Source organism: Rhynchophorus ferrugineus, unplaced genomic scaffold (assembly GCF_030347505.1).
Source record: "Rhynchophorus ferrugineus isolate W39M unplaced genomic scaffold, kcgeb_rfMv2 rfM2, whole genome shotgun sequence".
Classification (NCBI taxonomy): domain Eukaryota; kingdom Metazoa; phylum Arthropoda; class Insecta; order Coleoptera; family Curculionidae; genus Rhynchophorus; species Rhynchophorus ferrugineus.
Genome location: NW_027472581.1, coordinates 66443948 through 66699854, shown reverse-complemented (window position 1 = coordinate 66699854; position 255907 = coordinate 66443948). Strand labels below are relative to the sequence as shown.

Sequence of the window (255907 nt, the reverse complement as noted above, 5' to 3'; positions counted from 1 at the left end):
ATTAACGTACCATTCTTTCATAAATAGTTGATATCAATATATAAATTTCTGGTACCTTTTCTATGGATAGAATGTTTACTTGGTAAAACATTCATTCAAATGTATCTAGAAAATAGCTAGTTCCAAAGTAATTTAGGTAATAACTACGTTTTCAACCCAAAACCAACCAAAAAGTGACGTTCTAGTTATCATAATAGAGATGAATAAAATTTACATTTCAGCTCCAGATTATAATGGTCAACTCAAGATCGAGCAAACAGGAAACACATTTCCTAACATATATGGTATAATATCCGTACAATAGGCAGATTCTGGTCTCAGCAGTTCTTTCAAACTTTCACAACAAATTTAAAATGTACCGTTATATGCCAAAAAGCCGCCAATCTACAGAGAATTGTTGTATTTAACCGTCTCAATATTCTTAGCTTTAATATTTTTTTGTTTATATACAATACTATCAACATCCAATTATCATCCATCCAACTGTAATGTTTATATTCTCTATGTATATTGCAGATATGTGTCTCCTAAGAACATAGTCTGCACTATTAACCATTAAATCACATTTTTTGTCAAATATATGACCTGTCTCGATACAAGAGCCAGTTTTTGCTCCAAGGACATAAGTGGTGTATTAATTCCGTCCCGTCCCGTAAAACTTTTCACAGCCAATTTCGCTCTGGACATGAACGTCTGTAATTGTTTATAAATCATGAACACGAAATAATAATCTCAATCACGCTAGCAACTATGCGTTATTTACATTTTAGTATCGAGCAGCAGATCCAGACACCAAAAAAATCCATAAGATCTCAAAACCTATCTTCAATCTTTTTTCTATATTTATTTATAATGGAAGCCCGAATCTACAGTAAATAACATTATTTCAAAAATAGTTAAAACGTGAATAAATAAAATAAATTATGCTATTATATAAGTATATATTTATTTTATTAATCACGAGAGTATCACGAAGCAAAATGATAAATGCAAATTTTAAATATAAACAAAATTATTTCCATAATAACACACTGATTTAAAAAATATGACGTAGCTCGTTTTGGTGTTATTTTCGGAACTGAGTCGGTCCTTATCGATTGAAAACCGAACGAGGAAATTTATAGATTCCAATACTAAGTATTAGGGAGGCAGAAGATACCCTAGGTTTCCAATAACAACCAATTCTTTCGATAAGATACAGTGTAGGCCTAATCGATTATTTCCATTCTGGTCACGTATGTATTTCGAACATTACGTATGAAAATTTGTAAACATACATAACGGTTAATAAAATAATTTTAAAAACAACCAAATAAAGAAATACATTTATTACAATAAAATATATGCGATATATACAATATTAAAATAGTTTTGTGAAGCAGTAATCCACACTATATCTTAATGTTAATTTACTTTCTTATTCCCAAAATTGAAATTGATTCAAACAAAATGTTTTTAACATTTTAATATGTACTACGTCCAATAAGATCACGAAAATAAAAAGGAAATTTCGGTAAAAAATATTTATAATTAATCTCTCTTCTTCGCTTTACACGGAAGAATTTTTTGAGAGGTAATCAGCGAGAGCTAAATCTGATTACTAAGCAAAATCTTAAAACAACTCGTAATCTAGCAACACTGTAAGACGCATTCAAATGTTCGTTCAAAGCGAAATCGTTCAAATTTTCAGATTAAGTCAATTTTAATCATGAAATTTGGTTCTTATAAAAGATTAAATACTAAAGTACTCTAGGCACATCTAGTGACTTCAAAGGGATGTATGTGTTTGTTGTTCCATCTGGACTGCTTATATAGTCCATTCTATAAAACAGTGAACTCACGTCATCTAAATTATGACGTCAAAATGTCGCAATGTAAAAACGTAAAACATCTTGATGACGTGATAATTGACGATGATTGATATTGACGAATAAATTTATTTTTGAGTATCGCCTGTAATTTTGTCCACCCATTTTGGCTTTGATATATAACAAAATTCTAATCTAAATAATGTAACATTCCTGTAAATTGTAAATGTTAATCCATAAAATTCTTGTTTTAGTCACCAAATATCAAATAAAAAAATAAAGTACCTGTTCGATAAAGTAATTAGAGACGCAATCTATTTTTTACTCTGAATATCTAATGCCTTCGATATTTTTGATCAGAGTAATAATTAGCAGCGATTTAAAATTTATTAAAACAAGGAGAACACCAAAATGTTTATAACATGTAATTATAATCAATAATTTTTTGAAGAATTTTGCAGATGTTTGACAACCGGACGACTTTTGCAGGCTGGTTCGGTTACATGTTTCAACTTATCAGACAGCATTGTATTTTTCTTTAACTAAAATAAAATGACAAGGGAAATTTTGTCTGATTCTAAAACGAATTTACAAATTGCGACAGGCAACACGTTAAAAATCTTGATGACGTGAGTTCACTATTATGTTAAATAAACTATAATAATAAAATTATTTTTGAATATCGCCTTTTTTTTCCGCCAGTTTGCCCTTAATAAGAAATAGCACTGTTTCTACCCAAATTTCCATGGTACACCCTGTACTGAATGATTTTTCAAATTTTGGTGACTCCAGAATCCAATAGTCCACAGCTGCGAAACTAAACTACTTCAGTCTACCTTTGGTGGCCTTACACCCTGAACTGTAATGCTTTTTTCCGGAATCCGTGGATTAGGTATGTTTTTCAAAGCTTGTATGTTTTTTAATTAGAATAATTTAAGGCTAGGGGGATCTTTGAGTACCCTCAACCCATCATTTGGAATCTTACAGCTACAGTTGCGGTACTTTTGCCCGAACTCCACTTAATCAGTCTTAGAACCTACTTGGAATCCTACTGACTGTTCCAATTAAGAAAGGTGAAAGGTTTAAAATAACAAAAGCTTTTTATTTTATTTAAAAAAATATTTGTTTTGTGTAAAGAGGCGACTTGTTGAACTGTGATACAAAACGATACCGAGGGTTTAAATATATTCCCACATAAACTCAACCCCTATATATATGAACTCATCACTGATTACACCATTCAGACTTAACATAACCACATGGCTTTGTTTCTTCGAAACAGAGCTTGTAGCTAGGACCGTATTAGTCGTGCAATGTAACAAATATTCTCTCTCTACATACCTACACCAAGAATGAATAACAAAAGCAAAAACTGCACCTATGAAGGTAGAGACCGTTTAATTGTGGTGTTCCAACTGCCAACCGTATGTGTTTAATACACTAGCACGTATAAGATAATAATCTGTAGTCCTTCCAATAAAACAGCCAATTTCAGTTACTTGTTTCTTAAATCAAACCAACATACCAAAGAAAATTCATTTTATTAAGTCATTGACTTAACTTCCAAACTTTTTTCAATATTTCAATGGCTCAAATCAAAACAGAAAAATCAAAGTTATTTTTTTTATCCTTCTACGCATACCTGAAGTAGTTTAAAAAATGCTTTCGACTTAAATAATATTTCGTTTACCATGATGTTTGTGTGCCTTAGTTTTTATTTCCCGACATAAACTGTTCAACATTTCAATGATACAACTATAGTCATAGAGTAATAGAGAGAAAATTCAATAAGGGTATCTAGCGAAAAGTTTCGTTGCGTCCAATATCTAAATGGGTTTAAAATCACCCATTCAAGTAAATTGATTGACCAGATTAAATTTCCATTATTGACACCTGTAACAAAAACATTTTGCTGTGAAGACATAAATATGTCTATAAAATGTAAATAAAATATAATTATTATATTGTATTAATAGTTCTTATTAATATTTTACCTGGAAGACCATTACGTACTGTAAAATTAAAAGGCTTTTAATTTACTTTTCTACAATATTTAATAAAAAAATTATTAATGTTAATAATAAATGTAAAAGAAAAATGTCCAAAGTTGTTTAATACATCCGTTAGTAAATAATGTAAATTATCTAAAGCGTCCTCATGTCCACTCTTAACAATTTCTTAAAGGCGAATGAACTGCTCTTGAGGGATTTATACCGAGGATGTTCGAGGAAGTTCCAAGAAGTTACAGCTAGATATTGGACGTCGCGAAACTCAACTATCAACTATTTCTCAAAAATAACCCTCAAAGTTAAATCTCCATTTTTTCGGTGTATATATTGTTGTAAAGTTGACAAGTCTGGCTTAGATTTATCACATGTTCTAGAAAATTTCCAACTATGTTTTTCTTTATTTGAAATGGGAAAAATCAACATTAAGTATTATATATTACCCATGGATGCCGGCAGAAGACGTCTAGGCTACTGTCCAAATTTGTTTACCATCTTATCAACAAATTTCGTGTCTTCATTTTTTTATTGTCTCACATACCCCTGGATAAAAAGAACTGGCTTGAACAATTGCGTCTGTGTATTTAACAAGAGATTAATTTATAATCGCATTATTCGCTTCATTTATATTCATCATCTTGTACTACGTGATAGTCTTGGTAATATAATTATGTAGAAGACCTTCTACATATACAGATGTTCTGTATATCGTCTGCTATAAAAAATGCTGATTTGTCTAATTTATCATATTTTCTGGTTGAATCTGTATAAGTGAAAATGCTTTCCTATGTGTGGAAATCGAATTCCTAATGAAGATATAATAGAATCTACTCTTCAATTCAACAGCTAGTTATTCACTAATTTGTTGAGCTTTCTCGATTATGACATGACCGCAAACTCCAAAACAAACATTAACCAGGTGAGATTGAAGTATATCAATTAATTTATTTACTTGATCGTGTATTGCCTGTATATCCATATTTACTTCTTATAGTTGATTTCGGACGTGTTCAAGTTTAGCATAACAGATAGGAATTAGTACAATTGTTACAATGTGTGTGGGAGTAGTTGCAGTCGTATAAAGCTGATATGATTCGGTTTTCGTTTTAGAGTTGGTACACCCCGTGAAAATTCTTTTAAAATTTGTATGGCAGAAATTATATTTGGAATTTCATTCCGCTTCAAAGTACTTTATCTAAAAAAACGATAATGTCCTTTATCGCTCCAGCAGTACTAATGACAAGAAAATAGAGCGAAATTATATTTGTCATTAATAATTTCTTGAGCACCATCTATGTGACTTACCACTGCAACGCATCCGTTGTATATTTGGACAACAAAATCAAATTTAAATCGAAATTGAAATCTTACAGGAAGCGATCTTACATAACGTGTATAGCGAACACCAGTCGATAACTGCTGTGTCACCAATAGCAGCAGTTTCATCAGTCAAAACTTGTGCTTCTGCTAGAAAATTAGTTGTACGTCCAGTTGGTACATTTGAGCAAGAAATTTTATTATATAATAAATAAAAATAAAATAGATAATTGCAAGAATAAAATTAGAAAGATATAGGTAGAGTCGCCGTTTAAGTAGGTTTATTACAGACAACTGATTTACATACGCTCGACGAGTAGAACTATTAATAGGTACATTTTACAAGAACAATGTGAAATGACGCGGCTACAGGCATGACATCCCCCGTATTCGTCGGTTAGTAACAAAACTTCCCCAAGTAATAATGCCAACCATCAAGTATAGAGATTAAGTATGTTTTCGATAAGCGAAGTATATCTAATTAAATACCCGCGTGATTTCAGTTCCATATTAGATTAATCTGCATAATATACATGTATAACTATATTTTATATTAGTTAATAGTACAATGTGTAGATACAGATGAACCTCCCTGAAAGTAATCTTGGTGGCGTTCATTGGGTTTATCTGAAATTATCTTATTACACCAAAAGAAGGAAAAATGTAATAGAATATCATATCATGTAACTAAAAGAACAATTGAAAGTTAATTACTTGTGTTCAACTGTCATTATATGTAACAGCTTCATATAGTATTTTATGGAAAACTATTTTTATATAAACCTATTATTTAGGTTAAAACGATTTGAAAAAACAAAACGTATTTCCTGTGTTCAACATCTAGGTGTGAATTAATATTGGATTGATTTACAGCCATGAAGTTATGACTTTGATGTGACAAGGCAAAATAGGTCATGTAGCATATGCAGCTCTACATACACACCGAGTACTTGCTATTCTTAAAATATCGGTAACGTAATTAATTACATAAACATATTAAAAAGTCAAATTTATTAACCTATTTAGAGAACATCTTGATATAATCATGTTTACCACGATTTCCATAAGCACCGAAATCTAATATATTCAGATATTGGTCTAGAGCGGCAAACAGGTACTCTGAATCAAATGATAAACTGTACACTGGCGAATTGATTGCATTACCACCAGCACCATGCATAAAATAAAACTAAAAAGAAAAAAGTATAGGAGTGATCTGACATTATAATAATTTTTACCTGAACACATTTTTCTGCACGGATGTCCCACAGTGCTATTCTTCCATGTAAATAAGTACCTACCATGATACTATTAAAATAATCATAATCCAAACAATACAAACTGTACCCAAACAAGTCATGATATTTTTGTTCACACTGTCCAGTTCTCAAATCCCATCTGGTAAATAGGTTTAGGTATTAAAATAAATACAATAGTGACAATATTTACTAACCTTCGTAAGTAACTATCATTACCACAGGTCCAAAGACAATTAGGCCCATCCCATTTCATATCAAAAGTAGAAGATATATAATGTCCTAGTTTCATATTTAATATTTCTGAATATCTAAAATATAATATTTTGTCATTGCCATCTTATAATTTCACAGTTAAAAATATTTAAATAATTGAAATTTCAATTCTCTTCTGTTATATTTACTGTACTAATTGTACCTTTCAGTATCATATAACCAAATGGACTTTTTAAAAGGACCACCAGCAGTTGTTCCACAGGCAAATAATGGTTTGTCTTGACAATATGAAACACACCATACTCTTTGGCCTAGTTCCTGAGTATGTATATGAGTTAATCCTATAATTTATCTTATGTACTTACAGATATATATCACACAAATTATATACCTATGGGATCAGGACGTACTGCATATATTTTAAAACAATCATTTCTCATACCACTTGCCACCATTATATGATCTGGACTGATATCAACTGATGATGTATAAGTGTTATCTGTTTTGTCAATATAAAAATCAAAATTCTTTTCAAGATTCTGTATATAAACACCTCCATCACTACAATCATAAAATAAAATATTAAAAACATTTAAAAAGTACCTTATACCTAATTGTAACATACCTTAATCCTCCAACTAAAATATCTTTACTAATAGTAAATCTTGTTACATCAAAGGTAGAAATTCCACTTCCTGAGTAGTTTCTTGGATATTTTGGTGTTAACACATAATTTGGTTTGGACTTAATTATATTTTCTTTATTTCTCTTATAATTGAATATTCTATGACCTCTGCTAAACCACAGATTTTCCTTGTCGATTCTTATCCAAGGCATGTATTTTTTTCTAATAGGAAACATAGACTTTTCAATATATATCCCATGTTTCCAATTATGTTGCAATCTCAGCTTCTCTAACTTCGTAGGTATAATGGAAAAACACCTAAATATCAAAAATATTAATACATAAGTTTGTTTAAACATAAAATTTACCTCGTTAAAAATTTTTCACTATTTTGATTACTAACAATTGTTGTTGTTTTAAGGAAAATTTTATCCCAACAATTTATAATATCTCTAAATCGTCTACAAGTACGTCTTAGTCGACCCAAGTCTCTTAAATCCAAAAAATTAAATATATAGATTATTAATTCCGTCGATAAATCATTGATACAACGTTGCGACATTAGAGGAAAAAACTATAAATAATTGATATTTAGTTTAAAAACTTATAATTAAACATAAAATGTGAATTTCTACAGAACTATAAAAATAAAAACCTAACCTACATAAATAAATGTATTTTTATCAATCTGACATTCTCTAGTCTGACAGAAACACAAAACATTCAAATAGTCTGATTTGAGTTTGTCTATTTTGTGGCCAGAAGTCAACGATTTATTTTCAAATGATACGTGGTGCTTAGTTTGAAAAATATAATATATATTTCTCATTGTTTATACAAAATATTCAGAATATGAAGAAGGATATTAATGTAGAAGATTTTCCTGTATTATGTTGCTTTTGTTTAGTGAAGAGCAAGAAATTAAAGTTAATATCAGAAGTATCTTCTGTAAATTTATTTACAAAGATTACTGGTATAAATGTAATATTTAGAATAGTATTTTTGTAAGATATTTTGTTATTTATGTAATTGTATTTTTAGTTCAGTGATTCTTTACCCGTTAATGTCTGTATTATTTGCCAAGAATTATTGAACAATTTTTCTTCCTTTATTGAAGAATCAACACAAAATATATGTTTTTTAAAATCACTATTGGACAGTACACTTTTAAATAATGATAATAAACAAATTCCAAGCAACAGTGAAGTGAATAATCTAAATGAAATAAATACAATATATGAAAAATGCACAAATAAAAATAGTACAAAGGTTAATAGAAATAAATGGCCCTGTGAAAATTGTAGAAGAAGGTTTCCAACTAAAAAAAAGTTAATTAACCATCAATCAACTAAAAGTTGTTTAAAAAAATATACAGTTAATACAGAGTTTAAAAAGCTTCCTGAGGATAAATATGATGCTTTGGATTCTACAGTAACTTTAGTAAATGTATGTAATAACATAGTATTGAAGCATTAATTATTTTAGATTCTTTGCTTAAAATCTGAAGATTTATTTTGCAATCACTGTAAAATCAAATTTATGACTAAAGATAGTTGGGATGCACATTTAAAAAATTGTGTATTGCAGTTTAATTGTGTAGATTGCAATAAAGTATTTAATGAAGAAACTGAATTATTGCAACATTCCAAAAATAACTGCAAAAATAAATTTGAATTAGTAATTAATGTAAAAAATATAATATCATACGAGAATGTAAGTCTTAGGGCTATTGAAACATGTTTTATCTTGACTATTAAAATATACTTTGTTTTAGAGTAAAAGTGATTATATTGATTGTTCTGTATTTTTATGTGATAACTGTAAATCATCTTTTAAGAATAAATCTGATTTGGATAAACATTTTAAAGAAAATTCACAATGTTTACCATCTAGTTATAATTGTGTAGAATGCAAGAAATCTTTCAGTAAAAAACATAAGCTAGTAAGTCATATGAGGAGCCATACAAAAGAAGAACCCTTTCAATGTAAAGAATGTGGTAAAGGATTTCGTTTTCAACAAAATTTAAAAAGACATATGTTGATTCATAAAGGGGTAAAACCATTTACATGTGATGTTTGTGGAAAGGGTGATTATTTTGATGTATACTTTAAACAATTTAATTTTTAAGTGGTTTTTGGTTGTTAAATAATTTATTATTATAGCATTCTCAAGAGCCCATGTAAGGAATGAACATATGAATACCCATACTGGCCATAATCCTTATATATGCATGTACTGTGGTAAAGGCTTCAAAAGATATGCCAATCATTTCATACACGTCTATCGTCACAAATTAATTAATGGAGAAATTGACAAGTCTAAAGACAGGAAATTGTACTTGCAACTTGAGTGTGATGAGTGCAATAAAATATTTGCAAATAGGGGGGCATTAGCTAATCATATGTTATTACATCAAGTGCCAGTAGAAAAGAAATTTTTATGCAATGAATGTGGGAAAGGTACTTAATAACATATATAATTATTATATTACTACTTGTTTCTTGATTAACATATTATGTATTTATTTTTATTTTAGGGTTTTTAACAAAAGCTCATTTAAAATCTCATAGTCGAACACATACAGGAGAATGTCCATACCAGTGTAAGAAATGTGGAAAAAGTTATAAACAAAAAAGTTCATATACGAGCCATCAGTTGACCCATTCTGGTGAGAGGCCTTATAGATGTATAGTGTGTGCAAAATTGTTTACGCAATCTGGTCATCTCAAAGTACATATGCGGGTTCATAGTGGTGAGAAACCCTTTGTGTGTAATTTTTGCAATAAATCATTTTCTTTGAAGAGTAATTTAAAGGTATGTTGTATTGAATGAAAAGTTAAAAAACACAAGAGGATGCGTTTATAGGTTCATACAAGAATTCATACTGGCGAAACTCCATATATGTGTGCATTATGTGGTCAAGGTTATTATGATTCAACTAGTTTAAAAAAACATATGAAAAGCCATCATGGAGGAACGTCTGCTAATCATGGGTACTTGGAAGAATATGAAGTTGATAATGGTGAAGGATCTAATTCAGTAATTTTAGATCAAGATGGAATATCTATTGAAAATAAATTGTAATATATAAAGAAGACACAATATACTTTTAGGCTAGCTAGACGAGACTATTATTGGCTTAATCTAAAATAATTATTATACGATTTTATATCGATTAATGATATTAAGTTGACAAGAGAGTAATTTCAATATTGTATGGTTAAATAAACTCCATTGCTTAAAACAAATATGAATGGAAGAATATATGCCGGCCTGGTTGGCGCAATGATCAATGCGACAGAACAATCATCTTATTGATGCGATATTGGCGGAAAAGTCCCGGGCGTAATAAAGACAACGCGTTTTTTTGTTCAAAATTGGCTTTATTCATCAATGCAATCTTAATCAAGAGGGCCATATAATCATTCCAATGTCGCTTTAATATTTACATAGCACTTTTATAAAACGATTTATCCTTTGCCTCAAAATAGGCTTGTCACCAATTGCTGTCCACTTAGATGAGGATCATCTTGATTTGGGAGTGAAGTGATGGATCCATGTTTCATAAATTGTCGCATATCGACGCAAAAATTCCGGTTTGTTACGTTTAAACATAACCAAAGTCTGCTCAGAATCATTAACACGTTCTTGTTTTTGGTAAACAGTGAGCAAACACGGCACCCACTTTGAACAAAGCTTTTTCATTGTCAAATGCTCATGCAATATAAAACCAACACGTTCTTTTGTAACTCACGCAACTTCACTTTTCTATCATTCAACACGATTTTGTGGATTTTTTTTGATGTTTTCTGATTTTACTACCTCATTTGGACGTCCACTACGTTCTGCATAATCGGTGTCTCTACGACCACGTTTGAAGTCAGCAAACCTATATTTTATTCTTGTTTCTGAAGGAGCGGGGTCCTTATAATACTTTTAAAGCAATTATTTCGCTTGAACAGTACTTTTTCACGTTAAGAAGCAGTGTAAAATTAAAACATGAAATTGTTTTTGATCCATTGTTTTGAAAATAACAAAAGTAGTGTCACTCTTAACACAATAACTCACAAATTTATGAGTAGAATATCATATTGTCTCGAATGATCTTGACTTTGAGGAGGGAAATATGTTAGGTTTGAAGGTTCCCGGTAGGGAAAGTCTTAGCTTAGTGCTACCGAGATTGCTCACCCCCATGAGCCTTCGAAAAAGGATTTGTATTCTATAGGGTTGTTCGCGGAGCACATCTGCTCTAGAGAGGTGATCTGAATGGGTCGTAGGAAACAGACGTGGGTGTCACGAGCTTTTATATCCTTGTTCACGTGTTATCAACCCACTTATACTGCCTACCGCTGTTCATAGTTCAAATTCATGTGAGGTGGTGTTCCGGCCGGTGTTCGCCAAGGAGATGTCTCTGCATTGCTTTTCAACATTGTAATGAATGCAATTATGCGAAAAGTTTTTAAAAATTAAAATGGCGTTCAATTATGATGCTACAAATTCCGATCTGATATTATTTGATGCTAGTGCTATACTAGGAGTACCGGAAAATTATTACTGGTTTGTTTAGAAAAAAAATTATATTATTTTCCAAGAAAATGGAAAAATTATTTGCCATCTTATTTTACCTTGCCCGTCTTTCAGACGATTTATGGATGCCATCCCACAAAAGTGTTTGTCCTTTGAGCAAAACCATTTATTGAGCCATTTTCTAACTTCTTCGATATTGGCGAAGTGCTGCTCTGCAAGTGCGTGTTCAACTGATGCAAAAAGTTGATAGACGGATGGAGCAAGGTCTGGACAGTACGACAGGCGCGATAATATGTCCCATCCAAGTGCTATCTACGCTTCCTTGACCAGTTTTGCTTTGTGAAAATGCGCGTTATATTGCTGTAAATTTGTTCTCCCGTGTTTTGGGCCCATTGTGATCGTCTTTCGATCAATACATGGTTCATATTGATCATTTGTTGTGCAGTAGCAATCACTATTAACCATTTCAACAGTTCATAATATACCACGCCACCCTGGTTCCTCCTAACACAGAGCATTATCTTGTGACAAAAACGATTTGGTCTTGGAGCCGATCGGCCGGCTTCGGTCGCTAATAATTTCTTGGACCACATTTGATGCTTCTAACAGTAGTTTTTGAGTTTGGACTGGGTTTTCATCCAATAACTCATGCAGTTTCATATGTCTAAACTTTCTTGTCTTGTCTGGTCGGTCTACCAGAACGTTTTTTATCTTGTACATCGAAATAACCACTTTTGAATTTTCGAAATTACGCGTTACATATTATTAAGGTTAGAGCGTGATTAAATAAGAAAAGTAATGCGTGCCACAAATGCACGTTTTCAGGCACGAAACAATATTTTCAAAGAGGTATAAAACTATGACGTCTTTGAAGCTTGATGTCAGTAGAATAAAATGCCATGTGTAAAATTATAACATTGTATACTTAAGCCTAGCGACATCTGTTAGAAAAACCGATAATGACTTTCCAGGACATCTGGTATTCGCTGACTTTTAGCATTTTTCATGATTCGAACTACAGAACCATATGGCTTGAGAATTAATGAAAAAAAGACCAAAGTCCTGAAAACTGACGGATCGCTTGCCATCGTCAATCTTATCAGACTTCAGTTAGAGCAAGTACAGGAGTTGAAGTAGTTAGGATCAGTAATATAGGAGGAAAACGTGTCATCTATCGTTGAAGTAATAAGCCGAATCGGCCATGCTGTAATAACTTTTTATAAGATAGGACTTGTGGAGAGACAAAGTTTTACAATCAAGATTGAAATCCGCTTCTTTCGGATGCTTATCTTGCCAATTTCTCTGTATGACTCCAAGACTTGCACTCTGTTGCAATATGACTTGTGTAAGTTTCAGTTCTGCCGATCAAGGTATCGTTGGAGTTAAGAGGATAAACTTAAAGAATATCGTGTAAATATTCGCCTTGACAAGCTTAATACTCACTTTTGCTTAGACTCTATTCCATTGGGTCAGTGATCATGATCATTTTCTAATCTTAAACCAAACAATAATACAAAATATCTACTTTAACATGCAAGTTATGATATTATTTAATTAATAAAGATTACATAGGCCCGCAAAAAATCTATTATATACTCACAAAAATTGGGGCATCTATCCTATAGACGCCCCACCAATTTTCTAAATAAATCTAAGCATTAGAAAAAAATAAAAAACATTTAGTTGCTTTTTAAAAATATTTTAGAGGTTCCTTTTACCAACGAGGGTTTATCTGAACTGGACATACAGTTTAATGTGGGCTTCGAACCGCGGTCCTCAGCCTTAAGCCTATGAACTGGCCAGTGACCAATCCAGAAGACATCCGGTCTTACTCTGCCTGATTACTGGCGTGACTGGGATGATTATTCAATGTCAAAATTTCCACTATTGCCTAAAGACATTTACAATTACAATCACAAATATAAAATAAGTCCATGCCCTAACAGGATTTGAACTCGCTACTATCGCAACAGTAGGAGGACTATACTGTCACCTTGATCACTGCGTCAACGAACCCGAATTAGTTGCTTTTATTTGATATAGTTATATAAAAATATAAGTTCCGGGTGCATAAAATTTCTCATAAACGTAATTCGTAACACGCACGTTCCAGCAGTGTGCATGACGTGAGTGATGGGATAAGTTTTCAAGAGACAAACACTGCGAACGTCATTTCTGTATAAGTACTATACCACATTTATCCTACAGTTATTTTTACATTATATATATGTATATATATATATATATATATATATATATATATATATATATATATATATTTATTTACATTTGTATTAATAAATTTAATCAAAAATTAAATTGTTTTTATTTAAATTTCATTTGTCGCTGAAATGTGACACCAGGGCTGTCAATGCCAATCAAATATCTTCTATGGTCCAACCTCATCTAGATATTGGACATAGCGAAATGTTTTTCCAGACACTCCTCACTAATCATAGAGAATAATAGAGAGTGAACTCAACGAATGTAATAAATATAATCTGTAAAAATAGAAATTTTTATAAATATATATATATATATATATATATATATATATATATATATATATATATATATATATATAAACAAACAAACAAATCAAAATTATTTCTTGCATCTTTTCCCTTTTCTATATTTATTTACTGCCATCGATTTAATCTATTACGAGATCTATTATGGGTTTAACCAAAATTATATAATACATTTTATTATTTGTAATATTCTATCTGGAATGTAGTGTACAATTAAAAGGTTTTAAATTTACATCTTTTAAAGATATTTTACAATAATATGTTACATTATCGACGTGGCAATATCGCGGAATAAAAGAAAAGAGTTAGTTTAAAATAAAGAGACCTACTGACAGTAATAAAATAATTTTCTGGCATAAGATTTTGCCTAGACTCGTTTATTCATATATGAACATCTGGAATTCAAGTCCCTATAAGTCATCCCCCGTTAGTATAGAATTTAAATTATTTAAAGAGCCTTCAGTTTATCTTCTTCACAGTTTCCAAAGGGCCAATCAGATGAATAAAATTAACTTACGTTAAGCGCTTCAAATGATTTCTAAAACATACTAGCCGAGGATGTATATTCCTGAATCCTTGAGCTAGATAAAAAAACTATCTTGGTTAAGTTGCCTTAAGTCAACATATTTATTTGGATAATTACATTTTTTTTCTTTAATGAAATGAACTCTTCAAGGTAGTTATTAACAGGTCAGTTAAAAAGTCCCCGGCCTGACACATAGATGGCACTACTAGAATTAAATCCATGTTTTTAGTTAGCCTTAACCATTAAAATATGCGTGAATAAATTGGACAGCTGTCGGATCATTAGTTTGTGAAGTATAGCATTTTGAGTGGAGCAACTTTTGTTATTGTAAAAAATATGGATAAAAACAATTTCGCGTGTTGATAAAATATTGCATTTTGAAGGAAAAAAAAACAGTTGAAGTAAAACTTGATTTGATGCCGAGTTTCCGGACAGTGTCCCAGGAAAATCAACCATCGAGGATTGGTATGCTAACTTTAAACGTGGTGAAATGAGCACCGAAGACGGTGAACGCAGTGGACGCCCAAAAGAGGTTGTTACCGACGAAAACATTGAAAAATCCACAAAATGATTTTGAATGATCGTAAATTGAAATTGAATGAAATAGCAGACACTCTAAAGATATCAACTGAACGTGTACATCATATCATTCACGAATATTTGGGTATGAGAAAGCTCTGTGCAATAGTGGGGACAATGGGTGAAACATGGCTCCATCATTTCACTACAAAATTCAATCGAAAGTCATCCGAGTCCGAAGCGACACGATGAACCCGCTCCAAAGCGTGGGAAGACGCAACAGTCGGCTGGCAAGGTTATGGCATCTGTATTTTGGGATGCGCATGGAATAATTTTCATTGACTACCTTGAAAAAGGAAGGACCATCAACAGCGAATTGGGCTTCGAATTGCTTCCACATCCATCGTATTCTCCAGATATGGCCCCCAGGGACTATTTTCTGTTCTCATATCTCAAAAGAATGCTCGCTGGGAAGAAATTCTCGTCGAATGAAGAGGTGATCGCTGAAATTGAGGCCTATTTTGAAGCAAAGGACAAATCGTACTACAAAAATGGTATCGAGAAGTTGGATAGTCGCTATAATCAATGTATCACCCTTGAAGGGAATTATGTTGAATAGAAAAAAACTAATTTTGCCAAAAAATGTGTTTTACTATGGTAGGCAGCAGACTTTTCAATTGACCTGTTAAATTTATTACACTTTAACAAATTTGTTCTTACTTGGGCAATAAATTTTACACCACAATTCCTCGTGTATTGACTATCGCTTAATCCTCTCTTAATAGATTTTTTAGATTAGATCAATAGTTTTTATTGATCGAAGAAAAAAAGCATATGGCCGTTTGCATAGCTTCTTTTGGAATTGGATTAATTTCTGAAATTAAAAAAAATCATATTTGTTACTTATATATATATATATATATATATGAATGAACCTACCCCAACTTATAGCAACAAAATATGCTCTAACGATTATACATTTCTTTGATACTTAATCCAATCGGTTTGGGATTGACAGCTAAATACTTTTTCGAATGAAATCGAAACTTTTGCATTTCTTTACTATATGTGCATGCGGGCACGCAACACTTTCTAGATCGAGAATTCACTTTACTTTTTGTACTACCGACTTATATTTACTAATGAACTAATAATTTAATCTCCAAATGCGCCATTCCTTATGTCAGTCATACTCATAGAATAAAGAAACTTAGAAGCGCATCTCCTATATTAAAATTGGTTCTAAGTTACGCTCGGAATCCCCGCGTGAGGGCGCTTACGCATGCGCCGTATGACAGTTAGTTACGGCGAGGAATTTAAAAATTTGAGCGGGAAATTTAAAGATGTTTAGTAGAAATTTTAGCGGGAAATAAAAAAAATTCTTCTAATTTTACTGGGAAAATAAAAAAATAAATATATTTAAATATATTTTATTGATATATTACAATCACATTAATTTTACTTGACCATAAAGACATTGATATAATTACAGAGATATCTCCACTACCCAAAACACGTAATCCACTGATATTATCTTCTCTCTAACATTTAAAACTGCTAAAAATATGACAACTGCAGTTCGGTCTATACAGTCAAGTTTCTGAACTAATGACCAAAATTAGAGGTTACTACTCCAGCAGCAAAAAGGAACCTTATTCATTATTTTATTAGTTTAGTCATTTTTCATTAGTTTTTCATCCAACCTGAAATGAAACTGATGGGACATGCTGAGTTATCTGTAAATGAACATATAAATTTCAAGTTAGAACCTCCATTCTCTAATAATAAACATATGTTTCTTATTATATATTTACTTCTGGATCTTGTTGGGGTAGAAGAATCTCCTATATATCTATCAGCCTCAAAAAACTTATGTGATTTAATATTGCCATTGGGGGCATATGTTCCTTGTCTTGTAGTAAAGGTAAAGAATCTCAATAAATTTTGCTTAATTATTTCAATGCAATAAATCATTATTATTTAACAAAATACTTACTATTTAAATTACTAGTAGGAATTACATCTTGTTTCAGCCATGGCTTTCCACATTTTGGTCTATAGTCTTCATCTTTAAAATGATTACAAACTTACCTGGACCTACATAGGAGATAGTAAGAGATCCCTTTAAAGTTTTCTTTTTATTACACTAATAAATTAAAATACACAGAATAATCTAAAGTAATTGTCAAATATATATAAAAACACATACCGAAAAACTTGACGTAAATAAACAATACAAATTATATAACCTAAAAATGGCCGTTAACTGCTTAGGTTAGAATTATTAATACCGAGGCCGAACGAGAGAGAAACACATATATAGCTGTGGCATTTTTCATTTTCATTTGGCCGCGTAACGGGGATTCCGAAAAGCTTAAACGTGGGACCAAATTTTTCATATAAGTTTCACTTCTAATTTTTTTTATTCTATGGCTATACTGAAAATGGTGCTCAAAATAAATAAGCAACAAATGTACCATAGAAACAAAGTGAGCCAATTAGATCCCGTCGCGGCTTATAGCGTAGCGATTAAAGCAAATAATAAGATAAAAGTAGCGACATCTAGATGTTGGACGTTGCGAAATATTTCCCCAGAATTTCCTATAAAGTTAAATCTCTATTTCTCTATGATTATAATTTGCTATTGTTATTACTACTGCCATTATTCTTATGTCAAAATGATTTTGTACAAATTGATTACTACTTCCATGGTCATTGGTTTTGTTCTTCTATATCAGTTTTGCTTTGTATTAACATTAGACTATTGTAAAATATGTAAAAAAGGTACCCATACTTTATGCAAATACCAGGTATATTTAAAATATATATTTAAAATTAAATTAAATATAATATAATCTTGAGTCTATTATAGGAAGGCCCCTCATCAAAATGTACCCGATACAGGAAAACTGATTTATCAAAGAGCACCAAGAAATATATTTTAGACGTGCATAACGATATAAGAAACCATATAGCTTCTGGTCAAGAAACAAAGGGGGCTTTGGGCCGTCAACCCTCAGCAGCTAATATGAATATACTGGTATGAAAATATATTCATTTTTCTTATGGTTATCGGATGTTATAACAGGTCAATTGAAAAGTCCCCGGCCTACCATAGTAAAACATGTTTTTGGCAAAATTAGTTTTTTATTCAACACAATTCCCTTCAAGGGTGATACACTGATTATAGCGATCCTCCAACTTTTCGATACCATTTTTGTAGTACGATTTGTCCTTTGCTTTAAAATAGGCCTCAGTTTCGGCGATCACCCCTTCATTCTTTTGAGATCAGAGAACAGGAAATAGTCGCTCGGGGTCAGATCTGGAGAATACGGTGGATGAGGAAGCAATTCAAAACCCAATTCACGGATTTTTGACACGGTGTACTGGCATGGGTGAAGCAGCACTTCCTTTTTCTTCAAATGCGGCCGTTTTTCGGCGATTTCGTTCTTCAAACGGTCCAATAACGCTACGTAATAGTCGCTGTTGATGGTCCTTCCTTTTTCAAGGTAGTCAATGAAAATTTTGCCATTCGCATCCCAAAATACAGACGCCATAACCTTGCCAGCCGACTGTTGCGTTTTCCCACGCTTTGGAGCGGGTTCATCGTGTGCAGTCCACTCAGATGACTGTCGATTGGACTTCGGAGTGAATTTTTTTTATTATTTAATTAATATATTGTTACTTGTTGTTTCCGCCTAATCCACAATTTGTCTTTATGATAACTTAAATCTAGGTATATAACTAGTAGGACCCATCGGCCCTATCTCAGTCTCTGGTGAAATAATGTTTATACATGTCACTGCTGAATTTTTTAATATGTGCACCTCACTACACATCACTACACAAGATCAGATGGTTTGATTCTTTTGAGTCTGTGTCCTGTTCTGGTGATATCCAATAGTTGTAATATTTCAATATTCGTGTGAAAATGGAGTCTTTCCTCATGCCACCTTGCAATTCTCTTGATTTCTTGACTGACTGTGGGTATCTGAAGGTCTCGATGTCGATAATCAGTCCTATAGTATTTGGGTGCACCCACAATACCTCTCAGGACTTTGTTCTGAAAAATTTGTATTTTATTTATGTTACTCTTTGCAGAACATCCCCATAATTGAACTCCGTATGTCCATATAGGTTTCAATATTTGCTTATATAATAGCAATTTATTATGCACTGACAACTGTGATTTTCTTCCAATTAACCAGTACATTTTCCTATATTTCAATTCCAGTTCTTTTCTTTTCTTCTTTATATGTTCCTTCCAGCGAAGTTTTGCATCTAGCTTCATTCCAAGATATTTAGCGTTGTTGCTATATGGAATGATAGTATTATTTAATGTTATGGCTGCTTGTACGATCTGTTTATAAGTGAACTGCACATGTACAGATTTACTTTCATGATATATTTTAATCTAAATGCTGTATTGATCAAGTTGGTGAGTTTTATAATTTTTTTATATTTTATCAAATCGTAGCTTGGTGATTTCCTGGGGTTAATGCCAGTTTTAATAACTTTAGTTAACTCTTTCGGCGTGACTAATTCAATCATCGAATTGTCAGCTTCTATGTCCGGCAAATTATGTTCAATATTAGTTTCGTTTGGTTTGAAAGTTTTTTCTAGATATTCAGCAAATGCTTCTGCTTTTTGGTGATTCCCATATAGGTCTCTTATAGATGGACTGTGTAGACATGAATGCTTTAAATATTTTTTAGCTTTCCAGAGTGAGTAATCAGTTTCTTTATCAACTGTTAAATTTCTCAGATAGTCATTTATGGTTTTGTTTTTAATTTCCAGTATTTCTCTTTTCAGTCTTTGAGTTATATTGTTTAAACTATTTTTATTTTCAGGTGTTCTGTTTTGTTGCTATTTTTTGCGTAATTTACGATTTTCAGCTACCATTTTCTTCAGTTCGATTGGATAATTAATTCCTTTAGTTGTACTCTTAATTTCTGGAGTATTATTCCAAGCAGCTTGTTGAATATCTACTACGAATTTTTCTGCTTCAAAATTTAATTGTTCAGTTGTCTTGAGGGGTACATTTAGTTGAATTCGTTTGCTCAATTCTTCAGCAAATCCTTCCCAGTATGTTCTCTTATTTGTTAACGTTGGGTTTCTTTCTTTTCTTATTATATTTTCGCTCAACGACAGAATCGCTGGCGTTTGATTGGTGCCCAGGTTGCTTAGGACATTTAAATAATTTTCCTTTTTTTTATTGTATTTTGGAGGACAATAAATTGCGGCTATTGTAACCTTGTATCTGCTTGATTTAATAGTTACTGCTATTACTTGATTTTCTGCTGTACTGAGCCCGGGTTCTTGATGGTGGGAAATGTTCTTTTTTATTATTATTGGACTTCCTCCTCTTGCGGTGTTAGCTGGATGTATAGTATAATAAAATGTATATCCTCTAAATTTTATAAAGGATTCTTTTGTTAAATGGGTTTCGGATATTAGGCAAATATCTATTTTTTGCATATCTAGGAATACTTGTAGGATAGCGTGATGTCGCTGGATTCCATTAGCATTTCAAATTGCTATTCGGATATCTTTACTTGCGGGTTTTTGGGGCCACAGGCCTAATGTTTTTCATTTCTAGTTTTTCAATCCTTTCGGAAATATATTCGATCATTTTTTTTGTCTGCCCAGCTTTCCTATTAGTTTAAGTAGCAATTCGTTGGTGGTTGCTTCATCTTCCTTGGTGTTATTTGACCTTGGTTATTTTGACTGATACTTTGGGCATACTCAGTCATTTCACCATTAACGTTGTTATATTTTTTCAGTTATTTTTTTTCACTCATTGTTTCTTGAGGTTTAACATGAGATACTTTATTTCTCCTCTCTTGTAGTGTTTTAGCAACTACATATCCTCTATAACTCGCTGGATGCGCTTCATTGCAGTAAGCACATTTCGGCTTAGCTTCTTTGGGTTTTCTACACTCTGTTGTGATATGTTTACCTGAACATTTTACACATCTAGCTTCTCCTCTGCAGAATTTCTCTGTGTATCCATGCAATTGGCATCTTTTGCATTGCGGTATTAAGTTCGATTTTTTTTAGAGGTTCGATTTTTATTTCAACCCCCAAAATTCTTTTAATACCAAAAATGGTTTTTGTGTCCGTATCATGTTCAAAGGCTAACATGAATAGAGGTAGTGGCTTCTTGTGGACTAAAATTTCACCTTTGTTATTTTTGGTCATTTCTTTTTTTTTTAATATTTGTCGTATTTAAGCATTTAAGCCCATTTTGGTTTAGTTCTGAGTAATTTTTTCACTTTTAGCTGTTGATGGAAGCCCTCTTGCAATAACTTTGATGTCTCTAGTTTGTTTGTCTTCATAAGAGTGCCTTTGCAGTTTCAGCAACTCTAAATATTCTATTATTTTTGTGAATGTTGTACGACATTCGGCGTTCAGTTTTATTTGTCCATTGTTTAGTACCGTTGCTTTGAATACTATATAACGGTAACATTACTTACCTGGCCTGGGCATTCTAATTTCTTTATTTTGTTCATTATTTTGTTTTATTTTTATTTGCTGTGGTGGAGATCCTGGAGAATTATTTGCTTTTCTTTTTTTATTTTTAACCGTTATCCAACCTACTTCTTTCTGCAATTCTTCTTCATCTGTTTCGTATGTAACAATCGGACTGCTTTTGTTGGCTTGGTGGTTTAGCGTTGTTTTGTCCTTGCCCTCAGAGCTTTGTTTATTTAGTTGTAGCTGGAGGGCATTTATTTGTTTCTGCATATTGGTTAATGTTATTTCAAGACTCTCCCGCGTCGACTTTTCGTTCATTCACGCATTGTAGAGTGCCTGTTCGTTCTGTGTTCTAGTTGTGTTCTCTACCTTCAACTGCAATATGTGATACGCCTGATGTCGTTATTTCCATTTTGTCTGTTTTTTATGCAGTATTCTTCTCCATATTTTTTTATATATTGTTGAAATAATACTGTTATTTTTATGTTTCAAATTATCCTACGCCGCATTTGTGGTCTAGATGTTGAGTTTTCGACCCTTATCGTTTTATGGCATTTTGCATTTATTTTGTACTGTACTGACCTTTTTTCCGATAGCACTTTCACTTTTTCACCAGTCTTTATAATGTTATTGTTAGACTATTTTAACATTTGTGACACAGATGTTGCACTTTTGTTTCGTTTCACTGACCGTCTCTCCGAATACGTTTTTACTCTGTGAAAGTTAAAGTCGATTTCGGAGTGAAATGATGGATCCATGTTTCATCCATTGTCACCTATCGACGCAAAAACTCGCGTTTATTACGCTTGATCATCTTCAAATACTGCTCCGAATCATCAACTCGTCGTTGTTTTTGGTCAAAAGTGAGCTTGCGCGGCACCCACTTTGCACAGAGCTTTCTCATACCCAAATATTCGTGAATGATATGATGTACATGTTCAGTTGATATCTTTAAAGTGCCTGCTATTTCATTCAATTTCAATTCACGGTCATTCAAAATCATTTTGTGGATTTTTTAAATGTTTTCGTCGGTAACAACCTCTTTTGGGCGTCCACTGCGTTCACCGTCTTCGGTGCTCATTTCACTACGTGTAATTTTAGCATACCAATACTTGATGGTTGAGTTTTCTGGGACAGTGTCCGGAAACTCGGTATCAAGCCAAGTTTTTGCTTCAACTGTATTTTTTCCCTTCAAAAAGCATTATTTTATCAACACGCGAAATTCCTTTTTATCCATTTTTTTTTCACATTAACAAAAGTTGCTTCGCTCAAAATGCTATAATTCACAGACTAATAATCCGACAGCTGTCAAATTTATACACGCATCTTTTGAGGATTAGGGCTAACTAAAAAACATATGGATTTAATTCTAGTAGGGCCATCTATGTGTTAGGTCGGGGACTTTTCTATTGACCTGTTTGTACATTTACTTGTAGCGATGGGATGGTGAACTCGAAGAAATGGCTCAAAGATGGGCAGATCAATGTCTTCAGTTAACTGACGATAATCAACATGATATCTGCAGGTTAACTGGTTTGATAAATAGATTGAATTGATGTTTGATGGTTGTTACGTTAAGGTTGATTTCAGAAAGGTTTGATGTTGGACAGAACGTCCTAACAGCAGTAACATCTTCTTTAGAACTACCAGATCTAGCTATTTTAATTTTAAATTGGTACAAACAAGTTCACGATGTGATTCCTTCGGATATCGAAGTATTTTCAGGGTATGATAAATGAAATAAAATGATATAATTGTTTCTTTAATTTAATTAAGTAGGATACAAAGAGGCAAATATCTTATCGGACAATATACCCAACTTGTATGGGCAGAAACACGTTTTGTTGGATGCGGTATATCCTCTTTCCAAGATACCAATCATACATCAGAACCATTGCAATATTTACATCGATTGGTGTGCAACTATGGACCGAGAGGAAATGTAATAGGCTCTTCTGTTTATGAAAAAGGAGTTCCTTGTTCAAAATGCCCTTTTGGAAGATGTGACTCCATTAGAAGTAATTTGTGTGAAGGTAGGAATAATTATGTTAGATGCTTGCATGTATTCTGACCATTTATTTACTTTAGAAAGGTATTTATTGAGAAAAATGGTACAATGCATATTAAACAATATATTTTATATTTTATAATATATTTTTAGCAACATGACGATATCTTGTTGAAATATCGATGTTGCTTTCCAATCCAATCATAATCAATTTTTGTACTTCTCCAACATTTCAAAATGGTGTACCAGTCAAGTAATACAATAATATATAATATATTCTTTACAGCTCTTGCAACGTGTGGCCAAACCTTGTCATGACTTTATTTCTCTTACTCTTTATTCCTAGTCTATTTTTGCAATGAAACGTCTTTCATTTTGTCCAATTTACCTCCGTAGACATCTGTGGTAACAGTATTGCATGGTTTTAACAGTTCGTACACTAAAGTCTTAACATTACACCTTATTGATCACACCATTTGCACACCAAGACTTTATGGCTATGAATATTCCGTTCCGGTATTCATGAGGATATTCAAATTTCATCACCAGTCACAATACGACACTGAAAACTCTTCTTTTTATGCTGAAACGGTTCGACATAGATTTTTTGTGAATTCTTGTGACTGTCATTTTCTCTCATTTCGAATCTTTCCCATGGCTTTAAACATATCAAAACAGTTGATTCATCAACTGATAAGGTATCTGAAACATTTTTGAGAGTTCGAGCTAGGTTTTCGCCTAATAACTCTTGAAATTCATTGTCCTTGTCTGTCCTTTGTTATTGACATCAAAATCACTACTTTTAATTTTAAATTTAAATTCACTACTACTAAAATTAACAAAGTTGAGTATGGGAGTTTGAGCTATTTATTGTCATTAAAGTTACCGCTTTACAATATTTGAAACTAAAACCGCCAATTGGTATATGAAGGATCAGTATACATTTTTAAAAGTATCTGATAGGCTTGGGCAGCAGATTTTTCTAAATCAAACAACAAAATTAAAGGATATCGAAAATATAATATTAAGGGTTCTATAGACCAGGTCTGCAAAAAAATGCAAAGGCTAAGCGCAGAATGGGACGTAGCTTGGTGAGGCGACGCAGCGTAAGTCACGGCGAGACTTTTGTAACGAATCACTTATGATTCGGGACGGGACGGAATTAATAACACCACTTATGGCTTTGGAACAAAAGAGAAACTTTATTTACATCTACTGGTTGTTCTTCTTTTCCACATTGATTCTTGTATCGACATAAATCACGTATTTAATAACTTTGTGGGTTTAAATAACAATACCTACCGCGCAATATTGCATCGCAGTGTGTCGTGGCGCTGTTTTGGCTAACGTGATCCTGCGGAACGCGGTGTTCTTATTGCAGTTTTCGCCTAAAGTCACGGTGCGTGCTAAAAATGGTAGAAGAATTAATCGAAGCTGTGCGGATTGGACTATATTTGTACGATACAAGTCATGTAGATTACATGAGGATTAAATTATTTAATTAAAATAAATTATCCGTGAGTCTTCCTTCTTTTTAGATACAACTTCTGCTATACCTTATACTTTTTACTAACCCTCTGAGAGATAAACATTACCATTTCAGATTCAAATTCGTCTTCCAAATCAGATTCAGAACTAAATTTCAGTTAAATCATTATTGGTGCAGTATCAATTGCCATTGTACCAAGCCTATTACTGTGTGTAGCTCTACTGCAAAGCGATAAATGATATCATATTTGCGGGTTTAATCTAATAATCTTGCAAAGTAATCTTGTTTGTTTGTTGATTATGTTTTTGGGTGTGCTAAATCAACAAATGATTTCCTTTTTGTCATAAGACGACACGTTTCTGACAATTGGGGTAACTATATTAATCATGTTATTACATTAAAATAAAATATAATATTTACAAACCATTAACGATACATATATTTTTTAAATCTAATGTACGTCCCCTAGCATGCACTAAAACTTTTTTTGTCTAAATATTTCTCTATGACCTTCTCACATCTTGCAAAATGAATAATTTAAATCTTCGAATTTAACAGTTAGGTGGGGCTTCTTAATAATTGTTTAACTTGATATTTCGCCTTTTCATCAATAGATATCGCTGATCAACTACATGCAAGCACCTAATAGTATTACTCAATGGAATGCGCTAACTCTATAATTTAGTTAATAGTAATAACGAGTATGAGAAAACTAAACTAGCGGAATTAGTAAACAATTCTATTCTGTCCCATAATGTGACTGTGCTGACACGTTCATACTTCACGAAACTGAAAAATAATTCAAATATGTTCATCAGAAATACTTCACGACTTCAAGAAAACGAAATTTTACCTTTCATGTCCTATTCAGATCACTATACAAAAACACAGATCAGTGAACGTCCTCGAGTTTATTTTGATAAGATTAAACCACATCCAAAACATTTTGGTGATCATCAGGTAAAACAGGCTGTAGATATTCTAAATATAAACGATTTAGTTTACTACAAAAAACCCATAACTGTTGAATTATACCAACTCGAAGAAGGTAATGTGATTGTAGATGATTGTAAAAATCATCCATATTTATCGCAATTTGAAGGTAATCTGCGTTCAAGATAACAAATTAGGATTCAATTAACTTACAGCATTATAGTTTCAGATGCTCAGATAAGATCTATAAAATATTTAGATGTTCAAGAAATAACTCTTCCTAACGGAATGATCTTTAAAAAAGAAAAAGGAATATGGTTTCACGGTAGATGCAGGTGTAATTATGTCTACAGATCAAACACCTCATCGATCATCTCTAGTTTTATCCTTGTTATGATTAATGCTTGCCTCTCAATTTTGAGTCTGTAGATTAGGTTAATATTTTTTTTGAAAAGTACCTAATAGAAAACGCTATTTTTTAATTTTGTTTCAGATTATTATCATAATCACGAAGTGTTTAAGTGGATGCATTTAATTGGAGACCCGGTGAGAACAAAACAGTATTTTGATGGTGATTCATGTATTTGTTTGTATAATTTATCTTAAAACGTTGATTTTCAAATAACCTGGTTTTTGTTAAACAGTTTTAAAGTTCTCTAATAAATTGTTTCTAGGCGTTGTCGACTAATGTTTATATGTTAGATATAATTTGTTTTTATCTAGGAGGTCTGTATAGAAAAAGTACTCACTCGTTATCCGTTTTAAAACCAGTCGAAAGGAAATTTTAATATAATTTACCCTTCAATAGGCGTGAACATTTCGATATATTTATAAAAATATTTATAAAATAATAAAATGAGATATTAATCAGCATTTGATTAAATGCATAAAATAACAGACATAATTTTAATTCCAATTTTGCAAACTTTTAATTCCTATGAAGGTAAAAAAGGACGTGCAGCTAGATAGTGTAGTTGGGATTGACTCTTGATACAAAACTTTGTTGGAAGGACATGTTGAAAAGAACTGGAGTTGTAATATAGGAAAATGTATTAGTCAATTGAAAGAAAATGACAATTATCAGTACATAACAAATTACTATTATATAAGCTTCTTCCAAGTAGGTAAAAGTGTATTTGGAAGTTTAATTGTAATTCATTGGTCACATTAATGAATTTAATAATTCCTTTTCATGGTAAAGTTTCGCGGCGATGATCCGGTATTTTCTTTCGATTTATGTCAATTTTCGTAATACTGACTATTTTTTTGGTGTGACTGGTTAAATTGGCGAAATTTGTTCACTGGATAGTAAATTATGCTCAAGTTCACTTTAAGGTTTGTTCAGAATCGACGAATGCTTTAGATTTTTGTTGATTGTTGTATGCCTTTTTTCCAAACAAGTTTTATAGATGAGTTGTGCAAATACGATCTTTGATGTGTTTTAAATGCTTTTCTGTTATATTTTAGTTTTCTATTTATCACCTAGGGTTTATCTGGACTTGTCTGGACGTCCTGTTTAATGTAGATTCCGAACCATGATCCTCGGCATTAAGCTTACTGTCTGGCGGGTAACTAACTTGAAGATCATCCAAGAATACATGCGATCTTGTCTGATTACTGGCGTGATCATTGTTGGATTTTATACTTTTGCCTTTTCGATAATCAAAAACATAAATTTACGACCGTGCCCCTGAGGAAACGCGCGATTATCGCAACCGTAGGAGTAATCTTGACCACAGGGCCAACCAAGCTGGCAGGGGGTATTGTATTTTAATAATTTGAAAAAAATTCGATTTTTATATTTTCAAAATTTAACCCTCAGACAATATCGAACTGAATAATAGACGAGAGAGATCCTTTATCTACCGTGTTCGCTCATAAAACCTTTCGTACTTTAAATATATATTTTGAAATACAATAGCCGAAGTTTACTTTATACCAGGTTGAAATGATCTTTCATACTGAGTGTTCAATTGGAGTCAGTTTCTGTAATTAATGAATGTAACTTGATGAGAAGACCCAATAAAACAGCAATCGTATATTGAAAAAAGTAAGCAGAAAGTAACTTTGTAAGGCTTAGACTGCGCGTAACTTTATCCAAATTTTAAAGACGTTTTTCGTGAAACTGCCTTTTTCAAGATGGCTGATATGACATCTCAAATTCTACCGAACCCGTTTACTTGAAATTCGGTGTGACACTTCTTTACAAATTCTTCGATCACATCAAAATAAAGCTATAACAAAATTTGGATCAGTTTGATCAATCTGTAACTTTTTGGGCTTATTATTTGTTGTTATATCTTAATTTGAAAAAATATTTAAAATTGTTAAATGCCTCTATCTAAAATACCCTCTTAATCTGTTTCCTTGTGGCCTGTCAGATCTTGTAAACAGTTATTTAGGGGTTCGTTTTTAACTTTCAGTTTTTCCCTTTTCAATCTTTAAATTATATTGTTTAATTTTCGGCTATTCTACTTAGTTCTTAATTTCACAGTTTTTGTTTTTCAGATCAGGAAATCAGATTTGTACGGAAGGTGATTAATTTGATCTTTTGGCCTGCCAATTATAATGGTTGTTTCAGCTGATGTGTAAGAGCTTGTATTGTCTTGATGAAAAATGATTCTTCGTTGCTGTATCTTTTTTCGAATTTCTCGTTTTTTCATTTTTCATTTTCACTGGTAAACAAATAGTTGCATACCGTTCAGAAACCACCATTCTACGTTACTCTAATGACCAAGAAGCGAAATGTCTAGTTATCCTGAAAAAACAGGCGATTATTTTCTTCGCATTGCTTCGCACGAGAAGGTTCGTCACCTGTAAGGATGTTATATATTGCTGAGATTTTAGGTTAGTAATTGATATTTTGAAATTACTTTAACAAACAGCTTTATTGATTTAATACACCTCTCTAAATTTTAAAAAGTCTATAAACGAAAAATTAGTTATATACAACAGCACGGTTTTTCTCTTAACTGACACATTTATTTCTACATAACAACTACATAACTAAAAATTCCTAGGAACTAGTGACATTTCATTATTGTACTTAATACAGAAGCCAAAAAAAAACAAATCTCACAGCAACCCCTATTCACCACACAACACCAACAAAAGAGTCCTGTGAAGTGGTTTGGTCATGATGTCGGCCACCTGCTGCTCCGTCGAGACATGATGAATTCTGAGTATTCCTTCTACAAGCTTTTCTCGGATGAAAATGTGTTTGATATAGGGTTAGTTCTGCGTTGAAATTCAGGATTTTGTGCCAACCTTATTGCTGCCGAATTATAGATTTTTAAGATTGAAACATCCTGAACCCTTGCGATCCTGCGAAATAATCGATTTAACCAAACAATCTCTTTAACAGCTTCATCTGGATTCGACCTGTACCTGATTTCGTAGTTAGTTATCCCTGCTACGTAACGAAAAACCCTTTTCAGTCGTATTTCCAGCGGTAGGATTTTCTAAAGAATCTAAAAAGATATCTAGACAATACATTTCATCAAACATTAAATACATTAATGCCTCGACTGCTTCTCTGTATGGAAACTTCTGCTTTGCATTATCTTCTTTCCCTGATTGTGAAATTTCTTCAAACTTCAATATTGGAGTAGACACTGCTTTGCCCTTTGAAAAGTTGAGGCGCTTCAAAACATTCTTAGTATATGCCTCTTCCATTCAACACAATCTTTATGCTTGATTGCATCCTCATAAGTCTCAGGAACTTCGTTTATATTGACTAAACTTTCTGCTTTTAGAATATAATCATTTAAAGACTAAGGCTTTTTCAAAGTTGAACGATCAGTCCCTCTTATTGAAGCTGTGAAACATCTTCATCAAATTGGTGCTCTCCTAGTCGCTGTCAATCTCACGATCTTGTGATTCATCATGAACAGTTTCCTCTTCCAGTTTCACTTCTTGAAGTGGTAGTTTAATATGCTCATTACAGCAGCCAGCATTCTCTTCAAATTGTACCTCTTTTGACAAAATAACGCTTTGATCCTTTTCAATCCAAATTCTAAACCGCTCATCATCATCATATACTTTCTTTTCTATCCATTTTCTTCGCTTTTGACTAAGGATATGTGCATAACATGTTGAACTAATGATCCTTAGATGTTTAGTTCGCGGCTTCCTTCCATTCCGCAATTTGTAAGGACTAGCACCATCTACAGATGATTTTTCCATTCTGTTCAAAGACTCAAAGGATCTTGCTATATTAGTTAGATGCTTTTTTAAATTTATTTATTAAAAATGGTATACACTAACTTTAATCTGACTTAACCTACTAATAAACAACCACAATTAAGACATTTTTCACTGAATCACTTAGGGTTCAAACATTTGCAAAATCAGAAGGATTTACGGCTAATTCACATTAAACGCTTCACATCTGAACCTTGTTGGGCTGGTTACGGAGTCTTCTTTGATGGGAATCGGCAAATCTTCTGATACGGTCTCCGTAACCACGAATTCACAATACACTTCAGTACCTTATTTTGAAACCTCTGGATCACTTGAACATTAGAGTTACTGGCGCAGCTCAACAGTTGAATTCCTTAGCTCTACACTGGTCTCAGTATCTGCTGATATAAAATCAGCTTATTATAAGTTGATTTAATAGATGATAAAGAAACATATTATTCACTCTGGAAAGCCACGAAATATCTAAAGCGCTCATGTTTACACAGTCCACATATAAGAGACCTATGTGGGAATTGGGCACGTGACAATCACCAAAAAGCATTTGCTGAATATCCAGAAAAAACTTAAAAACCAAACGAAACTAATATTGAATATAATTTGCCGGACATAGAAGCTGAAAATTCGATGATTGAATTAGTCACGCCGAAAGAGCTAACCAAAGTTATTAAAACTGACATTAATCCCAGGAAATTGGGCTGTGATTTAACAACAGGAGAATTACTGCAAAACCTACTGAGAAAGGAAATTATAAAACTCACCAACTTGATCAATAGAGTATTTATATTAAAACATGTCCCAGTCATTTGCAAGATGGCAGAAATCATAATGATAGTAAAACCTGGAAAGTCACCAAACGAAATTAAAGCTTATAGACCTATATCACTGCTGCCAGTAATATCTAAGGTTTTTGAAAAATTCCTGTTGAAAAGAATAAAACCGATCATAGACAGAAAAATCTAATACCGACAGCTGAGTTTGAGTTTATTAATAAGCATTCAACAATTGACCAGGTCCACAGAATAACATGTTCTTGAAAAAGCCTACGAAAGTAAAAAAGTATGCTCAGCTATATTATTATATTTAGCACAAGTCTTTAATAAGGTTTGGCATAAAGCCCTTGTTCATAAACTACAGAAAATGTTATCAAAACAACACACCGAACTACCCAAATCGTATATTACAGCCAAAATATTTAGAGTTACACAAGAAGAAACTTACTCTACAATAAAAGAAGCTATATTTGCTGATGATACTTCGATTATAGCTGTCGGAGACAATAGTGAAGAAGTCACACGAAAATTACAAGAGGCAAGTGACAATATAAGTAATTGGACACGAGCTTGGAAAATAAAAATTAACGAAGGTAAATCTATGCATGTGCAGTTCACCTACAATCAGACCGTACTATATAGCAACAATACTATCATTCCATATAGCTCGGAATGAATCTTGATGCAAAACTTTGCTGGAAGGAACATATAAAGAAGAAAAGAAAAAAAGTGGAATTGAAACAAGGGAAAATGTATTGGCTAATTGGAAAAAAATCACAATTATCAGTATATAATTACTATTATATAAGCAAATATTGAATCCTATATGGACATATGGAGTTCAATTATGGAAATGTTCTGCAAAGAGTAATAAACAATAAACAATATACAAATTTTTCAGAACAAAGTCCTAGTACAGAGGAATACTACAGAACTGACTACCTACATCGAGGCCTTCAGATACCCACAGTCAGTCAAGAAATTAAGGACACACAAACAAATCATCAAACCATCTGATCTTGTGTAGTGAGGTGCAGTTAATAAAAAATACAGCAGTGACATGTATAAACATTATTTCACCAAAGACTGAGATAGAGCCGATGGATCCTCCTAGTTATATACTTAGATTTAAGTTATAAAGACAAATTGTAGGTTAGTCGGAAACTACTAGTAACAATGTAATAATTAAATAATAATAAAAAAATAAGTTGATAGCTAGGATTTTCGTCCAAGAAACGAATATATTTTCCTGAACTTGTCCCTTCCAACTGAGCTTGGTATCCAAGGTCCCGTCAAGGTATTTTGCTACGTTAGCATATGGAATTTGCATGCCATTAATAAAGGTACGCTGTGGCATGATCCTCAAATTTGTGAATTCAATGTATAAAGATTTTACTTCATTTAATTTGATTCGCCAATCTTACGCCCAGACATCGATTTTATCAAGAGAAGATTGGAGTTTCCGGGTTGAGCTCCCTGCAGTTTCTGCTACTCCTAACATTGATGTTTTATCAGCAAAGGTAGCAGTTGTGTTATATAATGTTGTCGAGAGATCACTGATGTAAATGTGATGAATTACTGAAGTACTGTATTGATGCTATTGGGTTCTCATTAACATTTCATATAATACTATTTTCTTATATTTAGTGTTTCATATAATGGTTCAATGTATTATTTCATTTTGCACATTTTAAATTAATTTTAATAACAATTTGTTGGCAGTAACCTCTGCTTTCTTTCTATTTTCACAATTTTCTTCATACTATGTTTTTCGTTTATTCCTTTTTCATGAAACATTTTGGCAACTACGTGACCTACTTGCTTATTCTTTACCGCAACTTGCAGATATGGGTTTAGTTTCCCATTTTTCTATATTAGCTAACATGTCAAGATTCTTCCTAGCTGACACAATATTTTATTGGTTCACTCATTGTTTAATCAATAGCATTAACCGTTTTTAGTTAGCATGTATTTGTGGTACATATTGCAATTTTTACTTTTATCATTCCACATCATCCTATTTTTTGTAAATATTTTATACCGACAGATTAATTACACACAACATTAACATTTAATAATCTATTTGGGAAAGGGTAAAATAAAATAACGTGCCGTAATTGCATTGTCATTTTATTTCAATCACATTTAGAGATTCAAACTGAAAATAATCTCCTGAAGCCTATGGCATGAGAACTTAGATGGAAATTGATTCTCGTAAGTACAAAATAAGTTACTGATCCAGTTGCCAATTGTTTATCAAACCATCGAGTACACAACGAATGACTAACATAAAAGCAAAGAGTAAACCCTAGATTCTAATAAGTTGTTGCAACAAATTAGGTGGCAAGATACTTTCAATTTTTTCATAAATATAGTAGACTGGTAAGGACATCCAATTTACAACGGATTTGGCAAAAACTCCCATTAATTCTGGATACTGGTGTGTTAAGAGAGCTAAAAGGGCTGTAAAGGAACATAGACCTGCTGTGAATATTATAAAAAATGGAAGTTCCTTTTTTGGATAGACAGATAATTCATGAAATGTAGGTAATAATTCTTTATCTGCACACTCTGTACATGTAGGATATGGGTAAAATAAGTGACCTCTTTCCAATGGATATGGCAACATTCTAAAGGTGCCCTCCCATGTACAGTGAAGTAAATTTAGAGCACCATCAACAGCTTTCCAATGAGCCAAATGAAAAAATGAATAAGCTAGGGCTTCTGAATCGCCGCGCTTTAATACATGTTCTGGTGGCAAGATCAAAGGCTTCATTTCTAGTAAGTACTTTGGAACATGCGGATTAAATTCTACAGCTCGATGTATAGCTTCGACTGCTTGCAATTCTGCACTATTCAAACCTCTTTTACTTGCAACATCTGGTGAAAATTTGTCAGCTACCACTCTAAAAGAAAATAAGTTATTAATTTATATTATTGTTACTAAATTATTGTAATAATGCGAATACAATACTTAATAATACAAGTGTTATTATTAACATAATACACCTTGCTTTTAAGAGGGCTGCTGTATAACATATAGTTGCTGACTTCGGTAATGAAATATCATCATATTTGGCCAAAACAGCCTGAACATCAGCATAGGCTTGCATTTCCAATAAAACTTCTATAAGATTTTCATGAATATTTAATACATTCATGATAGGAGGCACTTCTTTGGTTAAATCCCGAAACATTTTCACGGCCTCCTTCAATTTACCCAGTTTCCTAGCACACATAGCCAATCTTCTTTTTATGTATATAAGTACATTTGTATCTCTAAAACATAACATGATTAGAATATTTTCTTGTGGTTTAAAAATGTATCCATGACACCTTCTATGCTGAGCATCCATAAGAGTACCCTGATGCTGTAATGCTTGAGATCTTTTATAATTTACTTCAGCTGTTTTGAGAGCTTGCTTAAATAATTTTTCTGCATCAGTTATTGTGGTCGCCTCCTCTTCAGCTAATAAAATATAAGCTGTTGCACATTCTGGATTTGCTTCTATAGCCTCATGGGCATGTTTTATCCTATCACAAGGAGCCCTTTCTCTCCAAGCTATTTGCATGGTTTCATATTCAGAATTGCCTGAATGGGGCAAAATAAAAGTAATGATTTAATATTAAAATTAATTTAATAATAGGATCCAAGACCATATAACTACCTGCATCTGCTTCACAAGTAAAAAATGTTTGATGATCTTGTGCAGACAAATTCATATCATAAAAGGTTAAAGGCTCTTTTTTAGTAGCCCAATAAAATCTTTGATACTCAGCACCTCGGAACAAATTCAATGGATTCCTCCAGACTTTACATTCAGGAATTTGTGGTGGAGCTGATTGCAAATTATTATTCCCATTGTCATCCCTACTCTCTCCACTAATCCATGGACTAATGTGGGTTATTGAAACCTATATAAACATTATTAGTTAGATGACAAAAAAAACCAAAATATTTTTCCTAATACCTGCTCTATAAAAGATGTTCCATATTTTCTGAAATACCACCATTCAAAAATTAAAATCAACCCAGAAATAAGTGATGAAGTGCCCGTTAAAGCAACATAAAATTTCGGAGTTAAAGTGCTTAGAAACATAGAAGAGTCCCACATCTTTGGTGGGTTATATTTAAGCACAATAAACTATTTATCAGTTAAAACAACAGGTTTTATATAGAAAAATGATAATAAAGATCCAGTACTTGCTTAAGCAGCGGTATCAAAAATCTTTAAAACTATTTTTTCATTGAGAACATCTTAGTTGAAAGAAATATGTTACTTTTTCAAGAAAAGCGGCCGACAAATGTTTACAATCTGAAAATTAACTGTCAAAAATAGACATCTAGATCCATATATGTCATTAGTTTTTTATCTTTGTTTTATAGTCCAAGTACATGAGATAAAATAACTTCTCTTTACAGGTATACCACCAATAATACATTTTGTTATCGATCAGGGTATAAATTAACTCTCTGTCTATGTTATAGTTTAATACATTGATATAATTACTAAGTTATATGAAGGATTAAAACTTATCTGTAGAACAACTGTGCTATAGAGTTTGACTAACAGTCATTTCACAAAGAATAAAGTCAAAGAAACGTCAGATCAGACCATAGAATATATATAGAAAGAGAAGTCAAAAGGTCAAATTTTGAGTGCTCTTCGAAACTATTAACTATCTAAAACATTGTTATTATAATTATTGTTGTTATTATTACTATATATACAAACAAGTTTTCATTTTTTCTTTCATTCATTTTGACCCAAACTAAACTATATGTACTCGGATAACTAGGAATGCTGGAATCTTCTGTAGGATACTATAATTAAAAAAACATTAAATTATTTTTCATAGATATATTTCAATAATGTTTAATACATTTGATATAATAAAAAAATCTTTCCATAAACACAGTGATATTTTCCTCTTAACCGGTACTGAATAAAAATTATTTTGATTTAACTTGCCGTTAACTAATACAGTATAAAATCAATTTTCTAAAACTGCAAAAAGCCTACAGTGACCTTCAGTCTTTTTGCATATATTTCATTTTAAAGTCAAATTGTTAAGTAATGATGAGACACTGCGAAATGTCCTATGGGACTATACTAATATTTTAAAGACATTTCTCATTTTACTTAAGTTATTTTATACATTTTGGGCCCTATAATAAATATTTTAAACAACAGCAGTGTATTCATTACTCAATAAAATAACTCAATTTCAGTCATATATAGCTTAATGCCTCTTATAATTTACAAAATGGATGGATACTTGTCAATTAGCTAGAGTTAAAATGAATAACAGATATTTTAAATAATTTCAACTTTCAATTGTTTTATATTTAATTTATTAAGCTAATTTTCAGTTTAAAAAAATGGCATTTACCTAATACAAAAGAAAGCCCCTATAACATTTGAAAATATTTCATATATATAAGCATATTATATAATATCCTCGGTTATATATTAGCTTCAATTTAAATAGGTATGTCTGCATTTTAAACATAAATAAATAAATAGGTCCTGCTTGGAAAGAAAAAGTGTTACAATTTTTAAAATAACCTGTACAATGAATTTAGAAATATCTTCACTGGAATGTATTTTCGAGATTATTATCCAGTTTTTTTTTATTTATTAATTCTACATTAGAGTTAATTAGACTTATGATGAGTATTATTTGAATCACACCAATAAGCTGGGTATAATAATACAGTGGGAATCAAGGTCCACATATCTATACTATTCTGTACACAATTGTTTAAAAATGTTTATGTTCCCCACTGTATTTCATGATTAGATAACATCTTTGAAACTATATAAATAGAGAAAACTGGGAATATATTTTAATGATAAGTATTTTCAAAGATTTATTATCTACTGAAAATACTTCCTTTTGCAAGATGAAATATATGAGTAAAATTGTATAGATTATGAATATGTATGTCTATAAGTAATTTTTCCTCACATATCTTGTTAATGACAGTAGATGGAGAGAGTATAGACATGATAGGTGATTTAAGTTTCCATCCATCAATCAAGATTGCAATATTTGAAACAAATAATCTGTTCTATATTTTTATCATAAAATACAACAATAGCAAAAAATAGTACATTATTGGTATAATTAACTGAAAAGAACTCTTTTGAATGAACAATCATTAGATTCTTGCTGGAAAAAACATTCAGAATTTCAAAAAAAAATACATTTCACAGTAGGCATAATAATATCTTGGATATACCCATATGTTATTTAGTTGACTTAGATATATGCAAATTCAAGTGCAGTTTATTAGTTGAGCATTTAACAATAACATAAACTTTAATTTTAGTATTTACAGGGCAATTTATGTATGTATTATTAAAATTACTCATCAATGGCAATTTATAATTTAGGATGTAAACAATTCATATTATTCATTTATTAAGTTCATTTTTATTTTGAAAGTTCTAACGCGCTGTACAAGAAATACGAATGTCACTTATTCCTTTTAGTCACTTGAAACGTGGTGTCCATTTTTCACATAGTACAATTCACTTCACTTGGAAAGTGGTTTTAAATAAGTAGGCTTGTTTCATTAAATTTTGCACTCTTGAAAAGCGCAAAGCTATAGGATGCCGTTTGTAATGTACTGGAAGCCGTCGTAAAGTTTTGTCGAAAGTGAGTGAATGCTTCCTTCAACCATTCTATTCACTTCCAGTCGAAGTTGTTCCTCCGTCATGTTCATATGGAAACGATTCCGAAGGTTTTGTACAGTCGGTGCACCTGATTTGAAACAGGGTAGTTGATTTCCTGAAAACAAAATGAAATAAACATTTATAAATTCAATCCTATTCTCTGTAAGTTATATTTTAATGAATTGTTTAGCATTAAGTACAAAATAAATATATAAGTTTTTTCAAAATAATGAATGAATGTAACGAATATGAGTTGTGTTTTGTTAATTTGTTAACTTTTCACTTAAGTTATAAACTGTAAAATTGTGTACTTTAATAATTAATAAAACATCTTTTGATAGACGGTTTTTTTTATATAAATGCAGTAAAAAAAGCTTTATTTTGAGTCACCTTCTATTTCATTTAGACATATTTTTTAAATTCCACTACTGTAAGGTTTCTACGTAATTGTAGGTATATAAAAATATCATGGATATTAATACTAACCTGATCTCATAATCTCTACCAAATCGATTATCATGCCATGATGTTTCCTTGCCGCAATCAGTCCCTGAAGAATCAAAATCTTGAAATATTCAAACATATCGGACTTCTCGCCGCCCATTATTTCTACGAACTCTGAAGTCAGTTTGAAAGGTGATTTCTCGAAGCCCAAATTCTTTGGAGACGCGGACAAGATAAACCCGAAGTCGATGTGTATTAGGTGACCATCACTTTTAAGGAGAATGTTGCCATTGTGTCTGAAAAGATAACCATCATGTACAAATTATCTTAAATGTTAAAAAAATAATTAAAAAGTGGAATATAATCTGATGATGATGATGGGCTTAATTCTGGCAGCTCATTTTTTAATAAAATCAGAAGGGTTTTAGAACATTTAACTTACCTATCTTTAACTTGTATTAAATAGCAGATCAAACAATAAGCTGCGCAACTTTGCACGAAATTTTTCTGAGCTGTCAGAAATGCTTCGGATGTTTCGGGTCCAAATTCTTTCTTGAAATATTGCAGTAATGACAACTGACAGTGTTTCTTCACTTGATGAAGCGAGACCGTGTTGAGAATTGGCTCTATAAGACCACTGTCGTCTGATAAAACTAATATTCTGGAAATAAATATATATTCTCAATATTTAAATTTGTACAGATATAAAATCTTAATTCTATAATGCAGGGAGCTCGTTTAGAAAGTTCATATTTCAAATTTTGATTGCGTGACGAAATTTAATGCGGGGTAGTATGGTTGGATGTCCAGGTTTAAACAAATGGTCTTTTGAGATTGAATTATATTTTAAGAGTGCTAATTCATTAGTTGTGGCTTTTCGGAAGTTTTGTACTCAGTATAATATTTGCCGACCACGAGATGCCCCCAGTGTTTGCTAAATAAAAATGATAAAGCATGGCGGGTTCTGTGCCCAAACCAATTGAAGGAAAAATACTCTACATAAATACTCCATCATTTTAGGTACTCCTAAGTTGAGCACTCACTTAATTATGCATTTGCATCTTAATAAAATAAATTAATGTAAGCTTTAAAGAAAAATTAAATAAATAAATTTTTTAACATTAAAAAAACCTTCGCGAAAAGAATGATGAAAATTTTTCATAGACAACTTAAACAAAATGCTGAAATCTTCAATGATGAATACCATTATCATTTGAAAGGTTATGTAAACAAGCAAAACTACAGATAATGGGTCGCTATCCCAAATTATATTTTTATAAAAATTGCTAAAATACTTCCTATAAATACTTTTGTTGAAATTTCCCATTGGACACTAATATTTAATTAATACCTACCGGTATGGATGAATCCATAATGGCACATGTTCCATTTCCCAAATTTTCTGGAAAACGGTTAATAGTTGAAACGCCATCAGTTCCTGCCTTAAATCGTCGCCACATTTTACTATACAGGATAGGAGTTTCCAATTGGAGAGATGTCCATATGGGGATGTTTCTCGGATTCTTGTTTCCTTGTCCTGGAAATACATAATTGAAAAATTAAATATATTAAAACCTGTCATTGGAGTTTCAAGATTATTACCTGCCATGGTTCTTTCAGTACTGCCGCTGATGGATCTTCTGGATCGTGGGTGAACTGCTTATTTTTCTCTTCGTGGAAAAAGTCCGATAACCGTCTGCGAATCTCACTGGCCGGTATCGATAGTGGAGGAACACCGGAATCACTGGAATCTTGGCTCATTTGGGATATGGTATCTCGGTCGACTGTTTTCTTCAGCTGCGTGTACTGTTGGGATATTTCGTCATCCTCCTGACTCCAATCAGGGTCATTGTCATCATAGCAACTTCCGCAAACGCTGAATGCAGACAGAGATACCGTATCGTGCTTCAGATTTTCTTCAGACTTAGTGTGTCTCAATGTAGGCATCACCTTATTGGGTACCGGTGAACTGTAGATATCATCTACCTCGATTACCTCAATATAAATTATGTACGGGGCTTTGTCTTTGGAATTTAAGACGGCCGCTACTTGTGGCGGTATCCGTACAATTAAGTGAGGTGTAGATGTATTCAAAGGTAGCCACACTCTGGCCGGTAAATTGAGGTTTAACGTCGTTAGTTCAGCGACTAACCGGGTGGTTTTGGCCTCTTTGGTTGGGATAGAACTGAGAAGTTTTCCGATTAAAATTAGCGACTGCATAAACTCCAATTCAGGTCTTAGCCGTGGTGCCTGAAAATATTATTACATATTAGAATGAAAAGTATGAAAATGAATCACTCCTTAAATTATTTTTTTGTGCTAAATAGACCTTAATTTTATATTTATTTCTCTGTATTATTTTGAAATATTATTTCATATAATGATTTCTATTAAAAGGTATGATATTATATGAATTGTATTATTAATTAATTTTTAGTAATAACATGAAAGACTTTTTAACGACTTTTATTTTTATAAAAACTGATAACAACGAATACGGCTTCTATGTATCATGTAAAATAACCATCGTAAACATGTTTTTTTAATATTAAATACATAATAGCTCACATACGCAAAATGCACCTATTAATTACAAATAATAAATTGGTGAATGTCATGCAGTGCTACTAAAACGGGACCTTGATATGAGACACAATTACAATTATATTGTAAAGTATGATCAAAAATATCAATTTCAGTTAATAATTATAATAGTTCACGTTTAGAGTGTCACTACCAATTTAACTTTTATTTATGTTTTATTACTTGCATATTTTCCAATCAATGGTCTGCTAGATCATATACAGATTTACTTCAGCGGAAACATGGAAGAATACTGAATAATTTAAAATTAAAGCGATGATTTTATGATGATGAAGAAACTTTTACAATAAATATACGGTATATAATCCATATAACGAACACTGTTTCCGAATGTGTGGCTACAGTAATTTAAGAAATGAGAAATTCCCCAAATATTTTGAACTAACGGTTTCCATAACAACATATACATATAGTAGGTATACCTATTGACGGAATGCTGCAAAACAACTCAGACTAAACATGTGGAGAAACTTGAAAAAAAAAAGAATTGGTCTATACATGGGTTTTAGTAGATTTTTTGAAATTTGAAACTTTATTGTGAAAAATCAGTACAGCGTATCTTATTTAAAGCAATGTTTATCGATTGCCGCTACTTTTTCCCATCTTCCTGTCAATTTACGGATTCCATTTCGAAATAACGATGTATCTTTTGAGTCTTCCCACGAATCGATCAATTTTTTGATGACTTCATAAGAAATGAATTTGTCCAGGCAGGTCAAGATTCATATGTCGGAACATGTAGTAATCAGAAAGAGCAAGATCTGGAGATTACGGCGGTGGGGTAGCACTTCCCATTTTAACGTTTCCAAGTATGTTTTCATCGATTTTGCAACAGGTGGTCGAGCGTTGTCATGCTGAAGAATAACATTGTTGTGTCTCTGCTCGCATTCCGGTTGTTTTTCGCGCAGTGCTGGATCAAACATATCTGTAGTCGACATACTGATACCCGTTAATGATTTTATTAGGTCTTAGTAGCTCACAGTATACCACATCAAGCTGATCCATGCATATTAGGGTTTGTCGTTGATGTTGATGAATAACCCCATAATCAGTGGTTTCCATGATTTTTTTTTTCGCTTTGGATTATTGTAATGGATTCATTTTTCATCACCAGTAGCAATACTAGTTACAATTTTTTTTTCAGACTTTACCGTTCAAGCAGCATTTCGTACATGATTCCAAAACCCTGAAATGTCTCTTGGTTCCTATTCATACGACACATAATATCCAAGCCTTTGGATTATTCCTATGTTCTCCGAGCTATTAGAAATGGTTTTTTGTATTAGTCCTAACAATTCTGCTTACTATTCGTGTGTGTACACGGATCGGCATGCCTGGATGAGTAATGCCCTCAAATTCTCGTCTAAAAATTGTTTTGGCACTCTAGAACGCTCTTTGTCTTCGGTCTTTTCTTTAAATTGAAGTAAAACTTCTCGCAAATGCGATTTACTCGATACAAATTCAGACATTTTCAACGTACTTTTGTTCGAAAATTTTTTGTTCAGTTCAACGCATACTGAAAAATGAATGTCAGTGAGGCTTCAACATGAAGTTGGTTACAAATGTACTTGATGAGATGTAAATGCCTCAAAATTAATTTATAGGCCAAAATACCTGGGAGTGATATAAATTCCCTTAAATCTTATTACATTCATTCAATCTTAATTTATAACCACAAAATCGCAATAAAGTAACAAAACAAAATCAAAATTTTTGGTAGACTAGCTGAGTAAAAAATCAATGTTTATGATTAATGAGTGAGTAAAAATAGTGAGAGAACTGTGGGAAAATGGTCTACTTAGGAAAGAGGGCGAGAGGGGAAAGATGGGGAAGTACTCCATTACAGAGAAAACGAAAAAAACTTAAATAGTATTTAGACATCATGGAAGTCAGGAATTCGAAAATATTAAATATGTAGACTGATGAAAGATGCAGGCGCCATAAATTTATTGTAAAGACTTTGATATAAAGTATTTTAACATAATGGAGACTAAACTTTATCGTAATGTAAATATGAGTTTCGAGGTAATACAAAAGTTAACTTTTTTATTGTAATATGCTATTATAATTATTACTTCGACATTTTCCCTTATATTATTATTGGGTGTGGGTCGATGTTGAAATGGAATGAAACAAGCTGTGTATGAAGCATTTAAAAAAATCTTTTTTTTTTAATTTGATTTTTCCTATATAGATCCGGCTGAATTTGAACAGGATATTGGATTATATTGACTTTATTTGATAGCAAACAGCGTTGTTTATAGTCATTAACTATGATCTCCTGGATTAGTTGGATCTTGTACTAATGTATCTTCAAGTTTCGACGATTGTCTAGTTGCCTGCGAAAGATCGAGTTCTTGTGCAAGGCAACTAATCGACGAACTGGTTTTCCAACTAGGCCAGTAATTATTGGACAGTCTAAACCTTTGGCTTCGAATTTGAATAGGCGTGCAACATTTGCATAATAATAGCTTGCATTCATGTTGTGGGTGCTATTCATTTGTGAAATTTGCTATGGTGATTTGGGTTTAGTGACTGAGCAATAGACAAGGCAAACAGTTGGTCAGATTCAATTGAAAAGCACTATATTTTGATTTCTATATTTATTATATGATGTTTCTAATAATAAATATTTGTAATGAGGATTTGTTAACTTTATTGGTTACATTACGTTGGTTAATATAAACTTACGCCTTTTAATTGGATACTTACTAGGCAGGTACATTCAGTCTTTTCTCCCCTAAGATCGTTGACGACACTGCGTCTACTATGGAAACATATGCAGCCATTGTCGAAGGCTCTACCTGAGCTCAGATCGCCAAAGCTCAATTTTGTGATGGTGTTGTTTTTGACATCTGTAGTGGCAACCAAAGCAGATGCATCACTCTAAAAATAAATACAGAAAAAGTAATTAACCTCTGATTCTGTTAATTTCTATCACATTATAAGCAATGTTGGGAATTTTTTAGATGTTATTTAATCTTAGGCTGTTACTACAATAAATCCTGGTCGATATATCTAGCATTTGTTGGTTTAGAAAAGGTTTTTTACAGAGTAAGAAGAGAATCATTATGGGTTATGTGGCATTTGAACAAAGAGAAGTAAGTAATGAGATTGTAAGAATAGTTTAAGAAATATACAGGATAAATGCCAGACGACTAAAACAAGGCGGAAGTTAAAGCCCAACCCTATTTATAATATTAGTGGATGAAATATTAAAAACATACATACAAAACAGTACTAAATACACAGTAGAGTAAAAGTATGGAAAAAATTGAAATGTGGGTAGGAGTTTCTGCAGATTATAATGACAACTAATAGGACAGAATACCTACAGAAAATCTTAAACAGGTTAACAAAGCCTTAAACAAGTCTTAACATCGGTTGCGAGACGAGCGTGACTCAATATTGAATCAGTGGAAGAGTATATTGAAAGAAGACATCTAGTTGGGGACACAAGACAGAGGATGTGGGAAGCAAACATGGAGAGGGGGAAGAATGGAAGGGCGACCTAAGTGCGACAAGGATGAATGCAAAGCAAAGACAGAAAAAAACCAAAGGCATTCATAACTGGAGCAAGACAGAATAGAGAATAAACATAACAAACCTACATCACCATGTAGTACAAAAGGTGCCTTTTTGATTTTAATTTTGATGATGAAATGTGAAAGGGTTTAAAACACAAATTATCTAATCTTCTATGGTAACAAGATGATGAGGGGTTGGGTGTTTATATTAAACTATATTATTTTATTATCAAAGATCGATTACCTGTGATCGATGGTGAGATTTTTTCGCCACAGTTGGTACCGTGAGTGACACGGACATTCTCTCGCTCGGAGAAGTCGGTACAAGCTGATTCTTCGGTCTCAGTTCGTCGGAGAGGATCAGATTGCGCAGTTTGACTCCGTGGGGTTTCTTTTTTGAGGGAAAGGTGGCGTCTGTGCTGTAGGCGTCCAAGAGCCAGGCGGCTTTCAAGGAGAAATCAATGCTCTTTCGGCATCTGTAACAAAAATACAAACATATTATTATTAATTGGTTACTCTGAACTAATTTTTGTTAAAATTAGTAAATTAAAAATATATACATCGGTAACATCTATTATATATATTAATCGGCTTAGCCAACATTTTGCCTCCCTTTTTAAAGAAAACGGGGGCACGTGGAGGCGTGATTTGGCACAGTTAAAAGCTTATATCGAGGAAGAATTTTTAGACATAATATTTTTGTATGCGCATTTGCGTAATATGCGCTACAACTAAATATATTCCAATAAAACAAAAAACGTCCAAATCAAGCAACCTGGAATAGTCGTCAGATCGGTGACACAAAATATATAAACGAACCCAGCAGGTTAAGAGTTAGCTCGCCAACAATAACGTATTAAGATAGAATCTCACTGGGGATAAAGTTTTTTTTATGTTTATAAAATAAAATAAAAGATAGTATTCCTTAAAATTAAGTGAATGTTTGTTTTTCTACATTTGAAACAAGTTATTTGATTTTAAGCAGTATTTTCTGTTACTTTTGGTAAATTGTAATGTTGAGTGGCGTAGTAATGTTTACTTATTAATACTTTGTTGATTATTGAAAATTAATGGAAATTAGATTTAATTAAATGGAATTTAAAAAATGTTAATGAGTGTTAGTTCTTCAGATGGTTTGCATTTATTTTAAATTGTTTTAATATACACATCTTTATTATTTTAATCAACGTTATATATCAAATACATTTCTGATATTATATTAAAAATACTGCGAAAATAAGTTTAGGTAACGTATCATTTTTAAATTAGTTCTTTTACATACAATTCAATACATTGTGGTCGAATTTCGATCACAGGCCGATCACTAGTTCATTTAAATACTTTACATTTAACGCTACCGAAATTATATTTAAAATTCAATAAGGTCAATTAGAATCTTAATCAAAAGATGAGCAGTTTTTCTGATGTGAAATTACATAATTTTCTTACCATAAAACTATTAATTCTCAAAATTCATTAAAATTAGTGCAGCTCTTTTAAGGCTGTTCAATAAGTTCACCTTTTCGTCAACAGTAGAACTAAAAATCGAAGCCACTTTAAAGGAAGTAATGGAACAAAAACACGGTGATATGCAATCAATCCATCTAGAGAAACGTCGAAAAATATGAACTGATTCAATATCCAGTTTATTTGTCAGATTTAGCTTTTCCATCAATTGTAGAATCTTTAGAATAAAAAATTCAGCTAGCTTTAATAAAAAGATATAATCCATTGTTTGCTGATTGATGTTAATTTTCTTACTTCCCCATGAACATTTACTTAAAACTGATAAAACACGACTAATCATATAAATTCGTTTTGCTTCTTGATTACATTTGAACGGGATTAATTTCAGCTGACTTTACAAATCAGCTCTGCTTCGAAAGGGCACAATGCACAACATTCCATGCCCCAGCAAGAAATTTCGGATTATATTTCCGGCGACCACGCCTATCTTTATGGGACTGGCGACATCAAATTGGGTCGTTTCACGATATCAACCGAAATGTATAGGGGAGAGAAAGAATAGTGGATATTTTGACGATCCCTTTATGTATATATTTGGATTAAATAATAAAAGTTTCTTCCATTCGAGAACTTGATGCCGAAACGATGTTAGTTTGGCGCACCCAGAAGTTATTCGCAACTGTATTTTGTGTCGTATCAGCATTTTTCGGTGGTAGGGCGGAGACAGAGATTTTTGGAAATAAAAATTTCAAATCAGTAACAACTTTCCTAAACTTCTAACCTAATTAGAGCCAATAACATATTATATTACAAATGAAGAGAACTTTCATATGACAATATTTTAAAAATTCAGTGACTTTTTGAATTTCTGACGCAGTAAGTTTAAATGAATAACTGCTGCTTGCAACTGCCATCTATTAATAGATTTCTGTGAGGTTTTGAGTGAGTTGTATCATTTAGTTTCTTTATACTGAATGTTCTGTGGATGTGTAAAAAGTAATGGAATAATAACACCACAAATGTTTTATCCTGTGTTCATATATTAATTGCTATTTTTAAATAACATAGCATAATAAATATAAATAGTACAATACAACTTAAATAAAACCTAAAAACTAAAGATTTTCAACAACCATAACTCCTAAATAAAATGTAAACATATACCTAATCATTGAAAAATCTAATCCATGATGAACCTAAAAATTCCTTTTTAATTAAAATTAAGACCATTTTTAAATAAAAGTTTTATTTATTTTTGAACGGAAATATTTTTAAATTACTGTGATTATTATCATGTTCAACTTTTCTCCCGTGAGGCGATTTCTTCAATCATTAATTATTTGCTCAGATATCGAAAAAACTTGTTCCCAGGGGACAGACGTTGCGGTTATAGAGGAATAATTTACGTGTAACTGATATAATTCAGGTAGTTTAATTTTATGGGTTTACCAAAAATCCAATGGGTTTTCTAAACGCCCAACAAATGGAATTTCCAAATACTGGTAAATATGTAAAGTTGCTGCAGTACTTGGAGTAATTATTTCTTTCATTCTAGCCATTTTTTTATAAAAATATCTGCAGATGTCAATATATTCTTGGTCAGTAGTTTTGTCTTGAATTTCGAGTTGTGGAACTATATTTGTATTTTTTGAAGTTAGAATGGAAGCTACCTCTTTGTGATAACTTTTTGTATCGCCTCGGCATTATTTGCAATACAAAATCCTGCTTTTTTAAACCTAGGATCTAAAAATGTGGATTTCCCGCATATCGTATTCATTTCTAAAATTGCCAGTATTTTAATGATGACATCTAATAGACAATTTTGTCATTTTTCCCCATTCACTTGTTAAAATCCTGGATTTGATAGAATGTTGCAGTCCTCTTATTAACCGTATAATTAAAGACATCGTTGCCACATTTTTCACCAAATAACTCGGTGGTCACTATTTCAATGGGCTTTAAAAGTTGAACACATTCTGTTAAGATAGTCCATTCATTAACAAATAAAAATCGTGGTGCTCTTCTTAATAGCGAACAAAATAAATTGTTGAATATTAAAGTAGAGTTTTCCTATCAGAAAATGTATTTATAACAAATATTTAATATACTTTATTCACCTCTTTACGGTTAATATTTTTAAAAGAAATTTAACAACTGCTACTGCAAAAAATTCTTCAATTCTTTTGGGTCTATGCAATTGCTGAAACCTTTGGAACCTAATTTTAGTTTTCAAGATTTTAGGAAAAAAGTTTCGACAAACAAGAGGCTTGGACAAAAATCGTGAAAATTTATCAAAAAAGTATTACCTATTATACCAGTCCAAAGTATTACCTATATACTATATGTATAGTATCTTACTATTTATCATTTACAATTAAATTTTTTTGCCCTCGAAAACTAACGTTCCAAAATGCTGCTATATTAATTTACAATATATAGTTATTCACAAGCAAACTACAAAAAAAAACATAAAACCGCAATTTATTACATATAAATTTATATAAGCATAAATTCGGGGCATTACCTTCAAGGTTGCGGCTAGGACGGAAGGCCAGAACGTTAAAAATCAGTGGTATGAACTAGTAGAACCGAAAATAGTAACTAAAAGTAAACGACTGAAACAGTCGATAGTAAAAAGTAGTCAATTACTGAACAGTCGATAGTCGATTTCAGTCGATTGTTCCCAACACTACCTGGCACCTTATCGAAGTCTTATGTTCATCTAATAATATAGCTGAACTTATATTTTTTAACCGATTTCGAAAAAGGGGGAGGTTCTATGCTCGACTGTATAAATTTTTATGTATGTTCACCGATTTCTCCGATAATTGTGGACCGATTTCCAAAGTTCCTTTTTTTATCCGAAAAAGTGCACTTTCGAGGTGGCGCCAAGACAGGATCTGATGGTAGAATCCCATGAAATCGAGGGAAACCCTCAAATTTCAAAGGCAAGTACAATGTTCTCACATGTTTTTTTTTTATGTAAAATAATCAGATATTTGTGTATAATGTTATTGCTGAGCTGATATCAGGCAAGACACAATTCCTCAACGATTAGGAATTAGAGGATATTATTTTAAATATTATGGAGACGTACAGACAACTAATTGTATACTTTGAAGTTATTTAGGTAGAGCTGATGATGAAAGCAGAGACACGACCGCTATATCATTCAGGGATTTTTGAGGGTTTTTATTAAAGGTTTCCTTACTAAAAGTCTTTCAGTGTAAAAGTCATTTAGTTTGTTTTTTAAACACTAACCATATCGTATGAGGTCGTATAAATATTGCAGGCAACTGCCTCTATGTTGTAGTGGTTAGAGCGTTCAGATCAAATGCGGAGGTCGCGGGTTCGATTCCCGGCGGGGGCAACAATACAGAAATAATAATATAATTTTGTGTCATATACACAAAATTAAATTACGAACAAAACAAATCTAATTTTTTGCTCGTACCGACTTCAAAATCATCAGTTGATAGTAGTTTAAATAATATTGTAAATACATAAATAGGTTTAGGTAGGTATTAAGCTAAACTGTGTGTATATAGTAGAATATAAAATACGTGTAATAGATAGGTTAAATAAGGTTTTTGTTTATTTTTGTTTAGTTATTACAACGATTATTATGTAAATATTTTGTTTTAAAACATTTTGATTGTTGTTTGATTGTTTTTTAATTTTTAGTGAGTTCCTTATTTATTTATTGAAGTCCGTTCAATTTTTTTAAAAATATTTTACAGCCTCATAGGATTTTCTATTACATCTGTTATTCTACGCATCTGGTCAATTCTTGAATGCGTGTTAATAAATCCTGGTCGAAATGTTGCACTGATCAAATTGGTGAGTTTTATAAATTCCTTTCTTGGTAGTTTTTGCAGCAATTGTGATTTCTTTGGATTAATGTCAGCTTTGATAACTTTCGTTATTTCTTTTGGTGTGATAAATATCTGAAGTTTCTGTGGACAATTGGATAAGTACCCAAATACAATTGATGACCTGGTAATTATTTATTAGTTGTATTTTAATAGCACATTAACATGTTCATTGCATACAACTTATTAAATTTCGACGGATGTCGATAGCTGATGATAAATGACGATTTGTTGACGATAAATACCGTCATCAGGGCCAGTAACGGATTCTTCCACCGACAATACGATTTGATTTTATAGTTTTATATTTTTTCACAGCACTGTATTTGATTTTTATTAATCTATTTCAGCTGGATTTATGTTAAAACTTACATAAAAACTTGTATAATGGTCTGGATAATCTAATTTATGTGCTCGTGTTTCTTTAAATGGGTCTTTGAAAGTTCTCAGAGAGTTCGGTATAAAGAAACCATTGAAATGGCGTTTAGAATCTCATGGACATAGCCATAATACATTATTCCATATTTTTAAATGTCATGTTTTATATATGGATTTCCGTTTAGGGATTAGTTAAAACTTTTGAGCTATATTTCGCAATATATACTATCATACGCATATGTAGTATACTAGTATACATATATTAGTAATATGACCTAACCGTAACAAATTTTCAGAAAATCTGTTTCATATAATGCTCTTCATTCAATATTTTGAACTGTTTATGACAGCCGGATGAGGGTCAAGTTTGGCGAATATAAGTAATATAAGTAAGGCACTAAGTATATATTTCATTACTTCTCAATTTTCAACAAAAGTTCGTTTTTGTTTCCGGGTAGTCAGTGAAAAGCTTCATACGTTGATTTGGGTTATTTTGTTTGGTCAATATGTGGGATTAATTTTTCAACTGTTTGCATATTGGAAGTAATGTTTGTAAATAGCTGTTGCATTATTTCTAGCTGAGCTACAAGCTCTTATTGACAATCAGAAACATTCATTATGAATTTTATGATTTTCCAGATAAAGGTTTTTATTATTTAGTGTTTTAGAGTGTAGGATATCTATTTAATTAATTTATTTTAGCCGATTTTTTTCGGTTCTTGTTTCAGGTGTGAATATTGTACCTTGCTATTTATTTATTTAGCGTGAATATATAATATAATTAAAACTTGATGATTTCTGCCACATAGAAGAACTATACATAACTTCCAATAAGAATTAAGATGAAAGGCATTGATTCAGATTGGTGGATTAGTGCTATAAAGACAAAATGCTGCAATTATTATATTAAATAGCGATCTGTGATGAAAAAGGATCGATTTTGATAATTTATCTAGAAAAATTTTACACTGTGTTGGGTATCAGTAGGAGATAATATTTTGTAAGTTGTCAAAAACTAGTAAAGAACAATTAACAACCTTAACAGATTGCACTAATGTATTGAAACAAAACTAATAAAATGTCATAAAATATATTTAGGTCGCACTATAGTGCAAAATATTAATTATACATCGAAAATGCGATGACATTCTTGCTTAACCCCTTTGGCTTATGCGACTATACACTTAACTTCTTTAGGCCAATAGGTCAAACCTGCTTCCAATTAATTATTTAATTGAGGAATCCATTAGGGTAGAAAATGTAATTTCTGTATGCCGTTTAAAATTTCTAAATAGCATTTAATACTGTATCCAATAAAAAGATAAAAAAACATTTATAGTTGCGAAAATAACAAAGGACATAAAATAACTTTGTAACTCGATTACATTGCTACATATTGAAAATGCATTGACACTAAAGAACAAAAACAAACGTGCTCTGTTTGCTACAGAGTTTTAATGACTATACACGCAGATTGAAACCATCAAGCTCTTCGCTTATTTCATTTTTGCACTTAAAACTACGGAATGTCCTATGAAATTAATGTCTCCTATTAAAACCCTCGCTATTTTTTAATCACACGCATACTTCAACAATATAATCGTATGCTGACCTACATCCTACTTGTTATCTCTGTCCCACCTCCATTTTTTCGAAAGAGGATCCGATTTGGCATTTCCGCCACCATTAATATTCAGCAGTGCTCGTCCTTCAACGCCCATTTTCGTTACAAGAAATACAAAAAAAAATGCTGTGGGTGTACCCGCTACGTTTTGATTTGATTTGTCTTTTCCTATCAGCGATTAGTTTTAATTTGGTAAACCGTTTTTCGAAATTAATTATTAATTAATTAAAAAATATTGATTGATGACTATGATAATGCAATAAGTGCGTTAAAATTTAAGAAATAAAGTGAAATGTTGGCAAACGCTCATTTTAACTTCTAATTCAATAATTAAACATTATTTTTATAATTGTTAGTAACTATAATTGTCCCATAATATTTAAAATAATGAAAGTTTAACATATAGAAAAATTTCAGAAATTTTCTTCCAAAATATGATGGGTAGAGTGGTTTAAAATTAACTTGGTACTCAAATATTAGGTACTTGCATGCCTTCTGAATAAGTGATAAACAGATGGCACTATGTCTGGCGAGTACGCTGGGCGTTGAAATTATGCCCATATGAAAAATCCTAATAAAAATATAGTTAATTTTAAACATATTGTTCTGCACTAAAATAATTAGATGTTTTAACAAGCTGTTTTCAATGGTTCTTTTAAGAAATATTCGCATGTCATTCTTACATGAATACTTACTGAAGAAGAACGCACACATTAGATAACTTGTTGAATATATTATTCATGCTATATCATTATTCAAGAGGTTTGACAAATCATTTTATATTATAACTGTAGCCCTATACACTTTGTTTACTTTAACCATGAATTATAATTTCCTTAAATTATCAAAAGTAAAAGTTGAAAGAAGTTACCTTTTAAAGGAAACAATTTATTTGTCATACCATACTGGTCTAGTTTCCAGATGAAAAAGAACAACATTGACTTTAAAATTACAAAAATACCAGTTAATATTTTATTAAAATTTCTATTTATATGAACTTCAAAACATTTTCTTGCCTTTTGTCTAGTAAATATTAAAGATTTTCTGGTAGTATACGAACTGACTTGAAAACAACAAGATCTATTCTTCAAGATCATTGCATTCTTCATTACAATAGTAATAGGACAATAGTTCAGAACGGTGATGCATGCCGATTTCTCCTTCACTGTAATAATTGTTTACAGTTTTGTTCCTTTTAGTTCAGGTCCTTCTTAGAGAACATATAAAATTTACATTATGTTGGAATTGGTAAATAAAGCGTATGGTGTAATATTTGGATGTTATAATTCATTAGGAACTTTATGGTATATAGCTTATTAAATTATGAAAAATGTATTGTATTCCATAAGCATAACTCACATATATAACAGGTCAATTGAAAAGTCCTCGGCCTACCATAGTAAAACATATTTTTTTTAAATTAGAAGGCAAAATTAGTTTTTTTTATTAAACATAATTCCCTTCAAGTGTGATACACTAATTATAGCGACCCTCCAACTTATCGATACCATTTTTGTAGTGCGATTTGTCCTTTCCTTCAAAATAGGTCTCAGTTTCGGCGATCACCTTTTCATTCGACGAAAATGTCTTCCCAGCAAGCATTCTTTCGAGATCTGCGAACAGGAAATAGTTGCTGGGATCGATCGAAGCAATTCGATGCCCAATTCATATATTTTTGCCATTGTTTTCACTGACTTGTGACATGGTGCATTATCCTGGTGAAGCAGCACTTTCTTTTTCTTCAAATGCGGCCATTTTTTGACGATTTCGTTCTTCAAACGGTCCAATAACGCTATGTAATAGTCGCTGTTGATGGTCCTTCCTTTTTCAAGGTAGTTAATGAAAATTATTCCATGCGCATCCCAAAATATAGACGCCGTAACTTTGCCAGCCGACTGTTGCGTTTTCCCACGCTTTGGAGCGGGTTCATCGTGTGTAGACCACTCGGGTGACTGTCGATTGGACTTCGGAGTGAAATGATGGAGCTATGATTCATCCATTGTTACATATCGACGCAAAAACTCTGGTTTATTACGCTTGATGATCTTCAAACACAAATCCCAATCATCAACTCGTCGTTGTTTCTGGTTAAAAGTGAGCTCGCGTGGCACCCACTTTGCACAGAGTTTTCTCATACCCAAATATTCGTGAATGATATGATGTACACGTTCAGTTGATATCTTTAGAGTGTCTGCTATTTCATTCAATTTCAATTTACGGTCATTCAAAATCATTTTGTTGACTTTTTTAATGTTTTCGTCGGTAACACGGTCTTTTGGGCGTCCACTGCGTTCACCGTCTTCGGTGCTCATTTCACCACATCTAAATTTAGCATACCAATCCTTGATGGTTGATTTTCCTGGGGCAATGTCTGGAAACTCGGCATCAAGCCAAGTTTTTGCTTAAACTGTATTTTTTCCTTTCAGAAAGCAATATTTTATCAACACGCGAAATTTCTTTTTATCTATTTTTTTCACAATAAAAAAGTTGCTTCACTCAAAATGCTACAATTCACAAACTAATGATCCGACAGCTGTCAAATTTATACACGCATCTTTTGAGGGTTAGGGCTAACTAAAAACATATGAATTTAATTGTAGTAGCGCCATCTATGTGTCAGGCCGGGGACTTTTCAATTGACCAGTTATTAATGTATAGCTGATCAATATTGAAGAACTTTAAATTATATCAAATTATAAATATTATTTAACCGTAGATATTTAAGTTTATCTTTCAAATTAAAATGTTTGTTTCCATCAAATTTATATAAACATAACTTAAATATATTGCATGCAATATACACATGATAATTATGTGGTCTATATATGAGAATAAATTACATCAACAGTACAAATAGTGATTACTGGAAAGAGATTTGGCGTGAATTACGAAGTTATAGTAATATCAAACTTTATTTCTTTTTTAAGAACAAAGAAGCCCCATTCTATAAAAATAAAACATTTATTGCAGAAACCTTGGACCGAATAGTTTTCTTAACCTATATTGATGGAAGTATTTTTAAATCAGCGTGTTATTTATTGTGAATTAATTTAATTAGCCAATGAATATATCGTTTAAACAAAATGAAGAAATGAATGAATTTCAAAGCTTAATCTTTTAAGAATACATTAATCCTCTTAACCCTTAAGAGGATTTTTCAAAATTAGAATTATTTTCGAATAGTTGTTTTAGTGACGCGACATATAAAATGAAAGTTTAAACGCGTTTTTCTCGAAACTACCTTTTTCGAGACGGTTGACATGAAATCTCAAGTTCTACTGAACCGATTTACTTGTCTGGTGCCTTAACAAAAATTAAAACATTTTCCTATATTCCTATATTTGGAAATGTCAAAAAATGCCTCGTTTTTTCGAACAATCGTAATTTGGCGAAAATAATCTTTTGGGTCCCACCCACTTACAACCTGTAACTTCTTGGCTTTTTAAAACTTTCACTTTTTTACTTTAAATATTTTCATTTCATTTAAAGAAATATCTAACATACATGCCTCTAGATTAGAATACCACCTTAACTGAATTTAAAGTGAATTTCGTTCTAGAAAGAAGAAAATCTATTTTTCGTTTTGCTTAATCAACTAAACATTCCCTAAATTCGTACAAACTACGAGCTGTTTTAGGCGAATAACCTTCGACGGCTTGATGAAATATTTACATGATGATGAGAATGTCACATCGACGATACCTTCACGATTTCGACATTCTTAAAACTTGACTTTTTCTATTTAAAAGCAAACTCTGGTCATTTTTTTTACAGAAATATAATATTTAATAGCATTTTAATAAAATATCCTATAAATGCACAAAAAAAGAAAATGGATAATAATAGCTAAATTACTGTGCACTGACTAATCGTATTTAATGTTTTTGCTTGTTCCACTTTAAGATAAACTCTCCAGATTCTAATTCTCTGATTAGTTTTAAACTTGACCTACATGTTTCCGTCTCAGTTAAAAACTATTGTAACATGTCATGCTTGATTTTGTATTCCTCTGGCATATGATACCTTTTAGTAACCTTTAACTGACAAGACACAAATTATTTTTTTAATGTTTAATTTCTGCTTAATACGATGTTAAGTAATATACATAGCTTTATTTGATAATATATTATTTATATATTATATAAGAAATCAGTATCGATTTTGCTATTTTACAAAAAACAAAAATGTAATTTTTAAATGAAGTAGTAAATAATTTACCCAACAGGTTGTCAGGCCTGCACATTGGGTATTTGTTTGGATGGAAAAATTTTATTCGAAAATAAACATCTAGCTAGTGAAATATGTTTGAAAGATAAAAACCCTGGAACGTTACCTACCGGGTCCGGTTGTGAAACTAACCCATTTCGAATCCACGGAAACGCACACAAACGTTTATACCAAATCGGTCCATCCGATTAGAAGGAATTCGTTCAGTTTTCATATGTATGAAGATAATGAGAATAATTTTGAGGAATTTACAATAAAGTTAATTTTGTGCTATATCAAATCGGACATGTATTTCTGTTCAATCAAAAAAAAATTGTTCTGAAATGTACTTATAGTGTATCCAAAATAGCAATTAATTCAAGTTATCTCAATTTAGGGATCAAAACTAGGGGTGTCGGCCACTGAGAACAATATCGATATATCTTTTTCAAAATAAAAAAATAAATAAATTTACTTATTAATACTTTAAATTTAAGTACCAAATTAAAAATTAATGAAATGTTTAAGAGGTATACGTAATTTTTTAAAAAAATATCGACGAAAATACCGATATATCGATCAAAGGAATATCAGCCAAAAATATCGATATTTTTTCGGCATTCCTAGTCAAAACGTCGCACTGTTGCCGCATTTAACTATCACTTTTAGTTTATTTTAGTTTTTATATAATACAATATTCTAATGCATATAGAATAATGAACCAAAAATTTTATAAAATATCATTTATTTTAACATTATAGTTTACTGTTCATTGCTACTTTAGATAGACTAGATACATGTATTGTGTTACATTTGAAATGTGGCGTATTCTGTAGTTAATCGAAGAAGTTCGAGATAAATAAGTTCAATATACAATACATGATCCTAGAAATAAAATCCACAGACTGTCGAAGCAAGGACAAAATGATGTTTCCATCCCAGTAATGTTGAAAAATATCCATAAAATTTATAAAAATGTATCTAGTTTTTATGAATATACAAAACGTTGCCTTTTTCAACAAAAAGATATATGTTCCAAATAATATATTTCTTAAAAAATAACGATGTATCGATATTTCTTCAGCTTGCGTCACCATTATAGCATCCATCCGTCATTGAACATCCGTAATTTTATCGAATAACTTATCAATTTCAACCTAAATATGAAAATAAATATTTTTCATAGATCAATTAATCCGATTAGATAAATACCATACTTGTGATTATTGTTGATTACTGTTACCACCATCTCAATTGTTATCCCGAAGAATTATTAGTCACTGAAGCGACATCAAAGAGCTATAGATGATTCCAGGTACAGTTTTTAATATATCACCGCAAAATTTATCTTTGTAAGAGGGTTACTTAAGTGTGCGCTGCCGTGGTAGTTTTACGTTGACTGGCCACAATCCTTTTCCATGTCCGTCGGTTTCTGTCAGTTAACTTTGGGTTTCGTCCACTATTCCTCTTTCTCTATGGTGTTCTGTCTTTCCATGCTGTCACTTGATAGATACGCAAATTTAATACTTCATTTTACGTTTTAATTTTTTGGACACCCTTTATTTTATTTTTATTAGTTATCGATATATCATAATTAATTAATAATAATTATCAATATAATTTTAAAATATTTATCAAAGAATTTTTTTTTGTATTTTCCAGACTGCTACATTAACATTACATTTTAATAAGCACAAGAAAAGTTAGCAGCATGAATAAATAACCTAATTTTAATTTAACTTCTAACGCAGATTTTCAACTGCTAAGTAAAAAAATAACCTTTCTTGGGGTTGTATATATAATTTACTACTCCATTAATAAAAAGTGAACAAAAAATATGTCAGTTCCACCTCGTATAACGGACAAATTTAATGGTATTCGCGAAATGATCCTTGCTAATTTCGAACAACCTTGAAATTAAATCTCGGTATATTTAGACCGCAGGGTCCGTTTTTTATTTCTCATGTTTATAAAATAGTTTTCCGTGTCCTTTGCTTTTAACAAAGTGAAACAACACCTTACGGAAATCATGCCTCATTATTCAGTCTGGTGGACACAATAAAGACGATCTCCGAGTTTCCCACACCTTTTTTGTGTGTGTTTGTCTTCCAGTGGGGGACGTACAAACAAATATGCACGTTGGAAGAGGATGTTCTTCGGTTGGCTTATTATTTTCCATTATGACGTTACGCAAGATGAACGGATATGTTTAATTGAGATAGGAACGCCACAGACGGTACGCAATATCCACTATCGATTTACACATCATACAGAAGGAATGGCTGTTTTCGAAATATTAGCCAGCCAGTACGTAGGATATGTCGGTTTTAGTTTGTGTTTATGGCCAGTAAGGACACCACCAAGAGATTGAAACTTTATCCGCATCTGAACTACTTTTACTTTTTCGATTTCGGTACATTAGTTTTTAATTTCGTTCGATATATTGTGCAAAATTTAATTGGGTTCCCATTGGCTTCCTGCTCACATATTAAAAACGAACTAATAACAGGCTTTTAGTAGTTACAACATGTCATTGTCCTATAGCCGAAATATAATGTTAAAATGTTATAAACCCTTTTTTATTATTTGATATTAATGTTAGCGTTTTTTCTTATCAAACTAATCACTTTTGCACATTGCTTTTTGCTAATTAAAGCTTGTCAGGTTTTATGTCAACGGCTGTTTGCGAGATTATTTCCACTTTCATATTTCAACCTACTCTTTCTTCTATTGGGTATACTTGTGAAATTATAAAGATAATCATAACACTAAATCAAACTTGTATCAATAGATATGTATTATGTTGCTCCAGTTTTAAAATATGCGTTTCTTTCTCGCTAAATAACTTAAAATAAAATAAATAAGCTTTTAACTGACGTATTGCAAATATTAATTAAAACAAAAGAAACAAAGCAAAGTTGATGTCAAATATAGTATATTCCCATAATATCGAAGCATTTTCTTTGCATTTCGTTTCTTCGCACCACCAATGTGCTCTACGTATTTTTGTAGTTTTTTTCATGTATGAATTCTTTGGTAACTTTATATTTCATCTAGTAGTATTGTCATCTAATGTCATCTAATATTGTCTGTAATAGTATCACCTATTCCTTACATATTCTTATGACCCATTAGGAACCATGATATTAATATTGATACATACAAATTTAGTATACCCTACAGAACGACGTTGGATAACTAGTTACATTTTACATTATTTGCACATTGTTACATTATATATTATTTTACGAACTTTGAAAATGACCCTATCTTGGTAATTCTGTTGATATTGTCACATTTGGAATATATATTATAATTATTATATATAGTTTAGTTTTAGTTACGTTTACGAATGAATTTTCTTCCTGTAATATATAATATATTAACAGATATTTGATAAGATTAATATATTTTCATAGACCCAATTTGTCGTCTCAGCTTCGCAATAATTTGTTCATTTCTCTGATTATCAATAAAAGATAAATCTAAATCTTGTTCACTCCCCTGTAGTCTGGTCGATTGGCATGGGCATGTTTTGTTTTTGTATTGGCAAGCATGTACGGCATGTATGTTTGTTAATGTAAGCATGTTTCTGTCCGAGATGGTATTAGAAGTGAAGTAATTCGTTTAAGGTGCCATAATCAGTGCACAATTGAAGAATAAATTCAGAGACGCAAATTATAATATTATAAGGGTTTGGACTTATTTATCTAGTGAAAAGTGAACGAATTCTTCACAGAGTTCACGAAATCCACCTTTTTGAAAAAAGATAAAGAGAACACGTCTGAAAAGAACATGGACCAAGATCACAGAAAACGATTTAAAAAATAGGAGACTAACATTGGTCCAAGGTCAGAATAACAACAGCACTCCCTCAAAGTGCCGGCTATGGATTGAAGATAATCATGATGTATAGAATGAAAGAGTCATGCTGCAAAATCACTTCATTGTTTTTCTATCAAAAAAGTGATTGTTTCTATTAAAGCTCGTTAAAAACCAACCAATTACAATCTGGAGTGATTTGCATGATGGTTTTGTCTGATTTGAATTTCGAATATTAATTATGATTATATTAGAGTTTTGAAACTATTTACCACAACTTTTCCCACAAGTCTCAAATTAACGTTACAAAATCGTTAAAAAATCACTAATATTTCAAGATTATATCGTTGACCAAATGTGTTTGCTCAACGGGCGCAAATGCAAGTTATCATTGGATAACAATATATTATTGTATAAATCTATACTCAAGCCTATAAGGTTATATGGAATCCAACTAAAGGGAACCGCTAGCAAGTCTAATATATCCATCATACAACGGTTCCAAAATAAAGTATTACGTGCCATTGGCGATGCTCCGTAATAAGTTTCAAATGAAGTGGTACAACGCGATATTCCTCTAGAACCAATAACGAGTTTACTTCAACGTGCTTGTGTGAAGTACTTCGAAAGAGTGTTAGTGCAGCCCAATATACTCGCTAATCAGCTAAATATGCGAAAGGACAATGAAGTGCGTAGACTAAAACGTCTAACACCATCTGATTTCATTATTGGACATATATAGATTTTACAATAAGCTTTAGAATAAGACTAATTAATTAAAATAGTATTTTGTACAGGAGATCACTTAACGAAGTGATTTTCTACATGTCATGTATTTATAATATAAACATAACAAATACTTATTGCTCTCTGGGCAATAAGTACTGTGGAACTACTACGAGTAATAAAAAAATCGTTGACAGAGGTCTAACCCTACGAGGTTAAACATCATTGGACAAGGCAATTTTAACATAATTTATTGCTGGAGTCTTTTGTGGAATGGTGAAAATTTATTTACACACCTAAGATAAAAAATTAGAACTCACATATTTTTGTCTCTTAATTATATTCTAATGTAATTAGAATACATAATGTAATAAGCTAGAACCACAAAATTAGAAGTGTATGTATAATTACCAAATGTGAATAAAATGGTTAGAATTAGTAAAGGCAATTAATTTTCATCGCCTTCAAGGATATAGTCTTTCGTAGATTTCAACTTGAATGTTGCATCGAAATTAAAGTCTGCGCTCTTACAAAATGCCTTGTATAAATCAAAAAATATTAAATAAAAACTGGCATTCATAAAATACTAGTTATTCTGTACATTTTCTCTAACCTCATTTGTCAATTACCTTCTTTAAGTCATTGATCATTAACCATATGCGAGATTACTTATCTACTTATATTTCACTCTCGTCTAGCATTTTAACACTTGTGTATTGTAAAGTTGTTATTGCACTTAACAAAGATTCGCACGACTAAAATATTGTTTTGCCATATGATCTCATGATGTATACCTGTTTCTGTTAATCGATACGTATAAGGAACTGATTATTTAAATTAATTCTTGTGATATTCCCATTATTCCATTTTTCTCAACCTCCTTTGCCAATTAGCACATTAAATCTTACATCACCAACCGTTTGCGAAACAATTTCTGCTTTTACATATTAATCCACTTGTTCTTCGGTCACGGATTACTTTAACGGGTTTGAAAGAAAGTATTTTCGTATTTTTGTTCTAAGTAAATGTTTACAAAAAGTGCAAAAAGGAAGTAAAGTCATTTTATTTATAAGTAATTTTAGTTATTTATATTAATTCTTTTGGTTTAATTAATTCATTATTTGCAACCTCCCTTAATTAAGCTCATTAAATTTTACATCATTAACTACTTCCAGGTCATTTCTGCTTTTATATTTCATCCACTCAAGTTCTCTTGATGACATTAATATACCTTTGTATATCGTAAAGAATGCCGGTCCTTCTAATTATTAGGTTGGGCCTGAATTTAAAAGGTCTTTTGTCTTTAATTTTCTCAATTACGCTAATTTGCTCTTTTGAAATTTTGGCCGTTTTACATGTGTTACTTAGTGATGTTGAAATCCTTATAAAACAGAACACTGATTCCGGGAATTATATTTTTTATAACTCACTAATGGTGTTTGATTTGATTTTTTTTTGTGCAAGCTGAAAGTAGTACTAGTAAATGTTGATAGATTAATGAACTCATATAAGATTTATATTGCTACTTTTTCTTCCTAAAGATATTTTATGTTATTTAATTGTTACAAATCTCCGACCTTGATTATTTCGTGCTAATAACTTTTATTATAACAATTATTTGCTTTCTGATTATAATGCTATTACATTTATGGTTTTATAATATATTAATAACTGATGAAGAATGTTACATTCTTGAGCAAAGCAACTTATTGAATATATTACAACAGCATCAAACATTTAGGTTTTATGTATGTTAACGTTATGTACATCACTATATAAGTCTCCAGTCTAATTAAGAAATAAGACTTTATTCACCAACATACTCTTCTTCAAGACAGATATATTCAGTTCAACGCTCCTTTTTCCAGGACAATTTATTTTTTATTGGTTTCTCCGGCTACTGTTCACACATGATGATCTAGTTGTGCCCAGTGGTAGATGTAAAATACCGATAAAAGAAACCCATTTTATTTCGCATCGGTAGTTCCAAATTATGCTTGAAAATGTCGACGCGTTATTGATTTAATATGCAAAAACGTGACAAACTTTGAAAGCTACTACGAAAGCTCATGCTTAAATTTTTATGTTGAATTGTAAACACGCTATCTTTTGACACTTTCATTAAGGTGTCAGTTATTTAACGCAACTTCAATTACAATTTTAGCCTCCTGGGTATTTTAGGGTCGAGTTACATACAACACATATAATTGTAATAATGCTATATTGTAATGGTATATTATTACACAAAGAATATTAATTAAATAAGAAGAATATTCCTCTTCTATACAAAAATGGTATAAGTTATTCTTATGCTTTCCGGTAACAGTGAAGAATAAGCATTTTAATGCGCGTGTAACAATTAAGCTCTAAAGAATCAATCTAGTTTCTTTACGGACGGACTCTATGACATATATTTTCGGCCAAATATTGGGAAATCATACCATACAGGGTATGTCATGGAAATTTGGGTAAAAACAGTGCTAATTAGAAGATAATCAAAGGTAAGTTGACCGAGGAATGTACAGATGCTCACAAATAATTTTACTACAATTATATTTAACACTATACAACTATAGCTGAAAGACCACGTACATCCATTTGGTGTTTTTTTTTGGGAGGGAGGTGTTATATCGCGCAACTATTACATGCGATATGCGATGAGTGAGAACTACTTATTTCAGTAAAATAGTAGCGTTACATCATGACTTCTACAACACTGGTTACGGCCTGCGCTGTATTCGAAGAATTGTGGTCATGTGTTATAACACTGAATGGTATAACGAGCGAGAGGGGCTTAGTCTGTTTTCTAATAGATAAAAACCATCAGTATCGCTTTATGCCCGCCGTTCAGTAGCCACTTATAAATCAAATAAAAGTAGTATTTTAAAGTAAATTAATAGTAATGTTTAAACCCTTTCGTATTTATTAATATATATATTCCATTTTGTCAAATATATTGAACAATCTTGGTATAAGATATTGGTAAAATTGCATCATTCAAACCTGTAATTTTACGAAGCACCAACCGTAATAACATGTTATTTTATTTTTACAATAGAATTATGCGTTTCCGAATAGTTTGTCAGTTTAATGAAACGTTACATTCGCAACTCCTTTACGGCATACAAAATCAACAACTATAATACGTCTAGACGCTGTATGAAAAATTATTGTAATCCAAAATAAATTAGTTTTTTATTACGAACATCTGTTCGCTTCAAATGCCTTTATTTTTCAATGTCGTCTTACGCAAATGTAATACATTATTTCTTCTACGACATTGCGTTGCGTTCATTGTTGGTAAGAGGTAAAAGGATTCCGTTATATATCGAATTCCAAAACAAAGTGCTGCGTGCCATGGTCGAGAGACCGTACTATGTGCCCAACAAGGTGATTTAACACCATATTTTTAACTGGAACCCATTAACAAAGTAATTCATCCTGTTAGTGGTAAGTAAAATGAAAAACTAGTCACAGGTGAATCTCCTCCATTGGTATTTTAATTGTTTCTTTTCATTCCTGACTGATAACTATTTAATTAAGTCCTCTGTAACTTTTCATGCATGTATGTCTATAGAATGTACTTATATCTACATTTAGTTAATTAATTACAGCATCTAATTATTATCTACATTAATTTATCTTTTCTTTTTCTTTTTCTTGTCCTCATCCTGTAGCCACCATTTCAGGCATACAAAAATGTTTGATTACATAGCTCTATACATCTCGTAATCTATTGCCCTTTCCTATTCTATTCAAAAGCTCCATGTATGTCATACAAGCACTGAAAATATACTTGATCAAATACACCTACGAATTTCTAACCGGTTAAGGATTACACAGATTTTGACTGTGATTTAAATACATTTGTCAATCGTTTTTGATAATTAACAGATGTTCATTGCCTTATTACCATAGCTGATGAGAATTTGGTCAAAATTGGACGTTATAAGGACATTTTATACTTTAATTTAAATTCTGTAGTTTTTCGATTATTTCCTGTTATATTTTATTTTGTTCCAACGCAATTTACAAATCTTCATTTTAAAGAGATAATATTCAAATACCACAATACCGCATCCGTACATCATAGATACGTCAATTATTTCGTTACACGGAGTGTCCCATTAAACTTTCTGATATAATTCATAATTAAATTGTATTTTTTTAGAACAGCTTGCTGGAAATCTATAGCTATTGCAGATTTATTTTGCAAAATATCCGAATTCTGCTAACTTGCATCTGAAATAATTCAATTTAGTGCGGTTTTATATTTATTAAAGATCGCCTCAAGAGTTTAAAAGATAAGGTGTCAGAACGGCCCTCCTACTGTTGCGATAGGCGCAGGTAAATTTGTGTTTGTAATTGTTTATAATGGTGTTATCCAAAAGGCAAGGGTGTAAAAGCTAACAAGGAAAATGATTCCAGTCACGCCAGTAACCAGTCTGGGTAAGACTGAATGTTTTCTGGGATTATCCATAAGTTAGTTATTCGCCAGTCGGTAGGTTTAATGTCGAAGACCGTGGTTCGAAGTCCACGTTAAACAGTAGGAGTATAGGAGACTATAAAATATAACGAAAAAACAGATTTAAAGGATTTTAAACAAATTGGCGCCAATCGCATCAGGTTGTCTTGTAACTATACTCATGTTAAAGTGCCCTTTCCTTGTAATTATTAACAGATGCCATTTGGCTGAAGTGTAAACAGCGTGACATAATTTCTTTAGGCTGTAACTAATTTAATAACAAAACAACATTTGCAACAAGGTAACAGATCTATCAACAAACACTTATAAATACTAGTTACAATGTCTTAAAAATGACAATGTTGACGCAAATGATAAAGAATGCGAAGCAGAGTTATTATATATTGGAAAGGTTGAAGTGAAAAATTATAATGATTGGACCAAGACTTACGTCTTAACCTTGGGAGTAAAGGTCATGGCTATGATGCAAAAACAAGGAAATTGGGTTTGGTAAGAACATAAGTCATGCCCATTTTTCACATGTGAATTACTGCTCCACAGGTAAAATCGGAAGGAAAGAGAAGACTCGTAGCTAACGATGAATGAAACCTTGAATAAAGCAAGTTGTTTCCCTGACAAAAACTGTAATTCTTTGAAAGTTTCAAAATTACAAAAAAAACCAGCAGTTTTGTCTCATATTATTGAATATTGGAACTGAAGTTTTGTTTTAAAATAGTAAATTGTATTTATCACAAGTGAGAATAGTTTATGCTACGCTATTATAACTTGACATTAGAAATAGAAAATCCATTTTCCAATCCATTAATTCAATAATTTTGAATGTTTGTTTTGAAAAATTTGCAACTGCTGGTACAAAACAGCTTCAATTTCACTGTAACGTAACCTTTTCAATCTGAATCTGAATAAAGTGGAAGAATCTGCGTGAATAGCCTACCCAGCTATACTAATATTTCATCAGATTTCCATAATAATTTATGTACTGAGGCAAGATAGAATAAAACCACTTAGTTATCTCCACTAAGCCCATCCATCCCCCTAATATTAAGCCCCTCCCGCTCTTTCCTCTCCCTGCCTTCCCATCATTATTTTCCAACGTCGTTCAAACGTCCTCTAAAAGCTTGTAAACAGTTTTTTTCCTCTCTCAGGCTAGGAGAAGAAAAATACATAAATTATAAACGTCTAAATCGATAACGTTGAGGAACAAACTTTCCTTTTGTTTGTCTAACAAAACTCGGGGGTGCGCTGACGACCGACGATAGCGGAGGGACGAAAAACAATAACACAAACGACAATCTCTGATCAAACTAGGAAGCGTAATAACTCGTATCTCTTTTGATGTCGATATTTACAACGATTGATTTTCATTCGTGGAAGATATCGTTGGAATTTGATTTTTATCTATTGTTGTGTATCGGTGAACAACAAAATTTCTTAAGTTATTAAAAACTTTTTGGTTTCTGAACTAAAATAGGTTTTTTAATTTTCAAACACAGGTAATTTGATTTCAAAAATGTTATCTTGGCTTTCCAAAAGTTCAAAATGATACAATAACATTTTAGTGTTGATGAAATTATAAATGTAATTTTCTTGATGGTTATAAACCATTTAAAAGAGACAAAGAACCTGTGGGGGGACTGTCTTGGTTCTGGTTAATCTTTAATATCTGCTGATTAAAACCATATCAAGCAAATTCTTGATTTTCTACTCAAAAACCATCGAATGATAATCGGACAGCTTGTTAATATCAACAACCAATCATTTCCATCAATTAAATGGATTTTAAAAGACAACTAGAGCCTTAAACACATCATCGCAAGTTTATTTTTTTCAATAAAGTGTGGCATGTAAATGTTTGTGAATCCACGACTTTTTTTCACCAGGTGATTTGTTACACGAGATGAGACATATATTTACATAAAATATATAATATTATACTAAATAGGCATAATTTTTTGAAAAGTTATTACCATTATATCTAATGTCCTTTTATTTATTGTGTTTTTTAACATCTAGATAATTACCCACGAAGATAATTTCAGAAATCCTCGATCCGATGGCGGTTGTTGTTACCAATCTATAACTAAAGTACAAGTTGTACATTTGAATTTGGAACATTAAATACAGGGCAGGGTTTAAACAAACAAGATCGCAAACCCTAGCAAGATGAAGATCGTAGCGGTTAGACGAATTAGATATTCAGACGAAAGATGGTAGAGAAAAACACAGACTATTGATTAAAATTGTCCAAGCTATCAAACAAAATGCCGTACTACTTCCTTCCTTATAATGGGAGAAAACAGTTTTGTGAACGTATTGAACTCATTTATTGTCAACTGCAGTTTTTAAATTCATTTTAAAATCAGACCGTATTTTCCATCTTATTTTAATCTAATTAAAAAGAGATACAGTGCTGTCTGATGCATCCAAATAAGTAACCGAGCTATAAAATTCGCCAGGTTGTTAAATGGAAATAACATTCTTCTAAATATTAGTAACAACAATTGAGGATTATAAACCGATAAACGTCGTTTTGGTGCTTTGCTTGTTTTGATACATTTCAAATCGCTGCTTAATATTTGTGACTACTTTTGATGGAGAATTTCAAAGCTAACAAATAATCATAAATAGAAAAATAATAGCGTTTAAAATAAGAAACAGCAAGTTACAGCTGCACTGACTATTAGTATGACCGCTGTGATTAAATTTTCTCAAAGAGTGAAGAACGTTAACGTTAGATTCATCAAAGAGAAACCTGCAGATAAGAGAAAGAGGAACATACGAAGCGGGTGAGGTAATATAATCTTAGCACTATTCAGAATCAAATATATGAAATATATAAAAGAGTTAGTAGTTTTTTTTGATATTGTGTTTTGGATATAATCAGAGGAAACTCAGGTAGATTCTTCATTCAGAAAACCTAGGAATATGCAGCTCTTTGAAGAACTATTTCAAATTCAGTCGGTGAATATAAATTAAATTTTTATGTTTTTTGTGATTTTATGTAAGTTAAAGCCAAAATAAACCAAAACTCAAAGTTGATTCCGAGAAAATTGCAACGTCATAAATTTAGATTGATGTGAGTTTATTGATTCAATTAAGAAAAAACAGTCTTCTTAACGGTTAAAAATAGAATTATAACATATATAACAAAATACTAATTTAGACATTCATTATTGTGGTAGTCAAATGAGTCAGACAGAGAGATATGCAGAGATACGACTAATGAGTCTCAAGGCCTTCTAATGACAATGAGTTAGAACTTTAGTCATCAGATGTAAACTTATCAGAACATTTTTTTCTTTCTGTGTGATATATCTGGCTCGGTGATAAGAAAATTGTTAATGTACTCTGTGGTTGATTACGATACACATCACAGTGTTAAGAGCTCCGTGGTTATTATAATACCAGTTAATAGGATACCAAAGTTATTTATCGACGGAAAGCGCATCTAGAATTGAACTGAGACCGCACTGAGTAATACAGATTTTCCTAAAATTTTTAGCATATTTTTTGTTTAGTTGGGTATTTCTGGGGCAATCCCCATATCCTGGTAAATATATATTATTTTTAAATTATATATATATATATATATATATATATATATATATATATATATATATATATGTATATAAATATTTAAATATTCGAACCTCTAAATATATGAACTCGTTGGTAATATATTTCGAAAATTAAAGAAATCACATATTTAATTAAAATTAAATAAATTTTAACAAGTACTATAATAACAATCACATTGTAACCTGTATGATGTATGAGCAGCAAGACTGTTAAAATAAAATAATACAGTAGCTGAAGAATATTCACGACGAATTAACAATAAATGTTCTATTAAATGGTAGAAGTAAACCCTTCAGTTCAGTGGATTTATTATCTTGCGCATATGTTTTAGTATTATTAAATCTGTGGTTTTAGTTAGCTTAAGAGGCCCTTATTGATATAACAGGGAGCTGAATATCCAGATGTAACGGCCGACATTCCGAAAATAAATCAAGTTGATTACCGAGGAAGAATCTACTTGGGTATTGTGTAGGGTGCGTTCAATTCCCTAACGTATTTGGTACATTTCAGTTGTGCTATTTGTTAAATTTTGCCGTATATTATCTGTAAGTAATGGCAAAAACCGTTATTAACAGAACAAACAGTATCTTCATGTTTTACGTCAACAACTATAAAGATAATGATTCAATTGAAAATAGTGTTTAAACAAGATTACAGCGATGGTAAAAGAGTAGAGTCACGACGAAAACTAAGCAGGAATTAGATAACCAGCTACAATGCGAATGTGTGCGAGAGAGACAGAGAGAGAGAGAGAGAGAGAGAGAGAGAGAGAGAGAGAGAGAGAGAGAGAGAGAGAGAGAGAGAGAGAGAGAGAGAGAGAGAGGGATAGAGATATATTTCACCTGGATTTTAGCACGCGTTATTCCACAAATGTACTTAGTTTACAACCAAATTCTGATTAGCGGTAGTATTATTGACAGTTATTATTAATTATATAGGTCTGTGGCAAAAAAGCTGTTTGAGTATTTTCAATTAATTTCTATGTAATTTGGTGTGTTGGAAATAATAAGGAAGAAAATATCAGCCCGTCAGGATTTAGGAGATTTTTTCAAAGATTCATTTAAAAAAAAGCTTAAAGTAGTTCTGCTTTACAACGGCGGTTTTATGCTTCCATTGCTGTAGGTAATTTTTTACACCCCAAAGAAATCTATTATAACTCCCTTCTTTTTTCTACTTTTTATATCTTGTAGACACCGAGCGCAAATCATTGGACCAAAGCGAGTTGGTCACAAAGCCTTTTATTCTGGACCTTGGTCTTTAGTATTTATAGAAACTCTCTTGCCATTGGTATTAAGCATGCGTTGGTTGCATGCTTGTACGGCAAATAAATGCATCTACATTGTTTATTAGTTTTTGGGTTTAAAGTGGCCCTATTAGACCTTATTTATTCTAAAATGAAGGTGTTCGGTATCGCAACATGACAACAAAAAGTTATTTTTGCCTATTTCCATGTGAAAATGGTCATATGTGATTCTTTCATACACTTTCGCTGGTCAGAATTGGTTCCATAGGTCACGAGAGTTAACACTACTTGATACATTTTTATTAAATTAGGAGATTCAATGCTAAGTCAATGTAACTAAGCTATTTTATGCAAAATGGTCATGGAAAAGTTCGATAAAAGATTGCGCATATACCAGCTAAACCGTAAGAGCTTTTTGCCTGAGATTTCAAAATCACTATGGCAGATTGTTGAAAAAGTAAAAAAAGTCAACAAGATCCACAAATGGACTAGATATTGGAAAATACAGTTTAATTAATAATTTCATATCTGCCGATGCTTTTTTTTTTGTTGAGGCGAAAATACAGAGACTTAATATCTCCTGGTGGCTCCATTTCTCAATAAGAATCACTGGAATATATCGGAATTCATCTCGATGGGAGCTTAAATTGGAAACAGTACAAGACAGACAAAAGACAAAAGCCGAGCGGATAAGACTCTAAATTAAACGATGCACTGCAATGTATTACTTAATCAGAAGAACTTGACATAAGATGAAAAAAAAATGATTCATAAGTAAATAATAAAGCCTATTTGGACTTATGTGATGCAACTATGGGGTTGCACTAAGACATTAAACTGGGCGGTAATAATCCAACGCAATGCAATTTTGAGTTACTCAATTTTTAATTCAATGACAACCTGTGTTGAGTAATTAATCATCTACAACTAATGACTCTTGGACTAGTATTCACTCGTCATAGTTTCTTAAGGCCAAGTTTAAAAAATAAAAACATTGCTGGAACCTCGCAGCACCATCTACGCCCTCAAAGACAATTAAAAAGTGTCATTAAAATCTATGCACTGACATAGGAGTTCAGTAACATATACAAATACAGAAGAATTATACACATAATGATATAGAAGCCTATTTGGACTTATAAGATGCAACTATGGGGTTGCACTAAGACATTAAACTGAGCGGTAATAATCCAACGCAATGCAATTTTGAGTTACTCAATTTTTAATTCAATGACAATCTGTGTTGAGAAATTAATCATCTACAACTAACGACTCTTGGACTAGTATTCACTCGTCATAGTTTCTTAAGGCCAAGTTTAAAAAATAAAAACATTGCTGGAACCTCGCAGCACCATCTACACCCTCAAAGACAAATAAAAAGTGTCATTAAAATCTATGCACTGACATAGCAGTTCAGTAACATATACAAATACAGAAGAGTTATACATATAATGATATAGAAGCATATTTGGATTTATGAGATGCAACTATGGGGTTGCACTAAGACATCAAACCGAGTAGTAATCCAACGCTTTCAAAAAAAAGTTGTTCGAATCATTATCAATGCTGATAGCTAGACGATAACTTTGAAACCAAATGATTCCAGAAAATTATTTAAGATTTCGTCGTAATACACGACAGATGGGAACAATACAGATACTGGACAAAGTCCAGGAAACCACAAGATTGAAACGAACCAAATTACACAAACTTTTATAGGGTGCAAGAGTTATCCTTAACTTTAGCTTAAGTAGTATAATTAAATATTAATACTAAAATAATACATATATTACTTGTTTATTGATTGACAATGGAACAATAGTAATAAAAAGATGTTTGACGTGCTATACATATATAATAATATATTGTGTACTTCATGTAATTCCCGAAATCACGTTTCTTCAGTATCTGAGTTGCCAATTCCATGACCAACATATCCTTTGCTCAATTAGTTTGATAAACTAGTGTAATTATGCGTTTAAGCACACACAAATAAACCCATTATTATCAAATACAAACAGCAATCATCAATTTACGATCGGGGAATATTTTGATAGTCGGCGTGTTGAAAGGTTAAAGTTCATTAACTCCAATTACAGATCTACAAATACACGTTACAGTCCAAGAAGCAAATAATGTTCTTAACCAAAATAAAAGTCAATAACAAACCGCTAAATTATTGTTGACGCGCATGAATAACCGCCATAATTAGGCTCAGGAAAGACGTCTCTGAGAGTTTTTTATTTGTTTAGGGAAGCCGGGCGGAATTGCTTCGCAGACAAGGCGGAGAAAAGAAATTAGGACCTAATTTTAATCCTTTTAAAGGATTGCTCGCTTCTCGCTTTCCAGAAGGATCCCATTATCGCGAAAGGTGAAAGAAGTAGATGAATTATTACGCTACGTTCCGTCTCGAAGCGCCGGAAAGCTTCTTGTGATAAAAAAATATTGCTTTTAATGATTGAAGTTCTTAAATGTTGCGAAATATTGTACATTTTATGGATTACTTTTTATATAACATACAGACTGAAGAGTCTCATGTTTAAGTAGTAAAATAAATTTTTGGCAACTTGATACCAAATACGACACCTCGATGTGATATGTTTAGCATAAACTTAATTTACAAATGAATTTATTACTGTTGTTCAGTTATACGAGCATCATATAAGCACAAGTAATGTAATTGATTGATAATCCTTTTCTCTTCCTAATTCCTATAATCCTCCTACGTTAGGTCAAGTAGGGAGTATCTTTCGACTAACCTGTACATTTTGAGATCTGAGAACAGGAAATAGTCACTGGGGGCCATATCTGGAGAATACGGTGGATGAAGAAACAAATCGAAGCCAAATTCATGGATTTTTGACACGGTGCATTGTCTTAGTGAAGAAGCATTTTCTTTTTCTTCAAATGCAGCCGTTTTTCGGTATGTAATAATCGCTGTTGATGGTGCTTCCTTTTTCAAGGTAGTCAATGAAAATTATCCCATGCGCATCCCAAAATACAGACGCCATAACCTTGCCAGCCAACTGTTGCGTTTTTCCACGCTTTGGAGAGGGTTCATCGTGTGCAGTCCACTCGGATGACTGTCGATTGGACTTCGGAGTAAAATGATGGACCCATGTTTCATCCGTTGTCACATATTGACGCAAAAACTCTTGGGTTTATTACTCTTGATCATTTTCAAACACTGCTCTGAATCTCTGCTCTGTTATTTGATTGATCTCTGTTATTCATGTACAAAGCTTATAAAATAATTGTCCTTAGATAGAACACAACAGCTAATAATGGTTCATTTTTATGACATAAAGCTAACTTATAATTCATAACTAACCAGTATACAGTACTTTGATTATCCTGACGTGACATATTCACATAAAAAAATCAATTAATTGACTATTTATTGTTTTACAAGCTTCTTCAGCACATCTTCATTTTGAGTGATAAGGTTACGAAAGAGAAAGGAAAGTGTAATCAGAAAACTGGCGAATCTACTGAAAAGTTAAGCAGCAGTTAAACGCCACACTAGTACTTTGAGGATTGAACCAACTGCTTCCTGAAGTACCTCAATAACATTTTACAAGACTGTGATAAAAATTAAAATTTATTTATTTTATTTCAATTTTGATAAATCTATTTTGTGAGATGACACAATCCCACTAAATTGATACAAAATCATTACTGATGTCATATTTTTTATTGTTTTATTACTACAACCATACATTAAGACTTAATATGAATAAGACAGAGATAATCTTGAAGTTGCAAATTGTATGTCATGGTCTTTTCCGAACAGCAGACGGTCATTTTAATTTAAAATGTTATTTTAAGCATATGTACTACTACTAAAGCTATACAAATTTAAATCAGCCAGATATTACTGGTATGGATGGATCTGCTTCAGGTGCAGATAACATTTTTAATCATTAATAAAATTATTATTGATTAAGATCACCTGTTCTTTATACTTATTTTTGTTTATGAATAAAACAAAGGTCAAATTTAATTATAGCTTGTGAATAAAAAATGACCCATCAATAAATCTTGCATAAATAAAAGAAAATTATATTTTAGGATATATTGTGCAATAAAATCGATCGCGGTATTGTCATAACTAAAATAAATATCGATATGAATATGAATTCTTGAAATGTCATAATTTTATTGTTTTATTACTATGACCATTGTTTTAATGCCAACAATGGAAGGACTACATTAGAGTTGCAAATTGTATGTCACGGTCGTTTTCGTACTAATTTTAATTTTCAGACAATCGCTTAAATTTAAAATGTGATTTTGAATTTCAAACTGTAACACTATTGCTAAATTCTAAGAATTGGAACACGCAAGATTTGAATGTATTTGTATTTTGTTAAATTTTTTTTTGTAATTCTTAAATTATTGTGGGTGTCATTAGTTCTCACCTTTATTACTGCTCTGAATGATAATAAAAAAAAAAGAAATAAAATATAAAAACCCATGTATTTACCAATAAATCAACTATTAATGTATCACGTCTGGTGGTGCAGCAGAGGAAATTTGTTAAGAACACTCTAGAAATAGCATGGGATAATACTCTTAGAGAAATAATATCACCGAAAAAAAGAAACCAGGAGTTAAAACTATATTAAGTAAATTGAAAGCACCATAAAGCTGAAAATTCGTTTCAAAAGACACTCAAATATTTAAATAGACCGATACTACAAAATGCATTTTAAGAAGGTTCCTGGATTTGACTTGATTGCAAGAGAAATTTAAAGCGGCCTCCAGCCAAAGCTATCGAAAAATGTATACATTTAATTAATGTTTCTTTTAGATTAAAACGTGTACTTAAGATATGGAAAATAGCGGAAATGACAATGAAACCCAAGCATGGAAACCTGCCGAATAACAGGTCAATTGAAAAGTAGTAAAACACATTTTTTGGCATTTTTTTTTATTCAACATAATTTCCTTCAAAGGTGATACACTGATTATAGCGACCTTCCAACTTTTCGATACCATTTTTGTACTACGATTTGTCCTTTGCTTCAGAATAGGCCTGTCAGTTTCATCGATCACCTCTTCATTCGACGAAACTTTCTTCCCAGCGAGCATTCTTTTGAGATCTGAGAACAGGAAATAGTCGCTGGGGACCAAATCTGGAGAATACGGTGGATGGGGAAGCAATTCGAATCCCAATTCATGGATTTTTGACACAGTGCATTGTCTTGGTGAAGCAGCACAGACCCACAAAGGGTCAATGAAAATTATACCATGCGCATTCCAAAATACAGACGCCATAACCTTGCCAGCTGACTGTTGCATTTTCCCACGCTTTGGAGCAGGTTCATCGTGTGCAGTCCACTCGGATGACTGTCGGACTCGGACTTCGGAGTGAAATGATGAAGCCATGTTTTATCCATTGTCACATATCGATGCAAAAACTCGGGTTTTCAAACACTGCTCCGAATCATCAACTCGTTGTTTTTGGTCAAAAGTGAGCTCGCGCGGCACCCACTTTCACAGGGCTTTCTCATACCCAAATATTCGTGAATGATATGATGTACACGTTCAGTTTGGGGCGTCCACTGCGTTCACCGTCTTCGGTGCTCATTTCACCACGTCTAAACTTAGCATACCAATCCTTGATGGCAAATTTTCCTGGGGCAGTGTCCGGAAACTCGGCATCAAGCCAAGCTTTTTCTTCAACTGTTATTCCCTTCAAAAAGCAATATTTTATCAACATACGAAATTCCTTTTTATCCATTTTGATTCACAATAACAAAAGTTGGCGGCTGTCAAATTTATACACGCATCTTTTAGGGGTTAGAAATGGCCATAAGAAACCTTTTATATATTAGTTAAAAGCGACATATTTTTTCAGGTTATATTATATCAGATTGACCAGATTTTAGACTAGTATCTGATAATAAGTTATAATAGTTCTTGCATGGTCAAAATTATGCATGTTTCTTATAATAGTTTTATCTCTTGTGATATAAGCAATCCGTCAAATAGTTCACTTCAATTGAGGATTTTTAGTTTGTGATGTAGGAAGTTATGAGTTAGATACAACCCAGTAAGATATTTATCAAAATGTTGTTCCATTTGGCTACTACTACTTAAAGTAGAATTTCTTCTGACCTAAGGACAATAAGGTTAAGACACTACGGACAATATTTTTAGTGATAATTTTTTTAAATTTTACCAAGAAATTTTTCATTTATTTAAAGAACAACCTACTCACCCAATATCTATCCAATAATTTCTATCAAACATTTTTTTATTTATTTAATAATGACATGACTGAGTACCAATTAGATAAAAAATTGTCAGACACTCAGTAATAGTGGAAACTTTCAAATCTTTTAACATCGCTGGCCTCATTTTCTTTCCTTCCCCAACAACTGTTTAAATGAAACCCAGACACTCGAATGGTTGTTAATAAATTAGTGCAACTAAGAGTTTGTAAAATGTTACGTAAACCCCAACTTTCTTTTCTCCTTTAATAATTATCTTAAACGTATATCTGTTAAACTAATTACGTGCATAAATAAATGACAAACACATTTTAGCTGATGATGTCATTCATCAGGACGAATCATTAATAACCGATATATTACAAAAAATATTTTTATCAGGAAAATTATAGTTAATGATGGTTAATTGCCTTGAACGTAACCATGCTTTTTTATAAATATTTTTTCAATTAAACTTACCGATGGACAAGGTATCGATGAATAACCTCGGCTACCTCGGGAATTTCTATATACATGCAGACCAACTGTGGTAAATAAAAGTCCGTTTCATTGTCATCGAATGTGAACATTTTGTTAACAATGTAACACAAGACCTGAAATAACAAAAAAAAAACAAATTATTACATTTCCAAAAATAACGGCAATTTTCAGTAATACGTGAGCCAATGTACAATTATTAAAAATAACAGAGGTTTTTAGAACTTTTCTATTAAATGTCATCAAGGAGCACATAATAATAATACGAGCGTACTTGGTTGGAGCCTTGGTTAGTGGTAAAAGCGACGGTACTCCTACTGTTGCGATAGTCACATTAGTTTTCTTTTCTCTTTTCACATTAGTTTTTTCTTTTTGATAAATAGGAACATTAAAAACCACATGTAAGTTTAGTTGAAAATTATTCGTTTTGATTTTTGTAAAATTGTTAAATATTAAAGTAGGAGCCGGCTTGTTTGGCGCAGTGGTAAAGGCGATAAGACGGTCCACTTACTATTGCAATAGTTGCGGGATCGAATCCTGCTGGGGCATGGTCGTAAATTTATGTTTGTGATTGTCCTAGACAAGAATGTAAAATCCTACAAGGAAAATTATCCCAGTCATGCCAGTATACAGGCTGGATAAGATCGGATGTCCTCTGGGATGATTTCTAAATTGGTGACTCGCCAGTCGGTAGGTTTAATGCCGAAGACCGTGGTTCTAGATAAACCCTCGTTTTAAAAAAGATAAAAAAATAAAGTACGAAATGATTTTTCAATAATTTTCAGATGGAATCGCCCTTCTGATCTTTCTGTGAAGATCCTATATTCAGTTTGGACTGTATCATTACATAGTTAATTGAGGCTTTCTCTTTTGCCATCCTTTTTACTGTAACTTTCTTCACTGATTATTATAGATTGGATAAAATTGATTATGAATATAAGCTCGATACTTAGAAATTAATCACATTTTTCCCCATTAACTAATTTAAGCTGATTCTTGTATACAACTTTGACTTTTCATTACATATCTATAAAGCCCATTTTTCTCACGTAATGTCCTCATTATCTGTTGAAGGTCCTGAGATTTTGGAATTATAAAAAGCAACAGGTGAATTGAAAAATCCCCGGCCTGACACATAGATGGCGCTACTAGAATTAAGTCCATATGTTTTTTTAGTTAGCCCCCAACCCTCAGTAAGATGCGTGTATAAATTTTACAGCTGTCGGATTTTATTATTAGTTTGTGAATTATAGCATTTTGAGTGAAGCAACTTTTGTTATTGTGAAAAAAATGGATAAAAAGGAATTTCGCGTGTTGAAAAAATATTGCTTTTTGAAGAGAAAAAATACAGTTGAAGCAAAAACCTGGGTTGATGCCGAGTTTCTGGACACTGTCCCAGGAAAATCAACCATCAAGGATTGGTATTCTAAGTTTAGACGTGGTGAAATGAGCACCGAAGACGGTAAACGCAGTGGACGCCCAAAAGAGGTTGTTACCGAAGAAAACATTTAAAAAATCCATAAAATGATTTTGAAAGGCAGTAAATTGAAATTAAATGAAATAGCAGACACTCTAAAGATATCAACTGAACGTGTACATCATATCATTCACGAATGTTTGGGTATGAGAAAGCTCTGTACAAAGTGGGTGCTGCGCGAGCCCACTTTTGACCAAAAACAACGACGAGTTGATAATTCGGAGCAGTGTTTGAAGATGATCAAGCGTAATAAACCCGAGTTTTTGCGTCGATATGTGACAATAGATGAAACATGGATCCATCATTTCACCTCGAAGTTCAATCGACAGTCATCCAAGTGGCCTGCACACGATGAACCCGCTCCAAAGCGTGGGAAAACGCAACAGTCACCTGGCAAGGTTGTGGCGTCTGTATTTTGGGATGCGCATGGAATAATTTTCATTTACTACCTTGAAAAAGGAAGGACCATCAACAGCGACTATTAAATAGCGTTATTTGAAGAAAAAGAAAGTGCTGATTCACCAAGTAAATGCACCGTGTCAAAAATCCATGAATTGGGCTTCGAATTGCTTCCTCATCCACCGTATTCTCCAAATCTGCCCCCCAGCGACTATTTCCTGTTCTCAGGGATGCTCGCTGGGAAAGAAATTTTCGTCGAATGAAAGGTGATCGCCGAAACTGAGGCCTATTTTGAAGCAAAGGACACGTCTAAAAATGACAATATTGTATTTACTGTCAGTGCACAATAGTAGGTCTATGAAGTTATAAAGGTCTTACGATCTAAAGGCTTCAATTTATAAAATAAATTATTGAAAATGACTTTACAGTCTATATTTACAATATTTATGAGCCTAAATTATTTAGTATGGGATAGTTTTATTAATATTAACACTAGTGTTTATACCAGCAATTAATGTTGATGGTCCTTCCTTTTTCAAGGTAGTAAATGAAAATTATTCCATGCGCATCCCAAAATACAGACGCCACAACCTTGCCAGGTGACTGTTGCGTTTTCCCACGCTTTGGAGCGGGTTCATCGTGTGCAGGCCACTTGGATGACTGTCGATTGAACTTCGAGGTGAAATGATGGACCCATGTTTCATCCATTGTCACATATCGACGCAAAAAATCGGGTTTATTACGCTTGATCATCTTCAAACACTGTTCCGAATCATCAACTCGTTGTTTTTGGCCAAAAGTGAGCTTCCGCGCCACCCACTTTGTACAGAGCTTTCTCATAGCCAAATATTTGTGAATGATATGATGTACACGTTCAGTTGATATCCTTAGAGTGTCTGCTATTTCATTCAGTTTCAATTTACGGCCATTCAAAATCATTTTGTGGATTTTTTAATGTATTCGTCGATAACGACCTCTTTTTGGCGTCCACTGCTTTCACCGTCCTCGGTGCTGATTTCACCACATGTAAACTTAGCGTACCAATGATGGTTGATTTTCCTGGGGGCAGTATCCAGAAACTCGGCATCAAACCAAATTTTTGATTCAATTGTATTTTTTCATTTCAAAAAGCAATATTTTATCAACACGCGAAATTCCTTTTTATCCATTTTTTTTCACAATAACAAAAGTTGCTTCACTCAAAATGCTATAATTCACAAACTAATGATCAAACAGCTGTCAAATTGATACGCGCATCTTTTAAGTGTTAGGACTAACTAAAAAACATATGGATTTTATTCCAGTAGCGACTTTTCCATTGACCTGTTATTCATGTACAATGCTTATGAAATAATTGCCCTTAAACAGAACACAATAGCTAATAATGGTTCATTTTTATGAAATAAAGCTAACTTATTATATATAACTAACCAGTATACAGTACTTTGGTTATCCTAAAACGTGACATATTCACATAAAAAAATCAATTAATCAATGTACACATGTTTTATTGTCATGAAAATACCAAATGTGATGACACTGTGAACAATTCAAGGTCTATTGCTTAAAACTTAATGTCAAATTTATCAATCAACCATCAGCAAGTGCTATGAAGATAACATAGTGTGAATAACCATCTGTAACTAGTGTTGATGCTACTATGGCTTAGGTAAATCCAAATATGACTTTTGAAAATACATTAGAGCGCAGCTGATACCAGGCTACAAGAAATGCTAAAAATGTTGAACTTCTCGCTAACACTCTTGACTAAAATTTATTAGTAAAGGACCACCCTTGATACTTTCATACATGAATGTAACTGGGGTGTAAGAATCTAAAAGTAAATGTTCAATGTAAGAACGAATTCATCGCTGACTGTAAATTATCATAAAAGGGCACTCTCTTTTTGAAGAAATATTAAACACTGAGTTTTAAAAATCAGAGTCGCATATTTTTAAATCTTGATTTCATTTCCTTATTCACAGTTAACTTTTTCCTGCAATTCGGCATTTCAAATAATATTTAACTAATATCGAAACTATGAAAACGAGACAATTTATGAAACATATGAAGTAAAAAAACAATTAATTCAAAACATATTAGTTACATCCCAGAGTCAAATAAATAAGAAAATTCATGAGTATTCCTCCTGTTGGCTATATATAAGGAACAATCAATGTTATAAAAGGTTAAAAGAATAGCTAGAATTAATTGGATAAATTTAAATACTCAATAACGAAAATATTGCGTTAACGTAAACGCTAAATTCGTGATATATAATAAGGGTGTTGGCCGCGGAAAAATATATAAATATTTTTAAAAATATCGATGCTTATTTTTAACTATATCTATATTTATCACTCCAACCGAGAGGAGAAAACTCAAAACAAAAGTTCGATATATTCCCTAAAAACCCTAACTTTTCGTATCGAACTTTTCCGCTTCAGTCCTACTTTTCCGTGTAAAATTCACTTAACGAGTTAAACTTCTTTAACAAGAATACCCACAATAAAAATTTGATACTATCATTCGAAAATTCTAGGTTTTTAATATCGATATTTTAAATTGGAACTAAAAGTTCGATACAACTATCGATACTTTTTCCAAAAATTCTCAAAAATTTGTTCACAAAATACGGGCCCAAAAATATCGATATATGGGCCGAAAAATCATCCAAATATCGATATTTTTTTCGACATCTCTATTATAGGATGGAACTGATAATCGGGTGGAACAAGCGGTAACGTAAAAAATCTCCGCGCTCGATGATGTAAACAGTTATTGACAACGCGAAGCCCGACGGTTAGTAGCCGATTTAGTAGAAGGATTTCGGATCTATTTTGGGAATTCTGCAAATTGCGATAAAGTGACATACAAGTTCAGTTGTGTGCGGGTTTAAGTACATTTCATTTTTGAATTTAGCTAGTGCTTTTTATGATGAAATTTTATGATTATGTCAGCCCTATTTTATAAACTGTTTACAATTAAGAGACAAAATGAAACTCATAGACGAAGTTTCAGTAGCTGTGGGAGTGACACAGTTGACAAAAAATATATTGAAGGCAACAATTTGTAAAATTAAGCGTTTAAAAACACAAATTTTCGAAAACATTTCAACAACCAAAAAAGCTACAAAACATATGAGGCCTCGTGGAACTTAAAAACTATGAAAAATGCAAAAGCGCCCAAAATGAAATTCCCTTTATAATTGATTTATTTTAAAACAACGGGAAAACATGTTGAAAATTAGCGGGGAAATACTTATATAATGCTTAAAGAAACTGTTGAAGAAACAGACTAAAACGTAGCCAGTGATGGCAATGAGAAGTTCAAATCAGTACAATCGGAATCAATACAATCATTTAAATAAAAAATTATGAAAACAAAACGGGCAAGACTTCAAAATAGTAGTGACTTTTACCGGAAAATATTACCACAACAGAAAGTTGAAAAACTAACGAATAACGTTTGTAGCTTTAAAAAATATCGACTTTGCTAATGCCAATTAGAAATTAATTATAACGCTAAGGGTTTACATAAAATAAAGCCAATGGTATAGAAAAATCATAAAAATATCTGCTGATTAAGATTGTTCAAAAACTGCTCAGATGACAAGCAGTATATTAGTCCTGAAGTGGCTTCACAAGCGCTTTGCCCCTCAGGACAACGATGCTGCAATCGCAAATGTTCTACTCATAATTTAAGGAACTTATGTACTTAATTTGTAAGTGAAATATTTTCTAATAGAACAGAACCTTCCAATAGATATATTGTTACTGTTAGATAATGCAGCTAGTCAATCTCCAGAGTAGTATGTCATGTATCCGCCACCGAACGTAACTCCATTAGTCCAACGAATGCACCAGAACATAATAAGACTTACCAAATTATACAACCGAAAGTTTTTGCTTTCATCTGTTCTATTAAATATTCCTGAAAACATATCTGAGGTTTCGAAACTGATGACACTAGGTGAAACTGCTTTAAAATTACATATGGCCTAGGTTATTTTTAATCGAATAAAATAAAATAAATAAAATATTAGATATATAAATAAGATATACGCATAATATTCTAAATGAACAATTTTTTTTTGCGCCAGTGATGAAAATGACGATGTTCCCGTAAGTGCAATTAGAGAACAATTGCTATTGATATATGTGGATATATTTGTCAGTGCGTCTTTGGATGTTTATAACTTAAGTAAATTAGTAAGTCTCAACATTGCTTGTTCTTCGTACTTATGGAACGAAGATAAGCAGACGCATGATAATAAGGAGGATGATATTCATGATGATGATGAGGACATTTCCACTGAAATAGTGACTGCGTACATGCTATACAAAATTTTAACTAAGCTTTATATTGGGCTGAAAGAAAACCAGTATCATACCCAGATATTTTATAAATTTCATAAATTTTCATAAATTGCGGGCGCAGGCATTGGAAGATTTAGAGACTAAAAGCCAATTAAGGTAAACTGAAATTGTAGTTTTTTTTTCAAAATAAAAAATAATTATTACTGATGAAATAAATATTTGTTTAGTTGCTTAAAGATATGTTTTAATTGTTCCTTTTAATAAATCGTTTATTATTTAAATAACTTAAATCACGTTCGTTATGTAAACATTTTGATAATGTGAACTACATTTTGTTTAAATTATTATATTTCTAAAATATATGACATATTATTCGAATTAATGTCGATATAGCATCATTATTTAATTATCTTTATATGATTTAGGAAAAAATGGTTCTTACCCCTGGTTCTTTGCTGTTGAACAAATAATGCATTGCCATGGGTACATCGAAGACTTTGCTCTCTAACAACCTGAGCATCCCCGAACTTTTCGGCGGAGGTTTCCTGGCTTCTTCCAAGTTGCTCGTACTAGCACAATTCTCACTATCTACCACAATAGTCTGTTCTGTTACGTATTTAGTCCTTTGAGGAATAACACCGATTATATCCGATCGACAGTCATCTTCGACGGGTAAAGGTTTGTCCAGGTCGTCGAGGCTCTCGCGACTTTCGTTGGACAGTTCCACGCTGGATTCGCGGGTATGGTCGCTGGTGTCCGAACCGCATAAAATGCCGCTATCGTCGGAGCCCAGTGATGCCAGTTCATCGCGTTGTTTTGAAGAAGCAACCTGAAACAGAAAATGAAAGTAACATATGCTTCCGGTGAATTAAGGAAGCTTCATGAGCTCCAAAACAACAAAAATTATATATTGGTAGTGTGAACGAACGAACTTGTTAAAATTCAATTCATATTCATTTCTAGTGGTTTAATTATCTTTAAAAAGCTGATAAACTGATTCAAAATGGTTCATAAAACAATTGATTAAATGAAAGGTCCTTGAGAAAACAAATATATATCAAATTATATTAAAAATAAATATGCCTTATCTGATAATAAGATATATTGGAAATTCATTGGACCCTTTTACAAGATTCTTTATTCATGGATAAATTAATATTTGCTCACAATATGTTTTTTATGCTTAACAATCTTTTCAAGGTAATTTATTACTTTACAAGTATTATTTAATATAATCTAATTTAACTATATTAAATTATAATAATATAAATGCTTCAAGATTGTCATCTAGATGGCGCTACTAGAGTTAAATCCATATGTTTTTTTGTTAGCCCTAACACTTAAAAGATGCGTGTATAAATTTGACAGCTGTTTGATCATTAGTTTGTGAATTATAGCATTTTGAGTGAAGCAACTTTTGTTATTGTGAAAAAAATGGTTAAAAAGGAATTTCGCGTGTTGATAAAATATTGCCTTTTGAAGGGAAAAAAATACAGTTGAAGAAAAAACTTGGCTTGATGCCGAATTTCCGGACGTTACCTAGGAAAATTAACAATCAACGATTGGTATGCTAAGTTTAGATGTGGTGAGATGAGCACCGAAGGCGGTGAACCCCAGTGGACGCCCAAAAGAGGTTGTTACCGACCAAAACATTTAAAAAATCGACAAAATGATTTTGAATGACCGTAAATTGAAACTGAATGAAATAGCAGACAAGGTATCAACTGAACGTGTACATCATAACATTCACGAATATTTGGGTATGAGAAAGCTCTGTGCAAAGTGGGTGCTGCGCGAGCTCACTTTCGACCAAAAACAACGACGAGTTGTTGATTCGGAGTAGTGTTTGAAGATGATCAAGCGTAATAAACCCGACTTTTTGCATCGATATGTGACAATGGATGAAACATGGCTCCACCATTTCACTCCGAAATCCGCGCATTTCCATCCAAAATTAGTAAGAATTTACTGATAAATTCCATCACAAACATCCAATTTAATTTAATTGTTGGGAAATGATATCGATTGCTGTAGCTTCAAACGTATGTATTAACTATGAATCTTGACAATATATTGGTGGGTACAGAGCTAAGCATTCGGCTGGATCTGATTCGGCGCATTCACAGAAAACACATGCGTGCACATGGAATTCGGCTACGTTATGCTTTTTTTTCATCAATGCGTCAAATCCGCTCCAATCGAATATTCAAATCTGTACTCACCATAAGAATTTAAAAGAATCTGTTTGTGCCAGAGATGGTGAAAGATGCTCACTATATATTAAAGGCTAAACCGGGAAAGTTTGGTTATTGACAGAGTATATATTTACCTGATGCCTGACGCCATCTGCTAAAACTGTGGTGACGACATTCTCGCACTCTGGACTTGGCGTGATATCAACTTCAGGTATTCTCTGAAGAGCAGAATCGAGGGACCGGTTTCTATGGTGCAGAGTCATGTGGGTGTTTGTTACAGTGGTGACTTGGGTAACAGGCGGCAAAAGAATTCCCATGGACCTAGAAAGAAGAGAATATTAGCATTAATTGTCATAACTATTAATTAATATAATAGCAATTATTTAAAAAAAAATGTTTTTACTGTCGGAAAGCTTTCGAGGATTTGATCAATCAAATATTACAACTGTTTAGTTAATCTTTTTTTTATTTTTATTTCAAATCATATCAATTTTGATAATACTTAACGAATATTGTTAATTATGTCGGTTATACTTTGGTTTTTAGACAGTATTTGTTGTCTATAATGTCAGTCGGTAACTGAAGTTTTGCGATAAAATAAGTCAAACGTAGTACTAGCGTTAATTTCTAAGAAAAATGCAAACGTCAATTTAAAAAATAAAACGATAATATAACCACAAAGCTGATAAAATGATAAAAACGGAGGAATGTCATCTGTTATTAAGAAAACAACATATAGTATCTCTTCTCTTAAAACAATGATATTAATACAAAAATAACAACGTTGATCTACTTTTATTGCCTATTTTATGGTAATTCATAAATTTATTGAAAAGGCGAATAGAGCTTTTGGGATATTCCATAAAAAAGAAAAAAAACATAAATGTTCTAATTCAATAACGGTGTGTATATTAATTAATGCTGTATGGTAAAATTCATAAATCATTTATTCATCATCATTCATAAATTCATAAAACATTACTAAGGTTTAAAACAATAACAAAACTGTATTCCACCACTCACGATTTTATTTTATTTTAGTTGTTTCTATAAAGATGGTCTATAAAAAGATCTATATTTGTAATAAAATAAAAGCGTATTTTATATATTTTGTAAAAGCTGTTTTGACTATTAAGTGGTTGTACTAAAGGCAGAACTACAAAAAGCTTAGAAACTTTTTTAAAGGCAATTTAAAATATTAGTTATTTATCTAACTTCATCTAATTCCTATCCAATGGCATAGCTAGGGTTCACGCGTTAGTTAAATATATATACCCCACCAGTCACTATGACCTTTTTATAACATACTATTATTTATTTCAATTATAATTTATTCTTTTCAAGGTTCATTATTAAAGTTAAAAATATATATTTTAGATATTAAAAGATAAATATTTTAAATTATATTCTAGATTTACCTTTTTAGCAACAAATTTATTTTGATTTATTTGTATGTATGTATAGATGATTAATCATACCAATACTTTAAAAAATACTTGAAATAATATTAGGAATACATAATTTACATTTCTTATTACATTCTTTCTCTACACAGTAATGAAATTATAAACAAGATTGTTTTAAATATGAAATTAAATATATTTAAAAACGAATCTGTTCTAACATAAATATCAGAAAATTTGTTATTTATATCTTAAGTACCAACAAATACGAGGTACTGATTCAAATCCATTAAATTCTCTATTACATGAATTGCTCTAAATCATTATTCGATAAGTATTTGAAGGTGTGCTAGTTTCTAGTGATAAAATATCATCCACATTTCTTAAATTGGAATGTATGTTATGTGTGGTTAAATGTCAAGCACACACATAAATAAACGGATCTTCTAGTTAGTATCTCGCACATTATACATATGTATATAATTTATATTTTTTACTACATATTAAACAATTAAAAATTCAAACTCTTATAAGAATAAATGTTCCATCATTAACAAAATTTGTATGTATTCAGTTCTTATCCGAACTTCTGTAAAAGATAAATTGCTGAAGAACTTGAATAAATTCCATCGTTTCGAAATCTAGTAAAAATGATTACAACAAACCCTATGAAGGGGTTGAATGTTTTGATCAAGGATACCTATTGGTAAAAAAGGGGACTATTAAAGTAAACAACTGTTAAAAAACCTAACGTAATTGTTAAATTCGATTTGCTATTATTGTCATTGTATCTGCATTTAGCATTATTCATTACTTTTATTATTTCATTTGAGAAAATCTGCTGCTGAAGCACATTAAAGATTTTTAGGAAGCTATGGTATTGTTGCTCTGCCATATACCAATAGTCGGTTTTAGTTTTAACGATTTAAACGTGGCGTTTTCTATGCCAATGACAAAGAGAAGCCTGAGAGGTCCAGAAAGATTGAACACAACAACACGAACTCTCAAAGAGCTTTCATACAACTGAATGAAATTGTTAATGCAGATGTCTACCGGCGTCAATTGAACAGATTGAACGACGTAACCAATTAGGACCAAACAAGTACGAAAATAATGAATTGCATGAGTGATGGGGTCAGCAAGGTGTAGTGTAATACGAGGTGTTAAAACCGAATGAAACTATCATATTATTGCGGTATTACACTTACCAGTAAAATGGAAAGAAATTGTAGAAAATGATGGAAAATATTTAGGTTCGACAGATTGATAAATTCTTAAAATGAACAACTTAGAATACATGCAAGCACCTAATAAAATGTATTTCAATATCTAACATGGATACTTGAAACTAAAATACACTCGAATATTAAATATTAAAAGTCTATTCTTTTATCATATGATAAAAATTTCGACGATATTTTAACCGACGTAAACTGAAACGTAAAAACCTGTTCTCCACACCTTGTATATAAACATTCGAGATCAATACGATCGATTGAAAGAACTAAAATCGCTCGTGAATGGAGGTCAAGAGAAATAAAAGTCTTTAAAGGTATTGTGAAATGCTAAATTATAAAATTGCTCAATATAGAACAGCTAGGTATCGATATTCGTAATCTAGTCACAAATATGTACTCGTAAATAATAGGAAAGGTAACGTGTCCTCGTGTTGCGATGAAATTATTGTTAAACGGGCAGTTTTGAAAACGATAGAAAGAAGGAGAATAAAAAATGGCCGTTAAGCTGCGTGTTTTATCGAGAGTACTAATAAAGTACGGCTATTTCGGTAAACGCAGACTTAATTATTTCCTAAATATAGCCGCTGGTGTTCAAACCCCGGTAATAAAAACAATGAAAATCCACTACCATAAATATTTTCCAAATGGTAGAAAAATACTTTGACTTAAAAATGTAAAACGTTAATTACTAAAAATAGACGAAACAGAAACCGGGGATATACGGGAAATATTCTGTTTTTTTTTCTGGTTAAAATAATTTATCTGTTATGGTGTGTGAAGGTATTTAATATTTATAATATAAATATTTCATAAAAAATGTATTAGTGTATTTTAGCACTTGCAAGACCACAAGACGTGATAAGATATCCTACATTATATAAATAATGGTAAAACAGCTAAGAAATAAGGTTGCATTTATCATAATTATACTTAAAATTGTAGAAATAATACATGTAAATACAATACTTAATAGTACAACATTTAATGACCTATAGTTAATTCAAAATAGAAGTGGCACGGGAAACGTCGCAATGTTGCCGCAGCTATTCTGAGTTTTAGTACATTTAGGCTCTGACATATAACAAAATTTTAATATAAATAAAATAACTCAACAAATATTCTATTAAATATTATTTATTTTAACACTGAAGTACAACTATATTTATTATCGAAGAACAGCCACAATAATTTATAGGTTAAAGGTGTTTTATATATACATTAAGCTTTTTTCCACACTAGTATCTGTATGGTTCTAGACGCGTTTTTGTATGTAGTGGTATCCCCCGAAAGCCATGTAAGGCCATGTATTCATGTATATTTCTATTCAAATAGCTGTATATCTTTTGGCTCTTTGTGGGTACTATCCAGACTAATAATTTTCTCTGAAATAATTGAATTAAATTATGTTTCGATTGAAAACTACTTACTGTTTTATACAATTCGTATATTTGATCTCTGAAACACCAAGATTGAGCTTGATTCGTCATCTGTTTCGCATAAACACGGTTTCTTTTTGGGGAATTTAAAGTTATATTGTTTTTTATTTTTTGAGATATTTTAGTGACCATGTCCGTACTCATATACAGTGCAGCTGCAAGGCGCAAAAAGTATTTTCAATAAAAACCTTGGCGATTTCAAATTGATTAAAACAAAGCGTTAAAACAACGTTTGTCGGTTATAAACCGTAATTATAATATTTTGAAGAATTTTCAGACGTTTGGCAAACGGACAACTTCTGCAGGCTCATTCCATTACATATTCGAACTTCTCTATATATAGCATTCTATCTCTTTTTAAATAGAATAAAATGACAAGGATAATATTGTCTGACTGTAAAACGAATATACAACTTTAGACAGACATATATTGACGCTCGTGTCTCTGATATTTTGAATTGACTATATATTCTTTATATATATATATATATATATATATATATATATATATATATATGTATTATTATATATTCTAGATTGTTTATTAACGATAATAATGATAATAACTTGTGAACTAACTAATGAAGTGCTTTCAATTATTTTTAAAATAGTATTTGAAGCTGTCGTTTTTGTATAGTTAGTGAATGTGTTATCTATTGTGCATACTCTTTCCTGAAATTAGAATCTTCATCCCTCATATTATTTAATATAAATAATGAGAAACGTTGTATAATACAGTGAAGTAGACAATCTTTCACGGATAAAATAAAGTTTTCATGATATACATTTTACCTAATTATTGAATTCAACCGTTAAGCAAAGGAAAGACAAATAGGTGATATCCCAAAATCAATCGACGATGTTTACAATGAGACTTGCCAAAAAACTAAATTCAAAACAAGCTATTTGAGCTACTCATTTCCGCCAAAATAGTACTCGTAAATTTATTATCATATTAAACACGTTTTGAAATTTGGTGTGAGCCTCCTATACATTCTTTTATCGTACGAATTAAAACTATAACAAAATTTAGAGAGATGATAATAATGATGATTTAGATGATGATTTAGAGATGTTAAAAAATGGTAAAAAATAATTTGGCGAAAAAAATTGTTTGGTTTTTTTACATTGCAGCCTTCTCTAAGAATTTTCTTTTTTTGACACCTCTCCACTTGCAAAATTTTTATTTTTTAATTTTTTTCATTAATATATATAATACACTTGGATAGTAAAAATATTCTTGGTTTTTTATTTCACTTATATTTCACATAACATATTTTTTTTAAAACGGTGTAACATATTTTTACATACATATTTTAAAATATCCTTTAACCAACGAGGGTGACCAACTTAGAAATCATTTCAGAAGACATCTGGTCTTACCCACCCTGATTACTAGCGTGATTGGGATCATTTTCCTTGTATATATTTTGCATTCTTACCCAGGATAATCACCAATATTAAACAATAACAAACATAAATTTATGACCATGCCCCAGCAGGATTCGAACTCGCGACTATCGTAGGTCGTAGTCAAATTCTACTAGTGTAGTTAAACTCAAATAACTGCTTCCAGGAAATTGTATTGAACTTTTAGGTTTCAAAAACATTTTAGAAATTCATTCCTGCTCGAGATATGCGTAGATGAGGAAAACAATTTACAACTCTCTTAACACTTCATTTCAAATTGCTCTATCCCACGTTATTCATTTTATTTTTAATACAGATGTATTAATGACTGAACGAACATCTTCCCACAATTTCGCTGTCTGTTCGTAACGTCATTTTATACATGCGACGAAAACTGATCGGTCGTAGAAATTTAGTATTTTTCTGACCTGAAAATTAAACCGACAATATGGTCGGCTAATTATAATATTCGCAATGAACCGACATCATGAATTAGTAGACCAAATCGACTTTCATCATTACAACCATAAGACGAAATCATATGTTCGGTAAATAGATTTGTATCGAGGAAAAGCTTTTCCCGTCGAAACAGTGTCATGCGAAATCAGAAAAGAGAAAATAAGAAAAATCTCCCCATAAAATATTATTGTGCTCCCTTTCTTGGATGTTATAAATATATTTGCTTTATAACATAGGTTTGAATTAAATTACAGTCAAATATATCAATATATAACTGACGTCCTATTTGCCTTTGATGTTTCCGACGTTGTATGTATTCGGAATAGTTGCTAGTGGTACTTGAATAAATCTAGGTTAAAAAGATATTTAAAATCAAGAACAATGCATTGATGTATTTAACTCAACATTTGACGATGTATCACTGCCAGGGACAATCTTTTTGATATGGTTCTCAAATCCTGAAATATAAAAAATAGGACTAATTTCCTATTCATACCATTTGTCTGGAATATAATAAGCCAATAAGTTAATTTTAAAGGATTTACAACAGGTGGTGTGAGTGCGTATCAAATAGCACCAGGTACATTTATAACCAACTTAATGTTAAAGTCTCACTGACAGGCTTCACTTTTCAGTATGTATCATTTCGTCGAAATGTGTACAAATTTTCTTTTCAGTGCGTTAATTATTTGAACCAAGTAAATCGCATTTGTGGGAAGTCTAACTTTCTTTTAACTATCACAATTTGAATAAAAAGGCGGCGAAAGAAAAAGTTGTCGAATTCTGTGTTAATGTTATGGCAACCATGTTCCATCAATGTCCACGACTTAAAAGTGGTGATTTTGACACCGAAGACAAAGAGCATTCCCGACAGCTACGAAGACAAGTATTTGAAGTCATTACTAGATGAAATCAAACGTGAAAAACGTCCGGTATACGAGAAAAGAAACAACAATGTTATTCTTCAGCATAACAACGCTCGACCATATGTGAAAACATACTTTGGAAACTTGGGAAGTGCTATCACATTCGCCGTATTCTCCAGATCTTGTAAAAATACCAAAAAATGGGTGGATAGCTTCACAACATACAGGGTTCTTTTGAGATGGAATTCGTAAATTGCCTGAAAGATGGGAAAAAGTAGCGGCTATTGAATACTTTGAATAAAATATATTATATAATTTTTTCGCAATAAAGCTTCAAATTAATAGATCTGTGAAAATTAATTATCTTAAGGCCTTATTATTATTTTGTTCCTGTTAACATATTTACACATTTTTCTTGAGGAAATCTGTATTACATTAAATTACTGGTAATTTTTTATTGAATTATATAAAGAAATATTCTTTTATTTATTTTATTGTTGCATCATATTATTTAATATTATAAAGCAGGATTCTTTGCATCGATAATAACTAAAATAAAAAAATCACCTCTAGTTGTACGAAAACCGACAATTTTACGTATTACAATACAAAAGATAATAACATAATTCATCTTCAAAAGCAAAAATTTAAACAACAATGCTTTAGAAATTAATTCTATTATATCTGTTGTTACTTTAACATATACATTTGGCGCTAAATCAAATTTTTAATAAAGTTTTTAGTTATTTTAACAATACGCGATATAAGACAAACGTCCTCGTGTCCAGAAGAATGTAAGAATCTCGGCTTCGTGTCTACTGTTGAAGAGGAAGACACTAATTATCAGCTCGTCACATTATCTATGTTCCTCCGTTATTCACTCTGTTTAGTATTTTTCTGCCACTCTTTGAAGCAGACTTTCGAACTTTAAAGCTATCACTCATAGCATCTCTCACGTCGGATTTGAAAGTATGTATTTTATAATAACCACGTACACATGCAAATCTGTCAAGTTATCAATGGCTTGATTAAGACTGATACTTACAAAGGTGTCTCAATTTTTCGAAATTATAACTAGAAAGAAAAATAATAAAACCCTGCACTAAAAGTCTGCTAGCAATATCAATTGTCACTAGATTAATTATATGTTTATATTCTTATAATTAGACATTATGTACCAGGTATGAAAAAATAAAAAAATAAAAATATTTACAGAATTAATTTTGATTAATTAGAAATACTCGATATACTGCCCTCAATTACTATCTATTGAATTGACTACTGTGGGATGGTAACACCAAATAAAAATTATTTTTGTCTGCTGATGAAGCATTACAATTTTCGCAAAAAAAAAACATGGGAGATTGACAAACAAGATTGAAAAAATGCCGAATTAAATAAAATTGCCCTCGTAAAATCACTTCGAAAATGGATAAAAGTTCATTTTGTGAATTACGTATGTAATAATTAAGTGATTTTTTATATTACTATTTATTTCAGATATAGGACATCCATTAAATAATTTTAGATATAAAAATAAAAACTGATGGTGGATTAAAGGGAAAAACACATTCACGTAATTAAGAGTATTAAGACATGGAATGTAAAAACCAATATGTAGTTTTTGAGTAGCCCATGTAATAACATAATTTAAATTATTCTTAATTGGCAATGATATTTAATAGGCGACACTTGGCGCTAATTATATTCACTCTACGTATAGCATGTCTTTCCTGATTCCTTATTTACTTTTATTTTAAAAGCACGCTACACGTCTATTGGGTGTGTAAATCGTTAGGACGTTCAACTTTTTAGGTTTCTATGCTTCATCATGTATAGGGACACACTTCCGATTACACTGGCAAGCCTACAATATATATATAAACAAATAATATTATCAATCTACAATTTTGACATCTATTTAAAGAAATGGCCATTCGTAAACAACATCTACATTGATATAAGCACAATGATTTCATCACATGTTCGTGTATTTTAAGTAATTTCCGGTATCAAACTTAATTATAGATATAAAAATAAACAAGGATATATAATTTTCATTGAATATTAGCGTTTATTACATAACATTGAATAACTATCGAGGTTAAACATACATATATAAATTTATAAAAATATATTACACGGTATTTGCAATTTTAAGCAAATAATACATTTTATATATAATATGAACATCCTTTATTGCGTAATAATTTGTTATATCTATTTGGAATTATTTAATCACAAAAAACATCCTTCATTGGAATTTATTGTTTATATAAGGTATCCATAAACTATTATTTCAAACAGAGAGAAAAACAAGCTGAAATGTAAGTTTGCTAGTCTTTTTAATTTAAAGGGAAGTTTAAAATTGAGTATTTATTTAAAAATTATTGATCAAAACAAATTTGGCTTAGGTTTCATTTGAGAAATGTAAACTAGAACATAGTATAAGAAGGTTTTAAATCTGTTGTATAGAGTTTATACTATCTAGGATTTTTTTTAAAGAAATTCTATAGGTTTAATTCAAGAATGATATTCAAAAGTTATTTTGGAGAAAAAATTCCAATAATTTCTCTATTTCTCTATTTTCAGAGCTGTCGATCTGTGAGTGCTACGGCTACTTAAAACTACGGTAAAAATTCCTTTAAAAAAATTCTGATATGTGGCGGCTTAGACAACCAGCCATACTGTACAACGCCCAAAACTCAAAAATAAAACCGACAACAGCGAAGGGTATTTCTTCTTATACTTTACACTGGCCGATTGTCAACTGGTGTAATTGGCACCATCGCATTCGGCCAGTTATAAATTCAAATTACAACCCTCGACATACCCTCTTTCTCATTTTCCCGCTGTTAGAAGAAGTACCTCCTGTGTCGTGTCCGACCAGTTTCTGTAAATAAAGAATTCCATGGGGTCCTTGTTTTTTACTAAGTTATTGTGTGGATTGGATCGCATAGAACCAACAGATATCCTATCGTACCGCCACCTACTAGTTGTTAATCCAAGCAGGAGAAGAATTATATGTATAAAGATATATATTCGTGTTGATAATACATAAGTTACAGAAAAAAAATATCATGAAATTATAGATTTTAAAAAAGAGAAATTATAATTATTTAAATACTCCATTAATAATATTTATAATAATCAAATTAATTACCAATAATATTATGCATTTTTTTAGAAATGAATAAACACGTAATCGTACGTAATCTGTTTATTTTTATATCTATTTTGAAGATGGTCCTTAAGATTTTTGTTAACTCCACACAAAAAAATTTAAGCAATATAATTTATTTTCTAATATTTGATTTGTCAATTTTTAAATTGTATGTTAAATATTACAATTCAATTATGATATTACTTTTAGTGATTTGTTATGTTTTCTATATTATATCTAAATATTATTATTATCTAGTCTTATGTAAATTGTGAATGCTATAACTGGCAAATATGCTGAACAACACCAATATAAAATAATACATAATATAATTATAATTATATTAAATTATACTATAATAAAATAAATGTTTGGTTACGGTTTTGTACAAATACATTGCTCGTCAAATATGTTTTATTACTGTATGTTATACGGTTTGTTTTCCTAGTACCTTATTCTGAGTGGATTCTGTTTCTTGTTTGTGATTGAAAAATAAATGCGTTAGCTCTTCTTAGAACTGTCGCAAGCAAGGACATGTTGCATAAATGCTGGGAATACATCAAATGACGGTCTATTGCGTACAGATAGTATAGTTTATAAGGTAAAATTGCATGGCTCTTGTTGAGATAAATAAATGCAAAATTAATATACATCCGCAAGAATGTTGAAGAATATGTTGCCACATTGTTGGCATTTTATTAGGTATGACCGATTTTTGCTAAATCATAATAATGATCGCCTACATTTAGTATGAGTCCAGATTGTATCATTTTAATGGTTATCTTTATTATTCCAATATTTAGAGCTACAGGAAGATATATTAGTTTAAAAAGTCATGCTGCTTGTATTGAATAAATTGAATTGATTTTATATTTCAGATATATTTAATGTTAAATTTAGAAAATTAATATCCTTAACGCTGTATAACCAGCTTTAGACAAACCTTGGTACGTAAGTCATCTGATGAACATTCTACCCACGAATTCTATCTGATTATTGAAATTATCTATTAGCATAGAAAACAACTTCACTAGGTCAATATTTAACCTCTAGATAATGTTATGCTGGTTTCCTGAACATTACTTCTCGGTTAACCTCAGACAAGGTGAGACAAATTATACATTTTACGTTAGTTGATATTCATCACTTACAATTACACTTGAAGTACTATTGGAAACTATCGACTGTTTCAGTCCTATTTTTGGTTCGACTGATTTTAGTACTTTTTACCAATGACTGTTTCAGTGGCTATTTTCGGTCCGACTGATTTTATTACTATACACTATCGGCTGTTTCAAGTCGTGAACTTTTAGTTACTATTTTTGGTTCTACTAGTTTCATTCGACTGATTTTTAACGTTCTGGCTCTGTCGTCCTAGCCGCGACCTTGACAAAAATGTACCCAGTTTATGCTTATATAGATTTATATAGAATATATATAGTTTTATGACTTTTTGGTTTTTTGGTTATTCAAGTCAACGCTAATTTAAAGTATTACGTAGTCGTACATAGGTTAAAATTGATGTTAAAATATAATATCTAAATATACTGCTAATATTCAGATTATTAATTTCAGTGTAGATTTAGGTTGATAAAATTCCGTCAGAATTAAGTAAAATTCACAAGCATAAGTCACAGAATTAAATTTTAGATTATAATGGATACAGTTGACTATGTAAGTCTGATACAACTATAATGTATAATTAAATATTTTAAATATAGCTCAATAATGAAAAACTTTTTAAACAAATTAATAACTATAATAAAAAAACAAAATAAATCTGTTAAGATGAAATGCAAAAGTACCCGAATGACGAAGTGGAAGTCTCATGGATATTTTGAATTAATTGAAGAGTTAACTTACGTAGACTGAAATTATTTGAAAGTCACATATAAACAATTTCCAACAAAATTATACAGTAACGATGCCAATGTCACCTTCTGATTTCTATTTATCATTATTTCGTTACGGTTTAAGGTAAATTTGTGTTTCCTCTGTTACGGTATCAATGCTCATTGCAAATTTACTATTAATTGGAAATCCCAGATGCTTCACGGCAAATAACGTTGATTTGTTATGCGATTAAATTCGTTAAATCTAAAAAAGTTCCATTAAAAACATTTTGGGACTATATTGAAGAACAACTAGATATGTTTTACCGTATAGAAGTTGATAATGATTAATATTATCATTGCTAATTGATGATTGAAGTGTTATTTAATGTCAATAGTTAGTCAATAGTGTTGTTAAATAAGTTGTAAGTTATTCATTAAAACAGACGATAAAGTGGTTTCTGAGTAATATGGCAGGTGTCAAATCTATCGCCTATAGCTGATACACATATTTGAGATTTATTTATATATGTTATATAAGATTGTTTTATCAAAAAGTGCAGCAAGGACCTGAACAGAAATATGGAAAAATGTAAATGTATATATTTATAGTTTATGTGACATTATTCAAATATTTTATAAGTTAATATATCTGGTAGGTGTTTCGTCTTATTAATAGAAGAAATTCATACCGGAAATACAGTCATTTTTTAGTTATGTTAAACCTACCTAAATATAACGTCGAGTCTTTTGTTTCTATAATAGTAATATTAAACAAACATTGCTTAATATATCATGGAGATATTATTATTTTATTAACATATTCGCTATAAGTTAGATGGCGAGCATAATTTACTATCGATAAATAATAATAATGCCCAACAACTTTAACTATATAATAATATAATATTCATTGATAAACGTCCTCATTTCCACGCCTCTTCTCTTAAGTTAATGAATTTTTAAATAATTTAATATTAAAATTTCTGAAATATTATAAACTTGTGCACATTTGCTTAGTAGTAATTCATTCATCATTTATCAATATTTGAAATGATTTAATATTAATATATTTATTTGTATTTAGTAAAAACATTTAGGTACTATTATCATCATTATCACCAGTGTCTCATTCATTAATTATTCATACATTATTCATCATTTATGATCAGGAAGACTTTTCAACCAATACCCTGCTAATGGTATCACACGATTTCTTCAGGAACATCCTTAATCAGAATTTTAATTTTTCCATTAAGTCCCTTCCATTAAGTCATATCCAAGCAATATAGACATGTTCATATAGTAATCTGTGTCTCTAAATGTATTTCTCAGCTATACGCCGATTAAGACTTTAAAAGTACCGTTTATTATATTTAATATTATGGTCAGTTTTATATGTGAAATTTGAGTGAATAGAGTTTGAAATAAAAAACTAAACAATTTTCATTAAAAAGAGAATGTAAGAGAAGAAAGTATAAACTTGGAAACCTATTTATTCATTCAAGAAATTCGAAATTCATTGTTATTCGGATTTGAATGAATTATTCTTGAATTTAGCTCAAAAGTGTTTGCGACAGACACATTTTCAGTTATTAGACATTAATTTTAAAGGATTTTAACTTGAAGCTTTATTGTGACAAATCAATTTATTTATTGCAATTTTAGTGCAATTCATTTTATTTCATCCAGTTTCAAGTATTGTCCATCAATAATCGTTACTTTTACCATATTTCGGGCAATTTACGGATTCCATCTCGAAAGAATGATGTATCGTTTGAGACTAACCATGAATCGCTCCAATTTTTGATATCATAAGTAGCGAAGTGTATATGAAAAGTAGTAATCAGAAGGGACAAGACCTGGAGAATATGGTGGATGGGATAGATCATCCCATTTTAATAGTTCCAAATATGTTTTCACCGGTTTTTCAATATGCTGTTGAGCGTTGTTATGCTGAAGAATAACATTGTTGTATCTTTGCTTCTATTCCGCCCGTTTTTCGCGTAGTGCTTGGATCAAAAGCATCAATTGTAGTCGATACCGATCCATATTGATGGTTTCATTAGGTTTTAGCAGCTCATAGTATATCACACCAAGTTGATCCCACCAAATGCAGAACCTTTTCGATTTTGTCGTCGAAGGTGCATTTTACACATCACCAAATGCCTTTCGACGTCTCTTAGCTTCAATATAGTATACAACAGAAAATATCCAAGCTTTTGGATCATTCTCAGTCCCTTCAAGCGATTGGAAATGGTTTCTTGTGTTACTCACAACAATCCTGCATATTATTCTTGAACTTCTGAATTTATTTTTGTTTTACATGAATAATGCCTTCAAATCCTTGTTTTCAATTTTTTTTGGCTGCCCAAAACCGTTCCTTCTCTTCGGTGCCACCAGAATATCACTAGATTAAAAACGTAGAAACCGGGTATTCATGACTAAAATCGATAGAGCTCGATTACCATAAGCTTCACGCAGTATTCGATGTCCTTCAGTCGCGTTTTTCTTTAAATTGAAGTAAAAAAAGTAAAACTTTCCGCAAATGCGATTTACTCGGTACAAATTCAGACATTTTCAACGCATTGACAAATATGACACATACTGAAAAACAAAGCCTGTTAGTGAGGTTTCAACATTAACAAATGATCCTGATACGATTTGTAAATTGTAAATCCTATAAAATTAATTTGTAGGTCTAATAAAAGAAGAAATATATTTTCAGCATGTTTTAATAAAAAAAATTAATTAAAAAAAATGGTGAAAATTACAAGTCATGAATCATGGTATTACAATTAAATACCATAACAAATACCTACGAATGTAAATAAGGCAATGTACGTTAAAATTGTATTTGTGCAACAAAACAATAAGGCGTGAAAATATATATACGTCAAGTGGCTTAAAAAACTGTATATATTAGGAATATTTTGAGTGATTCCACCCACTATGTTTCATTATAGCGAACAAACGAAACACGCCGAGGCGTCGCCATATTAATTTGTTCGGAATGCGCGGAATGTCTGAATTGCGGGTTGATTTTAATTAGTAAAACATCGACGACTTCTGTTCGCAACTATTTTTTCTCTCTTTATTTATTTGTTTCGCAAGCGGTAGATATACAGCGGTCGATGAAAATCCGAAAGGCGGGCTGTGTAAATAATCTGACGTTGTTTTGTTTCGGTTTCGAACTGCTATTTGACGGATGACAGCAGGTTAAAGTAGAGTTTAACGTTTTGTTTTTGCTTCATGCCTAATTCGATTTTTGTATTTTTACAGTTCCATTTGGAGTGATCGAAGCAGAAAAGAAAAAGAGTTTAGATAATTCTGAATCATACTTTCAAATTTTGTTTATTTAAGTTGTTCAGTCAATCAGTAAATCAGTCAATTTTTAATTTAATTTTTATCATACCACTATAATGACATTATTATATAATACTCTAACATATAAACATCTAACACATAGGGTGAAAAGTCTCGGAACTAACACATAGATGGCGTTTGTTTTATTGCATTCACCCCTTTTTCAGGTAGTAAACCTTTAAAAGAAAACTGTTCAAATTTCATGATATTCTACTCATAAGTTTGTGAGTTATAGTGCTAAGAGTGGATACTACTTTTGTTATTTTCAAAACAATGGATCAAAATCGTTCAAGCGAAGCAATGACTTGAAAACTGTTATAAGGACTCGACTCCATCAGAAACAATAATAAAACGTTGGTTTGCTGACTTCAAACTTGGTCTTAGAAACACCGTTGATGCAGAACGCCGTGGATTAAATGAGGTGGTAACACCAGAAAATATTTAAAAAAAAACACAAAATCGTTTTGAATGATCGAAAAGTGAAGTTGCGTGAGTTAGCTAACAAGAGTTTTATATTGCATGAGCATTAGATTATGAGGGAGCTCTGTCCAGAGTGGATGCCGCATTTGCTCACCGTTGACCAAAAACAAGAACGTGTTTGTTTTAAACGTAACACGAATTTTTGCGTCGATATGCGACAATGGATGAAACATGGATCCATCACTTCACTTCGGAATCAAAACGATCGTCATTTGAGTGGACAACATTTATGTGACAGGCTTATTTTGAGACAAAAAATCTATACTTATCGGAATAGAAAAATGTGTGTGTATAGTATAAAGAGGGATGGATTCAACTAATTTATTAAGAATTATCTGTTATAATAGTATAAACATAAGGTTAGATCCACAAGTGAGATACATTTTTGAACATTATAATATTATTTTATATATAACAGTTATATAACAATTTTATAATTGAAAAATATTGAAGAACAATATATGATTTTACTATATCGTAAATAAGAATCTAACAAAGGTCATAAATGAAATCACGGTATCAAGTCAGCTTTTGATTACCAGTGTTAATATAAATTAAGAAAAATGCCTGTCAGATTACAAATAAGGTTCTATAATTTTAAACACCAAATGACTTGTTAAAATGTTATGTTCCAGTTCAATTGATCCAGACAGTCACAGTCTAGGTAACGTAGTTTCATTCTTTGATTGCTTATTGCAATATCATGTATCCTCTCAATTTTATTACTAATGTTTTAAGTAGTAAGCTCTTTTGAATTCAAGTATAGTTTCAGAAGTTGTTCCATTGAAATAACATCCATTATTCCCAAACTAAAGCACACATTGAGCCAAAAAATTTGTATATTTATGAAAAGTATCGCTTTCACGAGTAGCAGTGCTATCTCATTACTGATATTACAAAATTAATTGACTCAAATGCATTGTATTTGTGACCAAACGGCTTGTTCTTTCTATATTCTCTCGAATTGTTACAAATTGTTGTATGAAAGTTAATTTGATGCTTTTCACAATGCCAGGTTGATTTTGGGTTTGTAATCATTTTATAGTTACTTAAAGAATTCCTTGATATAGTTTAGTGGAATTCGGATAAAATGATCGCAGTTCAGGTTGTAATTTAAAGTTGCTATTATCAAAAAAAGATTGAAGTGGCGCAAAGTTCTAGTCATGAAATATTGGAGACAGCTATTTAAATTGATATTAGGCCTAGCTATCGACTATTGGAGGTTGGTGGCATCAAAACTTGGGAAATCATTCCACACAGGCTACAAGAACCAACTGGTGGACGATGATACAGTCTATATTCAAATCAATTGCCCAGGCGAACGATTACGTACTTCCCTTTCGTAGTGAAGTGATTAGAATTAAGGGTTTCCTTTATGGCAGTATTGTCTATACCGTTGAGTCAACAAGTAGCCACATAAAATAGATTTCAAGTAATTTAAAAGTTTTTGTTCTAAACACAACACTTATTTTATATTTCTCAGATATACATGTAATTCGCACAAATTTGCAATACGGTGAGTAAAGCATAGTTTTTTTGAATGTTTGGTTCCCCGAAATTGTTTATTAACAGGTTAATTGAAAAGTCCCTGTCCTGACACATAGAAGGCGCTACTAGAATTAAATCCATGTTTTCTAGTTAGCCCTAACCCTCAAAAGATGCGTGTATAAATTTGACAGCTTTGGGATCATTAGTTTGTGAATTATAGCCTTTTGAGTGAAGCAATTTTTGTTATTGTGAAAAAAATGCATAAAAAGGAATTTCGCGTGTTGATAAAATATTGCTTTTTGAAGGGAAAAAATACAGTTGAAGCAAAACTTGGCTTGATGCCGAGTTTCCGGACACTGCCCCAGGAAAATCAACCATCAAAGATTGATATGATAAGTTTAGATGTGGTGAAAGGAGCACCGAAGACGGTGAACGCAGTGGACGCCCAAAAGAGGTTGTTACCGACGAAAAAATTTTAAAAAATCCACAAAATTATTTACTTTCAGAAAGTTCTGTGAAAAGTGGGTGCCGCGCGAGCTCACTTTTGACCAAAAACAACGACGAGTTGATGATTCGGGGCAGTGCTTGATGATCAAGCGTAATAATGCCGAGTTCTTGCGTCGATATGTGACAATGGACAATCCAATCCAATGGATGTCCAATCGACAGTCATCTGAGTGGACTGCACACGATGAAACCGCTCCACAGCGTGGGAAAACGCAACAGCGGGCTGGCAAGGATGCGGCCGAAACAATGCACCGTGTGTGTCACAAGTCAGTGACAACGATGGAAAAAATCCAAGAATTGGGCTTCGAATTGCTTCCTCATCCACCGTATTCTCCAGATCTGGCCCCAGCGACTATTTCCTGTTCTCAGATCTCAAAAGAATGCTCACTGGGAAGAAAATTTCGCCGAATGAAGAGGTGATCGCCAAAACTGAGGCCTATTTTGAAGCAAAGGACAAATGGTAATACAGACATTTTATCGAAAAGTTGGAGAGTCGCTATAATCAATGTCATCACCCTTGAAGGAAATTATGTTGAATAAAAAAACTAATTTTGCCAAAAAATTTATTTTACTAAGGTAGGACTATTTCAATTGACCTGGTACCTAAGCCCGGTACTCACACAACTCGTATATTAGTAGCCATTAATTTTATGACTAGGACGTATACATAATTAAAAAAAAACTGAAGGTTAATTTCACAAGTAGTTAAAATAAGGTGATAAACCTTGAGTTTGGATATTGGCTACTGAGCTGTCAATTAAAATTGTTCTAAAGGATTGTGTGTCAAAGATGTTCTACTGGTAGATGAAAATACTTTTTATATTATAATAACTTATGAGACATCATAATCAAAATAAGATACTTGCGGCGTTTTTAAAAATAGGAAATAAAAAAATCAAACGCTCAATAACGAAAAGGGAAGGTAATAACTGAAATATGAAATTATTGGTTAAAAGGTCTGTCATTAAAACATAATATACAGCAACAATAAATAATTGTAGATTTACTTTTAAGGCCAAAAGAGACATTGTAGATTACTTTGTGGAACTATAATGAGAACAATGATAATTGAACTTGAAAAGTATAATTGAACAATTGGGGTGATGAGAAAGTATAACGAAAAACACAGTATTTGATGACCTTCAGCCGATTTTTCCTTCAAATTAAGAAAGAAAGTAAAACTTCCCGCAAATACAACTTACTCGGTACACATTCATTTTTCAACGTAGTGAAAACATTGTTTGTTCTCACTTACATTTCGCGACGAAACGTGAAGCTCAGTGAGGCTTCAACATGAACTGAAATTTGGTTACAACCATACCCGATACAATTTAAAGCACACTATCTGTTGTAAATCCTTTAAAATTTATAAATAAAATGTATAGGCCTGATATTATTATATCATATTTTACATAAACACAAAAGCAAATTTAATATTTATCAAAATAATAGTTAGATTGTAAAATGGGTCAAATTTGATTGGATAATTTATTTCAATTTTTTCAAAACATTTTACTAGATTTATGGCTAGTTCAAAGCTAATTAAGATTCAATCCTTGGTTGCAGTGAATGGTTATAGTAGGATTATATAGTTGTCCAGTGACTTTAAAAACACTTAATAAAATGCAGACCCATAGACTCAATATACCAATAAATATTGATACTTTCACCAGCACAACAGCACACATGACAAATGCGAATAATAAACCGGAATGATTGTTTTGAAAACTTCACATAGCAAATATAATGAGATGGTGTTGGATAATTTACACCGTCAATGATTTATTTACTAGATGCATTGGAAAAATGAACAAGATCGTTCACGGTTTACGACCATTCTTGCATAATATATTTATTACTCGCCGCGCTATTGTATCGAAATGTACACCTCTTCCGTGTCAACGAAAACCTAATATATTATTCAGTTATCAGCGGCTTACATTACGGTCTTGATGCTGAATAGAATATTCAGCTTTTCGATATGACCGACCAGATCTCCGCTCCGTACGGATATTAACATAAACAACGATTTAAACAACAGATCTCGTAACGTATTTATATTTCAAGTGGATAAAGTCACATTCTTCGGTTTCGCCTTATTCCACCTACCGCATTTTATAATGCCGTGGAGATACGAACAGTCACTGACAAATAACTGTTAAAATATAACGACCATAAGCTGAGAACAATCCCTGTACAACACAAATAATACGAAAGAATGCGCTATTATATTAATAAATTATAAATCCAATTTAGTTACAGTTATTAATTTTAATTATCGGTTCATAATTTAGATGAATAATAAAATTGTTCAAATGGAATTTTTTAAATTTTTGAACTACTAAGTAGTTTTCTTAAAACCATAAGATGAAAACATTAATAATTTCTATAATAATTCATTCATTAATATTATCCTCTTGGTCATTTTCTTACTTCAAATATGACAAAATTCATAATAACATACTTGTGCATTTTCAATTTCAGACCTATCCAATCACTGTCATTATATAAAAATAATTTTAATAATAAATACCAGCAGGATACATTGCAAAAATATTAATGAATATGTAAAATAAAAATATTGCGAAAATACATGTTATAGACAAAAAAGCCATTCAAAAACCACATTCAAGTGCCAAAGCGACGATGCAAAAATCCGACGATGCCAAAGGTACGAAGCCGTACCAGATCGCAACCGTACCAACCACAACCGTTTCGATTTATCATATGTTTCAAAAGCCCGTTTCATGCAGCACATTTTGTTTGGTATATCAGTATTTTGTATTTGATTTTTTTTCATACACTTTTGTTTTTTTATTTGCTTAAAATAATTGTATGTAAAATTTTGGCAGGGGAGAATTGTAGCGACCTTGAGGCATGTCGAATTTTACATAGTGGAATAACGGTCTACAAAATACCCAGAAATATAATCCCAGATGTTGAACACGGGCGGGGTGCCAGCAGCGCCAACTAGAACCCGATAACGAATAGCTGGCAACCCCGAGACGTTTATCTGGGATGTTATTGAAGGGTACTTCCAGGGATTCAGTAACCGACCTTCGTTTGGTTTAGATGTGCCACCAACGACTCGTCTCCAGGTAACACCGCTGCCATCCGTTTTATCTATGTTGTATTCTCCACATTTTTATATTACTTCAATAAATAACGGTCACATAACGTAAACATCACTGTTTCATTTCGTTTTACCTCCATTCTCCGAGCTATCTCAATTTACCCTAAACATATTTTTCGTAAATATTGTAAAAAACCATTTAAATCTATATAACCTTTATTGTTACGTTGCTATGACAACTCAAGTGAAAATTTTTCTGAAAAAGTATTTGGTTATCAACACTGTTATCATATGATACGTATATATACGTAAATATTTTTAAATTATTGTTAATGAATTAAAAAAAGACTGAAAGAAATATTACTGATCCTTTATACACTATCTATTGTCGAAATTTTAGCGTAATTGTGGTTTTATTTCAGAAATAACTTGAATAATTTTAAAAAGCAGTACGATAGTATCCAATTAAATTATATTAATAGTTCATAGTTATCGGTCCTAGCCCAAAAAATGCACAAGTTTTAAACGAAATTTGTTTTATAACTTTCAGGCTTTCACTGATAAGACTTTTTACAAAATACTAAGACTTATATGGATCTATGGACTTTAGTTATGGGAATATTCTGCGAGAAGTAATATCAACATAATACAAGTATTTCATACAGAATAAAGTCCTAAGAAGTATGTGGGTGCACCCAGTATTACTTACATTGAGATCTTCCGATTCCAACTGTGATAGAGAAAATTAAGACATTTACAGGACATAAAACACAGAAGTACTGCAACCCTTGGGCACTATTTATTGAACTAGGACGCAAACTCAAGAAAACCAAACTGTGTAGTTCTATAGCGAATAATTCAATAGTCTTCAAATTTTGTTATATTGTATACGATTTCTTTTTTGTTTCACATTTTTAACATATACAAACATCAAACAAAGGTAAGAATTATAAAAATTTACAACGCCATCTGTGTTTTATTCCAGAATTGTATAATCGATAAATTTGAAACTCCTACTCCTTTTAATAAATAAATTCTTTATATAATTTCAGTTTCAATATTACGAGTTTCATACAACTGATTCAACTTTCAAGCATAATGATTTGAAATATTTCTAGTGCGTCTCTAAGAAGAGATTCAACGCGATATCTCTCTAGACCCCATAACGAGTGTAATTCAAAGAGTTAGTGTTAGTACGTCGAAAAAATATCAGTCCACCCCTTTAACTGCCAATCAGCTAGTGCGTATAAACATTTGCTATCATCTGGTCTGGTTAATCGATAGATATAGACTTTAGAGTAAGATTTAGTAAGATATTTTAAACAGGAAATCACTAAATGTTTATAATAATTCTCATAAGAAATACTTTCGTTGGGAATAATGTTGCACCACTAAGGATAAGAAAAATTAATCACTAATCAATTTAAATGATAAAATATAAGGTGTATTTGATTTTGTTTTGATGCAAATATAGTCTGGAAGATTAAAAACAGATCTGAGCAAAGATCCATCCACGATGCCCATGGTGTTAACTATAAAAATTAATACGTTATGATAGTTAAGTGTTTACAATATGAGCTATTTTTTATATTAAATAGAAGCGTCTAATAGGTTTTAATTTCTCTCCGCAGCTACACTATATTTAAATGAAAGTGTCTTTCCATCTCCCACATATTAAATATTTATCTCAACTAACTAAACTATATGTGTTCCGGTTGCCGGCTAGTTGTCGACTACGCGTTTCCTCGCGTAATAAATCTCTGCAGATACAAACAAAAGGAAATTACTCTTCAGAAAATAACCAATTTTCTACATCATTTTCGTTTCATTGTTGGTTCTACTGCCTTTTCTTGTTGCCATGAGGTAAATTCACGAATTTACTTTGCATTTCAGAGAATTATTAATGGAATATACCATGAAGGAAATTGTCACAATTTTATACGCCATAGCAACATACGTAAACAAATTTTGTTTTTGTACCATAAGTGGTAAAATTTACACAAATATTGAAATAAAATTAATTTTAAAGAATTTATAACACATGGTGTTACTATGTATTATCGCATAGGGTACATTTGTAATCAGCTTCATGTTGAAGCGTCACCGACAGGTTTCACTTTTCAGTATGTGTCATTTCGCCGTGACAAGTGTGAACCACATTTTTTTTCAGTAAGTTAATAATTTCTGAATTTGGACCATGTAAATCGCATTTGCGGGAAGTTTTACTCGATGATGATTTATATAAAAGGGAAGAAGTATATGCATAATTGTTGGGAGTAATACAATAAACCATTTCCAATCCCTTGAAGAACATGGGAATGATGAAAATCTAAAAAACGTTAGTTAAAAAAAAGTCAAAAACCTTTAAAACTAATATATAGAAATCTCTAATATTCATTTACAGTTTTATTTACTATTATATATACTACATACTATAGTCTATTCAAAATAACATCATGATGTCGCATGTTATCCCATATTGTAAATCTAAAAGTCTAGAAATCATGCCTAGAACTCTACCTCATAGGTGAAGTGGAAAAAAGTTCAATGTAAATATGATAAAGCAACTCTAACCTGCAAACTGTTGTAGCTATAAATTGAGATGACGTGCGTTGACTGTTTTATTGAATTTATCAATGGATAAATATTTAATATTCATATAATGTTACAATTAAAACAAGTTTTATCGATTTCTAATCCTTGGGTCAGTGAAACCTAGATTTGGAGGAAAATGGAACAATTAAGAAATATTTTTTATTTTATGGATACACACATCAAATAGTTATAAATCGAAGAATGATGCACATTGCAATTTAAATAAAACCAAAACATTTATTACAAATATATTAAAAGTGAAACACTGTCATTCTTATTTGACTCAGTTACTCATAATGGAAATAACAGTAATGTAAAATAATATTTATTGATTAATAATAAGTTATTATTGGATAATTAGTAAACGAAATATATTTTTGTAGAAAACGTATTCACGGTAATATAAGTGAACGGATGTGCTATTTATCAATAGAAAATATGAACTCATTTTACATCATATATAGCAGGTATAATAACTAACTCGAACATTCCTAACATTACACAGAAGCGCAAAGCTGAAAAAAATTACTAATTACAGTGAATTTACGCAATTATATCTATAAAACGCGCTTATATAACCATCGGGTTTGTCTTCATAGCAGCCATCATCCAGCTCGGTAATTGAATATTTAATTAAAATTTATGCTTTGAGCCGTCTACTGAACCAGTTGGTTTTTTCTAATTTAAATTCCTTTCAGTGCAACGCTAAGCTCTTATCTATCTCCTGACCCAATTCCATTTTGTATCCAGACCTCACTTAATATGGTTCGTTCTTCGTTTTTCCGTGTGGAGTATTGGTCTCGTTATATGTTGGAAAATAGGAACGGGGACGGGAGAAACTCGGGAATCTCTTGTATATACGATTGATAACATTTCTTTTAATTAAAAAAATACGGTTCGTCTAGTCGCCATCATTATTCAACTTTAGCGATTTGTATAATCAAACACATCCCGACTTTATTTAAAATCTTAGCCGCGTCAGGTATTTAGTTTCACGAATGTCATAAATATTTAATTGCTATTGTATATATATGTTTAAAGCGCATGTATTGTTATGTGACCTGCCCATTACTTGTTAAACCTTTCACTCTTTTATTTTCAAGGAGTAACCGTTTTGTATAATAAAGATAAAGGTGTTTCGTCTTGTATAGCTGTTTCAGTCATTTTCTCAACAATCATTTGTGTTGTTTCTGAAGAATACCATGCTATACATTTTTTTATTATTTCTTACATTAGATAGGCTTAGCACAATGTTAATTTACAAATTAATTTATTACTATTGTTCTGTTATACATCAATAATCAAGCAAGATAAATTGTGTGATAGATACATCAGCATGTATTTCCCATAACACTATACCAGTTCGTGTGGTCTGTCTCGAAGCACATTTTTTTGGCAGCGTTGGATTATTTTAGTAGGTACAGTTAGTAGGTTTGATGACTTGAACTTGACTGATGAAATTGAGTGGTAACTTGCATCCCAATAGGCAATAGGCTTTATAATTGAATGATAAAGCAATCTTTTTGGTTAATCAATCTTATAAACTAAATTCTTTAACTAACCACATTCTTTGGACATCCCTCAAGTTATAATTTTCTTAAAGGTTTTTGGTCTTGGTATCTTCAGCGCAATGCAAAATTGACATGGACAGATTTCGAACTATTAAGTATTATCCATTCTCTACTCCAGTGTTTCCCATTAGCAGAGTCGCGACCCGGTACCGAGCCATCAAAATAAAATACCGGGTCGCAACAACAGCGAAATAAGTCAGTTAACATTAGTGAATAACACATCGATATAGCAGATGACATTGGAAAAAGAGTTGTAAGCCATCTGGAATCATGTGATTATTTTTTCTTGCAAATCGATGAAAGTATTATTTTGAGAACAGCAACGACAACCGAAGAAATATTTAATTTATTAATGAAATGAAACCATTAAATTTATTAATGAAAATTTTTGATTAATGATTATATCAACAAAATAACGTTTGCGAATTGTGTTTGCGAATGCGTAGTGATGGCGTACGAGCAATGTCAGGCATCCGTACCGGGTTTTATCCAAGGCTAAAAGTTGCAGCGCCGGAATGTGTATGGATGCATTGTAGCATTTATAGAGCAACGATTCAAGACTGTATCAAGTGCATAAACTTTATAAAATCTCGTCCACTGAACTCATGGTTATTCTCTATTTTGTACAAAGAAATGGGAAGTGATCACGAACATCTTCTTTTACACTGTGAGGTCCGATGGCTCTCAAGAGGTAATATCTCAAAAAAGGCTTATTGAATTAAAAGAAGTGAAAGTTTTTTAGAATAACAACCCTCAACAGCCAGAGATGTAATATTTGATTCAAGGACAGATTTCATGATGTTAACTGGGTGGAAAATGTGGCTTACATATCTGATATTTTTGATATTTTAACCGTCCGGTCAATGACCGGACATCCGGGTATTCATTTCAATCCGCAGGTAAAATATATTAACTTCTCCTTAATTTTTTTTATGACCGTCTGGATCCCCTGGATTGAAGTAATTTGATACCCATTTTTCGTCAAATTTTTTAACAATCAATTAATTAATAAAAGTTATTAACTATCAAACTTGATACCTCGCCCGTTCAATATCCAGGTACCCTGGTACCCACTAAGACTTTTGATATTTTTATTTGCCTTTTAAATTGATAATAGACAATATAGTTTGTAATTTTTTTTATTTAAGCAATAATTAAACAATAATTCTTATTATAAACGATAACAAAAATAGTAAGTAAGAAATACATAACTCCGTTTTATTTTATTTTATTAATATCGTTTTCCATTCTTTTACTATTTATTTATTTACATTAATTTATTAATTACTATATAATGCCATATAAAAATTGAAGTACATTAAATGATTTCGTACACCCTTCACATGTTGTGGTTGTAATACAGTGTTCGTCACAAATAGGGTTCTCACATACCGAACATATTTTTCTAGTAATCTTTTTCCTCCCAGTTGAATCGAGCTGCGTCTGAGGTATCACTGATACAGATGATGTTCGCTGATGCGCATTTGGATTGATAGCTCGACCAAGAAGACATTCGATCGCCACTTTCGTTGAGAAATGCCTCATAATTTGTGCATTATTCGAAAATAATCGTCGTTCATACGATTTTTTAACAATCATTTTATTATTCTCATAATACAGAATATATGATGCAAGGCAGACATATCGAGAATATTGTGAAAAAATGCTAGAGGCCACCTTTAAGTTGATCTTTTTGTAGTATATCTACAAAGCATTTTATCCATCGTGTCTACTCCAGCTTTATAATGTTTTGCTTGTAATGTTTCGTATTGGAGCAGCTTTATCATTCTCCAAGCGCTGAGCTCGACTATTGACATCATCAAATCGAATAAAACGAATAATATTCCAAAAGCGATTGATACTCATTACTTGCACGATACAATGGATATGAATACGGCTGCCACATTTCCCTTGCATTATCAGTATTGGAGTTATTAGCGCCAGAAGTTATCAAAATAGCCAAGAATGCATAAAATTCCTGCAGCTCGAGATTTTTTCACTCCAATTGTTTTTTTCTCTGGATTTTTTTCATATGGCGTATAATAATATCAGTCATTTCTGGTGTGAAAAATAATCTGAACGTATGTAGATTTGACAGCATGTTGGTGTTCCTTTTAGGTCCACATCTCTCTCGAACAATATTATGCCTCCCAGCTTGATGTTCACTTGGTGATGTCGCAGCCCACTGACTACCATCTTTTGCTGTCATAGCTATACCCGGGTACCCAGTAATTGAAGGTGGTGAGTTTGGTCAATGAGCGGACGGTTAAACAATCTAACATGGCACTGCAAAGTAACAACGTAGCAAAATTTAAAGTGCAAGACAAGGTGGAAGCTGCAAGAAAAAAGCTTAATGTGTGGGCATGACGGGCGGAAAGAGGGAACTTCAAAGCATTTAGTAATTTCACTTAAATACAAAAAGGGTACATGACTGCATTGCCATAAGACATATTAACTGAAATTATAGAATATTTATTAGGAGTGGAGACAAATCTTTAAGAACATTTTCCCCTCAAATCGACAGTAACAAAGTTTGGATAAGAAACACATTTACATTGAAGTTAGATTCCGAAACTAATTTGACAGATTCAGATGTCAACTCGTTAAGTGAACTGTCAACTGACACAGCACTCAAGGATATATTTGACACAAGACTATTGATAGATTTTTGGTTACCTTGTTGTCAAGAATACACAAAATTAGTTCATCAAGCAATAATTTTTTTAATGCCTTTAACCAGCTTGGACTTAAAAGTATTAAGTGGGTCACGAAAGGGCAGTGTGAAAATTGCCGGGCCATGGCAGAACAATGTTTGGGAAAAACTGCTCTAGTCCATTTATGAATGTTATTGACTGTCAGTTTTTTAAACTCTAAACAGATGTATGTATTAATATGTGATAAATAATGTTGCTTTAGTTTGTTGTTATTGAAATTATTGATGAATTTCGGTTGAAAAAGCGAAAACAAATAATGAGAAAGAGTTAATAACTACCACACTGGCTGTATAGGATGATTTTTAATGAAAAAGTTTGGAGAGGAAAAAGCCTGTCCATCTATTACTTTGAACGTAGCTCAATGATGAATTTGTTATCCACAAATATATCGATAGACAGAATGTCTAAAGTCAAACAAGGCTAATTATCAATCAGAAAAAAGCAAGTGTTTTGTAAGGAAGATTTTGGAGTCAATTTCTTACTTGATATACTTGAAACAACAGCCAAGAAATTACTCCAACATCAGATGGAAAACCATATTGAGTGAGTAATTATGTATTATTAATGTATCAGTGGTTTTGTCAATAAACGCTAATTTAAAAAAAATTGTCGCCTTTAGGGGAATAATAATCCACATTAGATATACTAGTTAGTCAGATTATGCCTTGCAAAATGTATGATTTCGTTTAAAATAAATGAAATATATTAATCTAAAAAAACATACCAACAAGATAAAACTATTTGCTATATTCAGCCATTCGTCATAACTTTTCGAAGCTTTGTATAATTCCCCAAATGTCTAATATCGAAATGCACTACATTTTATATGGAATAAAACAGTATTCGCTTGAAAATAAAAACACATAAAACTAATTAGTATTGTGGAATAAAACTAATTATTCATTTTATCGACATTTCAAAAATATAATTGGTTTAATTTTAGCCGATAATGGTCGCATTATATCCGGTATCGAATATCACTGATAAATAGGTTAATGCAGTTCACAGAACAATATTTATTCGTTGAAATTTCATCGGAATTTATAAAATGTCACATATTTCTGCTGATATTGTATCTAATTATTAATGTTTGTTAAATATTTCATTTAAATATCGAAACAGGAAGTGATTGGATATTAATGAAGTAAGTTTCGAGCGTTATTGATGTAATAATGATACAGATTATAATAAATGTAAAGTAACTAGAGCGTTTAAAATACGAAAAATATATTTTTGATTTCAAAAAGAGCGGAACTCTTTGTCCAGTATAAGGACGGAAGCTAAACTTATTTTAATTTATTTTTTCCTCGCTAAATACAATTGAATACAATAAATACTACTTTTTAATATTAAAAATTGACACATTGTCTTCAATGTATAAATATTTGGACGAATAATAATGTTCAATGCCATTCAGTTTTAATTTTTTGGTTAATGGTGTGTCCAGAAACAATGACAAACATCCGTGTCTAGAGAGGCATTTCAGCCCAAGAAACTCCTAGAAAGTAAGGTGACCCGTCACACTCACACTTTGACTTGTCTTATATTATAATGTTTTATCATGATAATTGCATTCTACTTATGTATTGTATATTAACTAAAATTGATATAGTAATAGTATAGAAGTAGCAAAAATGTACGTTATTTTTTACAATAATATTACGAGTAATTAAATAATTTATAGGTTTTTTCAGAATGGTAATTCGTGGCTATAAACAAAAAGTTTGAGAAGCTAAGATGTACGAGCTGAGCGCGAAAAGTAAGGCAGAGCAAATAAAAATATCAGTAGTGTTAATTATACTGAAATCGACTATCGACTGTTTAATAATTAACTACTTTTTACTATCGATTGTTTCAGTCGTGTACTTCTGTTACTATTTTTGGTTCTACTAGTTTCATGCGACTTATTTTTAACGTTCTGGCTTTATCGCCCTAGCTGCGACCTTGACAAAAATGTACCCAATTAAGCATATCACTACATAGTATAAAACAAAGTCGCCTTTTCTGTTCCTATATCCCTATGTGCGCTTAAATCTTTAAAACTACGCAACGGATTTTGATGCGGTTTTTTTCAATAGATAGAGTGATTCAAGAGGTTCATTTATATGTATAATACATGCATAATATACTAAGGCAACATTGCTAATTTTAGAGGTTTCTAACGTGATGTCGTAAATTAACCTATTTTTTTAGGCTTATTTAGCAATTAGCAAAAACGCTGCCTAACCCTACGAGTTAGATCAAATTAATGTACTACAGTATTGTACACCATAAAAAGGTTTACAAAAAAGTCCGCGATGGTATATGTTTATCTTTTAGGGATAACCCACATTAATCATTTTTATTGTTTACTTTTTACGTGAGAAAATGGCTTATTTACGAAGCTATTTTAAGCAATACGGCATTAATCCTTATCCAATTAAGTACCTTAAATACAGTGTGCAATTAATATAGATCAATATGGTTCCTTACAGCATGTAAATTAAACAAATATTTTCGGAGATATTACAAATTTAAAATTTGCGTTTAAAAATGTGTAATGTAATAAAAATTGTATGAATTTAGATATTCCAAAGATAGCAAGAAATCTTCATAGTAAGTATAGGGGAAGAGGAATTGTTTTACTCCAAATTCAATGCGTGCAGGCCAAGGGCAGTAATGAATGAACCAAAAATACTGGATCGATTTTAATCATGTTTTCATTGAGTGACATAGGCATATATATTTTATGCCCGTTCAAAGTCGGAGCGGGCCGCTATGTTTTTATATACAACGTTCATATTTTTTCTGTAGTGTATTTAATTTAGTATCAGCATTGCACCCGTGCGAAGCCGGGGCGGGTCGCTAGTATTTATATATATGTAATATATATAGTTTAATGATTTTTCTGGTAGTTTGCTTGTAAATAACAATATATTGTATATTAACATAGCAGCATATTGGAACAATATTTTTCAAGATTGTTAATGTAATATTTACACTAATATATATAATAGTAAAATACTTTTGACTGTTTTTATGGTAATAATAGGTAATATTCCGATTACCCTCTCGATTTTTGTTAAAAAATATTTTCGTTCAATATTAAATAAAGCATTTACTTTATTTAAAAAAGCTCTAGTAGTTATTGTGTGATCATATTAATTATGTCATGAATAAATTTTTTAGTTTTTTTTTTATATTTAATTTTTATTTAGTATTTATGGTTATTGTACATCTTTAGTTTTTAGGTTTTGTTTAAGATCTATTGTATTGTCTATATATATTATAGTATATTATTTGAAAATAGCAATAAATATATTAAAATACGATAAAACATTTGTGGGGTATTATTCCATTCCATAGAAAAATTCCATTCATTTTTACAGATCCACAGAATATTCAAATATAAAAGTAATACTACTTCGTTTAATATGAAATTATTAATTGCATGTTAATAGTATTAAGTAATTATTTTTTCCTTTTCTTTATTAAAGTTAATACGTGAAGGAATATGCACATCTCCGTCTCGCTTATACTACCGTTGGATATAATCACATATAAAATTAACTGCTCCAAGCAATGATCTCCGTCCTGTCCTCTCTCATATTTTATAGAGGAAAAGATTCGTACATCTTCGTCTGACATTATGAATTGAACAAAAGTGTCGTGTGCATTTGAGTGAAAATAGTAATTACTAATTACTATTTTCAGTAGCTAGTTTTTTGACTATCGACTCTTTAGACTGTTTTGCGACTATCGACTGTTTCGACTGTTTTCAGTCGATAGTTCCCAGCGCTACATATTAGATAAGTGAAAGCTGCTGAAAGGCAATGAAACCGAACTATCCTTGAAATGTATTATAAACTTTAATGGGAATGGATCACACACGATGATCAAAATCATTAGATTGTTAGCCGTCATAAGCTATTGAGAAGTTAAGATTGAAGCTGATTTATTGAACGGTAATGTGTGAGTGGTAGTACTGGAATAATTTACTAAGGACGATTGATTATAACTCTACTGTGAATAACTAACAGCAAAAGTGTTACAACTTCTATAACTCTTCAAACATTGCGAGTTTACTTAGGAAGTTTTGACGTCTCCACCGTATATTCCAGACTTCGCAAATATATTTTTGACTATCACTTTATCCAATATCTTCAGAACTCCATGAAATTAAGCTACTTCAAAAAAAAGCCTGTGAAAAAACACTTAATTCAGTTTTCAACTAGAAACCACAGTTTTTGTATCACAGCTGTATCCGAAATATTGTGAATATTAATGGAACATATTGCGTATTTTCACATTATAAGAAATCAGTTCGATTTTTTTTAAATAGAATTTTCTCCAAGGCTTTATATTATGCATAATTATACTATTTATGCAGCGCCATTCAAAAAAGAAGGAAAAAAAGAAACCGACTATTCAGAATTTTGAGAGCTGATGTCTATGAGAGCATTGATTCAATAAAAATGCAGAAGGATATATAAAAAGATCATGATTTATAATATTTGAAAACATGTTTGTCAATCTAAATTTAATACAATGTATTTAGCATCAAATTTTATTGGTTGCTTTTAACATAATTTCACTAAATAAACAAGTAATTATTAGTACTAATAACATATTGATAATAACAATCACAAATATTTTTGTCGATACAAAATGAGTCACGAATATGGGTTAAAATGTGATAAACATATTTCTGTCGATAATTAATTTCGTGTTAAAATCGCTGCAAATTCAACCAATGACTGAATTGTTATTTTTAGTTTTATGCCAATTTGTATCCGAATTATACAATTTCATAAAAATGAACACGTTTTGAATTGATGTTGCTTTAGAAAAAAATTTGCATGCCATCATGTTCTTTGGCAACGCTAATGCAGCTCCATTAGAGCAACAACATATTTTGAACGTTGAAATCATATTATCACCTGATATTACTTTATTTAGTAAAGGACACCCCCCTTACAAGTTGATAATACTTATATGATTGATAGCACTTATATACGTAAAGAAACAACCAAATATCTGGCTACCACGTCACTTTTAAACTTAAATTTAATAATATTATTAACGTTTCTATTGTTTTCTTTATCACAATCCATATTATTGATAAGATAATGATAATGCCAACAATGTAACAGTGTAATTCGTTAATTATGAAGACGAGATATGAGTCTAAATAATCGCTAAGTAATCAGATATATAATTGGACAGTGTTAGATTTTTATTAAATTGTAGAATAAATTTGAATAACAAAAATATATGGTGCAAAATCAGAAGTGAGTCGTTATGTAAAGCTGAATTACTTTCAACTATTTAACGAAACAACTTGAAGAACTACCTGTTACTTTTAGACGCAACGTTATGAAATAGTGGGTATTATGTGGAGGAATATTAATAATTTCCTTCAATAAAGTGTTTTAATAGAAAACGATAATTTTTACGACACTATAAAATGTTGAGATATAGCACTGAATCTACTGATGCGAATTATACTCATATCAATGTTTATTAGGTGCACCAGCTAGGTTGAATAATGAGTATCAGAAAGGGATAAAAACACTGAAAAAGTGAATAATCGAATCTGAATTATGGAGATTATTGTAGGAATCAAATAAATTTTCATAATCGAACAATACGACAAACCTAATATCCAGCACACTATGTGATTTTCGTTTCCAAAGAACAATTTTTCATATCAATGGAAAGAGTTCCAGGATTGCTTTAAGCAATGGAAATTTCAGATAATGACACCAAATAGGATTATAATTAAATACGCATCATTAAATACGTAATAGAAGTTCTACTGTTTTGCTATTTTATTTCGCACCTCCTAATATTGTATCATGTAGTTATGTTACATATCATATAAATTAATAAAAAGTAAGATATTCAGTCATTTCTACATTAATATCCGCGTTTTGTTTGTACACAACATTGTAAATTTTGAATAGTTTTTTTTTGTTTTGGCATTTTTCAAATTATGTGGTTTAAAAAGCGTAATTCCTCTTTCTAAATTTATCAATGTATTTCAAATGTATTTTTAAAATAAACGAAAAAATATTTAAATCACTTTACCTAAATCTTATAACCAATCTTAAAACCATATTTTTTATCAGTTTTTTTATTACCCACAATTATCAATATTAAATAATGCGAATATCTTTTTAGCGCTTATTTTTTGTACTTCCTCTCCGTTTTTTCTCTTGCAAAGTTTCTTGCATCATTTTTTCTTCGATGCATTTTGCTGTTCTCCGTGAAGTAGCCGTAGAAAGTAGAAGTAGAAAATCTCTATCTCCGTCTATTTTATATACTGAAGAAACCGCTAGTCTTGCGTTTCACCTAACATCAAGTTTTCAGGAAAAAATTAAGATGATTGTGTAAGAAATACACTTTAAGGATCATCAGAAAATTTCTTAGTCAGAACTTTTTTATATGATATCAATCATTCTTTTTTTTTTCATTCATTTGTAGCTTCGAAGTTGAAATTGAATATCAAATAAAGTATGTCCCAATGAAAAACCATTCTTTCAAGTTAGCATCTGATAAATGAGGAAATTCTCATCACGAATACTTAAAACAATTACAATATTTTCGAAGGTTTGTAATTCCTTCTAGTTAACAAAGGAGTATGGAGACAAACTTTGAATATCTACAGAACGTCCAATCATGAGCTGTATAGTTAATTTCTATTATGTAATAATATAGATTTTAAGATTGTTAAATTATGAGAAAATAGCGCGTTGTAGGACTTTTTATTATTATTATTGGAACAAAGAAACCAAACAACACAGTTAAATATATAAAACGCCTTACTGTTTCGTTATTTTGTAATCATATACATCTCATATTTTGTTATCGCAAAGCCATATATTATATTGATTGAATTTTAGTTTAACGTTTGTTGATTCTTATATTTTACAATACTTTTGTGTCTTTCAATATAAAAGACTGTATTATTTATAAATTAAATTCAGATTAGGGATGGATCTAAAGTTAAGATTTAATTATAACATTTAGGTTTGTCTATGCATAAATGTAGATGTTAGATTAAGTTAGACTTAAGCGTAGAAAGAATCAACAAAATTAAGCGTGTACAAATAGAAATAATACGTTTAGCATAGTATGAGTAATAATTAAAACTTGGGAATAAAGCCCATAAATAGTTATGAATATAGTTTAAAGCCCCAACTCCTTTTACTAACTAGGTGTTATCTGAACTCGATATATTGTTTGACGTGGGATATATTGTCCGAAGAATCGTACTTGTTGGCATTAAGCCTACCTACTGGCAAGCGTTAAATTTAAAGACCATCGCAGAAGACATCCGGTCTCACCAAGCCAGCACTGGTGCGACTGAAATGTTATTCCTGGTCAGATTTTATATTAATACCTATGGACAATCGCAAACATAAATTTAGAACTGCAACAGTATGAGGACCGTCTAGTCCTCTTAACCACTGTGGCTACTAAGCCGGCTAAAATGTAAAGGGAAAAAGTTCAGAAAGAAAGACATATTCAGATATTCCGTTAAAATCACACATATTTTGAAGTAATGTAAATTTTGAATAAAGTTATTTTTTAAGTACTGGGAAATATTTTCGAAAGATAAATTATGGGATTTACAACACTATTCAATTAATCTGTGGTTTTAAAATTGATGAATTAAACATTCATTCGGTTTAGCTCACATATATATATTTTTAAAACAAATATCAAATTATTTAGCAACATAATTTTGCGTCAAAACTGATGACAAATAATTTTGAAAACATTCTTGCAATGTCTTTTGATCTTCAGTTTAAACAATTTTATCAACTAAATCCATAAATATGTTAAAAATAGGAACATTAGAAACTATTATTATTATTATATTATTATTATATTAGTATTTGGTTGATTTTGATATAATTAATCAATTTATTTGTGACTTTGTGATTTTATTTTAAGTTATTAGAATTTAGGTTAATTTTTAATTAATTTAATATATATGATTAATATATCCAATGATCTGAAAACATAACTAAAATATAAACCAAAAAGTGTTGCAGCTTGGTATTTTTAACTAGGAAGTTGAAACTTTATATGTTACTAATTAAACTTCTGGAAATTAGTCTTTGAGTAAACGTGCTTGTTTGGAATGTACATAAAATAGCCTAAAATAGGATGACTTGATTGTTGTATTTCATTCGTACGTAACTGAAGTTAATTGATGCCTGTTCTAGAAGTTTATTGACCCGGAAATAAGAAAGAAGTCTCATTGGAAGAGAAAATGAATGCCGAGTTCATTTTTTTTTAATTAAGAACTTACCTCACGTAACCACACACGACTCAGAACAAGGACCATGTAAACGGAAAACCCTGGAGATTCTAAGTTTATTACTTTTCTTCCTGACTGATGGAAAACTTCCATCCCAAATCGTAAAATACTTTTCCCTGCTTTAGAGTGAGAAGCCTCCTTAATGAAAATTCTCCGTTCACTTAAAATTACACGTACTTACTTTTAAAACGTCCGACAATAAAAGTAAGATTAAATCAAATAAAAATATTTCTAGCTGTTGAATAGCCAAAAAAATCAACCAGAAATTTCGATTATATCGCACATATATATTCGCTTTCGATTCTTCGGCGGTTGGTTTCGAAAAAAGTTCAATGCCAAATATTTCGACTAATCATTCATATATCAAAATAGAAAATTTCGACGGCCCAGTGGATCTGCACCACGACCTTGGAACGCTCTCTTTAGATCGACGGGAAATGGCCAAGAGGTTTTTTTAGTTTATATTTAACCAAACATATTTTTAGACCATCTAATTAAATGATCGCGTATTCTATTAGGAACACAACATAGACTTTCATATGTTGTCCTTTAGGATAATATTAAACAGTCGTACCGGTAAAACGTTCACCTTCTCACATAATATATAAGATAATCTGTTTATATAATTAATATAATTGCTATTAGCAGTGCCATACACGTTTTTAAACGAACAGATACATAATTTATATCAGGTTTAATTTGTTTAATAAATGCATTAAATACGCCTTACTGGCATACACCTTCCAAGGTAAAGTGAATAGAATATGTCAACAAAAATACATTCCAAACTGCAAAATAGATATACGAGATTTGTATGATCATTATCTAGTTCTAATTAGTCAAATATAATAGAATAATAATATACCCTTCATTTTATCTAAAATAATATTTTTCTTGAAACTCTATATAATGATGTGTTATATTGTTCAGAATGCTTGTAAAAGTATAGTTTGCATGTCAGTATAATGTTTTCTGTTTATCGACACATTTTTTTGAATAGATAAATTTCGACGTTACATGGGGTTAGATCAGATGAAAATTCGATTTTAGAAAGTCCCGAAATATATTCTGGTGATTTAGATATAATATTTTTTCCTCAATTTTTAACGAGTTTATTTGAGTTTTGATCACACTCTGCCATCACAAATTTCAATTGGTTTAAAACGTCATCCTTAAGTTTTTAACGGATACCAGTAAATCATGAATATCACTTGTTTTTTATAAATAAAACTTAATATTGGCTTTTTGAATGATACTCATTTTTTTCACTGATGCAACACATATTTATTTAGCAATAACTCTACGTCAACTTGTCCATCGGTACTGGAATTTTGACAGAATGACACTGAATGATGTACTTTTCAAATCAATCACTCAGCTATATTAATTTAATTAATAATATTTATTAAGTTATCAATTATATTCATCCGATTAGGGACCGTCATTTGAATGAGATGAAAGATTCCCTCTTGAAAAGTAATGTTAAACGTGTCAAAACGTAAAATCAAACGCAAAATTGATCAAGTGACAACTTTTAAACATGCAAAGTTCATATTTAGTAAAAACATGTCAACATTAAAAATTCATAAGTTATTTACTAAGTTATGTATATCAATATTCACTTAATATTTTCAGACCAATCTTTATTATGTGAAAAGTGAGGTAGATTTTGGTTGTTGTGAAATTTATAATTATATTTGCAGATTCATTAATGTCAAACAAATTACCAAAAGTGCCTAAATATCCATAGATAACATTTCATGATAGTGAGAAATGTGAACAAAATAAATAATAAAGACGATCATTGAACCAACGCCTAAGTAATACAACTACTGGACAACGAACAGAATATTACAAGAAAGAAACAAAACATATGAATTCGTTTATGTTTATTGAATCTAACAAAAACTTTTAAAAAGAATTGTAAAACGAAGCCTTACGGATTGTATGTCGTGTATTGTTCTCATATATTGAACAGTTTATTTCGGTTAAAAATAGACAGTTATCTAACAGATTACATAGCCGGTGATAAAACGCAGATGTATTTAATTTGTTACAAAATATAAGACCAGATATGTTTTCATTTTCAATGCTAAACAAGCATAACAATAGATCGTTAATTATTATTTAAAACTTGAACATAATAGAAAATTTAATAACAGATTTATTAATAAAAATACTGTAGATTCGCGTTAAAAAAACAAGATTAATTTATTTTTATTATCCCACAAATTATTAACGATTATAATGTAAGCGTGGATACAAGAAAAATAAAAACGTGGTTATTTGAAATTAAATTTTTCATTTCCTTATACTCGGCAATACAAAGGCCGCGCTTCGTGTCTGAATAACCCATAACAAAATTATCTGGAAAAATGAGAAAAGCCGAACACAAAGAGAATACAACTCGTAAAAAAACATCGGTGGGGTAGACGAACATAACGATTATTCTCCGGAGAATTTCCTGTATTGGAAATTACGAACGTAAATGGCTTAAATTAATTGCCCACAGAAAAAGTAATCGATAAAAACGGTCTAAAAAATAACTGCATCCTGTTAATGTGTAACTAGAAAAGGATTTCTACCATTCTAAATATATCCAAAATTTAGTTTAATGTCTTATAAATAACTACAGTATTATTATTTATTTATTTAAACTGTAACTATATTAATGTTTATGAATTAATATTAGTTAGACACTAGATCTCTTAAATATATATATATATATATATATATATATATATATATATATATATATATATATATATATATATATATATAAATATATATGGATGTATTGATATATAATAAATATATATTATAAATCCATACTATAATTACAATTAATTTAAATAAATATCAAATTATTTTAAACCAGTGTTTTAGCTTATATTTTCTTTACTGAATTAATTTAATTTAATTTCAAATTAAATATTTATCGTATCTGCTAGTAAATTAATGAAAAAGACCTATAGTCCATTCAAAGTTGATTTGTATATGCGTCATCAAAATGTTTAATGTATTGCCTGCCGTAATTTGTAAATTCGTTTTAGAATCAGACAATATTTTCCTTCTCATTTTATTGAAGCTAAAAAGATCCACAATTCTGTCTGATTAGTTGGAACACATACACAAATGAGCCTGTCAAATTTGTCCGTAAATTCCGTTAGAGAGGTAATTATTGATGATATATTATAAGTTGCTGTAATTTTATTGAAAATCTGTTTTAGCGTATTGGTGCTGCGCTGAATAATAGTATGGGTACTGTGAATAACTTACAAAATGAAGAATAATACGTTAGATTCAACCAAGAAAACCCGTCTACATACGAAGTGGGTGACAAATCTTGACCATCTTGATAATGGCTCAATTAGAGATCAAATATAGGAAATGTATAAGATATATATATATAGACTATTTCATAGATATAAACATAATTTAATAAAATTATTTCAACGAAAATTGTTAATCTGGAAAATATACATAAAACAGTTAGGGACATGCAGCTTTTTGTGTTTTTTTTTATACACTCTTACATGACATAGGATTTAAATGGTGTAAATATAACTCTCGAAGAGAACTTCCAGACATTGCCTTAAAAATAATACAATTTTTAGAGCCGTACAATAAAATCAAGGAAGATAAATTATTTGAAAAAAAATATACAGTAGATCAGATGGCTGAACAATATGGTATATTAGTTCAATCGAGTTGATATAAGGGGTAGCAAAGACTTTTTATAATAGACATGTTGGTCCAAAAGGATATTCCATCAAGAACTGTTTGTATATGTGAAAGTAAGTATGGTGGACCATAACACCTTCGGTTTGGATGAACTCGATAAGATATAGAGAGGAAGTAATTGATAAATGGCGGATCGTGAACATGTTTTAGACGGATGGGAAATTAACAGTTTAGTGATTGACTTGGACAGTGACTTGGAAAGTGAAAGTGACTAAAGAAAACTTTCAGGATATGTGATGGAATGTTGGAAATTCCTGAGATAGAGTGATGAGAGTGGAAACAACTAAAAGTATGCACACAATTAATAGAATATAATTGTAGAAAATGGTATTGTAGGACGTGAAAGATTTGTGTGTACATATATGATTGTAATTGCTCAGAATTAAACATGAGTATTAAGTTAGAATGGATGAGGAGAGAATGAATACCAACTGTTTTGTAGATATGGTAAATGCATTAGGCAGAATTGAGTGATTAATTTTTATCAAGAATGGTGTACACAGGTAGTAGAAGATTTAAATATACAGTGATATTAAGATGAGTTGACAACTAAACACACTATAGAAGGAAACAAGAACTATACGTAAAACGGTAAATATGCTTTCGAATGAAAGTAAAATACATTACTTTGATATATAATTTTTAATTAGGTAGATTAAGCCTCCAGGGGGATACCAGTACTTAAATATATATAAAATATAACTCTATCTCATGGATGGTGTGGGAAAGAGTTCAATGTAAATATAATAAAACAACTCTAACCTACAAACTAGCATACATGTGTTCTTAATTGTAGTTTTAAGTCCCTCGATAATATATGCATTAGATGTACTATAATGTTAAAATAAATTATATTTGATAACAGTATTTTTGTTTAATTATTTTATTTAGATTATAATTATGTTGTTTAAGTTTTTTGTTGATATGGCAACATTGCGACGTTTTGACGTCACAAATTTGGATGACGCATATACAAATACACTTTGAATAGACTATATGTGTGACAGCATTATTTTTGTTATTTCGGATTTTTTTATATTAATAAATAGAGATCTGATATAATGAAGATCTGCAATAAAGATGTGTGAAGAACGAACCCTTCAAAATTGGTAAAGGGCTGTATTGGTAAAAGAGGCTGCTATAATTCTAAAGTCCAATTGTAACTCTGCTATTCACTGCTATAATGATTTAAGAACAAATAATTGAAAACCGTTAGCAATAGATAATACACATACAATACACAATAACAGGATCATAGAGATTCAACACCATACATTCAGCTTAATACTTCAATATATGTTTATAAAATTTTTGCTCTATGTTCATGTTGGTACCCGGAGATTGATGAAATTGTTAATTGTTTAGCTGCTATTGCTTTTAATACATTTTGAAAATTATGAACTTGATGGGTTACTCTTAGATGCAATAGAAAATAGAAATGAGGACTGTAAAATTTTGCTGCTTCCAAAGCTAAAACACTTCGCTTAGTACAAATAATTTGAAACTGAAATAGTCAAACCAAATATGACTATTAAGTAACATTATTTGTGTTGCATTGCTCAAAGCTTGAAAGCTTGTTTTATTTGAAAGTTAGTGAATCTTTGATACAGAATGATATATCCCGAAACATTCTTGAAATAACGGTACGTAACAACGAATGAAATACAACTACACATGAATCAAAAAGATAGTCTGATAGCATCTGTCAAAGAAAACAATTCAAAAACAAAGGTGATCAAAATCTAATCGTTTTCTTTTAATTCACCTCGTATGCAAACTTAACGTTCAATCATTGTCTTATTTTTAGTGTTGAACATATAAGATCAGATGAGAATCATTTAACTACTTGATACGTGAAGTATATCGCGATGAAAACAACCGCAAAACTGCAGTCATCAATAAATCAGTTCCAAAAATGAACTAAAGAATGTAGAATAAAATTAAATGAATCATTTGTCTCGTTAATATGAATAAGATTATGCAGATAGCTTACTAGAATAAAATATAATTATTTAATAAATCTAAACATGTACAAAGATGTTTAGTAACAATTTTAATTCAAAGGTGTAATGTTAAGAAAAAAAAATGAACTAGACATTCGATTAAAAAAAGTAATTTGGAGGAAAACCTAAGCCATATTGCTTAAAATAGAACCTTTGAACCATGAACCTAGGTTTAATATCGTAAAGCTTATCGTGCGGAATTGGAGAAATAACGACCAAACTTATTGGAAACTTATTAAGATGGATGTTAGAATGAGTAGACAACTGAGGTATGAAGAATTCCCTTCAATTAGTGAGACCATATTAAGAAATTCTGAAAAATGAATATGATATGAAGAAATTCAGGTTTACTTTTAGTGTTTAAAGTAGTGATTTAAAGTAAAAAAAAATTATTTAACCCAAGAACTCAAAATGTGCTTTCAAGAGAACTTTATATGTTGGTAAACTAACATTTACTAAAGTAACACTGTTTCGAAAAAACAGAAGGCTTCACAAAGCTGATCCATTCATTCAGATCATTGGCAGGATTACTGCAAATGAATATCTCGACATCCTCAATGATGAATTTCGTACTATACTAGCGCATATTGCTATCAAACACTGCCATATTCCATACACAGTCAAAAAGGTTCAGTATTGGTTTCATTCAATCAAACATCTTCTCTGGTCAGCACAATCGCTAGACCTCAACATAACTGAACCGTTATGGGGAGTCATAGAGCAGAGAATGAGAGATAATGATTTCCATCTTTAACACAATTGGAAAAATTGGCGGATGCTGTAGTACCAGAATAGGACAACATTCCGTTGGAAATTATTCAGATGCACTACTAAGCTAATGGTGGTTCACCACCTTATTAAATAAATGTTATGTATATATCTGGTTCATATTATATTATATTATATTATAGCACATTTATATTTGAAAGTATTCAAATTATTACCGCTACGACAACACTAAATTAATATTGATGATATAAATATGTATTGCCAAAATATAACCCCGATAATTTATGAAAAAATTACAATTCTTATCTGTATTTGGATGTTTATGCATGACAACCTTGTAATATTTGTGGTTAAAATGACTTCAAGTCATGCGTTAACACACTTACATTAAATTAATTATTTTACATGTTTATTACTGGGTAATTAAATGGTAATTATATCATGAAATTGTGCAGTAAACATGTCGCCTCTGGTAGTCTGCGGCGACATATATCAGTAAAAATGTTCCTGCCCAAGGGTTCGTATTTTATTTCACAAAATCATCATATTTTTTAACATGAAAAGTCATGATTAGTTACAAAAATTACAAAACAAAAATATTTTGTGTTGTCATAATCTTAGGAAAAAATTCCTGATAAAGGAATTTTATCTATCTGATTATATATAATTTGTTATTATATATATAATAATAGTATTGACGCTTTTGTATTCAAATTTTAGAAGATATTAGAAATACGTTATACAAAATATTGAGAAATCGTTTATTATACCTAGAAAATTACAGAACAAAGAAATTTTAAATAAAAATAAACCATAAGATTAAGAATAAACCCTGTATAGGGCCCAATATATGTCCATATAGATATGAGCATATACGCCTTTATATACGGTGTATACAGTCGAAAGCTATACAAAAATCAATATAAATGACAATTGCATGTTTATCAGATCCACATTCTCCAATAAATTGGCTTTAGAAAAGTTAGAAAAGTTTATCTAAAAACCCGTGTTTTGGCCTATATCCTGCTGGTAATCTCAGTTTGTTTATTTGCAAACTTTCTGAAGCATCATTGGTATAGTTTTCACAAATATTTTAGCGGCCATTTGATAAGATACTTAATCCTCAATATTATATCGAAATAATTTCAGTAATATTACGAAATTGATTTAACAAGAAAAAAGATCTATTGCTGTACCTATTAACCCAGTCAATGACTATTTCTGCTGGATTCTGACTCTGTGCTGTGTGACAGCATCACAAAGAAGAAAGTATTAACAAAACAACTACATTAACTACAATATTAAATACCTCATTAAGGTATTAGCAACAAAATAAAATAAATTAGCACCAAAATAGTAGTGCTTCTACATGCTAACTTATTTTACATCTTAGTTTGTTAGAGGAGAAGATCAACCTTCAAGGAGCAAGACTAAATAACAGAATAATCTTCAACAATGTATTAACCTATAAAAGACAAACTATACTTTTCGTTCAGTTTGGACCTGATGACCGTAAAATGAAAATATTTAGAACTACAATATTAGCGAAAAATGCCCTTTAATAATTTCGCCTAATATACATTGTAAAAGCGAGAGCCTAATTACTATTTTCATGGTTCACAGATCAATTGAAAAGCCCCCGACCTGACACATAGATGGCGCTACTAGAATTAAATCCATGTTTTTTAGTTAGCTCTAACCCTCAAAAGATGTGTGTATAAATTTGACATCTGTCGGATGTCTGAGCGAAGCAACTTTTGTTATTGTGAAAAAATGGATAAAAAGGAATTTCGCGTGTTGATAAAACATTGCTTTTGAACGGAAAAAATACAGTTGAAGCAAAAACTTGACTTGATGCCATGATGAGTTTTCGGACACTGCCCCAGGAAAATCAACCATCAAGGATTGGTATGCTAAGTTTAGACGTGGTGAAATGAGAATCGAAGAAGGCAGTGTACGCCCAAAAGAGGTAGTTAACGAAAACACTAAAAAATGGACAAAATGATTTTGACCGAAAATTGCAAGTGAATGAAATAGCAGATATTTTAAAGATATCAACTGAACGTGTAACATCATATCATTAACGAATATTTGGGTATGAGAAAGCTCTGTGCAAAGTGGGTGCCGCGCGAGCTCACTTTTGTCCAAAAACAACGACGAGTTGATAATTTGGAGCAGTGTTTGAAGATGATCAAGCGTAATAAACCCGAGTTTTTGCGTCGATATGTGACAATGGAAGAAACATGGCTCCATCATTTCACTTCGAAGTCTAATCGACAGTCATCGGAGTGGACTGCACACGATGAACCCGCTCCAAAGCGTGGGAAAACGCAACAGTCGGCTGGCAAGGTTATAGCGTGTGTAGTTTGGGATGCACATGGAATAATTTTTATTGACTACCTTGAAAAAGGACTATCAATAGCGAGTATCACATAGCGTTATTGGACCGTTTGAAGGAAGAAATCGCCGAAAAAGAAAGCAGCCGCATTTGATAACGCACCGTGTCACAAGTCAGTGAAAACGATGCAAATCTTGGAATTGCTTCCTGATCCACCGCATTCTCCAGACATGGCCACCAGCGACTATTTCCTGTTCTCAGATCTCAAAAGAATGCTCGCTGAAAAGAACTTTCGTCGAATGAAGAGGTGATCGACGAAACTGGGGCCTATTTTGAAGCAAAGGACAAATCATACTACAAAAATGGTATCGAAAAGTTGGAGGATCGCTATAATCAGTGTATCACCCTTGAGGGGAATTATGTTGAATTAAAAAAAAAACTAATTTTGCCAAAAAAATGTGTTTTACTATGGTAGGCCGAGGACTTTTCAATTGAGCTGTTATACTGGTATAAAATGTTTTCTTGATCATTGTTATTAAAATGTTATCCCTCCTACTAAATTAAGTACGTATATCCGCTTTGAACATAAAACCATGACGCAAACCGTCTATATTTTAGTGTCGTCTATACATCACAAACAATAACAAACACCTTTGTAGTACAAAAGTACTAAAAAATATATTACCGTGTATATGTAACGGATACTGCACGGACGAAACATACGTACGCACGTTACCAGTTAATTTTAATGATCCCAAAGTAGTGAGACTATTAGATTGGATCGTATTAAGCCGAAGGCTGAATGAAAGAACCTTATTGAGTTAACGTGGAATGCGGGTGGTACACGGGGGTCCGACAAAGAACCTTTCTGATTGATAGTTGACCTTTTTTTTCTATTCAACGATAAGAATAACATAACGGTTGCGTGTAGACACATTAAAATGATATATGAACGTATTTTTTTCGGTTGAAAAGATATTTGTTCTGTAACCATATATGTAGGATATTAATAGAAAAAAAATTGACTAGATTGGTGGTTAATAAAATATACTTCTGCGGATAAATGAGCTAAATATAGATGCTGATGCTGTTGAAATTTAAGTTGATTGTTAGTTAAAATTATATTAATAATTGCTTTTGTTTTATTTAGAATATTTTCAAATTCGAACACTGGATACATATGCTCAAGACATATTACAATTATAATTTGATTTTTTTTTTGCAAAGAAAGCCGTAAGAAATATGACTGAAAGTACATTTTTCAATATTTGCAAATGATATTGACACTATATTTTAATTTTGTCAATAAGTTACAATCTTATAACAAACGCCCTTTCTTGAAAATTAGCGAGAACTTAATCAAGGCTCCAATGTGTTGAGATATTAATGAAAGAGCAACCGTCAATAAATGTGGTGCAGAAACAGCAATGAGAAATTTTGTTTTGTATATAAATTCATCTTGATATGGCAAATCTCAGAAATCTAACACAGATCAACTTGCAATATATTAATTAATTGACAAGTAATAGTGTATCAACATATTATAATATATTAACTGAATAGAATATTCATCTTTCGAATATTTTATGATAATTTGAATTTAAAAATGTAATGTTTTATGACATAAATTTATTTTGTGGTTAAAAACTACTGGTACAATTATATAGTGCCACAATTTTCAACCAAATATTTTACATACCCAAACATAGTCGTGTATTTCTTATATTGATTAATTATGATTGTGTTATTTTATTAGCATGGGAAGCAGTTTATGAAATGGATTTTGTATAAATGATGTAAAAAGTTTGCTTCAATCCATGCCAAACAAATCTTATTGTTTAGTTACCTACTGATAATCATATAAATTAATTAAATAGAACAGAGATGTGGATAAGATAAGATAAACCTACAAGGTAGGTGAACAGTCACATAATTGACAATCAAAAATATTATTAAAATACCAAAAATGTCTATTCATTGACTTACCGAATTGAATTGAATAAGATAAATAATCAGCAAAAGTGAGAACATACCTGAAACAAAAAAAGTATATATTAATAAGAAAAGTTAAAAAAAAAACTAAAATTATGTGCTATAAATATTGGTCATGATAATAACATAGGTTGTCAAATGTAGTAACAAAAAAACAAATCTGAAATACTTTGTTTACAAACTCCTAATTAATCTTAATTTAGAAAAAAGTATTTCATGTTTTGTTATAATAGAATTCTTCAATCATTTAATATTTGATGGCGAAAATTGGAAGCACCAATAATTTAAATAACTGTTACAACTTTAGATTAAACATCCAGCATGTTAAATTGGATGATTTTAACATGTTTCTGCCTAAAATAACAGTTTTCCATTTAGTATTATTCAGTGTGTGAAGACTCTCAAATCAGCCCTGTCCTGTCCTAGATCCCCTAGATCTAGCTATATCTTTGTATCCCAATGGCATATTTTGGTTTCCATGGTTTAAAAGCGGCGATATTCATGACAAAGAAAGGCCTGGAGGATCAACAAAAACCCGGCCCAAACTCACAAAGAATTTCCCGAAAGTTTCAGCAGTTGATGAATACAAAAGGAGGAAAAATGCACTTTTTAACCATTTGCCGTTTCAATTTTATTTTATAGATGAGATGTAGCTAGAATTTGTTGAGAGTGAAAGTCGAAGAAATGAAATTCAGAGAATCAGAGAAGAAAAAATTAGACAGCATTTTGCCAAGATACGAGAACAGTGTACAGTGGTACTAACAAAAGTACAACTAGTATAGGTAAATAAACTATTGTTTTGTAAGAATAATGATGTATTGACTGAGATTTCTTTCGGATTAAAAGTACGATTATGCATTCGTGTTAGGCTAGTAAATCTACAATATGTTAATTGCAAACTCGATATAGTCAAATCATTAATGGGGTTTGTGGATCAAGAATAATAGCGATCATATTTGGAGATTTTTAGGAGAATTTCACTGCTCAGATATATAGTGGCGGCTTTTTCGTTTGGTTTTAACTCTATTGGCTGGGTTTGATCTAAACGATTTTGGTCTTTTTTATGGTAATGTTTATTTATATGGTTCTTGGAGTTCTTGTTAATTGTTTAATTATGCAAATTAATTTAAATACGGTATTTTATAAAAATAGAAATATTATTTATTATTTCATTTTATTCAATAATTATTTAAATAAAATGTATTATTTCAAAAAAAAATTCAATGTTTATTTCCCTCCTTATATATATAGTTTCAACATTAAATCAATTATTATTAACTTTGTGTGTATTTATTTATAAAAAGTAATTTATATATAAAAAAGGAGTAAGTAAATGAAGGTGTATATACGCATGTGCCAAACTTTAGTTAGTTTCTGTTTCAAAATTAAATGGAACACAGTAATCGCATGCGCCAAATTCGGAGATATTTGTTGAGTAATGTATCCTAGTTTTAGTACACCCAGCGTAATCATCAAACATTCTGATTGCCACTTCTTAAGATCATTGCAATTGCTTGACCAGAAAATGGTTTTCGAAATGCTGAGGAAATGCAAAACTAGACCTATGATTATATCGCTGTTAAAAACCCATATCGTTGTATCGGCAACACGTCGAAGATGATGGAAGAAAGATGGAAAACAGTTGTAGAAAATGATATAATAATCTGATTAATGTATATCGTAGCAAAGTTTCTCAATAAATGCTTTTTTACAGTGAAGAAGTGATCAGAATACCTTCAAGCACCTAATATATAATACAAATAATACACGTTATATTTTTTATCTAATGTTCAATGACATTTTGCTCTATTTCTGAAAAAAAAATTGCTCGCTACAAATTTAAAACTATTGGCGCAAAAAATTATGAAAAACATTTTGGATTCTAAAAGTTAAGACTTTATATAAGTTAATTATTGACGATGATTTGGTAAACTTTAGTCCTTTAGTTATCAAATATCAGTACTTTTTAATAGTAGTTATTAAGAAAAAGGCGCCGAAAAAACACGTACATAGTGATATGATCTATACAACTACATTGACTGTATATTCCTTTGTGAGTTAATTTCAATTATTTTCTTCAACAATAAGTTTACATGGAGTTTACATGCATCTGTCCAGCAGCATCTGCAAGATCCAATATGTTCTCACACGCGTGCGAACTCTGATGCACTGTTAGACATTTAGCTACGTCGTACGTAGGTTATACTGTCGTCACAAAATTTTTTTGAAAAAATACAAGGGATATATATAAAGTACTTGGACTAGATCAGATATTGTTCTGATAGTCTTTAAAATGTTTTTTTTTAACGATAATAATGTCAAAGTATTAATTTTTTTCTTTGTTCAAATCTGATATTTAATATATTAAGAGATAGATACAATAAACATATTTCACGCCTGTTGTGAAAAGTGTTGTTAAAATTGATCGTATTTCGATGAAGGTCGTGATGTAGCTGTAAAAATAAGTATGTTAACTTGTAATACGACGAACTACTTGACAAATGACAAAGTTCTGTGATGAAGAATTGGTGATATTGTTCCATTAAGATTGTTACTTCATTCATCTACATTAGGCAGATTTAAAACCCTTAACACATTGATGCGTTACTCTCCAGATATTATTCCGTCTGTTATCGATTCAAGGCGAAATATTCTTTTCAATTTTATTTGAAATAATTTAATTTCTATAAAATGTCTAGGAATTAATTTGTTCAATATAAAACTTAAAATCTTTTAATACTGAAAAGCGTTGAAAAAAATATCACAAGTAAAGTACAGACGATAATTTATCCGATTCAGAGCATCGGCCTTATCGTACTATAATACCAGACCACAAATAAAACAAAGGAATATGGCCACCGTTCATTGTGTACTGTCTAAACAGCGTTGGCCATTGATAAACTCATTCTAGTTACCATGACTACGGTTGCCGCCTACTATTACGGACCGATACATTGTACGAGATTCGATGGTCATTGTGAGACGGTAGGCGGCTTGACAAGTGATACGTGAGTTCGTGACGTTGCCAAAGAGATATCATTTTGGATAATTGTCGGAATTTGCGTTGCATGCGTTCGAAATGTTAACGCTTTCTTCGTCCTGATTTATCGTATACTACATTGTAATAAGAAGATTTGAATGGGGTCTCGAATTAGTTTTTTCGTACGTGACAGTGATGTAATAGATGACGAAAATAAATTGGTTTTCAGATTTGCATAATATTCCTTTTGTATCATTTTTAATACTAGGAAACTCAAATTACAAGGCTACAAGAAAACATTATCGCGCGTGTCTTATTGACGCGAAAAGTTGATAGTCTGGCAGGGCAAGGTCTGGAGAGTACGGCGGGTGCAGTAATATGTTTTATCCAAGTGTTTTCAACACTTCCTTGACCCCTTTCGCTTTATGAGACGACGCGTTATCGTGCTGTAATCACTTTACCGTATCTTCGGGCCCATTCTGAACGTTTGTCGATCAATGCATGGTTCAAATTGATCATTTCTGTCGGTAGCGAACACTATTAACTGTTTCACCAGGTTTCAACAATTCGTAATATACCATGCCACTCTGGTCCCACCAAAAACAGCTTCGCCAGGTGACAAAAATGCTTTTTTCAATTAGGGTTTTCAAAATAAATCCACTTTTCATCACCCATCACTATTCGATGCAGAAATAATTTCCAATCATACCTTCGAAGCAGCATCTTACAGACGATTTTTCGATATTCCACTTTCGATGTCATTCAATTGATATGGCACCCACCTTCCCATCTTTTGGATTTTCCCCGTTGCTCTTAATTGGTCGCTAATGGTTTCTTGGGTCACATTTAACGCTTTTATCAATTGTTTTTGAGTTTGGTTTAGGTCTTCGTTCAATAACTGTTGCAGTGTCGCATCTTCAAACTTTTTCGGTCTATTGTAACGTTTTTTGTCTTACCTCTACCAACAATCGATGACTTTCACCGGTTTTTTCTTTTGATTAAATAAGAAAAATAATGGCAAGCAAATGCACGTTCTTAGGCACGAAACTTGACATTTTAAAAGAGGTATAAATCTATGACGGCGTAACTTTCGCAAAACATGTCATGTATAGCATTGAAGCGTGATGTCAGTAGAATAAAATGTTATATGTATCAAGTTATAAAATTGCATACTTAAGGATAATTGGATACAGATGTTCAATTTGTATTCAAAAGTTCCCTAATATTAATGTTTTAGGGTAAATTAGATGGCTCGGTGAATGGAGGTAAAACGAAATGGAACAGTGGTGTTTACATTTTGTGACCGTTATTTATTGAAGTAATATAATAGTATGGAAAATACAAAATAGATAAAACGGATGGCAGCGGTGTTACCTAGAGACGAGGCAGTCGATGGTGGCGCGTCTAAACCAAACAATGGTCGAGTACTGAATGATTGGAAATAACCTTCAATAACATCCTAGATAAACGTCTCGGGGTTGCCAGCTATTCGTTATCGGGTTCTAGTTGGCGCTGCTGGCACCCCGCCCGTGTTCAACATCTGGGATTATATTTCTGGGTATTCTGTAGATCGTTATTCCACTATGTAAAATTCTACATGCCTCAAGGTCGCTACAATGTTATTGGCTTTGTTTAATCTTTATTTATTATAAGTTCAATCTGGTTGCATATGTGAGGCATGTTGCGTGCCATTGTTGATGCTCCGTACTATATTTCAAATAAAGTGATACAACGCGATATTCCTCTAGAACCTATAACGAGTGTAATTCAACGTGTTTGTGTGAAGTACTTCGAAAGAGTGTCAGTGCATCCCAATGTACTCGCTAATCAACTAAATATGAGACATGATAGTGAAGTGCGTAGACTAAAACGTTTAACACCACCTGATCTGATTACTGTACATATGTAGACTTTAGAATGAGCTTTAGAATAAGACTAATTAATTAAGATAATATATTATACAGAATATTGCCTAATGAAGTGATTTTCTACATGTTATATATATATAATATTGACATAAGAAATACTTATTGCTAATAGGGCAGATTGTGGACTCACGAAGAGTAATAAAAAAAAAAATAAATAAAATAAATATGTGAGGCTGTGGTTATTTATATGTATTAAATAAAATTGGAGATTGTGACTTCTAATACCTAATACCTGTTCTGCAATTCAATACTCAGCTTGACTCCAAATCACAATAACTCACAATCGTGCCACTCTCCAGGTGTTCGCTAGCTTTATTTAATTTTTTTCGTTGAAATTAAATACGATAACATAAGTACCCCTTTTGTACTGAGGCTTTAAAATTATAATGCAATCTCTATAGTCTTAAATGAATTAATACGTATTAGTTCTTATAGTAATGGACTATAATTATAGTCATAAGCTGATGTTAAACACAGAATATTTTAATTCAAAGAAAAATTGAGGAGACATTTTAAGAAATCATGATAAGTTAAAAACATAATAATTAATCTGTTCGTCCCGATATCTTGTTTGTGTTATAATACGATCTAATATGAGTGTGTCTACGCAGTGTTTACATTATATATTACATCGTTAATAGAGGAATATGATACTTCAAGGGCAATTGTTTTAAAACTAGCCTATTGTTTTTATTAACTGTATACATACTATTTCTCCGCGACTTAATGATATCATAGACATAGTTCCTTTGATTCAATTCGTAATATACATGGTGGATTGTTGTTTCCGCGTTTTCTTAAAAACGATTTATTGGCTTTCATAAGTTGAACTCTCTCTTTAATTGAATGTGTTTCTAAAACCTATGAGGTCCAAATGAAACGCCCCCTTCCTGCTACAAATATAAACGCTGCTGAAAACGACGAAGTCATTAGGAGTGCCAACTCCGTTCGCTCTCAAGTACCTCCGAGTTATATTTTAAACCATCTAGTCACTCCTAAAATACTCACGCAAATGATCAGCAAGATTCGGAACAAGAAGGCCCCGGGTTGCGATAATATTTCGATAGCCCAACTCAAAAATCTTCCCTACAAGCAGCTCGCCGAACTAAGTAATATCATCAACGCCATTCTGAGGCTGCAACACTTTCCATCCACATGGAAACATGCATTCATCGCAGTACCTTCTGACTACAGACCTATAAGTCTACTAAGTTCCATTTCCAAACTTGCTGAAAGAGCAATTCTTTATGCTCTTATTGATTTTACGACGACAAACAATATCATTCCAGATGAACATTTCGGGTTCCGCGCCAAACACTCAGCCGTTCATCAGGCCCATCGGCTGGCCGCAAAAAACAACTGTGCTTTTAACCGACGAGAAAGACTTGGAGCGGTCTTCTTGGACCTAACCAAAACCTTTGACAAGGTGTGGCACGAAGGCTTAGTGGCGAAATGCATCCGTTTAGGTCTACCTAATTCCTGACCTAACAGCTCTTATCAAATCATTTCTGTCAGGACGATCGTTCCAGGTGAAGATTAGAGATATTCTCTCTAGCCGGAAAACCATCGACGCAGGAGTTCCACCAGGCTCCCCTCTGGCACCCGCTCTATTTAATAATTTTGTTTCAGATATCCCTAGGAGACCACAAGTTGAGGCAGCTTTTTACGCAGACGACACTGCTTACTTGGCTTCTTCAAGACTAGCACCGCACATCAGAAGCAGACTCCAAAAACAACTCGATGAGACGGTCCAGTGGTTACATTTCTGAAGGTTGCAGGTCAACCCACAGAAAACCCAGACCACCTTCTTTCACAAGAAGCGTTTTGCACCGAGCATTTCGCGTCTTAAAATCGAGAACGCCGAAATCCCATGGTCAGAAGAAGCCACCTATTTCGGTCTTGTCTTCGATCGCAAATTTAGGTGGAATTCCCACATTCAAAAGTCCCTCCTTAAAGGTCAAGGTACTGTTAATTTGCTGTTCCCGCTTATCAACCGGGCCAGCAGGCTCCCTCTATCTATAAAATCTCTCCTGTACAAGATGCTGGTTCGATCAGTCGTTCTATACGGCTCCAGTGTCTATCTAAAATACGTCTCACCTAGCCAAGTGGAACGTCTTCAAGTCTTTCAAAACAAAATTCTCACGTACCGCAAGCTGCATGGTGTGATAACGACGCCACGTCCTTGCCTGGCCCTTGTGCCTCTTAACGGTGTTACCGGTTACGGGCACTCTCCTTACTAACAGTAAGAAGTATCAGTTAGGGTCATTGGATCAGCTGATAGAGTGGGGTTTAGTGGGTAGCCTAGAGTCAGTCTCCTTAATTGAATGTGGCGTATCTAGACAGTTTTATAGAAGAAAATGAAATAAGGTTCAATAACTGAATTTTCAGTTTTTTGTTGTAACGTTGAAGCTTTACTTGGAGAAATTGGTGTAGTATTATTTAATTGTCCTTATTTTTCAGGCGATATATGGATACCGCGTTGAAAACATTCTTCGTCTTTTAAGAAAACTAACAATGGAATCAATTTCTTTTACCGTAGGAAGTGTTCGTCGGGCGTAGTATGTTTGGTGAATATAGCGGGTGGGAGAGGCCTTTCCATTTAAGTATGTAGATTACCTCATAAATTTTCAGATCGTTCATAAGGTGGATGGAACATTTTTATGTTACAAACTGAACTGAGCCATTGAGAGGTTTTTCATTAACAGACAGGAAAACAAAATCACATGCAGTAGTGTATTAATCTTGGCGTGTATGGTCAGTAAAGGCGGATTCCATTAGCTCAGTAGACACCAAAGCTTGGGCAATCAATCCACAACATTACCAAAGTAAAACAATTTTTTTGGCAAAATTTGTTTTTTTTTGTTCAAGATAATTCCCTTCAAAGGCGATACACTGATTATAGCGACCCTCCAACTCCCTGATACCATTTTGTCGTACGATTTGTCCCTTACTTTAAAATAGGCCTCAGTTCCGGCGATCACCTCTTCATTTGACTACAAACGGTCTAATAATGCTATGTAATAGTCGCTGTAGATAATCCTTCCTTTTTCAAGGTAGTCAATGGAAATTATTCCATGCGCATCCCAAAATACAGACGCCATAACTTTGCTAGCCGACTGTTGCGTTGGCCCACGCTTTGGAGCGGGTTCATCGTGTGCAGTCCACTCGGATGACTGTCGATTGGACTTCGGAGTGAAATGATGGAGCCATTGTCCCATATCGACGCAAAAACTCGGGTTTATTATGCTTGATCATCTTCAAACACTGCTCCGAATCTTCAACTCGTCGTTTTTGGTCAAAAATGAGCTCGTGCGGCACCCACTTTGCAGAGCTTTCTCATACCCAAATATTCGTGAATGATATCATGTACACGTTCAGTTGATATCTTTACAGTGTCTGCTATTTCATTCAGTTTCAATTTACGGCCATTCAAAATCATTTTGTGGATTTTTTAAATATTTTCATCGGTAACAACCTCTTTTGAGCGTCCACTGCATTCACCGTCTTCGGTGCTCATTTCACCACGTCCAAACATAACATATGGTTGATTTTCTTGTCTTTCGTTTTTCTTTTTGATTGTATTTTTTACCTTCAAAAAGCAATATTTTTTCAATACGCGAAATTCCTTTTTATCCATTTTTTTCATAATAACAAGCGTTGCTTCACTCAAAATGCCATAATTCACAAACTAATGATCCGACAGAGAGAGTATAGACGGAAGTACTGTCGATACTCTCGTAAACTATCCAGACGGGATAACGACTACCTAGATCCCTTTGGTCGCTTCCTCAGGAGAGCGATGTTACATAATGCAGTTGATGGGGCCCTGGTAGTTATAACAATGAGATATGGTGAGTAAAATGCTAAGAACTAAGTCATCACTTTTTCCATTAATCTAGAATAGTTTTGAAGTAAAACGATATTTTGTGTTAAACCCTGCAATTTTTATAACATACTCATATACATACTCCTTTTTTATAACATTTCATACGAAGACCTAGTTACTCTAATCCTATCCATTTTTTCTATAAAATGCTTTTTAGACATAAAAAAGGAATGCTGAAGTTACATTGAATGTTTAGATAAATATAATTTGCTTGAATAAGGAGTTTGGTGTGAGTATAATCTACTTGTCAACCTATACTTTGTGTTACTAGAGAACGTTGGATCATTTAGTCTACTAGGCCTATGTGAATCTTCTGTTCTTGGGTGGTTCTCTATGAAGCAAATTTATGTAATTGTTGGCATATTCTTGTTTGTCAAATTATTATTTAATTATATATGTGGATGGCTATTTTACAGGTTTAATGAAAATTGCGAACTAATGAAGTTATTATTTAGAAAACATTTGAAACAAATTTAAAACAGCCACTATATAAAAAAAATTTTTAATATCAAATCGTATCAAAAGCTCGTATCTATAACTCTCGAATGTTAAAAAAAAGTTTGTATAAAGGTTGTGTAATAAAAATAATACTAACGTCTAAACTAAAACCAACATGTACAGCATAGATAAAAAAATATAGAGGATATAGCAGAGATGTGTAAATATTGTGAAAACAAAATGTGATTACAATTTTTATACATTTTTCTAACGTTTCTTTTGATTTTACGAAAATGAAAATAAATATCTTTCTTACTATTTTCTAATCTTTATAACATTTGATAAAACAATTTTTTATATTTGTATTTTATAAGACCTATATTTTCTTATAAATTTAGATTTTTGTGTTCAGATTCAGCCTGACTATTGTTCAAGTACAAATATATAGTGTTCAGGGTTAATAAGGCCCAGAAGTGTTAAGTTTAGAATAAAATAAGTCTATTTCACGCTACAATATCGAAAATGCTTTCCTGGAAATATATGAAGGAGGATATAAAAAGAACTATATATCCTGGGTAATTTAATAAAACTTCGTGATTTCTATTCTACCTAAGCTTCCTATTTCCTAGTAAGCTGACGTGCTTGATCACGGCCTGACTGAGGAAAAAGGAAAAAAATCTATACACCAAACACGTGCATTTTAGTCGGCTCAATAGGATTAAATTTTGGACGGAGATTTTTGTCAGAGGCTCTGGGCTGGACCAAAGTCCCAAACGGCTAAAGCCGTATACCCTGTAGTACAGTTTTTTTTGCGCCTGAAAATCATTTCAAACATCCGTTATATTCTCCGATCGATAATGATAAAATCTTGGAGTTCTAGTTTAATACCATCCTATTGAATTGAGTTTTCTTCGCAGAAAGTTGGATTATTTGATAGAATGTTATTCGGGGCTTTTGTTGTTATCTCGAACTTAGTTTTTATTTAGTTATCAGTTTTTTCGTCCATGTAAGAAAACCAAAGAATATGATATATTAGATTAATAACACCGGTCTACAGAATTATTGCGCATGGGACATATGTACGCAATATTTGTTGCTTTTATACTTAGCAATAAGAATAAGAACAAGAAATGGCTCTACATTTGATTTTATGTGTGCAAAAATGTTAAAAACTAATTCAATAAAAATAAATATTGTACATAAAAATGATTTATTAAAATATAACTTTCACTTATGATTTATTTGTCTTAAATAGAATCCAAATGTTTAAAAATGAAGTTTTATTTTGCCCTTCATGTTCAACAGAAGTTTCTCTTATCGAGCCTCAAATATAATCCCCCATCATGCTTTCACTGTACTGGATATTCGAACATCAAAATCAACACTACAGTTATTTTGCACAAAAACATACGTGTAAAATATACTACAAAACATATAGAGAATATTTAGGAGAATATTTTTCTTTCCAATGTGCTGTTGCCGGTTCATTTATTTTATGCTAAAAGCACGTTACCGAGTAATTTACTCCTACCAAAATACATATACAAACAATAAAAAATATTAATAAAGATGTCCTAGACCTAAAGATGTAATTTACCCGTTACAAACTTGAAATATTCCATGAAGCCGAAATAATAAGTATTAAATTCCATGCCAACACATCTGTTTCCTATTGACAATAGCTATGTATCAGGTAACATAACATATATGCATATAGACTTGTGAGAAATATTAAAATACATCGACTGCCTTATGTATAAATATCTTAGAATTATTTTTTTTTCTTAATAAAGTTAAGAAAAAATTCTACTGAGTTATATTAATATATTACTTTGACTTGACTTACAGATGGTTAAATAATATTTGTAATTCGACAAATAATTCATTGCGAAGACAAAAAATCTTAATAATTGAAATCAACAATAAGAATAATAATTCAAATTTTAATCAACGCATTTATTTCAAACAATAAGCACGTTTAGTAAGGTCGAAACAATCGAGTATTAATTACGAATTTGCGTGGATGGAAATTTCCAGGTTAATGTTGCTTCTGCTGCTTCGGAGAATTGTTTACCTGACAAAACACTTTAGAGAAACAGACGGGGCAAACAATATGAGATAAACGATGAAATAACATGTAACGCTGTAGTAGTAATGTAATCATTAAATCGAAATAAAACGATATGAAATCTGAGGTTTTAAATGAAAAACCTCATAATAATTACAAACATTCAAATTTTTCTTTATATTATAAAATATTTTATTGTTCAAAAACACACTGTTAATGAAAATGTTAGTAATTAAAATCGAGAATCTTATATTCCACCGTATCTAATATAATTCTTTTTTACTCTTTGTGATTCCACGATCTGGCAATAAGTATTTCTTATGTCTATATTTTAGCTGACTAGCGAGTACATTGGGATGCACTGACACTCTGTCGAAGTAGTTCACACAAACGCTTTGAAGTACACTCGTTATAGGTTCTAAATGAATATCGTGTTGTATCACTTTATTTGAAATATAGTGCGGAGCATCAACAATGGCACGCAACACTTTATTTTGAACCGTTGAATGATGGATATATTAGATTTGCTAGCGGTACCCCATAGTTGGATTCCATATGACCAAATAGGCTTGAGTATAGACTCATACAGCAACACCTTGTTATCTAATGATAACTTAGATTTGCGCTCGATGAGCTAATACATTTGATATAATTTCAGTCGAAGTTGTTTTCGTTTATAGAGTATGTGCTTCTTCCAGGTTAGACGTCGATCTAAGTGCATACCAAGATATACCATGATTGATATTCACTGATGTTCTTCTACGCAGTATGGAGTTTAGCTTCTTGATCTATAGTTTCTCGAAAACTTTCGAGATTATCGGTAATAAACTTATAGGCTGGTAGGAGGTCACATCTGGTATTTTTCGTAGTTTAAGAATCATTAGTTTTTAGCTTAAATCTAAATCTCTACTGACAATAATAGTACCAAGATATCTAAATAAATTATAACAGATATATTAATTTTTCCATTGTTATATAATATACTAAAATATAGTTTATATATACTAAAACTAGATAATAAGTTCACATTGTTGAATGGATACTCTACAGTAGAGCAAATATCCAAAAACCTTTGTCAGCAACATGTTCAACCTATGATTTTGATAAATACCTAAGTAAACCTAAGCAAGAACTAATATATGCCGGCTTGGTTGGCGCAGTGGTAAGGCGACAGGACCACCTACTATTGCGATAGTCGTGGGTTCGAATGCTGCTGGGGCATGGTAATAAATGTATGTTTGTGATTTTGTAATATTTGTTTGATGTTATTAATGCTGTCCTAGACAAGAGTGCAAAATCCGACAAGGAAAATGATCCCAGTCACGCCAGTAACCAGGCTGGGTAAGACAGGATGTTTTCTGCTATGATTTCTAAGTTGGTCATTCACCAGTCGGTAAGCTTAATACCGAAATCCGTGGTGCGGAGCCCACGTTAAACAGTAGGTCCAGTTCAGATAAACCCTCGTTGGTAAAAAGAAGACTTCGGAATTATCAACATCCAAACATTCAGTTCACCATGGAGACCGAGAATAATTATAACTAATTATAAATTAAGAAATTAGGTATCCGAAACCAACACATACAAACAAATGCCATCGCTCATCCTAACAATTATCCAAATGAATAATAAGAGACCATTCTCATCTACTATAAAAAATGGAACAGATAAAGAAAAGACAGAAAACGTTTCTTTAGCAGTCCGCCCGTTTCTTCAAGACACAATAGACCGCACTGGAAAGATACTGACAAAACACGATATCAAAGTTATATCCCAACCGCACGGGAAGATGTATAGAACAGCCGCTCCCTAATCCTAAAGCTGAAGTAATACGTTAAGGGTAATCAAGATCATATAACAGGCTTCCTTGTGAGTATGGGTAAAGTGTACATAAGAAACTGGGAGGATGATAAGTATATGGATAAAAAAACATTAGCGATATGTGAAATATTGACGCGTGGTCCAGTTCGCTTTGGATGAATACTAAATAGATACTGATACTGGCGATATTCAGTCCAACGAAGCCGGAGTTTTAAACAGATCTCAACCCCGCTGAAGATTTGAAGATGCAAGTTGTTATATATATATATATATATATATATATATATATATATATATATATATATATATATATATATATATATATATATATATATATATATATATATATATATATATATATATATATATATATATATTACTTTATTTATATATGTTAGTTGAGAAGATTGATGTTTTTAAATTTAGTCATGTTCCATTTTGACATACCATTTTAGATAATCACACCTAAATGATTTATGGTAAATTTTTTCGTACTCCGTATAAAAGAGAAAGTAAACTCGAAAACAAATCAGAATCGGAGAATATCACGTATTAGTACGAAATGGAAATTCAAAATACACCGGCCAAAACAGTAAAATTATCCCGACGAAAATATTATTACAAACACTCGAGGCTATAATAATAAAATTTCCTACGTCGAGATATACAAACAGTAAAATGGTGCCATTAAATCTGGAAAATGAACAATCTGGAAATGGTTGGAACGCGTCCAATTTGAAATTATGCGTGCTTAAGTAACTAACCGCCAATGATGGCGTCTAGCAGGTTAACTGGTCTAAAACTAATTTCCCAGTCTGGATAGTTGTTTAATTTTTAACAACGCTTTGATGTATGAATAGTAGTAGATGTTTGATGAAAAAACAGTTGAGGGTAAAATGTTTAGTTGAGTATGAAAAAGATAAAAAATAATCGTAATATTAACATATTTTGTAATTTGGTTTAAGAAATTCTAATTATATATATATATATTTAATTTATTGTTTTTCAACTGTTTCAATTGATTTAGGTTGGAACTAAATTTCCTAGTAATTTTCCCATTTCGATTAAGGTTATCCTAAGACACACGCTTCCTCAGGTGTTGAAAATCGTTGACAGTTATAAAAAATTAACCGGAATAAAAGTCATTGGATATTAAATCAGGACTATACGGTGGACGGATCCATCAATTTGATACTCTGACCATTCAGTTAATTCATTGTTTTGTTGCATTTCGGTGATACAGAATGATTTGACTATTTTTCGGAATTTCTTCGAATATTTCTGCCAAACCAATGGTCGTGTGTCAGAGTATACCATCCTATGTTGCTCAAATGTTACTACCATTAAGTCGCCGGCAATGCAGAATGACCAGGCAGCTAATAACTTGGGTATGTTTCACCGAAAAACTTGTATTGGGTTTGGCAGTCCTTGGGAAGATCATACAGTAGATTTATGTTTTGCGCTCATAGACACCGTTGTCTTGATAATTTAATTCTTTCCCCGAGATTAATTTCTGAAGTTACTGTAAACAACACGAATTGCGGTCAAATTACAAAAGAAGGTTATATTCAATAACGCCAAGTTTCCAATGAAAACATCAGATGGCGCCTGACACACTGCCAATGACAGAAATATAAATAGCAACCCCCGTATGTTTGACAACAAATGTTTCTACAAATGTGTGATAATCAGTTACGACGTTTCCTGAACGGCAATTTCCATATAGTTCAAAAAGAACATCTTGGTCAACTGAGAGTTTAAAAGAAATGCGACAAAATGGTTTTCATGTTCAACCACAAATTATAAAATCCATAAAAGCGGTTTCCGTTCTAGTTCGTCGGAAAGATGGGAAGAAATCAAATAGATAACAGATTTAAATAAAGCACATAATGATGTACGATTACCTAAATTTACTTAAAAATCTTTACAGTCTTTGGAAGCGCATGGTCTACATTATTAATACCACTATCATCCTTGCAACTGCCATCAAGAGCTTATTATTACCACTATATATTCACTATATAGTATATAAGATAATGTCAGATTGATATCAAATATTGATATTTTAAATAAAGCAAAACCTTACTACAGTTATAAGATAAAATAACATTAAATATTATCTAGTTAATAATGTATGACTAAATCAACAGGAGGTTTCATTCAAAGTTGTTGTACGAGTTTTAATCAATCTTTCATTCACTCTCATTGAGTAGTGAAGCGTGAAATGTTTGTCCTTGACTGTCTGCTTCGTTATTCAGTCATCTGCTTTTTAGGCAAACACATACCTGTTAACATGAATAACACCTAAATATAGCACCATAAGCAAACTTACATATGATTTGGTTTTTAAAGTGGATCTTAGACTTGTTGCTATTCTACAGTTCTAAATATTAAAATAAATCTACCCAATTTTAAGTGCATAGGAAGAATATAATATACCATTAAAAAATTAAAACCAATGATAATCATATTATTTAATTGATAATTACATACAAGATGGACTATATTTTATATTTTGTTTATAATTATAATTTTTTTATAAAAAGGGTTTGTTATACATGTTTGAAAATACATTTTTAAATAACAGAATTGCTTTCGATTTAATTCAAAATCTTATATACATTTTCCAAAAATTTTAGTCGTTTTTGTCTGCATTTCTTTCTGCCGCAACTCTTATTAGTTTACCCAGTAATATTCAGAATTAATTCCATCTGGGTTTTATGACACAATTCAGCGGTTAAATTAAAAGACAGGAAAAACTAGAGAAAGATTCTTTATTTTGAATTGCGTTCCAGTGAAACAAAAATAACTCTCCAGTTGCATATTTTTTAGATAAATTACTGATTTTCAAGCTAATTAAACCAAAAGCTTTAACAAGGCCATATGTGTAATTTTCATTGTTTCGTAAAATACCCTTTATATCTTTTTCTAAATAGTTTCCATTTGGCAGTAATGTGCAGGCAGCACGGTCATGTCAACGAGATATGCGCCAGGTTTGACGTCACAACACGATGAAGTCTGGAGTATGCAACGGTCATTGAGCTTGAAACATTGCTCTGTCCAGTTGTTCTTCTGTATGTGAGCTCGGTAATATTAATAAGTACTAAATGACAACTAACTAAAATAGATCTATCTGCACCATACTCAATTATTTTTATTATGTATTATTATTTATATTCCTGTATACCAGGAATAAATTGAAATGACTGATAAATGAAAATGACCTTCATGAAGAATATTTTAGATATAACTGTTTTATTTAAAATTCTTAAATATACAATAATAAACATACTACAACAATAATATCGAACAGTTCAGAAACATATAAGACAATTTAAAAAACTATTTACATTAAAGACAAACAAGTTTCTTAAAATACACCTATTAAATAAACCAGCAGTGCATTATACGTAATTACAGAGAAAGTTTAAATTAACTCAGATGATGGTAAGAAAAAGAAATTTCTTCAAAATAACTTCGGAAAAAGCAAACTTATTTGTTTTATTGTTAACGTGTAAATAAAGAAAATTAATAACATTCACTGTAAATCCATACTAATGTCTTCAAAGAGTAAATATAGTTTTTGCGATTATTAGAAGTAAGTATTTTATGATACTCGAACAGATATAATGTTAAAGTATGTGTCCATTCTGAGGCTTTCAAACAAATTAGGTTTAAATTGGCCGAACTCTCCGCATATGGTGTCATTTCCCCGCTGCTGTGTCGGATTCCAAACAAAATTAATAGCGGGACAAAAGACTTTCTGTTTGATCAAACGGAAACCTTTGAAGTGTGACAACAATGCGGGCGATACTGTTCCAACAAGTTTAATAATCAAATTTTTTAAATTAGTATTCTTCCTTTTATCATCCCTAAATGGTTGTTACCATATATTAGTACCAGAACTTATGTTTAAATGACTAATGAGTTATCAATGTCTACTAATGGGGGAATGACGGATGATATTAAGAATGTATATAAGTTAGTGTTGGGAACTATCGACTGAAAACAGTCGATAGTCAAAAAACTAGCGACTGAAAATAGTAATTACTATTGCACAAATGCACGGTTCGGCTGTTTTTTTTTAATTCGTGATATCAGATGTACGAACCCTTTCCTGTATAAATTGTGAGAGAGGAAAGGACGGAGATAATTGCTTGGATCAGTTAATTTTATATGTGATTATTTTTTCTAACGGTAGTATAAGTGAGACGGAGATGTACATATTCCTTCACGTACTAACTTTAAAAATGAAAAAGAAATAAATAATTAATAGTATAACATGCAATTAATAATTTCATTTTAAACGAAGTAGAATTACTTTTATATTTGATTCTTCTTTAGGTCTGTAAAAAGGAATGCAATTTTTTTATTAAATGGAATAATACCTCACAAATGTTTCATCGTATTTTAATATGTTAATTGCTATTTTTAAATAATATACTATAATAAATATAGACAATAAAATAGAACTTAAAGAAAACCTAAAAACTAAAGATGTACAGTAACCGTAAATACTAAATAAAAATAAAACATATACCTAACCATAGAAAAAAACTAGTCCATGGCATAATTAAAAATGATCGCACAATAACCAGTAGAGCTTTTTTTAAATAAAGTAAATGCTTTATTTATTATTGAAGGGAAATATTTTTTAACAAAAATCGAGAAAGTAATCGAAATATTACCTATTATTGCCATAAAAACAGTCAAAAGTATTTTCCTATTTATCATTCACTATTTTAATCTTTTTATCCGATTACATTAATAATCTTGAAAAATGTCGTTTCAAAAGACTGCTATAATACCAGACAATATATTGTTATTTACAAGCAGACTACCAAAAAAATCATAAAACTATATATATTACATATAAATATATGTAAACATAAATTGGGTACATTTTTGTCAAGGTCGCGGCTAGGACGACACAGCCAGTTCGTAAAAAATCAGTCGAATGAAGCTAGTAGAACCAAAAATAGTAACTAAAAGTACACTGAAACATCCAATGAAACACCATAGTAAAAAGTAGTAAAATCAGTGGAACCAAAAATAGCGACTGGAACAGTCGATAGTAAAAAGTAGTCAATTACTAAACAGTCGATAGTTCCCAATGCTAACATAAATGTATTAATAAATGTATTATTTTTACTGCTTCTTGTGGTTAGTATTTAACCATAAAATTTTGGTGACCACATTTCTTTGATTAGGTATATTAATAATTAATTTTAAACAAATTAAATTAAAGATGTGCACTCTTTTAATAAATCTGCAACAAACTATCATTATTATTATTATTATGGACAACCACAATATTTTTACTTAAGCAGCTCACTCCAAATGTGGAATTGAAATTATAAAAAATATTTATTTTAAATAACTGTACAAGGATTGCTATATATTCTTGTTCAAGTTCAAAATCGGTTGTTCAACCAGAAAACATCGATGCTGTCAAGATCAACACCACAGGATCGTTATGACGTCACGACTTACTGTTAAACTAAGACATTCTTGGACGTTAGTATGACAATCATCAATAAGATATACTGCCATCATCTAGCCGTAAAAAATAAAAAGCTCTGCAAAAAAAAACAGAAATCGAACATATGGGTGTTCCACAGCTAGCTAAACATAACAAAATTTGTCCGCAAATATTTCTTCAGCGTTACTGATCATGTAGCGATAATGGCTACATGAACAATATAATTAGTCGTCCCTACAGTCCAGATTTATGCATCCAAACACTTGTTTCCCAAATGCGTGTTTTGGAGTTGCAAAATCAGAATGAAAAAGTGATACGTTGGAATTAATTTTTGAACGCATGGAAAAATGCAGTAAACTTTACAGAAAATATTTTGAAAAACAATAAATTAAATTATTATTATTTGTTTTTAAATATAACAAACCTTGCAAATAACAAGAAACACTCCCTTCCAAACATATATCACGTATTTTATTCAAATTAACATTTCATTGTCTAATTTATAATATTTACTTTTAAATGATGGAAACTCTCGTTCAACCAATTTAATGTAAACAGTATAACAATGGGTTCATGCTATTTGCAATAGGTTTTATAATTAAATGAAAACATTGATTAGTTCTGATTATTATACAATAAAAGCATAGCATTTATATTGTTTCCATTTTAGTTAACCTCTCAAGTGTTTTGTTAACTGTACTTACTGCTTTATGTGTAATGTACAACCATTGTGACTAATCTCAAGTGATCAGTGCGCAAATCGATGCGATAGGTTTTACCTTGCAGCAAACAAGCTTAGTTCAATTATGAATGTGATGTAAAATTTCAGGTTACAGTGCATATATAAATATAAACGTCTATGCTTCAACAGGACTTGATGATTGTGACGGCTTAGTGAAAACTATAATCACAATACCACTATAACCACAGCATCAACAATTACTTTTAAATTAACTGATGATTTCATTTCTATCTATCTCTCTATGTGTGTGTTATGTGTTTGTATGTATTTTTATTAGAAATATCCGTTGGTGAATCTGTGAAGTAACAACGCCAACGACAAAGTTTGATAGTTTAAGACATTTGTTGTCCGGAAGAAAATTGCTATTGAAATCTAGTGAATGTTTTTATAAACTTATGCCCCAATTGTGTCAATTGCCAATTTTGATTTAAAATACTTAAAAGTGGCGATATTGATGTCAAAACAATGTACGGAATGGAGAATCGGAATGGAAAATTCAGCGCAGGCTGCCAAAGAATTTTCAGTTTAGCAGATCATGAATTAACTGTTTCTAGGACTTTAGGTGCGATGAGAAAGATCCAAAAGGAGCGAAAATGGCTATAATACGAATTAACTGAAAATGCTATTGAATCGATGAATTAATGACATTATATATTGATATAAATTGTTTAAACATCACGATTTCATTGCTGGCCAGTAAAAAAGAAAAAAGTCGTTCAATGGCGTATTGTAGTTGGCAATCAATCCTAAATGACAAAAAGGCATGAGTTAATCCATGTGGATGTGGATAGTCCAGGACCACTATCCACATCGACACCGAAGAAAATATACATGATCATAAAGTTTTGTTGTGCATGTGGTGGGATCAGTACGGTCAGTATCAGAAACCGCAAATGCAGATGAGTACTACAATTAAATAAAAATTAAAGCACTATCTTAATTATTTTAATTGCTGTTATTGAAAAACATACATTTTAATTAATAACAAAGCAAAAAAGATACATTAGAGACATTATATTTATTATCATTACTATTATGTTTATTTTTTCTTAACTTGATACATTAATGTAATGATATGACATAAAATGGAAATGAAAAACTATTGAAGAAACAAATATCTGAGTACATATTAGGTTTTTTCTTGATCTAAAAATTCACATTCTCTTAAATATGGGGATTTCGCATGAATACACTAAATTATAAAGAGAATATAATAATACATAAAATATGAATAGGAAACATAAAATATACACATTTGAAAAACGCCTTAAGAAATTAAAAAATGAACTATATATATTTTAAATTATTTAATAACGAAATAGTTTTAAGGGTTTAAATAAAACAAATCAAATAAATCTTATCTAAAAAAGGGCCATTGATAGAAAAAGAAAGAGCAAAGATGCTTCACAAAAAGTCTTCAAAAAATTTATATATAAAACAATAATATGTTGCATTTATAAACACATTCCTAAATAATCTAAACAATGAAGCAATAAACATTTTTAACAAGTCGAACTGTTATTATTAAGCGTAATTGCTGGCTTTATTTACACACATCGACAGACATAACACGTTATCTGAAGAATTTAATATTAGCCGTTGCGTAAATGAGCTTCCTGTTGCTGAGAAACGGGCAAAAAAAAGGAATGCCGCTTAATCCTCATATGAAATGAAATACGTGAACTGTCGGAATAGTAAGGAATGTAGTCGTTCATGCGATCGGTTGTCTTTTTTTCTTTCGATAAATGTAATATCTCGGCGGACATGCTGCAGCGCATTATGCTTCATAGTTCAATAAACACAATCATTAGTTCAAAGATAATCGAGCGATTCAGTTGTTGGTGAGCGTCTATCTCGAGAACGTATCCAATAAAACTTTCTATAGTAAATGATACGATAAAAATAATTATTATTGTGTATCGTCAGATAAATAAGTTCTTTTTATACGAAATAGTTATTTAGTAATATAAGCGTTCATCATTCAGAAAGACTAGAGATCTTATATTAGCACCGTGTATATAGCCCGTCCAATAAAAGAGCCAACGCACACCATCAAGAATAATTTTATTTGCACTTTGCAGTGTTGTCGCATCAAATTTGATTTTTGGTTTAAAACATTTGCTGGTTGATAATCTCTAATTATTATCACTAATGTCTCGAAGAATTTTGTAAACATTTGGCAACATGGCCATCCAGTAGCAATCCAAATCGAATTTTATAGTCTGTCTTGGTTACATCTTCAAACGCATCAGACAGTACTCTAAGATACTAAAATACAACTACTAAGATATTCAAAGATAAATAAATGTTCGATATTTTTTTATCTATAGAGTTAATGTTCACTATAATTATTCCTCACAAAATAACTAAGCAAGGAGATAAGAATAAATCTGATCCAAGGAAAGCACCACCGTTCGATTTATTCACCTAGTTGATGCAGAAATTTTAACACAATTACCTAAAAAAGCTATAATAAAATTTACCCACCTAGTTAAAGCAGAATTAAACTTTGAAGTGATTGTGGTAAAAAATTGAATGATATTAAGTATTACAGACCTGTTTCTCTATAACACTTATGTTGAAGCTTAGAGAATATGTTACTCTATTGAGATTGGGGCCAACCCACATTGTTTGGAAGACAAATTGACACGGAAACTTGATACATGAACAAAACAAAATTCCTCCAAAATAATACATAAAGATATAAATATACTAATCTACAACAGACTCTTTAGAACAAAACAAAATGACGAATATTCCGAATTCAACGAAATGCATGTAGGAGATTCCCAGGAAAGCGTCCTGGACCCTATCCTCTAACAATATTAGCAGTAGATAAAAACCAAGAAATATCTATAAAGAAACTTCACCCAGCTAACGATGAAATGATAGATTTAGCGACGAATAAAACTCTGAAATAAACTTAATAAATAAACTTTCTGATGAACTCAAATCTGTTCTTATCAACATTAATAACAAAAGGCAAAACAATCCACTAGTATTTAATTTAAAATAACACTACTGTATTATGATGGAATAGTGCCAAATAGTTAGGTATACGAATTACAAATTGTGAAAGGGTTCAGAAAACAAAAAGTATTTTATTTAACGGAATGAAGAGGCAACTGGTTGAACGGCGATACAAATTGGCACTGAGGGTAAAAACAGGTAGAAATAATCCAGACGTCAGAACAGATGCCATCAGATTACAGTGCAGTCCGTAGCCAGTCCGTGTTGGTCATATAACAGGTCAATTGAAAAATCCCCGGCCTCACACATAGATGGCGCTACTAGAATTAAATCCATACGTTTTTTAGTTAGCCCTAACCAAAAGATACGTGTATAAATTTGATTGCTGTCGGATCATAAGTTTGTGAATGAACATAAGTTTGTGCATTTTGAGTGAAACAACTTTTGTTATTGTGAAAAAATGGATAAAAAGGAATTTTGCGTGTTGATAAAATATTGCTTTTTGAAGGGAAAAATACAGTTGAGGCAAAAACTTTGCTTGATGCCGAGTTTCCGTACACTGCCCCCAGGAAAATCAACCATCAAGGATTGGTATGCTAAGTTTAGACGTGGTGAAATGAGCACCGAAGACGGTGAACGCAGTGGACGCCCAATAGAGGTTGTTACCGACGAGAACATAAAAAAATCCACAAAATAATTTTCAACGACCGTAAATTGACATTGAATGAAATAGGAGACACTCTAGAAATATCAACTGACCGTGTATATCATATCATTCACGAATATTTGGGTATGAGAAAGCTCTGTGCAAAGTGGGTGCCGCGCGAGCTCGCTTTTGACCCAAAACAACGACGAGTTGATGATTCGAAGTTGTGTTTGAAAATCAAGCGTAATAAACCCGAGTTTTTGATATTTGAGAATGGACGAAACGTGGCTCCATCATTTCACTCCGAAGTCCAATCGACAGTAATCCGGGTGGACTGCACACGATGAACCCGCTCCAAAGCATGGGAAAAGTCGGCTGGCAAGTTTATAGCGTCTGTATTTTGGGATGCGCATGGAATAATTTTCATTGACTACCTTGAAAAAGGAAGGATCATCGACCAACAGCGACTATTACATATCGTTATTGGACCGTTATTCATTACATGGTAATATAATAGTATTCAGTAATTATTTCTTTTTTTTTTCTTTTTTAAAATTAGTACGAGAAGGAATATGTACCGTCTCCCTTATACGTTGGAAAAAATAAGCACATTTATAATAAACTGTTCCAAGCAATTATCTCCTTTCCTCTTTCACAATTTGTACAGGAACGAATTCGTACATCTTCGTCTGATATCACGAATGGAAAAAAACAGTCGAACCGTGCATTTGACTGAAAATAGTAATTACATCGGTAGTTTTTTGACTATCGACTATTTCGACTATTTTCAGTCGATAGTTCTCAACGCTAATTAGAAACAAAATATCTTTATTTGTAAAGAAGGCGGTTTGCGTTTCAGAGAGCATCAGTGAAACACGACTTTCACATTTTCTAGACATCAATTCATACTTTCAATGCGTAGTGTTTTGAACAAATTAAACATGTTACGAAATCAGTCTGGCCTAAATTGACTGACGTGTCTTCCCATATGCCGTCTGGCTGGCAATTGTCAGCTCTCAAATAAAATTAGGAAACAAAATATATAGCGTTGAATCAGGCGGCACACTTTTGAAGTTTTTATCCATAATAATACGGGTGATAACGTACAAATAATTAAAGAAGAATGCAGGCTTGTTAGTGACGATAATCATCTGTCAATTCGTCATTTATTTAATCTGATAATAGTTTATCTTGTACATACATTGCACAAAAACTCACAAAATATTTCGACTAATGTTAAGATGTTAAAATAACGGGTTAAAACGAAGACATTTAAATGTTATTCTATCATTTAAAATAGACAGGCATTATTACGTACAGCGGCTTTAATGACGCTAATTTTGATACTTATTAAACAATGGAAAAAGTAAGTGTCATGATGACGTTGGTCCAAGAAAATTAACTATTATTAGTTGGTAGATTGAGTTTAATTGCTAGAAATGGCTAGTTATTTCGGAAAACATATAAAATCGTTTTAAAAGACACAAAATGGTTTCGAATAGCTCATAATAAGATTTTAAGGGTCTTTAAAAATGAGTCCTTGAAGTTTGGATTACCTGGTGCCGAAGTATCTACTTTAAACGATAGATATGTAGAAAGGCATTATCGTATTTTTTTCAAAGCAACTTTAGTAATTAATAAAGTGGTATTTGCTTTGGACCTACATATGTTGTTTCAGTTGGACCGCTGATTTTTCAGTTAACCCCTTTCCGTCGTTAAATCTAAATACCATACGAAATTTCCTTAGTTAATGGCGTATACCGTAAAACAGCAGAGTTATGAATCGTTTGTGTATAAGAGATGGACACATTCGAGACAGAAGATAACCTTGAAATATTCGCGAATAATTTTGCATAAATACATGCTCCTACGTACATTGTATGAAGCCAGAAGACCCGTTATAATCACTGATGTATAGATATTTCTGAAACCTTTGAGACATGATAAAATACTGAATATTAATATTTCGCCAGTTATTAAAATTTAAAATCACAAGCCGCATAGCATACTTTTATACAAACAGACGTTGTATAAATAATGCAAGATTTTAGATAAACATAGATTGGCAAAAAATGTTCAATGAGAAGATAAATATAAGAGAGTGGACATAACTATTAACTAAATTATTAGTAATTAAATGACATTGTGTATAATAAATTCTATATAAATATTTGTTGCATATGATAATTATTAAAATTAACGAATACAAAGGGTTTTAATAATGCAGTAACTTAGAAAGTTAAATACTATTATTTAGTATATAAATATAAACCATAAAATAATGAATTACATATTTGAAATGCTTTGTATAAAAACAATTGTGTTCGATAAAAGACGACGCTGTTCATCGTTTCATTTCACCTTCTACAACTGATTTTCAGAATACGTTAAACAGAAGGGATTGATGGAACATGCGCACAATCGGCTACATTGTATCCTCTCTTTCTCTAACTACAGTGTATAATCGGGCATTTCAGTACGGAATGTAAGATTAAGTTTTATAAGGTTAAAATATCCAAACAGCAATTTTGTTTAGAGTGGGAATGTTAACCGCCAAACTTGTAACAAAACATTTTCAAGGACATTAAACATGAAGTCGACATATGTCAAAATCTCACCACGATATAGCTGCGGATTTGAAAATGATAAAAATGATAACAAGAAGCGAAGAAGAAAATTATTCTTTTTGTTCAAATAACAACGTTACAAAGGGCATGAAAGAAATAATATACAATTGTACTAGAAGTAATACCAATGCTAATCATCAGTTTTATACACATTTTGTTGTAATTAACCAACCAATTCTTTTTAGGTTAGTAAATGTACAACCAAAAGCTAATAAGTTCCAGTTCCGTTGTCCATCAAAAATACTAGCAAAAATTGCAGTAACTGATAAAAATTAGATATTTACAGCAACCATGATATATTTTAGTAACGATATATTTTTCTTTTATAGGTTAAGTATTGCTAGTAGTTATTGAGGAAAAGCGAATGAAAATTAAATTAGAATAATAGAAAAAAAATAGATATGATTTTGCAGGATGCAAAAATAGTGGAGAACGATACTTTGAAAAGATCAAATTTACCAGTAAGGGTTAACCTGACTCGAATAAATAAAACATAACATTAATCATCAATGAAGAGTGAAACCGGAAGAGTGAAAAAAATTTCTCCGTCGCGGAACGATACACAAAAAAATATTAGACTAAAATGTTCAACACCAGTTACAAAACAATATATATGCGTTTGCGTAGAGCTTGCTACAAGAACACTTCAGACTATTAATTCAAATAAATGAAAAGGCGCCATGTGCTAAACTAAAATAACAGTCAGTGTACTGTATCCTCAGATTTTCTAGTGTAACAAGAGGCACAATAGGCGCTACACTCGCTGATAATCGAACAAAAACCCATTCAAAGACGAGTATAAAAATAGTTTTGTACATCTTTTCATCGTTACGGAGGAAAGCTGAGCTATCATGATCCCGATTACAACAATAGGATCAGAGGTATTCTAAAACCCGTTATTTTGGCTTCGAAACGAGTAAGGTTAAAATTATCACAAGTCAAGACATCACAGTTTTCTTCGGAGCAACTAGAATTAGTTTGTGGATTATTTCTAAAATCGTAAAATGATGAACTTTGAATGAACAGATATGAATTTCAAATTTGTATAAGGATTTATTATTCGTAAAATTACGGTATGAATTGCTGCAACATTCTCCCGATTAACCAGATTTAGGTACCCCAGACTCTTAGTTCTTCTCATATACCAAAAATATCATGTATGGAAAGTGCAAGTTCGAATGGGTGTTTTGTTAATACTGTTAAAACATTTACTGTTTACTGCGAGAGTAAATATTTACTACGAAGAAATATAATATAGAATGAATTTAGATATTAGATAAGGATATGGCCAGGAAATACTGCCACTTGGCAAATCACGCTATTTTAAATAATGCAAATATTTATAGCATCACCTTATGGTGAACCAAAATATATCAACGCCTCGAATTATACAACACTCGATTAATATTTGAATTCATATATATATATATATATAAATCGACGGAAGCGCTCAAATTTCAAAGACACGTACAATGTTTTCATATATTTTTGTCTATAATAATGAAATATGTACACAACTGCTTCTATGGTGTAATGGTTAAAGCGTGTAGCTTCTCAACGGAGATCGCGGTAACAATAACTTTTTGTTGTTGTTTAGTTATTCCTATTTTTCCTCATATGGGCTGCACCTTTACTTGGCTTACCCATTGTAATATTAAACAGAATAACTGCGTAATTTATTGAATAAATATCTAAAAAAACGCTAAAAAGAGAAAAAAAAAACAAAAAATTGAACAGACTTAAAAATAATAATATAAACTTGACATATACAAAAAAATTAAATTACCAACAAAACAAATCTAACATAATATAACTCTTTGGGTCCGGCATCCAAAGTGATCAGTTGGTAGTAGTTAAAATAATATTGTAATTAGATAAATAGGTAAAAAATCTAAACTGTGTGTATATAGTAGAATATAATATACGTGTAGTAGATAGATTAAATAAGGTTTTTGTTTATTTTATTTAGTTAATACAACGATTGCTATGTACATATTTTATTTTAAAATGTTTTATTTGTATTAAAAATCTAAGTTTGATTATTTTTTGATTTTTAGTGAGTTCCTTATTTATTTTTTGAAGTCGGTTCAATTTTGTTATTAAAATATTTTATAATCCATAAAGTTGTTTAAATTTAAATGCTTAAAAAATATAGAGCTTTACTAGGTAAATGAATTTTTCATTGATTTATTCATTCATTTTTTTTTCTTGGAATTTAAGGTACTTCAAATCATCCAATGTTTTTGGGTATTTTATCACAATGCGAAATTGATCCATATTAGTAAAATTTTATTGTGTTTTTAACCCTTTCATACTACATAACTTATATATTAATTATTTATTGTATAAACATTTTCTTAATTTAAAGAATACTTTTGATATAAATAACTTTGAAAACGTGTACTTCTAAAATCTTATACAGAAATTATTCGCATAATTTAATAAAACAATATCAAACAGAACTTTACACTAATATTATCATTTCTTTAACAGGATCAAACTTTATTAGATTTTATTAAAGGTTTAAAACACCAAGACAAAGGGAGGTATAAAAAGGAATAAAGGAACAACAAAAAATGTAATATAAGGCCCATAAGTAACAAAAATAATTACAATTCTCCTATAAACAAAGTTTTTTTTGGACGCGAAGGTTATATTTATCTTTCCATTACAAAGAGCTTTTGCAAAAGCAACCTACGCACGTAATAAGCGATTTGGAATAAAACGTTACGGTCCGTTATTCTCTCAAATGTATGTAATTCTCTCAGGTAATGTCAGAACGTCAAATAAAACCGTAATAAGCCACGTATCCGGAGATTTTATGAAGGATTTTCGGTTTTGTTAAGGCGGTTTGAAATGGCCGTAAAAATCATTTCATTGCCATTTTTTCCTTTGTTGACACGTTATGTTTTTTAGCCTGTTTAATTCATAATTATCAACGTACGATAACATTCCCCAGTTTGTAAAAATAAAAGCATTTTGTATGTGAAATTTGGACACGTCATATTTCAACAATAATTAATGTATTATTCATTGATTTAAGGCAAACGAAAATAAAATTTTAAGGAACATATCAATACAAACAGCAAATTTAACAACTACTTAATTTTATAATTACAAATATATTATAATAAATTCAATAATTCAAAATAACAGAAATAACTGAGAAATAAACGAGAAAAATAGAAAACAAAAATACATTTCATAAATAGATTTTGGCTTATAAATTATAGAGATGAAGTTTGTTTTCCTCATAAGGTAGATTGCTTATACAAATTGAAGGTGATTAGATAAAAACAATACCGTATTATATATTAATTTATTTCTGGAGCAGTTTAATTGCTTTAAAATTAAAAACAAAACTGAAACTCATAAAATATTGGTACTTAATATTAATAACAAATTTTTTACTGCCATTTTAACCAAATAAGTGTTTCTTTAAACTGGCGGATTTTATTGACAAAGATTCCACTTATAGTGTACATAATTCTTGTTGAAACATATAATTATCCATGCCTTGTTCGAAACAAATTGATATTAGATTAGTAAATAATAACATATAATATAGCATAAGGGTTGCTACTTATCTATCTGCCCATGGCGGCACTAAGTGTTGTTACACGCCATGAGATATCGTCACTGTCAATTTGGTATTGTTGAAAATAATCTTCGGAACATTTGTTTACACATAATAATTACGCGTGTAAGAGTACAATTTATGTTGTCTACAGTAACTGGAAAAATCTCGATAAAAAATATTAACTAAAAATTAACTAAAATTGTTTGAGTGATTGGTATAAGGAAATGTTAAAAATACAGTGAAATTATGGATATATCGCCACGCGATTGAAAAAATAAACAGAAACTTGACATTTTTACTGATTTGTTTATTCTAAATTCTGGCATATTACAGTCAAATTACGGGCTTAATGAGCTTCCACTCCCAAAGAAACAGGTGATGTCTTCAAAACTCTGAGTGAACAGTGTTACTAGAATTGATTCCAATACATGGAAAAGTGCATTGATTTAGACGAAGAATTTTTTAAAAAATATTATCAATTTTATATTCATCATCAATAATTATATTTTCATTTTTGGATCAGAAATATAAATAACAACCCTCGTACTAAAGATCAAAAACGCTCTGTATAGAAGAATTGGAGGCTATTGATTCATAACTATTTTGTTGCTTTGTTGTTTGTGATATATTATTTGAAAGGAGCTACTACAGCTACTACAGCACAAATAAACACGCAAACGTTACGTGGTAAGCTGGGTTATACATCAAGACCATGACGAATTTGGAAAACCCATGCTAAAAACTCATAAATGCTTAATTACAAGTCGTCCTGTGTGCATCTTATTCATGAAGTTCCTCCAATTACCACTTATTCTGATCATGTTGCTGATGTCGTCAAAAGATGAGAAAATGTAGTGCTAATAATAATGCTTTGTTGATTTTTAATGAAATAGTAGATATTTATACACAAGCAATATATCTTGCGGTAACATGAAAATTATATTTTTTTGAAATATAAATACAATAAAATATAGTAATCGTTTCAATAAAATCGCGTAATCAAAATTATCACTAACGACAATCTAAAACATTTTTTAGAACGATTAGCGAAAATAACACGAGCACCATCAATAAAGTGCTATCTTTATAACTTGCACTAATAAGTACGCAGTGGAAACGACGATAAGGATTCATCAATTATTGGCTTCGTTGAAAATTGTATCTGGAATATTTCATAAATATCTCGCCTGATTCATTTCTATTATATGCGTTATCACTGGGTGTTTGTAAATATACATTCCGAGGTATTTGTAATTAGCTTGATGATTATTAATTGAATTTAGAAGCATGGCGACGATTCCATAGTAAGACCGAATATTTCTTTAATCTAGAGAAGCAGACAGTTATATTCACTAATTTAATTTTTCGGTTTGGCAACGCAGTGGTCAATATGATGGATTCTCGTTAATCGAACAGGTATTTTTAATTTATATTTGTTACCGTTTATAGGCAAGAATAAATATATCACAATTACGCCAGTTTAACAGATTCCCACTCTCAGTAATGAGAGCAAGATCATGGTAAACAAAGCCATCATCAAGCCAATTTGGACAGACGGATCTCAACTACGGGGAACAATAAACAACCTCAATGTTATAAAGATTTCAGAGCAAAGCGTTAGGGATTAAGCTTAACATTCCTCAAAGCATAGGAAACAGGTTGCTCGCTTGCCGGGGTCCATAGTTTAGAGCCCACGTTAAGGTGTAACATATCTCAAATCTAGAAAACCTCAGTTGATAAAATGAAATTAGGAACTTGAATTTAAAACCGCCCTTTATTATACAAAAACTATTACATATTTATTCAGAGAATGATGTCCACCCTTACCTAAAAACAATATAGATGATAATCCTAAGGAGCAATATCAGGAGAACAGGGTGAAATGTCTTAGGGCTATTATTGACTAGTTCAAACGCATAAGTTGAGTTCGATATTATGTCTTCTGTAATCGTTTTCCTAACTCGTAGTATACCACACTGAGTCGGTCCCACTACAATACCTACACAACAAGAGAAAATTTAAAATTTGTCATATTGAATTTAATTTTACAGTAATTATTCAATGCAAAATCCCCTTTCTGTGTGGAAAGAATTCGATAAAAAGTTTTAATTCATGTGGTTATCAATGTCCTTTTTGAACCATTCCCAATACTCGTAAGGGATGAGAAATAACTTGCTGAATCACATGTAATGAATGCGCAAATTCCTGACGAGTTTGGCAACACTCTTTAGACTTCCTTACTTACTCCTGAAAGTTAAATCTGAATATAATAAACCGCACTATTTTTTTAGAAACTAAAGTAATATATTCCTAATTATTGTCATTAACATGCTATGATAAATTAATTATATCGATTAGTCAGTGGTAAATAAATATAAATGCAAATTGAGATCAAACCCAAAATGTTATCAGTGAACATGTACATGTACTAAAAATAAACTTCTAATCAAGTATTAAGGTTTCCTTAACCGTCCAATACTTCTATATCAATAAAATTTTAATGTCATCAATATTTATACAGAAAATTAACTAATGACGCTTGTATTAATCCTTGGATAAATTAAAATGAATAGTACTATCAAATGGTATAAAAATAGAACCGTATTAATATAAAAATATGGTTTTTAAATTATATTTGCCAAGTGGTTTAATAGCAGATTTTAAATTTTAATTTTTGGTTGTTCGCCAGATGAAAAATTGAGAATTTTATGCGGCAATAAAACGATACTAAGAAATGTAAAAAATTAGGTTTTCTTTCATTGAAAAGTGGGAAATCAACCAATTAAAAATTGAAAATAAGAAACTCAAAAACATCGTGTTTTTCTTGAAATTTCATGTTAATTCCATTTCTTAAAAAAATCGAGAGATATTAGGGAAAAAAACCAAAAATTATGAAAAAATGCAAATTATGAAAAATCAATTAATTTAGAATACTCTATAACATAAGCTTGATTCTACATGTTCTATATAGTATATATTTTATTATTGATTAATTATATTTTATTACAACTTGAAAATAGAGTACGAAAATGATTTGATAGAAAATTGTCTCTGTTGCTTTTATACCAGAGTTAAATTTAATGGACAATAATTTGTGTTTTATAAAATATGAATTTACAGATACATCGGAACTGAAACAATCCACAGAACGGAAAAGGAAATATCTGTTGAACTTTGTTAAAACATTTCGGAGCCGAGAAAACGGGTCAGTAAGCAATAGCTACAGAATTGAAATGGCAGATCATGAAAAGCAAGCTCTTCAAGAATACAATAATTTGTGGTTAGGGAGATCGGGCAGGGGAGGCATATACAAGAGAACAACGAGAAAGAATAGGGTTCCCTTGCTACCTGGAACCCCTATATTAAATGCTATAAAACGGAAACTTTTAAGCAGATGTTGTAAATGTTAAAGCACTGCTCTCAATTCAGTTTAATTAATAAGATTAGCATACATTACTAATCATTGAACAAAATTTGGTGACAAGTTGAAATATACAAATGAATAATATTGTATCATTTGATCGAAGCAATAACAATCAACTGTTAATATCCAAAGCGAAAATGTAAAAAGTCAATTTCATAAAGAAAATCAAATAGAAAATACATCTAAATATTACAAATAGAAAGTGTATATCATAATGAACAATAACTTGTAGCGACCTTGAGGCATGTCGAATGTTACATATTGGAATAACGCTCTACAGAATACCCAGAAATATAATCCCAGATGTTGAACACGGGCGGGGTGCCAGCAGTGCCAACTAGAACCCGATAACGAATAGCTGGCAACCCCGAGACGTTTATCTGGGATATTATTGAAGGGGATTTCCATTCATTTAGTACCCGACCATCGTTTGGTTTAGACGTGCTATCATCGACTGCCCGAGCCTCGTCTCCAGATAACACCCTTGTCAGCCTGTTTTTATCATTTGTATTTTTACATTTTTATATTACTTCAATAAATAACGGTCACGTAATGTAAACACCACTGTTTCCTTTCGTTTTACCTCCATTCTCGAGCCACATCATTTACCCTAAAAACTTAATGCATAAAAATATAAATTCTTCTATGTGAATACATACATCGTGAGTAAATAAAAAAAAAACAATTTAACGGTCCATTAAACAAATGTACTTTTGTCAACAACTTCCCTTGTTCATTAAATTAGCAAATTATTTAAAACAACCAAGTCACGTTCGAAACAAACTGTATTAAATTTTGCATAAAATTGAACACACTCTTGAAAAATATTTTGCTGTTTTTTTTTGTATAATTGGTTGTTCGTTTTAAGAGTGACGCTACTAGCTTCGTGGTTTTATTTTTTGGCTTATTTGCGAACTGTGATTGTTGAGTTGCCAAAATGTAGTAGAAATCCTTGACATCTAATTAAATGGCGTAAGCAGTATTTTGACAAATTGGAACAAAAATATATTCGAATGCACTTTGACATATTCAATGCGTCTAGCGCCACAGTCGCCAATATTTACTGTGGTCTACTAACTGGCGCCCGCAACAGCATGCTGTTATACGTTCCAGCATTTTTATAGCGTTGTAGTAGGTATATTGTTCGAGTGTCAGCGTGCGTGAATGTTTCTACTCCTTCTTCTTCTCGTTTCCTTAACCAGACGTAGCGAATGTGTTAAGGGTAATAAAATATATTCACTTAGCATACTTTGGACATGAAGCAGTTTGTTTCTTTGGGTGTAAAATAAATTTACTTCCAAACTGGTAAAACTATACATTAATATTTTTATTCTAATATTTCGTGCTGATTGAATATAAACACTTATAAGGAAACACCTAGTTTACAGAAGAAAATAATATTTTTCATGAACATATATCAACACTCATCCAGCTCAAAAAATCATTGTAAAGATGACTATAACAAAAGTTGTTCCCACAATTCAAAAGAAACCTGGCAAAAACTGATTTTCTCAAAAGATCAGCTGTTATCAGTTGAAAATTTATCGATTTATCGGTAGTATCCGGATACTTACTTCATTAGTTTGGACATTATTGAACAATCTTTGAAAGAAAAACAAATGTGATCTGCAGTTTTCCTAAGTAAGCATAAACGTTCGACAAAGTTACGTAGAAATAATAACATATAACTTTAAAAGATTTTTCAACTAAACAAAAGAATGAATACTCTGAATTCATGAAAATATCAAGTCAAAGGTCTAAGAGCATTGAAACCTATTCTCTAACTAATATATTACAAAACCCAAGAAGCATTTGTAAAGAATTAAGAAGCAGCGAGAGATAATAAACCAAACCAAATAATAATGTATTAAACTAAACGAGCTCAATTCAGTTCATATTAACTTTATTAATAAAAGACTAAACAACCCACCAGTCTTGAATTTTAAAACCACTATACCATATGTCAATACCAAATACCTAGGTATAATATTAGATGTCACATGGAAACGGAATGAGATTGTTATAATAGCTGATCTGGAAATAAAATATAGACAGACAATACATAATAAGGTAAGGACTTACAGTCGAGTGCGAAAATCGATATGGTCACATTGCAAATAAATGTGGGGTTGCATTCGGGACAGTGAAGAATATTTAAATATATCAGAACAAGATATTACATATAGACAAGATATACATACAGATATTATACACAGATATAAGCAATGAAGACTTGTATTGAAATCTAGGAATTCCTAGATTTAAAGAAAAAATTAGAAGGTTTACCAGGAAACACAAAGCCAGATTACACATTCATCAAAACCCAGAGGCTCTGCACCTACTAAATATACAACACAGATCCTTTGCAGAATGAATATGATTCAACCCTGAAAACTTGCGAAATGTGGGGGTGGAATGGCCATCGTTGGATGAACTACAGTGTATGTGAACTAAAAATTGTTAGGAATAATTTAATGCTTGATCTGAGTCCCAATTATAAAACAAAATAAAATTTGAAAAAATTCACATATTGATACATCATATGGTGGTTTTAAATATTTTCTTGTCCTGTAATATATATTGCTAATTAAAAATTAATCAACATAACGATAATTATATTTTTCTGTAAGTTGATAAACTGGCAATTTGTTTTTTCATCGATTCTACTTATAGCATGGCCTTGACATCGATTATTAGTTATTGTAAGGCTATTAATAAACGTCCTCTGCTAATATAAAGCCATGAATAAAATATTCACGTTCTAGTTTCAATATATTTTTGTTATTATCAATAGAGATGAAAGATTTTGCGGAAATCAGTCTTGAAGACAGAGTTAGGTTATAGGAAATATTAAGTATTCAATGCATTTGATGACAAGGGACAATATATTTGAGCCTTCAAATTTGGTGAATAAAAGATTTTTAACTATGGCAAAATTTGAAAAGAATAAAATATGTAATAATTACGATTATTTTATTACGATCAAATGTAAAGGTTTACGTGCAATTAGAGCAAAATACTAGTTATTCGCTATTAGCTTTATCAAAATATATTCACGCTTTTGTACAATTTATTATAGCTGTGAACAAAATGGTAAAAGGTGTAAGACTTAATCTAGATATATATATCCAATCCTTAACAATGTTTTAATGACAAGTCAGTGAGTCAATCAAAAATACAATAATAATATTTTTACGAAGAGTGAATATTGTAACAATATGGTTGAATAGAGAAGCATGGTTGAAAGTTTTGTTGAAACTTCCGAAGGAGAAATTCTACATCCCTGAACTTTGGAGGATAAAGTTTCAAGACAAATAACAGAACAACTTGTAACAACATTAATTTATTGACAAAGTTTTTAGAGTTATATGAGAAATTCAGAAACACAGAAAATATGTGGTGTCTATGGAAAGCAGTGTTAAAATACATGTTGTACTTTTTCTTCCTAAATAAAAGAAGAAAAATTGTTTTTATATAGCACTGAGACTAGTGGTATCTTGGAATACAATTACAACTGATAACTTATGGGGTGTAAATATAGGGTTGCGTTAAGACATCAGACCGACTAGTAGTTCAAAGTGACCGAAATAAAGTTTTATGATTAATTACCAATGCTTATCGTTATACAATCAATGAGAAACTGTACTATGGCTGAAAAATCAAAAGGATCTACGAAATTATCCAATATTTCCTCGTAAACTGGGATATGTTACTAAATCACTGCAACGTTGAAGCAATACAACTCACATATGAGCGGGAGAGCATTGAGTGAACGAAACCACATTAATTTGTATAAAGTGTATAAGTGTTGCTATTGACTTTATCTTAAGCTAGTTTTTAAAGGAATAATGAATATTATTTTGAAATATACTTCATATTTAATTATAACTTACTGTTTCTTGTGTTATTTTGAAAGATTTTTTATATTAAGAATATCTTCGAAATAAGTACAGTACTATTTCTTAAAACCATAAATATAGTTGATTAAATTGTTTATTTGGAAATTAATGAGTTTACAACGAAAAATCGTTATCACAGATAAAATCAAGATATTTGTTATGGTTCCTGCTTTTGTTGACGCAGGAACTGGACTGAAACAGTTCGGTTCTGTGCGAAACTGCCGGTCACTTGGGAATATTTGTTTTGATTAATCTTAATTGAGGAATTCGGCTGATTGCTGCAAGACTTATTGTTATTCATGCGGATATTGTGGTTAAACCGGAGAGATTAATATAAGCAGTGCTGTTATCTTTCACATGGTTAAGCATTTATTTGTGGTCAACTGAGTCTCACATTTTTCAAAAAACATTAATTGATTATTAATTAGTCATATAATAATAGGTTAAATATTATTTATACATTCAATATATCTTCACTGTTACTTATTCCATAAATATTTGCTAAAATTGAAAAGAGAAATAGTGTTAAAGTCTTGGGTATTATAGAAGCTCTAAGGAATCAACAATCAATATAGAAACACATAGGTTAAATAAGAGTTTTGTTTTATTTAATTTAGTTATTACGACGATTCTGATATAGATATTTTGTTTCGAAACTTTTTTTTAATAAAATTTTTTTATTAAAAGTTTGATTTTTTTTACATTTTAGTGAGTTCTTTATTTATTTTTTGAAGTCGGTTCAATTTTTTTGTTAAAAATTATATTGTATTTCTCTTTTTAGTGTTAGATATTTATAAATTACGTAATTACTTTATTAAGGTGCAGCCCTTATAAGGAAAAATAGGAATGAAGTATCAATGATTGAAAATGACGAAAGCTTCAGGCCGGGGTCCGCCACCTAGGTGATTTGATAAATGTTCTCAGTAGAACATACGACTTCCGCGTGTAAGCTAAACGTTCTAATCACTACATGAATATGATATGGTTAGTGCTTAAAAAGCAAACCGATCGGCTTTTGCACTGAAGGACTTCCGGTCTTCCATCCCATTATTTCAGCAATAATATTATACACAAATATCTGATAATTTTAGATAAAAAAATTACACAAAACTTTGTACGTGCCATTGAAATTTAAGGTTTTTTCGTCGATTTCCTCGGATATCGCCATCAGATCCTGACTTGGTTCCAATGGGATTACCTCCGAAGTGCATTCTTTCGAATAAAAAAGAATTTTAAAAATAGGTCTATAATTGACGGAGAAATCGGCGAATATACATTAAAAAAGTCAGTTAATGAGATGATACTTAAAATAGCGAAAAAGCTAATGGTTCGTTACTCAATATGAATGTGAGGATGTGTAAATCGATTTTCAGTTCTGCTGGTGTTTCCTTTCTTTCTCGTCTGAGATGTATGAATCCTATGGCGCCAATAAATTGCAAAACTTTGAAACTTTGAAGTTTCAATTGACGCTTTTCCACGTATATATACATTTTTATTATATATACAGGTATTTTTATTTTAATATATATCCATTTAAGACATTGAAAAAATAAATAATTTATTTCTTCAAAAACAATGGTTTGCTTTATAATGTAATAAAAACAATTTTCTTAGTAGATTATCTCTAAATTCGTAATCTTTTGGACCAGTCGGATGATAAATCCGTGAGAAAGGGTTCGGCTTGAAGCAAAAAAATTGCTAGATCTAACTGCCTATGATTGTTTAGAAAAATTAAGCCTTTGAATACGATTTTCATCACTCCCAGTATCTTAAAGATAAATTATATTGATGTTGAACGAAATTATACCGCAAAACAAAGAAATATTTACAATTCTATAATATTTTTCTAATTGGTTCGACAATTAATATAAGATATATTGCGTGATGGATACAGCCTGTGCTTAACTATGTTCTTATACATTATTCTTCTATCTTTGTGTATGTAGTTGAACTTCTCCTAAACGGCTGGACCGATTTTTATGATTTTTTTTGGGTTTATTTACGTGTATTCGAGAGTGGTTTAAAATCATAATTAATTGGGTCCAGTGCTCCGATAGAGTCCCTTGTTTCTTGTTTATCTTTTAAACATTTTTTGATTATAAGAACATATCACAACAAGATCTGCGACACACTGACTGCGATGTTATTGAGATCATTTTACAGTATTTGTGTTATTGTCGAAATAATTTTTTCCATACAAACAAAAAGCCAATGTTCAGGCGGGACAACGTCTGTTGGCTCCGCTAATAAACTATAAAATATTTATCTTTGTTGTACTTATCACTATTTTTCTGGCGAAAACAATAAACATTGTTAAGTTTCCGCTCCAAGCTCCAAAGTTCCTGTCCAATGATGAAACCTATTGAGTCATCAATTACCCGCATAACTTTTTATTTTAAACCTCAACCTAATTAAGGCCAGTCATAATTAAGTGTAGAGAGTACTAATGAGTCATAAAAGTGTATTTAATTGCAAAAACAAAACGCGTTACGTCAAAATATACTAACACTAATGCAATGGTTTTTATTACGGATTAAAGTTCGCAAAAATAATAATCAAAGCTGAACTATTTTCATTGTTAGTGGTAGGTCATTTTATATTTGTACAATTTTGGACCAACCTATTTTTGTTTTATTATCATATAAATATATTGAACAACTTTATAGTCTGAAAATACAAAGAAAAATACAAAATAAATGAAAGCCTTCAACATGTGTTAACAAAATTCGGTGATGGTTAGGTTACAAAGAGTTAATATAAAATCTATACTTCAAATCCTATACTATACGAGCTATACCAGGCTAAGGGTAACTGATATATACTTGATTGAATAATGAGATTTTATTAACACCAAGTTAAAAGAAACTAAGCCTATATCTAGTTAAAAATTGTTCACAGGAAAATTTAATATATTAGATGTGCTCTTGTAAATGAATAAGACTGTTATTAAAATAAACTGCAAAACTACAATTGGTGCATTTTATTTACCTAAATCTACAAGGTCATTTGGTACAGTGTACAACTACAGCCAAATGTATATAATTTAAGCCTTTCTGCGCTGTAGTTACTATCAACTATGTAAGATTAACATTTTGGTAACCTTGTCAAATACATTTGCGTCTGCATCTTCAAATTATTATTATAAAAATGTTAAGTAGGTTTGCCTTCGAGACAATATGGATATGTCCTCGAAAATATGGAATACAGTTTCCAACTGGTCATTGTGATTATTGTGTAGACTCTTTAGACTTATTATTTGCATTTCTTAAAGTTTTATACTGAGAGTACTTTTTACTTGATTTATTTCAATATTTTACCATATTTCATGGCTAGTGTGTGTGGAATACTCGCTCACTTCAGTTCTCTATAAAATAGTTCTAGTATTCTTTTATAATTATTGTTTCGGTGACAGTCACACAGTACAGTCATCATCAACGAATTGTTACTGGACAAATTTAGGTTATCTGCCTTGATAAATATCAGATCAATTCTTTCGTTCACTTTTTCCGATTTTTTAACTGTGTATAAGATAAATGATCAAAATAAAATCGAAGCATGCCAAAAAGTTCAGACGTTGTAATGCGGAAAGGGTGGTTAGGAAGCGTTAAGTCATGTTTCGAAACGATTCTGATTAGTGTTTGATTAAGTGTTAATATTGTCAATTTTTAAATGTCCTGTTTTTATCTCTACTAAAATTTGAGTTATCAGGTCTGCAATTTTAAAATACGTCTTCTTTACTTCTTAACAAGTGAAAATATAGGAAAAGAAGATAATAAGCCATATTTCATTCATAGCAATCTCAAAATATTTATTTATTTCTTCATTTTTAAACATGTTTTCCGTCCAAGAGCCAAAATGTATAACCAATTTCGACCGTTTGTATAACGCTTGTTTATTTTGAGGATTAAATGATCCCCATAATGATTCGTTTACGGGTTTATTCATATGTGTTTATTGTGTTTTAGCTGTGGAAGTCAAGCGGAATGGGATATTCAAATTATATACGGGGGTTGTTAATATAAGAAACATACTTGAAGAACATTTGAAAGAGTTAATTTAAGCCAGAATTTGGATGGCTTAAAATGGATTCGTTCTTAGCGAATTTATCAGGTTAGGTTCAGAAACATAGAAATTTAATGATACAAGAAGAAAAAAGAATAAAATTCATTAGAAGGAATAAAAATTCAAGATACAAAAATGTTATTGGACATAAGATTTAGAAAGAGGTATTATTTGTAAATCAAAAAAGATTTGGGCCTTCATATGAAAATATATCTTTATATATATTCTTAATAGCCAATTTTCCTAAAAATACTTAAATTTGACAGGCGATATTTCCTCTTTATAACTGACATCAAAAGTAGGATGATTCAGATTATTAAAATTACACTCCAATTTTTTTATAATGCCACTATGACAAATATGCAGGCTAAAAATATGATTCCGCTGGTTTTTATAAATGTTTTTATGGCACACCTGCTTTGATCTGCATGCCAGAAAAAATTAAATATCAGGTCGCTTTTAAACTGACCCGCTGATATAAGAAATAAGAAAAGCAGCAGTCGAACCACCTGCTCCTAAACACACAATTATCAGCTGCAGGTTCTTCGGGTGAAGCAAGGTGGTGTAAAAGTTAAAATTCACCTTCCATATCTAATTGGATCGCTAAATCTGACCGGATGGTAGAAAACAGCTGCGCTTTAAAACCTATCGCCTGAGAAACAAGTGGTCAGCATGATTATATGGAAAAAATAGTTGATACTACAGATAGAGATATTGAAGAAACATTTTTATAGTCTTAATTATATATTACTTTATATGGCATTTTATGGAAACCTATTATACTTTTAATTAAAGTTTGCCAATTTATATATAAATCAAATGTTTAAAATAAAAAAAATTACTGGTATTGGGTTAATAGTTAATTAATTTACTAGATATTATATTAATAATACCATTAAAAAACAATTATAATACATTATGAGCTATCTCCTAATTTTCCCATTTAATTACACAAAATAACCCATATATCATGGTATTTAATGACCATCAAATCTAGAATATATGTTGAAATACGCAATATAGTAGATTCTAGATGATAAAAATTAATAATAGTTAAAAATAAATTATTTAAGAGAAACAAGTTACAATATATAAAAAATGCTGACATTATCGACAATTAAAACAATTATGCCGACAATTAGTGTTAAACGAGGACGTAAATGCTTCAAGGAAGAAAAGGTAGAACAGTGAGTCTTGTAAGCTACTTTGTTGGTGTTGTATATTGTATTATACTGTCAGTCTTCCACCAACACTTATTTGGTTCATTTCGAGTACCTACCAGCTCAAATACTGTATCTTCGAAACCAATATTTATTAGAAATATAGCAATTATTTATCATACCGGCTTCACCATCGCCCTGAAAGACTTTTAATAACACCTGAGTAGTGTTAATATTTGTTTCATTAATATATAATTAACTTCCACTATATTAATTGTTGAAAATATTAAGAGCTCAAAATATAATCATCAGACATCCCTATAAATGTTGATATTTTAAAGGCCGTTTCAGGAAATATTATTTTAAAATTTTGGATAGTGTTTAGATTTGTTTCCTTTACAGTGAAGAAATTTGGAGCATCTTTGTATGAAACATATTGCTTTTAATACATTCTTATATTATGCGGTCTTCACTCAAACAACATAGTGCGACTATGGATTATACATTAAGTATGTGAAAGCAAACTGGTTGTTTTAAAAAGTGACTTTATTTTATTATTTAAAAAGTTAAACTTCACTCACTTAGTTATGGCATATAAACAAACAAACCAACTAATCTAATCAATTGAAAATACGGTAATCTAAGATAGTGATTTTTTTTTAAATATTGGGTAGCTTAATGTCATTAACATATTTTTAAAATCAATGTTACTCAAAATTAAGACATACGATAATTTAAAGCTCTAAAAGACTCTACTTATTTATATTTTGTATTTCAAAATATAATGGTTAAAGGAGTAAATGATGAAAAAGTTTACCGAAAAAATATGGTTTACACAAACATTTTGAATCATAAAATATACTGATAAAGAATACAAAATTAATACAAATAGAGTATATAATATTAGATATTTTCATCAACGAATCATCTATTGGTGAAAATGTAATTTATATGGACAACTAAGTACTATGTAAAATAACAACAAGTACAAAATAAACAACAAATAATCTGTAATCTTTAACTGTCTGTAATGTAATCTCTACATACTGTGTGAAATCGATCTATTATACGCGGTGACTTCGATGCTAAATATACACATTGGGGATCGATATTGATTAGAACCAAGGGTAGAGAATTGTTAAAGGCTGTACAGGCTTATGGTTGTGAAACTCACATAGTGCCCAACGGATCCAGATAAGTTACCAGACCAGAAACATTTCAAGCAATTATATGCAGGCCGAGGAAAATCTAGAACTAAATTCAGGCCATTCACCATTGCGCTGATTTTAAGTGAGTATATGTTTTCAAAGCCAAATAATTGCCAAGGATCTATTGGATAGGTGTCGGAATGGAATTAGAAGAAATGAAAATAAACTTGTAAGACCGGCTACAGGCTGAGGAAGAACTGAATTTTAAGGTGGAGAAGTTAATCAAGGACATTCAGTACTCAGCGTGACAAAATAACCCAGAAATCAAATGGAAACTAAAAGGTAATAATTATCCTAAAGATATCCTAGAACTAATATGGGATAAAAGAAGAGCGAGGAAGAAATGGCATTATTCCAGGGCTCAGCAAGATAAAACTAAGCTGAATAATCTAACATCCCAACTGAGGCATGCAATTATGATGCCATCAGTGAATTTCTGAGTGGACTTGCTAATAGTTCTAGTGCTGAGTATTCGCCTCAGATAAAAATTGAGGGTGGGAACTGGGCCAGAGATAATCAGGAAAGCCTCCAAGATTTGTAGATTACCTTGAGATAATGTTTTAACCCCTTCAGTGAATAGCGTTGAATTATTACCCTGTGTTGTTGGATTAAATTTCCATTTATTACTTTGACCGAGATTGAGAAAGAAATAAAAAGTGGTAGTAGCGTAAAAACATTTCTGCTTCTGACCTTATTACCGTAATTGTAATTAAGATCGTTAACCATGTTTTATTCAGACTACAATATCTATCACAACTGTAGAAGGTGGTTGAATAATTATGATTCCTAAACCAGAAAATCCATCTCATGAAACAGTGATACCCGCCAATATCATTACAGCCGACAATGGTCAAATTATTTGAAAAACTTTATAGAAAAGGATAAATAAAACCAATCATTGAGGAAAAGCATATTATTCCAGATCAAAAATTCCACGAAACATCATTCTACGATTTATCAGGTTAACATAATTACCAATCCCATAGAAAAATCACTAGAAGAAAATAAAGTTTGTTTTGCAATATTTTTAGCTGTTGCTCATGCTTTCGATAAACTCTAGCATTAGGGTTTAAAGCATAAAATTAAAATGCTTCTCCCTGAGCAATATTAAAAAATTTTAGAATCATATATAACTGATCGATAGTTCAGAGTTAAACAAGAAGATGCCTAATCTGACTTGAGAAAAATACAAGCACGTGTGCCACAGGAAAGTGTGTTGGGACCAGGCCTTTATCTGCTGTATATTTGGAACTTCCTCACATTCAATGAAAATATTGTTACTATATTTACAGATGACACTACCATCCTAGTCATTGGAGATAACGGCACTGGATCAATTGAAAAGTTACAAACAGCTTTTACCGAAATACAATGCTGGACAGAAAATATTTTGGCATGACCATTGATGTTAAACTCAGGTGAAAGCCTCATGTTAAGAAAAAATGTGAAGAAAGCAAACTGAAGTATAAAAAAGTGTACTAGTTATTGGGTAGATATTAAGCACTGTCAGTATATAGTAAGCTTTTGCTTTAAAGTCTTGAAACCTTCACGCCTTCAGCCAAAGCAAAAGAAATATCATATAAATATTCCAAAACTAAACCAAAAAAGGTATTGCGAGGTATTGTAGATGCTTTGTGGTACATTCGTAATGACAACCTGCATAAGGATCTGAAGGTAGAAACTGTCGATAACTTTAACTGAACTTAGATAATGATGGCTGGGTTAGAAGATTTGAAACCATTTGATCTAGTTCAGTGAAGTTATAAATAAAACTTAGTGCACATTAAAAATTGATGGCATAGATGTTAAGCCCAAAGTGACTATCGTAGAATAAATACTTTGTAATTTTAAATTATAGGATAAAAACATATAATTTATTAGTGTTAGTTTGCTATAATTATTGTTTAATTCAAAAATTCTTAAATAAAATATTATTCTTCAGATAATTGAATTGAACGAAATGTAAATAAATCTTACCTGAAATCCAAGCTCAAATTCCTCTGATGATTGCTCAGCCGCGCTCTGGAACTGGGCTGGCCGGGCAAGGACAGCGTACCGTGCACCGCAGGAACCGAATCCCTGCAGGATCGAGCCTTGGAACGTTTCAGCACGGCGACGGAAGGAGACGACGCCTGTTGGGCCATCGTCGAGGCCCCCGCCATTTCGGCGCTCATCCCTCACGGGTTGCGCACCACCTGCACCGCTCTTCCTGTCACTATCTACTTGGTTCCGGTGCCATTGGGACGAGAGCCAGTAACCGGAACGATCACGACGACCACTCGTGACGGCGGATTCGCGCTATCTGAAAAGAAAATCAAAAGAAACGAGAGTAAGAAATGCGTCGTTCGACACGCTTACTGGTTAAGATGGTCGTGATCGTCGTTAAGAGTTTTAACCAAATGTAATGAAAATATTGGGCTTAATTGACTTTGACGCGATATTGTCAACTGATTCTAACCTATTTTTCGATACCTGAATAGAGATTTGCAGATTCTAACCAAACATTTTAAAATTTGTCAAGATATGTAGAGAATTTCATATTATGTATGCACAAAACATGCGAACTTAAATGGGCATATCAGCAACCATATTTTGCGCGTTCGAATCACCAGAGGGTCGGTGGTAAAAATATTACAGATTTCTTCTTTCCTTTCGATTTGAAATTTGGTGACACCTTTGGGGCACGTCACATTGGTTTTTTTTTCTATTCTTATGTATAATTGTAACATTTATTTTTGTAGCATTTAAGGTTACTATTATTTGTTTAAATTCAAAATCATAATATGAGTGTTATTTTCCGGGTTATGAAGATTGAAATAAAATTAATTAATTTTCAAAGGATTCTGCTCCAACACAGAAACGGTTTGCAGAATATCGGTTATGATCTCTTACTTGTACGAAGTTTTCGAACAGGAGGGCTTATTCTTTGCATTACAAACTTGATTGTCAATAATGCTGAACAAAGATGCAATTCTTAATTGCAATGTTAATAGTAACTCTTTCATTAAAACCTACATCGATAATTGAAAATAATTGAAATTGAAATAAATAAGATGTATATATTCACAAATTATTTCCCTTAACCTATCGAAAAGGCTACAAGTTAAATATTGGAATAAGCAGTTTCCCAGCCAACATTAGAATCTTCAAAAAGAATTAGAAGTAAGTACAAATATAAAATTTTTTCAAAGGGTGTAAATTGAGAGGTTCGAAAACTGAAAATTATAATTGTTATTTATTCTTTATTCTGTTATATGGCTTTTGTTATTTATTATATAATGTTATTTAGTGGTACCAGAAACCTATTTTAATTCATTTGTGTGCGAAGCTACCTCTCGACTTTTTTATTTATTGACAAAATAATGTACAAACCTTATAGCGAGTCAGCAAATAGCGATCTTTTTAAAAATTAATGGGTACAATATCCTGAGCAAAGGCAATGTAATAAGAAAAATAATAATAGATGCTACTTGTTCTGGTGGATGAAAAAAAAAGGGTTGCAAAGGGAAAGCATATAAAATGTTGTATGGCTACATAAAATATGGAGAGTGTCCAATTAAGTACCTATAAAAATATATGAAGAAAAAGGATATTTTGTAATTAAAATGGTAACACGTATTATATTCAGTAAATTCAAATATTGTATTTTTACATATTTTAAAGTCTCCTTTTACCAACTATGGGTTTATCTGGACTGGACCTACTATTTAACGTCGGCTCCGAACCACGGTCCTCGGCGTTAAGCCCACCGACTGGCGAGTGACCAACTTAGAAATTATCCCAGAAGACATCCGGCTTGGTGACTGGCGTGACAAATATTAAACAATCACAAACATAAATTTACAACCATGCCCCAGCAGGATTTTAACCCGCGGATATCGCAATAGTAGGGGGACTGTCCTGTTGCCTTTACCACTGCGCCACCAAGCCGGCTGTTGCATTTTTAAGTATATTTTGAAAAAATAATTTCTTATAGTTTTTATTTTATAACATTTAAGGCAATAACAATGTACAATTAAAAAATAGCTTATTATTTGTCAAATAGATATTGTTTTTCATGTACTTTGAAAATGTTTTATATTTATTTAAAATGTTATGTTATTAAATATATGTTACAACTTAGTACATGGAGGATTGCATTCTAAGTCAGACATACATCATAGAAAGTAAAACATAGAAATATAGTTTTTATTAATATATATTTATTTTATGATTATAAGTTCTACTTCAATTACAAATTTATACAGGATGTTTATGTAACATAAATTAATTTATTGCCTTTTTTTTATTGAAAACCAAAATTAAAATATTGTCTATTATTAACATTATTCATCCTTCTTAGCCGGATTTTAATACTATAGCCGAAACCGATTTTAGCGAACAAAATATTTTTGGTCGATATTAAAACGTGTGTACGAAGACTATGCTTTACTGGAAAAATATTTTTTGTGCCTTTGTAGGTATTTCGGTCTTTTTCCTTCAAAGCATTGTTTAAATTTACAATAAAATTTAGACAGCAAGAACAAATTAGACTAAAAGCCAAGCAACTGTACTGGTTAGTCGAAGGATACTCTCAACTTGACTTAAAATCAAAGAGTTTGGCTTATCAGTCAATTATAAAGCCCATTTAGATATATGAGGTACAAACATGGAAGTACACTAAAATATCAAACGAACTAGTAAACTAACATAGCCAAAACAAAGTTCTACGATAAATTATCAATGCTTATCGCTACGTAACCAAAGAAGAGCTGCACGATGATCTCGGAATCAGATAGATTTACGAAGTGCTCCAGATTTCGCCTTAATATAAAATAATAAAATAAATAATACAACATAAAATAAGGTTGCTAAATTACAGCAACGTGGAAGCAATACAACTACTGGACAACATACAAGAAATGAGGATTGAAGCGAACCAAACCACACGAACTTATTTTAATTTGGGAAATACATATTGATGTATTAATCCCGTACTCGCCTTGTTTGTATATAAATGCAACTACAACAGAGCAGTAGTAATAAATTAATTTGTAAATTAAGATTGCACTAAAAATATTTAATGTGAGATGTAATTAATTTAAAAAAATATATGGCACTGACAGTGGACAAATGAAAAAATTTAAGTTAAATTTAATTTAAATGAAAAAAAATATTAGCACAGGTACAAAGTAATATCTCTCAAAATTTATATGTGTTTGAACGCTAAAATATATTTGATATTCTCTTGTGATCTACATTGTAAATTCACTAGACGTGCTTTTACATTACAACATATAAGTTATGTGCATACGTATATGTAACAACCAGTTTTCGAAATATTCTTATGGTGATTATATCCAAACCATTTAGCAATTTCACTGCAGCAGTTAGGCTTGATGGTAGTATTTATGGCATTTATTACGTGTATAAAATATTTTACTTATTTTAAATAAAAGTAACATTATGTGAAAATAAATGTACCGTTTAATTTTAAGTGCCATTATTGTTATTTTAATATTAACGTTACGTTACTATATAACTTTATAGTCTGTTCCACTGTTAGTTTATTTAGACCAGAAATTAGCAATTCCTCATGAAAAAGACTGGTAGAACAGAACTTTACTACATGTTTGCTATATGTTCGAACGATATTAAGTTACAAAGCCATCAAATATATTGTTGTTTGAAACAAACTCCGACTTGAGCAGTGGATGTTTATCTTTAATAAAACAGCACAATAAAATTCCTATTATGTGTCAAAATTCGCTACAGCACCGTTATAAAAGCTACTTTTACTTTGGGGAAATGTTAAACATTAATTTTAAAATTTATTGATGTGCTTATAAATTAGCCAAAACTTATTCAAGGTCCCCTAAAATTTGAAAATAAAATGTACTTTCAATCAATTCATATTCAATATGGTGTATTCGTTTTTAATTTATTATTTATTTCGTTACTAGGTAGTTGAATGTAATCACACTCACTTTTAATTTTAAAAAGGCCTTTATTGGCGGAAATTAGTACAATATAAGTTGAAATTAGCAATATCATGTCGAAAAAACGATTCTGGTTTGGATCCGAACAAGTGGATATTAGAATACAGGCTACATCTGGTGAGTACGCTAGGTATGGCAGAACTGCCTATTTGAGCAGCGGCAGTGCATCCTTCACAACTTTTAAAACGTGTGGCCAAGCGTTGTCAAGTAAGTTTTAGAGTTCGATGATGTGTTGGCACTCTCCATGAATAAGTCATGAATAAAGATGAATGCGTTTGGGCTTGTCGTAGTAGATTTGTTTTCCAAAATGACAATACGTCACAAAAAGCTCTTCTTTCTTGCCTGGCAAATAATGAAACCCATCTTGTAACGGTATGGAAAAGCTCTTCGAATTATATTGTTCATTGAGTTCTACCCATTCAACAATCGATCAAGTGCACAGAGTAAGTGCGGCTATTGAAAGAGCGTTTGAAGAAAAGAAATATTGCCCTGCAATATTCCTGGATGTCTCACAAGCTTTTGATCGGATTTGGCATTTGGGATTAATCTGTACGATGAGCAAATTGTTACCGCGTCACTATTGTCAATTACTGGAGTCATATTTATTCGGAAGAAAATTTAGAGTATCGCACGAAATGGCGTTCTCGACATTTAAAAATATCTCTGCTGGAGTTCCACAAGGTAGCGTCTTAGAACCTCTCCTGTATCTGCTCTACGCTACTGACAAAAAAACAAACAGAACAAAAGAAAAACTTCTTGGAACCTTTGCTGACGACACAATTATTATGGCAACAGATATATCACTGCCTAGGGCAATAGAAAGTGCAAGTGGCAGTCAACAAAATCTACAAATAAAAAAAGGCGAAATAATAAAAACTTAATTATATCACTCAATGGATGCCCGATTCCTCAAGCAGAATCAGCTAAATACCTTGGAATCCATCTTGACGGTAGATTAAATTGGAAGCATCACGTTAGACAAAAAGCACAACACATTAGAACCAAAATAAAACAACTATACTGGTTAGTCGGAAGATACCCTCAACTTGATCTAAAACCAAAGAGGTTGATTTATAATACAATTATAAAGCCAATTTGGATCTATGGGGTGCAAATATGGGGTTGCACTAAAAATTCAAATCAATTAGTCCTACAGCGCTGTCAAAACAAGGTTCATCGATTGATTACCAATGCCTATCGCTATGTAACCAATGAAGAACTGCACGATGACCTGGAAATCAAATGGATTTGCGAAGTTATCCAAGATTTCGTCTTGAAACATGACAGAAGATTACTAAATCATACAAACGTGGAAGCAATACAACTGCTGGACAGCGCGCAGGATGTCAGGAGATTGAAACGAACAAAACCATACGAACTTATATAAAGTGTATACATTTAGTGTAAACTATAGCTATAAGTTAATAATTAATAAATAATTATAATTTTATAATTGAGGAATATATACTGATGTATTTTCTTGCACTCGTCTTGCTTGTTAATTAATCCAAGTATATAGTAAAAGCAGTAATAAATTAATTGTAAATTAAGATAGTACTAACCGTATCTAATAAAGAAGTTATTAAAAAAAATTGAGTCCTACAATAATTATCTTTGAACTTGCCCTTCTACAATTATGAACATTCCATGATTAGCATTTGTATAGACGGATATAAATTAATAGTGTTAAAAGGAAAACTGTTATCTTATGCAGGGAACATTATCGTCAAAACGATAGAATTTAACACGTAGATTAGATGATTGTATCCTAGAGGTATAAACGCTCTTCATATGGATTTCATTAATAGACATATCTCATCAAAATACATTTGCAGCGACCCTTATGACCCTTTAGACCACCCCATATATACCCACAAATGAATTTACGGTTGCCAACGCGCGAGGATTGGTACCATGCGGTGCTATGGTCTAAAAGGCCAGCACGATGACGTCTCTCTCTTTAAGAAAGGTAAAACTTCATGTCGAAACATCTCCTAAAGAATCTCTAGTCTCTCCGAGAGACCTGCAGCTCTCAATCAAACGTCTCCCTTCAAAAAAAGCCCCCAGGCCCAGATGGTATTTCAGAAAACTATCAGTAAAACCTCAAATATAATCAATTCAGTATTGAGGCTTAAACATTTCAGGCCCATCTGCCTGATCAGGTCTATCTCCAAACTTGCATAAAAAAAGATAGTGCGCGTTCTAAACAGCTTCACACACGCAAAACACATAATTACCGATGAACAATTTGGTTTCCATGTAAAACATTCAAGCCTTCATCAGGTTTCTCGAGTCGCAGTCACCATCCGCCAGGCTTTTCGCTAGGTTCCCGCTGCCTTCCTAGATGTTTCCAAAGCCTTCGACTAAGATTGCTATGATCGTCTAAAAATCTAGATTTCCCACATAACATAGTATCACTGATTCACCCATATTTGGACCATAAGTCCTTTCAATGAAAGATTGGTGACGCAATTTCCTCTCAGGGGTGTTCCATATGGATGTCCATTAGCCCCGGCACTGTTCAATTTCTACATGACCGATTTTTCTCGCCCGTATTTTCTTCTCATGCCCTTATGTTTCCGAAACAATCTTAACCTAATCGTCTTTTTTTATTTTATTATTTTTTCATTATTTTATTATATATCTACAGTTTGCCGTGGACTTCAAACCACGATCCTCAGCATTAAGCCTACCGACTGACGAGTGACCAACTTAGACATCCGATCTTACCCAGCCTGGTTATTAGCGTGACTGGAAGCATTTTCCTTGTCGGATTTTACACTCTTGCCTAAGGAAAATTACAAATGTTAAACAATCACAAACATAAATTCACGACCATGCCCCAGTAGGATTCGAACCAGCGACTACCGCAACAGTAAGGAAGGTGCTGTCGCCTTTACCTCTGTACCAACCAAGCTGGCCCTAATTGTATTGTCCATCCTCGTCGACCAGATGTAACTTTAATATTTCAAATAATAATGTCTTCAGTCAATTAGTTTTTAATTCATTCAATTTCATCACATTTAAGCAGCTAATAGTATATTAAATTCAGCCGTCATGTATAAATCTGGCTATTTTTTTGCTGGAGTCGTTGGAATTAGGAATATATTGATCTAGATTCGCCGTTAACTTAGTGGTGAACATAATTTTAGAATATCTCTCACTCCATTTTAAACATTTTTATCATATTTATAGTATTGTCAATTCAATAATAATTTTTATTTAACAATGGGCAATTATCTAAATCCTCCATATCTTCCCAACCATAAAACTGAAATTGCCATTGAGATTAATATGATCGAATTAAAAAAATTCTATTGCCAATATTTTTCAAAGCTTTGGATAAATTAGGGTGTGATGAAAAACGTATATCGCTCTATCGAATGACGTCGACATTTTTGGGATTTTATTCCGCCAGACGTAATGTTTATAAGTTAAGAAATATTTTCGATGGTCTCAAGGCTTTTTCCCCGGTTTTATCCATTGTTTGTTTTTCTAAAACGTTCCATATACATTCCCATCATTATAATCATACCCAACATTCAAGGATTTCTTTTCGAAAGCACATTTACGCAACGTTCGTTTGAATTTCATGAATGATTAGCTTCAAATTGAAGTTGTGTTAAAAAAATGGTTTAAATAAAAGTAAACAAAAATTACGGTATAAAGTGAAGTAATCAATATATCCTCCATTTGAAAAATCACTTCAAAACTCGTTACGCTATTGTTTATTTCGTGAATGAATGATTTGCCTTTTTGTAATGTTATAAAAAAGTTATCATTAACATATGAAACGTTACATAAACGGACTAAATCTTTTATTTATTTTCATGGGTGGATTTCAGAATGATTAAATACAATTATACATAATACGGCTTGCTGGTTACTGTGTCACTTAAGATCAATAAGTTTGTTTTAATCCTTTACCGCAGTTAATTTGCTCAAAACGACGACAAATTTTGACGAATTGTTCGTGATATTGTTTATTATGAATTCCTTTTGCCGGGTAAAACTGTTAACAAGGAATTTAATTAAATGACATTTAACCACAATAATGCGTTTTCTCAAACAGTTTTTATATCAACTTATACGAAAAGCAAAGCAGATCAGACTTAAAAATAAATCAACTGTACTGGTTAATCGGAAGAACCTAACTTGATCTAAGATCTGAGAGATTGGTTTATCAGTCAATTATAAAGGATAATTTGGACTTACGTGGTATAAACTTAGAGTTAGTCAAACTAATTTGGCAATAAAACATCAAACTGACTAGTAATCCAACGCTGCCAAAGTTTTTCGATTAATTACAAAGCTGAGTGCTACGTAATCAACGATTTCGTTTTAAAAAATTAAATAATATTACTAAATAAAAGCAACATGAAATCAATACAGCTACTAGACATCGTGCAAATCAGAAGATTTAAGCGAACCAAACGAAGTATAATGTGCTTAACTAATAACAAGTTAAATTCAAGTTAATTAATTAATTAGTTCAACTAGTTAAATTTAATTTTAATTCACAATGGTATTATATTAATTTGTAATATTATTTTAATTGTACTGTAGTATTCACAATTTTTCATTCAAATTTAAAATTATATAATTTCACAAACATTCCTATTGGTTTTTCGGGTTTATATATTTTAATCTTTAGATATCGCATCACTAAGACCGATATATCTCTGAAACTAATTTAAATTTTGAAGGACATATTCTCAAAGGGTTAATTTCTAGTCTAGGTTACGCTTGATTGGTTACGATAATTTAATTACGATATAAATATATAATGTACTGTACTATAAATGTACTTAGTATAAATAAGCCAAACAATCTGCTAATAAAAATTGTGCGAAGATTCAGTTTTAACACAATTAACTCACACAGTTTAAACATATATTGAATGAATGGGAAAATTATGACTAATTATAATATAAAGTATTTTTAGAAGTAAATAATATATTTCTATTAATTAAACATCAAAACTAATTAAACAATTAATTAATAAAAGAGAAACCGCAAAAACAATTAAATTCAGCAAGGCAAGTAAATATATTTTTAAAAATTATAATATTTTAGACTCTCTTTTAGTCAACTAAGGTTACCAAATCATTCTTTAATATGTTCGTCTAATATTAAACATAAATTGACAATCCAAGGCGTCATCAGGTTTTATCTAACCAGGTTACTACCGTAATTATAATAGTTGTTCCTTATCCTATTTTACATCGTTGTCTATGGACAATTCCAACCAAAATATAAATTAACATACAAGGCTGGTTAGGATTGGAACCAGCGACTGAGCTTACGAAGCCAGCAAAAATACTTTAATATCAATTTGATATTTATGGAAAACAAACACCTTAAAAATTGTATCAATATATCGTATATTTTCGTTAAAATATCATATATAACAAAAATATTGGAAAGTCGTAATAAATCAAAAATGCAATACACTAATATAAAAATAGATTAAAGGAGTACTAGGAATTTGACATAAACTATAATTTTACTCTAATATCACCGTATACTTCCTATATTTTTCCAAATAATTTTATCATAATAAGATTCGAAAACGTAATCATAAATTATAATTGACCTTTGCCTTTATCTAAAATTGAAACTTTAAACATCAATTAATAGAAAATGAATTAGTAAATAAAATAATATTGATTGTACTGTATATTATCTTGTTATATACAGTACAATCAATATATATATATATAAACTTCTACTCAAACTACTAAACTAAACTTCTAGTAACGACTATTACAACACGTAAGATAATTTCGTTATTTTCAAATATAAACCTCTATCAATGACTCACAACGTTTAATTCTTAAATATCGCATTTCTTATTTCCTTCGATTATTCAGCTCTTTCAAGAAAATGAATCGATACTGGCATGAGTCATACCAGTAACATAATTATATTTTAGGCCTCCCTTGAACTATTTGAGGAAGATTATGTAAAGGTTAAACACACGAACGAACTTCCAGAACTGTATTAACTGAAATATTCAAATATATTTGTACTTTGTTTTCTATGTTTATTTATCCGAAACATGGTGAACGAGTTAATAAACAATTAAAAAGAGAAGAAACGTTTCTATAATAAAATCTTTATAAAATACATAACAATTGCAGTGCTGAATAATACATATTGTCTCCTCTATATTTAATTTTAAATTTTACAGACAGTCAATACTGCAGAACAAATCGTATTTTATTATAAACGAATCCTTTATAATGTAAACACATCACATCACCAAGACACCACATCGAAGTTATAATATGTGAAGGTTTTAAAACAATAAACATATTCAAACTAACAAGTTATGAACAGAGCTAAGGTGCTAAGTATAATATCATATGTTCACTCAATTCTACTACTATTAGAGTCTAAATACTCTAAAATGTATAACTAACAATAGCCAGATAATAGAATATTTAAAATGATAACAAAACACTTCATCCAAAAAGCGATTAACAAGTTTTAAAATCAATTTTGCTTCACAACAAACCACAATATTATAATATGGTTAATACTTTATGGTTTTCTTTACGGCAGATACAAGGCTTTCTAAACATTTCTATATGTATTTTATAAAATTATATAATTTAGGGCTTTTTCATTTGAATCAAAGTATTTTTATTTCATTAAAGTCTGAGGTCTACATTGAATAAATAAGCCATACGAATATTAATTCCGACAATTTTGTTATTGAAACTAAGTTTTGATGCTTTAATTCATTTAGGCAGGGCAAACTGACAGGTCCAGAGCATCAAAACTTCTTTATAGAGAAATTATTGCGAACATTATTAAAGACAATTTTTTCACTTGAAGAGTAATTTCTCTATCCAAAAACAACGTTTTAGCCAACAAATCTGATTCCTAAATTTTACGATTCCGAAAATATGAGATCCACCGTTACAAAAATAATTGCAACTCAGTGTTTAATGATGAAACGTTGACAGGTATCTTTTGAAGGTTGATGTTTTCGAAACATCACATGAAATATTTATGAGAGGTGTCGTTAGTCTCTCAGCATCGAATAAATTTGGCCCACAGCCGTTACTACTTCTTTACAAAATATCGAGCCTACATAAAAAAATAAAATCGTTATCGAGATGCTTAAAACTAGCTGTAATCAGCCTTAAAACTATAAACTTATACCATACCACTCTGACTGATAGACATTTTGAAGTAAATAATAATAATCTAATATAAAAAGAAATATTTGTTAACACTCAAATACTACACAATACATTAAATTCTACAATACATTTAGTTTCAGTTAAGAATTATAAAAAGTGCCTTAACTTTATGTTAAAGCCAATAATAAAAAAGGACGTTACGCATTTTACGATGCTTGATAATAATATGATTAATTCAGAATGTTTTATTGTCATCAACTGATAAAATTGATTGAATAATGGATCATAACAATGCAAGTATACTTGGAAACCAATGTTACAGCACTGGACTGCTACCTGTTTATTTCTCATGACACTAAGGGATAAGTCAATGAAAATGAAAGGTAAAATCAAAATGAAAATGTTTCTATACAAATCACTCTCCTACAAATAACGGATAAACTAATAAAAATAGATGAACGCATTATCAAGCTATATTCCATTTTATTACAGCTATAGAACAAATATGCATTAATACCAAGCACGTTAAATGAGGATCAAGATAAATCGCAGAAAGCAACTTCTACAAGCAGTCAACTAACTCAATGCATAATATCATCAAGAGACAATCCAACATATTGGCCAACAAATGTAGATCAAATCCCCTTTATTCATTTAATTTAATGGTTACAAAAAATACCTTCCCACCAACAAAGTATCAAATTAGTTTCAAAATAAATCAAAAACCATTTGCAAAGTTTATTGACCTAGTTTGAATTAAATTTTTATATGAATATATAAAAAATCATTATTGTAATCGCGTGAAACAATGAAAAATTACATACGTTGTACATAAATTTTCCTATTATACAATTACGCTTAAAATGGTGGTAATGGTATTGCACAAACCGAAGTGAAACAAAATAAATATTGTTGTACATAAACCACTATCTAGAATTCAAAATCTGCATTTTCTTATTGCTTACCTAACCATCAATACAAATTCGCTTGAATTAAAACAGCAAGCGATCTACTATCACTTTTGATGAGGTGTATAAAAAAGAACATTCGTTTTCTGATGCCCAATCGATTTTTTAAATCTACATTCACAATAATTAGTTTAACTGGAAACTTTCAAAACGTTCACTCGAAAAAAACATTCACAAATTAAACATTAAGCCATATTTAAGTGTTTAAATGTATTTCTAAACAACTTACTGACCTAATACTAAATATTTAATAAAAAAACAAGAATATATATTCAGTAAATACAAGGAATTAATAAATAGAATAGCTTTAATTTGAAATTATAATAGTTAGTGACTAAAAAATTCCTCCTAATCTCATTGTATTACAAATAAACGCTTTCCTCATTCTTTAAAAATTTGCTCAGATATTTCTAAGAAAATCAGGTTATGAATGTGATATGAAACTTATTTATTTCTCTTTATACATTCAGTAATTATTTAACAAGTGACTATAGTATCAACATACTAAAACTCAGGGATGTATTTCATCATTGTCTAAACAAATTCAATAAAACTAAACATTATAACACTGAACTTTTCATATTTATTCATTACTATATATTTATATTTAAAATAACACCTTATATATAAATAAAATCTTAGGAATAAATGTTTTAATCACTTAATTGAATTGTAATAATTCATAAATATTAACTTTCTATACACTTTTATATTCCATAACATAAAAGTAAAAAAAACTTTCAAGGTAAGAATCTGCCTGTAGTGTTCCCTAGATTTTTTATTTTGTTCTACTTGCCTTGTGTAACATAAAACGTGACCTTGTTTAAATCCACAGTTTGGCAATTACTTATTTATCTTCATAATTCATTTTAAATATATTAATGATGAAGGCATACTTTTTTAATGTTAAATGATTTCGGATAAATAAAGCATATCTAATTAATTTAATGTTGGAACTCTTGGTGTTTGTAAACAAATAATAGCATAGCCTAAATTTTACTCCAAATAGCGAATAACCACAGGTTTGCCACAGAATAATACTTTATACCTAGATTTCACTTTATTAAAATGCAAAATTGAGTGAATGAAACATTTGAGAGGATGTAGTTAACATACAAGGGTGTGCCAATGAACAAACAAATAGTTTCTATCATTTAGCCGTTAAATTCCGTTCGATCTATATATGAATATATTCAATTATGCTAATATTTTACCTGTAATTTGCGCAAATAGTTAAATATGTAATTACTTTCTATTATATCTGCTACTATGTATCCGAAAGAGCAAACGTCACTGCAATCTCCACAGTTGGATTGATTTTAAATCGAATTAAAACTACACAAACACTGTTAGACCGCAACGAACAGTACGAATCCTTTAAAACGTTTTCAACACGAACACTTTGCAATAATTCCGTAGAAAATGTCTATAAGAACACGAAAACACAAGTAGGATGGAAACGATGACCGAACCGCATCAAGACGCCATGTTTTTCATGTAGACCGACTGGATACAACGCCGCAGAAGGGGAAATAAAACAACTGCTCCTAGAATATCAATTACAGTGTTGCCGGATTTAAAGCAAAATATCTACTCTTCCTATTTCAAAGGAGTTTTTGCACAAAGGCCGTAATTTAATATATTTGGTATGATTATTACCGTAAAATTTCGGCCCTAATAACATATTTATTAAATTATTTATGTTAAAATTTAATTATTTTATTTATTTAAGTATTTTATTTATTTAATTATTTTATTTATTTAATTATTTTATTTAATTAAAAATAATTGACTAGGGTGATCTTCTTTAACAACTAAGAAGAGAAGAATAAAATTTTAATAATGTAATTTATTTTTGAAAAGGACGTGCTTTAAATTATATAATTATAATTGAATACATTATCTGTATATAATGAACATTTGTGTATCGGAAATTAATATTGTATCCCACCATAATAAGTACTAACATGCGATAACTTCGCCGTACGAATGAATTATGTCAGTAATACATGGCAACCATGCACGTTTCTCTACCTACTATTCTCCGTTCCATACCGGGGACGTTCAAATGGTTTCTGGTTATAATCCCAATACCAGGTATTTATAGAAAATATGTTGAAAAGTGCTTTTCTAATATTTGTAATTAAATTCATACTAATACTACAGTTAACAAAAATTATTTATTAAAAGTGTTAATTATAATAACACTTTTTAACGAACTTTAAATGAGCCAATTAAATAAGTTATTTATGAAATTTTGACTGATTAATAATAAATATAAATTAATAATGTTTAATCAAAATAAATAATGGCTAATAATAAAGAGTGTTTCTTAATATTTAATTTTTTTAATTTTAATATTAATATATTTGGTCAAATAATAAATAAAATTTACATTTATTTCTTGATACAAGCTTAACTAAAAATTCTCAAGTTATTTTTTGTCTCAGTCTCAAATAGAACTAAAAATAATATTAATTCTTTGGGAATTCTAACGTCTTTAAATGAAATGGTTTTATGATATTATTGCTTTATTAAATATGACAGATTTGTGGTAAAAGTAATACTAGCTATTATATGGTGTAATGTTATATGTTTGGCCTTATTGAAATCCTGTTCTAAATGCCGTAAAAGAGGGGTTCCCTCCAGGGGATTCAAATGCCATTTTAGAGTTTTAGCGAATTAAATTTCACAAGTTGCCATACAGTAATTTCTAGAGGGGAAAACACTCAACACAGATATTGTACATTTTATACTAGTATTTATTTTAAAGTTATTAAAAAGCTATTAATCGCTATTAAAATATGTACCTGTAGAAATAAGAAGATCAAACTATAATTATTGAATATAGAAAAACTGGTTTGACATTTTTAGAATTTGTCAAAATATTTTCAAAGTAAATCACAATAATAATATATACGGTAGTATAAATGTCATCAAGTAATGTTTTATAAAGGTAATATTGTTTGCAATTAAAAACTGAAGAGTTACCGCTGTATGGAATGATATGTTATCATGATATAATACGATTCTTTTCCTGGATGTTTTAGAGCACAAATTTTTGTTAAAGTTTCCTTTCGAATTTTGAGAATCAAAAATATATAGAAACACTTTTAAATGTGTTTGTTATAATAGTTTATATGTAATTTTATATGTAAACTTATTTTATGAGCGAAACACTTTTATATGTGTTTATGACCCATGGAAATATCTTTGTGGAAAAAGAAAGTATATATAACTTTCTAAAAAATACTTCAGTTATATCAAAAATAAATAATTTTTTTCTTTTTAAGAAGAATAACTAATTAATTACTATTTATTATTTTATTGTATTAATTAATATAATTACTCAATTATATATTAAGTAATAAATCCACCAATTAAGATATAAAAGATGTAAGAATAATTAAGAGATGTTAAACTACAAACCATTCCCTTCGTTAACATCGCTGGTTTACTCTTTGGAGTACGTGCAAGTCATTTTTTTATTATAAATAAGTTTAGTATATTGCTAGAAATAATCTTTTTATTTTCTCGAATTCCCAAATAAACTTCAGACATTCGGAAAATACATTTCTTTCATTTATTTTGGGGTTATATATATCTTCTTTTTCTAATTCGCGGTATCACAACTAAAATATATCAAAAATTCCATCCTTTAACTCGTAGCAATATCGTCTGGAAGAGGCTTTTAGAGGGTGTAAGTCCTACCATTAAGTCAAACCGACGATTATGGGCACCCCCTCCCCCAAATCTTACTCCATTAGCCTAAATGGGTATCTTCTGAGATGATGTATATGTTGTACCCTAGACATTTGGTGAGTCAGATGTAGTTGTTTGTGATTTGAAGTCAACATTAAGTAGATATTGTTACCAAGAAGCAAGAAGTATATTTTGATATGACTAAAATATCTCGAAAGAAATAAGTAAATTCAAACAAATATATGTTTAAATAAAATTTAGCTGGGCTTGGTAGTCTTAGCGACGAGACGGTTCCTTTTTTATTGTGAGAGTCGCAAGTTCAAGTCTCGCCAGGACACATTTGTAAATTTCTGTTTCTGACCACAAGCATGAGTGTAAATTCCGTTGTGGAAAACTATCATCCCAGTCACGTTAGTAACCAGACTGAGCAAGTCCGAAAGTTTCGAAGGGGTGGTTTTCGAAGTTGGCCAGTTGATAACTATATCTACCATCGGGAACGGTGGTTCGGATCCCACGTTAAGCAGTAGCTCCAGTCCAGATAAACCCTTAGTTGGTAATAATGACTTGAATATATAATATATTAGAAAACCGAAACTATTTTTTCCAGACCCATTATAGTACAAAACTAATTCATATAAATACTATATCTTGTGTATGAACCAATGGACACGGACTCTTTTTTGGACACTGATTTTTATTTAGTTATTACAACGGTTATTACGTTCATATTTTATTTCGAAACGTTTTTTTATTGTGTTAAAAGTCTAAGTTGTATTATTTTTTTACTTTTTAATGAGTTCCTTATTTTCTCTTTTTAGTGTTCAAGTGTTCTCAAACTAGAAAAAAGAAAGTTGCTGGTCTGTTAGGAAACGAATGCGAGATCTCCGCGTGTGAGCTTAACGTTCTAACTATTACACCATAGAAACAGTTGCCTATAGTGTCTTTACGACTTTTCGTATGATATGGTTAATGCTTAAATAGCAACTGAATGGCTTTTAGCCTGAAATACTTCCGATTTTTCGTCACATCAGTTCAGCAATACCATTATACACAAATACCTGATTATTTTAAATAAAAAATATGTGAAAACTTTGAAATATGAGGTTTTCCTAGATTTCCAACCATAACCAGGAAGGGTTCGTTCCCCCATTAGATACTAACTTGGTTCCAATGGGATGTCATCTTGGAAGCGCACTCTTTAGAATTGATTTTTTTTAATCGGATAGTCGAATATATAACCTCTTCCTTTTTTGAAGTCGGTTAAAAGTAATGTCAATATCTTAACAAATCAGTTTCTTGACGTTGACTAAAACGGTTAAATTATAAGACTCTTCTTGTCTAAACCCAAAGCAAAGTAAAAAATTATCTTAATTCAAAACATCCATATTTTACATTTTTATTACATCTTATATAAGGGTTGAGAGAGGATATCCCTTTCTATTCAGTATTTACATAATAGTCATGGGAAATGCACACATTCATAAATATATTTTTATTTCCCTTGTTCGAAATTTAAAAATAATCAAATTACGTATACAGAATTTCCAAAAGAAAAAACACTATTCATAAAGTTCTCGAACTGAAACAATCTATATAATAAAATTAAGAGGTCTTTGAAAGAAACAACAAACATTTTATTTCCTCTTGTGGGAAAACTTTTAATATTCTAAACAGGATATAGTAATGAAAGCACTTCCTTTGCCCCCTCGAGTGTTATTATCACGGTTTTGATACAAAGACAGAATGTAATTCCGATGAACACATGATTATCGTTATAGTTTTGTTTCTCACTCAACTGTACGACTATAAACAATATTTTACGAGTCGGACAATCGAAGCTCGATTACCTGTTTTAATTTCATTTCTTATTTCTCTACTTCTCATCGTTAGTTCTAGGTAACTTTGAAAAAATACTCTCGTAAACAAAAACAAATGAACCTCGATTACCTGTTATAATAATATTTCGTTTCCTATTCTTTATTTATCATCGTTAGTTACCTGAAGTTTCTGAAGAAATTTCTCTGGTAAACACCCATAAAGAACCATTTAAACTCAAGTATTTTTTATGATTGGTAATATCTTTCTCAAAACAATAAACATCTTGGGCGCCATTCGTTTATTCCGTAAAACGACTTGGAAGGAGGGAGTCGACCATCTCTTAATTCTAATTACAGGGAGGTGGGTGGTGGTGTCTATATAGGCGAATAGATAATAAGGTATATTTTATTTTGTTTATATTCTCAATTATTCTGTTCTTACATCTTTCTATTATTAATATATGTTAAACAGGGAGATGGGGTGGGCCTAATATTATTTTTTCTTAAAAAGAGATGGGGAATTGATTAAATACTGTCAAAAATCGTCTTGCATAATAAATGAATAGCACCTTGCTAAATTAAATAAAATTATTAAAGGTTCATAATACAATGGTCTTTTTTATGTTATTTACAAACTGTTTTCCTGGCAACTAATCATTTTAATTAAAAATATTTTAATTTTACCAGCATGCCTGAAATATAGGAGATCGATCGAACCCGCATTTATTACTTACATCATAAAACATTTTTCTCAGCTTGAATAGTAATGGCCAACCGTAACTACCACTATAGCAGCTGTGGCCACTGTGTCTAATCAATTTTGTTCCCATAAATCAATTAATTGTTTACCTTTCATTAACTTAATTATATTTTGAATTAACTTAATTCGATTTGAGAGAATATGTAATTAAAGTATTTTTGTTAATTTACTTTATTAAAATTCGAAGTATATTCTCTAGATTTGATTTCTATGTTGAAACACACACAATTAGTATTAACTATTAAATATATGTTTTAGTATGCCCAAGTGTATTATATTTTTTGATTAAGTTTGAAGTTATTTTTAAAGATATTGATTATTGTAATGTATTTAATTTTCATCGTCAGTTTCGTCTCTTTCCTATTTTCAGGCCGTATAGGGATTCCCGCTTGAAAGGATTAAAGCTATTCCTTGTTTTGAAAAAACATTTGTGTGTAGCGTGAAAGATTTAAAATAGCAAATACTTATGTTTTACTTTAACAAGCTATTTTATTTTTGGCAAAAAAGTGGCCACTTGTTGAACGACGATACAAAACGATACCGTAAGGTTAGTCTTATTCTAATATAAAGCAAATCCCTATCCAGTCTAATATAAACACACAGTCTCCTTCACTCGAATACATAAAGTCAACCTCTTGCATTTTTTAATGATTGGACTTACTGCTTAATGTGAGCTCCGAATCACGGTTTCCGGTCGAGCCAGATCTTACTAGCGTGACTGTGATGGATTTTCTATGATTAGTGATCTCTTGCTTATGGATAATCACAATTTAAGGGGATTGCAGGCGTAAATATCGATATATCGATATTTTAAAAACACATTCATATTATATATCCGCCAAAAAAAATAGCAGCGAAAAATATCGATATTTATTGAAAAGCATCCCTATCTAGCAGGATTCATATCTGGTACTATCGCAGCAATAGAAATATCATCCTGTCGCCTTGACCTTTTGCACTTGATCCTGCTACAGTCGGTCTTTTTTTTAAGAAGTGCCAGTCCATAAGTCATCGATTGGAATAAATGGTAGTTGGAAGAAGTACTGTATGGCGAATTGGTGTCTGGGGAAGTTAAACCTAGTAGTAGTAGTAGTAGTAGTAGTTTTCATCCAAGTATTTTTATGTAGATTTTCAGGGACTTTGACATATAAAATATAATATTTTAATTTGACATATAAAATAAAATAACTTGCGGTAGGGGTGCAGGACATTGAAAAAAATATCGATATTTAAAAAAATATCGATATATCGTTTTCACAAGATATATTGCTATTTTTAATAAACACTTACAATTAACTACCATAATTAACTACTAAACCTTTAAAATTAAGTACAATTTAAACAGTTAATTATTAAAATATTAAATGGGTTTTTATAATGTTCCAGAAATATAATTGATTTTTTTGAAAAAATATCGAGGAATATCGGTCAAAAAATATCGGCTAAAAATTTCCATATTTTGTTTGTTGTTTGACAGTTTGGAGATTACTCATGAACAAAATTGCTCTTATACGTGAAAAACTGATGCTATTTTTTAGTATGTTTTATATTAGATATGCAATCTTGATTTACAAATGAATTTATTACTATTATTCTGTTAAACTTATATATGACACACATTTCGTCTATGAAGTGTTGTGAGTTTGTTGTTTGACAGTTTGGAGATTACTCATGAACAAAATTGCTCTTATATGTGAAAAACTGATGCTCTTTTTTAGTATGTTTTATATTTGATATGCAATCTTGATTTACAAATGAATTTATTACTATTATTCTGTTAAACTTATATATGACACACATTTCGTCTATGAAGTGTTGTGAGTTTGTTGTTTGACAGTTTGGAGATTACTCATGAACAAAATTGCTCTTATATGTGAAAAACTGATGCTCTTTTTTAGTATGTTTTATATTAGATATGTAATCTTGATTTACAAATGAATTTATTACTATTATTCTGTTAAACTTATATATGACACACATTTCGCCTATGAAGTGTTGTGAGTTTGTTGTTTGACAGTTTGGAGATTACTCATGAACAAAATTGCTCTTATATGTGAAAAACTGATGCTCTTTTTTAGTATGTTTTATATTAGATATGTAATCTTGATTTACAAATGAATTTATTACTATTATTCTGTTAAACATGCTGTTATATATGACACACATTTCGCCTATGAAGTGTTGTGAGTTTGTTGTTTGACAGTTTGGATATTACTCATGAACAAAATTGCTCTTATATGTGAAAAACTGATGCTCTTTTTTAGTATGTTTTATATTAGATATGTAATCTTGATTTACAAATGAATTTATTACTATTATTCTGTTAAACTTATATATGACACATATTTCGTCTATGAAGTGTTGTGAGTTTGTTGTTTGACAGTTTGGATATTACTCATGAACGAAATTGCTCTTATATGTGAAAAACTGATGCTCTTTTTTAGTATGTTTTATATTTGATATGCAATCTTGATTTACAAATGAATTTATTACTATTATTCTGTTAAACTTATATATGACACACATTTCGTCTATGAAGTGTTGTGAGTTTGTTGTTTGACAGTTTGGAGATTACTCATGAACAAAATTGCTCTTATATGTGAAAAACTGATGCTCTTTTTTAGTATGTTTTATATTAGATATGTAATCTTGATTTACAAATGAATTTATTACTATTATTCTGTTAAACTTATATATGACACACATTTCGTCTATGAAGTGTTGTGAGTCTGTTGTTTGACAGTTTGGAGATTACTCATGAACAAAATTGCTCTTATATGTGAAAAACTGATGCTCTTTTTTAGTATGTTTTATATTAGATATGCAATCTTGATTTACAAATGAATTTATTACTATTATTCTGTTAAACTTATATATGACACACATTTCGCCTATGAAGTGTTGTGAGTTTGTTGTTTGACAGTTTGGAGATTACTCATGAACAAAATTGCTCTTATATGTGAAAAACTGATGCTCTTTTTTAGTATGTTTTATATTAGATATGTAATCTTGATTTACAAATGAATTTATTACTATTATTCTGTTAAACTTATATATGACACACATTTCGCCTATGAAGTGTTGTGAGTTTGTTGTTTGACAGTTTGGATATTACTCATGAACAAAATTGCTCTTATATGTGAAAAACTGATGCTCTTTTTTAGTATGTTTTATATTTGATATGCAATCTTGATTTACAAATGAATTTATTACTATTATTCTGTTAAACTTATATATGACACACATTTCGTCTATGAAGTGTTGTGAGTTTGTTGATTGACAGTTTGGAGATTACTCATGAACAAAATTGCTCTTATATGTGAAAAACTGATGCTATTTTTAGTATGTTTTACATTACATATGCGATCTTGATTTACAAATGACTTTATTACTATTATTCTGTTAAACTTATATATGACACACATTTCGTCTATGAAGTGTTGTGAGTTTGTTGTTTGACAGTTTGGATATTACTCATGAACAAAATTGCTCTTATATGTGAAAAACTGATGCTCTTTTTTAGTATGTTTTATATTAGATATGCAATCTTGATTTACAGGTGAATTTATTACTATTATTCTGTTAAACTTATATATGACACACATTTCGTCTATGAAGTGTTGTGAGTTTGTTGATTGACAGTTTGGAGATTACTCATGAACAAAATTGCTCTTATATGTGAAAAACTGATGCTATTTTTAGTATGTTTTACATTACATATGCAATCTTGATTTACAAATGACTTTATTACTATTATTCTGTTAAACTTATATATGACACACATTTCGTCTATGAAGTGTTGTGAGTTTGTTGTTTGACAGTTTGGATATTACTCATGAACAAAATTGCTCTTATACGTGAAAAACTGATGCTATTTTTTAGTATGTTTTATATTAGATATGCAATCTTGATTTACAGGTGAATTTATTACTATTATTCTGTTAAACTTATATATGACACACATTTCGCCTATGAAGTGTTGTGAGTTTGTTGTTTGACAGTTTGGATATTACTCATGAACAAAATTGCTCTTATATGTGAAAAACTGATGCTATTTTTAGTATGTTTTACATTACATATGCAATCTTGATTTACAAATGACTTTATTACTATTATTCTGTTAAACTTATATATGACACACATTTCGTCTATGAAGTGTTGTGAGTTTGTTGTTTGACAGTTTGTATATTACTCATGAACAAAATTGCTCTTATATGTGAAAAACTGATGCTCTTTTTTAGTATGTTTTATATTAGATATGCAATCTTGATTTACAGGTGAATTTATTACTATTATTCTGTTAAACTTATATATGACACACATTTCGCCTATGAAGTGTTGTGAGTTTGTTGTTTGACAGTTTGGATATTACTCATGAACAAAATTGCTCTTATATGTGAAAAACTGATGCTCTTTTTTAGTATGTTTTATATTAGATATGCAATCTTGATTTACAGGTGAATTTATTACTATTATTCTGTTAAACTTATATATGACACACATTTCGCCTATGAAGTGTTGTGAGTTTGTTGTTTGACAGTTTGGATATTACTCATGAACAAAATTGCTCTTATATGTGAAAAACTGATGCTATTTTTTAGTATGTTTTATATTAGATATGCAATCTTGATTTACAGGTGAATTTATTACTATTATTCTGTTAAACTTATATATGACACACATTTCGCCTATGAAGTGTTGTGAGTTTGTTGTTTGACAGTTTGGATATTACTCATGAACAAAATTGCTCTTATATGTGAAAAACTGATGCTCTTTTTTAGTATGTTTTATATTAGATATGCAATCTTGATTTACAGGTGAATTTATTACTATTATTCTGTTAAACTTATATATGACACACATTTCGCCTATGAAGTGTTGTGAGTTTGTTGTTTGACAGTTTGGATATTACTCATGAACAAAATTGCTCTTATATGTGAAAAACTGATGCTCTTTTTTAGTATGTTTTATATTAGATATGCAATCTTGATTTACAGGTGAATTTATTACTATTATTCTGTTAAACTTATATATGACACACATTTCGCCTATGAAGTGTTGTGAGTTTGTTGTTTGACAGTTTGGATATTACTCATGAACAAAATTGCTCTTATATGTGAAAAATTGATGCTCTTTTTTAGTATGTTTTATATTAGATATGCAATCTTGATTTACAGGTGAATTTATTACTATTATTCTGTTAAACTTATATATGACACACATTTCGTCTCTGAAGTGTTGTGAGTTTGTTGTTTGACAGTTTGGATATTACTCATGAACAAAATTGCTCTTATATGTGAAAAACTGATGCTCTTTTTTAGTATGTTTTATATTAGATATGCAATCTTGATTTACAGGTGAATTTATTACTATTATTCTGTTAAACTTATATATGACACACATTTCGCCTATGAAGTGTTGTGAGTTTGTTGTTTGACAGTTTGGATATTACTCATGAACAAAATTGCTCTTATATGTGAAAAACTGATGCTCTTTTTTAGTATGTTTTATATTAGATATGCAATCTTGATTTACAGGTGAATTTATTACTATTATTCTGTTAAACTTATATATGACACATATTTCGTCTATGAAGTGTTGTGAGTTTGTTGTTTGACAGTTTGGATATTACTCATGAACGAAATTGCTCTTATATGTGAAAAACTGATGCTCTTTTTTAGTATGTTTTATATTAGATATGCAATCTTGATTTACAGGTGAATTTATTACTATTATTCTGTTAAACTTATATATGACACACATTTCGCCTATGAAGTGTTGTGAGTTTGTTGTTTGACAGTTTGGATATTACTCATGAACAAAATTGCTCTTATATGTGAAAAACTGATGCTCTTTTTTAGTATGTTTTATATTAGATATGCAATCTTGATTTACAGGTGAATTTATTACTATTATTCTGTTAAACTTATATATGACACACATTTCGTCTATGAAGTGTTGTGAGTTTGTTGTTTGACAGTTTGGAGATTACTCATGAACAAAATTGCTCTTATATGTGAAAAACTGATGCTCTTTTTTAGTATGTTTTATATTAGATATGTAATCTTGATTTACAAATGAATTTATTACTATTATTCTGTTAAACTTATATATGACACACATTTCGCCTATGAAGTGTTGTGAGTTTGTTGTTTGACAGTTTGGAGATTACTCATGAACAAAATTGCTCTTATATGTGAAAAACTGATGCTCTTTTTTAGTATGTTTTATATTAGATATGTAATCTTGATTTACAAATGAATTTATTACTATTATTCTGTTAAACTTATATATGACACACATTTCGCCTATGAAGTGTTGTGAGTTTGTTGTTTGACAGTTTGGATATTACTCATGAACAAAATTGCTCTTATATGTGAAAAACTGATGCTCTTTTTTAGTATGTTTTATATTTGATATGCAATCTTGATTTACAAATGAATTTATTACTATTATTCTGTTAAACTTATATATGACACACATTTCGTCTATGAAGTGTTGTGAGTTTGTTGATTGACAGTTTGGAGATTACTCATGAACAAAATTGCTCTTATATGTGAAAAACTGATGCTATTTTTAGTATGTTTTACATTACATATGCAATCTTGATTTACAAATGACTTTATTACTATTATTCTGTTAAACTTATATATGACACATATTTCGTCTATGAAGTGTTGTGAGTTTGTTGTTTGACAGTTTGGATATTACTCATGAACGAAATTGCTCTTATATGTGAAAAACTGATGCTCTTTTTTAGTATGTTTTATATTAGATATGCAATCTTGATTTACAGGTGAATTTATTACTATTATTCTGTTAAACTTATATATGACACACATTTCGTCTATGAAGTGTTGTGAGTTTGTTGATTGACAGTTTGGAGATTACTCATGAACAAAATTGCTCTTATATGTGAAAAACTGATGCTATTTTTAGTGTGTTTTACATTACATATGCAATCTTGATTTACAAATGACTTTATTACTATTATTCTGTTAAACTTATATATGACACACATTTCGTCTATGAAGTGTTGTGAGTTTGTTGTTTGACAGTTTGGATATTACTCATGAACAAAATTGCTCTTATATGTGAAAAACTGATGCTATTTTTAGTATGTTTTACATTACATATGCAATCTTGATTTACAAATGACTTTATTACTATTATTCTGTTAAACTTATATATGACACACATTTCGTCTATGAAGTGTTGTGAGTTTGTTGTTTGACAGTTTGGATATTACTCATGAACAAAATTGCTCTTATATGTGAAAAACTGATGCTCTTTTTTAGTATGTTTTATATTAGATATGCAATCTTGATTTACAGGTGAATTTATTACTATTATTCTGTTAAACTTATATATGACACACATTTCGCCTATGAAGTGTTGTGAGTTTGTTGTTTGACAGTTTGGATATTACTCATGAACAAAATTGCTCTTATATGTGAAAAACTGATGCTATTTTTAGTATGTTTTACATTACATATGCAATCTTGATTTACAAATGACTTTATTACTATTATTCTGTTAAACTTATATATGACACACATTTCGTCTATGAAGTGTTGTGAGTTTGTTGTTTGACAGTTTGGATATTACTCATGAACAAAATTGCTCTTATATGTGAAAAACTGATGCTCTTTTTTAGTATGTTTTATATTAGATATGCAATCTTGATTTACAGGTGAATTTATTACTATTATTCTGTTAAACTTATATATGACACACATTTCGCCTATGAAGTGTTGTGAGTTTGTTGTTTGACAGTTTGGATATTACTCATGAACAAAATTGCTCTTATATGTGAAAAACTGATGCTCTTTTTTAGTATGTTTTATATTAGATATGCAATCTTGATTTACAGGTGAATTTATTACTATTATTCTGTTAAACTTATATATGACACACATTTCGCCTATGAAGTGTTGTGAGTTTGTTGTTTGACAGTTTGGATATTACTCATGAACAAAATTGCTCTTATATGTGAAAAACTGATGCTATTTTTTAGTATGTTTTATATTAGATATGCAATCTTGATTTACAGGTGAATTTATTACTATTATTCTGTTAAACTTATATATGACACACATTTCGCCTATGAAGTGTTGTGAGTTTGTTGTTTGACAGTTTGGATATTACTCATGAACAAAATTGCTCTTATATGTGAAAAACTGATGCTCTTTTTTAGTATGTTTTATATTAGATATGCAATCTTGATTTACAGGTGAATTTATTACTATTATTCTGTTAAACTTATATATGACACACATTTCGCCTATGAAGTGTTGTGAGTTTGTTGTTTGACAGTTTGGATATTACTCATGAACAAAATTGCTCTTATATGTGAAAAACTGATGCTCTTTTTTAGTATGTTTTATATTAGATATGCAATCTTGATTTACAGGTGAATTTATTACTATTATCCTGTTAAACTTATATATGACACACATTTCGCCTATGAAGTGTTTTGAGTTTGTTGTTTGACAGTTTGGATATTACTCATGAACAAAATTGCTCTTATATGTGAAAAACTGATGCTCTTTTTTAGTATGTTTTATATTAGATATGCAATCTTGATTTACAGGTGAATTTATTACTATTATTCTGTTAAACTTATATATGACACACATTTCGTCTATGAAATGTTGTGAGTTTGTTGTTTGACAGTTTGGATATTACTCATGAACAAAATTGCTCTTATATGTGAAAAACTGATGCTCTTTTTTAGTATGTTTTATATTAGATATGCAATCTTGATTTACAGGTGAATTTATTACTATTATTCTGTTAAACTTATATATGACACACATTTCGCCTATGAAGTGTTGTGAGTTTGTTGTTTGACAGTTTGGATATTACTCATGAACAAAATTGCTCTTATATGTGAAAAACTGATGCTCTTTTTTAGTATGTTTTATATTAGATATGCAATCTTGATTTACAGGTGAATTTATTACTATTATTCTGTTAAACTTATATATGACACATATTTCGTCTATGAAGTGTTGTGAGTTTGTTGTTTGACAGTTTGGATATTACTCATGAACGAAATTGCTCTTATATGTGAAAAACTGATGCTCTTTTTTAGTATGTTTTATATTAGATATGCAATCTTGATTTACAGGTGAATTTATTACTATTATTCTGTTAAACTTATATATGACACACATTTCGCCTATGAAGTGTTGTGAGTTTGTTGTTTGACAGTTTGGATATTACTCATGAACAAAATTGCTCTTATATGTGAAAAACTGATGCTCTTTTTTAGTATGTTTTATATTAGATATGCAATCTTGATTTACAGGTGAATTTATTACTATTATTCTGTTAAACTTATATATGACACACATTTCGTCTATGAAGTGTTGTGAGTTTGTTGTTTGACAGTTTGGAGATTACTCATGAACAAAATTGCTCTTATATGTGAAAAACTGATGCTCTTTTTTAGTATGTTTTATATTAGATATGTAATCTTGATTTACAAATGAATTTATTACTATTATTCTGTTAAACTTATATATGACACACATTTCGCCTATGAAGTGTTGTGAGTTTGTTGTTTGACAGTTTGGAGATTACTCATGAACAAAATTGCTCTTATATGTGAAAAACTGATGCTCTTTTTTAGTATGTTTTATATTAGATATGTAATCTTGATTTACAAATGAATTTATTACTATTATTCTGTTAAACTTATATATGACACACATTTCGCCTATGAAGTGTTGTGAGTTTGTTGTTTGACAGTTTGGATATTACTCATGAACAAAATTGCTCTTATATGTGAAAAACCGATGCTCTTTTTTAGTATGTTTTATATTTGATATGCAATCTTGATTTACAAATGAATTTATTACTATTATTCTGTTAAACTTATATATGACACACATTTCGTCTATGAAGTGTTGTGAGTTTGTTGATTGACAGTTTGGAGATTACTCATGAACAAAATTGCTCTTATATGTGAAAAACTGATGCTATTTTTAGTATGTTTTACATTACATATGCAATCTTGATTTACAAATGACTTTATTACTATTATTCTGTTAAACTTATATATGACACACATTTCGTCTATGAAGTGTTGTGAGTTTGTTGTTTGACAGTTTGGATATTACTCATGAACAAAATTGCTCTTATATGTGAAAAACTGATGCTCTTTTTTAGTATGTTTTATATTAGATATGCAATCTTGATTTACAGGTGAATTTATTACTATTATTCTGTTAAACTTATATATGACACACATTTCGTCTATGAAGTGTTGTGAGTTTGTTGATTGACAGTTTGGAGATTACTCATGAACAAAATTGCTCTTATATGTGAAAAACTGATGCTATTTTTAGTATGTTTTACATTACATATGCAATCTTGATTTACAAATGACTTTATTACTATTATTCTGTTAAACTTATATATGACACACATTTCGTCTATGAAGTGTTGTGAGTTTGTTGTTTGACAGTTTGGATATTACTCATGAACAAAATTGCTCTTATACGTGAAAAACTGATGCTATTTTTTAGTGTGTTTTATATTAGATATGCAATCTTGATTTACAGGTGAATTTATTACTATTATTCTGTTAAACTTATATATGACACACATTTCGCCTATGAAGTGTTGTGAGTTTGTTGTTTGACAGTTTGGATATTACTCATGAACAAAATTGCTCTTATATGTGAAAAACTGATGCTATTTTTAGTATGTTTTACATTACATATGCAATCTTGATTTACAAATGACTTTATTACTATTATTCTGTTAAACTTATATATGACACACATTTCGTCTATGAAGTGTTGTGAGTTTGTTGTTTGACAGTTTGGATATTACTCATGAACAAAATTGCTCTTATATGTGAAAAACTGATGCTCTTTTTTAGTATGTTTTATATTAGATATGCAATCTTAATTTACAGGTGAATTTATTACTATTATTCTGTTAAACTTATATATGACACACATTTCGCCTATGAAGTGTTGTGAGTTTGTTGTTTGACAGTTTGGATATTACTCATGAACAAAATTGCTCTTATATGTGAAAAACTGATGCTCTTTTTTAGTATGTTTTATATTAGATATGCAATCTTGATTTACAGGTGAATTTATTACTATTATTCTGTTAAACTTATATATGACACACATTTCGCCTATGAAGTGTTGTGAGTTTGTTGTTTGACAGTTTGGATATTACTCATGAACAAAATTGCTCTTATATGTGAAAAACTGATGCTATTTTTTAGTATGTTTTATATTAGATATGCAATCTTGATTTACAGGTGAATTTATTACTATTATTCTGTTAAACTTATATATGACACACATTTCGCCTATGAAGTGTTGTGAGTTTGTTGTTTGACAGTTTGGATATTACTCATGAACAAAATTGCTCTTATATGTGAAAAACTGATGCTCTTTTTTAGTATGTTTTATATTAGATATGCAATCTTGATTTACAGGTGAATTTATTACTATTATTCTGTTAAACTTATATATGACACACATTTCGCCTATGAAGTGTTGTGAGTTTGTTGTTTGACAGTTTGGATATTACTCATGAACAAAATTGCTCTTATATGTGAAAAACTGATGCTCTTTTTTAGTATGTTTTATATTAGGTATGCAATCTTGATTTACAGGTGAATTTATTACTATTATTCTGTTAAACTTATATATGACACACATTTCGCCTATGAAGTGTTGTGAGTTTGTTGTTTGACAGTTTGGATATTACTCATGAACAAAATTGCTCTTATATGTGAAAAACTGATGCTCTTTTTTAGTATGTTTTATATTAGATATGCAATCTTGATTTACAGGTGAATTTATTACTATTATTCTGTTAAACTTATATATGACACACATTTCGTCTATGAAGTGTTGTGAGTTTGTTGTTTGACAGTTTGGATATTACTCATGAACAAAATTGCTCTTATATGTGAAAAACTGATGCTCTTTTTTAGTATGTTTTATATTAGATATGCAATCTTGATTTACAGGTGAATTTATTACTATTATTCTGTTAAACTTATATATGACACACATTTCGCCTATGAAGTGTTGTGAGTTTGTTGTTTGACAGTTTGGATATTACTCATGAACAAAATTGCTCTTATATGTGAAAAACTGATGCTCTTTTTTAGTATGTTTTATATTAGATATGCAATCTTGATTTACAGGTGAATTTATTACTATTATTCTGTTAAACTTATATATGACACACATTTCGTCTATGAAGTGTTGTGAGTTTGTTGTTTGACAGTTTGGATATTACTCATGAACAAAATTGCTCTTATACGTGAAAAACTGATGCTATTTTTTAGTATGTTTTATATTAGATATGCAATCTTGATTTACAGGTGAATTTATTACTATTATTCTGTTAAACTTATATATGACACACATTTCGCCTATGAAGTGTTGTGAGTTTGTTGTTTGACAGTTTGGATATTACTCATGAACAAAATTGCTCTTATATGTGAAAAACTGATGCTATTTTTAGTATGTTTTACATTACATATGCAATCTTGATTTACAAATGACTTTATTACTATTATTCTGTTAAACTTATATATGACACACATTTCGTCTATGAAGTGTTGTGAGTTTGTTGTTTGACAGTTTGTATATTACTCATGAACAAAATTGCTCTTATATGTGAAAAACTGATGCTCTTTTTTAGTATGTTTTATATTAGATATGCAATCTTGATTTACAGGTGAATTTATTACTATTATTCTGTTAAACTTATATATGACACACATTTCGCCTATGAAGTGTTGTGAGTTTGTTGTTTGACAGTTTGGATATTACTCATGAACAAAATTGCTCTTATATGTGAAAAACTGATGCTCTTTTTTAGTATGTTTTATATTAGATATGCAATCTTGATTTACAGGTGAATTTATTACTATTATTCTGTTAAACTTATATATGACACACATTTCGCCTATGAAGTGTTGTGAGTTTGTTGTTTGACAGTTTGGATATTACTCATGAACAAAATTGCTCTTATATGTGAAAAACTGATGCTATTTTTTAGTATGTTTTATATTAGATATGCAATCTTGATTTACAGGTGAATTTATTACTATTATTCTGTTAAACTTATATATGACACACATTTCGCCTATGAAGTGTTGTGAGTTTGTTGTTTGACAGTTTGGATATTACTCATGAACAAAATTGCTCTTATATGTGAAAAACTGATGCTCTTTTTTAGTATGTTTTATATTAGATATGCAATCTTGATTTACAGGTGAATTTATTACTATTATTCTGTTAAACTTATATATGACACACATTTCGCCTATGAAGTGTTGTGAGTTTGTTGTTTGACAGTTTGGATATTACTCATGAACAAAATTGCTCTTATATGTGAAAAACTGATGCTCTTTTTTAGTATGTTTTATATTAGATATGCAATCTTGATTTACAGGTGAATTTATTACTATTATTCTGTTAAACTTATATATGACACACATTTCGCCTATGAAGTGTTGTGAGTTTGTTGTTTGACAGTTTGGATATTACTCATGAACAAAATTGCTCTTATATGTGAAAAATTGATGCTCTTTTTTAGTATGTTTTATATTAGATATGCAATCTTGATTTACAGGTGAATTTATTACTATTATTCTGTTAAACTTATATATGACACACATTTCGTCTCTGAAGTGTTGTGAGTTTGTTGTTTGACAGTTTGGATATTACTCATGAACAAAATTGCTCTTATATGTGAAAAACTGATGCTCTTTTTTAGTATGTTTTATATTAGATATGCAATCTTGATTTACAGGTGAATTTATTACTATTATTCTGTTAAACTTATATATGACACACATTTCGCCTATGAAGTGTTGTGAGTTTGTTGTTTGACAGTTTGGATATTACTCATGAACAAAATTGCTCTTATATGTGAAAAACTGATGCTCTTTTTTAGTATGTTTTATATTAGATATGCAATCTTGATTTACAGGTGAATTTATTACTATTATTCTGTTAAACTTATATATGACACATATTTCGTCTATGAAGTGTTGTGAGTTTGTTGTTTGACAGTTTGGATATTACTCATGAACAAAATTGCTCTTATATGTGAAAAACTGATGCTCTTTTTTAGTATGTTTTATATTAGATATGCAATCTTGATTTACAGGTGAATTTATTACTATTATTCTGTTAAACTTATATATGACACACATTTCGCCTATGAAGTGTTGTGAGTTTGTTGTTTGACAGTTTGGATATTACTCATGAACAAAATTGCTCTTATATGTGAAAAACTGATGCTCTTTTTTAGTATGTTTTATATTAGATATGCAATCTTGATTTACAGGTGAATTTATTACTATTATTCTGTTAAACTTATATATGACACACATTTCGTCTATGAAGTGTTGTGAGTTTGTTGTTTGACAGTTTGGAGATTACTCATGAACAAAATTGCTCTTATATGTGAAAAACTGATGCTCTTTTTTAGTATGTTTTATATTAGATATGTAATCTTGATTTACAAATGAATTTATTACTATTATTCTGTTAAACTTATATATGACACACATTTCGCCTATGAAGTGTTGTGAGTTTGTTGTTTGACAGTTTGGAGATTACTCATGAACAAAATTGCTCTTATATGTGAAAAACTGATGCTCTTTTTTAGTATGTTTTATATTAGATATGTAATCTTGATTTACAAATGAATTTATTACTATTATTCTGTTAAACTTATATATGACACACATTTCGCCTATGAAGTGTTGTGAGTTTGTTGTTTGACAGTTTGGATATTACTCATGAACAAAATTGCTCTTATATGTGAAAAACTCATGCTCTTTTTTAGTATGTTTTATATTTGATATGCAATCTTGATTTACAAATGAATTTATTACTATTATTCTGTTAAACTTATATATGACACACATTTCGTCTATGAAGTGTTGTGAGTTTGTTGATTGACAGTTTGGAGATTACTCATGAACAAAATTGCTCTTATATGTGAAAAACTGATGCTATTTTTAGTATGTTTTACATTACATATGCAATCTTGATTTACAAATGACTTTATTACTATTATTCTGTTAAACTTATATATGACACACATTTCGTCTATGAAGTGTTGTGAGTTTGTTGTTTGACAGTTTGGATATTACTCATGAACAAAATTGCTCTTATATGTGAAAAACTGATGCTCTTTTTTAGTATGTTTTATATTAGATATGCAATCTTGATTTACAGGTGAATTTATTACTATTATTCTGTTAAACTTATATATGACACACATTTCGTCTATGAAGTGTTGTGAGTTTGTTGATTGACAGTTTGGAGATTACTCATGAACAAAATTGCTCTTATATGTGAAAAACTGATGCTATTTTTAGTGTGTTTTACATTACATATGCAATCTTGATTTACAAATGACTTTATTACTATTATTCTGTTAAACTTATATATGACACACATTTCGTCTATGAAGTGTTGTGAGTTTGTTGTTTGACAGTTTGGATATTACTCATGAACAAAATTGCTCTTATATGTGAAAAACTGATGCTATTTTTAGTATGTTTTACATTACATATGCAATCTTGATTTACAAATGACTTTATTACTATTATTCTGTTAAACTTATATATGACACACATTTCGTCTATGAAGTGTTGTGAGTTTGTTGTTTGACAGTTTGGATATTACTCATGAACAAAATTGCTCTTATATGTGAAAAACTGATGCTCTTTTTTAGTATGTTTTATATTAGATATGCAATCTTGATTTACAGGTGAATTTATTACTATTATTCTGTTAAACTTATATATGACACACATTTCGCCTATGAAGTGTTGTGAGTTTGTTGTTTGACAGTTTGGATATTACTCATGAACAAAATTGCTCTTATATGTGAAAAACTGATGCTATTTTTAGTATGTTTTACATTACATATGCAATCTTGATTTACAAATGACTTTATTACTATTATTCTGTTAAACTTATATATGACACACATTTCGTCTATGAAGTGTTGTGAGTTTGTTGTTTGACAGTTTGGATATTACTCATGAACAAAATTGCTCTTATATGTGAAAAACTGATGCTCTTTTTTAGTATGTTTTATATTAGATATGCAATCTTGATTTACAGGTGAATTTATTACTATTATTCTGTTAAACTTATATATGACACACATTTCGCCTATGAAGTGTTGTGAGTTTGTTGTTTGACAGTTTGGATATTACTCATGAACAAAATTGCTCTTATATGTGAAAAACTGATGCTCTTTTTTAGTATGTTTTATATTAGATATGCAATCTTGATTTACAGGTGAATTTATTACTATTATTCTGTTAAACTTATATATGACACACATTTCGCCTATGAAGTGTTGTGAGTTTGTTGTTTGACAGTTTGGATATTACTCATGAACAAAATTGCTCTTATATGTGAAAAACTGATGCTATTTTTTAGTATGTTTTATATTAGATATGCAATCTTGATTTACAGGTGAATTTATTACTATTATTCTGTTAAACTTATATATGACACACATTTCGCCTATGAAGTGTTGTGAGTTTGTTGTTTGACAGTTTGGATATTACTCATGAACAAAATTGCTCTTATATGTGAAAAACTGATGCTCTTTTTTAGTATGTTTTATATTAGATATGCAATCTTGATTTACAGGTGAATTTATTACTATTATTCTGTTAAACTTATATATGACACACATTTCGCCTATGAAGTGTTGTGAGTTTGTTGTTTGACAGTTTGGATATTACTCATGAACAAAATTGCTCTTATATGTGAAAAACTGATGCTCTTTTTTAGTATGTTTTATATTAGATATGCAATCTTGATTTACAGGTGAATTTATTACTATTATCCTGTTAAACTTATATATGACACACATTTCGCCTATGAAGTGTTGTGAGTTTGTTGTTTGACAGTTTGGATATTACTCATGAACAAAATTGCTCTTATATGTGAAAAACTGATGCTCTTTTTTAGTATGTTTTATATTAGATATGCAATCTTGATTTACAGGTGAATTTATTACTATTATTCTGTTAAACTTATATATGACACACATTTCGTCTATGAAGTGTTGTGAGTTTGTTGTTTGACAGTTTGGATATTACTCATGAACAAAATTGCTCTTATATGTGAAAAACTGATGCTCTTTTTTAGTATGTTTTATATTAGATATGCAATCTTGATTTACAGGTGAATTTATTACTATTATTCTGTTAAACTTATATATGACACACATTTCGCCTATGAAGTGTTGTGAGTTTGTTGTTTGACAGTTTGGATATTACTCATGAACAAAATTGCTCTTATATGTGAAAAACTGATGCTCTTTTTTAGTATGTTTTATATTAGATATGCAATCTTGATTTACAGGTGAATTTATTACTATTATTCTGTTAAACTTATATATGACACACATTTCGTCTATGAAGTGTTGTGAGTTTGTTGTTTGACAGTTTGGATATTACTCATGAACAAAATTGCTCTTATATGTGAAAAACTGATGCTCTTTTTTAGTATGTTTTATATTAGATATGCAATCTTGATTTACAGGTGAATTTATTACTATTATTCTGTTAAACTTATATATGACACACATTTCGTCTATGAAGTGTTGTGAGTTTGTTGTTTGACAGTTTGGATATTACTCATGAACAAAATTGCTCTTATATGTGAAAAACTGATGCTTTTTTTAGTATGTTTTATATTAGATATGCAATCTTGATTTACAGGTGAATTTATTACTATTATTCTGTTAAACTTATATATGACACACATTTCGCCTATGAAGTGTTGTGAGTTTGTTGTTTGACAGTTTGGATATTACTCATGAACAAAATTGCTCTTATATGTGAAAAACTGATGCTCTTTTTTAGTATGTTTTATATTAGATATGCAATCTTGATTTACAGGTGAATTTATTACTATTATTCTGTTAAACTTATATATGACACACATTTCGTCTATGAAGTGTTGTGAGTTTGTTGTTTGACAGTTTGGATATTACTCATGAACAAAATTGCTCTTATATGTGAAAAACTGATGCTCTTTTTTAGTATGTTTTATATTAGATATGCAATCTTAATTTACAGGTGAATTTATTACTATTATTCTGTTAAACTTATATATGACACACATTTCGCCTATGAAGTGTTGTGAGTTTGTTGTTTGACAGTTTGGATATTACTCATGAACAAAATTGCTCTTATATGTGAAAAACTGATGCTAATTTTTAGTATGTTTTATATTTGATATGCAATCTTGATTTACAAATGAATTTATTACTATTATTCTGTTAAACTTATATATGACACACATTTCGTCTATGAAGTGTTGTGAGTTTGTTGATTGACAGTTTGGAGATTACTCATGAACAAAATTGCTCTTATATGTGAAAAACTGATGCTATTTTTAGTATGTTTTACATTACATATGCAATCTTGATTTACAAATGACTTTATTACTATTATTCTGTTAAACTTATATATGACACACATTTCGTCTATGAAGTGTTGTGAGTTTGTTGTTTGACAGTTTGGATATTACTCATGAACAAAATTGCTCTTATATGTGAAAAACTGATGCTCTTTTTTAGTATGTTTTATATTAGATATGCAATCTTGATTTACAGGTGAATTTATTACTATTATTCTGTTAAACTTATATATGACACACATTTCGTCTATGAAGTGTTGTGAGTTTGTTGATTGACAGTTTGGAGATTACTCATGAACAAAATTGCTCTTATATGTGAAAAACTGATGCTATTTTTAGTATGTTTTACATTACATATGCAATCTTGATTTACAAATGACTTTATTACTATTATTCTGTTAAACTTATATATGACACACATTTCGTCTATGAAGTGTTGTGAGTTTGTTGTTTGACAGTTTGGATATTACTCATGAACAAAATTGCTCTTATACGTGAAAAACTGATGCTATTTTTTAGTGTGTTTTATATTAGATATGCAATCTTGATTTACAGGTGAATTTATTACTATTATTCTGTTAAACTTATATATGACACACATTTCGCCTATGAAGTGTTGTGAGTTTGTTGTTTGACAGTTTGGATATTACTCATGAACAAAATTGCTCTTATATGTGAAAAACTGATGCTATTTTTAGTATGTTTTACATTACATATGCAATCTTGATTTACAAATGACTTTATTACTATTATTCTGTTAAACTTATATATGACACACATTTCGTCTATGAAGTGTTGTGAGTTTGTTGTTTGACAGTTTGGATATTACTCATGAACAAAATTGCTCTTATATGTGAAAAACTGATGCTCTTTTTTAGTATGTTTTATATTAGATATGCAATCTTGATTTACAGGTGAATTTATTACTATTATTCTGTTAAACTTATATATGACACACATTTCGCCTATGAAGTGTTGTGAGTTTGTTGTTTGACAGTTTGGATATTACTCATGAACAAAATTGCTCTTATATGTGAAAAACTGATGCTCTTTTTTAGTATGTTTTATATTAGATATGCAATCTTGATTTACAGGTGAATTTATTACTATTATTCTGTTAAACTTATATATGACACACATTTCGCCTATGAAGTGTTGTGAGTTTGTTGTTTGACAGTTTGGATATTACTCATGAACAAAATTGCTCTTATATGTGAAAAACTGATGCTATTTTTTAGTATGTTTTATATTAGATATGCAATCTTGATTTACAGGTGAATTTATTACTATTATTCTGTTAAACTTATATATGACACACATTTCGCCTATGAAGTGTTGTGAGTTTGTTGTTTGACAGTTTGGATATTACTCATGAACAAAATTGCTCTTATATGTGAAAAACTGATGCTCTTTTTTAGTATGTTTTATATTAGATATGCAATCTTGATTTACAGGTGAATTTATTACTATTATTCTGTTAAACTTATATATGACACACATTTCGCCTATGAAGTGTTGTGAGTTTGTTGTTTGACAGTTTGGATATTACTCATGAACAAAATTGCTCTTATATGTGAAAAACTGATGCTCTTTTTTAGTATGTTTTATATTAGGTATGCAATCTTGATTTACAGGTGAATTTATTACTATTATTCTGTTAAACTTATATATGACACACATTTCGCCTATGAAGTGTTGTGAGTTTGTTGTTTGACAGTTTGGATATTACTCATGAACAAAATTGCTCTTATATGTGAAAAACTGATGCTCTTTTTTAGTATGTTTTATATTAGATATGCAATCTTGATTTACAGGTGAATTTATTACTATTATTCTGTTAAACTTATATATGACACACATTTCGTCTATGAAGTGTTGTGAGTTTGTTGTTTGACAGTTTGGATATTACTCATGAACAAAATTGCTCTTATATGTGAAAAACTGATGCTCTTTTTTAGTATGTTTTATATTAGATATGCAATCTTGATTTACAGGTGAATTTATTACTATTATTCTGTTAAACTTATATATGACACACATTTCGCCTATGAAGTGTTGTGAGTTTGTTGTTTGACAGTTTGGATATTACTCATGAACAAAATTGCTCTTATATGTGAAAAACTGATGCTCTTTTTTAGTATGTTTTATATTAGATATGCAATCTTGATTTACAGGTGAATTTATTACTATTATTCTGTTAAACTTATATATGACACATATTTCGTCTATGAAGTGTTGTGAGTTTGTTGTTTGACAGTTTGGATATTACTCATGAACGAAATTGCTCTTATATGTGAAAAACTGATGCTCTTTTTTAGTATGTTTTATATTAGATATGCAATCTTGATTTACAGGTGAATTTATTACTATTATTCTGTTAAACTTATATATGACACACATTTCGCCTATGAAGTGTTGTGAGTTTGTTGTTTGACAGTTTGGATATTACTCATGAACAAAATTGCTCTTATATGTGAAAAACTGATGCTCTTTTTTAGTATGTTTTATATTAGATATGCAATCTTGATTTACAGGTGAATTTATTACTATTATTCTGTTAAACTTATATATGACACACATTTCGTCTATGAAGTGTTGTGAGTTTGTTGTTTGACAGTTTGGAGATTACTCATGAACAAAATTGCTCTTATATGTGAAAAACTGATGCTCTTTTTTAGTATGTTTTATATTAGATATGTAATCTTGATTTACAAATGAATTTATTACTATTATTCTGTTAAACTTATATATGACACACATTTCGCCTATGAAGTGTTGTGAGTTTGTTGTTTGACAGTTTGGAGATTACTCATGAACAAAATTGCTCTTATATGTGAAAAACTGATGCTCTTTTTTAGTATGTTTTATATTAGATATGTAATCTTGATTTACAAATGAATTTATTACTATTATTCTGTTAAACTTATATATGACACACATTTCGCCTATGAAGTGTTGTGAGTTTGTTGTTTGACAGTTTGGATATTACTCATGAACAAAATTGCTCTTATATGTGAAAAACTGATGCTCTTTTTTAGTATGTTTTATATTTGATATGCAATCTTGATTTACAAATGAATTTATTACTATTATTCTGTTAAACTTATATATGACACACATTTCGTCTATGAAGTGTTGTGAGTTTGTTGATTGACAGTTTGGAGATTACTCATGAACAAAATTGCTCTTATATGTGAAAAACTGATGTTATTTTTAGTTTGTTTTACATTACATATGCAATCTTGATTTACAAATGACTTTATTACTATTATTCTGTTAAACTTATATATTACACACATTTCGTCTATGAAGTGTTGTGAGTTTGTTGTTTGACAGTTTGGATATTACTCATGAACAAAATTGCTCTTATATGTGAAAAACTGATGCTCTTTTTTAGTATGTTTTATATTAGATATGCAATCTTGATTTACAGGTGAATTTATTACTATTATTCTGTTAAACTTATATATGACACACATTTCGTCTATGAAGTGTTATGAGTTTGTTGATTGACAGTTTGGAGATTACTCATGAACAAAATTGCTCTTATATGTGAAAAACTGATGCTATTTTTAGTATGTTTTACATTACATATGCAATCTTGATTTACAAATGACTTTATTACTATTATTCTGTTAAACTTATATATGACACACATTTCGTCTATGAAGTGTTGTGAGTTTGTTGTTTGACAGTTTGGATATTACTCATGAACAAAATTGCTCTTATACGTGAAAAACTGATGCTATTTTTTAGTATGTTTTATATTAGATATGCAATCTTGATTTACAGGTGAATTTATTACTATTATTCTGTTAAACTTATATATGACACACATTTCGCCTATGAAGTGTTGTGAGTTTGTTGTTTGACAGTTTGGATATTACTCATGAACAAAATTGCTCTTATATGTGAAAAACTGATGCTATTTTTAGTATGTTTTACATTACATATGCAATCTTGATTTACAAATGACTTTATTACTATTATTCTGTTAAACTTATATATGACACACATTTCGTCTATGAAGTGTTGTGAGTTTGTTGTTTGACAGTTTGGATATTACTCATGAACAAAATTGCTCTTATATGTGAAAAACTGATGCTCTTTTTTAGTATGTTTTATATTAGATATGCAATCTTGATTTACAGGTGAATTTATTACTATTATTCTGTTAAACTTATATATGACACACATTTCGCCTATGAAGTGTTGTGAGTTTGTTGTTTGACAGTTTGGATATTACTCATGAACAAAATTGCTCTTATATGTGAAAAACTGATGCTCTTTTTTAGTATGTTTTATATTAGATATGCAATCTTGATTTACAGGTGAATTTATTACTATTATTCTGTTAAACTTATATATGACACACATTTCGCCTATGAAGTGTTGTGAGTTTGTTGTTTGACAGTTTGGATATTACTCATGAACAAAATTGCTCTTATATGTGAAAAACTGATGCTATTTTTTAGTATGTTTTATATTAGATATGCAATCTTGATTTACAGGTGAATTTATTACTATTATTCTGTTAAACTTATATATGACACACATTTCGCCTATGAAGTGTTGTGAGTTTGTTGTTTGACAGTTTGGATATTACTCATGAACAAAATTGCTCTTATATGTGAAAAACTGATGCTCTTTTTTAGTATGTTTTATATTAGATATGCAATCTTGATTTACAGGTGAATTTATTACTATTATTCTGTTAAACTTATATATGACACACATTTCGCCTATGAAGTGTTGTGAGTTTGTTGTTTGACAGTTTGGATATTACTCATGAACAAAATTGCTCTTATATGTGAAAAACTGATGCTCTTTTTTAGTATGTTTTATATTAGATATGCAATCTTGATTTACAGGTGAATTTATTACTATTATTCTGTTAAACTTATATATGACACACATTTCGCCTATGAAGTGTTGTGAGTTTGTTGTTTGACAGTTTGGATATTACTCATGAACAAAATTGCTCTTATATGTGAAAAACTGATGCTCTTTTTTAGTATGTTTTATATTAGATATGCAATCTTGATTTACAGGTGAATTTATTACTATTATTCTGTTAAACTTATATATGACACACATTTCGTCTATGAAGTGTTGTGAGTTTGTTGTTTGACAGTTTGGATATTACTCATGAACAAAATTGCTCTTATATGTGAAAAACTGATGCTTTTTTTAGTATGTTTTATATTAGATATGCAATCTTGATTTACAGGTGAATTTATTACTATTATTCTGTTAAACTTATATATGACACACATTTCGCCTATGAAGTGTTGTGAGTTTGTTGTTTGACAGTTTGGATATTACTCATGAACAAAATTGCTCTTATATGTGAAAAACTGATGCTCTTTTTTAGTATGTTTTATATTAGATATGCAATCTTGATTTACAGGTGAATTTATTACTATTATTCTGTTAAACTTATATATGACACACATTTCGTCTATGAAGTGTTGTGAGTTTGTTGTTTGACAGTTTGGATATTACTCATGAACAAAATTGCTCTTATATGTGAAAAACTGATGCTCTTTTTTAGTATGTTTTATATTAGATATGCAATCTTAATTTACAGGTGAATTTATTACTATTATTCTGTTAAACTTATATATGACACACATTTCGCCTATGAAGTGTTGTGAGTTTGTTGTTTGACAGTTTGGATATTACTCATGAACAAAATTGCTCTTATATGTGAAAAACTGATGCTAATTTTTAGTATGTTTTATATTTGATATGCAATCTTGATTTACAAATGAATTTATTACTATTATTCTGTTAAACTTATATATGACACACATTTCGCCTATGAAGTGTTGTGAGTTTGTTGTTTGACAGTTTGGATATTACTCATGAACAAAATTGCTCTTATATGTGAAAAACTGATGCTCTTTTTTAGTATGTTTTATATTAGATATGCAATCTTGATTTACAGGTGAATTTATTACTATTATTCTGTTAAACTTATATATGACACACATTTCGCCTATGAAGTGTTGTGAGTTTGTTGTTTGACAGTTTGGATATTACTCATGAACAAAATTGCTCTTATATGTGAAAAACTGATGCTATTTTTTAGTATGTTTTATATTAGATATGCAATCTTGATTTACAGGTGAATTTATTACTATTATTCTGTTAAACTTATATATGACACACATTTCGCCTATGAAGTGTTGTGAGTTTGTTGTTTGACAGTTTGGATATTACTCATGAACAAAATTGCTCTTATATGTGAAAAACTGATGCTCTTTTTTAGTATGTTTTATATTAGATATGCAATCTTGATTTACAGGTGAATTTATTACTATTATTCTGTTAAACTTATATATGACACACATTTCGTCTATGAAGTGTTGTGAGTTTGTTGTTTGACAGTTTGGATATTACTCATGAACAAAATTGCTCTTATATGTGAAAAACTGATGCTCTTTTTTAGTATGTTTTATATTAGATATGCAATCTTAATTTACAGGTGAATTTATTACTATTATTCTGTTAAACTTATATATGACACACATTTCGCCTATGAAGTGTTGTGAGTTTGTTGTTTGACAGTTTGGATATTACTCATGAACAAAATTGCTCTTATATGTGAAAAACTGATGCTAATTTTTAGTATGTTTTATATTTGATATGCAATCTTGATTTACAAATGAATTTATTACTATTATTCTGTTAAACTTATATATGACACACATTTCGTCTATGAAGTGTTGTGAGTTTGTTGATTGACAGTTTGGAGATTACTCATGAACAAAATTGCTCTTATACGTGAAAAACTGATGCTATTTTTTAGTATGTTTTATATTAGATATGCAATCTTGATTTACAGGTGAATTTATTACTATTATTCTGTTAAACTTATATATGACACACATTTCGCCTATGAAGTGTTGTGAGTTTGTTGTTTGACAGTTTGGATATTACTCATGAACAAAATTGCTCTTATATGTGAAAAACTGATGCTATTTTTAGTATGTTTTACATTAGATATGCAATCTTGATTTACAGGTGAATTTATTACTATTATTCTGTTAAACTTATATATGACACACATTTCGCCTATGAAGTGTTGTGAGTTTGTTGTTTGACAGTTTGGATATTACTCATGAACAAAATTGCTCTTATATGTGAAAAACTGATGCTATTTTTAGTATGTTTTACATTACATATGCAATCTTGATTTACAAATGACTTTATTACTATTATTCTGTTAAACTTATATATGACACACATTTCGTCTATGAAGTGTTGTGAGTTTGTTGTTTGACAGTTTGGATATTACTCATGAACAAAATTGCTCTTATATGTGAAAAACTGATGCTCTTTTTTAGTATGTTTTATATTAGATATGCAATCTTGATTTACAGGTGAATTTATTACTATTATTCTGTTAAACTTATATATGGCACACATTTCGCCTATGAAGTGTTGTGAGTTTGTTGTTTGACAGTTCGGATATTACTCATGAACAAAATTGCTCTTATATGTGAAAAACTGATGCTCTTTTTTAGTATGTTTTATATTAGATATGCAATCTTGATTTACAGGTGAATTTATTACTATTATTCTGTTAAACTTATATATGACACACATTTCGCCTATGAAGTGTTGTGAGTTTGTTGTTTGACAGTTTGGATATTACTCATGAACAAAATTGCTCTTATATGTGAAAAACTGATGCTATTTTTTAGTATGTTTTATATTAGATATGCAATCTTGATTTACAGGTGAATTTATTACTATTATTCTGTTAAACTTATATATGACACACATTTCGCCTATGAAGTGTTGTGAGTTTGTTGTTTGAGAGTTTGGATATTACTCATGAACAAAATTGCTCTTATATGTGAAAAACTGATGCTCTTTTTTAGTATGTTTTATATTAGATATGCAATCTTGATTTACAGGTCAATTTATTACTATTATTCTGTTAAACTTATATATGACACACATTTCGCCTATGAAGTGTTGTGAGTTTGTTGTTTGACAGTTTGGATATTACTCATGAACAAAATTGCTCTTATATGTGAAAAACTGATGCTCTTTTTTAGTATGTTTTATATTAGATATGCAATCTTGATTTACAGGTGAATTTATTACTATTATTCTGTTAAACTTATATATGACACACATTTCGCCTATGAAGTGTTGTGAGTTTGTTGTTTGACAGTTTGGATATTACTCATGAACAAAATTGCTCCTATATGTGAAAAACTGATGCTCTTTTTAGTATGTTTTATATTAGATATGCAATCTTGATTTACAAATGAATTTATTACTATTATTCTGTTAAACTTATATATGACACACATTTCGTCTATGAAGTGTTGTGAGTTTGTTGTTTGACAGTTTGGAGATTACTCATGAACAAAATTGCTCTTATATGTGAAAAACTGATGCTCTTTTTTAGTATGTTTTATATTAGATATGTAATCTTGATTTACAAATGAATTTATTACTATTATTCTGTTAAACTTATATATGACACACATTTCGTCTATGAAGTGTTGTGAGTTTGTTGTTTGACAGTTTGGAGATTACTCATGAACAAAATTGCTCTTATATGTGAAAAACTGATGCTCTTTTTTAGTATGTTTTATATTTGATATGCAATCTTGATTTACAGGTGAATTTATTACTATTATTCTGTTAAACTTATATATGACATACATTTCCCCTATGAAGTGTTGTGAGTTTGTTGTTTGACAGTTTGGATATTACTCATGAACAAAATTGCTCTTATATGTGAAAAACTGATGCTATTTTTAGTATGTTTTATATTAGATATGCAATCTTGATTTACAGGTGAATTTATTACTATTATTCTGTTAAACTTATATATGACACACATTTCGCCTATGAAGTGTTGTAAGTTTGTTGTTTGACAGTTTGGAGATTACTCATGAACAAAATTGCTCTTATATGTGAAAAACTGATGCTCTTTTTTAGTATGTTTTATATTTGATATGCAATCTTGATTTACAAATGAATTTATTACTATTATTCTGTTAAACTTATATATGACACACATTTCGCCTATGAAGTGTTGTGAGTTTGTTGTTTGACAGTTTGGAGATTACTCATGAACAAAATTGCTCTTATATGTGAAAAACTGATGCTCTTTTTTAGTATGTTTTATATTTGATATGCAATCTTGATTTACAAATGAATTTATTACTATTATTCTGTTAAACTTATATATGATACACATTTCGTCTATGAAGTGTTGTGAGTTTGTTGTTTGACAGTTTGGAGATTACTCATGAACAAAATTGCTCTTATATGTGAAAAACTGATGCTCTTTTTTAGTATGTTTTATATTTGATATGCAATCTTGATTTACAGGTGAATTTATTACTATTATTCTGTTAAACTTATATATGACACACATTTCGCCTATGAAGTGTTGTGAGTTTGTTGTTTGACAGTTTGGATATTACTCATGAACAAAATTGCTCTTATATGTGAAAAACTGATGCTCTTTTTTAGTATGTTTTATATTTGATATGCAATCTTGATTTACAGGTGAATTTATTATTATTATTCTGTTAAACTTATATATGACACACATTTCGCCTATGAAGTGTTGTGAGTTTGTTGTTTGACAGTTTGGATATTACTCATGAACAAAATTGCTCTTATATGTGAAAAACTGATGCTCTTTTTTAGTATGTTTTATATTAGATATGCAATCTTGATTTACAAATGAATTTATTACTATTATTCTGTTAAACTTATATATGACACACATTTCGTCTATGAAGTGTTGTGAGTTTGTTGATTGACAGTTTGGAGATTACTCATGAACAAAATTGCTCTTATATGTGAAAAACTGATGCTCTTTTTTAGTATGTTTTATATTAGATATGCAATCTTGATTTACAAATGAATTTATTACTATTATTCTGTTAAACTTATATATGACACACATTTCGTCTATGAAGTGTTGTGAGTTTGTTGTTTGACAGTTTGGATATTACTCATGAACAAAATTGCTCTTATATGTGAAAAACTGATGCTCTTTTTTAGTATGTTTTATATTTGATATGCAATCTTGATTTACAAATGAATTTATTACTATTATTCTGTTAAACTTATATATGACACACATTTCGTCTATGAAGTGTTGTGAGTTTGTTGATTGACAGTTTGGAGATTACTCATGAACAAAATTGCTCTTATATGTGAAAAACTGATGCTATTTTTAGTATGTTTTACATTACATATGCAATCTTGATTTACAAATGACTTTATTACTATTATTCTGTTAAACTTATATATGACACATATTTCGTCTATGAAGTGTTGTGAGTTTGTTGTTTGACAGTTTGGATATTACTCATGAACGAAATTGCTCTTATATGTGAAAAACTGATGCTCTTTTTTAGTATGTTTTATATTAGATATGCAATCTTGATTTACAGGTGAATTTATTACTATTATTCTGTTAAACTTATATATGACACATATTTCGTCTATGAAGTGTTGTGAGTTTGTTGATTGACAGTTTGGAGATTACTCATGAACAAAATTGCTCTTATATGTGAAAAACTGATGCTATTTTTAGTATGTTTTACATTACATACGCAATCTTGATTTACAAATGACTTTATTACTATTATTCTGTTAAACTTATATATGACACACATTTCGTCTATGAAGTGTTGTGAGTTTGTTGTTTGACAGTTTGGATATTACTCATGAACAAAATTGCTCTTATACGTGAAAAACTGATGCTATTTTTTAGTATGTTTTATATTAGATATGCAATCTTGATTTACAGGTGAATTTATTACTATTATTCTGTTAAACTTATATATGACACACATTTCGCCTATGAAGTGTTGTGAGTTTGTTGTTTGACAGTTTGGATATTACTCATGAACAAAATTGCTCTTATATGTGAAAAACTGATGCTATTTTTAGTATGTTTTACATTACATATGCAATCTTGATTTACAAATGACTTTATTACTATTATTCTGTTAAACTTATATATGACACACATTTCGTCTATGAAGTGTTGTGAGTTTGTTGTTTGACAGTTTGGATATTACTCATGAACAAAATTGCTCTTATATGTGAAAAACTGATGCTCTTTTTTAGTATGTTTTATATTAGATATGCAATCTTGATTTACAGGTGAATTTATTACTATTATTCTGTTAAACTTATATATGACACACATTTCGCCTATGAAGTGTTGTGAGTTTGTTGTTTGACAGTTTGGATATTACTCATGAACAAAATTGCTCTTATGTGTGAAAAACTGATGCTCTTTTTTAGTATGTTTTATATTAGATATGCAATCTTGATTTACAGGTGAATTTATTACTATTATTCTGTTAAACTTATATATGACACACATTTCGCCTATGAAGTGTTGTGAGTTTGTTGTTTGACAGTTTGGATATTACTCATGAACAAAATTGCTCTTATATGTGAAAAACTGATGCTATTTTTTAGTATGTTTTATATTAGATATGCAATCTTGATTTACAGGTGAATTTATTACTATTATTCTGTTAAACTTATATATGACACACATTTCGCCTATGAAGTGTTGTGAGTTTGTTGTTTGACAGTTTGGATATTACTCATGAACAAAATTGCTCTTATATGTGAAAAACTGATGCTCTTTTTTAGTATGTTTTATATTAGATATGCAATCTTGATTTACAGGTGAATTTATTACTATTATTCTGTTAAACTTATATATGACACACATTTCGCCTATGAAGTGTTGTGAGTTTGTTGTTTGACAGTTTGGATATTACTCATGAACAAAATTGCTCTTATATGTGAAAAACTGATGCTCTTTTTTAGTATGTTTTATATTAGATATGCAATCTTGATTTACAGGTGAATTTATTACTATTATTCTGTTAAACTTATATATGACACACATTTCGCCTATGAAGTGTTGTGAGTTTGTTGTTTGACAGTTTGGATATTACTCATGAACAAAATTGCTCTTATATGTGAAAAACTGATGCTCTTTTTTAGTATGTTTTATATTAGATATGCAATCTTGATTTACAGGTGAATTTATTACTATTATTCTGTTAAACTTATATATGACACACATTTCGTCTATGAAGTGTTGTGAGTTTGTTGTTTGACAGTTTGGATATTACTCATGAACAAAATTGCTCTTATATGTGAAAAACTGATGCTCTTTTTTAGTATGTTTTATATTAGATATGCAATCTTGATTTACAGGTGAATTTATTACTATTATTCTGTTAAACTTATATATGACACACATTTCGCCTATGAAGTGTTGTGAGTTTGTTGTTTGACAGTTTGGATATTACTCATGAACAAAATTGCTCTTATATGTGAAAAACTGATGCTCTTTTTTAGTATGTTTTATATTAGATATGCAATCTTGATTTACAGGTGAATTTATTACTATTATTCTGTTAAACTTATATATGACACACATTTCGTCTATGAAGTGTTGTGAGTTTGTTGTTTGACAGTTTGGATATTACTCATGAACAAAATTGCTCTTATATGTGAAAAACTGATGCTATTTTTTAGTATGTTTTTTATTAGATATGCAATCTTGATTTACAGGTGAATTTATTACTATTATTCTGTTAAACTTATATATGACACACATTTCGCCTATGAAGTGTTGTGAGTTTGTTGTTTGACAGTTTGGATATTACTCATGAACAAAATTGCTCTTATATGTGAAAGACTGATGCTATTTTTAGTATGTTTTACATTACATATGCAATCTTGATTTACAAATGACTTTATTACTATTATTCTGTTAAACTTATATATGACACACATTTCGTCTATGAAGTGTTGTGAGTTTGTTGTTTGACAGTTTGGATATTACTCATGAACAAAATTGCTCTTATATGTGAAAAACTGATGTTCTTTTTTAGTATGTTTTATATTAGATATGCAATCTTGATTTACAGGTGAATTTATTACTATTATTCTGTTAAACTTATATATGACACACATTTCGCCTATGAAGTGTTGTGAGTTTGTTGTTTGACAGTTTGGATATTACTCATGAACAAAATTGCTCTTATATGTGAAAAAATTGATGCTCTTTTTTAGTATGTTTTATATTAGATATGCAATCTTGATTTACAGGTGAATTTATTACTATTATTCTGTTAAACTTATATATGACACACATTTCGCCTATGAAATGTTGTGAGGTTGTTGTTTGACAGTTTGGATATTACTCATGAACAAAATTGCTCTTATATGTGAAAAACTGATGCTATTTTTTAGTATGTTTTATATTAGATATGCAATCTTGATTTACAGGTGAATTTATTACTATTATTCTGTTAAACTTATATATGACACACATTTCGCCTATGAAGTGTTGTGAGTTTGTTGTTTGAGAGTTTGGATATTACTCATGAACAAAATTGCTCTTATATGTGAAAAACTGATGCTCTTTTTTAGTATGTTTTATATTAGATATGCAATCTTGATTTACAGGTGAATTTATTACTATTATTCTGTTAAACTTATATATGACACACATTTCGCCTATGAAGTGTTGTGAGTTTGTTGTTTGACAGTTTGGATATTACTCATGAACAAAATTGCTCTTATATGTGAAAAACTGATGCTCTTTTTTAGTATGTTTTATATTAGATATGCAATCTTGATTTACAGGTGAATTTATTACTATTATTCTGTTAAACTTATATATGACACACATTTCGCCTATGAAGTGTTGTGAGTTTGTTGTTTGACAGTTTGGATATTACTCATGAACAAAATTGCTCTTATATGTGAAAAACTGATGCTCTTTTTAGTATGTTTTATATTAGATATGCAATCTTGATTTACAGGTGAATTTATTACTATTATTCTGTTAAACTTATATATGACACACATTTCGTCTATGAAGTGTTGTGAGTTTGTTGATTGACAGTTTGGAGATTACTCATGAACAAAATTGCTCTTATATGTGAAAAACTGATGCTCTTTTTTAGTATGTTTTATATTAGATATGTAATCTTGATTTACAAATGAATTTATTACTATTATTCTGTTAAACTTATATATGACACACATTTCGTCTATGAAGTGTTGTGAGTTTGTTGTTTGACAGTTTGGAGATTACTCATGAACAAAATTGCTCTTATATGTGAAAAACTGATGCTCTTTTTTAGTATGTTTTATATTTGATATGCAATCTTGATTTACAAATGAATTTATTACTATTATTCTGTTAAACTTATATATGACACACATTTCGCCTATGAAGTGTTGTGAGTTTGTTGTTTGACAGTTTGGATATTACTCATGAACGAAATTGCTCTTATATGTGAAAAACTGATGCTCTTTTTTAGTATGTTTTATATTAGATATGTAATCTTGATTTACAAATGAATTTATTACTATTATTCTGTTAAACTTATATATGACACACATTTCGTCTATGAAGTGTTGTGAGTTTGTTGTTTGACAGTTTGGATATTACTCATGAACGAAATTGCTCTTATATGTGAAAAACTGATGCTATTTTTTAGTATGTTTTATATTAGATATGCAATCTTGATTTACAGGTGAATTTATTACTATTATTCTGTTAAACTTATATATGACACACATTTCGCCTATGAAGTGTTGTGAGTTTGTTGTTTGACAGTTTGGATATTACTCATGAACAAAATTGCTCTTATATGTGAAAAACTGATGCTATTTTTTTGGTATGTTTTATATTAGATATGCAATCTTGATTTACAGGTGAATTTATTACTATTATTCTGTTAAACTTATATATGACACACATTTCGCCTATGAAGTGTTGTGAGTTTGTTGTTTGACAGTTTGGATATTACTCATGAACAAAATTGCTCTTATATGTGAAAAACTGATGCTATTTTTTAGTATGATTTATATTAGATATGCAATCTTGATTTACAGATGAATTTATTACTATTATTCTGTTAAACTTATATATGACACACATTTCGCCTATGAAGTGTTGTGAGTTTGTTGTTTGACAGTTTGGAGATTACTCATGAACAAAATTGCTCTTATATGTGAAAAACTGATGCTCTTTTTTAGTATGTTTTATATTTGATATGCAATCTTGATTTACAAATGAATTTATTACTATTATTCTGTTAAACTTATATATGACACACATTTCGTCTATGAAGTGTTGTGAGTTTGTTGTTTGACAGTTTGGAGATTACTCATGAACAAAATTGCTCTTATATGTGAAAAACTGATGCTCTTTTTTAGTATGTTTTATATTTGATATGCAATCTTGATTTACAAATGAATTTATTACTATTATTCTGTTAAACTTATATATGACACACATTTCGCCTATGAAGTGTTGTGAGTTTGTTGTTTGACAGTTTGGAGATTACTCATGAACAAAATTGCTCTTATATGTGAAAAACTGATGCTCTTTTTTAGTATGTTTTATATTTGATATGCAATCTTGATTTACAAATGAATTTATTACTATTATTCTGTTAAACTTATATATGACACACATTTCGTCTATGAAGTGTTGTGAGTTTGTTGTTTGACAGTTTGGAGATTACTCATGAACAAAATTGCTCTTATATGTGAAAAACTGATGCTCTTTTTTAGTATGTTTTATATTTGATATGCAATCTTGATTTACAAATGAATTTATTACTATTATTCTGTTAAACTTATATATGACACACATTTCGTCTATGAAGTGTTGTGAGTTTGTTGTTTGACAGTTTGGAGATTACTCATGAACAAAATTGCTCTTATATGTGAAAAACTGATGCTCTTTTTTAGTATGTTTTATATTTGATATGCAATCTTGATTTACAAATGAATTTATTACTATTATTCTGTTAAACTTATATATGACACACATTTCGTCTATGAAGTTTTGTGAGTTTGTTGTTTGACAGTTTGGAGATTACTCATGAACAAAATTGCTCTTATATGTGAAAAACTGATGCTCTTTTTTAGTATGTTTTATATTTGATATGCAATCTTGATTTACAAATGAATTTATTACTATTATTCTGTTAAACTTATATATGACACACATTTCGCCTATGAAGTGTTGTGAGTTTGTTGTTTGACAGTTTGGATATTACTCATGAACAAAATTGCTCTTATATGTGGAAAACTGATGCTATTTTTTAGTATGTTTTTTATTAGATATGCAATCTTGATTTACAAATGAATTTATTACTATTATTCTGTTAAACTTATATATGACACACATTTCGTCTATGAAGTGTTGTGAGTTTGTTGTTTGACAGTTTGGATATTACTCATGAACAAAATTGCTCTTATATGTGAAAAACTGATGCTATTTTTTAGTATGTTTTATATTAGATATGCAATCTTGATTTACAGGTGAATTTATTACTATTATTCTGTTAAACTTATATATGACACACATTTCGCCTATGAAGTGTTGTGAGTTTGTTGTTTGACAGTTTGGATATTACTCATGAACAAAATTGCTCTTATATGTGAAAAACTGATGCTATTTTTTAGTATGTTTTATATTAGATATGCAATCTTGATTTACAGGTGAATTTATTACTATTATTCTGTTAAACTTATATATGACACACATTTCGCCTATGAAGTGTTGTGAGTTTGTTGTTTGACAGTTTGGATATTACTCATGAACAAAATTGCTCTTATATGTGAAAAACTGATGCTCTTTTTTAGTATGTTTTATATTAGATATGTAATCTTGATTTACAAATGAATTTATTACTATTATTCTGTTAAACTTATATATGACACACATTTCGTCTATGAAGTGTTGTGAGTTTGTTGATTGACAGTTTGGAGATTACTCATGAACAAAATTGCTCTTATATGTGAAAAACTGATGCTCTTTTTTAGTATGTTTTATATTAGATATGTAATCTTGATTTACAAATGAATTTATTACTATTATTCTGTTAAACTTATATATGACACACATTTCGTCTATGAAGTGTTGTGAGTTTGTTGTTTGACAGTTTGGAGATTACTCATGAACAAAATTGCTCTTATATGTGAAAAACTCATGCTCTTTTTTAGTATGTTTTATATTTGATATGCAATCTTGATTTACAAATGAATTTATTACTATTATTCTGTTAAACTTATATATGACACACATTTCGTCTATGAAGTGTTGTGAGTTTGTTGTTTGACAGTTTGGAGATTACTCATGAACAAAATTGCTCTTATACGTGAAAAACTGATGCTATTTTTTAGTATGTTTTATATTAGATATGCAATCTTGATTTACAGATGAATTTATTACTATTATTCTGTTAAACTTATATATGACACACATTTCGTCTATGAAGTGTTGTGAGTTTGTTGTTTGACAGTTTGGATATTACTCATGAACGAAATTGCTCTTATATGTGAAAAACTGATGCTATTTTTTAGTATGTTTTTTATTAGATATGCAATCTTGATTTACAAATGAACTTGTTACTATTATTCTGTTAAACATATATATGACACACATTTCGTCTATGAAGTGTTGTGAGTTTGTTGTTTGACAGTTTGGAGATTACTCATGAACAAAATTGCTCTTATATGTGAAAAACTGATGCTCTTTTTTAGTATGTTTTATATTTGATATGCAATCTTGATTTACAAATGAATTTGTTACTATTATTCTGTTAAACTTATATATGACACACATTTTGTCTATGAAGTGTTGTGAGTTTGTTGTTTGACAGTTTGTAGATTACTCATGAACAAAATTGCTCTTATATGTGAAAAACTGATGCTCTTTTTTAGTATGTTTTATATTTGATATGCAATCTTGATTTACAAATGAATTTATTACTATTATTCTGTTAAACTTATATATGACACACATTTCGTCTATGAAGTGTTGTGAGTTTGTTGTTTGACAGTTTGGAGATTACTCATGAACAAAATTGCTCTTATATGTGAAAAACTGATGCTCTTTTTCGTATGTTTTATATTTGATATGCAATCTTGATTTACAAATGAATTTATTACTATTATTCTGTTAAACTTATATATGACACACATTTCCTCTATGAAGTGTTGTGAGTTTGTTGTTTGACAGTTTGGAGATTACTCATGAACAAAATTGCTCTTATATGTGAAAAACTGATGCTCTTTTTTAGTATGTTTTATATTTGATATGCAATCTTGATTTACAAATGAATTTATTACTATTATTCTGTTAAACTTATATATGACACACATTTCGTCTATGAAGTGTTGTGAGTTTGTTGTTTGACAGTTTGGAGATTACTCATGAACAAAATTGCTCTTATACGTGAAAAACTGATGCTACTTTTTAGTATGTTTTATATTTGATGTGCAATCTTGATTTACAAATGAATTTATTACTATTATTCTGTTAAACTTATATATGACACATATTTCGTCTATGAAGTGTTGTGAGTTTGTTGTTTGACAGTTTGGATATTACTCATGAACGAAATTGCTCTTATATGTGAAAAACTGATGCTATTTTTTAGTATGTTTTATATTAGATATGCAATCTTGATTTACAGGTGAATTTATTACTATTATTCTGTTAAACTTTTATATGACACACATTTCGTCTATGAAGTGTTGTGAGTTTGTTGTTTGACAGTTTGGAGAGTACTCATGAACAACATTGCTCTTATATGTGAAAAACTGATGCTATTTTTTAGTATGTTTTATATTAGATATGCAATCTTGATTTACAGGTGAATATATTACTATTATTCTGTTAAACTTATATATGACACACATTTCGCCTATGAAGTGTTGTGAGTTTGTTGTTTGACAGTTTGGATATTACTCATGAACAAAATTGCTCTTATATGTGAAAAACTGATGCTCTTTTTTAGTATGTTTTATATTAGATATGCAATCTTGATTTACAAATGAATTTATTACTATTATTCTGTTAAACTTATATATGACACACATTTCGTCTATGAAGTGTTGTGAGTTTGTTGATTGACAGTTTGGAGATTACTCATGAACAAAATTGCTCTTATATGTGAAAAACTGATGCTCTTTTTTAGTATGTTTTATATTAGATATGTAATCTTGATTTACAAATGAATTTATTACTATTATTCTGTTAAACTTATATATGACACACATTTCGTCTATGAAGTGTTGTGAGTTTGTTGTTTGACAGTTTGGAGATTACTCATGAACAAAATTGCTCTTATATGTGAAAAACTGATGCTCTTTTTTAGTATGTTTTATATTTGATATGCAATCTTGATTTACAAATGAATTTATTACTATTATTCTGTTAAACTTATATATGACACACATTTCGTCTATGAAGTGTTGTGAGTTTGTTGTTTGACAGTTTGGAGATTACTCATGAACAAAATTGCTCTTATACGTGAAAAACTGATGCTATTTTTTAGTATGATTTATATTAGATATGCAATCTTGATTTACAGATGAATTTATTACTATTATTCTGTTAAACTTATATATGACACACATTTCGCCTATGAAGTGTTGTGAGTTTGTTGTTTGACAGTTTGGATATTACTCATGAACAAAATTGCTCTTATATGTGAAAAACTGATGCTATTTTTTAGTATGTTTTTTATTAGATATGCAATCTTGATTTACAAAGGAACTTGTTACTATTATTCTGTTAAACTTATATATGACACACATTTCGTCTATGAAATGTTGTATGTTGTTTCACAGTTTGGAGATTACTCATGAACAATAATCATCAATTATTAGAAACATATTTATGATATTTATACAAATACTTCAAAAAGGTAGCGAAAAAAAATATTTATACCAAATTGCGGTTATGTAGAAAATATTTTCGCACTTTAACATGCTGTTACAGAGGAACGCATTAGATTTAGAAAGCGTGCGATTGTCGTTTTTATTAATTTCCGTTCCACTTTCGGTTGTATAAACTGGCCATCATAATTTGTCAAATTTCTTTAAGCTCTGAGTCGGTATTTGCCATTGATATAGTAGCGGACACAATTATGAGAAGAATCGTTGAGGGGCATAGCGTTCAATATAATCCTACAAACTTCTTGATCGAACTCATGTTGGCTGTCGATAGCGCTGTTTGCTGTTACAGATGTTGAATCCTTTAACATTTTTCATTATACAGCTCGCATCGTAACGACAACTGATGGATCGCCTATTATTGTAAATCTTAACAGGATCCAGTTACAGCAAGTGCGGGAGTTCAAGTATTTAAGACCAGTAAAAAGAGGAATAAGGTGGCATCTACTACATATTGTTATCGAGAAAAATAATATTGATATTTTTTGTAATATATATTGATATTTTTAATAAACCAAATTACACTAAATCTTTAAAATGAAATACCGATTTAAAAGGTTTATTAAAAATAATTAAATGGTTTTGATGTTGTTTAAGAAATATATTTATTTTTTCTGAAAAAATATTGGCTTACAAAAATATATAGGTCAAAAAAATATCGAACAATATATTGATATTTTTTTCAAAAATATCTATATAACGATATATCGATATTTTTTCGGCATCCCTATTGAAATAAAGTCCATTCAAGTACCAAATCCGGCTTTTTCTAACATTTATCTTGCTAAAATTTCTTTATAGCTAAAAGTATTAGAAATTCAGTAGTTCGTTTAAGATACACAATGCACAAAAACCATAGAAAGTTGTGTGAAAAATAGGAGACTAGCAGGGTCCGCTATCAGAATGATAGTAGTTGATTTAAGATGTAGAAGGTAAAAATGTCCAAACCAAATTGGTGTTTTTTAAAAATCTATTTTAGTCTCCTTTTTACCAAACAAGGGTTTATTTGCACTGAACGTAGTGTTTAACTGGGGCTCCGAACCACGGTTCTCGGCATTAGGCCTACCGACTGGCCGATGCCAAACTTAGGCACCATCACAGAAGACATTCAGCTTGGTTACTAGCGTGACTGGAATGGTTATTCCTTGTTGGATTTTCCACTGTTGCCTATAAAGACATTTACAATTACAAACATAAAGTACATCCATACCCTAGCAGGATCGAACCCGCGACTATTGCAATAGTAGACCATCCTGTCACCTTAACCACTGTGCTACTAAACCGGCCCAATACTAATGGGCAACTAAGAAGTATAGGAATTACTACATGAAGACTTCTGTTTCACAAACTAAATTTGTGCTAATTATATAATAGGCCTCGAATGGAAAAAAACTCATAAAGGTCGAAGGACTACATAAATATGTAATATAAATTTTGCCAATGCACCAACGTTAAAGTTATTCAAAGATTCCAGAATAAAAAATGTTCATCGCGATGTAGTAATATAAGTAACAAAATATTAATCTGAAATCTTGTAAATCTAAAATAACATTTTTAATGTAATAAAAATATGTGATAATAATCCAGCAAGTGCACAAAGTATTTAAACTATTAAAAAACAATGAATTCAAGGCGCGAGATCGATATGACAATATTAATTTTTTAGTGAGAGTAATACTAATTCATCCTTTTATTTTTTATAGAAATGTTACTACTTTTTATGTACACTTTTGAAAATTTGGGTCGTATTCACATTTCGCAGTATATTTATTGTAATAATATAATCTAAAAGTCTTATTTTCGAACGATGTATCACCCAAACAAATTCATAAACTTTAATAAAAATTTGTAATAACTCCTTAGCTAGGAGTAAAATAATAAATACAAGTAGAACAGTGCTTGTACAAGTCTTAAAACGTTAAACGAGCAATAGTTGGGTTAAAATTTTGTATTTTTTATATTGGTTTCAGTAACGCTTTAGTGGAAGAAAAATATATATGAATATCATTGTATAAATCTTGTGCCCATGGCCCGTCATTGGTTTGAAAGAAAATGGCCAAAAAGCTGTTTTTCAGCATCAACATCAGCTGATCGAAGGAAGAAGTACACATTCTGAAATATTTGTGTCTGGAGTTATAGAAAAAGTACAAGTGGTAACCAACAAAATCCAGAAATGGACTAGAGATTGGAAAATATAACTTCGTAATCTGATCAGGTCAAATTACGAAGATACTCAAGATTTCGCCTTTAAAATTCGAAATAAGAGCTTTAACAATATAAATAAGACAATGCAGAAGCACTAAAGATACTGGACAGCAGGAAATCAGAAGATTACAGCGAACCAAGCGTAAAGGAGTTACTCTTAACTTTAGCTTCAGTAGTCTAATTTTATTACGGGAAATACATACAGATGTATTTATCCTACACTCGTTTTTCTTGTGTCATATATAAGTATAACAGAATAATAGTAATACATTCATTTGTAAATGAAAGTTGCATATGTAATGTAAAACATACTAAAAATAGCATCAGTTTTTCACATATAAGAGCAATTTTGTTCATGAGTAATCTCCAAACTGTGAAACAACAAACTCATAACATTTCATAGACGAAATGTGTGTCATATATAAGTATAACAGAATAATAGTAATACATTCATTTGTAAATGAAAGTTGCATATGTAATGTAAAACATACTAAAAATAGCATCAGTTTTTCACATATAAGAGCAATTTTGTTCATGAGTAATCTCCAAACTATCAACAACAAACTCATAACATTTCATAGACGAAATGTGTGTCATATATAAGTTTAACAAAATAATAGTAATAAATTCATTTGTAAATCAAGATTGCATATGTAATGTAAAACATACTAAAAATAGCATCAGTTTTTCACATATAAGAGCAATTTTGTTCATAAGTAATCTCCAAACTATCAACAACAAACTCACAACATTTCATAGACGAAATGTGTGTCATATATAAGTTTAACAGAATAATAGTAATACATTCATTTGTAAATGAAAGTTGCATATGTAATGTAAAACATACTAAAAATAGCATCAGTTTTTCACATATAAGAGCAATTTTGTTCATGAGTAATCTCCAAACTGTGAAACAACAAACTCATAACATTTCATAGAGAAAATGCTGTCTCAACTGTTTACAAATTATTATACTATGCACAACAAGATATTCTGTAAATTAAACTATGTCTTGCTTTAAAGTATTTTTCACCATATTTTCCAAATTTAGAACCCTTTTCTATCTGGCTATTATCATATTTTAAGAAAGTCATGATGGAAAGCGATTTTCGCTGACAGAACAGGCAATAGAATATATAATATAGCTCACAATACATCAAGTTATAATATATTTTTCTAGTCGAACGTATTTTTTTTATTGATGAACAACTTGTTACCTAAATGCGAACAATTAACTAGTATACATTAATACACATGTTTGACATCCATTAATTACAGTTATTTTATTACAGCAACATTTTAACCAGACAGTACATTAAAACAGAAACGCAAGTAGACTTATTTAATGATTTTAATAACAACGAAAGTATTAATTTATAAATAGCGTATTATAAAATATCTATTTTCGAAAATGATCATAGTGATTTTTTTGTAATTTAATTGTCTGAAAGCCTCGCCAAACTGTCATCATCCAACCATCTAAAAACATTATAAATCCAGTTTTATGACAATTTCCTTTTTTTATATTTGCCGCCCATATCGCTAAAACCTTTGGCATTAGAATAGAGCTGATGATTCAATTTATTTTTCGAAACGAGAATCGTGCGTAAATCCAAAATCAATATATACAGGAAATAATTATATTTCAAAAATATAGTTTAAAGTTATGTAAGTAAATTTATATAGTTTTGTTACTGAAAAAATCGCGTAGTTTTTTATAATTTTATTCTATTAATAATGTTTAAAATGCTTATTCATTTAACTTATCTTTTGCCATCACGATGTTATTATTATTAAACTTAAAAATAAGAAAAAAATAATGGACGTAAAGTATATTACTAAAAGTAAATTTAATTTATATATTAAAATAATTGTTACGCCTTAATTTTATTTAGAATAGATCCATTAATGTGACCCGGAGGAACCTAGGTCGTTGATTATTCAGGATTAATTTCCTCATGAGTATTAGCCTTTAGCAGTTTGAAAAGGCACCAGACATCCGGCCTTAATCTGTGTTGTTATTAGCGTAGCTGAGATTAGCAATACTCCAAAGGGATTCGAAGACAGGTCATAGGTATTAAAAATTGTTTTATGAATAAGCGTAAAATTTCATATAGGTCTCTTTTTTGTTGTTGTAATTTCACACAAAACATAGAGAGTATAGAAGGGAATTTCCCATGAATTAGTCGTGAGTTAATAATAATTATAATAGTAGTAGCAGTAAAATTAAATGTAAAAATAAAAAAAAACAATAAGCCGGCTTGGTTGCAAACTTATAACATTTCATAGACGAATTGTGTGTCATATATACGTTTAACAGAATAATAGTAATAAATTCATTTGTAAATCAAGATTGCATATGTAATATAAACATACTAAAAAATAGCATCAGTTTTTCACATATAAGAGCAATTTTGTTCATGAGTAATCTCCAAACTGTCAAACAACAAACTCATAACATTTCATAGACGAAATGTGTGTCATATATACGTTTAACAGAATAATAGTAATAAATTCATTTGTAAATCAAGATTGCATATGTAATATAAAACATACTAAAAAATAGCATCAGTTTTTCACATATAAGAGCAATTTTGTTCATGAGTAATCTCCAAACTGCGAAACAACCAACTCATAACATTTCATAGACGAAATGTGTGTCATGTATACGCTTAACAGAATAATAGTAATAAATTCATTTGTAAATCAAGATTGCATATGTAATATAAAACATACTAAAAAATAGCATCAGTTTTTCACATATAAGAGCAATTTTTTTCATGAGTAATCTCCAAACTGCGAAACAACCAACTCATAACATTTCATGTGTCATATATACGTTTAACAGAATAATAGTAATAAATTCATTTGTAAATCAAGATTGCATATGTAATATAAAACATACTAAAAAATAGCATCAGTTTTTCACATATAAGAGCAATTTTGTTCATGAGTAATCTCCAAACTGCGAAACAACCAACTCATAACATTTCATAGACGAAATGTGTGTCATGTATACGCTTAACAGAATAATAGTAATAAATTCATTTGTAAATCAAGATTGCATATGTAATATAAAACACACTAAAAAATAGCATCAGTTTTTCACATATAAGAGCAATTTTGTTCATGAGTAATCTCCAAACTGTGAAACAACAAACTCATAACATTTCATTGGTTAGCGTACTGGTAAAGGCGACAGGACGATACTCTTGCTGTTGCAATAGTCGTGGCTTCGAATCCTTTTGGAGCATGGTCGTAAAATTGTGTTTGTATTTTTTATTATTTGTAAGCATCCTTTAGGCAACTATGCAAAATCGGACATGAAAAATAGTCCCAGTCACGCCAGTAACCAGGTTGGGTAAGACAGGAGGTCCTCTGGGATCTCCAAAATTGGTCACTGGCCAGTCGCTAGTTAGTCTTAATGCCGAGGATCGTGGTTCGGAGCCCAAGTTAAACAGTAGTTCCAGTCCCCACATAAACCCTAATTGGTAAAAAGGAGACATTAAACTGAACTAAATACACAACACAGTTCAAAATAAATTATGTTTTAAGCTACTTATTTTTAAATCTTTTCTTTGAGATATATTTATTACAAGTATATAATTGTACGTCATGCATATAAGCTGAATTATATTTAGACATTGCAATAAAAAAACAATACTTAACTATTATCTTTTTAATTATATCTCGTTGAGAATTGTCAATACAGTTGATTGTATTAAAAACACAGACATTTTCTTATATAAAATATTAATAAAATTGCTTGTTTAAGTCAAGTGTTGTGCATAATCTGGCGATTAAATAGAAGAGCCGAGACATTGCCTGTTAAATGAATTGATACTGTCAAATAATTGACGTAAAACAGTATCAATTCTACAGTGTGGACTGTGTCATCGTTTACCGGGATGCCTGGATGCTATGAAATAAACTAAAAGGAATTATTAGAGAGCTTCATTTAACATAATGATGACATGAAAAAAAACTTGCTCCATTCTAAACACTTCATCATCAAACCGCCAACAGTTTTTACTGGAGACTTGATGGTAGTACATAACCTTCATTTTGTTTATTTTTCCCCTAATAACATGATTGGCAGTAAACTTGAACACTGAAATTGCTCCTGTTCAGCTTTAAACAGTATCATTTTAACTAAAAGAGAACTCTAAACAACAATTAACAAAATTAAAATATTTAACACGTTTGTTTATAAGTTTTTTAAGTTTGCTTTTATCAATCATGTTGAAAAATTTATCCCAATTCCAAAGAAACTTGTATATAACTGAAATTATTTCTATAGGAAGTTTATAATTGCCAAAAGGTCTAAATTATTTAGTAACTTCTTGACTATTTCCCCAAATACTCGTGCTGTGCTGTGCTGACCCAGCTCCGCAGAAGAACATGTCCTCGGGTCTATATCAATAATTGTCAACTTCCGCAATTAGACGATGCTAATTAACATAGTATGTATCTAGATCGTAACTTCGTAGATCGTATCTAGATCGTACTTATGGTAATTATCATCTCTAGTTTTTTGGTTTTGTTTAAGTTTTATTGTATTGTCTATATTTATTATAGTATATCATTTGAAAATAATAATAAACATATTAAAATACGATAAAACATTTGTGGGGTACTATTCCATATATACTCTTTCACAATTTATACAAGAAAGGGTTCGTACATCTTTGTCTGACATCACAAATTCAAAAAACTGTCGAACCGTGTATTTGACTAGTTTTTTGACTATTGACTGTTTCGGCTGTTTTGCGACTATCCAATGTTTCGACTGTTTTCAGACGATAGTTCCCAACGCTAGTAAAAAGGTCCGTGAATATCAGAAAAAAAAAACAAATATTTCAAAATAAACACAACTAGAATAAATTAAATTCTTTAATTTAGTGATTGAGTTTCTTTTTATAATCTAATTATATTTATTTAAAGCGACTACTGTTTATATTATCATTATCCACAGTATGGTATTAACGTTACATCGACAAACTTTATACTCTGCTGCTGATTATCCATGATTAATAGTCTCATGAGTATTAGTTTGTGACAAGCGAAGACAAAAGTTATATATAAGTGTGACCGAGAATGTTATTCCGAAAATAAACACAAACATTTATATTCTAATAAAAATCGAACACGCGGAGTCATTGGATCTGCTAAGTCACACGAGCTAAACAAACAGTTTTAAACTGCTACTGTAATTATTATTTGATATAATCGATATAATTGCAGTATGAAGAGTTGCATAACAATAACGTTTTATATTAGATCCTAATTAGAATCCTAATTTTTAATTATATATTAGTATTATAAAATATTTTTAACAAAAAATTGAACCGACTTCAAAAATTAAATAATGAACTCACTAAAAAAATTAAACAATAATCAAACTTTTTCAAAATCAAGATTTTTAACACACACATTTTTTTATAATCAAATAAAATAAAATATGTATGCGTTTCCCTCGATTTCCCTCCCTTCCCCCACCAGATCATGATTTGGTTCCATTGCCTCGGAGGTGCACTCTTTCGAATAAAACAAGAATTTTGAGAACAATCATTAATATATATATATATATATATATATATAATCGGAATCCCACTTTAAACAACTTCGAAAAGGAGAAGGTCTGTTCGGTTGTATATATATATATACTAAATTAAATACACTACAGAAAAAATATGAACGTTGTATATAAAAACATAGCGGCCCGCTCCGACTTTGCACGGGCATAAAATATATATGCCTATGTCACTCAATGAAAACATGATTAAAATCGATCCAGTATTTTTGGTTCATTCATTACTGCCCTTGGCCTGCACGCATTAAATTTGGAGTAAAACAATTCCTCTTCCCCTATACTTACTATGAAGATTTCCTGCTATCTTTGGAATATCTAAATTCATACAATTTTTATTACATTACACATTTTTAAACGCAAATTTTAAATTTGTAATATCTCCGAAAATATTTGTTTAATTTACATGCTGTAAGGAACCATATTGATCTATATTAATTGCACACTGTATTTAAGGTACTTAATTCGATAAGGATTAATGCCGTATTGCTTAAAATAGTTTCGTAAATAAACCATTTTCTCACGTAAAAAGTAAACAATAAAAATGGTTAATGTGGGTTATCCCTAAAAGATAAACATATACCATCGCGGACTTTTTTGTAGACCTTTTTATGGTGTACAATACTGTAGTACATTAATTTGATCTAATTCGTAGGGTTAGGCAGCGTTTTTGCTAATTGCTAAATAAGCCTAAAAAAATAGGTTAATTTACGACATCACGTTAGAAACCTCTAAAATTAGCAATGTTGCCTTAGTATATTATGCATGTATTATACATATAAGCATTCCTCTTGAATTACTCTACCTATTGAAAAAAACCACATTAAAATCTGTTGCGTAGTTTTAAAGATTTAAGCGCACATAGGGATATAGGGACAGAAAAGGCGACTTTGTTTTATACTATGTAGTGATATATATATATATATATATATATATATATATATATATATATATATATATATATATATATATATATATATATATATATATAAATTATATATATATATATATATATATATATAATATATATAATTTATGAAATATAACTTGTTATTTGCATGTAACCGAATAAATCGATTATTTCGATTCAATTTATTAATTTTATATTAGAATGATACGATTATGATAAGTTGGTAAATAATAATTAATTATACATTGGATAGTCTATTATTAATGAATCCTAATTTTTAACAATTGATGTATTATAGTGTATAAAATCACGTTATATTAATATCAAAAAGATATAGTGGGATTCTGGTCATTTATCTAAAAGAATTCGTTATTTTTATCCAATTATTTATACTCCCAAAAAATTGATTATTTCTATTCGGTTCAATGATAATTCTATATTAGTTGGATATATTTTCTCTGCTCATATCAAGTCTAAGGTTTTGAATTAATGAAAGTGAGTTTTGATTAATATTTTAGTAAAGATTGATTTTAACTATTGTGAAAAAGCACTTCTTTAGCAAATACTACACGAATTGCGACACGTCTTTTTCGTTGTCCAAGACAGGACGTATCATAGACCATGTGATATGTCTTCGTAGTATTTACAATTCTTTTAATGTTAAACTCAAATATATCAATTACTGTAACGACTGAATGTTTTGCCATCTGTATAGAAGTTGCTATTTTTAAATGTTGGAGTCGGTGGAGTATAATAAATATACTTAATCTAAGTAATGTAAGTAATCTGTGAGGCAACTAAAAATAAAAAAAATTAATTAGTGAAGAATAAGTTCTATCAAATATATTTGATTCGTTTATTATTAGACATATTGAAGCATGTAGTGTAAAGTATGTGTGAAAAACATGCGAAAAATATGTGAAAACCCGCAAATTTTACCCACTATTTTTGATGAAAATATAATCAAAATGAAATAATGTTCAAGAAATGATTAAGGTGTTTAAGAATATTTTGAGCTGTTTAAGACATAATCTATATTTATCAGATTTATTAGATAGTGGAATTAATTTGTAGCGATTTACGATTAAAACTATATTTCATACTTTTGTGAATACAATAAAAGGAAGAAAATTAGCTTTCTTATAAATTAAAATACAAGGAAATTGAAAGCCGTATATATATATATATATATATATATATATATATATATATATATATATTTCGGTTCGGTTCGGTGCGTTGGATTATTAGTTGGCTTGATGTTTTAGTGCAACCCCATATTTGCACCCCATAGATCCAAATTCGTTTAATGATTGACTGATAAACCAGTCTCTTTGATTTTGGGTCAAGTTGAGAATATCTTGCGACTAATCAGTACAGTTGCTTGACTTTGAGTCTAATCTGCTCTGCTGTTTGTCTAACACGAAGTTTCCAATTTAACCTACCATCGAGATATATTCTGAGGTATTTAGCTGATTCTGCTTGAAGAATCGGGCATCCGTCAACTGATATAATTATGTTTTTGTCATTTCGCGGCAACGAAAACTTACTATGTAAAGATTTGGAGGTGTTAAGCTGTATTTTCCAGTCCTTACTCCATTTGTAGATATTGTTGACCGTTACTTATGCTTTTCTACAGCCTTAGACAGAGATACATTTTTTGCCATGATAACTGTCGCAAGTACTATTTATTTTGTTGCTAGAATATTAGCAGTATATAGGATATATAGGAATCGTCTCAAGCCACTACCCTGTGGAACTCCAGCCGAAATAGTTTTAAGGGTTGAGGTGCTCTTTTATGCGAGACTCTAAAGTTTCCTTCGAAAATATATGAATCCAGCAGTCGACAGTAATTCCGCGGTAGTAATTTGCTCATTTTGAAGATTAAACCCAAATGCCATATTTGGTTAAAAACTTGTGAGACGTCCAGGAATATTGCGAAGGTCTTTTCAACAAATGCAGTTACTCTGTGCATTTTGTCGATAGTCGAGTGGTGATTTCTAACTTGAAATCGGGTATTTCTTCGTCAGGGAAGTCACATCTAAATATGAAGAGTTTTTTACGTAGAATTTTACATTCTATCTATTCTAGATCGATCTAGTAATTGTTTTTTTTTAATTTAATAATACTATATTTCATCAAAAATTGAACATTTCAGTAATTAAGTGTACATCTATATATTTTTTAATTTCCAAATAGAAAAAATATGTAGATGAACAACTTTTGGTAATGTTTTAAGAAAATATCTATGTCATAAGTAATGAAATTCAATTTTTCCTTTCTTAAACGTTGGACTAAGTGAATCGAGTTGAATGGTTATCGAGTTAAAGAATAAAATATATTTTCTATATTTTGTCTGGTACTACTAATATAACATAAACATCTTATTACCCAGTTTATTTAACTACTTGGAATTTTGGAATTCCAATTTTCCAATTTCCAAGAATTTGGAATAATGAAAATTTGTTTAATAGCGCAGTGCTATCTGTTTCTGGAACCAGGAGTGATATTATGTCTGCCAAATAGCAGAAAATGTCATACATTATACATTTACATGAAAATGAATTGGAGGAAATCAAAACCGGAAGAGATCTGGACGTCCCAAATCTATAACAGCTGGAAGATAAGTCTCTAATAATGACCACTACTTTAAATAATATACAATAAAAGCCGGTTCTAACTATAACTGTAAATAGACCTTAATATCTGCTAAACTAATTAATTTCTATAAAAACCTGTCGATTTTTTCTATGGACCGATGAGTCCAAATTTCAGAGTGGATTGGATTTTTTGGATTTAATAGAGGTGTTTTTGTGCATAATGGTTTAGGGATGAAAGGGTAATAATAAGCTTGACTGCATGATTAAAATAGAAGGAAAAATGTATAAAGACGGCTATCTGAAAATACTTCCCAATAAGGCGATTTCATCTGGAGTGAAGCTAATTGGTTGAAGTTTTGTTTTTCAACAAGACAATGATTCTAAACATTCTCCAAAATTATGCAAGCGCTTCCTAGAACAAAAATGAAATGAAGAAATTTTGCAAATATTACAATGTCCATCACAATCGCCAGACCACTCTATATTATCGAATTAGTTTGAGATTAAAAAAATAACTTGATATAACAGTAACAGTTGTGGAAATACTTATAATGGGAATGAAAAACACTGGACTCCGATTTAAACATTAATAGTAATTAATAAGAAGAGTGAGTAAAATTTGTCTTTTTTTCGAATGTCTGGAGACTTGTTTAACCCATATTTTGTCTAAGTAGTTAGTCCTTGTGACGCTGATGATCAACAGTCTTTCCACCTATTTGGAGATCGTCTGGCTAATGGTTTGCCATTTCTCGCTATTTTCGCCACTTGTGTGTTCGTTCCAGAATATTCTTCGTGTCCGGATCCATCTTACCACGTCTGTCATGTTGCATTCCTTGCGAATATCTTTTTTACTTCTTAGGTCTCTTAACATATTTTCCATGATTGTTATTAATATTCTCATTTCGCTGGAGCACGCCATCTTTTTGTTTTGGCTTTGCCAGCTCGTGCTTCAGCTGTGTGTCATGACTGGCTTTACACAGACATTATAAATTCTTACTTGGTGGCCGTTGACATTTATTTATTTGTTCAAATTGTTCTTAAAAAATTGTTCAAAACCCTCGTTATCCTAGCTGACTTCAATTTGACTACTCATGCTGTTCTTGATATCCCCATAAAGAGGTATTGCTGTTTTCAGGTAGCTCTATTCGAACATTTGTTCTATTAATTTGTTGTTTAGTTCCAGTTTACACCGAAATGTTTTTGGGAAATACGTGTTGACATTTTCAACCTCTTTCTTAAAAGCCTGTAGTACTAGTGTGTCTCCTGTGTCTGCAAATAATGTTGCATCATCAGCATAACCAATGATTTGAAGGTGATGTATTCCCATAATATATCCCTAGTGTTATTTAAGCACTTGCCCTAATATCTTGTCCATTATAAAGTTTATAAAAAGTAGTGGTTTGCCTCTATTTCGTTTGTTATCATTATTTCTATTTTAACTGTGGTAGTGTTCCCAGTGTTTAATTCTTTGATAGTCTCTATTATGTTTGGGTGTATTTTTTCCCGCATTAGTTCGTTTACAATGTTTGTTGGACAAAGTCTGTCGAACGCTTTTATTAAGTGTAGGAAACATAAGTATGCTAGTGTGTAGCATACTTCTTCATAACTTACATGTCCACAAACATTGCGTTGGTCGTTGATTTTTTTTTGAAAATCTTCTTGTTTCTCGCTTATTGTAATTTTGTTGTAAACATTTTCATGAAGATATCCAACAAAGTTTTTCCAGGTTTAAGCAATGGGATAGTGATGCTGTTTTAGTCTAACTTTTTGGTAATATAGTTTCCATCAGTATTTTGTAGAGCGCAGCAAGTTGTCCGGCCAGGTTGAGTCTCCCACATTTCAGCAATTCGTTGAGAATGTCGTCCGGTCGTGGAGATTTTCTGTTTTTATTTGTTTCATCTCAGTAAAATTTCTGAACGTGTAATTAAAAATGACGGTGGCCAACAAAGCCTTTAACAAAGCCTTAATTTATCGAAAAAATTATAAATTTGTTTTATTTGTACCAAATATATTTAACTAACGTTAACTAAATGTTAATCTAAGTGTTAAGATTTCAGTGTAATAAATCATACCCTACAGTTTAATGTAATTTTTTTAAATTACCATATTGTTTCCAAACTTTTAAATCGTAGATTATATAAATGTATCCAAAAACAGAAATTATATTGACATAAATACTTTGTAAAATCTGTTTGTACTTATTGACCCCGACTTACTACATCCACAAGGATTTATATTAAAATGTACTTCACATTAATCTCGCTTGCAGCTGGTACGAAAGAGATTCGGCGCATCTGGTAGACATGCACCCGAGCGTTATTCGAAAAGCATCACCTTCCTTCTTTTATTTATTTTTTTTAAAGACCGATGGCTCTCCGTCTCCCTCTAACCGACAATCCCTGTCGATATCGCCCGTTAAATATTGCCAAAGTCACCAAATGCCCATACGGTCGCTTTCGCTGCCTGAAAGCATTCATCATCCCTCGGCACACAACACGTGATAGACGATGGAAGATAGACTAGGTACCCCCGGTGGAAGCCGCACCTTTCCTAAGGCGATGATATTATAGATCCGTCATACGGGGGGTTAGTCAGATATTACCAGGGTAAAGTGGAAGGTTATTGGCTGACGATATAATCGAATTTTAGGTTGCTTGCTTCCAATTACGGATCCCCCAGTACAAATCTAATTTTATCGTTTCAGCAATTAAAGGCGTAACTGGTTAATGTTTTTTATGGTTTGTTTTTACGAGGGTGTGGCTGAAAAATAAATGGAACGTACACGCCGATTAAAATCTAAATTAAATTTTAGAAAAAATTATCTGTCTCGAATTTTTAATATTAGATTAAATAAAATTACATTTTAACATTAGATAACAAAGAGACGACAGTAAAACGGCCCCAACGTGCGTGTTGATTAACTAGATCTGCACATGCGTATTTATCTATATTAGCTTGACAGATTCCACATCTAAGCGTAATTTCTATGTTTTCTATTTATAGTCTATCCAAAGTTATTTGTACATACGTCATCTAAATTTGTAACGTCAAAATGTCGCAATGTTCCCGTATCAACTCTGAGTTTTAGGTCAGTTTGGATTTGACATACAACAAAATTCTAAAATATCTAAATAATATAATTAAACACTATTATCAATAAAATATAAATATATTTTAACATTATAGTAAATCTAATGCATATATTATCGAAGGACTTAAAACTAAAATTAAGTACACAGTTATAATAGTTTGTAGGTTAGATTTGTAACATATTTTATCATATTTACATTGAACCCTTTTCCATACTACCTATGAGTTAGACTAGGTGCGTAGACTAAGTGTAGTTGTAATTCCTGGGGGCCTAATCCACCTAATTAACAATTATATTTTCAAGTAATATATTTTCCTTTCATTAGAGAGCATATTTACCTTTTAAGCTTAGTCTTTGTGTTCTTCGGTTTTCGGGTTCCTTAAAAAAACATTTTGATATCACTGTATTTCTCATTTATTTTGTTAATACCTGGTGTACGTCTTTCTTGATAAAACTAGATTTAATTACTGCATTCCCTTTAATGCATTTGTCATATCTGCAAAAGAGTTACTATTCTTTCTCATTCATATAGCTCATGTAAGTTCTGAACAATTACACACATATCGGTCCATATAAATATTTTACACTCTACAATAAGATGTCGTACAGTTCTAATATTAATTATATACTCACCTTTACTTGTTTCCATTCACATCTCCAAGATTCCAATTGGAGGTGTTATTAACCATTCTTGTTTCTAGGACGAAGTACAATATATATGCAACGAATTTTATGACTAATAAAACCTACTCAATTGTTATTCCATCGTATATCATTTTCTATCAATTTTTGTTCTCATAACACTATTTTTGTTATCATCTTGCCATGAGTAACTATTGAGTATATTTGTCCCATTCGGAAATATCCATGTCTCATTTAAATACATAAATTGATATAACAAGTCTTCCTTCATTTCATTATTAAACAATTTTATTATTTTAAAAGCAATATCCGGAAGTTCTATTTGACTTCTTCGATACATTTCAGACTAACAGTTTTCTTTAAAATAATTGTATTAAATTATGTATGTATTGAAAGATACACAATATCGTTAATAGAAAGTATAAAACAAACTGATTAATTGAACATGAGGTTTGAAGCTTTGTGATTTATTATATCTTTCGGTTTATATAACCCTCCGGAGCAGATAAATAGTGTAGAAAAATTAAAATAATATATTGTCCAACAAATTTGATTGCAACACATGTAATAGAACAAACGGAAAAGAGTAATCTAAGTAAGATATATAAAATAACGTTATATAGTCTATTATTATCGTAATCATTCTTTAAATAAAAATGGCTCAATTTTATTACGTTTTAGGAGCAACTCACAAAGGGAAACTCGAAACTTGTCGAGATTCTTTTGGTCAACCAAGTAACCAAGAAAACTATCTTTATATCTAGATTGTTTTTTGGATTGTTACTATCGTCCATTTTTTACTATATCTATTAGAAAGTGTTCAAATTACTTAGTCTGAGCTTTATACTATTATATTTAGTAATTATTTTAAATCTAATTTATTTATTTTTTCAGAATTTTATTTTTGAAGGAAACCTAAACACAAAATTATGTGGAAGATATTTTTTTGGATATAATTAACTAATCATACTATTTGTGTATCTACATATAAATTTAGCTGTTTATATTTAAATGAAAAACTAAATTGCCATTAGATAAGGTCAAAATACGTGACAAATTATTTTGGAGCTTCTTTTTAAATATACATCCGGATAAAAATAACTATAACGGTCGTAAGATATAAAACCCAAAATAAGACATCTTGTTCGAATCATTTTAATGTGTTACATGTTTCAGTAAAAATAGTAATTGACTTATTTGTTAATCACCATCATGTTATAAACTACAAATAAAATAGCTAATTAGTAACGAAACATCAACTTCCCTCTTGCACGGAATATTATTAAATTTTAATAAATCAGAGATGTTTGGTTATGAAAATTTGTTTAATATGAATTTATGAACTTTATAAATATATTTAATTATAGATTTCAATATTTTACAATAAGTATAACTCTATTTAAACATTGTTGCCCTATGTAATATATTTAGAATAAATTCTTCAAGAAACATATTTAAAACAGTATAACTTTTAATAATTTATACGACAGAAGAGAATGATCGAGTGAAATATTTATAAGTCATTAAATCGAGGGTTGCCTATAGCCTGCCTTATATTAATAGTTTTGTTATGGCAATATTATTTAAGCTGATGAAATCAGTTATCCTCATTAACATGGAGTAATATATAGAGTGTTAACTTAATACAAATAATTTCAGAATTGTTTTGCGTGGTCTCAGCAGAAAGGCACTGAGAACGGCATTTCGCTGAATTTCATTGGTTAGTTTAAATTACCATTACGGGCACCTGTAAAGAAAATATTTTAAAAGGGGATTGGTGGACGATTTCATACGTATCACGTGACTGACCTCTGACGTCACATTCTACTGACCAATAAAATTTTAAATAAAACCAAAATGAAATTCTTCAAAACCATTTATTAATGTAACATTCTGTATAAATACAAATAATATATATTAAAAAGCTAAAACTTAAGAATATATATATATATATATATATATATATATATATATATATATATATATATACATATATATATATATATATATATATATATATATATACATATATATATATATATATATATATACATATATATATATATATATATATATATATATATATATATACATATATATATATATATATATATATATATATATATGTATATATATATACATATATATATATATATATATACATATATATATATATATATATATATATGTATATACATATATATATTTAATATATATACAATATATACATATATATATATATATATATATATATATATATATATATATATATACAATATATACATATATATATGTATATATATATATATATATATATACATATATATATATATATATATATATATATATATATATATATATATACATATATATATATATATATATATATATATATATATATATATATATATATATATATATATATATATATATATATATACATATATATATATACATATATATATATATATATATATATATAACGTATATAAATAAAAAATAATTAAATGCTGCAATCTAATTGAAAACATGACATATCTCGTGAGAAACATAATCAAAATTGTCTATAGCTCTTTCCCTTTTTTATATATTTTTAATGCTATCGATTCAAATAAGATGTATTAAAGTTTCTATCTTATTGTTCCTTCATATTGAAAGCAAAGCAGCACAGCTGAAAATATGTTTCTGTTAATATTTTACCTACTTATTCAACACAAAAATGTATGATATACATCAGAATGGAGAGAACATACCAAAAAGTAATACTTTAAAGAACAGCAACAAAAAATTCAAATATATGATATATTTCAAAATTACTGCTGTTCTCTTATTATGGAAAAATCGAGGAGTCGAGACAGCTTAAGCATCTATTAACAATATAATAAAACAAGCATGATAATCTTTTGCTTATAAAATCAAGCCCACCTTGTAGGTTTGCAAATTTTATTACACTGTTTTGTATTAATGTATTTTATTAACATTATTGTTGAAAAAATTATCTCGGTTAAGAAGCCTTAAGCCAAAATATTAATATAAGTATAAGTATAAATATCTTGACCAATATACTTTTGTTTTAAGTAAATGAACCCCTTCAAAATAATTAAGTTTTAAATTGATGGCACTTTACAAACAACTTTTTAAAGGGTAACAAAAACCTTCCATGTAGTATAATTACATTTACCTTCAATGTAATTTTACCATTGCCTCATTTGGACACATTTTGGATTTAGAATGTGGGTAATATGTTTATAATTTCTGCTGTTATATTGCTTTAAATAATAATATATATGAACACAAATGTTTTATATAAATAATTGTATACGTACCAGGTAAAAGCAATGCTAAGTCACACAAATCCTTAATCTTGCTAATTTGGGGTGTTTCTTCCAAGGAAAACTACGCCTGGTGTTTATTTCCGCACTTACACTGGGTACACAAAATTTTTGAGAATGAAGATACATTAAAATGGAATAATAGTGATTATATCTAACAAGAATGCTAATCGTACTTCGTATCAGACACATAAAAATGTCGTCGTAAACAAACTGAAACAAACAATCGCGTTATAGAAATGAGCTAATCAAATGCCTTTATAGGTCAATTCAAATGAACCAATCAAAAAAGTGGTCTCAGAGCGGCCATTGAATGGAGCACCCAAACATTTGCTCGGTTTCGCCTGTTTAAGTTAAACCTCTATATCTACTCTATGCTCATTAATAACCACTACCTTACCATGAAATATCGTTAGTTATTTTATTATCACTATAGTGCTTGAATAGAATCAGAAACTATTAAGTTATAGCCAAACAAGGTTGCAGAATAATGCTATAATCCAGATTAATAAATATAATTAGTAATAAAATAAAAATGGATAGTATCACGAGTATTAATAATGATATAAGGCTTATGGAAGTGGAAAAATATATAGAGAATTAAATTTTGTTTTTGTTGACCTTGATTGACTCAAGTAAAAAAGTTATCCAGCAAGCTACATTTCGTCAATATATTGTAGGAATGTTCGTCGGGTCGGTCGGTCGGTCGAAACGTGTGGCTGCCGCTGCGGTTATCTATCAGAACACTCACTACTATATTTGGAAGGAATTTGCACGGGAATTAAAAACACTGGTTGAATCAAAGCCGTTTATTTCAACCCGCGATTGATACATGTGGTCGATGGGAGGATTGACAGGATATTAGGTTAAGGTGAAGGAAGTACGGTAGCGCTGTGGAAGTGGTACTGTTACAGGGGGACGGTGATAAGAAAAGAGAGCGAGACGTCGTCGTTATGGCCTTTTATACTCCTGAACTGCATGGTACCAATCCACCGGCGTTGCCAATCTTTGTAGTTGTTGATGTTGAATTGGTGGTGGCCTAAAGGGTCGTGGCGGTCGCCACATAACTCCCCTCCTAGTGGAACAGCCGTGGAACGTACCTATATGTGGTGCAAGTTCCGGAATGCACCCGCAATCACGCAAACAAACGCCCGGGGACTGCTGATGAGATGGGAATCCCAACCTGAGCGAGGAGTTTTACGGGATCAGCTGCCATCGGAGCTGTAGCAGGACGTCGTTCGTCTTGAGGCGTTTAGCTTTGTTTGAGGGTACCTGTAAATGTGTTACGTGTCCCGTTTCGTGATGCGAAGGTGCTCATGTGTTGCTGGTATACATTATGGGCTTCTGTGGTTTTCGTCCATCAGGCTAGTCTCGTGGGATGTCGTCGACCACATGATGTTGATGAGTTCCGTTCCTCGTGCTATCCTTCCATGCACGTGTCAAGCACCTGTCGAGTGGCTTATGTTGAGTTGATTTACCTGTTAGGCGCTTTGATCACGTCGGGGTCACCAATTGTAGGAATGTTCGTCGGGTCGGTCGGTCGGTCGAAACGTGTGGCTGCCGCTGCGGTTATCTATCAGAACACTCACTACTATATTTGGAAGGAATTTGCACGGGAATTAAAAACACTGGTTGAATCAAAGCCGTTTATTTCAACCCGCGATTGATACATGTGGTCGATGGGAGGATTGACAGGATATTAGGTTAAGGTGAAGGAAGTACGGTAGCGCTGTGGAAGTGGTACTGTTACAGGGGGACGGTGATAAGAAAAGAGAGCGAGACGTCGTCGTGATGGCCTTTTATACTCCAGAACTGCATGGTACCAATCCACCGGCGTTGCCAATCTTTGTAATTGTTGATGTTGAATTGGTGGTGGCCTAAAGGGTCGTGGCGGTCGCCACATAATAATAAACTAGAGTGAATGAGGTTTTGAGTAATGACGAATAATAAACTAAGTCATCAGTTATATACGAATATCTTAAAACTAATCAACTCAGAACCAATTGCATTAAATTTTTAAAAGGCGTACAAAAGCGGTATAATGTAGTGGTTAAACACCAAAAGTATTGTATTATAAATCTAACCAACAGTAGTTACATAAAAAATATATTCTTTATTCAACTAATGCATTTCTCACAATGTTCTAAGTTGTAATAGTATTTGGTCAACATAAATAAGTCTATTAAATATTTTAATTTTATATAAACACATGCCATTAAGTGTTTGGTTTTATTGTGTGTTTTTTATGTTATCAAATATTGTGAAAAATAGTATGTTTTAATATTACAAATGTTCGATACATAATTTGCGTATGAAATCTAGTACAACATTCTGGGACGAGAATGTCACAATGGAAGTAAAAGAACTAAAAGAGAGAAAGAAAAACACTTATTTTTATATTTAGATAATTCAAAAATTATATTACTTCATAGCTCTATATAACTTAAATCTACGACTATACTTCTAATTATGGTATTTTTATAGGTTACTAATATTGGCCACCTTATCGATGTTTAAAATTCTTAAGATAGTGTCAGTAGAGTTTCCATCCACACGGAAACATGCATTCATCGCAGTAATCTACAAAAGTTATCCCCAAAAAAGATCCTCATCACTTTCTAACTACAGACCTATCAGCCCACTAAGTTCCAAGCTTGTTCCAAATTGTTTATGCTCTTGATGACTTTACGAAGGCAAACAATATTATTCCTGATGAGCAATTCGGGTCCCGCGTCAAACACTCAGCCGTTCATCAGGCCCATTGGCTGGCCGTAAAAATCAATTGTGCTTTTAGACAACGTGAAAAACTTGGAACGGTCTTTGGTTTCTAGTCGAAAGACCATCGACGCAGGAGACCCACAAGGCTCAAATATGACACCCGCTTTATTTAACATTTTTCTTTCAGATATCCCTAGGAGACCACAAGTTGGGGCGGCTTTTTACGCAGACGACACTGCTTACTTTGCTTCTTTAAAAGTAGCACCGCACATCCAAGGCACACTCCAAAAACAACTCGCTGAAACGGTCCAGTGGTTACATTTCTGGAGGTTGCAAGTCAGCCCACAGAAAATCAAGGCCATCTTCTTCCACAAGACCTTATTCTATCACAGTCGACACTGCCCCGTCGTGCTCTAACTCCAGATTGTCTCGACCTTCTCCGGCGAGCGATTAACTCAAGTACCGGGAGCTGCACGGTGTGATAATGACGCCATGTCCTTGCTTGGCCCTTGTGCCTCTTAATAGTATTACCGGTTACAGGCACCCTCCTTTCTAACAGTAAGAAGTATCAGTTAAGGTCATAGGATCAGCTGATAGAGTGAGATTTAGTGGGTAGCCCAGAAGCAGTCTTCACATAACTAGTCCAACTCGCTTATTCCTGCAGGTCTCCCCGATTCGGTAATAGTAATAGGATTCCCCTTCTCTATTTTGAAAGTTAGTCAATTCATAGCCATTTAAATAGAGCAATGGTTAAAACACTAACTACAATATATAATATACATGTTATTGCTACAGTCTCAGGTCCGCATCTTATTTAGGCAAGGGTGCTTTTATTTCTCATGTAAGTAAATAGGTCTAGTCTAGAATAGCGAATTTCCTCATAACTTGAGACCTAACGCTATCGTTACAATGTATCAAAAATCACTCTACATGATAAAACATTGACATTAAATCGTGGAAAAGTAGTAAGATTGAAACTAAAATTCCATAGATTCACTAATACTAGTAGGATAACTGCTACTTAGTGGTGGTTATCTTTGATTTGTTTGATATGAAAATTCTCATAATTTTAACAATGAGAAGAAGATTAAGTATTTCTGTCATGCAGAGGTTTAATGACATCCAGAAATTTTATTAACATCAACAATTACATTTCTTTGATAGCAATTTATGATTCATTTCACTTTATTCTTTTTTTCAAATATAGATTGGTTATTAAAAGTATAAGTGATAAATTTATTGGTTAAATAGATTTTTTATATTAAAAAACTTCCCGAGACAATATAATAAATGACTCAAATTAACAATCTTCAAAAGGGCGCGCTTTTTTTGTTTTATCTTCTTTGTGCCTTCATATTTCTGCATAATATGCCAATAAAAAAACTACGATAAAAATTATTTCATATTCAGCTTTAAATATTCACTGCTCTATCTTTTAATAATTATTAATATGTTATAACAAACGCAATAAAACATAATGCATTTTGATCATAAAATTCATTTCAACTATTTATATTTCAATTTTATTTTATATTTAAAAATATTAGAATGTAAT

General features: G+C 30.6%; 5 protein-coding genes and 1 long non-coding RNA gene across 9 annotated transcripts; 2 read left to right on the top strand and 4 right to left on the bottom strand.

The window, feature by feature from the left end:
* Positions 1-6023: 6023 nt before the first annotated feature.
* LOC143190208 (F-box/WD repeat-containing protein 4) lies at positions 6024-7914 on the bottom strand. 2 transcript variants are annotated; one of them, XM_076394378.1, is made up of 8 exons: positions 7597-7914; positions 7229-7546; positions 6995-7164; positions 6806-6944; positions 6585-6698; positions 6370-6529; positions 6150-6320; positions 6024-6084 (listed from the first exon to the last, which is right to left on the bottom strand). In XM_076394378.1, exons 1-7 carry the CDS (start codon positions 7788-7790, stop codon positions 6150-6152), a joined length of 1266 nt encoding a protein of 421 aa, XP_076250493.1. In that variant the 5' UTR covers positions 7791-7914; the 3' UTR covers positions 6024-6084. The 2 variants fall into 2 exon arrangements, with proteins under 2 accessions (XP_076250493.1, XP_076250491.1); XM_076394376.1 differs by lacking the exon at positions 6024-6084 and having other exon boundaries at positions 6126-6320.
* A 24-nt stretch (positions 7915-7938) lies between these two features.
* On the top strand, positions 7939-10350 carry LOC143190207 (uncharacterized). Of its 2 annotated transcripts, none has more exons than XM_076394375.1 (7): positions 7939-8209; positions 8270-8659; positions 8714-8941; positions 9003-9315; positions 9392-9688; positions 9766-9981; positions 10095-10350. In XM_076394375.1, exons 1-7 carry the CDS (start codon positions 8081-8083, stop codon positions 10160-10162), a joined length of 1641 nt encoding a protein of 546 aa, XP_076250490.1. In that variant the 5' UTR covers positions 7939-8080; the 3' UTR covers positions 10163-10350. The 2 variants fall into 2 exon arrangements, with proteins under 2 accessions (XP_076250490.1, XP_076250489.1); XM_076394374.1 differs by having other exon boundaries at positions 9766-10043.
* Positions 10351-18010: 7660 nt separating this feature from the next.
* LOC143190850 (venom allergen 3-like) lies at positions 18011-26859 on the top strand. Its single transcript, XM_076395418.1, has 6 exons — positions 18011-18142; positions 18205-18372; positions 23243-23339; positions 23397-23532; positions 23586-23839; positions 26730-26859. Exons 1-6 carry the CDS (start codon positions 18011-18013, stop codon positions 26840-26842), a joined length of 900 nt encoding a protein of 299 aa, XP_076251533.1. The 3' UTR covers positions 26843-26859.
* Positions 26860-33323: 6464 nt separating this feature from the next.
* LOC143191258 (protein ST7 homolog) lies at positions 33324-35567 on the bottom strand. Its single transcript, XM_076396154.1, has 5 exons — positions 35181-35567; positions 34878-35124; positions 34546-34801; positions 34219-34488; positions 33324-34115 (listed from the first exon to the last, which is right to left on the bottom strand). Exons 1-5 carry the CDS (start codon positions 35322-35324, stop codon positions 33518-33520), a joined length of 1515 nt encoding a protein of 504 aa, XP_076252269.1. The 5' UTR covers positions 35325-35567; the 3' UTR covers positions 33324-33517.
* Positions 35568-36056: 489 nt separating this feature from the next.
* Positions 36057-190250, bottom strand: fwd (phosphatidylinositol 4-kinase beta fwd). 2 transcript variants are annotated; one of them, XM_076396152.1, is made up of 12 exons: positions 189927-190250; positions 176590-176914; positions 85111-85297; positions 83224-83610; positions 76569-76702; positions 44712-44943; positions 43653-43826; positions 39939-40586; positions 39692-39873; positions 38779-38997; positions 38379-38632; positions 36057-38007 (listed from the first exon to the last, which is right to left on the bottom strand). In XM_076396152.1, the coding sequence occupies exons 2-12, from the start codon at positions 176784-176786 to the stop codon at positions 37823-37825; spliced, it is 2799 nt and encodes a 932-aa protein (XP_076252267.1). In that variant the 5' UTR covers positions 176787-176914; positions 189927-190250; the 3' UTR covers positions 36057-37822. The 2 variants fall into 2 exon arrangements, with proteins under 2 accessions (XP_076252267.1, XP_076252268.1); XM_076396153.1 differs by having other exon boundaries at positions 189962-190239.
* Positions 190251-250837: 60587 nt separating this feature from the next.
* LOC143191259 (uncharacterized) lies at positions 250838-251761 on the bottom strand. The gene is made up of 3 exons (XR_013004458.1): positions 251629-251761; positions 251484-251571; positions 250838-250973 (listed from the first exon to the last, which is right to left on the bottom strand). It is a non-coding gene; the product is annotated as an uncharacterized LOC143191259 (long non-coding RNA).
* Positions 251762-255907: the final 4146 nt, after the last annotated feature.

Excerpts from the sequence above, each read along its gene's own strand:
- LOC143190208 (XM_076394378.1), bottom strand. The coding sequence starts at position 7,790 with ATGTCGCAACGTTGTATCAATGATTTATCGACGGAATTAATAATCTAT. Across the intron at positions 7,165-7,228 it reads ATTTTAGTTGGAGGATTAAG|TGATGGAGGTGTTTATATAC; the intron begins GTATGTTACAAT and ends TTATGATTGTAG. Across the intron at positions 6,321-6,369 it reads GTGCAGAAAAATGTGTTCAG|TTTTATTTTATGCATGGTGC; the intron begins GTAAAAATTATT and ends TTTTCTTTTTAG.
- LOC143190207 (XM_076394374.1), top strand. The coding sequence starts at position 8,081 with ATGAAGAAGGATATTAATGTAGAAGATTTTCCTGTATTATGTTGCTTT. Across the intron at positions 8,660-8,713 it reads ATGATGCTTTGGATTCTACA|ATTCTTTGCTTAAAATCTGA; the intron begins GTAACTTTAGTA and ends TAATTATTTTAG. Across the intron at positions 9,316-9,391 it reads ATGTGATGTTTGTGGAAAGG|CATTCTCAAGAGCCCATGTA; the intron begins GTGATTATTTTG and ends TTATTATTATAG.
- LOC143190850 (XM_076395418.1), top strand. The coding sequence starts at position 18,011 with ATGATTTTGTACAAATTGATTACTACTTCCATGGTCATTGGTTTTGTT. Across the intron at positions 18,143-18,204 it reads ATACTTTATGCAAATACCAG|GAAGGCCCCTCATCAAAATG; the intron begins GTATATTTAAAA and ends AGTCTATTATAG. Across the intron at positions 23,533-23,585 it reads GATATCGAAGTATTTTCAGG|GATACAAAGAGGCAAATATC; the intron begins GTATGATAAATG and ends TTAATTAAGTAG.
- LOC143191258 (XM_076396154.1), bottom strand. The coding sequence starts at position 35,324 with ATGTGGGACTCTTCTATGTTTCTAAGCACTTTAACTCCGAAATTTTAT. Across the intron at positions 34,802-34,877 it reads TACTTGTGAAGCAGATGCAG|GCAATTCTGAATATGAAACC; the intron begins GTAGTTATATGG and ends TGCCCCATTCAG. Across the intron at positions 34,489-34,545 it reads ATGGATGCTCAGCATAGAAG|AGATACAAATGTACTTATAT; the intron begins GTGTCATGGATA and ends GTTATGTTTTAG.
- fwd (XM_076396152.1), bottom strand. The coding sequence starts at position 176,786 with ATGAGCGCCGAAATGGCGGGGGCCTCGACGATGGCCCAACAGGCGTCG. Across the intron at positions 76,703-83,223 it reads TCAACAGCAAAGAACCAGGG|GTCTTGTGTTACATTGTTAA; the intron begins GTAAGAACCATT and ends TTGTTATTTCAG. Across the intron at positions 44,944-76,568 it reads CATCGATACCTTGTCCATCG|ATGCCGAAAGAGCATTGATT; the intron begins GTAAGTTTAATT and ends TTTTTGTTACAG.